Here is a 224,758-nt window from a genome sequence, read left to right on the forward strand (position 1 = left end):
ACTCTTCCTCTGACTCGCTAAGATATTTAGTTCTAAAAGACATGGTGTTGCTGCCAAACAGGAAGCAAAGCCCTATTTCTGCAGCAGTTAGTGTATTATTATGAGTTTCATATGTATACTGTAGGATTAGCCACAAAAATAAAGCAGAACATCACAGGGAGTTGAACTCCAGTGTATTTTGCTCTTTGTGTCTAAAATGTTAGGAAAAGCAAAAGCTGCATTACATGTGGTTTGTGGTCAATGTCACGCTATTTTGAGAGACTGGGCTGTAGCCATAAAATGTGAAATAATTTCAGTTTTGTCAAAAGTCTGTAGCTTTTAAACAATTTTTTTCATTTATGAATTTCTATTAAGTTTATTATACAGTACATTTACATACAGGAGCAACAGACATGCAGCAGCACTTGTGGTCTGCCTCTGTCACCAGATTCGTCACACACATTACTGGTGATTTTCAAGTCGCATCTCATATCTACTGCAGCAAATATGATTGTATAAGTGAGCTTTACATCACAGCCACCTACAAAAAAAGACATTTAATCTGCTGTTAGGTGAACAAAACACGTGCACACGTATGGGAAACGGACAACTTTAGAGGTGCAGTATGAAGTTCCACAAAAAGCAACGTGAAAAAAGTTTCCCACATCCAACCTACTACTATGGTTATTTAATTGGCTTCAAATTGGGCTTAACGTCCTCAGTTTCTCTTGACTGTTCATCAATATTACATTAGTCCAACATCGTCTGCGCTTGTGGGATAATGGCACACATGGCATGACATTTCCATCAAAAATAAAGTGAATCCACTGGGTCTTCACTCCCTCAGATGGTGGGAGGAGATGAAGACTTGCGTTGGTTTTTGCGGCCAACAACAGAGAAATTAGCGAGCTTTGCCTGTAACGTTACCTTCCAGATCTTCACGTGCACAAGACCAGAGTTGGAGTTAACAAGGAAAATAATAAGTTAAGTAAGTCTATTAGTACACGTGTAGCCCTTCCTGCATGTTATCGCACATATTAAATCACACATAAAATATAAAAATATATCCAGTGTATCAGCAGGGTCTGTGCAGCGTTGTAGTGTAACAGTTACACAGTCGGATAAACCAATCTTACAGGTTTGTATAACTGAAAATAAAAGCACCGGGCAAATGACAGTTTAAATAACCAATACAAATTTAGCTCTAATCTCATCTGGACAGTCTTAACAAAGCACCTGTCCAGCTGATACATCCTGCTGTATGTCATAGGACAACCCTTTTTTTTTTTTTTTTTTTTTTTTTTTCCAGAAAGTATTCTTTTCTCTGACTGCACCTCTCCCTCTGTCAGTACTCAGCCTACATCATGGATGAACGTTTCCCCAGTGTTCCCATGCTTAAGTGGGATCACATGATGCAGTCCCCGCCCATGTTTGGTCACGTTGTTCCTGTCTCCGCTTCCTCTGGCGGGGCTGGAACCACTAAGGTCCTGCTGGGCTCCCACAGTTCTCAGGAAATCACGCTGCTGCAGTATTCAGGTCAGTTGACAGGGGCAGCGTGATGAGAGCAAATCAAATGGATTTTGGAAATATGCAGTTCATTTTTGATTTATTGTTATTTAGTTTTGAACTTTGACTTTTCTACCAATTCAATCTTGTAAGTGTTTCAGTGTTGGTCCCTTCTGAAATCTCAAGAGCGTTCAGGTTCTGTACTAACCACATGTTTAAAACTCCGTCTCTCTCTCTCTGTGTGTGTGTTCGTTCAGGAGGCAAGGCGGAGGCCTGTTTCAGTCGAGGTCCCCCTCAGGCTCTGCTCAGACCTAGAGACAGTCTAAAACACCTTCCTGTCCAGATCCCTCACCGCCTGGACACCGCAACCAATAGATTGTCCTCACCTGCTGCAGGTATGGATAGACATGGGGACACAGCGTGTGTGTATGTGTTCCTGTGTCTTTGTATTAGAGTTTTAGACCTTCAGTGACGCATACAGTGATCCAGATGACTCAGAAAGTTGTAATATTCAACGAGGAAAAGTGTAGTAGCCTTGACAAAGCACAGGGAAGTGCGTACTGTCAATTGCAAACAATTAATTTTAAGAGTAACTTCACCCAAAAAGAAGGTATGTTTGAATAGTAAACTTATATAATCCTCGTCACACACAAAATAAAACAATACTAGTCATTTTGCCAACAGTTCAGCATATGATGTGCTGGTGGAAATATTCACCTCAAAATCTGACTCAGTGCCCCACCCAGTAAATGAACGAGCCTTACAGTTGTAAGATATTAAAATGCATTGCTGTGTCAGATTCCCTAAATGTCCTGATGATGAAGGCCTTTCTGTTTTGCAGAGGTGGTAGTGGAACCAAATGGATTAAATGTGTAATCTCAACGGTGTCCATAAGATTTCAACCCATTCTGGATTTCTGAGGTTGATAGTGATATTTGAAAGTTTTAAAAAATAAGATAACAATATATTGATTGATATTCATTTAACAGAAACATTTTCATAAGGATCCTTAACCTCTTCCACTCTACCCCTCCCTGCCATAGACCCAGTTTTGTCTTGTTTAGGGGGGGACAGGGGATCTTTAAAGGGAGACAGTATATACCACAAAGTGGTATACATCATCTGAAAGCTGGGAACCTGAAGATTAATTTGAGATGCAGCTCAGCACTGTCATGTTTTTCTAGTCATAAATGTGTAATAAACATTGTGTTTTGGTTAGGCGCCTATTCAGATTTTGAAAGTTTAGCGTGTATAAGGGCTTAGAACATTATGATGGAAGTATATGATGGCCATTCCCATGTGCATAAGTTGTTGCAGCAGTTTTGGGGTTAATACTATTTCTTACACAGATTTGGTGCAAAATTTAACCATTTTTGACCAAATCATGCTGTGATTTGGTATCAAAAACATTTGAAAATTTCTGTAAGAATTACATTTTTCGGCGATTCTATGTTGAGTACTTCTGTTCTGGAAATTGCTCAGAAACCTCCTTGTTGTCAATATATTTAGGAAAGCCATATATCCCCTGAATGCTCTAGGTCTCTAGTTTGTGGTTGTAAAATTTCATGATGCTGTGATTATCCTAGGGGTCACAATAGGTTATTTTATACAGTGAGGTCAAGTTTCAAAAAATTGTCTCACTACAATGAAATGGCTACTATGGGGTTAGTCCCCATAGATTAACATCATTACACATGAATACAATTTGGCTCATTGAATCCACAAGCATCTCAGCTTTCCAGTCATATCCAATTTAGGCAATTCCAATACTGTTTAGGGACCAAAGTATGCAGAAATATTCAAATACACCATTTTTAGAATAGGTGAAAATAACATGTTTATACTGCATGCAAAAAAAAACTGTGGGCATGTCTGTAAAGGGAAGACTCGTGGGTACCCATTTCCCAACAAGCTAGCATGACATGGTTGATACCAATGAATGCTTTATCTAGTTTCATATGATACCAGTATATTCACTTTCATTTACTGTACATTTTACAGTTGAGACTAGTCAGTGCTCTCTGGTGGACAAACTCTGTAATAGACACTGTTTCTAATGTACCTCAAATATATCTCCCGTTTCTGACTTTTACTTACTTTACGTTACTTATCCGTCAACATACAAACACAAAGCTATTTGTTGACCAACAACTGGTGGGAACAGTGACTGCACGCAGCATCTCAAAAATAATGTCCTCATAGTGGGGTTGCCGGGTTTGAGCTCTGTCCTAACTCTGTCAACATGCAAATACAGCATGTAAATTGTAGTTTTTTTGCAGTTGACATAATATTCCCAACTCTTACTTTAAAAAAAAAAAAAAAATCTCACACATGATGTGGCTAAACTTTTTTGTTTTGTTATCAGGTCTGACTTGTATCCAGAAGAAAGAAGGAAGCGGAGCAGGTGGCAAGGAGTGTATCTGTATCCTACAGCTGACGGAGGCGGGAGATATTTTCTACCAGATCCTCGAGCCTGAGCAGCCGGATACCTCTAGGCCTCCAGCAGCAGAGGACGACCCGCCTCCTCAACGAGCAGCCAAAAAACTGCCACAACCAACTCAGAAAGAAGCCACAGCATCAGGGAGAAAAACAGCAGAACAGCATCAACCAGATTCTCAGCTGGTTATATCGGACACATCCAGCGATGAGGGCGTAATCAGGCCAACTCAGGATCCGACTGCGCAAGGGATTGTGGCTGAAACGCCAGAGAGGGAACAACGAGCACTGAACATGTACTCTAACTCTTTCTCTGAGGATTCAGAGTCAGAAGGGAAAGGTCGAAACCTGAAGCAGATGTGGCTGCAGGTGGTCGTCAATGATGATCCAGAGTTGGATCAAGTGAGTGGATTGGACGCAGGTGTAAAAGAAGGAAAGGTAGTTAAAGATAACGCTGATAATACTGAGAAACCTGGCGCCATGGAAGAAACAGTCAGCGGCTCCACCAGCGTGAGTCACGTTGATGCCTCTGAGTGGCAGACTCCATTGAAGCTTAGCGACGGTGCGCTTGTCACGTGGAAACGCTGGCTCCAGAAATTGATGCAAAAAAGTCGAGAAAATAAGCCCCGCCCACGCTGCCTGCAGCACTTCACGATAAAAAACGCAGGCCTCCATCTATTTGACGATGAAGCGAGTGATTTGACAGAAGAGGAGTGTGTACAGAGCCTGAGTGATATGAGAGCACGCATGTCCAAACGCTCACTGCTGGTTCACAACACTGTCTCTACCTCCCTCGGGGCTCCAGATGTGGTACTGGTGCCACACCAGGTGGACACGGAAGTCTGGACAGATCAGCTCAGCCAACGCCTGACCATCTCCTGGCAGGGGGAGGAGGCATGGCAGGCATGGTGGGAGGACCATTTGGGGCTGAACAGGGAGGAGAAGGTGGAGGCTCTGAAGAGGAAGAGGAGGAGGGAGAAGGAGATGAAGAGAGCCACTGGCCGACGCCTGGAGCTGTCCGGGAGCTTCACCTCCTCTGTCAGCTACCAGTCAGACCTGGACGATTTCTCTGATTCAATGGGCTGGTCGTCTGCAGCGAGCCAGGGGGTGTGGTCAGACAGCGAAGGTATGATGTCCCAGTTGGAGGCCTTTTTGGAGCACGGGACGCCGAGAGCTGCGACACCCTCCACACCTCAAAGTGTTAAAGATAAGCAAGGTGAACAGCAGACTCCCGGCAGCTGCCGCACCCTGTCTCAGTCCCAGACACCAAAACCTGACTCCACACTGGCAAATCAGAAGAGGAGCAAACGTCCAGCCGATGTCCATCTCAGCTCTCTGTTTGCACCACAGGTAAGAGGAAGGTCATGTGTGTGTCATGTAGGTCTGCCACTAACAACTCTAATGACATATCTGTCCAGTCGACACAGAAGCTATTGTGGCTGTTGCTAGGAGCAAATAACCCAACTCTTAAATCAAAATACTTCTTTATTATTATGACATATGTTATTTCTATAAGTCGACATACAGCTGTATTGATATCATCTGTGCTTGTCACCGTTTGTGAACATTACAGCACAGGGGCACTAGTTCGACTGTACACTTGAATTTTTTTAGTTAATGGCCTCAAACAAACCAGCAGTATTGGCCTTTTTAAAATCCCTTTTTTGGGCATTTTTGACAATAGAGGTGCCAGGAAATGAGAGGAGGGATGATATGCAACAAAGGTCTCCAGCCTGGGACATTGTGATTACATGGTTAGCAGCCAAAGTCCTTTGGCCACAAGGAAGAAAGGCCCTTTGAAAACACGGAAATATAATTTGTCTTCATACTCTCAACTGTTTCTGATCTGTTTCCAGGATGAGCCCTCCCAGCATGACAGTTACTTCCTGCAAGAGGGGAGCACGGTGCACCCCCCACCTCCACCTGTGGCCTCCTCCTCCTCTCAGCTCCGCATCTCCCAGTCTGTCCCTCAGAGGAGCCTCAGGGTGAATATGTCCCAGGATGCCTCCGTCTGGTCGGGTTTCTCCCAGTCTCTGTCCCTCTCCCAGAGTTCACAGAGTCGACTGGGGCTGTCGCAGGCGTCGCAACCCAAGAAGAAGTCTCGAATGGGATTTTGAATCATTGGATGGTCTATGTCTATCACACAGAAAGGGAATATATGGAAACTCTGTGTTTATAATAACTCGGTAAAACAAATACAAGGCGCTGGACCAACCAGCCTCAAATTAAAATGTTTTTCTGATTTTCGGCGTCTTCAGCGGCCTCAGGATTTGTAAAACAGATCTGTAATGGTATTATTCACTGGGATTGTACTTGAACATGCAAACTGGATCTAATTCAGGAGGATAAACTGAGTGCATATTGGAAAAGGATCCATCACACTATTAGTGATCCCTGAAGACATCTGTAGGCTGAAGAAGACGGACTGCAGACTGGTTTGGTAGGACTGAGTGGAATTTATCTTTGTTTTGTTGTGTCTTTTGTTTGCTATGGTGATATGCTGTGTGTGTCTGAGGGATGTAAGGAATGTCAAATGATCTAAGCAGTCACTCAGGCTGCTGGAATCATTTTTTGGTTTTCATGAGGCATTCACACTGCAGGTGACTTATGTTTCACTGACCAATTTCTATTTTACTGGTTTGGCATTCATTTCATAACACTCTGTCATAGAGATGGGTTAACATGGTTGATTAATTCAAACTGAAGAGTAAAAAGATCAATAAGCTGACTGGAGTTCTGCACAGACTCCCACTGGGGACACATCTGTTCTCCAGGTGTCATTTGAGACTTTTATAACTGAGTCTGAGATAAAAGCTGAAAAGAACTGAAGCTGAGCTTTTAAAATTAGACTTAAAATAAATCTAAACCTAAAACTAGTGACATTATATAATGATTAATGTTAAATATGAAACTGCTCTTTGTTGGATATGAAAGGAGTCCTTCATCCCGTTCCTTGCAGTGTGAAAAAGTCACTTTTTCTTTCGAGGGAACTTTTACTTTTAAAGTAATAAAATAAGATGTTTTTAGGAATTTCCTGATTTGCCAAAATCAGCATCTATCTTGTGTGTGTATTTACTGATAAATGAAAGTACACCTTGCTCGCTGTATACAGTTATTTTTATGAAACCTCTCTACATCTGCTTTTCTAAATAATACCATGACTAAAAGAAGATGGGTTCTCATTGGAACAACAACAGGAACATGGTAAAGCTTTACAGTCAGTATTCGCAGGGACTAAAAGGGCCACAGAAAACATTCTACCATGATTTTGGGGGTAAATTTAGTAATTTACAAATTAAAGCCAGAATTTTGACAAAATTGATGTGTATTTCCCTCAGACTGCCTTTCTAAGTCTCACAGTTTGCCTCTTATTTCTCTAAAATACAAGAATATAGAAGGGTGTATTAGGGCCACTGTGAGGTGGGAAAAACAGATTTAGGGAATAAAGTTTTTGAGTGTTTTGACATGAGAAAAAGTAACATTTCAAGAACGAAGTTGTGATATTAAAATGTTTATCTTAATACTTTGCCATAGTAAACAGGTGAGAACAATTTGTCAGCTTTTGTGTCAAATGAGGGATGTGATTGACGGGGCTGTAGTCACAAAACATCCATAACGATTAAATTAGTTCCTAAAATAAGGGCTGTGCCGTTTTCTAACTTTTTGACTCGGAAGTTTTTGGTCGAAGAATAATCCACGAAACATTTTAGCTCTGAGAGAAATCACTGAGATGTGCTCAGTCAGCAGTGTGTTGCAGGTAATGCTCCTCGTCATGTCAGCGTTTGAGAAAGATACAAAGAATTTTTGAAAACATGTTTTGATGACGGCAACTTCATAAGGGTCAAATCAGCTCGCGAACTAATCGAAACAGTCCAATAACACTGGAGATGATGGTTTGCACAAATCACCGTACTTAAACTGGAAAAATGCAGTTTGCAGTCTAAAAGTCCTTCTGCTGTGTGTTGTTGAATATTTAATTTCACATTCACTGCCACAGACCTGTCAACCAATCACTGTGGACACAGTGAATCATTAATTAGTTCAGAAACATGTCATCCATAAAGTATAGCAACAGGGTGAAACCCGCCCCTTCTCTTAGTTTAGGAGTTGTCGGGGTTTTTTAAGTAAAAGTTGCTCTCAGCAGCTTTGTGAAAAGATCTTAAGAGGAAACTCTCTGCTTTGAACCTTAAGCTCCATTCAGGAGGAACCTTAAGACATTAGTGATTATGGTCCCTGAACTACATTTCACCAATAAACATCTTAACACAGAGTTCATTACATGAAACTAATTACACGCTGAATGAGGCGATCACCTTTTGTGTTTTGACGTAGCAGCTAATCACTTGACTTTATGAAACATTACAACTTTATTACTTTTTTCTTTAAAAAACTTTCTCAATATTACGACTTTATTCTGGAAATCCCATATTGTTTCCCTGAATGATGGCCCAAATACTCTTACCCGTACTAAAACAAATATCTGCTGGAGGATTTAAATTGTCACCCTGCCCTGAGAGTGCAACATGTATGTATAAATAAATAAATAAATATGTTCACATTACTTATCTGCATTATCTGGTTGATTACCAGTTCATAGTTTCACTTTGATTTAGAAAATGAATCAAAGCAGCTGGTTGTTTTCAGACATGGAAGAAAAGAGACAACAGATAAAAAAATTATATTTTTATAAGATTTTGGGTGAAAGAGAATAACTTAATATCTACAAAGACCTATTAACAGATTTTTTTGTACATCATTTACAGTTTTACATTTTTTTTTAAGACTTTTGACACTGTCAGCATTATTTTGTTCCATACAACATTCTCTCTGAACAGTTTCCAAACACCAAAGACTTTAAGCTACATCCTAAAATTGTCAACTTTAAATTTAAACCAGGGTCATATGTACACACATCCACAAACATACACTTGTTAAATGTTTTGAGCGTTTGAATCTGAAGGGAAACTCGAACTGTTTCAGAGCTGGTCAGATCTCTCTCCTCGCTGCCTTCGAGCAAGGCACTTCACGCCGCTGTGCTGACATCAAAGGGCCGACTGAACACGAGCTCCAAACACTCAGTGCAGAATTTCTGACACCTACATTTCCCATCAGACACAAACTTAATCCTCCAGTCTGCCCATTTAACACTTGAAATTAGATTTTTTTTTCCCCCTAACTGTGCAAATGAAACGTCACTATAGAAGAGGAGGCCAACAGCAATTACCTCAAGAAATGACAAAGGATGCTAAAATTTTGTTTTCTACCCTGTTCTACAGGAAATACAGACCGCTTAGTGGTGATCGGGACTTCGATGTGTCTTTATCTCAGAATAACTGACTTTTGTATTTTATGTCAGAAGTCTTCATAACACATCCGTGGGACACCTACCCAAACCAGACTGTGCGTAAATTGAATTTCAAAACAAAGAGGCTGATCTGAAAAACTTGAGGACAATTAGACCGAATCAAAAAAATGCGGTAGACCCAAACAGGCCCAAATAGAACAAGAGACCTGCTTAGATTGAATCTAGTTTGGAATTGGCCCAGGCCAGGTCTCAGGTCCTGATTACTAGGAACCGAGCAAACTCGTGAAGACCTCGTTCCCGTCCCATTCCTGTTCATTTGTCTCAAGACAAGCAGGTGACAAAAGGGCAAAACATGATTAGGGTTTGATCGAATTCTTTCGAATCCCTTATTGAATCTGTTTAGGTTCATTTTTCAACATTGTCAACTTAAGTTAAACAAAACTCTAAAGCTTCAGTTGAAATCTCAGGCCTGTTTTACCAAATTTGCAACATAAGACAAAAATGACAATTTTGATCCCAAGATAGTAGCTGGACTTTATCATTGTTTTTTTTTCTATGAATAACAATCTTAAACTATAAATATGAGCACCAAAAATAGCATTATTTGTCATCTTAAGATAAGAGTCTGCTCTCAGCTTCTGTACATCAGGAAAACACCTCCTTCCCCTTGATAATAATACAAAAAAAAAAAGTCTTAAATGAATAAGTTAAAAAAAAAAACATTCTAATAAATAAACACCGCATTTTGGCAAATTATCTTCTTGTTGACAACATGAACTGTTTCTGGTCTGAAATTGTTTTGGGTTTTTTTAATCAGACTGCAGTGTCTGCTAGCTCAGCACCTTCAAGGGACAGTTCAATATCCAAAATCAAAAATGCTATTGATAATGCTATTCATCCATAGATTGCTTTGGTGTGAGTTGCTGAGTTTTGGAGATATCGGCTGTAGAGACGTTTGCCTTTTTGGAACATAATGGAACCAGATGGCACTCAGCTTGTGGTGCTCAAAGTGCCATAAAATAAATAATACATTTGAAAAACTCAACAGCAACATCTCTTTCCAGAAATCGTTACTCAACATAATTTACAGACCTTGTTATGAGCAGTTTCATGTTGAACTATCGGTAGAAAGAAAATAGTTCCAACATGAAACTGCTCACAACGACCAGCTGCTGCAGTGAGTCAACCAAAGTTCATCTAACATCTCTAGTATATCCTTAAAATCTTGAATGTGACATCTCAACATGCACCAACATCTACAAACTCAAATCTACCAGGAACTTGTGCATTTATCCACCAACACAGGAGCTTATTAAACAATAAATTAAAAGATGTCAGGTAGTTAGAGGAGGAAGACAGCGGAGGTGTCAGGCATGAAGGTGTTGGCTGTGTTTTTGGCAGCGGAGGTGCAGAGGGAAGAAGGGCCCTTCAGCGTCGCTGCCCAGAGAACTGCTGAGAGACTCCTCACTTGAACTCATCACATCCTCACATGAATCCTCACTGTAGAGACACACACAGGGATATACTGTCAGTATACACAGTCATATCAAGAGGTGTATACACACAGCTGAAAGTCTGATCAAAGGATTCAAATCTAAGGATTAAACCAATTTCATATGACATCTGAATTCTGTTTTATAGCTTTTCTAATGTTGCATTAATTCATTTAATACGTGGTGAAAAACAACCATCGAAACACTTCACGGATACTTCATTGTCTTAATGAATGATTCTGAACTTTAACCTGGACAGAAAAAAAATTACGTTTGAATAAGAGTAGTCTTAGCAGACATTTTTTGTCATAATTAGGTTAATATGAATAAGATGACAGTCAAATAATCAATTAGTCAATGGACAGAAAACAAATTGGCAAGTCATCATTCATCGAGCCAAAATTGTCTTGTTTAAGACTATCGACAATAAAAGCACTAGTTTTTTTTTTGTTCTAGGTTTAGAAAAACAAACAAAAAACATTTAAATAAATAAGCTTACATTTACTTTGAGTTATCTCTGATATATAAATCAATCTGGGGTCTGAGCCCTCCCCCCTTATTACTGGGGCTTCGACTCACTTATATAAAAATGTGTATACATTCAGTACTGTAAAGGCACAAGCAATTGATCATTTTTTTTCAGCACAACATGGGCTATTTGAATATGTATGCTGCAGTGATATCACATGATATTATAAAAAGTTAGGACCAAGAAGTCAAAAGAAAAAGTATTTCTGGGGTTGTATGCCTCCGCCAACCAGTCAAGTTGCACTTTACATCCATGTCTGTCCAGACTCATAATATATGTACTTGGAAGGAATTGAATTAAAATAAAAATAAGGTGTAAAGTATATTTTTTGGCTAAATGGAAGTTATCACTATATTGATGATACATATGTATGATTCCAGTGAATATACATTGTTGAACTGATTTAATAAAAGGATTATCATAGATGTATTGGCAGGAAGTGAAAGGCAGAATGGACAAGATGGAGGAAAGTCCTTAATGTGCTAGTTATTGTTTACTCATTGTGTCTTCTCGGTCAACATGTGTGAAATCTAGAATTGCCCAATTTATTCTTAAATGATGGCTATTAACCTATTTAGAGTTCACAATGACCTTTTAGTCAAAAGTATCACAAATGCATTGTGATACCAACTCTGAAATATGGTCATCAATTCTTGAGTTATGGTCAAAAACGTGTTTCGAGGTCAGTGACCTTGATCTTTGACTAGGGCTGGGGATCTTTCAAAACATTTTCGATACCTTGGCTTTGATACCAGTTCCTGAAATATACTTTTTTTCGATACCAACTTTATAAAATCCATTTTAACAAAATAAAATTACAATACGGTACAATTACTAACTTCAAAGGAGGAAGCTGTTCAAAGACTTGCGAGCAGCTGGAGAAGCTTTTTACACTGCGCACTTTACTCAACCTGGATAACTGGACTAAAATTAAGAAAATGGTGGAATAGCTGTATAGTATTGAATTATACAAAGCCTAGCCTTGTGGTACTGGGAAATAGTGGCAGAGTGAGACCTCGTACTTTGTGCTAAAGAAATGCTAGCCCGAGTCTGACAACAATCCACCATGTCAACTTCAGGAGTACTTCTGTCCATTGCCTGTTGGTCTGTAACGTAAAGCAACACCATGTTTGCCGTCAGAAACGCTCTCCGCCTCGGCTCCAGGTTATCCATACCCGCAGTGACGAGGAGAGACAGTGCCGGTGGACGACGTGGTGAACAGATTCACTGACGAGCAGCTACAGGTTAGCTGCACTGGCTAGCTAACAAGCAGCACAAAGTTGACTTGGTTATCTGTGCAGATAAGCAGCTGGCAGTAAAAAAATCAAATACAGTGAGCCCAGTCTCGGGGCGTAACAGTGTTTTCCTGCATGCCTCTACGACGTGTATCGTGAGATAGCCAATCACCAGCATTATTAGATCTTGGTGCAACCATGCTGCATGCTTATTGGCGCACTGACGCTGATAGGACTTACTCCTTAGGTATTGAAATTTGGTACTGAATGACGAGGCATTTTTTTTATACTTTATGGTATCGAAGCAATTTGGTCGGTACCATAAAATTATCCAAGTTCGGTACCCAGCCTAACCTTTGAGAACCGAGTTCTAATCAGTTCATCACTGTGTCCAAGTGGGTGTTTGTGATATATATAAATATGAAGTAATTTCTTCCAGGCGTGCCTGACATATCGCGTGCGAGAATGGGACGGACGGACATCCCGAAAACATAATGACTTCGTCATAAAAAAAAGTATTTAAAAACAAACATTTGATGGTTCTGGTTTTAGTTTGACTGAGCTGTTCCGTGGGTCAACGGTCACTGTTAAGAGTCAACTGGGAAAATTCTTCACGTGCGGTTCCTTCTTTTTTTCTTTTTACACATTGACTTAGAAAATGTTCTCCAGGCGTTCCATGTTACATAAAAAGGGGAGGCGCTCTGGCCTCATGTGACGTCATGGAAACGTCTGCGTCAGTGGGACGTGACCAGGGACTCGTACACATCTCATCACGCAGCGCTAGGAGATGTGAGAGGCCCTGACAAGTTCAGACAGTCAGAGGGGATGGTGTGTGTGTGTGACATGTTGTTACAACACACCAGAAACTTTTGTGTTGCTGCACAGCTGGTTGCTTCAGAGGAGTGTTACTACACACACACACACACACAGTAAAAATGTCCAGTTACAATTTTCACTTCCAGCTGATCCAAATCAACCTTCTACAGCTCCAGTGTCTATCAGTGTGACGCTGTTATACAAACATTTGGGAGGGCAGGTGTGGTGATACACAGGGTGTGTCTGGTTCCTTTTCATTTTAAATGCCTTTGTTGTTGTCGTCAGGTATTTCACATGACGTCAGTCTGACATCTGCATCAGAATGAAACTGAACCAAACACAATCCACTGATAAATTAAGCAACTGTGAGTTTTGTTTGAAGCGCGGCACTTCTGACTTAAGTATGTTTGCTTATTATTTCTTTATTCAACCTTTATTGAACCAGGATAGGTCCCATTGATATTAAAAATCTCTTTTTCAAGGGAATCCTGGCCAAGATAGGCAAGCAGCACAAGATAAAAACAAGTGATTGTAAACAGACACAAAACTTCATGGCACTAAGTATCAAAAACCATTAGCTTCTCAATGTTAGAGGTGAATGTTTGGTCAGATTCTTGTCAATTATTTATTTATTTTTATTTTTTACATCAGATAACTCCTAATTTAATGTATTTTATTTGGGTAGTTTTAATTTGAGAACTCTTGCTATTTTGTAAAACTAGGAAAAATAAGTAAGGAAAAAAATGTGAAAGTGAAAGAACGCGCCAGATTTTGTGATGGTTCGTGTACTGAGACTTGGTTGATCTCCAAAAGGACTAAGGTAAAAAGAAAACATTTTCGGATTAATCGCAATTCTTAGCATTTTTAGTTGAATGGTTTAATATTGATTCTTCAAATCCCTGGATCAATATTTGCATCTGTTACTTTTCTCAGCAAGTGTGTACATTTGCACTAAATCTTATGTGAAGGTTGTGATTTATTTTATTTATTATTTACTTATAGTATCCTGCTCAGGTGGTGTTTGGGGCTCTAACAGTGTCAGCATTTTGTTGGGGTGTGTTTGGGGCTCTGACCTCTCGCTCTCATCCCAGCAGCCCTCGGGGATGGTGGGCAGCTCAGGTACGCTGCGGTAGCTGTGCAGGTTCTGGGCAGTCCGCCGCGACACGATCCACTGCAGCTTCCTGTGGTTGGGTTTGCTGCATTCAGGGGAGGCGTAGTCCGACAGACACAGAGCCACGCGCTCGCTCCATAGTAGCAGCTCGCCATCCGCAATCTGAAACCAAACCGCACAGCAGTTCAGTTTAGCTGTGGCCCTCTGCCCTGTTCACTGACTGACAGTGTATTTAAAATAATGTAATTACTTAAGACTTAACAGCACATTGCCTTCAAAAGGTTTTTTATTTTATTTATTTTTCCACGGTTAGGAGGTAAAGAGAAACCAGGTTAAAATGGCTTCTGTAGGTTTGTGCTGAAACCTGACCAGCTAGTCATGTAAAACCTGAACCTCCAAAGTGTTTGTAAGTGCGAGGGTTGGGAAGACAAACATGCAAGAGAGCGAAAGTATCACTGTGGCAACAACATACCAAGATCTAAAATAATCCTAATCTAAAATACAATTTAGGGTGAAAATACTGTTATATTTTTCAGATTTAAAATTAAAAAGTAAAATTTCAACAGTGAAACATTATTTGAAAAAGCAAAGTTTCTTAAATAACATCTAAACTTCAGTAAAATATATATAATAAAAAAAAAGAATATGGCAATACTGGTCCTAAATTACAACACATACTGTAAATATGGCAGGGAGGTAGAAGAGAAATGTGACCCGAGTGCATGTAAACTGAAGATTTTCTGAGAAAAAAAAAAAACACATTTCCATTCAGGTAATTGGGTAAGGCCTGAAAATACGATCAGTTTAAGCACAGCACTCTTTTCTTTTAATGTGTGAGTCAAGCCGAGACACCAGGTTACATAACCACAACTGTCAATAGAAAACAAAATTTGGACCAGAGGGCTACGAATTACACATAATTTTGCGTTGCGTTCACTTCCCTTCTGTTCAGCCAGAAACTGGAATCATCTTGAAGTAGTAAGCCTGCAGGCTGTATGGCTGGTTAATAAATATGGTTTGTCATGTTAATGTTTGTGGAGTTACTCCAACCAAAAAGGTTTCCTGTTTGCATCTGATCCAGGAAATTGTGAGCTGATACCAACAGTTAATTTTACTTTTATGAAACCACTAGCCGTTTGAAATTAAACTTTTAGACTCTCGTTTCCTCCTAAATTAATTTGCTCAGAGCTACTGTTGTGAGTTGTTGACTCTGTTGTGGAAAAGCAAACGGTCTTTTCTTGCTTGTCCATTACATCAGGTTTCCACAGGTGTTACTTTCCCTCCCTTGTTGTGTAATAAAGTCACCGTGATTACCTTTAAGTGTCTCTGGATGTGATAAGCTATTTCCAACATTTCCTCCGACCGAATGGCTTCGATCTCCTGCCTCAGGAGAGACAAGGTTAGGACGGACGGCTGGGTGGTCACACAGGACAGGAGGTGGAAGAATGACAGGGAAGAACAGACAGAAACATGTAGAGAAACACATGTTTAAAATTTGTCCAGAGTCTCAGTGTTGTTGTCCAACTAACAGCAACATAACAAAACTCATTTCTGAGCATCTGATTAGACTGCTGAGCTGCTGTAATCCGGTCTGACCTTTGACCCCTGCAGCGAATTCCTACCTTTGCTTTAGAGAAGGAGATCCGGCACAGACAAGCTTTGAGCTGAGCTTCCAGCTTCTCCAGACTCAGAGTTTCCTTCCTGATAAGACACACACACACACACACACACACACACGTTCAGGTGTGTTTTCAGAATCAACTTTCATCGACTCAGAATCAACGCATTTTACAATTGAAAATAAAACCAATGTAACTACTCACCACAAGATTTTTAAGACATTTTGAGATTGTAGTGTTTTGAATCAAAGTACAGCTGGGCATATAAAAAAACAATACACTGCGCCAGGGTTATGTAAGTGAGGTGTTGGTGCAAGTGCCAGCTGACAGTTAAATCTTATCAGTGCACTTCGGTCAGACACTGGAGTCGGCTGTTGACTTTCTGCCCTACATCAAGTGGAGCAGCGGTGTGGAGAAGCTCCGCAAATCAAATCATGGGGAAATCTTTGTAAATGGACTGTACTTGTATAGCGCTTTCTAGTCTTCCGACCACTCAAAGCACTTCACACACACACTACATTTTGTGTCCACAAACCAATCTGAATTCTGGTATTTTATGTTGACATTCACAGATGTGAAAAAAAAAAAAAAACTTTTTTAAAGTTGACTAAATGTCGTCTTTGATGGATTTTCTATCTGCAGCAAGTTTTAAGTCTCTACAAGTAGATTTTCATAGAAATGAAGTGAAACCAATAAATGTAAAAACGAATAATTCTCAGAACGACCAGCAGGAATGTAAACTTTAGTTTAGTCACACATCATTTCCTGTGCATGATGGTCTCACCTGTCTGTGGAGTGTGAAAGTGCGATTTGGTGGTACAAGTGCAGAAAGGTTAAAGCAGTGACGGCTTTGGACTTGAAGTTGAGCTTCTCTGCAACGATCTTCTCCATGCGGCCGAGGTCGGACACGGTAAACCTGCACTGTCCGATGCGGATGAGCTCATCGGTGGGGGTCAGGTTGCACTCCTCCTCTGTCACTTTGGCTGCCATGTGGAAGCAGCTGAGGCTGATGCAGGACAGGTGCTTTGGCTGGATCTGGAGGTGGACAACACGTGAGGAAGAAATGGGTTTGAAAATGGTTGAGTAAGAATTTCACATCATTGAGCTGAGCCCAGTTACATCAAGTTACATTAAAACTCACTTCAGGTTTTGCTCAAAGCGTCACAAGATCAGCAACAAAATCATTTTACTCGCTGCACTGGATCTGTTATTCAGTAAGGAACCAATTAAAGAAGTAGGAAGTAAGAGATTTATTAACAAACACTATTTGAGGAATATTGTTTTTTATACTATACTCATATTCTGTAAACATTTTAGTGCACATAATGTATAAATTACCAAATTAATCAGAAGGTATACATTTGTTTGCTTCTACATCTGCTGTTAAAATGACACTGGAGAGGTTTCAGGCTTTCACAAACTGCATCAACAGCCACAATGGGTCACCAGACCCTGTTAAAAAACAAAAGCTAAAGTGTCCTGTGTCTGGTCTTATCAGGTATGAGCATCTCGTACCCTCATCATGGCCAGGAATCGGTCCAGCAGGTTAACAGCCAGGACAAAGGTCTGCGTACTGTAACCGAAGAAGCTGGTCAGACTCCACAGGTCCTCCACTTTGGCATCTCTGCACTTGGCCGAGATCCGACAGTCATCCTGGAAAACAAAGACATGCTGTTGATTAGCCTGGTTTATCAATCACCTCGCTGATGATTACTTACATTTTGGCAGAAAAGTTCTATTGAAGATGCCTGCTACTCATACTAGAGAAACAGGTAAGACTTGGGACTTGATTGGCATTGTTATTATTTTTAAAATTATTTTTAAAAAGACTGAATTGAAATGGTGGGATATGCAATTCTCAGCCAATACACGTCTTTGTTCAATTCAGCGAATATCTCCTCAGGGTCTGCTAATGGCCCATTCAGTGTGTGAAAAAAAAATCTGTTCTTTGTACACAGCCCTGGCTCTGTAAATGGGAAACTAACAAAGTGGCTCGGACAGGGCCACACAACACTGTTCCAGCCATGATTTGTGTGTCGGGTAACATTAAATTAATTGCCCACGGACATTCAGCTTACTTTCAAGTTTGTCAAGACATGCTGTTGTTGTGATGTTAGCTATAGCAGCAGGAGAGTTGTGAGTATTGCTGTCTGTTAGCTTCACAGCAGCAACTGCAGGGACAGTTTGCTAACCCACAACCTAGCTAAGCTAACCTACAACCTAGTGTTAGTAGGTTAGTTACATTACTTGCTGTGTTGTTGTTGGCTCTATATCGTGGTATTGGATTTCTCCAGAATTGCATACCCCACCCTTAATCAACAGGTCAATCAAAAATGAAAATAATTATTTGAACCCCAAAATGGGTAATGTTGAGGGAAGATTTCCCAACTTTACTGCGGATTAATGGTCATTTTTTGTCAAATGTGCTCACCTCTGTGGTGGATTCGATGAGGCTCAGTCCCGACTCTTTAGGGAGATAATAAACCTCCTGTTCATAATTTATCCTCAGCTCCTTCATCAGCTTGAAGGCATCCATGTCTCAGCTGGCACTGGAGCAAGTGATCGGTTTTCACCTCAGTAATTTTACTGCAAAAAAAAACAAACAGGAAAACACCAGGATTCAGCTTCAAAACATAACCAGAATGTTCTGACCAGTCCGAAATACAAACACATTCCACAAAAATCACAACTGTAATCCATATAAATGATCAATCTTAAGTACATTTTTTGTAGTGTCTAACAGGACATTTCTTTGACTTTGTAATACAGTCCTTATCACAAGTTTTCAAAGCTCTATGCCAATGTATTTCATTGAAAAGAGCAGAATTTAAGTATTTTATGATGGAGAAGAATTGGTTTGTATCTGATAAGTCTGTTGTTACATTTTTCTTTCACAACGTTAATCCCTCACCCCCAAATATCAAGGAATTCACGTAAATCAGTAGAAACCATAATTAAGACTAAATTAATCAGCAACAATTTCAATAAATTGATTATTTGTTCGAGTATTTATCAAAACAGAAATGTGTAACATTCTCTGGTTCCAGCTTCTCCTATGTAAAGATTTGCTGTGTTTCTGTTTTCTGTTATTGTAATCTTAAAATATTTGGGTTAATCTGACAAAACAAAAAGACGTCACCTCGGGCTCTGGAAAGTTTGAGATTGGAATTTTGAAGCGTTTTTTCACATTTATAGACCAAACTATTAATTTACTAACTGTGAGAGTAATCTGTAACGAAAATGATCATTATTTTCAGCCCAAGTAAATAGTAGTTACCTAGACACAACTCCAGTTCTATGAGTCTAACGGGCTTCGCTATTGGTTTACCCCCTAAAGCTCCCTGAAAAAATATCTTTCCACTCATCACCCAATCAGGGAGTAGTAGGCACCCAAGGGTGCCCTACCCCTATATAACCCCTGCTCCCACGCAGCTCGTCTCCCTTTGGAAACACAGCCACCAGGAACTGAGGCCAGTTGGGCTTGTAGTTAGAGGGCTCCGCACATTCTTATAGAACCGGAGTTACATCCAGGTAACTACTATTTCTATTTCGTATTTTCCGCTGGTGCCGCAAGGTTAGCTGGGAAACCTGGTCCTCGGACCTCACTACCACTGACGTCACCTGTGCGCACTGGGGCGGAGGGGCTAAGATGACGGAGGTGAACGGTCCAGTTTCCCTGTCAACATCAGAAGATGTGAACACCCTGGCCGTGCTAACCTCATCCTTGTCCCAATCCCAGTCCTCGATCGTGGAGGTTTGGCAGCTAGCGGCGCGGCCAACTCACGTTGGGCAAAAGCAAAAATTGGCGCAATTTTGGGCACACAACGTGCGAGGCTTCCCACAGGGTTGGGCACGGAGGCCCATGGTGAAACCCTTGCATGGGACCCGGGAGGAGGGGGAAGGTTGGGGTGACACGGGATCTCCATTCTCCTTGCAGCAGGAGGCAAACAGGCCGGGCAGATCATCCTACGGGTAGCGGTGGGCTGCCTGTGGTTCCTCCTCCCTGAAGAGACTTGCTGGGTCCTCAGAGTCATAGACCCTGCGGTCGTCCTCCTCGTCGTAGTCCGTCCAGGACTTTGGTGGGAACTTCTCCACCTCTGCCACTGGTGCCGGGCCAGCGGCAGGGCCCAATGAAGTGCACTTCTCCCTGGGGAGAGAGACAGTTGGCGCAGGAATCGGCCTCCTCCAGGTGACGACGTCCCAGGCAGAGTAAGCACGACTTGTGTGTGTCCATGAGGGGAATGGATGTGGTGCAGGTGAGGCACAGCTTGTAAATGGGGAGAAGAAAGAAACCTGCAACACCAGAGGGTGACAAAACCCTTAGGTGCCTACTAACCCCCCCCCCATTGGGCGTGAGTGGAAATCTTTTTTCAGGGTTTCCGAGGCAGTGCCTCAGGGGGTAAACCAATAGCGAAGCACGTATGAAATAGAATAAGACATCATTGGAGACAGTATCATACACTACAGCATTCTACTTTGGTTTCACTGCTATTTGGAAATTGTGTAAAAATGAAGATAGAAAATATCGATTCTTAACTAATAACTGGGCACCTGTCATAATTCAATTGTTTATCCATGCCAAACAGTGTTCATTATTTTTTTAGTGATATAACTGTTGTATTATTACTATAGGCTACTGTATATCACTGGTTTACATTTGCTCTCAGCCTTAACAGGGGTCACAGCTCAGAGCCCAGCACAGCGGTGTCACATTTCCTCTGGTAGACGCCTTCTCTGTCCTCTGACCTAAAAACAACTGCTTTTCCAAGGTTCCGTTTGTTACCAAACACCTTTAAAACACACAAAAACATCATCCACGCGACTGGAAATCCTCAGTTATATCGTTTTAGTTGATGGTAACCGAGAAAGGGGACATTAACCACAGCAAGCTAACGTTTTAAATCCTCTGATTGGAGAGGGGGAGGGGCTGATTTTTTTCCCATTCCTCAAACGTTAAAGGTCTATTAAATTATACTGTACAATACGATTATTAATACAAAAGCAAATGTTTTTGAAATTCTAGCGCAGTATTTATGTACTAAACCGATCAAAACGTGCTTGTTTCTCCTTGTGAATATGTGGTAAAAATGAAAAATTAAAACTCATCTTGTCTGTTGTAATTAACGTTAGTATCGCTTAGATCCGTCTCCTGTTCAAAGCTAAGACACTTACGGAAAACACATTTGGCTGTAGGAGGAAATCGCACGTGCAAACTAATGTAAAATAATTGATTATATTTTATTATATTCAATATTTATTTAAATGTTTTAATCTTAAAACCACGACACAAGGAAACACTCGCTATAAATGCCACTATTTCCTTACAGAGATTGAAACTAGAACATTCCTTTCAGTACCATTTCAAAAGGTTCCTGTGCTTGAGTTCTGTCGAAATTGTGCGAGGGGAAATGATTTGCAGAGGAAAAAGAGTTTTAGACAATCATTAGCTTTTGTTCAACTTAGAACTGAATTAACGTCCCATTGTCACCATTCACTGTCAACCTCTTTTTACTTTATCTCCCCTTCGAGTTAAGCGTTAGCAGAAAAGGCAAATGTAGTTCCGCAAAAGCGCGTAGTCTGTGTAATATAAGTAAAATTATAATAGTTGTTTAAAGGTTTACTCTACCTGTTATTGCAGGTTAAATCCACATATCTGTTGTCTTCTGCTGTAACGCTTAGTCTTCTCTCGTCTCTGTCTCTTCTCTCTTCTTTGTTGACGTGCATAACGCACACGCCCGCATGACAACGTAACAGGCAGCAACCAATCAAAAGCTTGGGTTCAAGAATAGCAATCACCTCCTTTCGGGGTTAACGTTACAAATTAAAGCCTACACCTAATGTTTTGGTATCGTTTTGACTTAATTTCTAACATTATCGTCCATAAATTTGTACTTCAGATCAATAACCAATCTTCCATCCACTGAGAAAGCCACTGGATTCCAAATGCAGCTTGAACATTATATGAGAAGATCGCCCTCTGATTGATGATTCCGTTACCCAATCAGCGAGCCGCAGTGTGGTACGTTCAAATAGTCCGCCCAAAATGGGATGCTTTCATTGGCTCATGGCTGTACAGAGTACTGACCATAGGGTCCTGACGCAATGTTAGCGCTTCTTCTTCTTCTTTTCCTTTCAGCTGTTCCCTTTCAGGGGTCGCCACAGCGAATCATGTGCCTCCATCTAACCCTGTCCTCTGCATCCTCTTCACTCACACCTATTAACTTCATGTCCTCTCTCACTACATCCATAAATCTCCACTTTGGTCTTCCTCTAGACCTCCTGCCTGGCAGCTCCAACCTCAGCATCCTTCTACCAATATATTCACAGTCTCTCCTCTGAACATGTCCAAACCACCTCAGTCTGGCCTCTCTGACTTTATCTCCGAAACATCTAACATGAGCTGTCCCTCTGATGTCCTCATTCCTGATCCTGTCCATCCTCGTCACTCCCAAAGAGAACCTCAACATCTTAAGCATTTCCATCCTTATCTTTAATCACCCTAACCTCCTGCACATCCTTCCCATCTCTATCTCTTTTTCTGGCCAACCTGTACACATCCACCTCTTCCTCTTTAGTGTCCAACCTAGCATACAAGTCCTCATATGCTCTTTGTTTGGCCTTTGCCACCTCAACCTTCACCTTACACTGCATCTCCCTGTACTCCTGTCTACTCTCTTCAGTCCTCTCAGTGTCCCACTTCTTCTTAGCTAGCCTCTTTCTCTGTATACACTCCTGCACTTCCTCGGTCCACCACCAAGTCTCCTTGTCCGCTTTCCTCTTTCCAGATGACACACCGAGTACCCTCCTACCTGTCTCCCTGATCACATTAGCTGTAGTGGTCCAGTCATCTGGGAGCACTTCCTGACCACCCAGAGTTTGTCTCAGCTCCTCCCTGAAAACTACACAACATTCTTCCTTTTTCAACTTCCACCACTTCGTCCACTGCTCTGCCTTTGTCCTCTTCATCTTCCTCACCACCAGAGTCATTTTACACACTACCATCCTGTGTTGTCTGGCTACACTCTCCCCTACCACTACTTTACAGTCACTGGTCTCTTTCAGATTACAACGTCTACACAAGATGTAGTCCACCTGAGTCCTTCTACCTCCGCTCTTATATGTCACCCTATGTTCCTGCCTCTTCTGGAAGAAAGTGTTCACTACAGCCATTTCCATCCTCTTTGCAAAGTCTACCACCATCTGTCCTTCTGCGTTCCTGTCCTGAAGACCAAACCTGCCCATCACATTCTCAACACCTCTGTTCCCTTCACCTACATGCCCATTGAAATCTGCACCAATCACCACTCTCTCACCTCTGGGGATGCTCTGCATCACTTCATCTAACTCACTCCAGAATTTCTCCTTCTCTTCTAACTCACATCCTACCTGTGGGGCATAACCACTCACAACATTGAACATCACCCCTTCAATTTCCAGCTTCAGACTCATCAACCTGTCTGATACTCTTTTCACCTCTAGAACATTCCTCACAAACTCCTCTTTCAGGATAACTCCTACTCCGTTTCTCTTCCAATCTGACCCATGGTAGAACAACTTGAACCCTGCTCCTAAGCTTCTAGCCTTGCTACCTTTCCACCTGGTCTCCTGGACACACAGTATGTCCACCCTCCTTCTCTGCATCATGTCAATCAACTCTCTAGCCTTCCCTGTCATAGTCCCAACATTCAAAGTCCCTACTGTCAGTCCTACATTCTTAGCTTTCCTCTTCTCTCTCTGCCTACGAACACACCTTCCTCCTCTCCTTCTTCATCTTTGACCAACAGTAGTCCAATTTCCACCAGTACCCTGCAGGTCAACAGCACCGGTGGCGGTCGTTGTTAACCCGGGCCCCGACCGATCCGGTATGGAAGTAATTTTCACGATTCGCATTTTTAATTTGGCCTGTGTTTTACGTCGGATGCCCTTCCTGACACAACCCTGTGCATTTATCCAGACTTGGGACTGGCACAAGAAGACACTGGCTTGTGCCCCCTTGCAGTGTTTTTCTTCTTTGCGTTTTTTGGCGAATTGCAATAGCAGGTTAGATGCATACCGCCTCCTACCCTACCGGAGTATGTAGAACGGGATCTATTTTACATTAGTTTGTAATAATTAACAACAAACAATAAATAAACAAAAACAGAACACAAAACAAACAAACTAAATAACGATATTCTATTATTGTTATTATGAGAAACTACGGCCGTGAAACTAGCAAACAGCACTAGCTAGACCCAGTGTTTGGTTTGTCCCTTCTGGGCTTCTGTAGAAACATGGCAGTGCAACTCCAGTCTCCATGGAAGGGGACCCGCTCCCTCCATAGATATTCCATTCTGATTTAAAGGTGATTATACACAAATTACATTATATTCCATTTCTGTCAATAGCACCTCCTAAATGTTACACACTGGACCTTTAAAACTTGTTTTCTTAATGTCAAATTCTTCTAATTTGTCTTTTATCTTCCATCCAAAACCATTTCCCTTAAATTTGTAATACTGCCAGCATTCATTTAGGACACTTTTATTGGTATTTTCATCCCCACATTCTCTAAGACAAATCCAGTAAGCTAATGAAAGTTTGTCCCTTCTGCGCTCAAGTTGGATTTCTCCGGAGTCTTCCAGCACAGCATTCCTTCAAGTTGACCTCATTGTACCAATGCCAAGTCTCAAGGCTTTCTTATGAAATCTATCAATTTCTGTCAGTGAGATTTGGCTGCTGCCCCATAAACAAAACACCAATAATTAAAATTATTTTCATAGGGCCACCAATTTGTCCACCTTCTTCACCACTTATCACCTCTTTTGTTATGGGTTACGATCTAATGACCCAAAGGCGGAACACAGCAAGGTAGAGAGCCGGATAGTTAGTTTTAACAGTTTTTATTTATACACCAGTATTGGTCGCTGAGCGCTCTTCCAGAGCAGGCGGAACAGGTGTAGTTCGCTGGGGACAGGCGTGCAGTCGACCGACACAGTCCATGGAGCACCGGCTGGGTTCCAATGGCAGGAGGGAAAACCAGGGAACCCCGCCCAGGCCGTTACACACACACACACACACACACACACACACACAGTGACGAACAGAGGACTGACAAGGAACACCAAGAGAGGAAAGCACACTAGAGCACACAAGGATAGGGAGAGAGATGTGGCTAACTATGACACATCTTTACATCAGTAACACATCTTTATATGTTACTGTACTTTCTTTCATAATTTACTCTGTAGCTTCTGCATAGGATATGTTATTGATTACTTTGTATTTCTGTACCTCTTTTGCTTTACTCTGGAAAACAATAAATAAATGCAGCACTATGTTCTCCTCTACAGAAAAGGGGTCTGAGATGTTGTAGCCTAACAGACAACGGACTTTATTTTATTAATTGTCCTTAATAACTGTATAATAAATGTCAGAAATAACATCTGAATGTTGAAAATGGTTCTCAGTCTCCTTGTGGGCTTGTTGCAGATGCTAACAATGGAAATAGACAGTCAAATGATACTTAAAGTAGACATCAATCTGCATTCAGTAGTCATTATAAAGCAATTTACCCACCAATATAAGGGACAATCGATGTTTTCAGAAAGACATTAGTGATACCTATATAATTATTGCATACAATATTGACTAGCTGTTGTTGTCATACCACCTCAAAGAAGAAAAAAAAAAAACCCAAACAAAGTCAGCAAATAAATCTTTACTTTGGAGAGCCGCTTCACTGAGTACGCATACAAATCATAGATCCTTGGGTTACACCAGTCAAAGTTACACCATAAACTTGACATTTTGCAAACTAATCATAACTCATCTGGTAACATTGGCCTACAGAAAATTAGCAAAGACAGACAGAAAAATGCCTCTTTTAAAAAAAAACCAAAACACACAAGAGTCATTCCTTGGACAAATGCTAAGCTCCCACACCCAGAGTTTAGTCCAGAAGGATGCTTTGTGGTACCTCGGTCCTGTTCTCTGGAACAAACTGCCTGAGGACCTAAGATCTGCCACAACTGTGTCCACATTCAAAAGTAAACTGAACACTTTATTTTCTCAGGCTTATGATTACTGTATGTGTCTGTGCGGTAAATGTGGGTTCCTTTGGGGGTGTTTGCAAATGCATTTTATGTAAAGCAGAGTTGAGTTTACTTGCAATGAAATATGCTACTGTATATAAAAACACATTTGCCTTATCATTTGAGGCATGCCTAACTCTTGTTAACTTTTGTATGCTATATACAAATACAGATAGTGCAAGGACAAAAGGGAATGGAAGAAACAGACAAAATCAATCAAAGTTCAAGATCAGGAGAAGGTCAAAGACGGCAAACTACAGAACTGACAGTGGATAAGCTGATTTTGTTTATTGCTTATGTAATCAACTGTGCGATCAAGTTAAACACAAAACAGAGAAAATCTAAATAATTGTGAAAGGGGTTGAAAAATTCTTGGCTATGAAAGATCTATCCTGGGAACAAATCAACAAAAGACTTGAGGCAGAAGAGAAACCGAGGGTCTTTGGAGAAAGAACCTAATGTTTTTTCTTCAATGGAACGCAAGGAGTTTAATAGCAAATTGTCAGGAATTCAAAGGATTTATTAAAGGTCTCATAAATAAACCAGAAATGATATGTATTCAAGAAACATGGCTTAAGCCAGCATTAGATTTTGTAATTAAAGGCTATTATAATATACGCAGAGATAGAGTGGAGGGAAATGGAGGAGGCTGTATAATATTTGTAAATCAAGAAATGCAATGTAGAGTATTGAAGAAAGGAAAAGATTGGGAAATGATAGTAATTGAAGTTTGGACAAAAGATGGTATTATCAAAGTAGTTAACTTTCACAATCCTTGCAAAAAGCTTTCATTAGAATTACTGGAGGAACTAGCTGTAAATCTAGAAGGAAAACTTATTTGTTGTGGAGATTTTAATGCTCATAGTACATTATGGGGAAGCAATAATGATGGAAATGGAGAGGTGATTGAAGAGCTAATGGAAATTAAAAATCTAGTATGCAAACAAAGCAAACAATTCAAAGGAAAGGAGGTAAGCATAAAAATAAAATTGTACCATGGTGGAATGTGAAAATGCAATAAAATCTCGAAATAAAGCTTTTAAAATGTTAAAAAGAACTCGTAATTTCCAGAATCTTATTGAATATAAAAGGTTGCAAGGTGATGTAAGGAAAACAATTAAAAGAGAGTATTGATATCCAGTCTTAACTGACAATGGAATTACAGCTGTGGCAGACGAGGAGAAAGCAGAGATGTTGGCACAAACCTTTTTCAAAATTCACAGCTCTAATTAGTGAAGAGAGGCAAAGAGGAAGGGAAAATAGAATAGCTGAGAATAAGGAACTACTACAGCAAAATGAAGATACCAATGATTTAACAAATATACCATTCACAAAGGCAGAACTGAATCGTGCTCTCAGGAAAACCAAGATGTCAACACCGGGGAAAGATCAGATATGTTACACTATGATAAGTCATCTTAGTGAATCATCTAAGGGCATTTTACTAGAACAATATAATGTGGTTTGGGAGTGTCTGGAAAGAAGCCGTTGTAGTTGCGATACGTAAGCCCGGAAAATATTGCACAAACCAGAGAATATAGGCCTATTGCTTTAACCTTCAATGTATGCAGAATAATGGAGAGGATGATAAATGAAAGATTAACATATTATAGAAAACAAAGGCTATGATTTAAAATATCAGAGTGGATTCAGAATAGGCAGAAATACCATAGACCCTGCTTTATGTTTAGAACATGAAATAAGGAAAGCAGAGATAAATAGGGAAAGCATAGTGGCAATCTTTTTTGATATAGAGAAGGCCTAAGATATGACGTGGAAGGAAGGATTATTAATTAAACTAAGTATGTTAGGGGTTAAAGGCCTGATGTATAGGTGGATCAATGACTTTATATGGAAGATCAATTCAAATAAGAACAGGGAAGTGTTCAGGATTTTTTTGGGTCAAAAATTGAACTCCTCAAGGTAGTATAGTGAGTCCTTTGTTATTTTCTATTATGATAAATGATGTTTTTCTGGGTTTGGAGAATGGGATGGGAGATGATGGGCGAGTTTGCTAAAATAGAAGAATGGTCATTTAAGTGGGGATTTAAATCTGCAGTAGACAAAGACAATGTTCTTTACATGGAAAAGATTATATAATCAAAAGAGTGAAACAATTTAAATTTCTTGTGGTTTGATGAAAGAATCACATGGCCTGTACATATTCAGAAAATAATTGACAAGTGTAAGAAAGCATTAAATGTCATGAGCTGTCTGGTAGGAAGTGAATGGGGGTAGAGAGAAGAGCAGTGAAAGATGGCCTGGATAAGATCAGTATTAGATTATGAGTGTGTGGCGTTCGGATCTGCAACAAGTACATCATAGGAATCAATCATCATAGGAAATAATAACTGACAAGTGTTCAAAGGAAGCCACAAAAACGAATCACAATGACATTACAGTACCCTTCAGTAAAATGGAAATGAAGACCACAACTAAGCATAAGTTGAAAGAAAGGTGGGAAGAAGAGAGAACAAGAAGGTGATTATACAAAATTCAAAGAAAAGTAGGTATGATGAGAAATGGGGAGAACCCAAAGAGATGAAACAATAATATCCAGGCTACGTTTTGGTCATACAGGATTAAACAGTACATTATTTAAAATAGGAAAACATAATACAGGAAGATGTGCATTTTGTCGTCAAGAAGAAACTTTAAAATCTTTTACAAAGAAGTTCTAAAGCGAAGTGCTAACTATTGTTGTTTCAATATCCTAGGAGAACGAACTTGATAGAGAGAATATATTTTTCTCATTTTATTTTCTCTTCTATAGTATTTAGTGAATGTATAGATTCCCGATCCACACTCAATTCCAGTTGGTGGCGGTAATGCACTGTAACGTCGATTGCTAACCGCCATAAAACATTACGTAAAAGAAGAAGAAGGGACTATTCTGCAGAAGGTGGGTTTGTTTTGTCCTCCCGTTCTGCCTGAAGTTGGGCGGGGCCTGATTTTCTTCTCTCTTCCCCCCACTCCCCCCCCTCGGAAGTAGACGTATCTGTCTATATTTCCTTCTTTTATTTTCTTTTCTTTTATTTTTTTTTACAACAACCCCCTTTCCCCAATACTAAGCATCATGGGCGTCACGATGGACGACTGAAGAACGGGTCCCAGATTTCACCCCTTTATTTATCCTTTCATTAATTGGACCGAATGAAATCCAACTGTGGTTTTCTCCGCTTAGCAGGAGAGGTAAGGCTTGGGGCTCCGTCTACTTACTGGGTCTGAGTTAGCCATTTAAATGTCCCTACTGTATAATTAGCGCAGTCTTCGCAAACACACTCCAACTCCTTTTCTATGAAACCATCCGAGGGTAGTGACCAACGTTTTCAAAATGCAAGTTATTTGTTAGACACTAATCAGTTTGTGGCGTGACGTCACGTCAGCTAGCGAGTTGCTACAAACGTTAGCTCCGTTCCAGGGAATAGTCGTATTCAGGGTAATAATGGAAAGAAACGCTCGGTAATGCACCTGCTTCAGGACGCCCGGTAGTTCCTAAAGAAGTGGGACCTCCCGGAGGAGATTCAAGTTAATTCCCGACAAAATTAGAAGTAGTTTGATTTCACTCTGTCACTCCTTACGTTGGACGGTGACAGATTTGGTTAACATTACAGTTAGCTGATATACAAATAGGTTAATTAGTAAAGTTGGGCTATTAACGTTTTCTATAGCAAGCACAACGTTTGTTCTTATGGGGACTTAAAGGGACAGTTCACCCCAAAATCAAAAATACTTATTTTTCCTCTTACCTGTAGTGCTATTTATCCATCTAGATTGTTTTGGTGTGAGTTGCCGAGTTTTGGAGATATCTGCTTTTGAGATGCCTGCCTATTTGGAATATAATATTGGAACTAGTTAGATGGCACTCAGCTTGTGGTGCTCAAAGTGCCAAAAAAAATAAAAAATAAATTTGAAAAACTCAACAGAAATGTCTCCTTCCAGAAATCATGACCTGCTCACAACAAGGTCTGTGGATTATTTGTGGAGTAACCGGATCATGATTTCTGTAAAGAAACATTGCTGTATCTGGAAAATCTATCGAGAATGGCTAAATGTTAATGGATAAAATAGACAGGAATGTCTGGTTTTGGTTTGTCCAAATTAAATAGGCTACCTGACAAATCAAAGAACGTCATCATATTGGTGCAAAAAATCATATCAAAATCCAATATTGCCATAAAGCAGTCCTGCTTATGGGTTTGCAACATTGTCCACAATGAACCAATAACCCACCCAGACATATTAAAGGGATAATAACCACAGAATAAACAAAATCTCTATGAGTTGACAAAAATATTGCCCACCCCTACTTTGCCCTTTTTTTTTGTTGTGTATAAGTAATTTGACCTCCTAAGGCCTCCATAAAAAAATCAGTCTCAGAGGGAAAAGTTAATTCTGTGGCTAACATATTACAACTTGTAAACATGCAACCTCTGATGAGGGGCTGCAAATAGATATCGCTTCATATTTTAGGGGTCACCATCCAAAAAGCTTGGGAACCAAACTGCCATTGAGCTTTATTTGCCACCTCCAGTAAATATTGTCCATGGAAACATCCTACACTACACTGTCATGCATACCTCTTTCTGTTCTCAATCCCCATTGTTTTATTAGCATAAAAACATTGGTGTATAGCGATAACTGAACGCAGGATTAGTGAAATAAAAAATTATGGATAAAACTATGGTCAAAACTGAATGAAATAATGCGTAGGAAATCGAATACATCTATCTCATTCATACAGTCTGAAGGGGCAGTCATAACAAAACCTCATGACATTGCAAACTATTTTAACAACTTTTAAAAGTAGAGTTGATAGATTTAAGAAATGTTAAGCAATGTAGTGATGGCACACTATCACATACATCGATATGTAATAGTATTATGAATGACAAGAACTGCCTCTTTAAATTCAGTCAGATTGACAGAGAAACTGTTAAGAAATTACTCACGTCACAAGCAGACTTCACTTCCTCTAGCATAGACAACCTAGATAGCAAAATGCTTAAACTTGTAGCCAACTCTGTAACTACTCCAATACTCCATATCCATATTTTCAATCAATGCCTAATCAATGGGGTTCATCCAACTGCATGGAAGGAAGCCAAAATTACAAAAACTAATATATATATATATCACACACACACACACACACATATATAGCATAGCATAAGCATTAGTAGGGCCCTGCCAAAGGATCTCAAGTAGCGATTAGGCTCATCGGGAGCTAGCAAATCTCAGATATAAGCTGGAGCCAGACCATTCAACGCTTTAAAAACAAGCAGTAAAAGTCAGTTCTAAAACTCACAGGTAACCAGTGGCAGCAAGGATTGGTGTAATGTGGTCGCTTTTATTAGTATGTGTTAAAAGCCTGGTAGCAGCGTTTTGTATCAACTGCATTGACTAATAAAACCAAGTCCAGTGGCAGCAGTAACATTTAGATGCAGACTACAAATATGGCTAAAACATTCAGAGCTCTTGGTCATAATAGGAGTGGGACCCGACAGGACACACCTCCTCCCCAGGTTTTCATTTGCGGAGGCATCACAGTGTGGCCGGAGGGATGGATGTCAAGGAGAGCTGGAATTAGTTCAATAAATGCAGGGGATGGTTAGCCCCCAAACATGATTGTTTGTCTAAAGTATAAATCAAGCTCACCAGTTTTCGATGGATTAGGTGAGTTGGAGTATGTGGTATTCTGATGTGCTGTGTCCCTGTGCAGGTATCTGTATCCAGTGGGGAGGTAGGCTCAACCAGGGGAGGAAAGAATGAAGTTCTTCGAACCCTGGGGACGCCAGAGGCTGTCTTTTCTTCTGGAAAAGGCTGCCTCTAGAGAAGCCAAAATGTGGAGGGTCTACATACCGAAGAAGCCCTCCTCACAGGTGAGGATTTACCTCTGGGTGTATGGAGACAGGACAGTGACTTTAAAATCTGCCATTGAAAACAAAATCTGAACTGAAAAAGGAAATATTGGCAGTGAAACATTTGTATTGTCAAAAGTTGTATTGGCACTGAAACAAGTATTGGCACTAAAAATAGTTCCACTGAAAAATAAAACACAGGCATTAAATATTAGTTCATTTTATTGTGATATTTTTTGCATCCTGATGTTTTTCAATGATGATGTGAGAGGAGGGATTTGAGGAGAAGGGGGCAAGGGGAGTGTGATTTACATATAATTTGCATACGAAGAGAACGTCACTCTTTCTGAACAAGCCGTCCTCTCGTCCACTACGAAGCCTCCAGCATCACCGTATAGCTAGCATATAATGCACGCTTGAGGAACCATTTGAGTCATAGGAGTACAGCACCGCAAAAGACAAGCCTTCAGTCTTAGGAGTGTAGCAGCCCCAAAAAGCAGAAATGTCCATCCAGCTCTAGTGTCCTTTACAGATCCATCATGCAAAATCCCCTGCATTCATCTCATCCTTCACCTGATCCTGCTGCTTGTTCCATGTCTTAGATTATTCATTCTATTTATTTTTATTTTTTCTACAATTTATGCAGATTGGACTTGCAATCTAAGATTAGTTTAAAAAAGTAGGTTTTGCATATGTCAGAATTTTCCAACGACAGTGCCACCTAGTGGCCGATTGGCACCAAATTTTGCACAGAGCCTCAGTGGGGCATGGAAAAGTACTGGCCCAAGTTTCGTGTTAATCGGACAAACCTATGTGGAGATATGACATCACTTCCTGTTTCACTGCAACCTACAGGAAGTTGTGCCTTTATAACTTGCGCATTTTTTGGAGTATCAAAATGCTTTTAATAACTTTTAATTATGAGGGTCCATAGATTCCATGTGCAAAATTTTGTGCAGATCAGACTCACGGCCTAGGAGGAGTTTGAAAAAGTAAGTTTTGCATATTTCGCGATTTTGTGGGGGGGAAAAAAGGTGGAAATGGGCGTGGCTTATATCACAAGTTGCAACTTAATTCAGGGAACGCGTGCATGTAAGGTTTTCAAATGTGTGACGTACTATGTGGGAGTTACTGGCCAAAACATGTTTACCTTGATTATAACGCTACCTGCTGGTTGACCTGTGTCATCTTTGGTGTCTGAGGTGTGTGCACGGGTCTATACCATCCCTGTGAATTTCACTTGCATAACTCTTACAGTGTAGGCTGAGTACCACTTTTACCATGGAAAAAAAAAAATAAATCTGAGCGATTTCAATAGTGTCCCCAGCACTGCTGATGCATTGCATTTGTGGTTCCCAGCCCCTTGGGCTTGGACCACTAACTAGACTAAAGGACTAACCCTAAAGGGGCTTAGAAGGAAATTGGCCATAACTCATTAACGATTTGTCCAATCATCACAAATCTTGTGAGATATCTTCAGTCCATGTTTGGGAATAGGCAAAGCATTTTGAGCTCGACCCATAGGGGGCGCTACAAATGCCAAAAAACTGTACCTCAAAATGCGGTGGACAGAATTTCGCCAAATTTGGTGTGCATGCTATCTCCTGAACATACACACCGAGTTTCATTCAAATCCGATGAAGGGGGGCCGAATGGCGGAACTTTGAATTCGCAGTTCTTCAAACGCTCCAGGCTTTGTGATGATGGAACAAGTGTGTGATTGGTCTCAATCCTCGTTTCAAATAGAATTAAGCAAGCTGAAGTGACTTTGCTCGTTGCTGCCCGAGGCTTCAATTTTGGCCCATCGAGCTGCTGCCTTCCTTTTGAGCGAAAAAAGGCATGAACCTGCCCATTGCCGCTTGCGGCTATATTTTTATGTGTATTTTTTATCTGTCAACCTTTTTCCTGTACGTGTTGAATCTTGAGCTGCTGTAACAAGCGAATTTCCCTGTTGTGGGATCAATGAAATTGATCTCATCTTATTTGACGGCACCCCCACTTGTTGACAATGCTCACATGATGCCTGAAGTCAAGAGCTCTCTTTAACACTTTGTCCCATGTCTGTAGCCTCTTTTGTTGCTGGATTATAAGCCTTCAAAGCAAGTGGAACTTGTGACCACAATGATTCACCTTCAGAGATTATCATACAATCTTGCTGACAATCTAGGGCATTACTACAGGCTTGGAGGAAGGCCTGAAGTGCTTGGGTTATGGCTGAAAAGACCAACTTGTCATTCACAGGCTACTATTTAATTAAATTCAATTTTATTTATATAGCTATCTCATTGCACTTTTACGGTAGAGCAGGTCTAGACCGTACTCTTTGTAATATTATTTGCAGAGACCCAACAATTCCCACCATGAGCAAGCACTTGGCGACAGTGGCAAGGAAAAACTTCCTTTTAAGAGGCAGAAACCTCGGGCAGAACCAGACTCAATGGTAGGCAGCCATCTGCTGCTGCTGTGTTAGGTTTTGAGATATATATATGCTTTTGATTTTATTAATTTAAGTGGTCGGGGGGCAGACACCGTCACTAAGGAGTTTTGGGTTGGTAACTCCTCTGGAAGCGCAGAGAAGTGTGTAGGACTGCAACTCTGCCTCCTGGTTTCAACTCTGGGTTGTCATGGTTTTGGTCCACTACTAAACTCGGCCAGATTTCTAGATATGAGAGCTGCTCCTTTCAAAGTGGGATGAATGCCATCTCTCCTAATCAGACCAGGTCTTCCCCAGAAAGTCTGCCAATTATCTACAAAGCCCACATTGTTTGCTGGACACCACCTCATCAGCCAGTGGTGGAATGACATGCGGCTAAACATCATCACTGGTCAGGTTAGGCAGGGGCCCAGAGAAAACTACGGAGTCCGACATTGTCGTTACCGCCGACATAAATAACAACCTGTATTTATGTTTATCCTTAAGTCCAAAAGCTACTTGAATGAGCAAAGACATTGGCAAAATAAATGAGAAAAGGACTCAGCCTCCTTTTTGCAGAAGGAACATAAAGGGGAAACATCGGATCTAAAAATGTGAGTGAATTCATTGTACGGATAGTATCTGTGTGAAACTTTAATATGAATTTTTTTAAACTTTATTGGGGACAAAAAATCTATTAAATTCGGTCCAAACACTTCTGATATGAGCATTATTACAAGAACGTTCTTCGTGAACCTTTCCACCAAGCCACAATCTAGGAATCACCCCTTAGAAAGGTTCATATAATAATGACGCATTAATGAGAGACAGCAATTTAGTGGATATACTTAAGTACTCTGGAATGCTGAGAAATGTCTTCTGTTAATTAGTTTCTTTGTACTGATGAGCAGTTCTGCCATCAGTGCATGAATGTGTGTGAATGGGGTGAATGCGATATGTAGTGTGTGAAGCGCTTTGAGTGGTCGGAAGACTAGAAAGGCGCTACACAAGTACAGTCCATTTACCATTTACCATTTTTGTATCCAACATGTTGATTGTTCCATAAGATACGCTTGTGTGTTGAGAAGCTGTGCTTGAAAGTAGTCTTCCATGTGTCAAGTGCTTGTTTATGGAAGTTGGCAAGTTTAACTGGTAGTTTACCTGAGATAAAATTACAGGAAAGAAGCTTAATCCACCACACTGATCAAAGTTGGGAATAATAAACCAAGGGGAATTATTATGAACTAAACAATTTTTTTGCCAATTAATTTTAAATATACTATTAGTTTTAAAATCTAAAACAGTAAGACCTCCCTCTGAATATTGTCTAAGTGTTTTCCTTTTTACATACTCATGTATTATATTTCCAAATAAATATGAATAAGAGTGAGTCAATAGCTGCACATGTTTTCTGATCAACGGGAAAGCGGGAAAAACCAGTCTGGACAAACCTTCCGCCTTAGAAAGTAAAACATGACCCAAAACAGAAAGGTCTCTGTGTAACAGTTAAAATGGCTTTTAAATTTTTTTACTTTTGGTTAAAGCATTTTCTGTAGATTTACTTACAGTGATTCCCAAATAATTGACAATAAACAAATTAATAAGTTCAGCAGCAATTAAAAACAAAAACGGCGAAATAGGGTACCCTTGTCTAATCCCACATTTGACATCAAAATGAGGAGTGCCGTATGCTGAAGATGCACAACTATTAATGTTAGTATAGAGTGTACTTCAAGTTAGTATAGAGTGTTCTCTTCAAACCCAAAGTATTGTTTATCTTTCATCTTAAGATGAATGTGTTTAAACAGACATCCTTATTTTGATAGCTACAAAATAAAAATAAAGCTTTTCTTTTAGTTAGATCTCATACTCCCCATACATTAAGAGAAAAACAAGAAAAATTAATATGAAACATGTATACTGTATTTAAACACAAAATAAAGATTAACAATGCTATACAAACAGTAGTTGTTGTTGTGAAAAGGGTTGAGAGAAAAACTTGAATTCAAAAGCCCAACCTTTATGTTAAGCGAACAGCAAAGACACTGACCCGAGAGAATCAGATAAAACTGCATTATGTTACAAAAAGAAAAATATGTATATATCTATAGATCCATCTTTTTATCAGTAAAAATGGTAATGCAAGTACTCACAAGAACCTATGACCAAAGATCTGAGGCTATCCCTCCATAAAAGGAAAGACCAAAAAGTATCCATATACCATCTTTTGTTTTCAGAAAAAGAAGGGAAATATCAAGGGAAATGAGAATATGTTGCTTTTTAGACAGCCTACATACTTTAAATTAAGTTTCCCCAAACAACTGCTTCTACTTAATCATGTATTTACTTCATGTGAGATCCTCTACAGAGACCTTCTTACCAGCAATGATAGGCAAACGGACCACTAAAGCCTGCTCTTTTGTTTTGTTTCCTCGCCTCCTCCACCAGTGGCCACAGCTTGGCTCTTGCACCCTTCACATGCCAAGTTAAGTCCTCAGATATCTTTATTTTCTTCTGCTTGAGAATTTCAGAGTTTTAGCGTCTGTCTGGACTTGATCTCTGTGTGCTCTTTAAGAAGTTGTTGTCCTTCCTTCCTCATCTGTGGACCCAGTCTGTGGGTAATATCCACGGTCTTTGGAACAGAGTCCGCGAGACCAGGAGAAACACAGGAGAAAAGGTCAATTACAGTCATTTTAACATTTTTTTCACCCTCGCACGTGGGAACCCCCGGAGATCTTCAAGTTCCAATTCCTGGAATACGCATCCGTGTTGTTCATTTTTTCCAGCAACTTCTTATTTTCAGCAGACAAAGTATTAATTTGGAGCTCCAAGGGATCCACTCTCTATCTCCCCTACCTTGCTCCCCTAGTTGCCTGTCCCCTGCAGCTTGCACAGAAGAGTGTTTGGATATTCTCCAAGTTTTGGAAAATGGTCTTCTCTATAGATTCTAGTTACTCCATGAAGAAGCGTTGCGACTCAGAAATCGTATTAATCGCATCAAGTAGGACAGCATTGGAGGGATCCTCCTGGCAAGATTTTCCACTACCCCTTCCACTTCCATTTTATCCTCAGTAGTCGACATGTCAGCAGAGTGAGTTATTTTTTGCAAGATGGGACACCAAGCTAACAAGCATACAATGGTTAGCTTTAGTAACAGCGTTAGCTCTTCATAAAGTTCAACAGAAAAAACCCATGGAAAAAGTAAAAATTGGGTCAAAGTTTCAAAAAACAAACTTGCAATGTTGTTCTTAACATTAGGAAAAACTATTTACGTTTCTTGGCCTTGGGCAAACAAATTCAAGCGCCAGCTTTGCTCCCTCCCCCCTGCACCGCCCCAACTTATGTCGCCAGAGACCGTTTAAGCCTAGTGTTGCTCAATGTTACAACACGTTTCGTTGCTCTGATTGGTTGTACGTCTATCCAGTTTCGTCCAGAGGCATTTTGGTCTGCGCCTGTTGATAAAGCCCCTTGGAAATCGAAAATTAACTGAGAGACATTTCATGAATTAATCTGGTGATGCATGGCTAACTCTGACTAAACTACACCAAAAAGGTACATTAATTTCTCATGTCAGCAAAAATATTTTATATCTAGGCTTGGACAACGCATAACTATTTTACTATAACATATTGCACAATAACATCTATATTTAATGCAGCACTTCTGAACAAAAGTATACAGATTTAATAATAACATGCATGCTTCTTGGACTTTTATTGCACCCATTCGAGACTAAGGAATGACAGCTATAGGAAAAATAATGTTAATATTAGTAACAGAGCCAATAACAACTGTAGCAGCAGTTATCAAGCAGGAACATGGGGTCAGCAAGTGGCCCACAACCACAGATCCAGTCTCTGCAGCTCTGGAGGCAGAAATACCTGCTGAAAGCGACAGGAGAGAGGAGAGAAATGAGAAAGCACAGAACTACGGGAGAGAGAAGATGTCGAGTTAGTAACATGCAGTAATGGGATAAAAATGGAGAAGGAGAGAGGAAAGAAGTGCATCATGGGAAGTCTCCCGGCAGTCTAAGCCTATAGCAGTATAACTAAGGGATGGTTCTTAAGCCTACTCTTAAATGTGAAGATGGTGTCTGGCTCCCGAACCCACATTGGGATGTGATTCCATAGGATAAAAGCTTGTTAACTGAAGGCTCTGGCTCCCATTCTACTTTTGGAGACTCTAGGAACCACAAGTAATCTTGCATCCTGGGAGTGCAGTGTTCTAGTCAGGTAATAAGGTATTATGAGATCTTTAAGATATGATGGTGCCTGACCATTAAGAGCTTTGTAGGTGAGGAGAAGGATTTTAAATTCTATTCTGGATTTTACAGGGAGCCAGTGCAGAGAAGCTAATATTGGAGAAATATGATCTCTTTTCCTGGTCCTTGTCAGTACACATGCCGCAGCATTCTGGATCAACTGGAGAGTCTTAAGGGACTTATTCGGGCAGCCTGATAATAAGGAATTGCGATAGTCCAACCTAGAAGTAACAAATGCATGCACTAGTTTTTCGGCATCATTTTGAGACAGGATGTGCCTGATTTTTGCAACGTTGCATAGTTGAAAGAAGGCAGTCCTTGAAGTTTGTTTCATGTGGGAGTTAAAAGATAAATCCTGATCAAAGATAACTCCGAGGTTCCTTACGGTGGTGCAAGAGGCCAGGGCAATGCCATCTAGAGTAACTATATCTTTAGATAATGTGTCTCGGAGGTGTTTGGGGCCAAGTACAATAACAGTTTTGTCTGTTTAACATCAGAAAATTGCAGGTCAACCAGGTCTTTATGTCCTCAAGGCATGCTTGAAGTTTAGCTAACTGGTTAGTTTCATCTGGCTTGATCGATAGATATAATTGGGTATCATCCGCATAACAATGAAAGTTTATGGAGTGTTTCCTAATAATATTGACTAGAGGAACTACCATATTATTCGAGGTGATGCCCACTGGAACACTGTGGTAACAGAGCAGGGCAGGTCAGACAGCTGTGTTTCTCTGGTGCCCACTGTCATGGGATGCAAAAGTCTTTGATGTAACTTAGGCTGCTGTAAGAATTAAGGCAGGCGGCCGACAGGTGCTATGCACAATGAATCTTGATCTGTAGACTGGTGGCTAGCGTCGGATAGAAGCTCTGCTAAACTTCCTTTCTATACTCGTTTAGATATAGTTGATCGACACCACTTTCAAAGTTATTATCAAAGCGAGATTGACCGGAATACAATAAAGCTTAACAAAAAGAAATTAGTTTTGCTTTCACTAAGGTTAAAATACACGCAACTTAGATGAGAAAGAAAAAAGTAGGAAAAGAAAATCTCTGGAGAAAAGGAAAACTAAGAGGGTCAGCAATTAGGATCTCCTTAGAGATGGAGAGTGAAAAATGAAGAGCAATGGACAAAGGAGATCTAATGCTTTCATCCCGTTAGGTATAGCCGTGAATTGGAGGCGTAGAAGCCAACTTATTATGCACCTCTACTTTTCTTTGTTCTGATGAGAAAACGTGGTTTCCTTTTCTTTTATGGATTTATTTCATTTAAGATTTTACGCACGATCGTCACATACTTCCTCATCACTATAGTCAATCCACTGTGATTCTAACATCGAATAGTATGTAATGATGTTTTGCATAAAACATTTAAAAAGGCATATGGATTAAGCAGAAATCATATTTCAGAATATCATTCATTCAGTTACATAACATTCCTAACTACTTACCTATTAGAACATCATTTCTAATACTGGTAATAGGTGAGCAGAAGGCAAAACAACAGTTTAATCACACACTATAATAAGTCACATTCTTATACGAATCATTTTGCATTCTTAATATTACAGAGACCCTGTCATCAATGGTCATTAGATGGCAGTATGGTCACATGGTAAACAAGGTATTAAACTCATGAATGAATAATTCAGCTTTACATCGTACAGATATCGTAGTTGGGTTATTCTACAAGAAAATGTGCTAAGTGACGTTAACTTATTGATACTGATTTGACATTTGATATGACATTAATTCACATTTGGTTTAGCAAAAGAAGATTCTTCCAAGTCATTTCTTCAGGAATGCATCCGAAGATTAATGTCATATTTGCTGCGATCCTTATCTTCCTTTCACCAGTGTGAGAGAAAGGGGCTGATTTGATTGCTTATACATAGAGGGCACAACTGCTCCTTTAGTTTTAATTAGATTTTCTTTATGGCATTTATTCAGGTCTCCACGTGTGGGGAACAATGACAATGGCCTCTGTGGAAAAGGTAAAGCCTTGACTAAGAGGCTTGAATGGAAAGTTTGCTGCTGGGTTCCTGTGTGATAAAGGGACAGCTATTGTGCTTTACCACGGCATTTGGGATCCCTTGTGCTGTACTCTGTGTGCTTTTCTTTCTCTTTCCTCTTCACTAACCCACACACCTTTACCTTTGTATGTGTGGCTGTGTACTTATACACAACCACACATACATCTCAAACGACCCAGATAGCATGGTAACATAACTAGCTACGCTCCATGCCATCTTGAGGACAAATAGTGTGTCCTCTATTTTGGCTCTCCCTTTTGTTTGAGTTTCACGGGTCTGCCTGCCATTTTGGATCTGTGCGTGACGATTACCAACGTGGTCACGTTCGAATGGTTGTTAGCTGAAGCTATTGATTATTGATCAGTGCTAAGGTTAAATAAACTCTATTGTACATTTTAAAGAGCAGTTGCCTGTGGTTATTTTGTGTATGTGTTGTAATAACAGCTGGTTGTGACGGTCAGTGCTTGGATTCGCCCTTCACTGTCCACTATTACTTTACTTGTTACTTTAAATGTCAGCATTTTTGAGTGGACAGCCACCTTTGAGATTGTTTTCCACGTTTGGTTGTTGGTCCCTGATGCCAGGGTGGGTCCCTGTAATTATTCATCCATATTAATCATTTTGATAATATTAATACTGTTATTAATATTCATAAATATCTTTGATATTTTTGCCAATAACCAAACCTGCCCTACCTGAATCCCAACACCAGGGAAACTCAAGGAAGGATATTTATTCAAATCCCAGAGGAAAAGCCATAAAGAGTTCCTCCCTTTTGGCCTTCTCAGGACTACTAACTTGTACAATCTTGTGTTGTATAATAATAAATAAATTACCTTGTACCTTAGTTAGGCTAGATTTGTGGACCTGTGGTTCTGTAAACAAAAAATGAAAGCACAGAGTTTGGGCATATATTTACAAGTAAGTAGACTTCACATACTTTGAGTCACCCAGATAAGGTTATTCATATTCATAACTGAACAAATTAACTAAATTACTCAATTTAACTTAATATCAAAGTCTTATACATTTACAAAGGCTGCCATCATCAAACAAAGAACACCAATACAATATTTAAACACAATAGGCAGCAATTAAGGCTGTGAGTTAGTACCACTGAATATACTGAAGACTGGCTGGGGTAAATTAAATTCCCATTGCCTGCAGCCCTTTTACATTGGTAAAGAATCTACCATGAATTTGCGCGTTTCCATGGTGCTGCCACTTTCCAAGACAGACTCTAAATTGCCCCATCATCAATAACAATAATTAATAATAATAATAATAATAATAAACTTTATTTATAGAGCACATATCAAAACAGAATACAAAGTGCTTCACAGAGAGAGAAATAAAATAACACAGTGAATGATGAAATACATGAAGGACAAAAACCAAATAAGAGATAACAATAAATTAAAAACCAATAAAATAAACAGACAGCTCAGATAAGATTAGGATATGCTTTCCAATAAAAATGCATTTTGAGAAGAGACTTAAAAGAAGACACTGACTCAGACAACCTAATTTCTTCAGGGCAGGTCTTTCCAGAGCCTCGGGGCCCTGATGGCAAAAGCTCTGTCCCCCTTTGTTTTCATCCTAGACTCAGGAACAGACAGAAGACCCCTTCCCGAAGATCTCAAACTACATAAAGGTTCATAAGGGATTAAAAAATCTAAAATATAATCTGGAGCCAGGTCATGAAGAGCCCTAAAAATAATCAATCAGATCTTAAAATCAATCCAAAAACAAACACGGAGCCAATGTAGAGAGGCTAAAACAGGTGTGATATAATCGTACCTCTTGGTCCTGGCTAAAAGCCTAGCAGCTGAGTTCTGTACAGTCTGCAGTCGTTTCAAAGTTTTTTGATTAAGACAAGTCAACAGACCATTACAATAATCAAGGCGTGAGGTGATAAAAGCATGTACAGAACAGTTTCTGCATCACTCACAATTAGACAATCAATCTTACAAACTAAGCAAACTAACAACGCACTGCACTTACTTTATCGTGGACGCACATGATCACAAATAAAGTCCACACAGGATTAATTAGACAGAGTGCAATTAGGAGTGCACACATCTGGGTCCACAAGGATTTTACGTCTACTAGAAAAACTCCCACATTACTCCACAGCTATGATGTCATAGTAGTCTATCATAGGGCTGCCGCTTACAATTTTTAGGCCTTTTTTTACAGAAGCAGTTGTTGATCATTTGCTGCCCCTACTGGCTGGTACAGAGGAGTGAAGAGTCAGCAGTCAGTGTTGGTATAAAGCAGAGCAGTCAATAAAATTCCAGCTTGCTTTTATTTGTCATATCATAGTAAATTGAATATCTTTGGATTTTGGACTTGGTCGAACAAAACAAATAATTTTGATGTTTGATAGACTAGACAATGAATTGATTAATCAAAAAATAATCTGCAAATTAATTGAATTTAGGTTCTTAACTGCTTCAAAGACTTCAGACTCACTAGGTTAGAAAAGAAATAGATGATTTAGTTTTCTCATCATCAAAAGATTAATTTGTTGTCTTGACAAACTTTCTTTCTTATAACAGAACATTTTGTCTTGATCATGAGAAAACATTGTTGTCTCATTATTCTGGATCCTCAGCATAACAAATAACTGATCTTGCCACAACAAACTGTCAAAACTGTTTTCTTGTAATAGCAGAATATAATTTCATGATCACAGGAAAACAAAGCTTTATATGGTGAGATCAAAAAATACCACCAAAGCTGGATTGTGATTATCAAATGCATCAAAACAAAGTAGGCATTGTGGGGAAAATCTGCTCCAGTGTAGTTACAGTGAAAACAGGGTTTATGTCAACAAACACTATAATGATGCCTTGAGATCATAAGTCCATCAAAGGCTTTGCCTCTTTCTTTTTTTTTCTTAAGAGGAGGATAGATAAGTATGATGACATATTTTATTGTCATCATGAGGAAACATGGACAAGAACAAATGTTTCAGTGGTCAGTACAAACATCCCCAAGGCCTAGCGAGATGAGGCTGTTGATGTTGTTGTTAACCTTGTTGTTTGTTGTAGGATACAGACATCACCCCAGCCCAGCGGGACGAGGCCGTGCGCTGGTTGATGGAGCTCCACAGCAGACTGCAGCTCTACCCAGAGACCCTGGTTTTAGCTGTTAGTATCTTGGACCGGTTCCTTGCTCCCATTAAGGTAAATAAATCTGAATCAGAAATACTTTATTGATCCCCGAGGGGAAACTCTTTTGTTACAGCTGCTCACTATCACGTCAGTGCACACTTGAGAATAGAAGGAATAGAAGTACTAAGCAAATCAAAATATAATATGCTATAATATAGGTAAGATAAATTAACTACAAAGTGTATATAAGTATAAAAGCTAAAATAAGTGTAAGTACCAAAGTGGATTTAGAGGTTGATAAGTATGTACGGTATAATACAATGTAATAATATAAGTAACAAGTAATAGTGCAATAATGAGTACTGTCAAGTTAACTGTAGCTTATTAAGATGATTATGAGACGGTGGATATTGCACAGCAGTAATAGAAGTATGAATAAATGTCAATAAACAGGGAATATTAAACTGAAAACAGAGAATATTGCACAATTATTTCAAGTATTGCGGTGATGTTAATGATCCAATGTTCAGTTTAGTGACATAGGGTCATATAGACTAACACTTAGAGGGAGGAGTTAAAGAGTTTGATGGCCACAGGCAGGAATGACTTCCTGTGGCGCTCTGTGGTGCTTTTTGGGGGGATGAGTCTTTCGCTGAAATTTACTCCTTTGTTTGACCAGTACGTCATGGAGCGGGTGGGAGACACTGTCCAAGATGGCGTGTAGTTTGGCCAGCATCCTCCTCTCTGACACCACCAACAGAGAGTCCAGCTCCACCCCCACAATGTCACTGGCCTTACGGATCAGTTTGTTGAGCCTGTTAGCGTCCGCTACCCTCAACCTGCTGCAACAGCATACAGGATAGCACTGGCCACCACAGACTCATAAAACATCCTCAGCATTGTCCGGGAGACGTTGAAGGAGTTCAGCCTCCTCAGAAAATAGAGCCGGCTCTGGCCCTTCCTGTAAAGCGCTTGAGTGTTCTTAGCCCAGTCCAGTTTATTGTCTATGTGTACTCCTAGGTACTTGTAGTCCTCTACAATGTCCACACTGACCCCCTGGATGGAAACCGGGGTCACTGGTGCCTTGGCCCTTTGTAGATCTACAACCAGCTCCTTAGACTTTGTCGCAATGAGCTGCAGATGGTTCTGCTCACACCATGAGACAAAGTTCCCCACCACAGCCCTGTACTCAGTCTCATCACCACCACCCCCCTGAGGGGCACCAGTGTTGCACCACGCTGTCCGACACACAGTGCTGCAGACGCACATGCTGTGGTCTGCCAGTCAGGTAATCAACAATCCAGGACACGAGGGGGGCATCCACCTGCACCGCTGCCAGCTTCTCACCCAGCAGGACTGGCCGGATGGTGTTGAAAGCACTGGAGAAGTCCCATGGGCCATGGGCCGCAGCTGTTCCAGCAGCATTCTCTCCAGGGTCTTCATTATGTGGGAGGTCAGTGCCACTGGGACGCGGCGTTTTCGGCACAGGAACGAGGCAAGATGTCTTCCACAGAACAGGGACCCTTTGAAGAATCAGGCCCTGATTTGCATAAAGTAGCCTAGGCCTCAACTTTATGCAAATGACCAGCGTCAAACGCGACTCCCCGTCTTTCGAAATGCAACACTACGCTACCAGAATGCATTTCAGGGCTTTCTACATAGACAATAAATGGAAAGTACCATATGGACATGTACCATTATGCTGTGTTCAGACTACCGGCAGCAAAGCTACGGGTTGCAAGCCATTTTCAATGGAAGCCGGTGACATGAAGCTACAAACTGCCACCCGTCACTTGTCACTGCGGGTGTGACGCGCTACTAATCCAAATTGAGCTGGCGCTTTTTCAGCGCTCCCATGACTAGGTGAAGCGTCAACCAATCATATGTTTTTGTGTCACCATTTCTGGTCACCTTCTCTCTCCCCACAATTCCTGTTCTGTTCTTTCTAAAAAATGGAAGAAAAACTTAACTACGCCAACAAGCGCTTGAGCAACACAGCAGGTTTTTGTTTTTACAGATGTTCTTGACACATCCAGCACTCTTCTCGTTTCTAAAACATAACTCAGAAACTTCTATGACTTACTTTAGCTCTAAAGAGCAAGAAAGATAAAATGGTATAAAAAGGAAATAGATGTGTGTGACACCTGCTCAGGTGTTTACTTGCCTAGAAATTGCTTCTAATCTCATGCATGCTCAGCTCAATTTTAGTGACATTCGGATGTAGTGACTTCGTCTAGTTCAGGTCTATTCAGTTACAAATTTAACTGGGCCAGATTTTAAAACCAGGAAATATAGATGGGCCAGACATTTTCAGCAGCCTATTTAAAACCTTTTTTTTTTTCTTTTGGTAATGACAGATTTTACCGATTGGTACTGCACATGTGGAACTCTCAACCGAGATGAGAAGGAAGCAAGATGGCTAACTCATTACTCGCTACTTCCATACACTATAAATGTAGTTTACTTATTTTGTCATACATCAGATTTTGTATGCTGGGCCACTTGGAGGTTGCTTCTGGGCTGGATGGGGCCCGCGGGCCACCAATTGTTTAGGCCTGGTCTAGTTAGACAGCACAACCTTCAAGACCTGCTAACACCACATTCATGAGGTGTTGAAAAAAAACTGACCGCAAACATTTTATTGATTTACTCATTGATGGGATTGTTTGTCTTCAGGCCCGTCCAAAGTACCTGCGCTGCATCGCCATCGCCTGCTTCTTCCTGGCTGCTAAGACCTGTGAGGAGGATGAGGTGAACACAAACAACACAATAAAAATATAGAAACACACACACACACACACACACACACACACATAATCAGACAGTAGACACTGAAGTGCAAAAAAAGAGTATGCAAAGTTATTGGATCTTTATACAAGTGTTGAACTGCACTGAAGGTCAGATATGTGGAGTTCACTGCATCAGGACAGTTCTGGTAACTTGGTGTGTGTGTGTGTGTGTGTGTGTGTGTGTGTGTGTGTGTGTGTCTCAGTGTGTGCCCTCTCTGAAGGAGCTTGCTGCCTCCAGCAGCTGTGGCTGTTCTCCATCAGAGATCCTGAGGATGGAGAGGATCATTCTGGACAAACTAAACTGGGATCTGCACACTGCCACAGCACTGGACTTCCTGCACATCGTACGTCTGTCACACAAACACACACCCTCACTGTATCTGACATGATCTGAGCTACATTTAAGGTGTTAGATGGCTTATTTGTTAAATACTCATTGAATATTTCCCACATTCTGAGGTCTGTCATCAATGAATTACTGATCACTGGTAATCACTGTGTATCTGATCCGTTTGTAGATTTTTAATCAGTGCAGCTAGTGACACCTGGTGGCAAAAAGGTGTTACTGCCTGCCTTACTACAGATCCTGCTGGGTAATGATTTTTCTTTGCTCCACCTCCTGCAGTTTATTTTAATTTCTCTCAACATTGTTGCATCAGTTTCTTTTTATTTTAAACAATTCACTTAGTGATGACAATGATCATTACATAGGGCAGTGTTATAGCATATCATTATAAATATTGTGAATACAAATCACAAATGCACTATCGTGTATCTTCCCTCCCTTCCCAGCACCCCTTCCCTACATTCACTCATCCGATATTGTCTAGAAATAATGGTCTATACAAGTTATATATAACAGGTGAAAATAGAGACGGAAGAGCAGTAACAAACAAAACTAAAATAAAGAAAGAACATTTTTTTCACAAACATGATGTGTTTCTCTATTGGTACAACATCACATTCAAGTTTCCATTCTTACCGATTTAACACCATATCACTAAACATCTTACATTCACCCTATCCATCCTGTGTCTCTTCTACCTAACCAAGCACATTGTTCAAATCCCCATTTTCAATATAATGTATAAACAGTCCCCACACTTTTCAATAAAAGTCCTTTTTGCCTTTGAGGATATAGGTTATCTTTTCCATTGAAATACAGCAGAACATTTCTCTTAGCCATTGACCTATTCCATGTCTGTTAACATTTTTCCAAGACAGGGCAATTAGACGTCTTGTTTGTAGTGAGCACATAGCAAGAAGAATATGTTTACTTCTCTGTATATATGGGGTACCTGGGTGCACTCCCAAAATACAAACTTTTGGATCAAGGGGTAACGTTAGAGATTAAATCTTAACAATAGCATTGTTAATTTCCCCCCAAAACTCACTTATTTTAGCACAGTCCCAGAGACAGTGGACTAAAGTCCCCCTTTCCTGATTACACTGCACATTTATGCAATTTAACTGGCGTAACATAAACCTTTAGCCAGTATGCATTAGCCAGTTATATTGTAACAACTTGTACAGTACTTCCCTAACATTGTGGAAACCTTGCCGGCCTTTAATGAATCCATTTTGGTCCTGCTCAACTATGCTTGGAATTAAATCTTTTAGCCTCATAGCTAATACTTCACCCACCTGATGACCCCAATGAAGTGATTACCCCTACCCCCCACTCAAGATGTATAAAGATTGAGCCGATTATTCGAAGGGATTGTACTATCAAGTTCTATAAGCTCAACATAGATGACATTTAGCCTATATACTATTCATCATTCCTACTTTTAAGATTTACTTAGTTTCTCTATAGGATACATTAAACAAATTGATATTCTTCATACTATCTTAAATACGATACAATTAACATAAAGGTTTCAATTACAATGCATACATACATTCTTGGGGAATGATTTCATGTGCACCCACACGGCTTTAGCTTTAGCTGGTGTCAGTATGGGAAGAATATCATGCCATATCTCAAAACTGAAAAAAAAGCATTGAAAGGTTAAAACTCAGTGTTTGAAAGCTTGAAATATAATAAAAAATGTTTTGCGAGATTGAAACAAAGTTTTGAAGGCATGCATAATATTTTGATAGGCTGAAAAAACATTTCAAATCTCTGTAATCAATAATTAGGGCCCAAGCACCGACAGAGAACTGTGTATCCGTGTGCACGTCAGTCATTGGTGGAGCAGTCTGTCAATCCCACCTAACCTGGTAAATACGACAAATGATTGGACTGTACTTGGAGGCAGCTGTGGCTTAGTGGTAGAGCGGAAGGTCGGCAGTTCGATCCCGGCTTCCCCCAGCCCACATGATTAAGTGTCCTTGAGCAAGACGCTGAACCCCAAATTGCTCAAATGGCTGTGCCTTCGGTTTGTGAGTGGAATTAGTTTCTTTGAACTGATGAACATAGTGTATGAATGGAGTGAATGTGATATGTAGTGTGATATTATAGCTGGTGATTTTAATCAAACAGACCTCAGAATCGTTTTACATAAATTTCATCAGCATTTCCACACCCCCACCAGGGGAAGCCATACACTGGAACATGTTTTCTGGCAGCTACAAAGCCCTAACCCCGCCCCCAATTTGGTCAGTCAGACCATATTTCCCTGCTTCTCCACCACCTGCTTCAAGACAGCCACCATCGACCCTGTAACTAAAGTCTGCACTGTCTAGTCTAAACGACTACCGCCCTGTGGCACTCACCACCATTCATGAAGTTCTTTGAGAAACTGGTTCTCCAGCATGTCAAAGACGACATTCCAGCCAGCTTGGACCCTCACCAGTTTGCATTCAGATCCACAGAGGAGCCGTCTCCACTGACCTCCACTCAGTTTTCACCCATCTTGAAATTTACATCTACATCACCTACAATCAAGCCTGTGAAACTGATTGCCAAATTTAGCACTCTGTGTTTGAGTACCACACTCTGCAACTAGATACTGGACTTCCTCACAAACAGACCCCAGACAGTTCAGATTGGCGGTCATACCTCACGGTCACCCAACACACCAGAGCCTCCCAGGGCTGTGTGCTCAGCCCACGACTGAAATCCCAATATGGAGAGAACTCTGTTTTGAAGTTTGTGGACGACATTACCATCATTGGATGGATTACAAACAACAATGAGACGGGATGGAAATCAACAATCTTGCAGAATGGTGAACCACTGCTGCGCATGGTTCTCTCTCTCTCTCTCTCTCTCTCTCTCTCTCTCTCTCTCTCTCTCTCAATCAATCAATCAATCAATCAAAGAAACAAAAACACACAAACCAAAGGCTTCTTGGTATCGCTATTTTCCAGCACAGACTACAAGTCAGACACAGACCTCGAAGCTGGGTACATGAAATAAACCATGTGAGGACACAACTGGAAGAGTATCATCGTTTGGTCAATGAGCTTCGCCTGGATAGCACTGGGTTTCAGCGATATTTCAGGCTGACTGTGGAGCAGTTTGACTGGTCAGATTACCGGTTTAGGTGATTGGCCACTGCAGCGTGATGTCGGGTTGTGTTTCTCCAAAAGTTGATTCTGTTTCAACTGCAGCCTAAACGCACTACCCCCATTCAAATTAATCGGAGGACTGATGTTTTTGCTGCAACCCATGATTTGGTGTGAATAAATATTGTATTGCTGTATTACGTAAGAAACACTTCTAGGTAACTGGCTCACAAAATTGTTGAGGTACTTTGAATTGTTTTTATTGTGTGATTTTTTTGTTTTTTACTGTTTTTTGCTACGTGTGATAACAGCTGACAAGAAGTAAGTTATTCAAGGAATTTATTGTCTCCTACAAAAAGTAAAATGTTCAGATGAAGCCATCTTCACAACTTTGATCAGCTGCTTTCAATCTGATATTGTTTGGTTTGGTCGAGTTAATTGGTCTAAATAATGCAACAAAGCATTTATTACTTTTTAAATGCACTTAATTTACTTAAAATGAAATTCTTTGGACCACTTCTGGTTTGCTGATGGAGTAGTTAGACGCATAGGGAAACTGCACTCCGACCACACAAACCGCACAAACCCCGACCTGAAGCACCACCGAGACCTATCATTATCAACTTCCAGGAGTTCACAACCAAGAAGATGCTACTGAGAGAAGTATGGAAAAAGGGAAAAATCCAACTGGGCCACAGAACTCTACTTCGACCATGATTATGTGACTGAGATAGTCAAGAAGCGCAGGGAATACAATGGAATAAAGAAAGCCCTAAAGCAAAAGGGGATATGCTTCCAAACACCATACACGAATATGTGGATCCACTGGGATACGGGGGCCCGAACATACATCAGTGCACAGGAGGTGCAGTGGAAGCTGAAGAGACGCGGATTCCCTATGGAAGTATGGGGGGGTAAAGCATATCAAAAATCATGCGTACCTGCCTGCCTAACTTGCACTCCACCTAACTCTTCGTTAACCTAGTTAGGTGTAGAAGCAGGTGTGGTGTTGAGTGAAGCTACAATGGTCAGGTGCGTTGCACTAGCGAGCAACGTCTGACACTACACATAACACTTCGATAATAGGACATTTCTAGTTACATGTAGAGGCATGTGTGGCTCTGTTGCGTCTAGTGCGGCAGGGTTGAGTGAAGCTGATGCCGGCAGGTGCGAAGCAACACCTGACGCGACACCTAACACTTCATCTAATCCCTTGATGCAGTCTTCTAGAAAGTCTGTATTTATCAAGAGAGAGAGCGAGAGAGAAAGAGAGAAAAGAGCTGCATAAAAATTATCGTGGCACTTATTCAGCAGTGAATAGATTCACAATGCTCTATAATCTAGCTCTCAAAAAATACAAAGGTACACAATCCTTCTATGTTATTTCTAGGGTCACTGGACAATGCAGAGCCTTTTTACATTGGTGTTAGGCTACTCCTACTTAAGAAGAACAGGTGAAGTGGTTTCAGTTTGAAGTAGCGAATTCCGATTAAGATGAGTGTTACTTGTATTAATTATTTCATCTTTTTCATTCAAAAAGATATAATGTTTGGCAACATGTGCTGGCAATTAGAACGAAGTTTGCCAGACACCACCTCAAATCATTTGCCATAAGCATATTCGAGAGAGGTTTGTGATCTGATCACTGTTTATAAATTACTAGATTACTGTTGATTTGCTGTCGCCAACTTCACAGGTTAAATCCAGGAACTCAGGTGTCCTAATTGAAATGATGTTTATTTCATTACTTTAATTTCATTCAGTACAAGCAAACCCAATAAAATAATGTAGCATATAATAACTTAGGCAGACTCGGTTCTACAAGGGTGCAAAAAGCATGCATTGCAGCATCAGTTTAATATTTTGCACCCTCAAATGCCAAGTGCAAGGTGGTAGGTCTTATTTTGGTTCATGTATGTGCAGCAGCATAACGTGCAAAAGGGCTGGGTGAAATAAAAAGTAAAGAAATTGATTTGGTGATCGGACTGATGCCATTTTAGCAATAATTCTAATGTATCTCACCTCATACATGATTACATCTAATTAATGTTACACAACAGTGTTTGCACTGCAATGTGTTTCAAGGATAAAACATGACACTACTTTTGTTAAAAAGAAAGTTGGAAAAGAGGCTGTATGATGAGCCCTGGTAACTGGACGTCTCCATAAAAAAGCAGAATATCGAATTATAACCGACCAGTCTGATGTGTGTAGAGGTCTGTATGGTTATACTGTAGCAGCCTGTTGACATTTTTAGGCGATTTAATGAACACAGTAAACGGCCGTGTGTAACAGCACTGTGCTCTGGCGCGGCACTTCTCAGAGGCTGCGAATTTATCAACATATCAGTCCTGCTGCCTTCAGATGCTGCAAGAATTTCATGAACTGAAGTAGAAGCTTTTCATACAGGCATACATACATATAAAGCAGCTGTGAACAGCAGATACTGTACACATTCATTCATAGATCAGTGCAGACTGATTTACTGACTTTCCTGCTTTAACCACATTAAATGTTATTTTCTGTGCCGGTTTTGGTTGGAGTGTTTAATTGAAATAAATGATTTATATTAAGCATTAATCCGCTGTTGCACGTCTGCAGCATTAGAATAAACTACTGTCATCCTTTTTATGTATTATTTCGCTCATAAGGAACTGGACTCCAGTCTGGAGCATGAAATAGTGATCCTATAGTACACTCTACTAGGGGAACGCGAAACTTCAGAAAATTCATATTACACAATAAAAGCAACATATACTTGCGATGATTACACACAGGGTGCAGAACGTCAATCTCTTTCTCTCTCTCTGGATAAATACAGCCTTCCCTGAAGACTGCATCAAGGGATTAGGCAGGTAATAATAATCAGGTGTGGTGACATAGTACTTCACACCTGCCAGCATCAGCTTCACTCGCCCTGCATTGATATGCCACACTAGACGTGCCTCTACATGTAAATAGAAATTTTCATATTTTCTGTTAGGTGTAGTGTCAGACGGGCACCACACCCGCACGTGACTAAGTTTTGTTATTTCAGGTGTAGTGTTGGTTTGGCATATGTGTGCATATGCCATGAAGTGTAGCATAGGTGAGGCACAGATGATCATGCTAATGTGTTAACGTTACACCTAAATGAAACACACATCGCCTATGCCACATGTGCATGACGCCTGTGTAACCATTGTAAGTCTATGGAAATTGTAGGTGTAATGTCAGAGGTTGGTAAGATTGCAGAGGTCTTGTCAGGCGCTAGTGAGGTCTTTGAGGTACTGGTATGCATAAATATTGATATGTTCCACCCCTCATATGGATGTTGGAGAGATCAGTCTGGAAACATGGCTTTGTGAGCTGTTGGGATGGCAGCAGGCAGCGGGTCGCCTTGTGAGAGGGGCAGCCGTGGCCCAGAGAGCGAGGGATAAACTCCAGGAGTTCCAGAGGTGACGCACTGAGCAAATATGAACGGGGATTTAAATTACGAGACTTTAAAACGACTGCTCGTTTTGCATTTTGGCATTGTATTGATCACTATGTGTGTGGGAGAGGCTGGTTAATTTCTTTTATATGGGATACGTTGGACTCATAGGATGGTAGAGTTACCACTTTTTGGCTCATCAGCCATCCTTAACACTGGGCCCTCTCTTAATGAGAGGCTTCACCCTCGACCCCCCAGCGGGGTCACAGATGAGGAGGAGCAAGAGCCTCTTCCACATTTGGAGGCTTCTAACTCATTTATTATTTGGAATATGATAGGGTCACATAACTTGAGATTTCAATTCAGTTTTATTTATATAGCGCCAGTTCATAACAGAAGTTATCTCATTGCACTTTTTATAAAGCAGGTCTAGACCGTATTCTTTATAATATTATTTACAGAGACCCAACAAATCCCACCATGAGCAAGCATTTGGCGACAGTGGCAAGAAAAAACTTCCTTTAAGAGGCAGAAACCTTGGACAGAACCAAACTCAATGGTAGGTGGCCATCTGCCGCTGCCGTGTTAGAGTTGCTTCCTTAAATGTGAATAACCTGAGTAATCCAGTCAAGAGAAGTAAAGTGCTACCAAAACTGAAAAAGAATATGACACAAGTTATATTTTTACAAGAGACACACATGTCGAAACAAAAATATGATAAGCTGAAAATGTTTGTATACTTAAACTCTTTTTTCATTTCTTGTAAAAAATAGTCGAAAAAGTGTGTGGCTACTCTGATTTCCAACTCTCTTAACTAACTAATTAAGGAAAAGGGAGATAAAGAGGGAAGATATATAGTTATCAAAGGAAGGATAGATAATGTTCTGGTCACATTTGCTAATATATACGCCCCTCTGGAGAGTGATAGAAAATTCTTTAATTTACCTATTTGATACAATCATATCAGAAAGGGAATTTTAGTCTGTGCTGGAGATTGGAACACAGTTCTAAACTACTCACTCGATACAAGTACAAAAAGACATAAATCCCATAGGTCAAAAGACCTCAATATGTTAATTGAAGAGACAGGTATGTATGATGTTTGGAGGAACCTCCATGTACTAGAAAAATACTTTACTCATTATTTAGCCATACATCAGGTGCACTCCAGAATATATTATTTCCTAATTTAATCGCCAAATCATATCAGAAGTTAGGCACTTCTCATGTAGAGCAGGTCTAGACCATACTCTTTATAATATTATTTACAGAGACCCAACAATTCCCACCATGAGCAAGCACTTGGTGACAGTGGCAAGGAAAAACTCCTTTTTAGCAGTCAGAAACCTCGAGCAGAGCCTACGCTCTGGGTGGGTAGCCAACCCGGCCGGGGGTTGACAAAGAAAGAGAGAGGGGGTGAGGGGGGGGAGAGTGAGTAATAGTAATGGTAGTGATAATAATAATAATAATAATAATAATAATAATGATAGCAATGATGATGATAATAATAATAATAATAATAATAATAATAATAATAATAATAATAATTGTAGTAGCGGCTGCCGAGCGGGAACATGGGGGCATTAGATGGCTTGCAATCATAGATCCAGACTCTACAGCTCCAGAGGCAGAAATACCTGCAAAAAGTGAGAGGAGAGAGACGAGAAAACGCAAAACTACGGGAGCAAGTTGATGTCGAGTTAGTAACATACATTAATGGGATAAGAATGCATCCAGATGGAGAGAGGAGCTCAGTGCATCATGGGCAGTCTTCCGGCAGGCTAGGCCTATAGCAGCATAACTAAAGGATGGTTCAGGCAAAGTAGTGCCCCCCTTTTATATTTAATTTATTTCAATTTTTGTCATTTATGTTGTTTTGTTGTGGATTTTTAGTAAGAGTACGGTCTAGACCTGCTCTATAGGAAAAGTGCAATGAGATAACTTATGTTATAAATTGGTGCTATATAAATAAAATAAAATTGAATTGAAATTCTTTACCAGTCAGCTAAATGTTTGAAATAGAAGGCTCGAAATGATGATTATTTTTCTCCAACTTGAAGCCGATCTCTTCTTCTCCTTCTCCCATAGTTCCATTTGATGGTGTTGTCATGTCGTACTGGGTTTTTGGACTTCACGTTGGGACTGAACCGCTCTCAGCACCTCGCCCTGCTCACACGGCGACTCTACCACTGTTTGGCCGACCACATACTCATACAGGTACACACACTCACATACTCTCACTTTATTTTGCACCATAGATATCTCTGCCCCTCTGTAGTTACAGTGGTGTGAAAAAGTGTTTGCCCCCTTCCTGATTTCTTATTTTTTTTGCATGTTTGTCACACTTAAATGTTTCTGATCATCAAACAAATTTAAATATTAGTCAAAGATAACACAAGTAAACACAAAATGCAGTTTTTAAATGAAGGTTCTTATTATTAAGGGAAAACAAAATCCAAATCTACATGGCCCTGTGTGAAAAAGTGATTACCCCACCTGAAAACATAACTGTGGTTTATCACACCGGAGTTCAATTTCTCTTGCCACACCCAGGCCTGATCTGAAACATTTAAGTTTGACAAACATGCAAAAAAAAAGAAATCAGGAAGGGGGCAAACACCTTTTCACACCACTGTATATAACAGTGGTAAATTTAAAGCACATTCTGTTTTCGGGGGGCAAATTACCCTCTGAGGCTCAGGTTTTCATACATATGGACTTGTGACCTTGTCAGCCTGAACACTGAACAAGTTTGACCCTCATGTGTTCCTGTAGCTCAGAGGATCCATGCTGGCCTTGGCCCTCATCACCTTGGAGCTGGAGAGCTGCTGTCCTGACTGGCTGGCTCTCACCATCAGCCTGCTGAGGAAGGCACAGGTACAAGACTTGACTATCTTTCATTATTAGGTTCAACTTGTGGCCAATCAGAAGCTTTAAATGCTCAATGTAAATCATGTGACCAAAACAAACAAACAGAAGTGTTGACAGAGAAGCAGCAGAAAGCTCATATTGAACTGTGTTGAAAGTTGAAAGAAACTAATCATTCACACAGACTCACAAGCAATTTGGGGTTCAGTGTCTTGCCCAAGGACGCTGGGATCGAACCGCTGACCTTCCGATTGGTGGACAACCCACTCTACCACTAAGCCACAGTCGCCCACACGGGGCTGTGGTAAGGCTCAAAGGAAAGTTAAATCATCAGTCAGTACAGACATTATCAGTCACACAGCATGTAAACTGGTCAAATAGAACTGTCAGACTCAATCAGACACCTGAGGTGACGTTCCACATATTAACCACAGAGAATTATGTACTTTTGTTTTATTTTGGCGGACATCTTGGAATACACTTAAATCTGATGGAACTACAAAGGTAGGTTAAAAAGCTTTCATTAGCCTATTGGTATCCTTTTCAGTGTTTATTTTTGTTCCTCATATTTTACTGTCCTTGTTTTGATGCTTTTCTGTAAAGAAATAAACAAAAAGTAATGAACATTACTTTAAAATTAATATGGTCATGCATCATTTTGACTCGTTAACAATAAGGCCTAGTAACAGTGTTAATCTGTCTGTCCAGAGCAACAATGTAACATCAAATAATGTTCAGATTGCCAGAAAATTTACTGATCACATTCATGCACCTCAGAGGTACGTAAATTAGGTAATTAGAGGTATATGGGTAAATTATGTAAGTTAAAACAAATAATAAACTCAGTTTGCTGCATATTTGTTATACAATTTAATTTCTACTGTTAAATCTGCTTCATGAGAAATTTAGGCAGGTTTAAGTTCATAGGGCAATTATACAACCATTGAGTGATTGTGGTTTCAGTTCTTTATTCATGATGCCTGTATTTTAAAATAAGAGCACACTGTTTAAGATTCCTTCATCTAAGATGAACAAATCAACCCTCCAACTTCATTCAAAGAATTGTTAGCTAGACGAGAATTAACAGGAACATTTCAGCTGGACAACATGTTAACTATGCTAAGCCACGTTTGAAGAACGGGGCTGTGGTAAGGCTCAAAGGAAAGTTAAATCATCAGAATGTTGTTTGATCTTCCAACAGTTTGGACACTGCAGCCTCTAGGGCAGGGGTTTTCAAAGTGGGAGGCGGGGCTCCCCTGGGGGGCACCAAACAGTTTCGGGGGAGGCTCAGAGACTCAAGGTGAAAACAATGTTCATGAAGGATTTCTTAAAAACAGATTTTTTTTATTAGATATCAAAAGGGAACCATTCCTAAATATTTCTAAATTCAGTAAGGAGATAGTTCTGGGGAATTATACAATTTTTCTTTCTTACTTACCTGGAAGTTTTCTAAGCTTTTGTCCGAGGGGAGGCCCACAATCTCACACTTTGAAAACCCCTGCTGATTAATGATCTTTGTCCTTCTTTCCTCCTCTTCCCTCTCTCTTAGATTGACAGCTCTGACTTGATTCGGAGTCGAGAGCTGGTGGCCCGTAGTCTGTCCACACTGAGAGCTTCCCTGCCTAGAAACACTGTCTACATCTACCAACCCCTGCAGAACCAAAACACCCTGCAGCCTCCGGCACAGGACCCCACCCTCCCCTGCTGCACACTGGGTATGTTTAAAGGGGAACTCCATCGATTTTACACATCAAAGTCTGTTTATAGGTCTTGGGGAGTACTACTGTATATGTGATGAAAGGGTATAAAGCCTTTTGTGGCTCCAGAGGGGAGTTAGAAAGAAGTTAGAAGAAGCTTACCAGACCTTTGTAGGCCGCTCGTCATTTCTGCTTGAGGCTAGTGGCGCAAGGCTACATTAGCAGCTACTAGCATAACACACCAGAATCTCCAAACCGAATTGCATTATGGGTAATGTTGGGACGGCTGTGGCGTCGAGATAGAGTGGGTCGCCAACTAATCGGAAGACTGGGGGTTCGATCCCTGGCTTCCCCCAGCCCGCATATCGAAGTGTCCTTGGACAAGAAACTGAACCCCGAATTGCTCCTGAAGGCTGTGCAATCGGTGTGTGTGTGTTTCTGATGAGCAGCTGGCACCTGGTAGCCTCTGCCATCAGTCTATGAATGTGTGTGAATGGGGTGAATGTGACATGTAGTGTAAAGCGCTTTGACGGGTCGGAAGACTAGAAAGGTGCTATACAAGTACAGTCCATTTACCATTTACCAATGTAGGTGCCAGGTTAAGAAAGGAAGTTTTTTGTCTGTTTGTTATTTTGTCTGTCTGAATTTGAATACTGACTTTTACTTGAGAACTTTCAGTAGTCCGTACAAGAAGGTATTAAAGTATTTCTGTAACTTTTTTCTGTCCAGGGACCTGTCCAGGGACCATCACCGAGTCTTCCAGGGACCACGCCCTCATCCCTGCCCAGCCAAAGACACCTTCTGGTGGGGAGGAGGGGAGCCATCAGCCCTGGAGCTCAGTCTCCTCCTCCTTCTCTACCACCGACAGCGGCATCCCAGCTCTACTCTCTCCACCCAAACACCTCCGCCATCTTAACCATCTGCAGAAGGTCACGCTGCGCTGCAAGGCCTCTGCCAAGCGCAAGGTAACACTATCTCTCTCTCTTTAAAAAACTGAACAACAACTTAGTGTAGGGATCTTGAGTAGGACAGAACAAAATAATCGTTTAAATGATTAATTAATTGTTTAAGGATAGTAACTGTTTAAGAAAATAATGGTTAGTTGCAGTCCTGGGCCTGAGTCACAATATAAGTCCGTCTGTGTGTTCAGGTGGAGGAGATGGAGGTGGACGACTTCTATGATGGCATCAAACGCCTCTACAACGAAGATGTCACCAACACCGGCGTCCTGCAATGGGGGCGATAACAGCAGGTGGAGGAGAAGGTCTGGGTGTTTGCAGTGTCCTGTTGTCCCAACAGGAAGGCAGCTCCTTCCCCTGCCCGCCTCTGCAGCCAGTCAGTGCCTCCTAGAGACCAAACAGGAACCTGTTTACCAAAAACACCTTCACACCTTTCAAATTAAACTCCTCAATTCAAAATATTCAAACTATATTCAGTTTTTTTGATCAATCAGTGACATTTAGGCAGATCTTTTGGCAACTCCCTCAGCAAGAGGCAACAAAGTCAGAGAAACAGATTTTATTCAGTGTTTCTATTTCCATAAAAAAAAAGCAATATAAAGGCAGCTCCTCAGGAAATGTTGCCCATCAGAGCCAGAGAAAATTGCCCTTTACATCACTGCTTTTGATGAAACATACAGTAAAAGAAGAAAATATAGATGTTATAATACAAATAAAACAGTGATACATATGATTTCAGTGGTTAAGATGGTTTTGGTTTCAGTGCAAACAACCTCAAGCTGTTCAGCAGTCCTGAAGCCAGTTGCCATCATCCCCTGCAACCGGAAAACAGAGCCCAAAAAAATGTTAACATTAAAAAAATAAATAAAAAACCTGCTGCTACTTGTTAATTATATGTGTTGAACACAAATACAATATTACAAAAGGTATAAAAAAAAAATTCTTAATAGAAAAGTGACCTTCAAAAAAACAAGATTGACTTCTCTACTCCAGTGTCTCTATCCTGTTGTGGAAGATTTTTGAAAACGTCATCGTTTGTCAACTTATATTTGTTGTTTGTATCTTAAACTCTTTTCTTTCATTTCATATTTGTTTTTATTCTGTCTTCTTCCCTTTCCTTCCTCACACTGCACGTTTTGAAATGTATGAATGTTTCTGTATAAACGATTATCTGTATTATTCGCCCAGATAGAAAACCTTTGTTTTGTGTTTTTTTTGTTTTGTTTGTGTGAAGTGCAATTTTATTGTTAATAAGATGCTAATATAAACATCCCTCAGTTCTTCCCTTCCCTCTCAGCTTGTTGCGACAGCTTGACTGAAAGTTTTTCAGGTTGTTTTGTTTACCCACAAACTAAAAGGCTGCAGCTGAATTCTAGTTTCCTCCTGCAGGCGTCTTGGCTGCCAAATGATCAATTTACTATTTGTTTTGGAGCCAAGTCATCTTGAGATAATAGACAAATTATTAGTCACTACAGCAGCTCTCAGTGGGTGGAGTTATCCACAGGCTGTTGCCGTAAACCCCACTCATCTGGCACTCCTGAGAGTTTAAAACGAATGCTGTCAAAAATTCTGAAGCTACAGTACTTGTTGTCCAATCACGGCCCTGTTCTCTAATATTGGCTCAAGTAATCCAGGCTAACATGTTCGCCAGCTAAAACGATCCTGTTAATTCTCACCCAGCTATCTTGGTTCATTGAACGCAGAGACCCCAAGAGATCTTGATTATTTCCCAATAACTCACATGCTCTCATCTAAAACCTTAAATAGTCTAGGTCATAAGAAGTTGGTATTATGACAACAGCTCCGGTTAAATTCTAACAGAAACATCCAGGTTTTACAATAAACCTAACTTTGTTGCCCTTGTACAAAGAACAGGGCCCTGGTAATAAAAATCTGACCTCATGTGGTTTCTGTGTTGAAGCAGCCAGAGGGAATTAAAGTTCTAGTTAATATATTCATATGCAATAAAACAACCTTGAGTTATTAGAAGCATTTTAATATTAAGCTAAGAGACAGAAATGTGTTTTTTGAGTTGGTGTCTGAGCTTCAGAAGAAGACAAGTGACTTCCCTTTGATGTTCAAAAAAATATAAAACAACAGATTCTGTTTTTATCTCTTGAAGTTCTGTTTAATATATTTTTATTTCTGCAAAAAGCTCTGTTGTTCCTGCTGTGGGAGCTGCTGGTGGCTGCGGCACCAATAAATAAAGAGAGAAGAATATAAAAACTGAGCAAGCTCTTTGTCTTAATTTTATCATACAAACACATTCATGTTTTACATTTTAGTTAAATAGAGTTTTATCCAGCAGAACAAAATTTCAGTTCATGGATAAACATCATAATACAGGGGAGTCAGTAGATGGAACACAACAGATGAATAGAGTGTTACAAAAAGGAAATCAGAGCTGAGGACAGCAACAGAAATTATGTTGATGCTTTATTTCTATTAAAATAAATTCTGCTTTTTATATTAATTGCTGTAAAAAGTGAAGATGGGAAAGAAAAGATAAGACAAAACAAGGGAAGGACAAGAAAAAAAATACAGAAGGAAAAGGGTGGGGAGGGCAAACCAGAGCTAAAAGGAGAGTGAATATTGGACTTACATTCATCCGATTGGACACAACTCCAATGGGATAATATTACTCTGGATGTGGAAGTAAGGCAGCTGTGTGCTAACACAGTAGTTATGCTGTTTACAAATCTATAATACTGTGTGTCAGAAGTTGTGTTATCTTATTGTGACCAGCCTTAACATCTCTTTACAGAAACAGTATCCCTGTCAGTCCAGAACTCACAATTTATTAATAAATTATTCTATTCTTCAGGCATGATAGCAGCTCTTTGATACTGTGCCTCTATGGCCTAGACGTGTTATTTTTTCCCCACCGTGAAGCGGCAAGTCCCGCCCTACTGTGCTGTGATTGGCTAGATCTCGTTACTTCGACGCGTCCTTGTGATTGGATGCTAGCTGCGCGCGCAGCTGTGCCCATGTGCCCCTAGGACGTTAGAGATCCTAGGTCATGGATGTATATTAAAAACTGGATACGGTGCCGCTGCTCAGCCTTGCAGCCAATTTTTTCCAATGACCACTCGCGGTATTGCAGCGAAAAATTCCCTTGTGGCCCAAAAAGCATTTTCCCCATAGATCATTATAAAAGAGACGTTTGTAAAACTGTTGACAGGACACCTCGAACTACAAACAAGGTTAATTATGACTATTATGAATTTCTGATCCATGGAGGTTTTATATTTGTAAAACTTCCCTCGAGCCGAGAAAAGCGATTTTAAAAAATCGGTGACGTCATCACAATGTAAAGTCTATGGGCCGAGCGGGAACAGGGGGGCGGGGCATATGCGCATATTCAGTAGGCTGCATACGGTATACGGAACGGTATGCGACCCATACCCGGTATCCAGTTCTAATAATACTAATGTTCTAGGTGCTACCTTGTCTGTGACTTATTCAAGCAGCAACCTCTGGGGCTGAAAAGTGAAACCGATGTGGAAGTGCCTTAAACCTGCATTCTTTTGAACTCCACTGGTTGCAAAAAAGTCAGATTGTATGTCATTGACAAAATGACCCAACTTCTCACTTGATTTATTACCTCAGTAAACAGTTTCCTAATAAGTTTATGGTCTCAATTGCTAGTTTCAAGCACTTGAACTTGTAACTTGTTTTGGTTGTTGTCGTGTTTTCGTCTTAGATCTCTGACCCTTTCACAGTGTGTTTTCAGTTCATGTTAATTGTAACATTTTAGTCACCTAAAAATGTTGTTGTTCAGTGTTCGGTTGTACTAAACACCATCTAGGAGTCGGCTGTTCATTTTTTCCAGTAAGTACATTTTGTTTTAAGCCTGTTTTTCGCTAGCCAAAATTAGCATCCCAATTAATATTAGTTAATGTGAATTACGGATGACTACATGCACTTCTTTTATACAGTCTATGGACCTATTTTGTTATCTTATACAATTCTCTAACCCTTTGTTTTTCTCAATGGCAACACATTGTTCAAAATTGAGTGTAATATGTTCATTGAATAAAGTTATGGTAATGAATACATGATGAGTTAAATTGAGTTGTATCCCCTCTGTAGATATAAGGATTCAAAATATATTTATAATTGTATTATTATTACATTATCGTCAACGTCAGTAGTGTTACTAGCGGGACTTGCCAAAAATTCAACAGAAAAACCAGTGGAGCTAACACCCAATCACAATGCGTTGAAGTAACAAGCTAGCCAAATGCTAATGAAAATTGCTAACATGCTGTTAAACAAACAATATTTGCCAAGTTAACCATGTTAGTTTACTGTGTCAGCATGCTAACATTTGCTAATTAGTACTCATAGATATATACACACATAGATACCGCATAGATATTTTTAGTCAAGTATTTAGTCATTAACCAAGTACTGGACAAATTAAATATTTGACCTGATGATGATTCTAAATGAAAAGTCATGAATGTCTGAACCAAATTTCATGGCTATCAGTCCAACAGTTGTTTAGACATTTCACTCAGAACCACAAACGTCAACCTCATGGTGGCGCAAGAGGATAAGTCGGAGGATCACCAACATCATCAGGATTGTCTGGGAACCATGAATGTCTGCACAAAATGTAGTGCCAATCCATTCAGTAGATGTTTCACAGGATAAGAGAAAACTTTTGACCTGCTGGTGGCACTAGTACAAAATTTCATGGCAATCCATCCAATAGTTGTTAAAATATTTCGGTCTCAACCAAAGTTGAAAACTGACATTTCCATCCCTAGAGCCATGCCACTATTCAATTAAATTTTATTTATATAGTGCCAATTCATAACAGAAGTTATCTCATTGCACTTTTCCTATAGAGCAGGTAGACTGTACTCTTTATAATATTAATTACAGAGACCCAACAAATCCCACCATGAGCAAGCATTTGGCGACAGTGGCAAGGAAAAACTTCCTTTAAGAGGGCAGAAACCTTGAACAGAATCAGACTCAATGGTGGGCGGCCATCCGCCTGTTTTGAGAGGGGGCACAATGCAAAGACCACTAGCATGGCTAAAAATTGTGCAGATTTCTTTGTCAACAGAATGATCTGTTTTGTAGCGTGAATCCATCTAACTGACTACAAAGTACGGTCTAGACCTGCTCTATAGGAACAGTGCAATGAGATAACTTCTGTTATGAATTGGCGCTGTATAAATAAAATTGAATTGAATTGAATGTTGTGACTTTTTGGTTTTCTGTGTCAGAACAATATTCTTACCTGTTGTGTTACCTGAGCATACTGATGGCTCTCACTGCAGCAGACCAAGGAATGTGTTCAGCTCAACATCTTCTACAAGTTGATCCGGTGACAGCAGACAAACACCACGGCTCCCTGTAGCTCACTCTAAATACAAACACAGAAAAGCATTAGTGATCAGTTCACTCAAGGTTTCAGGTCCTAAATACATACAACTATAGTACATAGGAAATCTTAAGTATCCCACTGCAGTAGGCATACACTGGTCAAAGTTTTACCAATCACCTACAATTTTTCCAAGTATCATACAGCTGATGTGTTCACTGGATGTGAAGTTATAATGTCACAACATGCAGTCACTGGGGATTAATTCACTTTATTCAATTAAGTCCTTTCAGTTCCTGCTGGCCAACAGCAATCACATCTATGTTCTTATCGATTTCTCTTATTCTTCCTAATTTCTGGCACCTAAATACTTCATCACCATTCAACGTAGAAACTTAATTCAAACTTCAAGATGTTCAGCTCATTGAGGACATTATCAGAATATCTTTTAGTGTCCATTCAAATGAATGGATGGAATGTTCAGAGTGGGTGACATCACATGCAGAGTGGGGTTAAGCTGTTAAACTCTTCAACTTCTTCTTACTCCTGCAATTTCCACTCTTCATACATAATTTTTTCATCAAATAATGTAACTATCTAAGCAAACAGACTTACACATTTTGCGCTATGAGCCTCAAAGTAACCATCCACCTGCCCCATTGACTCTAATGTTAACTGAGACCAGAATTTTCAGGAGGGAAGCAGAAGAAGGGACAAACTGTCTGATACAGGAGTCACTCAGCAGTTACTATCAACATAGCAAGCATTAATTGCAGTTGGGGACACACAGCTGCAATTGGTCTTTTTCACACAAGACAATTTCACATGTCACAGTAGGAAAAGCACAGGGGTAAATAATAAATGATGGCTGAATTCCATTTAGTTGCTTCAGTTTCAGTATCCTGGTATTGTGGATGCTGGCTCAGTGTCACACTGCCACAGCTTACTGGGACACTTGAACAGAATAGAGCAATCATTAATGTTATTAGTAACACAAGTGCTTTTCCTAACATGACAAGTCAAAATGTCTGCTGTGAAAAAGGCCTATCATTGTATTTCTAGTGGTTTTCTCTAGAAAGTTCACCACGCACCAAGTCTTGTTCATTTTGCTTTGTCCTTTCACCTCACATCAGTCACTGCACTCATACACTTTCATACACTACTGATATTTACCTCCACACCTCATTGTATTTGTTATTATGACTTCCTTTAATAAATGTCAATTAATTCTTACCAATTTTTGTGTTTGTCTCCTTTCTTGTCGTGGCCTATGAGACGATCATACCTACTACCACTGTTGAAGATATTGGTTGTCTTGTGATGATTTATTTTGGTTTCTTTTAAAATTGTAATATTCAATAATGTCATTTAGCTTTGGTAATAATGTAACATTTCATGCCAATAAAGCTTATTATTTCATTTGAGAGACAGAGACTGCAGAGTATTATGTAACACTATATACACCACAGGTCTAACCGGCTGTTTCAGAATGTACACACTGAGCTTGTTCAAACAACACACATTTGTACTTCTATACGTGTGAGGAACTGTCTGAAACTGGTTCTCACAGTTACAAGGACAAGAACACACACACACACACACACACACACACACACACACACACACACACACACACACGAGCATGTCCTCCAGCGTTTCTCCACACAGATTGAACATGTTACCAGTTTTAAAACCACCATTAACAGGACACAGTGGTAACTGCTGGGTGGACCCACTGAATACAACTGATCTAATGAAACAATATGTCACTGAGGTGGCGTTCACATGTTCATATGTTTGTACATCTTCCCTGTGCACAGTCCAGAAACCAGTTGTGAATGAGTGTTTTCTGCATTTCAGTGTCCTCCTTTCAGGAACAAGAAAAAGCGTCAATAACAAGTAAAAAAAAAAAAAACAGAGCTTATCTTTTATGGGCTCCAACATTTAAAGACTGTTACCATCCTGTTCTTGCCACAAATTACAGGATAATAGCACATTGACATTAATTTCTCAACATTATCCAGTCAGTACCTTACTGTAGCTCTATGAGGTTACACAGCATTGTAGCTAAATGTTGTGCAACAGTAGCACAAGTAGAGAAGCGTCATAAAGTCAGCAAACTGACTGAGTAATGTCAGTTACATAGCAATATCTATCTAAAGGTAGCCAACATTAGCCATCTGAGTGTACTGAATTGAGCAAAGGTGCATTTTATTGCTTTCTGTTGATTAACTAATCAATTTCTTTCAGTTCATCTCTCTTTCTCTTTTGATCTCCAGGGCTTTTCATGACTGGTATAACACTCATGGAAAAACCCAAGGGAGCAGTGTACAAGAATTAAAAAGAAAAAACCTCAGTACTGGCAGACGATAAAGCCGTAAATCTATGGAGCCCCAAAACTGTGGTGTCAGACAAGTCAAAAAAAAAAAGTGATTACATCAGTAAATAATACTGTTAGTTAAATATTTAAAATGGACGGCAAAATAACAGCGAAATACATAACTTTATACTTTCCCGTTAATCTTCAATCAGTTGGTAGAAAAGACAAAAAACAAAAAGGAAAACAAAAGGTGCTGAGAAATAAAATGATCTAGTGAAAAATAAATATTTTATTTATTTTACCAACTGATTGGAGGTTAAAAGGAAATATAAAGTTATTTTTGCACTCCATTAAATTAACTAACTAATTAATTAACAGTATTATTTATTGTGAGTTTTCAGTCATATTTCTTATTTTTTTGGAGCTCCATAGAAATAACTGAAACTGTAAAAAAAATCTGATGAGAAATGGATCTGAATAGAAAACCATCCATATCCACGAAAACTGACCAGTGTTTGAAGATGTCAAATAAAGTTCTATAAAAATACACCTCCAACTGTGAAACATATTTAATACTCAGTGTATAAACTTTGACCAATGGTGTGAAAAATACTGTACATCGCCATTACAGCAAACTTCAGATCAGAATAATTTACAAACCAAAAACACACCAGGTTTCTCCTGGTGGTGAGCGTTAAAAGGACAATATTAGGGTTTTTACATGTTTTACACCACTAACTACAAATCCTGTATGACGTGCAAATAGAATACAACACCATCACAAGCTATGGTCTCAGAAATGAAAGGATAATTTCAGTTTATTACAACTTGGCTTTTTATTTCCATAGCTTGTCCTTCATTTCTGTCAGTACTTTTAACATTGTATTCACCAGGTTAAAAGGAATTGTTTGACATTTTGAGAGCTGAGTCGAGAGTTTGAAGAAAAGATTGACACTACGCTCATATCTTTACAATAAATGAAGCTACAGCCAGGAGACGGTTAGCTTAGCTTAGCATAAAGACTGGAAGCAGTGCGGAAATAGCTAGGCTGGCTCTGCCCAAAGGTAACAAAATTTGCTTACCAGCACCTCGAAAACTCACTAATTTAACACATTATATCTCGTTTGTTTAATCCATACAAAAAATGGAGTGCAAAAACGTCACGTTTATAAATAGGGCTATATGCTGTTTCTTTGCCGCGCGCAGTAACTCACATTTTGGATTTTATATTGATTATCATTTCGTACATTTGACTATTGTGAGCTAAGGGTTTGTTCACAACTTGTCTGATCGTCTGACTGCTCCTGTTTCTCGAACCATCTGCCTTCTTTATAGTGATGTCCCCACATAGACAAAACTACAAAAAATAATACCCAAGTTGTAATAAACCAGACGTAACTTTTAAAAATCACCCCACCAACTTAACATCTGATTCAGTGCCAGCAAAAAGTGGAAACTGGAGCTCACGCTGCCCATGTGGCTCCTACTCCAACTTCCACTGTCTGCTGCTCCCCCCCCCCAACAATGACAACAGACAATCATGCTGAAAACCAACCTGCTCTGCTAAGTGCTTGTAAATCACCTCTCGCTTTAAGCCATCATGTCTCAGATCCAGCAGTGTTTGTGATACAGTCTTTTCTTTGGCATTCATAGCCAGTTAAATCGAAAGCTCAGGCGCAGAAACTACTGCTCCCTGTTGTTGCAGTAATTTGGGACTGAACTCATGGTTTTGGGCTGAAAGGGGCGAATCCCCTTTTTAATAAATTTTAAAAATTAGAAAACCACACGCTAACAGCTGAAGAGGCTTTGTTAACCCACAGCAGGAACAAGCAACATATCTAAAGCTGAGAAAGTACCAAGAACAAAAGTTCATGTCAAAACGTCAGTGTCAACCGTAAAAAACTCCTTTAACCTCATGACTGTATCTCCTGAAATATAATCCTGGGTGTTTGGTGAGTTCCTTTACAGTTCAGGAAACATGTTCCAACAGAGCAGAAAGAAGACCTTCAGGTTGAGTAAAAACTTGAAAATCAGGTGAATGTGGAGTTTTGTCACTCATGTTCCTCTGTCAGATACCACTCTCCTTAAAACTGGTAGCTTTTAACACTGTAAGTGCCATGGTCATAAGAAAGCGACACAGCAAAATTCATATTTCTTTGTGAAGTAGCTGGTGCTGGAAGCTTGGTGACGCAGTGGCTACTAGAGGGGCTAGTTGGTGAACTACTGTAGCTGGCGAGCTGACAGGCAACATGCTAGTTAGCTAGACTCCAGTCTGACTGCTGACTACAAACCATGCCTCTTTTGTGAAGCAGTTTCTACTCCAGCAGAACAGGTTTAGAAAAATTAGATGCACGAAACAGCTAATATGATAGCTTTCTCCATTTTCGACTGAAAAAAAAAAAAAAAAAAAAACCCAACTTCCAACTCCATCAGTTGAGGTTTTAAACTGAGGTGTCAGACTGATGTCCATGAAACCTATGCAGCGATTTGTGTTTGAGGAATGCAGCAATTGACGACGACCTTTTGACCCTTGTTGTGCCTGAAATGGTCAGTGGCCTCTCCCCCGAGGAAGCCACGGAGAGGTGATGCCGCCGATGGCGGCGGTGTGGCTGCTGCTGCTGCTCCTGTTTCCAGCTGGAGTCTACTCTCCCGACTCCTCCCTGACCTCCCCCAGCAGCCCGCAATGGGGCTCCCAGCAGATGGAAGACATCCGGCGGCACAGTGCGGCTCAGGTACTGCCAAGGCTTCTTTCCCGCCACGTCCCTCAGCGTCACGTTGGCGTTGAACTTGTTAACCAGCAACTGCATTATGTTCTTGTTGCCGTGGATGGCGGCAATGTGGAGAGCCGTATGGCCGCATGTTGACCTGGCGTTTATTTCGAAGGTCAAACCAGCCTTTTGAACTCCATACCTGAAACCCCAACCAGAGAGAGCAGATCAGTGCCTGGTCGCATAAAATATCTTTAAGTATGTTTGCCTTTGACGTCCTTCGAAATAGATGAGTTTCACTAAGTTAGTAGATACTCATCAAGTGCATTTCTTCAGTTTTTTGCTGCACAATGAAAATATTTAGCAATAAAAATTAGAAAACAAGGAACTTTTGACAGCAACTCCTTGCGGCTAAAGTGGTGGCAGTTCTTTTTTTTAGCTATGTTAGCATGTTGGTCCGTTGGTGATATTGAAATATCTCACCAGTCACTGGCTGGATTGTCGAGACATTAGGAACAGACAATGATGGTCCCCAGAGGATGAATTTGGTGATCTTCTTACCTCAAGCGCAACCAGCAGGACAACAGTTCCACTTGTCAGCCTCAGCTGTACTTAAAGATTAATGCTGATGCAACATGCTAAATGTTACATGCTAAACATCAGCATGCTAACATGTTAACTACTGTATAAGCATTGTAATATATCAATATTAGCAGGTGAGCTTAAAGCACAGCTGAGCCTGCATAGAGCTGAAGCTGACAAAGTCCAGCTTACAGTGAAAACCAACTGAATGCAATGTTACACAAAACAAAGTTTAGGCCTATTCATTTTCTATGGGACAGGAGTCAATCACCTCTCAAAAAAATCCCAGAGTAAAGTGCAATTTTTTTTGCTCATGTTGAAACATCTTCAAGTTCAACATTTCATGACAATCTCCCTGCTTGATTTTGATATTTCTTGTGTACAAGTGGAGAAATTGGCCTAATGGTGATGCTAGAGGAAATGTCAGGAGGTCAGAAGAGTCATTAGAGATCATGCTCTCGGGACCATAAATATCCATAACACATGTCATGAAACTTTGACCAATAGTGAGATTTCTCACTCTGGACTGAACTGTTGAATGGATCAGCAGACTACACCATCATCAGGCTGCTAGTGGGGCTGAAATACCCCCAAATTCAACTTGGACATGCATGCAGAAAACATCAGAGAACAGAATCAGAAACATTTCTGACGCTGGTTTTTGAAGTGAAACCAGTTTCAGAATGCTACGTAAACCAGACCTTCCTGTTTTACAGAGTGTAAACCTGACAGAGCTAATTGCGTACCATAAGGTGTTGAGGACTCTGTGGTCACCGTGTTTGGCAATCCAGTGCAGCACAGTGAAGCCAGAGATGAAGTCTTGTCTGTTGAGCAGGGAAGAGTCCTCTCTGAACAGGGCGTAGATGTCGGGCCAAGCACCCGCCGCCCCCTTCACCAACCAGGCATGCTCCCTGAGCTCCAGAGGAACCAGTGACTGATGACAGGAACAAACATCAACTTAATCAATGTCCCTTCTGGGAATCAATTGAGTGTTATAATATTGTATCTATTCATTAAAAAAAAAAAAAAAAAAAAAAAAAGAGTTAATTTTTCAGGTTTGTTAGCAAGAAATCTAAAAGTTGAGACCAGAAATGATTGACAACTAGCAAAGACCAATCTCACTGTGCATCATAACTCAGAGGGGTTTGTTTGAATTTTCTCTATACTGTTGCCAACACAATATCAGATTTGGTGAGGTACAGAAGTTAAGGGACAAAAACATAAACGCAGGCAGACAGTAATCTGTACTAATATTTAAATAATTTGTACATAAATAAGTTTGGTTAGTTTTGACCACCTTACCAGCCAAACTACCAAACCAAGAGTGTACCATAGGTTTGTATGGACCATTTAAAAAGAAACTGTACTGTCTATAAGTCTCACCTGCCTACTGGGGCCTTCATGATGAGCAGTGGAGGAGGAGACGGTGGGGAAACTCCTCCTCCCTCTTCTCCCCTCCACCCCCTCGACCAGGTTGGCGAGGCTGTGGCAGCGAGGCGGGGTGGAACAGGACGACAGCGAGGAGGACGACAGGTCATAGTGAAGGCTGAGTGAGGAGGAGATCAGATGGAGGCGGTTCAGCCGGGCCACCTCACTTCCTCCTCCTCCTCCTCCTCCTCCTCCTCCTCCTGCCTCCTCTTGGAGGAGTTGGTCGAGGTCAGCTCCCAGGCTGCGACACATCCTGCTCCTCAACTGGCTGCTGATCCGCCTGGCGACCATGGGGCGCTGCCGCAGTGGCGGTGAAGAGGTGGAACCCTCGCTCCACTCTGCCTCCTCGCGGTCCTCGTGAACATCACCTGTGGGGTGGAGTAAAGGGTTTAGTATGCTTTAACAAGCTAGGTCCTATGACATGTCATCTCAACACAAGTTAAGGAAAAAGTAAATGGTAACTGTACGGACTGTACTTATAGCGCCTTTCTGACTACTCAAAGCGCTTCAACTACATATCTGTTGGGGTGCCCAAATTTATGCACCTGTCTAATTTCGTTTTGATGCATATTGCACATTTTCTGTTAATCCAATAAACCTCATTTCACTACTGAAATATTACTGTGTCCTTCAGTTATTTGATAGATCAAAATGAAATTGCTGATCCAAACACCCAAATATTTATAAATGAAAATCATGGAAATTGTCAGGGGTTCCTAAACTTTTGCATACAACTGTACAAGGTAGATTTATTTATTATTTTACAACAGAGGGTTTTATAACAAGATTTCAGTTGTATTTCCCTTTATGCTACTCACAAAAACAAATGTTATATACATAAATTATATACAGTAGATGAGTGAATAAATAAGTCATAGAAGGCCAATATCTGAAGGAATAAGACATTACCGTATTTCTAGTAAGTTATTTCTTTTTTCACCATTTTAAGTCTACTTAATTCTCCACCTTATTTTAGTGTTTACTCACAAACTACTTTAATCTGTTCATGTTGCTTTTGCTTTCTGTTCTCTTTTTCTTTTCTCTACACACGCACACACCTACACTTCTGGACTGCACACACTCCGGCTTACCCGGCCACGCTTCTTTCCGTTTCTGCTGTGTTAATTTTCTTTGACAACAGTATGTTTTATAAAGTCGCCCAAAAACACACATGATTTGGCGCTATATTAATAAAACTGAATTGAATAACAGAAGTTATCTCATTGCACTTTTCCTATAGAGCAGGTCTAGACAATACTCTTTATAATATTTACAGAGACCCAACAAATCCCACCATGCACTTGGCGACAGTGGCAAGGAAAAACGTCCTTTAAGAGGCAGAAACCTCGAGCAGAACCAGACTCAGGGTGGGCGACCATCTGCCACTTGGGTTGATCTCGCGTTTTAGATTTTTTGCACCTGGGATTCCGTTTTCACAACAGCAGGTGAGCGGCGTGTGGAGGAGGAAACGATCTAAACCAACATGGTACTGCCCCAACAGGTGCAGTTACAAGCTTTAACAAAACAACGGCATAAATTTACATCTCTCTCGTAGCCGCAAGGAGGTGTGGAGCATGGGAGATTGTCCACTCTAACTGATCGCGGATGGTTTAAATGGTCTAAATTTCAGGCGCACTAGTGCGACCAATGAAAATGTTTAGTTGCACTTGACAGATTTTTGGTCGCACCTGGAGCCCTGCCCTATAACAAAACATTTTTGACATACTATCTGGACTCTATTGATGTCCGAGTTTGACTTACACCACAGTGTGTGTGTGTATATATATATATATATATATATATATATATATATATATATATATATATATATATATATATATATATATATATATATATATATATATATATATATATATATATATATATCAATCCAAAATACTGTTTTGGTACTTACTCAAACAGGAGTAAATAGTGCATTTGTTGGGGACTATTTTCAGCAGCGGATTAATACACAATTGGTGCTCTAGTGAATTTTTAAGTCAGCAGGATGATGTAAAATGAACTTTAATGTGTGTGTTCATGGTAACGAAGAAACATGTCACCCAGTGCAAGTGTGGCTCACTGATGTGTTTTTAAGCATTTTTGGACAACAATGGAGCTCTATGGCACAGAGGACTAAGATATAGGCCTATCAGGCTTTGAATACACATATATAATTTGTTAGTAGGATACAGTCATTGTTGGATTGGGTAGACTTTTCATGACTATAAGGCAAATATAGAATATCACCAGTTATCGAATAGCATACGAGTTATCGTTTAATCTTAACATATAGACTGCAGTACCTGTTTTGTCCAGTAGATCTTTGTAGCTGCTGTTCCACCCCGATCCTCTGGAGGAGCCTGACGGCGGCCAGTCTCTGCTGGAAAGGCCTGTGTCAGAGGGGGAGAAGATGCTGCTTTGGCTAGACGAAAGCCACTCCCTTTGGCTTTGATCGGGCCCCTGCCTGGGCTCCAGCTGGACACCTGCAGACTGCGAGTATCGGTGGTCTGTGTGGACATCACGATGAGGCGCCACTTCTTTAGCTTGGTCTGGGGACGGCATGTAGTGCTCTGCCTCTAAAGGAAGGCTGCGTCTCGTGGACGTTGATTCCCCCGGAGCAGATCCAGGTTCCAGTCCTGGCCCGGCCCGCTGTCCTCTCAGCCCCTCCCCTACCTCCAAGCTCCAGCCTGGGCCACCAGGGGGCAGCGTTTCCCCTTCGACATCCTGGATGTAAATATTTGGGAGCTTCCTTTTTGATGAAGCGAAGGAGGAGGAGATGACAGAGGGAGGTGCAGACGGGTCTATGATGCATGGCGAGGAGGTGGAGATGGCCCTCCCCATGTCTCCGAGAGGAACACTCAGGGGCCACGCTCCTTCTACTGCACTTCGCCCCATCGGGACCTCTTCCTCTTCATCACAAGAGACGGCAGACTTGTAACTCTGCCTGTGTCTGATGCGGTGTGGGGCAACCTGAGGATTAAGACTGACGTGATGAAGAGGAGGATCCTGCAGACCTCCCTCAGGTGGCAGACAGGCCTCCCTCTCTCTGAAGGTTTCTAGGACTGGGACGTGCTGGCTGGTTTCTCCATGATGTCTGACTGCAGGGACCAAAGGTGTGATCGCATGAGACGGGCCAAAACCCACCCTGTGCTGTCCCACTTTAGTGCACTGATCTCGGGCAGGGGGCTTAGACAGACTGGGGAACTTAAGTTCTGTTTTCTCTGAGATCTGACTCACCGCCTGAGCTGCTGCTGCTGGTCTACCAGAAAGTTCAGGTGTGCTCATTAGGCCTACCTGTTGTTGTTTCAAGTTAAAATTTGTTTCCACGTTGTTGTTGTTGTTCAGCATGATCCCTGCCGCAGGTAAGATCGTTTTACCGGCGGTTACTTCCAGCAGGGCAGGTGTTGTCACCTCCCTCAGCTGTGGTTTCTGCCGAGGCTTCTCTGTGCTCCCAGTCGGGCTCAGTTTGGCGTTCTGCGGGGAGTTCTCGGTGTTCTTACCGGCGGGGAATCGCGGCGGCCCGGAGGAGCGCTCTTCTCCGCCGCTGGGGATATGTCCTCTGAATTTCTTCCTGAGAACGACGTAAGAGACGCCATCGACCTGTCTAACGTTGGCCACGGAGTTGACAAACTTCTTGAAGAGCTCCCGGTTCCGGGCCCGGTCCACATGGTCCTGGATGTAGTTTCTGAAGTGTAGAAGCAGATCAGAGTTTTTAACCGAGCCTCCGCTGCTCTGGAGGAAATGTAACACCGTGTCCTGAGTGAAATCTGTGGCCATTCTGGACTTTACTTTATCTGCTTTCTCTCTCTCTCTCCCTCCTGCAGTCTCAAAGGTCGGGGAGCTGTTTCTGTCAGACAGGAATAATGCTCCGCCCTCCTGAGGTATTTAAGCCCAGCCTCACCTGCTGCATTCCTGCAGGTAACCCGGATGTGTCTGAATGCTGGATAGAAAATAACATTTTATTGCTGCTGTTACACTTTAAATGGTAAAGGGCCTAAATGTACAATATCACAATTGTCCTTTTTTGTACATTTTACAAACAAAATAAGCTTTTGCAAGTTTCTCTGCAAATAATCCTTACTGCCCTAAAAAAATGATATATAACTGCACACTGGCTTAATGAGGACACACCTTCCATGGGCAAGCAGATTAAAGGAGGTGTGTGAACTGGAAAAAAAATGCTTATAGACTGAAAATAAAGACAAAAACATTTTAAAAGAGTGGCAATTTCTTAGGCCTATGAAATGAAGTGGAAACTAAAAATCAGTGTTTATTTTATGTTAAGTTAAAATGCAACTCTAACCTACTGTGAATCCTTTATTATTTACTCACCTTTTATTTTGCGTTTGAAGAGGACAACAATAATAATAATAATTAAAGCTGCAAGCAGCGCTAAACGGGCCCTCGCCTCCATGCACACCTTGCGGGGCAGTGACAGTCACGGTCTGAATGTTCACGACCATCAGGCACTGTGAGAAGGACTTAAACATCACTTTCTGCATCCACTATGTGGCGTTGGAGAACACGCACTAATCATACATAATGTTGCCATATATCAACTTAAATTTCATGAAGATCAGATGATGTTTGTCACATGTGGCTTGCTTGCTGTTGCCAGTAAGTGGCGCCATGACTATCACTCACTAATATCACATAAGTGTAACTGGAAGTGGTCCATCAATAACCACATGCAGTTTGAGGCTGATCAGTTGAAACATTGCTGAGTTATTTCCACTTCCTATTTAGCATTGCGTCATTTGTCTGCCATTGTGACCACGTTTGACACATCAACGGATCTTGCTGTATATCAAGTGGAGACCACACAATGTAAATTTCATGTAGATCAGATGATGTTTGTCACACGTGGCTTGCTTTCTGTTGCCAGTAGTGCTTCCTGTTGTCAGGAGGTGGCGCTATGACAAGAATTCAATACTGACATGTAAAAGTCCTCAGGCCAGAAATCGTATCAAACATTTTGGGCAGATCGGACAATGTACACTCAAGTTACAACAACTTCCTATTTCATGGCGAGTAATGAGCCATCACGGCAATGGCTTTTGATGAAAACTCACAAGCTTCACTATTAAGCATCATGAATTTTTAGGTGGATGTGGTTAACCTGCTATGAGTAATTTTTGAGTATAGGGCCTGTTACTTCCTGTTGCCAGTAGAAGGCACTGACTATGTCTGAATATTGTCATGTAGATATCCTCAGGCTGTGACTCTTATCAAACATGTAAAATTTGAAAAAGATCTCACGATGTGGAGCTCAGGTAGCACTGTTACTAATTCTGGAACAAGGTGGCACTGTTACTAATTTTGGAACTCAGAATTTGCCACATTGCCACAGCAACACCGCTTGAGAAAACATAAAAAGCTTCGCAATTTAGCATCAGAACGGTCTTTAGATTACACTGCCCAAATTTGAAGTTGATCGGATTAATTCTCTAGGAGCAGTTAAACATAAAAAAATTGTTAAAATTCGGCAAACTTTGCCACATCGCGACGTCAATGCCGTTTGAGAAAACCTAAAAAGCTTTGCAATTTAGCATCAGAACGGTCTTTAGATTACACTGCCCAAATTTGAAATTGATCCGATAAATTCTCTAGGAGGAGTTTGTTAAAGTACGGAGCCTGACTTCCTGTTAGGTTTAGGGTAGGGCTCCAAGAGGCTTTTTTAAAAGTCTTTGAGATGATACATCTGCCTCCCAAATTTTGTACATCGAGGTGAAACGTACCGTGGGGGCTGCTTTGTTGAGGTTTTGTAGGGGGTGCTATTAAGCCATTTTGCCACATCCAAGCCCCAGACTATACCAGAAAACAAAACACAATCCTTCTGACGTGTGTGCCAAGTTTCGTGAGTTTTCAACTATCCCTAAATTGGACTCAAATTAAAGTATTTACCAGTTCAAGTCTGTGCACAAAGTTTTGTGACTTTTTTAGCATCCTAAAAGCCTGTAGAGCAGCACAGAGAAAATTCTTTTAATAACTTTAGATCATGAGGGTTCATAGATTCTATACGCAAAGTGTAGTGCAGATCGGACTAACTGTCTAGGAGGAGTTCAGAAAACTGTGTTCACGTATTTCATGATTTTGCAGAAAAAAATTATAGGCGGAAATGGGTGTGGCCTATTGTCAGAGAGCCAACACAGACACCACCAGCTCCACCCATTGCAATCAGCAGATCGCACTCACCTGAGTATTGATTACACACCTGCCACTAATCATCTACTCCACACTATATAGTCTCACTCCCCCGGTTCACTCACTGTCTGGTCTCAAACCTCTTACGAGAACTCAACCCGAGCACAGCTTCTATTGACAACCCCTTTGGACTTCTCCTTTGTGTGTATCGTCAGCTCCCGGCTTTCCTGCCACCCGTCTCCTCCAGTGGATCTTACTACCAGCGCTACATCAAGATAAGACCCATAGACTTTACTAGCTTAGCTCCTGTCATTGCTTTTCTCTGTCTGCCTGTTTCAATAAACTCCCTCGTCTCAGTACTAACCTCTGTGTCCCGTGTCTGTCTGCTGACAGAAAACCAGACCTTTAAACCATCTGGAGATGGATTCTCCGCTTCCCCCACGGAGAATCCATACGAAGGATTGGTCAGCGCCTTTCGTGCGGCTCTGTCTTCGGATCCTCAACCCCAATCTGCCTCTGCCAGTCCCATGGCCCTTCCTCCCAGCTATTCGGGTGAGGCGGTAGGATGTAGCGTTTTTTTGCTGCAAGTTTCTCTGTACATCGAGATGCATTTTCATAAATTCAACACCGAACGAGCTAAAGTGGCATTCCTCATTTCCCTCCTCTCTAGAAGAGCATTGCTATGGGCTCAGACTCTTTGGAACTCACAGTCTCCCATGATTAACTCCTTCTCCAACTTCTCGTCCCACTTCCAGGAAGTATTCGGTCTCGCCACCGGGGACCTGGCGGTCTCCGACCAGCTCTTCCGCTTACGTCAGGGAAATTCATCGGCGAGTGATTACACACTACAGTTCCGTACGCTAGCGGCTGCTAGTGGCTGGAATGAGGCTGCACTAATGACAGCCTATCACCAGGGTTTGAATTCCTAACTCCGTAGGAAGATGGTAATATACGAGAACAGTATTGGACTTGAGAACTTCATGCAGAAAACAGTGAAAATCGCTCAGCTACTTACCGCATGCCAGCCAGAAGAAACCGATCATTTGCCGCTCTCACCCGAAGCCTGTCCTCCAGTACCGGAGCCCATGCAGGTAGATACTCACCGACTCTCTCCCCACGAACGGGCACTCCGTTTGAACCAGGGCGGGGGCCTGTATTGTATGAAGGATGGTGGCTTGCGGCCTTGCATTGACTACCGGACCCTCAACAGCCAAACCGTCAAGCTCCCCTATCCGCTTCCTCTGGTCCCTGCCGCCCTCGAGGAACTCCGTGGGGCTCGCATCTTCACCAAGCTGGATTTGCGGAGTGCCTACAACCTCGTCCGAATCAGAGAGGGAGACGAATGGAAGACGGCGTTCATCACCCCGTCAGGCCACTACGAATACCTGGTGATGCCATATGGGCTGTCCAATGCTCCAGCGGTCTTCCAGGGCTTCATGAACGAGGTATTCCGGGAGTTTCTTCATCGTTTTGTGATCGTCTACATAGATGACATCCTCATCTACTCCCGGAACTTGGCTGAACATCGTCACCACGTCACGCAGGTTCTCCAACAGCTCCGGAAACATCGGCTTTACCTGAAACGTGAGAAGTGTGACTTCCATCGCCCCACGGTCCAGTTCCTCGGGTACATCGTCAGTGCAGAGGGCATTTATATGGACCAGGGGAAGATCCAAGCCATCCAGAACTGGCCACTTCCTCAATCAGTTAAGGAACTCCAACGTTTCCTTGGGTTTGCGAACTTCTATCGCAGATTCATAAGAAGCTTCAGTTTCATGTCCACTCCTCTCACCTCCCTGCAACGTCGCAAACCCAAGTCACTGTCCTGGAACCCCGAGGCTCGAGCCGCGTTTGAAGAGCTAAAGAGAGCCTTCTGCACTGCTCCCGTGCTCACTCATCCTAACCCAGATCTCCCCTTCGTGGTAGAAGTGGACGCCTCCACTACCGGCGCGGGAGCGGTGCTATCCCAACGCCACAGAGAGCCTCCTCAACTCCATCCTTGTGCCTTCTTCTCTAAGAAGCTGTCCCCGGCGGAGCAGAATTATGACATCGGCAACCGGGAGCTGCTGGCTATAAAATTGGCCTTAGAAGAGTGGAGGCATTGGCTGGAGGGAGCAAATCACCCATTCACTGTCATCACCGACCATAAGAACCTAGAATACCTCCGTACTGCTAAAAGATTGAACCCTTGCCAAGCCCGCTGGTCCCTCTTTTTCACCCGTTTCCACTTCTCCATCACCTATAGACCCGGAGACAAGAACGTAAAAGCGGATTCCCTCTCCAGAATCCATGCTCCCGAGGAATCCCTCACACCAGAACCCATCCTTCCTCCAGCCATACTTGTCAGCCCTAACCAGTGGGACCTGAACGACCAAATACAGGCCGCTGCAGTCTCGGAACCTGCTCCGCCGGGAGGCCCAGAGGGTAAGATCTACGTCCCAACCAGCCTACGTAAAGACCTTCTGGGCTCAGCGCATGCTTCTCCGGGCTCTGGGCAGCCAGCGTACTCTCTCACTCCTTCAGGCTCGTTACTGGTGGCCCAGTATGGTCCGGGATGTCTCCCAATTCGTGGAAGGATGCTCAGTCTGCGCCATCTCCCGCACGCCACGTCAACTTCCTGCTGGCAAACTGGTACCCCTTCCGATACCACGTAGACCTTGGTCCCACGTCGGAGTTGATTTCGTCACAGACTTACCCAAATCAGATGATTTCACCTGCATACTCGTCGCGGTGGACCTTTTCTCCAAGGCCTGCAGGCTCATTCCCTTGAAGGGCTTGCCTACCGCTCTTGAGACCGCAGAGGCCCTTTTCCAACAGGTATTCCGCAACTTTGGTATCCCGGAAGAAATCGTCTCTGACCGAGGACCACAGTTCACCTCACGTGTGTGGAAGGCTTTCTTCAAACTCCTCCAAGTAGCAGTCAAACTCTCCTCCGGTTATCACCCTCAGACCAACGGCCAGACTGAGCGGAAGATACAGGAGATAGGGAGATATCTTCGGACCTACTGTCACAACACCCAAACCAGCTGGAACCGCTTCCTTCCGTGGGCCGAGTACGCACAAAACTCGCTAAAACAGAACACCACGGGTCTCACCCCGTTCCAGTGCGTACTCGGCTACCAACCCCCGTTGTTCCCCTGGACAGAGGAACCCTCTGAAGTCCCAGCCATTGACCACTGGTTTCGAGCGAGCGAGTGTGGGACTCAGCCCATATCCACCTGCAGCATGCTGTACAGAGACACAAGCAGTTTGCTGATGCCCGCCGATCCCCTACCCCGGTCTATCATCCAGGGGATCACGTCTGGCTTTCCACTCGGGATCTGCGTCTCCGTCAGCCTTGCCGTAAGCTGAGTCCCCGCTACATAGGTCCATTCCCCATCGAGAGGCAGATTAATGACGTCACCTACCGGCTCCAGCTCCCCCCGAGGTACCGCATTCACCCTTCATTTCATGTCTCCCTCCTAAAACCTGTGTCTCCATCTTCCACAGAACCCGAGGAGCTACCCCTAACTCCTCCTCCAGATGTGATCGAGGAACCCCTAATCTACCGGGTGGAGGCCATTATGGATTCCAGGCGACGGGGCGGCCGGCTAGAGTACTTGGTGGACTGGGAAGGATACGGGCCCGAAGAAAGATCTTGGGTTCCACGAGACGACATCCTCAACCCGGCGTTACTGACGGACTTTCACAGGGCTCATCCGGATCGTCCTGCACCCAGAGGCCGAGGCCGACCCCGTCGCCGTCAGCGGGCGTCAGGAGCCGCCCCTGGAGGAGGGGGTACTGTCAGAGAGCCAACACAGACACCACCAGCTCCACCCATTGCAATCAGCAGATCACACTCACCTGAGTATTGATTACACACCTGCCACTAATCATCTACTCCACACTATATAGTCTCACTGCCCCGGTTCACTCACTGTCTGGTCTCAAACCTCTTACAAGAACTCAACCCGAGCACAGCTTCTATTGACAACCCCTTTGGACTTTGGACTTCTCCGTTGTGTGTATCGTCAGCTCCCGGCTTTCCTGCCACCAGTCTCCTCCAGTGGATCTCACTACCAGCGCTACATCAAGATAAGACCCATAGACTTTACTAGCTTAGCTCCCATCATTGCTTTTCTGTCTGCCTGTTTCAATAAACTCCCTCGTCTCAGTACTAACCTCTGTGTCCCGTGTCTGTCTGCTGACACCTATATCACAAGATGCAAGGAACGCATGTAAGGTGTTGCCATATATCAAGTGTAGATCACACAATATAACTCCTATTTAGCCTTTAAATGTCCTCAGCCCGGGACTCCTATCAAACGTGAAAATATCTGATGTGGAGCTGAGGTAACACAGTTATTAATTTTAAAACAAGGTGGTGCACTGTTAGAAACTTTGGAACAAGGTAGCACAGTTACCAGTTTTGGAACACAGAATTCGCAGCATCGCCTAGGCAACGCCGTTTGATGAAACCTCAAGATCGTTGCAATTTAGCATCGCAACGGGATTACACTGCCAAAATTTGATGTCGATCGGATTTATTCTCTAGGAGGAGTTGCTAAAATTCGCCAAAGTACACCACATCGGAAATGGGAATAAAAATATTGATTATAGCTGCTTCATCTATTGTGTTGTCAAAGATAGCTGTTAATCTAATACAGTTTAATGGCGTGATCAGACTACACAATATCAGCCTGGTAACGGCCAGACAGTGTCACAGCAGAACTATTCTTTTGAATGTGTGTGTGTATTCAGGACAACTTGAAGAGGATACAAAGTCATTTACAAAATACATTTATTTTGCAAAAACCAGGAGCTGTTGTTTAATCGTTATTCTTTCATAAAGCAAACACTTAATTTCATTCAACAACAAACAAAAAAATCTGAGGCTGAGATATTCTGTTGTGCGTCTGCAAATAACAATGAACAAACAATAATCACCAGTAAAATCTGGGTTATTGATGAGGACATAAGGAAGATTGTGTGTTAAGTTTTTTGAGAATATGAAAAACAGCATACAGCAGTCAAATGAATCATGTGCTATAGAATGAAACGGTTCAGAGTGAAAAACAGGTAAAAACCATAGACTGTATAAAATATGTATGTATTCTTCGTGACGTCAGCCATAGGTTTCTGAGGAGCCAGTGTGAAGCTCAGTGTGGTGGCTCCAGCCGACACCATCTTGGCAGTCCCTGACTCCACCGGCTCCCGGCTAATCCAAAAATGGGCAAAGCGGTGGAGCGTGGGTGGAACTGAGGTGGGACAAATGAAGCCTGGTTTCTAAAACCAGCTACCTGTGACGGCACCCATGTGTCACTCAAGGCGGCCATGTCCTTAATTATGCATAAACTTAAGCACTTAATATAATTTACGGGTGAGTTATATAAAAATTCACCCCCGTAGAGCTGTCATAAATGGAGAAATTAGCTATAGAGACCAAAGCCATTTTTTGTACCAGGCTGTAAACATGTTTATTTCTGCTGTGAAGTTGGGCATTTTAACATGGGGGTTTATGGAGATAGACTCACTTTTTGAGCCAGTCTCAAGTGGCCATTTGAAAAATTGCAGTTTTTAGCCCCAGAGGTCGCCACTTGGTAAAAACATGCACTGATCAGTACTTCAACTAAGTACCGTCTCTGTATTTTAGATTCCACACACTGCTGCTACTGTTAATTAAACAATAAATATTGATTTTGTAAAACGGATGCTCTTTATGCCATTTGGAGTCCCCAGATGAATTGAACTGAAGGGAAGCCAAATGGCACCTGCTACATTGCAAAACTGACAGTTAAATATTTTTAAAAACATGTGACTCAAATATAAACCTGATCCTGTGTTATAAACTGGAGGTGTGGAATTTAAAAGTTAAGGGCATTTATCAGGCAGGGAATGTCTAATAAAAGATGCTATCAAGTTGCATTATATAGTGTTTTTGGGGTGTGAAGTCAAGATATCTGGAGTGCTCCTTTAAAATGTCTTATGGGCTTATTATTTACATTATTTATCAATTAAAAGTTAAGATTTGTTTCTTTTCTGTGTTTCATATTATAAATTACATATCTTTTGGTTTGGTAAATCATGGTATTTGTTGTTTTTCTTAACATTCTATGGACTTGATGTCTGACCAATTAATTAAAAAAAATATTAATTATTTGGAAATTAAGGTAACTGTTGCAGTTGTGGCCCTAGTAAAATGCTGAAACTGAAAAATAATTGATTTTTGAATCAAACTAAACCTCAAATCCAAAAATAAACCAAGTTGAGATCGGCAAACAATTTCTCCCGAGAAAAACATTTTTTGACAACAAACGCTTCATCACATCAACTTTTAAAGAGGCATAAGTAGAACGATGTTTATCATTCAGTGTAAAAACTGCTAAAAAGTGCTACAGCTCCAGACATATAGGCAGTAGTGACAGTAGTAGTGTTACAGTATCATGTGACAGTGATCATAACAGTTCAGCAGTAACAGCAGTTACCTTTTAGGATCTGTACACTCAGTTTCTGATTATCTCAGAGTTTTGGGTATTTCTTTGTGTTTCTGTAAAATAAAAACAGTGTCCCTCCAATTTTGGTGTTAATTTATTTTTGTAAGTTGACTGTACATGTGCGAAAGCTGAGCAGGCCTTGTAAAAATCTCAGGAGGGTTTGACAAGATGACAAAATTATATTTTATTTTAAAGATGATTGTATTTTATCTTTGGGACATAACACACCTGCTCAATTTGTCTTGTCATTAGAAATAAAGAGTTCCTGGAGGAACGTCTGAATGTTTGAGTTTCCTGAAAACACCATGGTTGTTAAAGGACAATTCCAGTATAATTGGAACTTTTTGCTGACTTTTAAAAATAACTTTCTATCCTTTTACTATTAATTCACCTGTCTGCGCCAGGATTATGGTCAGTTTTATTAAACCCCTCTGGCGCCTACAGCTGAAGAGTTCTCATGTTGTTGATGAATGCAGGGCCAGAGGTCCTTTGTAACATTTCTGTAAATGTGGGGGTTTCTGATCTATCTGGAAAATGGAACATAAATTAAAGCTGAATTTTGCATTTACAGCTTTAAATCTCGTCAATCTGAAAACACCTGATGGCCCATAAAAATCACCTTTCAGAGCAGAGGATAATTAGAAATGTTGGCAGCAGTCAGTTTAGTCCACACAGTGCTGCATGGTGATGTTGAGGTGAACAGAGGTGTAACGTACAGTCGGATGTGAATACAATGAGGCACATTAAAGGCTTTTCTTCAACATGTGAAGTCTGCATAGTTGTTTCAGTGTGAAAAGAGCCCGTTTAAGGCCAACTCTTCCTAAATGTAAATTGCTCCTTCAACTTAGAGCATCTCTCGAGCTCTGAGTGAGTTTTTAGGGAGCCAATTGTCTCTTCTTCTTTTCCCGTCCTTCACTGCCACTCGTAATAGCGGCCTGTCCATGACATCACAGTGATGTCACAGTGGTGGACCTGACTGAGTGGGTGGGGCCTGGAATCACAGAGGGAGGAAGCTGCGGCGGAAAAGGAGAAGAGTAGGGGGCAGGGCTTGACGATGAGAACGGACAAGCTCTCGACCAACCGTGAGCTTCAGCCAGCTCCAGTGGCAGGCTCTCGGCCAATCGCGTCAGTTGCTCCTCCGCCTGTCGTATGTGGTCATCGAGGTGCCGCTGGCAAATCAGAAGGGAGGGTTTGGTGCTGATGAAGCGACGGTAGTCCTGGAGCTGCGGTTCGGTGAAGTAGCCGGACAGGATAGCTTGGACCACGCATTGCCGCCGGTCCAAGTTCTCCTTCAGCTCCTGGGCATCTTCAGTTTGACAAAGGAGTATAGAGCGTTTGTGATGGAGGGAGTCCTGAAGAGGAGGAGACAACTAAATAGTTATTAGTTCACACAGAATCTTGTTTATTACTAATACTTAACATGTCAACATCCAAATGGAAACTACAACTGGACATTTAGTATTTGAAGCAACGCCAGCAGTGTGGTCACTTTGGTCCATAGATTGGTACAAAATAGACGTTTTTCACAGCAGACATTTTGACATGTCACAGTGGGAAAAGCACAGGTATAAATAATAAAAGGAATGATGGTTTAATTCCATTTAGCTGCTTAAGTTTCAGGTTCCTGGTATTGTTCATGCTGGCTCACTGTCACACTGTCATGACTTACTGGAACATTTGAATAGAAGGAAGCCTTCATTATTGTTATTAGTAACACCTGGGTTTTTCCTACTATGACATGTCAAAATGTCTGCGTTCATGTTCTCCAGAGGATGCATCCTAATGACTTAACTAAGACCTCTGTATTTGGTACTTTGTGACGAATATTTATAATACCTGTAATACTTTATATATTACAGACATAGCAGATTTACATGGGATCAAAAACACAAATGACCTGCAGTTATTATAGTCACAGGAGACCTTAAACCCAGATAATGAGTCCTGTGCAGACACAGATGGATCGGCAGATAAATAGGCACATGGGTAACAGGTAAATAGATGGATAAAGTGACAGATAGATCCTGTCCTGTCTCACCCTCTCCTCTGCTACGTCCTCCTGCATCAGCTCCTCTCTCTCCAGAGCAAGTAGAGATCTGTCGATCCTCGACAGCCGACTGCACAGAGACAGCAGCAGGTTCACGATCTTCTCCAGATCTCCTACAAACACAACCAAGTCAACATCTCAGTTTCTGACACACCACTGGTACATCACCAAAGCCTGATAGGAGCTGCAGTTGTTGAATATTAATAAAATAATCATTGTTATATTGTTTTGTTTTTTTACAGTGATAGTCAGAAGTCGTACCGACGAACATGCTGTACTTGTCCCGCTCGTTGGGTTTGAGGTGTTCCTGCACCAGCATTTCGATTCTCGCTCCCAGTGCCTGGTGACATCTCTGTTCCTCACACAATGCCTCCTTCTCCTGCCGCAGAGCTGCCACGCTACACCTCAGAGCCTCACACAGCTCCACCTGGAAGACGGGGCGAAAAACACAAGAATACTCAGGAGTTTTACCTGTGTTACTGTTGTGATGTTTTATTGAAACTACTGAATCAGAACATAGTGGCAGAGGATGAGTTATTGTCCAAATAGCTGTCTAGGGGTTGATGTTTATATTAAAACAATTTAAAAAGTTCAAGGTTATAATAATAATGACAATAAAAGTTTTTTACCTTCCTGGTGTTGAGGTCTTTCTTATCCTCATCCAGATCGGTATCCTTGCCTCGATCTGTCGCTGTGCTCTGATTCAAGACGCCATCTTGAATCCTAGGAAAGGAACGACACTATTTAAAAACCTAAATTCCAATTTCAATGTTTTTATTTTTTCGAGTGCCATTCCTTTCCTTCTCGTGTTTTATTCATTTGAATGTCACACCGCTGCTGGTCACTGGTTGATGGTCAAGAGGAGATATTTGAAAAATGTCAGTAAATGGAGCAAAAGGAAAGAAAGAGACAGTAAGCAACAGAAAACAATGAAGATTTAAAGAGCAAGATAACTAACAAAATGAAAATGAACAGAAAAAGGAAAAGACAGAAATAAACATGAAAACAAATGAATATAAAAAGAACTCAAGAAACCAAACAAAAATGGGAAAAACATGCAAAAAATATAAAGACCAGTATAGAAATAAGGTATGTAATTTATACCAGATTTTTCCTGTGTGACATTTTGACCGTGTTTCATGATATTTACTGTTTAATATTATTTAGACTTCTTCCTCACCAGCAATTCAATTATATCTAATATTTCAGACTCAAAGATCAACCCCATTATTATTAACGACCATGCCCCTGTAATCCTTACACGGAATAGAACCAGTCTGTATAAACCCATCACCAGATGGTGCTTTAACACAACTCTTCTCAAAGACCCTGAGTTTGACAGTTATATTAAAAGAGAGTGGGCATCTGTCCTAGCAATAAATGGTTCCCCAAAGTCATCACCAACTCTTCAGAGGGAAACAGGAAAGGCAGTATTAAGAGGAAAAATTATTTAATTCTCAGTTTATAAAAAAAAGACAGAAAATGAACAAGAAGCGGAATTGGAACAAAAAAATCTCGAAAATAATAATGCAAATAATCCAACAGAGGAAAATATAAATTTCAACTAAATGGAATTATGAATAAGAAAACTTAACTCCTGATACACAGACGTAGACAAGAACATTTCCACGAAAAAACAATAAATCTGGTAAATACTTTGCCAATCAAATTAAATGAAATAAAAAACAACAACAATCTCAGTCATTAAGGACTCAGCGGGGAAGCCCACATGTTCACCTGAAGAGATAAATAAAATCTTTAAAATCGTTTTTATGCCAAACTATATTCATCAGAAAAGAACACAAGTCAAGAAGACAATAACTGATTTCTCAACAGTATTGACTTACCACAGCTTAGTGAAGAACAAACCAACATACTTGATTCACCAATAACACAGGATGAACTTTCCACTGCTCTCAATGTTATGCCTAATTACAAAGCACCAGGACCCCGATGGCTTCCCTGCTGAGTTTTATAAACACTTCAACAAATATAACAAAATTCAAGACTTCCAGCAAACATGAACACAACCACAATTTCATTCCTCCTGAAGCCTAACAACCCTTGCAATCAAGTTACCTTCCCAGTAAGGCATTAGCTTGTAGAAAATAAAAAGTTACTACATACATAATCCATCCAGATCAAACCATTTTTTATCAAAGGTAGACTCTCATCCAGTAACACACGCAGACTGTTTAACTTAATGCATTATTCATCATTATAACAGGCAGTAACCATTATAGCTGCGTTGGAGGCAGAAAAAGCCTTTGATAGGGTAACCTGGGAATTTCTCTTAAACACATTAGAAAGATTTGGCTTTGGGGACTCATTTATTTACTTCTTCAAGCTTCACCTCACCCTCAGCCACTGTCATCACCAACGGACAAACATCACAAAGCTTCACTCTGCACAGGTGGACTAGGCAAGGATGCCACTCTGTCTCTCTTCACCATTTTCATCAAACCCTTAGGAGCAGCCATATGTCAGAGCATCTACATAAAAGGAATCCTACACACCCAACACACATCATAAGGTCAGTCTCTATGCAGATGATCACTCATCAAGAAACAATTTAACTTACTGAACAATTCTCTAATAGCTTGGACTACTCTATTAACTGGACTAAATCTTCCATCCTTCCACTACAAAAGCAACAACTGTGATGTGGCAGCCCATACACCACCTATCCCACTATGTACAGGTCACATCACGTATTTAGACATTAATGTTTCCCCCAGAACAGTTTGGGGTCAACTACACTCCATACGCAAAACAATAAATGACGACCTCCAGTGCTAGATGAATACCACTATCCATTATGGGCAGAATAGCTACTATTAAAACGACAATACTTCCAAAAATAACATTTTCTAAATTGTTGATGGTTCTTTATCGTTATTATTATTGCTATTATATTATTACTATTATTTTTATTGCTGATGTTGATAATGCTAATAATATTGCCCATGTTATTATTATTGATGTTATTAATGATAAGAAAATAGTAGTGATAATTATGACAACAACAATAATAATAATTATAATAATAATAATAATAATAATAATTGTTGTTACACCCAAAACCAACCTACCAACGTATTATGGTAGCGAAAATGATGACAATAATAATATTAAATTTTTATAGATGTTTTATTTTTGTTAAATGTTATTATTTTGATAATATTGTCAGTATTATTTTTTATTATTTAACAAAATATTATTATTATTTATATTACTGTTATTATATTATTACAATACAACTTATAAACACATACATCCACAATTTCACAACTTCCACAACACTGACAATGTCCTATCCGCCCATCTTCCAATGTATTTATTTATTTGTCATTAATATAATTTTTAAAAACTTTTTTCCAATTCTGTATTTTACACCATGTACACTTTTTTTCCTTTTCCCTACTAAACTCCTCCCCTACCACACCACCATTATTAAAGTACATGGGATTTGTCAAGGCAGTCTTGTCCCTGGCGGCTGGAGTGTGTCGATTCAGGGCACTCTGATGGATCTCTCTGGGTCACCTTACTCCTCTCCTCAACCACAACCAAATACAACTACCAATCCCTAATAAAAAATCAAGCCCACAATGGGTCAGCTCCCTCCTATAAGGGTCTGGGGTGACCCAAAGCTGGATCAATATCAGTCACGATAAACACAAATAAACACAAACACAAATCACATCGCTCTGGAGCTCCCTGATGGTGCTTCACTGCCAGCGGTCAGGGTGGACATGCCGTCTGCACTCTCCCTGACTATATCATTATTATTTTAATTGGTGGTGGTAGTAGTAGTAGTATCCCTAGTATTAGCATTAGTGTACCTCCTTTTTAAAAAATATTTTTTTCCTTTCCCTCTCGTCCATCAAGTCCATAGACTTCTTCCGACAGTGTGGAACACAGGCACGCACGCACAAATGCATGCGTGCACGCGCACACACACACACACACACACACACACACACACACACACACACACATACACCAACATTACGTCAACAACTAACATCACCTTGTGCTTTGACTAAACTTTTGTTAATTTTTCTGTATTCATTGTTTTGTTTTCCTTGTGTTGTCCTGTTAAAGTCCTGTCTTTTGTCTTGCAACCCCCCCCCAAAACATAAAAAATAATATTCAGTCACAGGGGGAGGAGCCTCTATCATAAGAAGTTCACAGTAAAAGTTCACATTGATGCTGTATTTTAAAGGTCAAGTCCATTCTGTTACACAAACTCTGGCCACTAGGTGTCAGTGTTGTTCAGCTGTTTAGACTGTAGGAAGCCATCTGTCTATATAGAACAGTGTGACAGGTGGAAACTAGAGGAAGAACAAACATTCATCTGCAATGGCAAGAAGGAAGGACAGTAAAAAAAAGTCACATCTGTCCCCTGACTTCAGCCATTTAGTCCATGTCATGTAGACAACAACTTTGTTGTATTTTGTTAATTCTCCTTATTTTTATTGATTCTATGAATTCAGTTCTTCAATGATCCATCTGTGTAGGGAAGTTTAATGAGTCACATTGGATGGACACTCTCCACACACTGCTGTTGAGAAACGTTGATCAGGTTTGTCTGGTCTTTCCTGTCCTGGCTGACAATGCCAACACTGTCTAACTTGCTAGCCTGGTTCCAGACCTCCAGCAATTCAAATAGATCTGGTGTCGTGTTCATTGACGACTGTTTCCTTAGTTGGAGAAGCAATCGACCAATTAGAGCTTTTTAGGCAGGATTAAGAATGGGGATATCATCTTCCTTTCCAGCTATATCCAAGGTTGAACCTAATGCTGCAGAATAAGTTTCACCAATAAGGTCAAAGGTCAAAGCATAAACACAACCTTCCTGCGATCATGTATACAGAGAAATGATGCCTCTAAATTGATGGTTGTTTGCTTTCTTTTCAATGAGGAAACATTCCTTCCCTGAATGTTCACCAAAACACATTTAAGATGTCACTGACTTTAAAGGCCACAACATGCAGAGACAGCAGAGATTTGTGATGTTTCTTCTCTGTGTCAGCAACAGATAGGAGAAGGAGGCTGTTAGCAAACACAACAATAATGACAAACGTTGGTTTACAGGAAGTCCTTTTCCTCCAATGTTCATCTTATCATTCAGGTACATAAATTCACTTTCTGCAATTTTGGTCTTATGGCTAAATAAACACTCAACATGAAGATCTTCATTCTTGTGTTACATAACACCCTTTAAAGGAAATTCATGGTGATCCTCCTCCAACTTTAAACTGCATCTTCAGTGTGTTTTGCTCAGTGCATTCCAGTGTTGTAATTCACTTTCTGTTTGAAACATACTCTCCTGTATTTCCTGTATTTCCCTGTTGTTCTTACTAACTAGGTGGAGAGAGTGACAGCAGTAATCATCACAGTTGTATAATTTTGAGTGAAGTTGGGAAATTCATTTGCACAGCTACATCACAAACAAAAGATTACACCAGGAGCGTAAAAAGTATTTTGTTAAAAAGTGTGTTTAAACCCCCTATCTTTTTATGTCTGTAGGGAAATAAATGAAAATAATTCACAAAAAAGAAAGGAGTGTTTTATTGATACTATAACTCAGTGTCTTAGTGTATTTAAAATATCACTGAAAATGTTTAAGAATATTCAAAGGCAAAACACATGATGTCAGAATTACCTGTCATTTAATCGGCTACTGCCCCTACATTGCCATGGTGATTTCCCAACCAATCTTCCGTTTGGAAAGATCTCCTCCATAAGCTCTACAGTGGATTTACCCCCCCATGTGTCCAGGAGGGGCGCCAGAGAGGGGTCCTGCAACACCTGGATAAAATGAAAAAGGAATAATCAAACTATGTACAACAAAGGTGGAGTCAGAAGGTAGTGTTGGAGCTAGGTATGATGGCAAAGGTAGAGTGAGAATTACGTACTCCGATCAAGGTAGAGTCAGAACTAGATACACGGAACCAGAATTAATTAATCAGAAATCAGAAATACTTTATTGATCCCCGAGGGGAAACTCTTTTAAGATGACAAAGACACAGTCAAAAATAGGTCTGAGACAAAGACAGAGTCAGGACTAGTTATTAGAACAAGGTACAGTCAGAACTCGGTGCAATGACAAAGTTTAAGTCAGAAAAAGGTATGACAGCTAAGGCAGAGTCTGAACTAGACATGATGACAAAAATAAAAGTCGGAACTAGGTACAATAACAAAGGCAAAGTCAGAATTACATAGGTACACTGACCAAGGTAGAGTCAGAATGATGTGGACAAAGGAGTCGGAACTTGGTACAGCAACACTTATTCAAGGTAACTGTTGACTCTAGGTACCCACCAGCTGCCGGGCCAGCGCCTCTGCTCGAAGCTCCTCGGATGTCTTTACCCTCTTGGGGAGGGGCTGGTACTGAAGACCGAGGCCGTCGTCGGTTGTGGTGGATGTGGTGATGGAGGTGATGGTGGAGGGCTGAGGCTTCAGGGAAGGAAGGAGGCTGGGCACAGGCAGAGGAAAGACAGAGGAGGAGGGGGACGTTGGAGAGGAGAGGAGGGATGACTTCCTGGTGGGAATGATGGAGTTGTTTAAGAACTCCATGCTATGACTAGAGTACAGAGGAGAGTACAGAGGGAAATGGAAAAGGAGAAAGAACCAGTGGAAAAATCAGAAAAGGTCAACAATGATAATATTTCAATTCAGGTTTGAATATAAAAACATTGTATAACAAACCTTCCCACAGTCTGGTGTCCAGCTTCCTGCTCCAACTCGAGGGGAGGAGGAGGAGGGAAGTCCTCCATAATGCTTGTCTGTTTGATTGGTGGAGAAGGTGACAGAGGGGCAGGATTTTGGAGGAAGACCTCGTCAAAGTCCTCCTGCGATAGGCCTGTTTCTAGTGGTTGCTGCAGGTCGATGGGGCTGAACAGGCTGGACTCAGAGATTCGCAATGGGGACATGTGGTGGCAAGTGGTCAGAGCTGAGAATGGGGGAGGAGACAATGTGGTGCTACTGCTGTTCTTCCTGTTTGGTGGGGCTGCAAGCTGGAAATGGGGAAGGGGGGTTGGCGTCACTGGTGAAACTTGTTTGGTGTTTTCTGCAGAATGCCCTCCACTCATCTCTAAACTAAAGGCTCTCCCTCTGTACATGTCCTTTGCAGTGTCTTCTAATATGCAGGCATCACTCAAACTGTGTCTTGTCTTTCTGTCCATCACCAGGGTTTCATTGTATTCAGTAATGTTATCGCCATCTCCTGTGCTGGTTGGTGAGATGCCTGGGAAGGTGATAGCATCCAGGTTGGCCTGGCTCAGCCTCTCGCTAGCATGCCACTCAGCGCTGCCTCCATACTGAGTCCCAGATGGGGTGAAAGGGCAGGGCAGGCCAACGGAGGCCGCCAAGGTGGAGGTGTTGTTCGCTCGCTGCCGCTCGCTGCTCCTTTGTCGCTCCCTACGAGTGACGTGAGTGTAGGAAGAGCCTGGGTCTAGGATCAGAACACAAGGAAGGGTCAGAGAGATAATTCCGTGTGGGATCACAGTGCTAGAAGATATATTTATCATCTGCACATGATTGAAGAATCAAAGAATGATTCAACAAGTCCTAAACAGTCAAACTAAGACAAGTGACCTAAGATCAATTCCAGATAATGACAGTTTGACCCTAAACCAACACTTTTGTGGATGCAATTTGCAGACATTTGTGCACTAAATCTTCTCAGTGTCATTACTTTGGAACTGTTAAATAGCTTGAGAACAGTGAGGCAGGGCATTGTTTCAGTTAACACATGCTGCTGGGAAGAGAGGAAATAAGAAAACTGAAAAAGGCGCTGACACTCATGACTAATAACTCACAGACATGTCATCAAATCCATCCTAGCAAGTGTACGGTTACAGTTTGGAGTATAATTGATGCTAATCATAAGATACTGCTGTTGGGACCACTGGCACTCCACAGATGAATTTGTGAATTTGTGGGATTTATGCTCTTTTGTTCTGTAAACAAAGGAAAGCCACAGAACTCAGTTTCCCACAGTCCTCCAGACTTCACACCTGTGAATTCACCCAGGCTCCAGCTACCATTGGTCAGTCTGACCTGTGACCTGTGATGTCACCAGGTCAATAAAAGGATCAGTGGGCCATTGTTGTCTCTCTTTCCTCCTGGCTTTGTCTCCAGCACTGCTTCTCAGCAGCAGCTGCTACTGACGTATAATCTGCTCAGAGCAGAAATACCGAACCAAACTCTCTCTCTCTTACTGCAGAGCCACGAGGGCCTGCGTAAGATTTCTGTAACAAGGCTTAGTTAGTGCTACTAAGTCTGCCAGCTAACTTTAAGAAGCTAACTGTAAAGAGAACATATGAAGCGACGGAGCAACAAAGTTAACTTTTGCTAAATTAAAGAGGTGTTCAAGCATTGTAACATCAATAGCTGGATCAGAGCTTGGACTTAGCTTTATTATCATCAGATATTAGACTGAATCTGACAGTAGGTTATGTCCACAGACACAATTTATTCACAATACACTGAAAACTAAGGCTTTTACTTTTAATCTCAATGGTCCAATCCCTAGCAGCTTTTAGCTTTTTTTAGCTTTTCCTTTAGAACCAAATTCCTGTTAGCAAGTAGATTAGTGTTGATTTATTTATTTTTAATTTTCATCCTTGACAGGCTGCTCCTTTCATCCTCAGCTGATGATTTATCAAATGAAAAAGCCAGATATGGAAAAATTATTCTTTGGTTTAAGTGTTAAGCAATCTGCACATGCTTTCTTTCAAGGAGTTGAGAGGAGGCCACAAATTAGATAACTTTTTGTTGTAGTGAACATCTTGTTTTTATTTTTATTTTGCTCACCTTGCGAAGGTCCTGCAGGCTGGATGGTGTTCAGACTGTTCTGGGAGTGTTGAGGAGAGACAAGGTGCTCTGATACCTGGATGTCTGCAGGTCTGAGAGACAGACAGATAAAGAAAGATTTAAAGAAAGGGACGAAGATGTCAACAGACAGATATTCAGACAGTTGTAATCTTCAGTTTACGTCGTGGATGTGTCAGAGTTAATTGAACTTTAAGGTTTGAGGTTCATTTATTTATCAGTATACAACACAGGGTTGCACAACAAAATGCAAGCTGTAGTGCCCCCAAAACCCCAGAAAACTATTTATGGTGAAATGCACAGGATGAATTGAGGGATCTCACAGCCTGAGGAAAGAAGCTGCTCTGTAGTCTAGTGGTACAGCAGCGGATACTTGCCAGACGGCAGCGGGGTGTCTTTTAATATCCTTTGATATCCTTACTTTTACATATCATCCTTAATCTTTACGTTTATCCTTGCTTTATTCAGGTTTTAGTGAAATATGATTCTTTTGAGTACTGAGTTGGATAAATTGGGGGATTTCCACAGGATGTTAGTTGGAAAATCCCCTGCTGTACATTCCCCCCACCTGTTTCCTGTTTTTGGTCAGCAACAGGCCTTGCTCTGTTCAAGCTCCTGCACCTGCAGCATGTGCTGATTTTAGTGGAGACGCCTATATAAAGTAAGGCTTCCTGCGCTTGCGTCTCTCTCTCCCAGCACACGGTGTCAACCGGATACAAAATTTTATATTAATTGGAATTTTATTTAAATAACTATGGGTGACTCCTTTTAAATCAATAAGCCTTCTGCATATTCTGGCAATTTTCTGAAATTGGTGAAAGCTGTTTGCTCACAATACCTCTGCAGTTTGCCCGCCATCAGTTTTTTCCCTACTAGGGCTCTGGCTGATAGGAGTAGTACAAAATCGAGGATTTGCCAGGGTATGTCAACCAGCCACTAAATTTTACATGAATGGCAACTTTATTAAAATGAATATGAGTCACTAAAAAGATAAAAGGTCTCTGAAAACCCATACTCCTTTTAAATTAAATAAGCCTTAAATTAAAGCCATGTGAAAACAGAGCCAGACCAGTCCTCTACCTTTTTATTTTTTATTATTTTTATTTTATTGTGATTTTTATTATTATAACCTTGTAATACTGAGTGAATAAAATCCCATAAAATGTCATAAGCCCTTGTGTGATTAGTTTGTTCTGAGAGAGAGCTCACAAAAGCATTTAAAGACAGGGTTCTCTTCAAGAGGACACCACGGTGCCAGAGAGGTAAGCTCCAGCGCATCCACACTACAGTAACAGAACTGATTTGCCTTAGGCACATACACACACACCACACACCTTAAGGGGTAGAGAGCCTGTGTAGGGACCCCTCCCTGGACCGACCAGGTGTTTGGATCTGGTGAAGCCTCATAACTGTTAGGAGTCAATTGGTTAGAGGTGTAAATCCTGATAGGGTTCTTGAGACAGAGTGACCGGGACAGGTTTGTGGGCTTGCAGGAACACTCCCCCACCGGCGTAGCCCCGTAACAGGCGAATAAAAAGGAATCGCCAAGGGCACCTTTGGGAGTCTCTCTCTGTGACGTCCACGTCAGGCCAGTGGATAGAATCACATAAGAGGGCCCTCCTCCGCCCCTCTCCCCTTCCTGCGTCTGCGTGCCTCAGGGTTCATATGTTGCCTCAAGTCAGGGACGAGGCCAGTGAGCAAGGGTGGCAGTGTAGGGGCCCGCGGCAGCAACTGTACACTGGACAGAGAAACTAGTCGCATTTTTTCCTGAGGGCTAAGGGCCCGTTAGCATAGTGCTACAGGCGGCAGATTAATGAAAGTGCCGCCGCCGGGAAAGTCTCAGTTTTGATGCTTCTGAGGGCAGCCCGGTTTAAAAAGGGGGATATTCTCCTTCCTGCCATGTAAGATAATCATCAATAAAAACTATGTTTTTAACAGCCTGTTAAAAACAGCCTTACTGTTAGAGATGACCACCCAACCTTTTCATACAAGATGTAATGATAAGTAAAATAACTGTCACTGATAATGAATCTTAGGGTGGAGTGATAAACTGAATCTAGCGGTTTAAGAGTGGAGGCAGAGACGTGTCTATAGATAACATAACCATAGTCCAAGACAGATAAGAAGACGGCCTTAATTATCGCTTCCTACTGAAAATTAGCTCTGTTTCTGTACAAATATCCAATTTTTGTCGTAGCTTGTTGACAAGTGTGTCAATGTGAAATTTAAACGGAACTTTTTGATCCAGTCAGATACCAAGATATTTGAAGTCTGAAACCCTCTCAATACTCTTCTCCATTCATAGTGGTAATATGCAAACTATTGTCCACAAAATCTCTGGCACTAGAGAATAGCATGTATTTAGTCTTGCTTGCATTCAGGACTAATTTCAAATTAAAAAATGCATCTTGCAAATTTGACAAAGGCTTGTTGTAGTATCTCAGTGGCTGAGTGTGCAGTATTTGCAAAAACAATACAGAACGGTATCATCCTCATAAAGATGGGCATTACAGTTTGCTATAGCGGACGTAATATTGTTAATATAAATTGTGAACAAGACGGGACCCAAAATTGAACCTTGTGGAACCCCCTTTGACAGTGGTAGAAATACAGAACGATCATTTCCCAAAATCACACATTGCTGTCTATGAGACAGGTAGTCCTGAAACCATTTACAGGACTTATAATCAAAACCAATATCACGTAGACTCTGTAGGAGCATAACATGATGAACAGTTGCAAATGCTTTTGACAAATCAACAAGGGCAGCACAATATTTCCCTTGGTCAACAGCAGATACAATATCATACATATCTTGAGAGGAAAGATTTCAGCTGATTATTAATTAATGACTCCTGGACCCTATTCTACTATTTTACTATTCTAAATTACTACATGGTCTTTGCATTGTTTTGCTTTTCTCAAGGAGGATGTGCATTTATTTTTGAGTTGCCTAAAAGTCAGCTAATGGGCTGTTTCACCAGTGTGCCTCACTAGAGCCCAGGCTTTGTCCCTTGAACATTGATAATTCAGTAGAAAACCAGGGGCATGATCTATCTTTAACCCTAAGCTTTTTAAAAGGTGCATGTTTATCAATGATAGCAAGTAATGAATTTGTGAAATATTTCAATGCCAATTCTACATCTGGTATTTCAGAGATGTGATGTATATTACTGTCAGCAAGGTCCCTGAAAAAAGCCTGTTCATTAAAAGTTTTAAAATTTCTTTTAAAAAGAATCCTAGAGGTTGATCTTTCCATTCTAGTATTTCTGATGCAGGCTAGACAGTGGTCACTAAGGCCAAGTGCAAAAACTCCAGAAGCAGTAATTTTGTCCCTCCTAGTGGACAGCATCAAATCTACCAATGTTGATTTTAAAGGATCCTTTAAATTAGGTCTGGTCAGCTCATCAATTAGCTGTGACAGACTGAGATTGTCACATATCTCCTTTAGACTATTTGAGTCATTTGCTAACCAGTTTAGATTAAAGTCACCTAGAACCAGCATCTCTGAGTTACTGTACTGAGCAAGTAAGTCTGCTAGTTTATTAATTGCACTAGAGACAGCTGAGGGTTGTCTGTATACACCCACCACATTAATTGATGTTACTAGATAGGTTAACTTTCAGAGCACATTCAAAGGAATGAGGTATGGTGACAGCATTTAAAACACTAACAGATAAACATGACTTCGCATATACAGCAACACCACCCTCCCTTCCAACTCTATCTATTCTGGGAAATCTCAGAATTGCGTGTACTCTGTTTAAGCCAGGTTTCTGTCAGAACCAGAATATCGCGGTCAGTCTGTGATACAAGACTTTTCAGGTGATCTAATTTGAATTGATTACACAGACTTCTGATGTTTAAATGCGTCAATCACAGGGCATTTCTGGATTTGAAAACATATGGGTTAAATAATACCTGACCAGAGTCACATGGGGGCTTACTTGAAAATGACAATCTGGAGCTTGTTTGGGGTTTGGGTTTTATGATTCTTAAATTTTTAGGATTATAACAATTTAAATAGGCTGACGGTGTTTACGAGGGCCATTAGTAATCAATACAGGAATGTTAGACCCAGGAGCAGAGAGTGAAGGACAGAGTGCGTTCTGAACTGGGCTCAACTGGAAAATGCCCACATGCATTACAATAGTCGAGACAGATGGGTGATGACGTAGCAGCTGTAGGGCGGAGGTGTTAATGTTCTTAACAAGGGCACCTGGGAGGGATGAGGTGCAGCACCTGTTGATCTGAACATGACGGACCATGGATGACCCAACAACCAGCACGGGTGGATAGTATGATTGTCCTCAACAACTGCCTCGGTGGACATTCCAGGGCGCACACCGACAGAGGTGGAGGTGCCGAATGACGCTCAACCGGGTGAGAGCGAGCCACAGTAGTGTCGTGTTTCCTTGGGTGATGGGTAGACTGCCATAGCATAGTGGAGAGTGTCGCAGTGCAGTCGATGGCATGGAGGATTGGGGTTGCTCACACAGAGGGGGGGGGGGAATTCCTGCTCATCCAGGACATCGATTGTGGGCTCCAGGGCTTGAGAAGTGCTCTCCAGATGTAGAGCCACTGGCATAGAGCAGCAAAGGGAGTACTTGCCTCGCAGCTTTCTGTCTTTCACCAAGGTCCAGGGCTCTGGGGTAGAACAAGCTTGGGACTTGGGCTTTGCTCCAAGGCTCAACCATGTATCTTCTCTCACAGCTGGTGGGGCATCAGATGGGGCTGACTCACCCACAGCAACAATGGACCTGGACCAAGGCAGGGTGGTGTCGGAGTCCAGTGTTGCAAAATTTGTCCCGGCGAGAGTTCTAGCTAACCGGTTCTAGCTAGCAGCAGATTCTGCTAGCAGCAGGTACACCCAGGAGCAGAAAGCGTCACAGGAATGTATCAAGGCAACAGTTGGCCAGTCAGATGCTTACAATCCACTGTCAGTCAAAAACTAATTTCACCAATACGCTACCTCAACCAGTTATCAATCACTTTAATTCAGTGAATCATTTCACAGTATTATGGGGGGGGGGGGGGCACAAACTCACGCTCCATCCATCATTTGTTTTGTACCGACAACTTTTCAACTAGCTACGGTGTCTGCTTACCAACTCCTTGATCATAAAAGAATATAGTAACTTTTACCAGTGCAGCAAGAAAATGTGTTCTTTGATTAGATTATCAAATGGACAGTGGATCATAGATGTTTGTTTGTGGCTTCCAGCATTAGCTAGCGAGCCTTCATTTTCCCAGAATCGTGCCCGGTGGGCGGAGAAGGGACTAACTGCAAACCTCCCTCCTGAGGCCACTAGTTCTGTGAACCAATTAGGTTTCAACATGCATAGTAGGGTTCTGTTGTATGAAGTAGGTTATGTAAACTTTAACTTATTTCACCTTAGCAGTCCACCAAAATCTGTTTCTGAACTAATTTTGGATCTAAAGATTGACAAACGATGGTTAAGTTTGTTTCTTTGTGTCAAACTTCCCCTGTCTCCTATGAGAAAGATGATTAGCCGAATCAATAAGTGATTGACGAGCGGCATATTGGTGAAATTAGTTTTTAATTTACAGAGGATTGTAAGCCTTGGATTGGCCAAATTAAAAAATGATTGACAGTTACCCCTGCCATTCAAAGTCTCCAGTCTGCGGAGATACTCTACTGGAGTACCGGATCCGTTCTGCACATGCGCAAAGCAGGTCCTGTTAGTCAAAGAAGGTTACTGCAAATGTGCCTAAAAAATTCCAAAACTAAATCTTTCAAATCAAGATAACAAAATGGAAATCATTGGAAATGTAATAGTTCACTATTATGTAATAGGGAATTTATTGAAGTTATAAAAAACCTGAAACTTGTCATGCCGACACCGGCTGCCCAATCCGTTCTGCACATGTGCGTACTTATTACTGCCTGATTTGTACCACGCATGTGTGAACATTTTACTTGACGACAGCCCATGGATGTATAAAGAAACAGCCAGCAAGTTATTTTTTTACTTTATTAACAACACAATATTAAAGTAGTCTGTTAAAAAAGATTTCCAAATAATTTATACATTTTTATATTATATACTCTGATGTATATTTATAACAACTTTCATAATGACATATGACATTGTTTACGTTTTTTCGTTTTTAATTACAAATGAAGTATAGATTAAAAACCAATTTGTTATCTTGAGTGTGAGTAGGATTTCATTTACATCTCGAGTAATTTTGAACAGGCACATGTGCGGTAACCTCCGTTGACTGACAGAACCACTTTTGCGCATGTGCAGAACGGATCGGGCAGCCGGTACGGATCTGGCACTGACAAGCCTAAAGTACACACACACACACACACAACACATGCAAGCACACTGGTTGACTGTTAACAGTCTATTATGGAAATGAGGTAAAATATCGGTGCAGAAATTCCAATGATCCCTCAGTTCTCGAGCAGGAAACAAACAGCAGTCTGTCACAGACACGCCAGGCTCCACAACCTCACAACCACACCTGTTGCCAATCACACACCTGATACCCATCTGCATCGCTTCAGCTCCAGTACAAAAACACCCCACTCACCTCAGTCAGTGTCCGGTCTTGTTTCTACAAGGACAATACTCTCTGCCCTACCAGACAATGCTTCAGACTCCAGCCTTCGAACAGTGTGTTTCTCCTCTCCTGAGTTCCTGTCTCCAGCTCTGTGTTCTCCTGACTCCAGTGTGTGTTGCCTACTCCCGATCTCCTATCCAGCTAAGCTAAGGACAGTATCAGTATCCATTATCACCCATTCTACTCACTGCTTGCTTAACTGGTGTTCAATAAATCATCTGTGTCTTCATCTCGGTGTCTCCTGCTATTCTGTCCGTAACACAGTCCTGACATTTTACTCAAACTAGTTAAAAATGTAATCATTTTGTAAACAGAGCAACATGAACAAATCATCACACAGAAAACATCTGTGAGAAAAGATGATGCACGGCTGAACAGGCCCTCGGCCAAAGAGGTTTTTAGTGTTGTTGTATAATGTGATATCTTTATTTTGTCTTTTATTCTGAAGTCTACTTTTTTGATTTTCATTGCTGAAGAGTGTCTTATTATATACATACTAATTAAGGTTACTGAACTGAACTGAGAGACATGATAAATCAGATGACAGGGAAGGATGGATGAAAGACTGTGAGAACCCACGAGGAAAAATCTGGTCTGGGATTTTAACCATCAGCTGTTTGGTCACATGATCACATGGTCTGAATGCAGATGTGGCATACCTGTCCTCAGCCAGAGAGTGGCGTCCAGGTTCAGAAATGAAAACACCAAACATCCTGATGTCACCTGGAGGGAAGTCCTGAAACACACACAGACAAAGTTTAGTCTTTTAGGTTCTTTTAGGAAGATAATTCCACTACTGTTGTTTATCATCTTCTTATGAAGTCATATTGTATTCATGTTTCATATAATTTCTAATTCATATTATTGTGAATCTCAAGTTTTATCTTATCTTATTATATTATGACACAATCCTCTGGTCCAGATGAATGATTACAAGTTCAGTCTGATCTAAATCTGTCCCAGCATATTGAGAATTTACAGCAGTTTAAAAATACTATTTTTGTCTACTAAACCACAACACAACTATTTGACTAAATGAGATGAACATGAATGACTTTTTGTCATGTAAATTTGAATACTTCAATAAATGTGAATGTGACAGTTATCATGAGAGTAATATAGAGCACCAGTCACATATCAACAAAATCCGTAATGTTTACATTTTTTCTCCTACTTTACTCACCTTTAAGGTATGATAGACTTTAGACTTTATTGTCCCCAAGGGGACATTTCTTTCCACAGTGCTGTACATGTCAGACAACAACAGCATACCGTAACAACATACAATGACAGACAACAGTGCACACTCAGGCCAGTTCAGCGATAGGCCATGATAGTACACTACACATAATAAATATCAACTAATTATTGATACTACTTTATACTGTACTAATATTTGAGTCTTTAAAGCAATAGTTTGACATTTTAGGAAATATACAGTACTTATGTGTGTTGCCAAGAGTGAGATGAGAAGCTTGATACCACTGTCATGTCTATGAGTTAACTGTTAAGCTAGAGCCAGCAGGCCAACAGTTGAGAACTGTATAATAGTAGCTACAGAGAGACATTTTGTTTCATTCAGAGCTCACAAAGCTGTGACTGAAAGTCAGTTTAGAATTTGAGACTTGCTGAAGTAAAATGATTGTTAATACGAATCACTGAGTGTGTACAGTAGCCTTATCTGATTCTTCCTCATCTGTAAAGCCCTTTTTTGGGGACTTTTGGACTACATACAGTAAATAAAGTGTACTGAACTTGACTATAAACACTGAGTATTCCTGTGTCTGTCTCTCTGACCCATTTTAAACACACACACAATGAAAACACACAGAACACAGGCCTGAAGTTTGCTGTTTTTCCACTGAACTGAATTAGAGCTCTCCAACACAATCTTTAACATGTCTGTGTGAGACCCTCGATCAAACATTTTTTTGTTTTTAGATTTACATTCAAAAGAAACTCAACTTCATAGTATCACACTCAATCACAGTATTACATCAATCAAGTGCATTGAAAGACAACAAAATAGTTATGTTTTTCATGCAGTTTAGAAAATTGTCCTTTCTGGTGCATTCAAGGACATTTCAAAATATTTATCAGCTGTTTAAATTAAAAAAGCCAACTGTAAAAACAATACTGTCACCACCCTGCAGTGAAATCTATGTTTAAAGTGAGAGGACAGGGTGTCTGTAGACTGGACTGCAATGATGTTTATGTGACAGTGGCTGCTCTGATCACTGAAGGAGATAAAAGAAAAAGTCCGCCTTTACTGCATTCCTTTAAGAACTTTGTAGATGTGTGTATGATGTATGTATGTGTGTGTGTGTTATCTTTGCCATCATCCACATCGGACAGCGCCCAGCCATCGTCTCCGGCTCTCTGGCACCTCACAGGAAACTTTGAGGATTCTGGGTATTTCCTGTGTGACTCAGTGCCAAATGTCCCTTAATGGTAAAATGTTGTCAAATAAATGGTAATGACAAGAGGAATCTGAATATAAGATTTCTTGGCAATTGTTCTAAGTTGTTGACACATTTCATTTTGGACCAAAGTGGATGGCCAAAAAATGTCAAATATAAAATTGATAAGATTCAATTGAATGGTGAGATGCCATTTTTACATTGATAAGAAGCAAAGAGGATGTATTTGGCACAAGTTGTAGTCTTGAGATTATCTATCCTTGTTTAGAAAATCTTTAACCCTGTGCACGCATCATGATAGTTTTTTAAATCCTTGACTTTGTTTATTAGGTACTACTAGACAAGACAGTTGGAATTCACATGATAAATACATAAAGTGCTATTGGCAGGTAAGAAATGCATCACATACATCATATAGAAAGCGCACTAAGCTGGTTTAAATCCTATCTATCAGATCGATCTCAGTTTGCACATGTTAACGGTGAGTCCTCCGTGCTCGCCAAAGTTAGTCACGGAGTTGCACAAGGTTCTGTGCTTGGACTGATTCTATTCACCTTATATATGATTCCTCTAGGCAATATTATTAGGAAACACTCCATAAACTTTCATTGTTATGTGGATGATACCCAATTATATCTATCGATCAAGCCAGATGAAACTACCCAGTTAGCTAAACTTCAAGCATGTCTTAAGGACATAAAAACCTGGATGACCTGCAATTTTCTGATGTTAAACTCTGACAAAACTGAAGTTATTGTACTTGGCCCCAAACACCTCCGAGACACGTTATCTAAAGATATAGTTGCCCTAGATGGCATTGCCCTGGTCTCCAGCACCACCATAAGGAACCACAGAGTTATCTTTGATCAGGATTTATCCTTTAACTCCCACATGAAACAAACTTCAAGGACTGCCTTCTTTCACCTATGTAACACTGCAAAAATCAGGCACATCCTGTCTCAAAATGATGCCGAAAAACTAGTCCATGCATTTGTTACTTCTAGGTTGTACTATTGCAATTCCTTATTATCAGTCTCCAGTTGATCCAGAATGCTGCAGCACATGTACTGACAAGAACTAGGAAAAGATATCATATTTCTCCAATATTAGCTTCTCTGCACTGGCTCCCTGTAAAATCCAGAATAGAATTTAAAATCCTTCTCCTCACCTACAAAGCTCTTAATGGTCAACCTGACTAGAACACTGCGCTCCCAGATTGCAGGGTTACTTGTGGTTCCTAAAGTCTCCAAAAATAGAATGGGAGCCAGAGAGTTCAGTTATCAAGCTCCTCTCCTGTGGAATCAGATCCCAATTAGGGATTTGGAGGCAGACACCATCTCCACATTTAAGAGTAGGCTTAAGACTTTCCTCTTTGATAAAGCTTATAGTTAGGGCTGGCTTAGGTTAGTCGTGAACCATCATGAGACTTCCCTTGATGTACCTCTTTCCCCTCTCCTTCTCTCCCTCTCTGTCTGTATTCATTTTTATCCCATTACTGCATGTTACTAACTCGACATCTTCTCTCTCCCATAGTTTTGTGCTTTCTCGTTTCTCTCCTGTCTCCTTCTGTCGCTTTCAGCAGGTATTTCTACCTCCGGAGCTGCAGAGACTGGATCTGTGATTGTGGTCCGCCTGCTGCCCCCGTGTTCCTGCTCGGCAACTGCTGCAGTTGTTGTTGTTGGCTCTGTTGCTATTATAGTCATTATTATTCCCATGACTGTCATTCCTATTATTATTAACATATTAATATTAATATTACCACTAACATTACATTATTTCTATTTTAAAATTCTAGGTGCATTGTGCTTCCCTCTCCCCTCCCCCTTCCCTCTCCCTCAAAACCTCTCTCTCTCAAAACTCTCACGGCAGCGGTGGATGGCCGCCCACTATTGAGTCTGGTTCTGCTTGAGGTTTCTGCCTCTTAAAAGGAAGTTTTTCCTTGTCACTGTTGCTCATGGTGGGATTTGTTGGGTCTCTGTAAATAATATTATAAAGAGTACAGTCTAGTCCGGCTCTATAGGAAAAGTGCAATGAGATAACTTCTGTTATGAATTGGCGAAAGTGAATTGAACTGAATCACCATTTGCAACTTTGGTGGTTTGGTCCAGTTTGAGTAACAGATCCACAACTTCGAAGGTTTATTAAACACCAAAACACTCCACAGCGGTTTATAATACTCAGAGACAGGATTTCAAAACTCTAGAAAGTTAACACGTGGCAATTATTTTATCTTTTGGTGCGACCATTGTGAGGAAAACAGCAGAAATACTGCTTTCATGTTACAAAGTAATCCACCTGGGCCTGTCTAATGCATTTGCATGTATGTGATTGGCCACAGCTGCTGGATGAAGTGACGTTGCAATGAAGGAAGGGGCAGAGTTTTTTCACACAGGGTTAAAGTCGGTCTGAAGGTGCCCTAATATAGACACAAAAAATCCCTGAAGAACAACTGTTGTTGTAATTGAAATATTGGTATCATAAGCAAACACTGTTAGTCTTGATTCTATGTTAACTCTATTCTATCGGTGTTTCTTACTTTCTGTCTTAATCTTTCTGTAGCCAAACTGAATAGGTAGGGGGATAAAGGACAACCTTGTTTCATACTCTCTCATACCTCTTTGCAAGTATACTGTTTGGGAGATGTAATCATTATTAATTATCATGCATCTTGGGTTATTATATAATGTTTTTATCCACTTATCATGTGACGGCCAAAGTTGAAATATTGTAAGCATCTGAAGTCTGACTATATTCTATTAAATGCTTGTGTTATTATAAAAATATTATTTCTAAAATGTGTCTAATGTTATCAGAATTTGCTTTTAATTTCTGGCTAATTGTCTGCACAAACTACAAGCTATGACATATAGGAATTATCACCAACCACTCACATTAACAAACTAATTTCATATTCTGATTACATCATTTCATGATTATGTAATGGTTCTACAAAGAAAAGTTTTTTCCTGCTGACTTGCAATTTGTAAATTGTTACTTCAAATTAAATTACTGCAAAATAAGAAAAAAGGCACAAATACTGAGCAACATTTTTCAGAAAATCCACAGAAAATTCAGTATTTTTGGGCTGCATTTATAACAAGCAAAATGTGAGCTCCTGGTGGGAGCGCAGTCAAGGCAGTATGCAGGGTTTTATAAATACCGTGATCCAAAAACTGAGCTTGCTAGGTGGGTCCGGGGGCATGCACCCCCAGAAAAATGTAGATTTCCCTGATCTAAATATGTGCATTTTAAGACGTTTGGAGAGCAAAAATTGGATAACAATAGCTTTACAACCATGTCAGTTAGCAGTAGCTTGAGAATCAGGTTAAATGTTGCAATGAATGACCTTTACTACAGTCTGGAAATACAGAAGAGGCTAAAATGATCACGAAACATCTGAAACACCATCTACTCTGTTCTCTCTCACCCTCTGTGTTCATTGCCTGTCCCTTTCTCTGTGACTCCTCACTTCTCTCTCCTGCCAAATTGTATTAAAAATGTTTTTCAAATTATATACATCTTTATTTCATCTTTATGTTTGAGTTTGCATCATTTTGGATCTTAATTAAAGATATGTGTCTCAAACAGTACATAAACATATGTTATCTGTATCACACTTTGCATGGATTTAGTTGCCTGTCCAGTTTCCTCACGTTGTTGACATAATCAAAGAACCACCGTGTTTAGTAAAGTTTTTGTAGTAACGAAAAGATCATCCCCTTCACCACCCACACACAAGCAATGATGGTGATCAGATGAGCAAGTCAGTAATCTTGGCATCGTACAATATATATGCCGCACCAAAGTAAAGTTATTTTTAGGCAATTTTTTCACAACTTATATTATATCCACCTCAGAAAAAATACCTCCTCAATGGTGGGTACAGCCACGAGTGCAGTGTTACCTGGTTCAGTCTCTCTACTATGGGGGAGGAGCAGGAGTGGTAGTGTAGAGTAGTCGTTTGTCTCTCCTCGGATCTCTCCAGGAGATCATCAGCAGAAGCCGACTTCCTGGAGCCCCGAGCTGACCCGGCCCTCTGCAGGGCCTCATTGAGCTGCTTGGACAGTCCCAGGTTATATTGAGGCTCTGCAGCCAGCTGCTGGTGGCCCAGGCCTGAGTCTCTGCTGGTGGACTGTCCACTGAGCCCTGTTTCAGGTGTGAGATTCCGGATGATCTGGGCCTGGGGCTCAGGAGACGAGCCAGAAGGAGCACTGGGAGTAGAGACCAGGAAAAGGAGTAATTCAATTGTAATAACAATGTAATAAATCAACTTCATATTAAAATGTAAATGTAGGTTTTTACAATTCATCCGGTGGGGAATTTCTGTACCAAAATCTAATGGCAATCCATCCAATAGTTGTCAAGATATTTCACTCAAAACCACAAATGTTCAGTTATGTCACTGGATAAGTGAAAACTTTGAACTGCTGGTGACCAAAGTCATTAGGTTTCATCCTCTGGGGACCATGAATGAGATATTCCGGTCTGGACAAAAGTGGTGGACCGACCAACTGACAGACTGACATTGCCATCCCTAAAGCCACACGGCTAGCATGGCTAAAAACCAGTGTTAGATGCAGCTGGTGCCTGGCTTTGGTTACCTAGGCGGTGGGTGCACTGGAGGCCTTGGAGTGGTCACCCTGCCCGGGTAGAAGAGATTGGATTGGAAGCTCTGCAGGTCGGCTCCAGGAGGGAGGGTGGAGCAGAGACGCCGCTCTCCAGAGGAGAAGCTTCGATCTGTGCCAGAGTCCTGGAGCGAGAGCAGGCTGGAGGTGGAGGAGAGGCTGATGGTGTCTGAGTGACAGGAATTAGAGGAGGGGGCAGAGAGGGAAGCAGGGGAGGAACAAAAAAGGAGAAAGAAGAAGGAGGTGAATAATCTGTTCTGCTCTCAGTCTATCAATTAAATATTTGCTTTACTTGCCCTCTATTCTTCATCCACTCATCAAACCATCATGCCTCACTCCTTTTTCTTCCCTTCCTCCCTCCACCCACCTGTATGATTGCTGTTTTCAGGCTGTAGATAAGCACTGCAAGGCCTCAGTCCACTCCTCTTTCCTCCGTCATCTCTTTTCATGCCTCTCTTCTTCTCCACATACTCAGCCAGAGCGTTGTGCTGAAGCTGCCGTAGGTCGTGCCTTGACGTGGCATTTTGCGGAGACCTGCCCCCGACACGACTTGCCACAAGCTCAAACATCTTCCGCCGGTCTGCCACGCTGGTCTCTGACAGACAAGGAGATGATGGTCAAAGCCCATGGTTAGCCACATACACACTCATACACATACACAGATGTTTCTGATGTGCCTTAATAGATACCCAACAATCACAATACTGACATTCCTATCAAGGTAATTTATTTTGTGAGCAGCTTCCAGGCAGATGCTCAGAGGTGGTCAGTAAAGTACAAGCAAAATTCTGATTTAAATCAGACATTTTCTGATCAAAGAATATGTATACAAAAATCTTACCTTGCATTTGATGCTAGCTTTGGTACTTAACGGTCTTCAATACTTGGTGCTACAGAGGCATTGGTATTCAAAAAGTATTCAGGTTCAATACCCAGCCTGATTCTCCCAAAACTAAGCTTTAGTGAACATAGAACTACTGCTACAGCTAGCTTACTGGTGATGTTAACTCTACACAGGCTAGGTGGAGCAAAATCAGCCTTTCAAAGTAATTCCTGGATGCAAATTAAAAGCTTGACTGTTGTCCAAAAACTGCCTTTTAACCAGCAAAGTTTGCTCCTCTTGTGTTTCACTAAGTGCAGAGAGATTTCATTTTAAAAGGCAGATTCTGCTTAAGATCACCAGCAAGCTAACTGGAGTATGACATGAGAATGTAAATAATTTACAAAAAACTAACTAAGTGGCTAACAATACAAAAACAGATTTATCTCTATGCCTGTCTAAGCATTACAAATGTATCCCATATTATTAATGAGCTGTGTTTTAGGTTAGCCTGCCATTTTCCACAAAAGCGAGTTTTTATAACATTTTTTATATAATATCTATGTGTCTTAGTAGTGTGTCTATGTAGTCTTATATATTTTGCTTTTGTCTTCGATAACTTCTAACAGGTCAAGACTTTTTTTTTTTCATTAGCTGTGTGTTTGTGTGTCCATTCAAGAAGTGCTGTATGACCCAAGTAATTTTGATCACTACACCATTGTGACATTTGCAATATTGACTTGATTATTTGGAGATCTTGTGGCAGGTATTGGTAGAGTTTAGTCACCACTATGCCAGGGGAGAAGGGTTTGGGCCACAGCTGTTTTTTAATCTGCTTTTTATTTACCTCCTCCACGCCTGAACATGGCGGCAGTCTCGGCATCCGAAACCCCGACCTTGTTCATGTTCTCTGGCTCTGAGTATGAGCGCTTCTTCTGGTCCGCTGCCAGACGCTTGCGGCCACAGATCCGCATCAGACCAGGAGGTCCAACAGGCAGGACACTGGGGAGGGCTGGGGGGCATGGGCCTCGAATCTCCGGGCTGACCACATGCTGCTCCTTCGGGGTGTGAAGGGAAGTGACCAGTGGTGGCGACTGTGACGTGATGACGATGCCCTGTGGTTTGGGCATGGTTTTTGGGCCTTTTTTCTCCAGTGAGTGGTGCTTGGCAGTTACGGGCAGAGGCTGATGGCTACTGGAAGAGGAGATGGGAGGAGGAGCTGCAGGAGGCGGAGGGCTGATTGAGGACCTGAGGTCTCTCCGTCTGAAGGAGGTGGACCGCACGACCTTAGACTGGCCATCTTTCAAAGTTTCCCTGTAAGATCCGATTAGAGACAAGTTTCCAATGTCAGGATAGCTCAGAGAGACTCAGAGAGACAACACTAACCTGTTGAAGGACTCAGTTTATTGTGGTCTAACTCTGACCTGCTGAAGGACTCTGACCAGGAGAACTCTGACCTGCTGAAGGACTCTGACCTGCTGAAGGACTCTGACCTGCGGAAGGATGTGTCCTGCATAGAGCCCAGCATGTCTTGGATGTCCTGTCTCCAGGAGAAGTCTTTGCTGTTGTCACCCTCCCTGGATTTGTCCAGCTGTTCAGCCTCTCCTCTGGGATCTGCTGGGTTCCTGAACACCACACAGAAATTTAACTGCATTTTGACAGGGAGTAAAGTCCAGTAAATATGACCCAATTTGACTATAGGCAATCTTAAAGGACACAGACACAAAATCAAATGTTGCAATACATGAAACAAGTATGTAATTTTTGCTGCTGGTTAACAATTTAGAACTAAATAAAAGTGGATACAAATTGAATGTGGTCATATAGGCTGGAATTGTGATAAATACAGTTACTATTATAAAGACATTTATTGGGATAATATCAATCTGTGGCACTGCAAAAAACATTCATGTTTTTAGTTATACATTTATATATATAGTTTTATCAATTACCCGCAATCCATTTTACCTGTATTTTATGTGTTCACTGCTACCTCCTCTGTAGCTCAGAGTCCTGTGGGCTTTGGTCCCATTGGTGCATCTCTCCAGCATGTTTCTGAGGTCATCTGCTCCACAGGCGGCACTGCGACTGATCATCTGATTCAAAATCAGAAAACATAAAGCAGTGAAGCACTATCACAAACAACATGGAGCAAGATTTTCATATTTAGAAGGTAAGTTTGGGATTAAGCATATCTTGTCTGGTAAGTAAAAAAAATCCATACATATGCATTTCTGTATTAAGTGGTGCTTTTTACATACAAATTTGACTGACCCTCATTGTGTGCTTTGAAAAATCTCTTTTGAATCATCAAAAGAAAACACGTGATCACAAATTTAAAGTTTGGTTTGAGTTACCCTCCGATGGGTGGCTTTGTTGTGTATGTTGGTGGTACTGTGACTGCGCTGCTTTCCGTCATGTTCCCAACGCTCGAAACAACTGATCTTTTCCAGGACAGAGAGGCTGTGGGCAGGTCCCTGACTACCATCACCACAGCTACTGTTGTCATGGCTACTGGCAGAGATGACACTGTCAGGGCTGGCGCATTGCTGGACCTCTGTGAGGGCGATCTCCAGACGGGTCAGTGGGTTTTCTCTGTCTTTGTCCCGCTCTCTGTGGTCCCAGTGCTGGTACTGCAGAGCTGCTGAGCCACTGAGGTGATGGGGAGAAGGCTGGGAGGCAGAGGGGGGTGGAGCCTGAGGCTGAGGTTGAACAGGTAAGTGGGTAGGTGGTACCTGTCCTTGAGTGAGCCTGGAGGACACCACTAGCTCTGAATCAATGCTGGTCTGGTCCACTGATCTGTAGGAAGGGAGGGAGGAGGAGAAAATGGAGGACAAGAAGTAAGAGAAAAGGAGGGAGAAAAGAAGACATCATTACTGACATCAACTGACTTTTCCTGATACATACATCCAGCCATTGGATGAACTAACCAACCATTCATGGTCAGGAAGCTGCTTTTGTAGACAGAAATTTGTTATCTGGTAAAATAACGTGAATTTGTGTTGTTGTGGATGTGTCTGTTGCTGGGCCCAGTAGCATGATGTTAATGTCAAACCAACATCCTCTCCAGTTATTTCAGATTTGATTGGCTATCAGCTAACAGCAAAAGTTTGACCAGTCTCAGCATTTTCTGGCAAAGGTATTGGGTTCGGCACTGCGTTACCCTCTGCTCAGCAGCAGTTGAGGCTCAATGGAACTCAATGGCAGACTGTCTCTTGTTTTCTGCAAAGCCAGTGTCATCCAAAATAACAGATGAGTCTGTGTTGTTTTGGACATGGCCAGTTGGAGGATTCTGACCTGCTATAGAAGAACACAACCAAAGCAGCTGAGAAAGCCTCAAGGTGGCTCTGCATCCAGAGAGGAAGTCAATAGAGACTAGCGAGCGCCACCTGAACACAAGCAGTGGCCTGATCAACCACGGCTGGGACACCTGGGCAATGGTGTCTGATGTTGAAAGACCCGAAACACCCAATGACTCTAGAATACATCACTGATGATGTGTTCAGGTGCATCAGAAGATGTATTTTAAGAATGACCTGCTGAAGGACTTTGACCTGTTGGAGGACACTGACCACTTGGAGGATTCTGACCTGCTACAGGACTTAAACCAGTTGAACGACTGACCTATGAAGGACTCTGACTTGCCGAAGGACTGCCAGGTCAGCAGTTGCTTTATTATGCCATGTCAAGCCAAGTTAATTTCTATGGCCCAGTATCACAAACAATGTCTCAATGGTCATTACAGGCTCACAACAGCCCGAGCTCTCTAAGGAAAAGAGGAAAAGCTCCTCAAGAGTTTCTTCAGCCACTTTTTTTTCAGAGCAGACAGTAATTCTACAGCTGGGAGCATCAGAAAGCCTACTGAATGGGCCACAAATTACCTTTAGTAGACCTCTTGATGGAAAACAAATATAACTCATTCATTCCCATGTTTTGAGATGTTTTTGTGGAGCTGCTGATTGCATCTTAACGGAGGTTCACAAAGTGACAGAGACAGAATCTGAAATCTCAAAATGCTGTGGAGACATAATCAGAAATTATTTCAACAGCAATCATTCCTCCAAACTGTACCTGCTCCTGTCTCCCCTGGACTGGACAGGTGTGCAGGGGTCCCTCCACTGTTGTGAGGATGGGGGCCTGAGTCCAGGGGTCAACTGGATATAGGGAATATGGAAATCCTGGTTCTGTTCCTGGAATACTTGGCTGTGGGGTCTCTGGCTTGTATGAATATGGGACCCTTGGAAGCTCTGACTGTGAGGTCCCTGGTGGTTTTGGGGTCTTTGGGCCCCTGTCTGTCTCTCTGATCCCCCTCCAGCAGTTTTCAGGTGGGGTCTGTAGGGTCCAAAGTTAGACTCATCTTGTTGAGGCCTGATAAAATAGAAGATTGAGTTAGTATTAAGGGCCAATATGAACAATTTGTACAGCTATGTAGTACAAAATGAAAACAATGCCTGAATCAAATATGCAATATCAGCTCAATAATGGCCCAACCCCACAGACGAAAATGAGCATCAGGAGCAACAACTGCTCGTTTTATCCTGTGTACTGTGTCACAGCATCTTGACAAATAGACTAGCATAAAGTTGTGCATTTAGTCATATTTTGGCAAAATATGACTCTTGGAACAATAATCCAACTAACTACAACTACAAACTTTTTCAGCCACTTGGTTGAAATATCAGTATAAAATCACCTGTCTGCCTTGTGTACTTGAGTCCTGAGCTGTGTAGAGGCAGATGTTGAAGAAGAGGAATAGGGGTATGGTAAAGAAGAAGTGTTATTTTGGTATCCATTTTCTGTAGCTGTCATACTTCCATCCCCCTGTCCCTCTGTCGCTCCTTCCTCTCTCCCTCCGATGCCATGCAGCCCCTGGTGCTGCTGTCGGCTGCTCTCCTTGGCCAGGGCGGGGTAGACGCCGAAGGAGCCTGACCCAGGGTTGGCACTGGGCATCTGTGCATATTGGGGCAGAATGAGCCGGCCAGACTGGGGGGTGGGGCCTGCAGGTCCTGTGAGGGATGGGGGCTGGGGAAAGCCTCCACCCTGCCGGGGCTTTGTGGTGGGGCTGCTCTCTGGGCTCTTCTCTATCACTGTGTGAAGCTGACCCTCAGCGCTGTACGAGCCTTTAGCTGGAACCACAGTAATGATGTCAAGAGTAATGCAGAGGATGATAGCAGAGCTTGTTCCTCACAACTGCCTTGTTAGGTTTTTCAGACTGGATTGAAACGCAAAAGGTGGGAGGCCACTTAAAAAGAAAAGGTAGTGTTTTTTATACGCTATTTTTTTATCATCATGAAGAGGATCTTTAGTGAGAAACATATTACCTGTTGCATATTTAGGCATTGTTTTCTATAAATTTTTAACACATGCCGTAAAAAAAATGTAGTATTAGTTTCCTACCTTTCCTCTATTGATATATTTTGGGCCTTTTAGGAACCTCTTTCTACACCTTTAATTGGTAGAGCAGAATTAAATGGTATATTTAGATCGTGTTCTGTCCTTAAAATTAGTAAAATTATGGAGATAGAAATAAAATATACCTGCACCTGAGGCCACAGGGCCACTGGAGTGATGCCAGGAACCTTTCTGCAAAGACCTGAGTAAAATACATTAGATCAGATAAAATTAGATTAGTGTATTTCATTTTACACATATATTACATATTTACACCAATACAACATTTGAAACGTACTCTATCATTTTATACCTAATGGTTTTGAATCACATGGTATCATACTATACCTTATGATACCTTGTCTATTGTTTTGGAAAATATTACATTGTACTGGATTGTACCATGCAGTATCGCTCCATATTGCATCATACTGAAACGCATCATATCATATTGTACCCTCCTGTGCAATACTGTGTTGTACTGGATTATGTTGTATCGTAGTGGATGGTATCATAGGATAGCATATTGTATTGTATCATACTGAATTGAATTGTATTGTATCATATTGTATTGTATCATAGCATTTTGTAGCTTATTGTAATGTATAATTTCATAGCATAGCGTATTGTAGCATAGGATATCATTTTGCTGCATGTTGTATCGTATCGTGTCGTATCCTAGTGTATTGTATCGTGTCATAGTGTACTGTGTCATATTGTTACATATTATATTGTTAATGTATTGTAGCGTAACGCATTGTATGGTAGTGTGGCATATTGTGTTGTATCGTATTGTATCATGGCATACTATATCATATTGTATAATATCGTAGGGTAATGTATCGCATTGTAGTTTATCCCATCATAGGGTATTGTATCTCATCACTTCTATGCAATTCTCTGTTCCACCATGTATTTTACAACGGAGGGTTTTTTCATACAACATGTATCTACTATCATACTTACTTAAATTTGACCATCTGGTTATTTTAACAAATACACAAGAATAGCTTATTTCTTAGCTTTTAAGAACAACACCCCGAAGTACACATCTTTGATAAACAAGAGAACAAAATAATGAGGTGTTCAGATTTTACTGTCAAGTAAAGTAGTTCATACCTATTTATCTTAAAAGCTAGACTGAAAGTGTGGCAGACTTTGTGCTCTTGATTGTATCAAATCCTCATCACCATTATCATTGTCACATAAGGGTCTATTTTTGGATGAGAATCAACATTCACCCTGACTTGACAGACCCTACTTACCTTAGTGACCGGGCGTGCTCCAGACTGGACCAAGAGTTTGGTCTCTTGTGGTTCCTGATGACTGCGTAGCTATCGCTGCGCCTTGGTGGAGCCGGCGCCCCCTTCAGGATCTCGTAGGAGCTGTGGCTGGCTGCCGGGTCCCATATTGGACCCACACTGTGCCTGTTGGAAGCCGGTACACCACCGCTGCTGCCATGGTAAAAGACCCCGCCCACTGAACCTGGAACCAATAGTACAAATAAAAACAATGATCACATCAAAATTACATTACCTGAAAATCATTCCTGAAACAGAAACTTTACCTTGCAGATCTCGGCTTAGCCCTGGCCTCTCCCCTACCCCGCCTTTGGAATCGCTGTTACGTAGCAATGCAGAGGAGGTGGAGCTCAACTCACGCTCTTGAGATAAGCCCTGCTCGGCGTTGTAAACCATCTGGACGTAACGCATGTCAGCCTGTTGCATCTCTCCACTTCCTCCTCCTCTCTGAGGGACAGTTTCCAGAGAATAGGAGCGCTCTGGGCTGAAAGAGGGGGTGGAGGCAAGGTACTCTGGGATACTGGAGCTGGTGGAGAAGGAGGAGTAGGCGGAGTCTCGTTTGCTGTGGAGGTGGTCGATGCTGTTGGAGGACCTGGAACATGAAAAGAGATTTAATTTGTGTGTACTAAATAAGGACACACTATCAAATGGCTAGTCAAGCTGTAGTTGTTTGGTTCATCATGCATGGGGAGGCTAACATTCCCTGGATTTTCATGGTACTAAATAAGGCTCCTATTTTCCTATTCTATGTTTCCCACACCTTCTTAAACATCAAATTCAAGGACTTTTTAAGGACTTTCCAGGCCCAATTCCCTCTTTCAAGGACTATCAATTCAAACCCAACACAGCATAGTTTGAGACACGGATCAAGGTTAATTAGTGTAACAACACTGAGAATTTTTATAATGAGACCTAGCACTTCAACTACATATCTCATTCACACAGCGATGGCAGAACTGCTCATCAAAGTAACTAAGCATTCACACACATCAGGAGAAATTTGGGGTTCAGTGTCTTGCACAAGGACACTTTGACATGTGGGCTGGGGGACGACCCGCTCTACCACTAAGCCACAGTCGCCGCTGCAGATGCTCACAAACAACAATTAAAAAGAGAGAGGCCTGTGGGAACCCTGCTTCTAGTTTCTTGTGGGTACATTGGTGAAAATGGGCGACACTGTTTAGGTTTGACTAGTGCTGTACAGTAGATTCAGGACAGAGCTAAAAACTGGTAACCAGACTATTAGGACAGGTCTTTCGAACCACGGCACCCAGCAGCTCTTGGTTAACAAATAGCTTCAATGCTAACTGCTGCTACACACACAGTGTCTCCTTTTTACATTTCTATTTCTGTTCAATAAACAAGATACAACATGTAAATCAGACAACTTTGGAGTTGTTGGGTAGATTTTTTCTCTTTTGATGAAGCTAGGCTTGCAGTTTTCACCTGTTTCCAGTCTTTGTGCTAAGCTAGGTTAGAAACATCCTGAACCTGCCTCTGTACTTTCAGTCAACTTTCAGTCAGACAGTAAAGACTGAAGTGTTTGTTTGTATGAACCTGGAAGAGGACAACTGGTGGCAGGAGGAATAGGCTGGGTGGGGTCCTCTGTGGGTGGGGTTGGCCAGTGGATGGTGGTGCTGAGCTCCGGAGTGGAGCTGGGAGGACTGAGGCGGGTCCAGGCTCTCCATGCTGCCCCTAGAGCTGTACTGGTCTGGACTCTTCCTCAGGTAGCTGCCGCCAGAGTCAAACCCACCGGACAGATCAGTGGTCGAGGCACTGAGAGACAGAGAATAAAAATCTTTTTATCTAGGAGGCTCAGATAGATGCTTTGGCAATGCAAAGGTCATTAAAATCATCACACAGACTTTAGTAACCACTTCATATAGTGGTGCTTTGTGCTTAAAGCTAACATCAGCATGCTGATGTGTAGACAACAATATTTACTATATTCACCATCTCAGTTTGACGTGTTAGCATGTTAACATTTCATAATTAGCCCTAAACACGAAGTACAGCTGAGGCTGATGGGAACGTAACTAGTTTTGCAGGTATTTGGTCATAAAGCAAAGTACTGGAGATATTAAACTTAGCGCTAAATGAAAGTGATTACAATTGAGCCCTCACATGGAAAAAAGGCACAATGCGTCTATGTCACAGTTTGACCCAGTCTTTCAACCGAACACAATGTAATTACTGCTCTGGAAAAGAGGACAATCTCTGTCTGTCTCTGTCTGTATTTCTCTTTTCTGTGTCAGTAACTTCTCTGAGTCTAAATTCTGTGTCAGCTGTCTTGTCCATCTCTGTTTGACTTTCTGTCTCTATCTTCTGTTTCTTAATTCCAGTCCTATTAAAGCAGAGCAGCAGAAATGTTATAACAAACTTTTTATTCAGATCCCCTCTTTGTTAACAGGACACGACAAGAGTATCTATGTGTGTGTGGGGGGGGTGTCCCTTTTTGCAGGCGTCGACGTCAATGCCCCGTCCGCCCAACACACACACACAGCCAGAGGCTTTTATTCACCCTTCACTGCTGTTTAAAAGAAACAGTGATGTAACTTCCTCTGTTGACATAAACCTGCAGACCAACAGCTACGCTTCACATAAAACACAACAAGCACAACACTAAAACGAGGCAATTATCTATTTACCTGTGAATGTTCAGTGAAAGTTTAAATTAAAACTGAATAAGCTGAATAATAAGGTTTGTGTAACAGTAACCATGATTGGCTGAGACAAACACTCTGTTTGTGTGGGGTCATTATGTCATTATGTAAAAACCACAACTGTCCATCAGTTCCTCAGGAAAACTGTGAGGCTGTAAATTACATGCTTGTGATCATTTCTCCCGAGATAATTTTTGTTTTTTATCATCTGGTGGCGGAACATTAAAAACAACTAAAAAGGTCCATTAAAAACACAGTGATCACTATGGAAAGGGTAACTACAAGTCAAAAAAAGTAACAACTGCAGAATTAAAGTCATATGATTTTGACCTGGGAGCTGGGACCAGGACACGTTTAATGTCTAGAACGAAGACTTGTGTCTGTAAGTCAGAGATAAGAGAAGACATGAGACGTTAAATGTTTCTCTGAAAACATGAACTTGCCATCTGAGGGCAGTAAACCCAAAATCCATGATTCAAAACGTCTCTTCAGACAGTTCTGGAAGAAGTTCACATGATCCTGAGTTACGCTTATGACGACAGTGTTATTGTCTTCTTATCTCCAACTACAAGTGTCCACTGATTCTACATGGAAGAAGTCATGTTACAAATGACTTTGCTAATCACAAACTTCTCCAGTGATTAATGTCCTTGATTGGTGGATGGCTGAGATCTTAAAGTACAGAAAATCTGCTTAAGAATCGCATTTCTTTTATATCTATGTATAGGTAGATTTATATGTGTTGGCCCACAGAGAGATTTGTTTTCACTTTACTGCAAAGCCTTCAGAGTTATACAAGACATCAAATATAAGAGTATATTGTGACTTTTCTCACAGAAGTCCAGCTACAGGAATGCGTTATGATTAATTCAATAAAATTTTATTTATATAGCACCAATTCATAACAGAAGTTATCTCATTGCACTAACATCAGGAAGTCCTTGGAAACAACCAAGCCACGTGGCAGAGGCATGGCATACATACAGTAGTGTAAAGGTAACAGAGCAATCCCACAGCCATAAACTGTATGTTTGAGCCAGAGTAGCCCCCAATGAACAGAACTGAAAATACCACAGAGCAGCCTGACAAATTTCAACTCAACAAAAAACTAAATGGAAAGTTTATTTGTGCGGTTTATATGTTATACACACCAAAAATCTTAATAATCCTATGATAATAATCCTACTGTAGACTAGGGGCCTGGGAAAATTATGGATTTTTTTTTTTTATGTGAGAGCTGTTTTTCAACACTGACCTGGCATGGTAGCTGTGGTGCCAGGCACTGCTCATCATGTCCATCCCTCCCTGGTCCACTTCCTGCTGACCTTCACTGAGCTTCGTTGAATGCCACGATTTAGGACGAGATGCTGGCTCACTGCGTCTAGTGGGTTAAAATATAAAGAGAGTTTGTGTGACAACTGATTCTGAAGTCAAATATTTAATAACTTTTGAGCTCCTATTACTGGACTACACGCCATTAGGCAAAAACTCCTACTCTAGATGTCTATCTGATAGTGCTGTAGCTAAATTTAAGGAAGCGATCCAATCTGCATTTAATTCTATGCTATGTCTCGATATAACAGAGGACTCCTATGATAATTTCAGCCCCTCCCAAATTGACCATCTTGTTGACAGTGCTGCAGGCTCACTGCGAACGACACTCAATTCTATTGCCCATCTAAAAAAAGAAGATAATAAAACAAAGAAGGTTAGCTCCATGGTATAACCCCCAAACCTGCAAATTAAAACACACATTGTGAAAACTTGAAAGGAAATGGCGTTCCAACAACCTGGAAAAATCTCGTTTAGTCTGGCAAGCTAGTCTTAAAACATACAGGAAGGCCCTCCGTAATGCCAGAGTAGCTTACTACTTATTATTAATAGAAGAAAATAAAAACAACCCCAGGTTTCTTTTCAGCACTGTCGCCAGGCTGACAGAGAATCACAGCTCTGTTGAGCCATGTATTCCTATAGCCTTCAGTAGTAACAACTTCATGAGCTTTACTATTAGAGAAAAAATTCATCACATCCTGCCCTCAACCGGTACCGATTTATCTTCAAACACAGGAACCTTAGAAACAACTGTAAAACCTGATATATATTTTGACTGCTTTGCTCCTATCGACCTTCTTCAACTAACTTTGATGATTAATTCATCTAAGATATCAACCTGTCTCTTATACCCCATTCTAACTAGGCTGCTTAAAGACGTTTAAAGTAGCTGTAATTAAACCTCATCTTAAAAAACCCACTCTTGAGCCAGGGGTTTCAGCCAACTGTGACCTACAGTATCTCACAGAAGTGAGTACACCACTCACAATTTTGTAAATATTTTATTATATCTTTTCATGTGACAGCACTGAAAAAATGACACTTTGCTGCAATGTAAAGTAGTGAGTGTACAGCTTGTATAACAGTGTAAATTTGCAGTCCACTCAAAATAACTCAACATGCAACCATTAATGTCTAAACCGCTGGCCACAAAAGTGAGTACACCCCTAAGCGAAAATGTCCAAATTGGGCCCAAAGTGTCAATATTTTGTGTGGCCACCATCATTTTCCAGTCATTACCCTCTTGGGCATGGAGTTAACCAGAGCTTCACAGGTTGCCACTGGAGTCCTCTTCCACTCCTCCATGATGACATCATGGAGCTGGTGGATTTTAGAGACCTTGCGCTCCTCCACCTTCCGTTTGAGGATGCCCCACAGATGCTCAATAGGGTTTAGGTCTGGAAACATGCTTGGCCAGTCCATCACCTTTATCCTCAGCTTCTTTAGCAAGGCAGTGGTCATCTTGGAGGTGTGTTTGGGGTCGTTATCATGTTGGAATAGAATAGTAGGACAACATCTGAACCAAATAAGTTTATCTTGGTCTCATCAGACCACAGGACATGGTTCCAGTAATCCATGTCCTTAGTCTGCTTGTCTTCAGCAAACTGTTTGAGGGCTTTCTTGTGCATCATCTTTAAAAGAGGCTTCCTTCTGGGACGACAGCCATGCAGACCAATTTGATGCAGTGTGTGCGTATGGTCTGAGCACTGACATGCTGACTCCCCACCCCTTACCTTGTAACACTAACGAATCTTTTGAATCTGTCATTTTCACTTAGGGTTGTACTCACTTTTGTGGCCAGCGGTTTAGACATTAATGGCTGTGTGTTGAGTTATTTTGAGGGGACTGCAAATTTACACAAGCTGTACACTCACTACTTTACATTGTAGCAAAATGTAATTTCTTCAGTGTTGTCACATGAAAAGATATAATAAAATATTTACAAATATGTGAGGGGTGTACTCACTTCTGTGAGATACTGTATATCTAACCTTCCCTTTCTCTCTAACATCCTTGAAAAAGCAGTCACCAATCAGTTGTGTGACTTTCTAAATAACAATAGTTTATTTGAGGATTTTCAGTCAGGATTTAGAGTGCATCATAGTACAGAGACAGCACTGGTGAAAATTAGAAATTACCTTTTAATTGCATCAGACAATGGACTTGTCTCTGTACTTGTCTTGTTAGATCTTAGTGACTTAGTCAGCAATCTTGACACCATTGACCATCACACCCTATTACAGAGACTGGAACATTCAATTGGCATTAAAGGAATCACATTAAGCTGGTTTAAATCCTATCTATCAGATCGATCTTAGTTTGTAGATGTTAATGATGAGTCCTCCGTGCATGCCAAAGTTAGTTCCACAAGGTTCTGTGCTTGGACCGATTCTATTCACCTTATATATGCTTCCTTTAGGCAATATTATTAGGAAACACTCCATAAACTTTCATTGTTATATGGATGACCCAATTATATCTATCGATCAAGCCAGATGAAACTAACCAGTTAGCTAAACTTCAAGCATGCTTTAAGGACATAAAAACCTGGATGACCTGCAACTTTCTGATGTTAAACTCTGACAAAACTGAAGTTATTGTACTTGGCCCCAAACACCTCTGAGACACGCTATCTAAAGATATAGTTACTCTAGATGGCATTGCCCTGGTCTCCAGCACCACCGTAAGAAACCTCGGAGTTATCTTTGATCAGGATTTATCCTTTAACTCTCACTCCTTTAAGTGCACATGCGCCAACGTGCATGCTGCGTGTTGCCGTAGCTCTGTCTCGTCAGCTTACTTTTTCCAACTTTTAGCTTTTCTTTTTCTTCAAAACTTGAGTAACTTGTGTGTAAGTAGGCTGTAATTTAAACTACGCTCTTTACGAAAATGAGAGTAGAAAGTGTTTTGGTACTTTTTTCACCGTGAAACTTCTTCTCCTGCTACTTGGTGCAGAACAGCTGTTTGGCTGCATTGTTTACACCAGGGAACAGCTGATTGCACTGAAGGTGGAACGAAGTGGCGAGGGAAGAAGAAGAAGAAGTATTTCTGATTCTGATTCTGATTCTGATTCTGACATGAAACAAAGGACTGCCTTCTTTCACTTACGTAACATTGCAAAAATCAGGCACATCCTGTTTCAAAATGATGCCGAAAATGTAAAGAGATAACATGAAAGGTAAATGACAAGGTAAATGAATAAACAAAATGTGATTATTTTTTCTTTTTAAATACTCAGAAACTTTTGGTTTGGTTGGTGGCTTGTCAAACATTTCTTAGGTGTATTGGGTTCATATGGGGGAATTTGGACTCATGACCTTAGTATTTCTAAATCTCAGACTCAGCTTGTAAGGCTCAGGTTTACACTGTTAGACTTGGCTCAACTTGTACTTGTCAGGCTCAGCTGTATTTTTAGCTAAATGAATGCTCAGGTACCAACGTTAGCATGTTAACATTCCCATGATTATTAAATTGAAGGAAAACAATAGGTAAGGTGTGAGGTACAAAAGGAATAGTTTGACATTTGGGCTGGGTTTATTCGGTTTCTTGCCAAGTTAGATGAGAAGATCTTACCTCTACTATCTGTACAGTAAATATAAATATCTAATTGGAACAAGCAGATGGTTAGCTTAGCATAAAGACTGGAATCATAGGGAAAGAGCTCTCTCCAAAGGTTACAAAATCATCCTTCCAGTTGCCAGGTAACCAGCGGAGACCCCTTGGTCCTGACCAGCGTCATTTTTATCGGTTTCACACTCATTTGCAAGCTCAACTGCTGCTGACTCGCTAAAACTGCAAAACTGAAAACAAAAACAAATCTTAACCATACAGACTTAACACATACAGGCTGATCACCACTTACTTTGTGGTGTTTTATTCAACATGTTATTAATGATGCATCAGGTTTCAGATACTGTAAATGTCCACCCTGTCTGTCCTCAGAATCAGCAGCAGTCAGTGCTTTCTTTGCACAGAGTGTTTGTTTTTACTCCTTACCGCCACAGGTTGAGAAATGAAGAATCAGGGGCGCTTGAAAGAACCATTTGAGAAGAAAGTGTTATATAAACTATAAACTGATTATTTATAAAGGGAAATGATATTTCTACTGTGTTTCAATCTGCAGCCCCCACAGCCTCCTACCTTCCTGCGCTAATGGAGCCAGACTAGCTGTTTGCTAAGCTCACCGGCTGCTGACTTTAGCTACATATTTGCAGTACAAACTCTTCTAACACTCGGCAAGAAAGCAAATAAGTGTATTTCCACAAAATGTCTAAAAAAAACTATTCCTCCCCAAAAACAAAAAAAGTACTTGTACTGTAAAACTCAGAAAGGGATGCACACGACTTGTTCGTATTGAGTTTGAAAGCACTTATTGTAAGTCCCTTTGAATGTTTACAACATTACATTCATTTGTCCAATCAGATGGTTCAATTAATTAAATATTTCCTCCTGTTACGGTTACAGACAGGCGGGGGACACCGAGGGTGACAGGAATGATCTTTATTTAATGACAGCCAGGAGTGGAGAGGGTTAGGATAGGGGAAGTGGGTGTAGGGAAGTCACTGGAGGTAAGCCGAGACTGGGGAACCACTGGTGAAGCCACGGAGGACTGGTGAAGCCACAGGAGACACAGGAAACCGGAGACACGCTGGAAACGGGGGGAAACACTGGAAACTATCATAAAGAGATCTTTTGTTATATGGTAGGTAGAGTACTGGATACTGGTTGTGATTGGGGCTGGTGAGGCCATGACAGGCTGTGACAGTACCCCCCCCCCCAACGGCCAGCTCCCGAGGGCTGAAACCCCCCTCCCCCAACGTGGTGGCCTGTCCACCATAGGGAGCAAGCCGATCCGGGGAGCTGGTCGGAGTCTGAGCAGGTGTGGCGCCTGGGAACTCGGGTGGACAGCCGGGAGCTGGGACTGGAGTGGTGCCTGGGAACTCGGGCGGACGGCCCGGAGCTTGGACCTGGGTAGAGCTGGTCACCTCGGGGAAGCAACGGCGAAGGCTGGGACCCTCTGGAGACGGGACAGCAGGGCTGGAGACCGGCGAAGGGGCTTCCGGGAAGGAGGCTGGCGGCGGCGGGACAGCAGGGCTGGAGACCGGCGATGGGACAGCAGGGCTGGAGACCGGCGGCTGGGCCTCCGGGAAGGAGGCTGGCGAGCAGATGGGAGGCGTAGCAGGCAAGCAGATGGGAGGCAGAGCCTTGGATTGAAGACTGGCTGACGACCATATTTCTGGCGGGCCAAACTCCCTGCCGAGTAGTGTTGTAAACCGGCCCAGAGAGTTGAGGACCACCTCCTCCCGCACTGCTAGGGCTCCTGCCCTGTGCAGTGCCGGGCCGGCTAGCCGGAGCGCCATGTAGGCCATCCTAGATCATTCAGTTGGGAACTGGGATGGATAGAGGTGGAAGACCAGGTAGCATTTTACCAAGAACTCCTCACACTCCCCCACTGAGCCTGAGAAGGTCCTTGGCTGCACTCGCCAGCTGTCACAAGTGAGGAAGGGTGGTCGAGGAAGGGGCTATCGGCACTCCTGGCTGTCATCTTCGCGGTATCGGTCCGACCTTCTGTTACGGTTACAGACAGGCGGGGGACACCGAGGGTGACAGGAATGATCTTTATTTAATGACAGCCAGGAGTGGAGAGGGTTAGGATAGGGGAAGTGGGGCTGATTGAGAGCAGGAGTGTAACTGGGAGCAGGTGTGGGTGATTACAGGCTGGTGAGGCCATGACAGGCTGTGACACCTCCATGTTGTGATATAATTATGTAGAGGCAACTTTAATCTTTGTGACACTGTCTTTCTAAAATGTACATTTGAATAACTGATACTTGAATACTGATGACTGATTAACAGAAAGCAGCATGTCATCCAACACTCACACCACAGTCATGGTTTCTATTTTTATTTGTCTCCTTTCATCCCGCACAGATCTTCATTCACAGAACCATTAGATGTCTTAAAATGCTGCAGGGAATCAACTACTGAACAGAGTTTATTATCACAGCTGGAACCAGAAAACAGATAATTCAACATTAAATATTGTCCTGCTGTGACCTCCTACAGGAAAACAACACACACACACACACACACGCACACGCACACACACACACACACACACACACACACACACACACACACACACACACACACACACACACACACACACACACACACACACAGAGCTGCATGGTCTCATTTCACAGAGATCTGACTCACGTTTTGCCTATCTCTGCCTCTCCCTTGCCTTCCAATTGAAAAAATGCTGAAATAATTTCAACTTCATTGAACTTCACAGTTCCCAAAAAACGAACTCATAGCTGTAACTGAATGCACAAAAATAAATATAAAACTAAATATTAAAACTGCCTTAAGACATACACAGCATCCACATACACGCAACATTACATTTTCTTTAGCCATATTTTGGAGAAAATACGTTTGGAAGAGAGAAGATTCCATGGATGTTTTAATGTATTTTTTCTGACTTGAAAACTAGTCACTGTTTAAATCTACTGTAACCAACATGAATTCAAACTGACCATGACCTCTGTTCATTGTGAAAGAAAAAACTACAAAGGTTTTACAGTCATCTGTCCTCAGGTAATCAGCAGAGGGTAATTTAATGGACTCTAGATACAGTTATTGGATCTTCCCATTAGGCCTTTATTTCAAGTTTGCCATGTTTTATAAGTATACTTTATCATATTTTAGTAAGAAGCTTCCCTGTTTTCTCATCTGCATCAATTTCCAGTTGCTGTTGATGCTGTTTGCTGTTAATGAAAAATGAAAGTCCTCCATGTTTACCTGTTGTCTTGATAAATTCAGTGTAATGTTCTACTGCTCTGAGTTTAAATTTTTAATATACATAGCTATTCACTAAATATTTCCAGTCATTTCCACTTAGATGAATGTCAGACTACTGTCAATAAAACTCAACTCTTCCTGTGCAAATGTTTCACATTAAAAGCCTTCCAATGGCTCAAAGGGCATAATCCCTCCTTCTCCTAGGCTTTTAATGTAAATTATCTGCAGGAAGTGTGGCGTTTCATTGAGGATAACTAAACAGCAATTTAAGAAAACCCAGCAAAGGAAATGCAACAAATAATAAGTGAATGAATGCAGCATTTATGTTAAAAATAGAAACTGAGTGGTCGTACATGACTCTCTGGTACTGATTTTTGTTGTAATGATTGATTTCTTTTTTCACTTGATTGTGTTTTGTTCATCTGATGCTGGCATGCAAAAACAGACTTAATTTAATTTCTTCATGATGATATTATTTCAGGGATAAAATAATGTGTTTTTATTTGTATTGATAATCTTCATGACATCACCATCATTATTTTTGAATGTGTTATCTAACCTGTTATAACAGAGACGTCTACAAGCATCACAGTCACAATAATCTTCCCTCATTCTCATCATATTTGACATGTTCTGCTGCTCTTTATTTATCCACACAGATAAACAGGAAAAGATAGTATCTGAGTAAGTAGGAGACAGAGACATGAAAGCCTGCATGTCTCTGAACCACAGGAACCTGGATAATGAGAGGATGTGACTCGAATACCTCATAACGTTATCATCGCTGTTAAACTTGTACAAATATTCACCATGTCCATTGGCTCTGGGTGGACTGGCTTGAGTGCAGTATGGTATGATTTGGTTTGAGTTTCAAATGCAAGTCTAATTGTATCCCTGGACGGCACTAATGCAGATAAATAAAAAATATGTCTTTTCAACTGACCCTGCATTCACAATAAGACAGTATTTATTAAGGTCACATCACCAGAACCATGTAAATTCACAAAGTTCATGCCAGAGTCACAAATTCCATGTCCACCTCACCAAGGTTTTCTGCTAGTTGCCACAGTAATTTCAGGGTTGCAAAGGTCATGCATAAGTTATCAACATTTAGTTAGGGCATTTCAAAGACATAAAATCACATCTATATCACAAATGTCATATCCAAATCATCAATGTCATATCCAAGTCTTAGATGGCATGTCCACATCTTAAGTGTCATGTCCAAGTAATAAATATCATGCCCGAGTCACCAAAGTTATGTTCAATGAATAGATGTCATGTCAGAGTCACCAAGGTTATGTCGAAGACATAGATGCCATGTCCGAGTCACAAATGTCATGTCCAAGTCAGAAATCTCATATCAAAGTTATACATTTTACAAATTCAGTCTGAATTTGTTAAAAACAACCAGAGGATCAGGTATATATTTTGAGCTATTAAAGTGCTGAACTTTCAGGGGCAAATTCACAAAGAATGAATTGCGGCCGCTGATAGCACCATGAATTGCGCATCATTTGCAACCGCTATCAGCGCCGTCTCAAGGTCTGATTCACAAAAGATATTGCTATGATATTACAGCACAAACACGGTCATAAAGTTTTGCAGCTGAGTGTAATTGGCCATTGTTTTGCATCTGTTAAATGTTTATCTGTAATTTTCTGTAGTGGTCCGAGTAATATTTGTTCTTAAGGTGTACTGAAGTAGCATATCACATGACATGTTTAAGCAACGTTTGAGTCAAAAAATTTTACAAATGCAGTTGCAAGAACAAAACGTTCCACTCATGTGGAAGAGATGTTTGATTTGAAAGATAACTTATTCTAATTCTAATTATAACTATTCTACTTATGTAATAACGCCCCCTGCTCTTTCATTCGTTTCTGTTTGTGTATCTTATTTTTCTATGACTCACTCTGTATGGCGTGATTGTATTTTGTTATAATAATTTCACTCTAACTGTGTGTGGCTATAGCGCAGCTATACATTCACGTTAACTCCATTACTTCGGTGTATTTTTAAAGGAAATACTTTTAACAAACAGCCATATTCTTGACATGAACAAATCTAAGTCCCATTTTCCTAAACATCTCCTATCTCTCTGACTGAATAAACTAAACATGTGACCTGTTTTACCTGGAAGTGAACCTTAGGACTTTGGAGATGAGGCCGGTAGCCAGGCTGTTGACACTGGCCTCTGACGGCGACCGACACAGTGTCCCGTCCGACCGGCCCAGCTCTGCTTTCTTCTGCTTCTTCCGGAGTTTCCTGCGGTAGAATGTCTCCAACAGCTCCATGGCCGTGATTCAAAGTCCACTATATTCTTGTTTCTACTCTACTCTCTGCTTTCTTCTTAGCTGTACTCTTTTCTAAATTTTTCTTCTTCACTTAGAAAGTCCCAGAATGTTCCATTTCCATGTAATTACTTACTACTTTTCAAGAGAACTCTACTCAGCTGTTCCCTTAGATACCCTCCTGTGTATCTTCCAAAAGTACTTGTCCTCTAATGAAATCTACTCTGCTGCATTCTACTGTACTTCACTACACCTCTTGGACCTTCACCTGTATTCGTTTGCCATATCTTTTCTTAACCTTTAATATAGGCCGACTTTTTAACCTTTAACCTAAGAACCTCCTTTCCTCTCGTACCTGCATCTACTCTGCTTCTTCTCTAAACTGACACAAATTAACACCCTATTTCTAAGGGAAATGCATCTCTAATGCTGCAGTCCACTGTCTGCAGTGTCTCCTTTGAAAACGTTGCAACCCAGAGTGAAGCAACCACCCTATTCCTGCATTTTCTATATTCATCTATTCCTCTTTTCCATCAAAACTCCATCGAAAAATACTCGCCTCTACCGATCCTGTCTCTACCACTGTCTGATCTGTCCCTTTGCTCCAGTTCCAGTCCTGGGCTGGCTGGTCGGATTGAGTCTCGCTGCGTTGGTTCCCGGCCCTGAGCTTGTTAAGCAAATGAAGCAATTAAGGGTCATTAGGCTGCCATACGATAAAAGCATAAAGTAAACATCCTCTGCCTGGCTTGGTGGGGATGGTAGCTGTTGATGTGGTGTATGAACGAGAGACACAGAATCTGAGGAGAGAGAGAGACAAAGAGAGAGAGGAGGGAGGTAAAGTGGGAGGTAGGGTGAGAGATAGTGAGGGAGAATGAGTAGCAAGAAAGGGAGGGAGGATGGAGGGAGATAAGAGTCATTAGGAAGAAGAGAAGATACTAAGGAATTAAGCAACTAAAAGACTGATAGAGAGATGGTAAAAATAGAAGAAATAGGGAGAGAAATAGAGGAAGGTAGGATAAAAAAAGTCAGAAGGACGAGAGAGAGGGAACTCCACAATATTGTCTTTCCTGTCTAACAGCTGTGAAAAGATAAATAACAGAGAATAACTTGAGGGGGGGTGAGAGGTAAAGAAGAAGCAATAACAAGTGCAAAGGTGAGAAAGGAAGTGGGGAGGACCGGAACAGTGAGGAGGATGGAGGAAGAAGGACAGATAGAGAGCTGTTGAAAACAGGCTGATTATTGAGGCCATTGCAGCAGAAATGGATTTTGAAGCTGCAGGGAGAAAGATGTCTCATGATGCAGCATGTGGTTCTACAGTGAACAATGAACTGACTATTTTTGACTATTAGATTATCACTGTTAGAAGGACTGCTAAACAGTCCAAAAACAAGGACAGACATGTATGACAAAGGTGAGGAATCATTGATTAGTATTGGGCCTGTTGCTTGAAAAATATAATAAATTATTTTGTTACTGATTACTTACTGATAAAATAAAGAATGAAATATCCATGGTTGCCAGATGATGCATTTGGTGATCCCCTGACTTTTTCTCTAACACCACTGGCAGGTTGACCTTTTTGGTGCAGAGTGAAATTTCTCGACAATTATTGGATGGATTGAACGGAGCCCCAAACGGTACATGGGCAAAAAAAAAAAAATCTTAGTAATAGTAATCTTAATAGTTTCTGGTGTGCACAGGAAACTATCTAGTACTCACCAGAAACTATCCCGTGCTCACAAGAAAGTTTCCCGTGGGCATGAAAATTTTTCCCATGCACTGAATTAGATGAATTTAATGTTTATCAGAGTGCTGTTGAGTAATGGGAAATGTTAATTCTGAAGGACTATGAGTTAACAGTTTCCCTGGTAAACACACCGACCTCTGGACCCAGTTCCGGACCTGGACTGGTACCTGAAGGCGCTGGTTGGTCTGCCAGGCCAGTGAGCTGGCTGAAGATCTGTCAAGTGACCAGTCTCATAGAAAAGAGGCATTTATTTCCCTGTTGATGGATAGTTTAAATATAACAACACAAATGTTCATTATAAAATTCATAAAATTAATGGGAACCTGTGGTTTTCTGACTTGTTCTCCTGTGGGGTGTTTTGACAGCGAGTCAAGTCTCTACCTCACCAAAACAGCAAAGAGAAGCTCCACAAACTGGCGCGACAGCAAGCTAGCACCTGCGGAGGTTGCTAGCTAGCCAGCCGGCCAGTCACACTAAGAAATTTGCTACAGATATTCGTGTTCCATAAAAAATACATTCTAATGACTTTGGTGATCCCCTGACCTTTCCTCTAGTGCCATCATCAGGTCAAAGTTTCAATTTGTGCAATACTTGGTTTACGACTAAATAACTGCAAAACTAAAGGCATTCCAATCAACCTCAGCTGTACTTTGTGTTTGCTGCTAATTAACAAATATTAGCATGCTAACAAGCTAAACAAAGATGGTGAACCGGGTAATTATTACCTGCAGAAAGTCAGCATGTTAGCATTGTCACTGTGAGCACCACCGTTAGGAACCTTGGAGTTATCTTTGATCAAGATTTATCCTTTAAGTCACACATGAAACATGCTTCAAGGACTGCCTTCTTTCACCTACGAAACACTGCAAAAATCAGGCACATCCTGTCTCAAAATGATGCAGAAAAACTAGTCCTTGCATTTATTATGTCTAGGCTGGACTATAGCAATTCCTTATTATCAGGCTGCCCGAATAAGTCCCTTTAGACTCTCCAGTTGATCCAGAATGCTGCGGCACGTGTACTGACAAGAACTAGGAAAAGAGATCATATTTCTCCAATATTAGCTTCTCTGCTCTGGCTCCCTGTAAAATCCAGAATATAATTTAAAATCATTCTCCTCACCTACAAAGCTCTTAATGGTCAGGAACTATCATATCTTAAAGAGCTCATAATACCTTATTGCCCCAGTAGAACACTGCACTCCCAGAATCCAGGGTTACTTGTGGTTCCTAGAGTCTCCAAAAGTAGAGCCAGAGCCTTCAGTTATCAAGCTCCTCTCCTGTGGAATCAGATCCCAGTTTGGGTTCGGGAGGCAGACACCATCTCCACATTTAAGAGTAGGCTTAAGAATTTCCTCTTTGATAAAGCTTATAGTTAGAGCTGGCTTGGGTGAGTCCTGAACCATCCCTTAGTTATGCTGCTATAGGCCTAGACTTCCGGGAGACTTCCCATGATGCACCTCTTTACTCTCTCCTCCTCTCCCTCTCCATCTGTATGCATTTTCATCCCATTACCACATGTTACTAAGTCGACATCTTCTCTCTCCTGTAGTTTTGTGCTTTCTCGTCTCTTTCCTCTCTCCTTCTGTCGCTTTCAGCAGGTATTTCTGCCTCTGGAGCTGCAGACTCTGGATCTTTGGTTGTGGGCCACTTGCTGCCCCTGGGTTCCTGCTCGACAACTGCTACTACAATTGTTATTATTAGTCTTATTACTATAATTACTAATATTCTTATCACTATTATTCCTATTATTATTACTTTATTAATATTACCACTACATTGGTAGTGGTAATATTAATAAAAGATCGTGTAATGACACTAAATTAAAAAAATATTGAATTGAATCTCTATCATACTACTGAAACAGCCGCACACAGAGGCGTCAAAGTAACGAGTACCAGCCAATCACAGCACAGTAGTGAGGGACTTGCCGCAAAACTGGTGGGGGAAAAAAATAACGCATGTTGCCTGGTTGTAGTTGGTTAGCATGCTGTTAGATGATATTGTGGACAAAAGTGAATATAACCTGCTATGGAGGGTTGTATTGAGTTTGAGGGTGCAGGTAAAGAGGGGGGTGGTTATGGTATGCTGGAAAAAACAGTTGAGCCTTCTCTGTGTGGGCCCAGCTCAAGGAAACACCAGTTATTGAGAGGGTGTCCACCTGATTACCCGGTAGACTTGCCTGTACTCTTACACTCACACAAATTAATTTTGATACCATGTTCATTTATTTGGTTAGACAGGTCAAGGGACATAATTCAGGAAAAGGTTCTCATACCAGAGGGGTTGCTAATTAGTGGCTATTGGTATGACTAATGGAAATAATAACAGAACACAAACCCAAAACCATGACAGCTTAATGGTACGTTAGGTCAGAGCTGGAGAATGAAGTCGCCTGTCATGGGGCCCAGTAGATTTATGATGGCACAGCCTGATACCCACTGCAGGGCCTAGTGATAGGTCACAACATCATTGAATACTGGGCTTCTATAGGAATGCTCAACCATGTTTTTCTGTGTAATGATAACTACAGATCCTTGGAACCTCTTCAAGGACCTCTTGAACCCCATTGTTATGTTGCCAAGCAGACTTTGTTTGTTTTCTTCCCTGCTTTGGCTCTCCCTCCCCTCCCCTGTGTTTTCTTCTGTGTCCTCTCCAGGTGCTAACGAGGTGATTGGCTTGCATCTGTGCCATTCAGCATTGCTGCTTATTGGACAACCGATTCTGAAGCTGGCCAATCGTTATGCCAAGCCAGCTATAAAAGAAGCCTGCCAGAAGAGTTCAGGGGTGGGCTTAACTGATGACAATTGAGAATGACTTCCGGATGGGAGCCGAAACGTCTTGATTCTGAAAACAGTGTCCAGATGACTACGACTGAAACCTTTTCTACGATAACTTAACTGTGGGCTAAACTGACCAGTTTTTTTTTATATAATTGCCAACTCTCATTACTCTATTCAAGTTCACGTCTTAAAAACAGCAGAAGTCAATGTAGACTGAACTGTGGATCACTTTTCATTGGTTTGACACAAAATGCATCCAATGGCCACGTCTTTCAAATTTCACAAACTGTTTTCTCTTAAATTTTCATTCCTTGATGACCTCGGTGGAAGACTTGTGCCAGGTGAGGGAAGGGGGCATGTGAGGCAGAATCCAGAACATTTTGTAATTGTATGGGACAATGTGGAGTTTCACCATTCTCTTCCAGTCAGAGTGGTTTACAGCCCATCCCAGGATGGTGTGACTTTTCCTTCCACCTTAATCTCAATTCTATATAAATACATTGAATTCCAATTCTAAACCGAGCTGAGTCTCGAGTTGGAGCAACGGAACAGGCTCCAATGTCCACCCTCCTTATTATCCCTGTGCTCCACCTTTCGTGGGCCTTAAAAAAGGCCCACCTCTTCTATGCTTAACCTGTCTTCTTTTGACACCATTATTTCCTTTCCCCACAGCAGATGATATCCTATGCACATTAATTCTAATTTGATTTCTTTTAGCTGTAGATACTTCATAAAATAGCTGTTTCATTATAACATTGTGTGATTTTAATCAGAAAACACACTACATGCAGTCAAAGTGTACTCTTTCATGTACTAAGATTATAAAGAGGGGGACACCATCTTGCCATAGTGTGCATCCATGCGCATTGGTAACTGGCAACTTCCCTGGTTGGGAGGGTTAGAGTGCCCTCTACACAATGGATACATCAATCACAGAAATGCAGGAGTAGCACAGGCTGGCAGATGCCTTCAACATATTAATTCATTGCTAAACTTAATTGCTCAGTGTATCAGCAGTAGAATATTTTCCACAGTAGCAGTCTATGCAATAAAGATGGTAAATGGACTGTACTTATATAGCGCCTTTCTATCGGCAACCAACACATCACTAGCATTTGCTCTCTACTGAAGTAAAGGGACTGTACTTGTAAAGCGCCTTTCTAGTCTTCTGACCACTCAAAGCACTTCACTTGGTGTGAATGTGATGCCATTTGGGGGCTCAGTGTCTTGCCCAATGACACTTCGACATGCGGGCCGGTGGAAGCTGGGATCAAACCACCGACCTGCCGATTGGTGGATGACCCGCTCTAACACTAAACCACAGTCGCCTCATAGAAGTGACCTCATTTTTGTAGTAATGAAATCTTGGTTTATGCTAAATAAATCCATACATAAATAAATAGATAAGTAAAAGATACTTTTACAAAGACAATGGTTGTGATTTTTATGGTCATTATATAATGAGTCATAAAGTGTTACTGTTGGCAGACAAATGTCAGTGTTCGGGTACAAGAGTTGATTCTGAGATGTGTCTGAAGTGGTTTGGTTGCATTTTGAATGTGAGATTAACTGTTGTGCTGAGCTGCATGTCGGTAAAGAGAGCTGTGTGAAGAGTTTTGAAAAAGAGAACTTGGTATAGAGACATGTGAGTTAGCAATTGTAAAAAAAATTTAATACAGGGACTAACACTAGACTGCACTGTTTGTCTTTAAACTGTGAGTGTGTGTGTGTAAGGGAGTTTGTTTGTATTGCGCTTGTGTATGTGTGTTTTGTGTAATTACGTGATGATGTTTTAGAAAAATCTGGTGATTCAACTAAAGAAACATCTGAGGAGGAAAGAGGAGCAGAGGAAAGGAATAGAAGGGAAAGAAAGAGGAAAGTAGGAGAGGCAAGGAGATGCAACAGTGAGGAGAGGAGGAAGGAGAGGAGCAAGGTAGGAAAGGAAAGGAGGAGAAGAGAGGAAAGGGATAAGAGAGAGGAGTCAGAGAAAGAGACTGTTTATAAATCAGTCTGTCCTCTCCAGACTAACACCCAGCCTCATGGGGCTCTGATGGCCCACTTCCTGTTTTTGGACCAATAAGAGACAAGCTTTGCCCCCCCCCACACACACACATACACCTCCTCCTCAGTGGTATCTGATAACCACCCAGAGCACATGGGATTGCAGGAATATAGCGTCATGTATCTGACTCTATGAATAAGAGTACATTTTATCAGTCACCTGCAAATATGTTGCTGCTCATAGGCACTTTGGCAAGTCACTTAGCTGAAAACTAACTTTAAACCTGCAGGAGATTCTATGTAACTGCTCAGTCACCCCTCCAAAAAGAAAAAGAGCTGTGAGCTTTCCATGAACCAAGAACGTCGTTTTCCAACCCCACAGTTTCAAAGTGTTTCAAGGACTGACTATTATAAGTAGAGAACCCAACTCTTTACATACAGGCTTCAACTTTGATTCTAATAGACTTTATGATTAAGGGGATGGGCAACAGGACACAAGAAAAATCAGCAAGGGTAAATGTCTGTAGTCACACTAGCATCCCCATGAGGCGGTGATGTTCATTACATGCATACACACGCGCAAACACACAGAGTAATTCCAGGGCCTGACCTCCATATTAGGATGAAACTGTCTGTAGCAGATTGTCAGTATTTATAGACTGTTTGTCTGTACGGACTGAGTTTATACACACAACACTGTGTGTGTGTGTGTGTGTGTGTGTGTGTGAGAGAGAGAGGCAGAGAGAGCGAGAGAAAGAATGCAGACTGAAATCACAGAATGCAAAATACAGAAATTGTCAACCCAGCCCCGCTAAAAATTACATTTATTTATGGTTCCATTTCTGACCATTTTGGTGCCCTAGGGCAGACATCCACTGCTGCCCCCGGGGGACTGATCTTTTCATAGCAAAATAATTTAATGATATTTTAGTTTATTTAATTCTATTCAGCTTTACTCAACTTCTGGTCTGTGTCATGTCATCAACAAGCAGTGATGTTGCTAGCTACGCGTCCTGCATTTCTGACACATTAAAGTCCAAAAGGACGCAGTAAACTCAGTATTGATGCATCCAGGGGGACACACCCTATTTTTTCCCTGACAATGCTACATTGTGAATAACAAATGCATGTTGAAATCAGATAAATAAACTAAAGAAACTCTCATCTACTCTCTGTGTCAGGGCTGAGCACACACACGCATACAAGCACACACAAGGCACAGAGCGCAGTCAGAACAGCAGAGAGGCGGGTGAGATTACTCGAGTTGACGACAACTACGCTCGTTACTGTAAGTAAGTACAATAAAACCTTTGTGAGTAAAAAGCCAATACTTCATTATCAACTATCAATACACCTGTTCAACAAGCATAAACATGGTAACAGGTAGAAAGCGTTATTTTAATTTAATCTGCTCTGTCTGCAGTCTGATCCACCAGTGCTATGTTTACATTAGCACAGCAAGCTAACTTGGCTAATAGCAAATTGTTAGAAGCTAAAATTAAAGCTGTCTGTGTGTAGTCTAACTGTTTAGCTTAGTTTGTCACGTATCTTAAAATTTGGCACATTCTTGTAAACTTACTGCTGGCTAGCCCCTCCTCCCTCTACCAGCGGTAACTTACCTGCAGGCAGGCAATGAATCACATCAGCAGCAGAGGGACGAGGACAGAGGACACTGATACTGACTGATGTCTGTGTTCTTCATTCTCTCTAAACTTCACTCAGTATTTTGATGTCAGGATTATTATTTATTTTACTGACATTTTGGATTTGTTTTCAGTGAAATATTATTGAGTTTATAAGGTGATTTTACTGTTGCTACTCTAGAAACAACATTTAGCTATATTTAAAATATTAAATTCTAATCCTTTTCTGAATTTATTATTTTTTAAAGATTTTTTTTAAAGCAATTATTTAGTAATGGAAAAGAACCAATAAAAGATAAGAGTAGTAGTATCGATAAAATCCTAATGATACCCATCCCTAAAGACAAATTTAACACTATAATTTGTCAAAAAACTAATTTTATTTGGGACCCACTCAATATTCCTGAGATCCACTCAGATGACCACCTGTGGGTCCCAGGGACTCACTACATTGAAAATCTATCAACATCACTGAACAAGACATATCTGTCATTGAGTATGTTTACATGCACACTAGTGTCCCTGTTATGAATCTCCCAGTTTTGATCATATTCAAGATAATGTTTGCATGTTTCCAAACTACCGAGCAACTTCTTTCCTGTGAGACTCCACCTCATCCTCTGCACTCCACCATAAATAAATGACATGAACATTGTGTTATGCTGATTTTGCACATTACAATACCAATATCCTGTATAATATATGTATAAAGTAACAGTATTTATTCTTTTTATATTTACTTTTAATTCTATTCTATTTTAAAATATTTGTAGAGAGATAGAGGTCCCAGTTAAAAAATTAACCCCCAAAAATATACTTATTAATTTATTTATTTTGCAAAATTATCCAACATTAAATGTCTTTGTTGGAAAAATATGTGAACCTCCAGGATTATCAGTTCATTTAAAGGGGTAATTGGAGTCAGGTGTTTCAATCAGTGGGGTAATCAGATATGAGTTTAGTGGTTCCTGCCCTATGTAAAAGATATAAACCTGGGTCTTTACTATCAAAGTCTGGTCTTCACCACACAGGTTTGTGGAAGTGTGCCGACTTCCACAAACCTGTGGAGAGTTCTGTGGAGCTCAGACAAAACGTTGTTGATGGTCACCAGGCTGGAAAAGGTTACAAAACAATTTCTAAAGCATTTGGTCTTTACCACCATCCACTGTCCACCATCAGGCAGATAGTGTACAAATGGAGGAAATTCAACACCATTGTTACTCTCCCCAGGAGGGGTTGTCCAACAAACAACCCCAGGATAACATCTACAGGATCTACAGGCCTCTATTGCATTGGCTAATGTCAGTGTTCATGAGTCCACCATCAGGACTGGACAAGAATGGTGTGTATGGCAGGATACCAAGGAGAAAGCCACTACTCTACAAGAAGAACATTGCTGCCAGTCTAAAGTTTGCTAAAGGCCACGTGGATGAACCAGAAGGCTATTGGAAGAATGTTGTGTGGACAGATTAGTCCAAAATAGAACTTTTTGGTTTAAATGAGAAGTGCTGTGTTTGACGAAAACCAAACATGGCATTCCAGCATAAGAACCTCATCCCAACTGTGAAGCATGGTGGGGGCAGTATCATGGTTTGGGGGCAGCTTGCAATCAGTTACGGAACTATGAATTCTGGCTGTATATTGTACCAGCAAATTCTACATGACAATGTCAGGGTATCCGTTCGTAAACTGAAGCTCAACAAAAGGTGGGTAATGCAGCAAGACGATGACCCTAAACACACAGTCAGTCTACCAAAGAATGGTTAAAACAGAAAAAATGTATGATGTTTTGGAATGGCCGAGTCAAATTCCAGACCGTAATCCAGTAGAAATGTTGTGGAAAGACCTGAAGAGAACAGTTCATGCAAGGAAGTCCACCAACATCACTGAGTTTATGCAGTTTTGTAAGGAGGAATGGGCCAAAATTCCTCCAAGCCGATGTGTGGGACTGATCAACAGTTACAGAAAATGTTTGGTTGAAGTTATTGCTGCTCCAGGGGGTCACACCAGGTACTGAAAGCAAAGGTTCACATTCGTTTTCCAACAAAGATAATTCATGTTGGATAATTTTGCTCAATAAAAAATAAAATAGTAAAAAGTAAAAATAAAAAAGTATAATGTTTTTGTGTTATTTGTTTAAGTTGAACCTCTATGTATTTTTATGACTTAAATGAAGATCTGATCATATTTGAGATCTCATTTATGCAGAAATACAGAAAATTCTAAAGGGTTCACAAACTTTCTAGCAGCACTGTATATGATTCTTGCACAGCCACAAAATCACAAAATAAGCCGCCAGCAGTTTTAATTAATGATATGACAGCCTGTGCCCCAATAGAGTGTCCCCATAAAGACTCCTCTCAGCATCATAAGATTAGAGCAGTATGAGCAATGGGTTTAATGAAATGCATGAACTGGACATCAGTGTGACAGTCTTTGGCGCTCCTCCAGCTGGAGGTGCCCTTAGCGACCACCTAGTTTGCTTAGTCCTAAAAATCGCCCTGTTCATATACAACCAATTTGCATTAATTGCAAATGAATACATTTTGTAGGAGACATAATTCCGTTCAATTTTATTTATATAGCGCCAATTCACAACATAAGTTATCTCATTGCACTTTTCCTATAGAGCAGGTCTAGACCGTACTCTTTATAATATTATTTACAGAGACCCAACAAATCCCACCAAGAGCAAGCACTTGGCGACAGTGGCAAGGAAAAACTTCCTTTAAGAGGCAGAAACAATCTCAAAGGTGGGCAGTCATCCGCCACTGCCGTGTTGGGTTGAGAGAGATGCTGGTGGGATTAAGTTTTTTTTAACCAACATGATGAGAAAATGTTCAGAATGCATGTATCTGCAAGCTGTTCACTGACAACTTATTTAATTTATTTTTCTTACAATATTCGCTTGTGGAAACTAAAGCATGATCAACCTTTTGGTTCTTTTTAGCAAAAGCTGCTATAATCAAAATTCTTATATTAACAATAGATCAAATTACTATGTATATGTGAAAGAGGATGCTTGTAGTGACAAGCCTACAGAGAATTATCACACAACTCTGCAGTTCCACTCAACTCTACAGTGTTTGAGCATGTTGGCTCATTATTTGGTTTTACGGCCTGCAACTTTGCTGTTTTGGTTCACTCTCACAACTTTCATCAACCTCGTTTTCGGCTGCAGCAGGCAGCTATTTTCAGCAAAAAAGCTCTGATAAACCTACTGTACACTACCTGGTCAGAACCAAACAGCAGACAGACACAGTTAGCGACTAGCTGGTGAACATAGTGGAGCATTTAGCAGCTAAAGAGCCAGAATTCTTCCTCAGGAGTTGGTAGAGACTGAATATTGGACTTACATTCATCATGTGGACACAAACACAACTCCAAATGAATGATAATATTGGTCATTATCATAATAACTCATTCAAATAAAATGGCTTTAATCTCTTCATTTCACTTTTATTTAGTTAAATCGTTGTTTTGACCAATTTTTGTTCAAAGCCACATAGTTCCCAAAGTTTTCAAATATACTAAATAGGTCAGGCTGAATTTTCAAAAAAATGTGTACAAATGATGTGCACAACATGTAAACTTTTAAGATGTGGCGTTATGATAAGTGTCAGCTGCACAAAGATGGAAAGTGGAAATAAAAATCTTTCATAAAAGATGTGGATTTCAGATGTACAACAGCCATCATAATAATTTTATCTTTCACATAGTTGAGTCTAATAATGACACCTAATTTTAACGACCACGTAGTCTAACAAACAGCTGTACTGAGCTGTGGTGATGCAGCTGATGACGACACAGGAAACATTGTGAGATGGTTACCATAGCAATCTGAGCAGATTATGTTTACATGGTTTGTTTTCCTGTTAATCTGAGTCAGAACCCTGAGTCACAAACACACAACAGGACACTAATAAATCTTCTAATAAAACCATAACACACACATGCACACACACACAAAGGAAGCACAGGCAGGACATCCTAACACCAGGGGTGATAACCTCCTCAGCTGACAGCAGTAAGTCTGTCACTGATTTGACAACACTTCCTGTTTTAACCCGCATCTGATCGTCTAACACAGTTAGAAAAATAAAGAGAATTTGTCGACAAGGGAAGGAACTCCTAGTCAGGTGACACTATGGCGGCAACAACAACTCTGAGGAGTTTTCTTTGGTCTGAACCAGTCTCTCACATGCTCACCCTTTCGTGTGCACTGTACCTCCTTCTCTCTTTACGTCATTCTATTTTTAAATGTTCATAATTGTCACTGAAACGTCAGTAAATGCATGAAATTCCCATCTCTTATAGAAACACAAGTTCATCAAAGATGGGCAGCATCCAACCTGCCTTCAGATGAGTTCAAGACTCATGATATCTTATTTAGTGTGTCAGTATAGCTGATGGCACAATCCACCTGTGGTCACTGACATATCGACTGATTCAGTGTAAAACAGCTAACTGAATATTTCCAAACCCCGCGCTCCTTAGTTACTGTTGCTACACCTGTCAAGCTTTTCATTGTCGCATGTCACACGTGAAGTTTAAAATGATAACAGTAGCAGATTAACTACTCAAAATTCTTAGTCATTTTCAAAACAACAGGTCCTTGATTTCAGACAGAGGTAAGCAGCTTCTCATTTCTAACCAGCGACCGTCGATTTTGATTGCTGAAATGACACCTTTTGTCTTTTAGAATCCTTTAGGCTCTGCGCAGGCACCTCACCTTCTCCGATATCACTGATCAGGGACGTGCACAGACCTTTTGAGGGGCTGTTGCTCTAACCTGCTTGTTTTAAGCTTCACACTGCCATCTATCAATTTGATTGTAAAAGACATGTAACCTGTATGGTGATCACACCGTTTCAACATGGCACAATGGCCCTTCATTTAAGTACTTGTTTATGACAGCAACATAAACAAACGACAAGTTATGTATGTATAAAGCATTCAAACTTTGAGGAAACGTTTTTGAAACCAAAAAATGAAAACCACAATATTCAAACTTGAAACAAACTCTTTAGACTCAGATGATTATGAGTTGATATTGTGTACATCGTGTGAAGTAAAGATTTAAAGTAGATTTTGCAAATTCGAACCATTGGAAATGTAATATACTTCATCCAAAATCAAGTTTTGATTGTACTCATATCTCCTTGAATGAATATCACAGAATGCCTGGATTTACATAATAAACATTTCTATGAATTTTCCAGAGACAATAGTCAAGACAGTGCCAGGCAAAATGCTATCATTCTTTTCAATCCAATTCCATTTCTATAGGGCTTTAACAAAGCATTTGTCACAAAGACACTTTATAGACATATACACAATTTAGAATTGTAAAGAATACCATTGTCCCACTCTTACTGGAATGGCCCTTTATAGTAACTCTCTCACACACAGCCCTTACTACCTTCATATGTACCTGTCTGATGTGTCTCCTGATGCTCAGCACGCTCTACTTCACTCTCTGGTCTGGAGCCTTGTGGTTGTGTCTCATCTTAAATTGAATTATTAGAATCAGAATTAAGAAAACCATTGTCCACAGCATTTTCTATTCAAAATTGCTTGGGCATGGTAAAACTACTATTTAAAATATCAAGTACCCTATATATACTTTGCTGGTTCAACAATTCTAATCATTTCAATTCCTACACCTTATTGTAGCCAGTTGAATTTTCACGGAAGTGATGCTGACAGTGACTTGACTCAGTGCTTCCTGGTGAAGCCCAGGAATTAGACTAGAGAAAGCTATATCTAGTTTTGTATTTAAAAATATGTACTAGAATAAAGAATGTCACACAGATATAATATACTGTGTATTTATTGTTGATTGAAATATTCATTTTTGCGCATTGTTTGGAAGCTTATGTGGAGATTTTTATTCACAGGGCATCCGTTTAGTTATACCATTCGTTAATCTTTACCACAATTTCAAGACTCATGGCAACAAGGCAGAGGAGGCATGCCTATCAAAAAGTAATAAACGTCTCAAAACCTAACACGGCAGCGGCGGATGGCCACCCACCATTGAGTCTGGTTCTGTCCAAGGTTTCTGCCTGTTAAAAGTTTTTTCTTGCCACTGTCGCCAAATGCTTGCTCATGGTGGGATTTGTTGGGTCTCTGCAAATAATATTGCTATATTATAATTATATTATTATTAATATAGACCTGCTCTATAGGAAAAGTGCAATGAGATAACTTATGTTATGAATTGGCACTATATAAATAAAATTGAATTGAAGTTTGGATCATATGGCGATTTAATTTAGTCTAACTTTAGCAATTATGGGCTACTCATATTTATGCAGCCACAACAGCATAAATAAAACAGTTTTTTTCCTCCAGGTGGCAGCTCCGCCAAAGAGGGCAAATGTGTGGGCGGCTGTGGCTTAGTGGTAGAGTGGGTCGTCCACCAATTGGAAGGTTGGTGGTTTGATCCCGGCTTCCCACAAGACACTGAACCCCAAATTGCTCCCGAAGGCTGTACCTTCGGTGTAGGACTGTGTGTGAATGATTAGTTCAACTGCTCCTCAGTAAAAATTAACAAAAACTCGGCACAGGAATTTTGCCTTCTTAAGTTTCCTTAAGAAATACAGTTGTTTCTGATCTTTCTTTACCAGCGTGGAGGTGTGTGATGTCCATGATAGGTTCTCTGTGATGCTGATTCCCAGGAACCTAAAACTGTTAACTACCTCCACTGATGTAAACAGGAGTGTGTGTAGTAGTAGTCGTAGTTGTTGAGCAGTAGGTTTTTCTCTTGCACCACTCTGCAAGATTGTTGATTTCCTCCTGATATGAATTCTTATTGTTGTTTGTAATCCGGCTGATGATGGTAGTCTTGGGACCACTGGCACTCCTTAGATTAATTTGTTCATTTGTGGGACTTGAACTGAACTTGTTATTATGAGACCACATGCTCTTTTATTGTGTAAACAAAGGAAAACCATAGAACTCAGTTTCCCACAATCCTCCAGACTTCACACATACTGTAGGTGCAAACTCTCGCCATGAACCCAGCTTCCAGCTACCATTGGTCAGTCTGACCTGTGATGTCACCAGGTCAATAAAAGGGTCAGCGGCCATTGTTCTCTTTTTTCCCTCGCTCTTATGCCCGGACCTGATGGGTCGCTGAACCTTGGCGTGGTCTGCTCGGTGCAGATCCACCAACGAAAGCATAAAGAATTAGGCCGCAACACAAGCGCCTGCCTTTGTCTTAAGATTTCTGGTTAGCTCACCACTAAACAAAAGTAAGAAAGCTCACTGCAGCTGGACAGCAATAGCCGTCCTCCAGCGTGTCCTGCTTGGAGGAAACACACAGCAGAACTGAACTCTCTCTCTGATCTAAAACAGCACTGTGAAAGCCTGCCTTAGATCCCTGCAATGAGTTTTTTAGCGTGAACGGCTACTACACAAAGTCTGCCAGCTAATTTTAACAAGCAACTAAGGAAGTTAGCACCGAGCTCTGATCTGCTCAATCAGAATACTGCACAGCAGGACTTTCCCGAACCACAATTCTTTCCAGCTTGGCCCGTCTACAACAGATGGGCCGCTGGCTAACAAGGAATAGGCCTACTTCAAAGCAACCTTCTTTCCCTCCACGGACTGGTAAGGTAACTGGGCATTACATAGCTTCACATATCTTAACAGTGTACTTGGCTAAGCACAGGACTGTATATGTATTGATTTGATTCATTGAGTTTTATTGTTGCGATGTGCTTCCCTGCTAAGTTGATATTAGTTAATGTTACGAGTATTTGCTTACTAACTAACTCTCTTTTAACTGGGCACTATTATCCTACCCTGATCACACACATACACTCCAATTTGACTTTTAACATAGCAACACTTTTTTATCAAACATGGCTCAGCCACCACTTTGAATTAGATTTCTTTTGTTTACCATTTTGGATCCAAGCAGCTGTTTTGGATCACACACACACACACACACACACACACACACACACACACACACACACACACACACTTTGTTCTGTAGTTTAGTACATTTAGAGTTAGACTTCATATTGTGTGTTTTTGCTTTGTTTATCTTTTAATAAATACTTGTATAATTGTTTTAATGTTGCACAAGAGTGAATAATTTGCCAACCTCTTCTATGTTGAACTCCATATCCTTCAACCAACTAGCCTTATAATGGTAATTTTTGTTGTAGTTATTAATTTAATTATTAATCAGAGTTCCAAATTGATAGTTTGGTGTATTTTATGAGAATGAATCAATTAATAAGCTATCCTTTTCCCTTCTTTAAAGGGTGGTGCCCCGAGGACTTTATTAGTTAAAGTTATTATTTTTGATTATCTTTGATCATTTTGGTAACAAAATTTAATTGATTGTACCTACACAATTTGGTACCCCTTTAACCATTGTAAATCCCAACAGTAGTGTTGTCTGCAAACTTCACGACAGAGTTCTCTCCATGTCTGGGATTGCAGTCATGAATGTAAAGTGTGAACAGGAGGGGACTGATCATACAGCCCTGGGGGGCTCTGGCGTTGAGCACTGGAGTGGAGGAGGTGTGACTGCCAATGCCGAATGTCTGGGGTCTGTTTGCGAGGAAGTCCAATATCCAGTTGTTGAGTGTAATACTCAAGCCCATAGTTCTAAGTTTGCCAATCAGTTTCATGGGGGAGATTGTGTTGAATGCTGTGCTGAAATCAACAAACAGCATTCTGATATAGGTGTTGCTATTTTCAACTTGAGGACTAAGTGGAGGGCAGTGGAGATGGTATCGTCTGTGGATCAGTTGGTTCTGTATGCAAACTGGTGATGGTCCAGGCTAGCTGGGATGTTGTTTTTGATGTGCTGGAGAACCAGTTTTTCATAGCACTTCATAAGAATGGAGGTGAGTGTCATTTAGACTAGACACTGCAGACCTTTTTGGTACAGTGGCTGTCTTGAAGCAGGTGGGAACAATCTCCTGTGACAGTGATATGTTAAATGCTTCCTTGTCACCTGACCGAACTGTTGATGTTTATTCCTGAAGGTTGATGTGGTTCTCCTTTCTGAACATGTGCCAGTCTGTGTACTCAAAACTGTCCTGTAGAGTTACTGTAGTTTCATCTGTCCACACTTTAACTGTTTTTTATGGTTTACTCTTTTAATTGGCTGGGAGTAAGTTGGCAGAAATACTCAGAATCAGAAATACTTCATTGATCCCCGAGAGGAAACTCTTTCATTACAGCTGCTCACTATCATGTTAATGCACACAGGAATAGAAGTACTAATAGAATAGAAATAATAATAAAATAAATCCCTAACGAGACAATTATTTCTAGTAAGAAATAAGAGATGTGCAAATCATAATATAATACACTATAATACAGCTAAGTCAAATTAAGTGGATATAAATTATAAAGCTAAAAGTGTAATGTACAAAGTGGATTTATCAGTTGATAAGTATAGTATGGTAACCATTGCTGAGTTAGCCTGAGTCTTATTTCATCCATTTTATTTTCCTGGCGACATTAGCCTATTACGGACAGAATAGCCGGAGACACCGAGATGGAGACACAGAAGGTTTTATTGCAAACGAGGTAAAACAAGCAGTGAGTAGCATGGGAGATGATGGTTACTGATACCGTCCTTTGGTTAGCGGGGTAGGAGATCAGGAGCTAGAAACACACACACTGGACACAGGAGAACATGGAGCTAGAGATAGCAACTCATGAGAGGAGAAACACACTTCTTAAAGCTGGAGTCCGAAACGTTGTCTTGCAGGGCAGAGAGTAGTGTCCTGTAGTGTTGAAACGAGACCGGACAGTGACTGAGATGCAGATGAGGATCAGGTATGTGATTGGCAACAGGTGTCTGATTAGAATTCTGGTGAGGGAGTACGCTGTGGTTGTGAGGTGGTGGAGCCTGGCATGTCCGCGACAGTACCCCCCCCCCACAGCCCGCACCTGAGGGCCGAGGACCCCGACGTCGTGGTGGCCGTCCTCTTCCACGGGGGGCAGGCCAGTTTGGATGGGTTGAGTGGAAGGCGTCTAGCAGAGAGGGATTGAGGATGTCGTGTCTGGGGACCCATAATCTTTCCTCAGGACCGTACCCCTCCCAGTCCACCAGGTACTCCAGTATGCCACCACGGCGCCGGGAGTCCAAGATCTCGTTCCCCTGGTAGGCTGCTCCATCCTCCAGGATCAGAGGTAGGGGGGGCTCTGTAGCTACGCCAGGCTCTGTGGAGACATGAACAGAAGGGTGGTGAGGTTTCAGAAGGGATACATGAAACGTGGGATGAATTTTGTATTGTGAAGGTAATTGGAGTTTGTACGTGACCGGGTTGATCTGCTTGAGGATGGTGAAGGGGCCAATGAATCTGGGACTGAGCTTTCTGCAGGGCAGGCGCATTCTGATATCTCGGGTGGACAGCCAGACCTTTTGACCGGGTTGGTATTCTGGAGCAGTAGATCGTCTCAGGTCGGCTGTCAGCCTGCGCCTGCAGAGCGCTCTTTGCAGTTGGTGGTGAGCTGTATCCCAGACCCTCTTGGAACCAGTAGTCGACCGCGGGATCCTCTGAGGGCACTCCCGACCACGGGAAGAGAGGGGGTTGGTAGCCGAGCACACACTGGAAGGGAGTGAGTCCAGTGGTAGGTTGGCGTAGGGAGTTCTGTGCGTACTTGGCCCAACCCAGGAACTGGTTCCAAGAATCCTGGTGGCCATGGCAGAAGGTACGTAGGAAGCGCCCGATTTCCTGGATTTTCCTTTCTGTCTGCCCATTTGTTTGTGGGTGATAACCGGAAGAGAGACTGACGGTCACACCTAGGAGCGAGAAAAATGCCTTCCATACCCGTGAGATGAACTGGGGTCCTCTGTCGGATACGATGTCCTCGGGGATACCATAATACCAGAAGATGTGGTTTAGATGTTTGGCATTTCGAAGGTACTCTAAGTTTTTGTGATCTGATAGTACCGTGAAGGGATGTTTGGCACGCTCCAACCAATGCCTCCACTCCACCAGGGCCAGCTTGATGGCAAGTAGTTCACAAGTTTTCCACTCGTCCCCCTCACGTATCAGGATGAGGTTGTACGCACTACAGAGGTCCAGCTTGGTGTAGACAGTGGCACCGCGAAGCTGTTCCAACGCTGCAGGGACGAGGGGAAGCGGATAATGGAATTTGACCGTGATGTGATTGAGTCCACGTCCTTTTTGGCCACAAAGAAGAAACTGGATGCTGCCGGAGAGGTGGAGGATCGGATGTATCCTTGAGCCAAGGCCTCCTCTATGTACTCCTCCATGGCTTTTTGTTCAGGAATTGATAGAGGGTAGATTTTCCCACGGGGCACTGGTTCACCCGGTATGAGATCGATGCCGCAGTCCCATGGCCGGTGCGGAGTCAATCTGGCAGCTCTCTTAGGGCAGGCACATCTCGGTAGGAGGCATAGCAGGGTGGAATATCCACAGACTGTTTCTCTCACAGGCTCTCGATGGAGGTGGTGAAGACAGGGAGTTTCTTTGGGCGAGGATGAGATGGTGAAGGCAGGCGAGGGAAACAGTCTGGTTAACAGGAACGACCCCACTGCAACACCTCACTGGTGGTCCAGGAAATAATGGGGTTATGTTGTTCGAGCCAGGGGCGCCCTAAGATTATCTCTGCAGTCGAGCCCTCCAGAACCAACAGATGTTGTTCCTCATGCAGCACCCCTACTCGGATGGTGAGGGAGTACGCTGTGGGGTGGTGGACCTGGCATGTGGCCCTTTGGATACGGGGCGCCAGTTGGATGGGTCTTCTAGCGGTTGACAGTGTGGATCTGGTAGATTGAGGACGTGGGTATGATCTTGTGGTGGAGCTGGCGGCAGAGGGCGCTGGAGATGAAGTTGCCAGCTGACCCGGAGTCAATGAGGGCTTGTACTGGGTCGTGGGTAATCAAAGTTATCTCGGTAGCTAGTGGTTTCAAATTCTTGATGGAAGGAATGATGGCACTCACCAGGGGTCGGAGAGGTCTCACTGGACAAGATGTGATGCTGTGACCTGCAGTTCCATAGTACAAGCACAAACCCCGGGTCAGCCGTCTCTGCCGCTCAGCTGGAGTCAACCTGCTGGTTTCTAGCTGCATGGGCTCTGGCTGGCGGAACGATGGAATGGAAGACTGCTGGTCCTGGTGTTCGGTCAAACACGCCTGCATACGGGTGGCTACTCGAATGGCTAGCTGGATAAACCTCTCGAGGCCGATGGTGTCTTAGTATTTGGTGAGATGCAGCCTTACCCTGGGATCCAATCCCTGACGAAAGGTGGTAATGAGGGACTGTTCATTCCACCCGCTAGTAGCGGTGAGGGTTCTAAACTCCAAGGCGTAGTCGGCTTCAGATGATAGAGGCGTTCGCCGGCGGATGTATCCCCCGCTGGCCTCTTGGCCCAGATGGATTCGGCCCACTGTAGCGCTCGCCCCTGGAGCTGGGAAATAATGATCGTTCAGTCGGATAAAGGGAAGGCTGCATCTCCAGGACCAGCGAACACTGCAGTAGGAAGCCGTTGTAATCCTCCGTTGAGCCAGAGAAGGCCGTTGGTTTGGCCATGGGACTGGCGCATCCCGGAGATGGTGGAGCGATGAGGCCACGGCGCAGGATGTCCACCAGCTCCTGGAATGGGTCCATGGCACTCATGCTGTCGTCCTATGGTAGGTCCGGTCTTCTGTTACGGACAGGATAGCCAGAGACACCGAGATGGAGACACAGAAGGTTTTATTGCAAACGAGGTAAAACAAGCAGTGAGTAGCATGGGAGATGATGGTTACTGATACCGTCCTTTGGTTAGCGGGGTAGGAGATTGGGAGCTGGAAACACACACACTGGAGACAGGAGAACATGGAGCTGGAGACAGGAACTCTGAAGAGGAGAAACACACTTCTCAAAGCTGGAGTCCGAAACGTTGTCTTGCAGGGCAGAGAGTAGTGTCCTGTAGTGTTGAAACGAGACCGGACAGTAACTGAGGTGAGTGGGGTGTTTTTGTACTGGAGCTGAGGTGATGCAGATGAGGATCAGGTGTGTGATTGGCAACAGGTGTCTGATTAGAATTCTGGTGAGGGAGTACACTGTGGTTGTGAGGAGGTGGAGCCTGACGTGTCCGTGACATAGCCAGACGTAGGCTGGGCAGTAGAATAGCCTTAGGCTCTTATCCCAGCTCTCTTCCCCCTCTTCCTGGGGCGATCACACCGCTTGCGGTGATGTTTGGTCCGGTTGATCTGGCTGGATGGTCAGAAGATGCTGGCTAGTGAGGTCCTCGGATTGGCCCTGCCATGGTCTGTCACGGCCCTGGCAGAGTGCCGAGAAGACGATCAAACTTGACTATCTAGAGGAAGTAAAAGTTATAACAAGGTTTCCGTAGGTTAACCTGCGGAAGGATCATTACTGGTTCTGGCTGTATGTCGAAAGTGATTGTCTCAAGGTCCGCTGCACTTAATCCAATCCCTGCACTTCCTTTTTTTTTTTTGTCATAGGTAATACGTGCTTCAGTAGGTAATATGTGCTTCAGTAATAAAGGTGAAAAAGTAACAAATTAAAACAAAAACAATCAACATGTGGAGAAATCAAAAGATTGACAGGGCTACTGTGCCTAGTTACAGTTGCAAGAAATGACTGGACAACTGCTGTTCGAAGGAGGGGTTTAGCGAATGGTCAATTGATGGAGGGTCTCAGCTCTCTCCTACCTGTTCTTGTTGCATAGTTGGGCTCCTCCTGCTGAACATGGTCTACTGTGGTGGGATGACGGTGTTTTTTGTTGTTGTGGTGGTGGTGATAGAGAAGAAAGAGGAGGAAGAGCAGGGAGGGAGGGATGTGAAGTACCAAACTCCTCGATATATCCTGGATCAAACTCCCTGAGGAGAGAGGCAGAAAATGACAACATTATTTTGATGAGAAATTCCTCCTCATCCTACATGATGTTTTCTATTTTATACCCTGATTTATATTGTAATGAATGTTGAGAACTGCTTCCATATGTTAATAATGTAAATCCTCAAATAAAAGCCTGCTCTGAGTACCTCTTTTTAACAGAAATACTCTCACATACATTTTAATTCATTAAGTATTTCAGTCACTTCTACTTTGCCATTTTTTGATTGCTGTTAACTTACCGCCAATGAAACATAACCCTTCCCCCATTTTTCCACATTAAAAGCCTACCAGGAAAGGGAGAGATTATGACTTTAAAGACAGTCAGTCTCTGGATGGATTTTAAAAATTTATCTTCAGAATAATGTTCTTTTTGAAACTCTCTTTCTGATTTTCTGGCCCAGAGCAGATTAGCTCATCTACAACCATCGCACTTACAGGATCACCACATGGCTTCCAAAATAAACCAGGCCTGCTGCATTCCAGTCTGACCGGTTTGAACTGTCTGCATGTCTGTTTTCTCTTCTTACTGTATGACATCACATTCACAAGAAGTCAAAGCTTTCTAAATATGATACAACTCTGACTCTGGATTACTGTGTAACATAAATTCTGTATTTCTGCTGTTTACCTTGTGATCGTAGCAAAAGATAAAATAATTGCCACTGTGATACCTTTATAGAGAAGATTCTACAGTCACATACAATCTATTCCCTACCAATCTACTAAAACCGTTTATATTGTCTATTTTACCTTTCATTGTTTGCATGGTTTCTTTAATAGGCCTTTTTCACAACAAACATTTTGACTTGTCATAATAGGAAAAGCACAGGTAAACATAACATCTATCAATCAATCAATCAAACTTTATTTCTATAGCACCTTCCAACAACTGAAGCTGAACCAAAGTGCTGTACAACATTAAAAACAAGATAAAAAATAATAATGATAATAACAAATAATAATAAAAGTACAAATAGGTCAGCAGAGCACATTACAACATTAAGATAAAGAGAAGTGTCACAGGGCCACTAAGTGTTAAAAGCTATTCTAAATAAGTGGGTTTTAAGTTTGGCTTTGGACAAAGGCAGGTCAGTGATGGAACGTAAGTCAATGGGCAGAGAGTTCCAGAGTTTCGGACATCTAATAACAATAATGATGGCTCTGTTCTATTCAAGTGTCCCAGTAAGCCATGACAGTGTGACAGTGAACCAGCATGCAAAATACGACTTCATTTCACGTGTCTCGTATTTGGATAAAATCCAGATTTTAGACATTTTCATTTACACCAAGCCACATACTGTATATGTGTCTTTGTTAGCCAGATCACAAATCTGATTGCAATCCTTTGCGATTTTGATTTTCCTGTGTTACATGCAAATCAGGGTTGGCCCTCCTCCAGTCCAGAGAATGGTGAACATCTAAAGATGCCACATATAAACCTGTTAAGATGCAATAACTTGCCCTTTAAAGACATAACAATCATACACAATAAGACGCGCGAGAAACTGCATGTTTTGGTAAAGTGGCTTGCAATACAAGATTACAGAAAGCCATCTGTGCGAAAGTGTGTGTGTGTGCGCCCATCGCCAGTTTCATGTTTAATTAATGTTTCTGCCTTTAGGCAGAAAGCTAATGTACATAGTTATTGTGGTTAATTATGCATTGGGTCTCTGAGATACACAGTATTACTACTGGTTCAATGATCCAGGAGAACATTGAAGTTACTGTTAAAAAGAAACTTTTAATATCAGAATTTATATATGATGAACACTTTTATCATCAGATATATCAAATATTTTTTTAATTAAAGTAAGAGCTGCATCCTCCTTCCACCCAGCAGAGCCATTTAACATGTACAATCATTTTAAACAGAGAGATGAATACAGAAGACAATACACAACTTACAAACACACACAGTAACACACCCAGACTTATATTATTAACTGAGGACATTCTACTGCTGAGTATTCAGAACTTCATACAGCCGACATCTAAACACTAATCTGTTCCACCTGCGCACATGCACACACACACAATTGTTTCACTATCCCCAACAGTCATTGACATAATGCTTTCCCTAGCCCCTTACCATCACAATTAAGTGCCTAACCTTAACCCTTACCCAACCTTTACCTAATTGTAACCTGTACCCTAAAACCAAGTCTTAACCCTCAAAAAGACACAAGTCCCCATGGGTTAGTGTGCATTCAGGTTAAAGTCCCCACCGGGATATCAGAACGAGACACACACACACACACGCAGATAAAAGCCCATTATAGTGAAACCTGTCGAGCTGGTCAGGAATTTGCGGCAGCCACAACACCCTGAAATCAACTGAACAGGAGGGGCCTTGTCACATCCACTTTCCATCTCATTACACACACTGCGCTCTCAGCACCTTTTATCCAGCTCTGAGCTCACCTGAGTTCAATAGTTTTCAGGTTGTTACTCTGACATCCAGAGGTTAGAAGCAGTGTTCAGCCAGAGTCTGAATGAGACTTGAGAATTGAACCTCATGCTGTGAATTTTGGGGCGCTTTGTCTAAAATGATGCACAAGACCTCAAGCATATTTCCATTTGATGGAACAGTGCAGGGAAGTTACAGATTCCATTCCATTTAGTTCAATAGTTCATGAGAAAAATTGCAAAATGTTAAGGCCTGGTCACAGCGACGTTTAAAACAGCAAACTTTTGTGGCAAAATCAGTGCATTCCAATGGAACTACTGCGATCAGTGGATTCGCTTGCAGGGATGTAGTAAATTGCAGAAAATTTTACACATTTTAGTTCAACTTTGGTGAACTTTTATATGCAAATTGGCATAATTTGCCAATAGCAAGCTGTCTTGACAGTGCTGACCTTTGAGGGAATGAAGAGGTGGAGAGTCCAAAATGAAAACTTTTATTTAACCCTTTGGCCCATGACTGACTTTTCCACCAAGCTTAATTAAAATGTGTTCGCAAGTTATAATACATGTGTGGCTCTTAATTTTGAGGTCAGAGGATGAGAAAAGAGAATGTGCAGTAACCGTCTGCGAGACAGAATGAGGTCTTTGATTTGTCCTTTTAGTTGACTTGATTTTCAATCATTTTGACTTCATCTGAGTTTTTCTCCAACATGTATTCAGTCGAACAGCCCACAATAAGTTCAGACTCCAGCTCCTCTATGCATAGAACCAGGAACCACAACAGCAACATATTTTATACAAAATACTATTCATGGAGAATAAAAAACATCAACATCAAAAGAACTTAGGTGGATGGCCTGTGGGCAGGACAGAAATGGAGCGGGGGACCTCAAGCGGACAGCCTGGAGGCAGGGCAAAGTCTGAGCAGAGGACCTCTGGCGGGCTGCCCGAGGGCAGGACAGGTGTGGAGCAGAAAACCTCAGGCGGACGGCCTGGAGGCAGGGCCGAAGGGCAGAGCAGGTCTGGGAGCAGGTCTAACGACAGGAGATCTGAGCGGGAGGCCGGTGACACGACGGCAGGACTGGAGGCCGGTGACAGAGACTGGCAGAGGAGCCAGTGGAACCAGTGATACCAGGAAACCAGGAGACTGCAGTTCAGGTGGATCAGGAGGTCGGTGCAGTTCAGGAACAGGCGATTCCAGTAGCTCAGCAGGTTCAGGAGGTTGCAGCCCAGGAACTGGTGTCGGCCATGCTGCCAACTGGAGACCAGGAGCAGGAGTCGGCCGGTCCACAGACAGGGGACCAGGCAGGACTGATGATGGCTCTGAGGCACTGGGCAGCGGTGAGAATGAGGCCTAGACTAGACAGACATGGTGGCAAGGCGATCCAAGGTGAGGTTTTGTCATCTGCCATGAAGACCAGAAAACTGGGCCTGGCGGGTGCCCAGGTACGGGTTCAGGGCTGGCTCAGGACAGGCAGGTTGCAGACTAACAAACCCAAGCCTAACTGACTGGATGCTAGCAGGCCAGGATGCAGGCTGGAAGCTAGCAGGCTTGATAATAGCAGGCTGAGGTGCAGGCTGGAAGCTAGCAGGCCAGAATTCAGGCTGGTGGCTAGCAGGCAGGAATTAAAGCTGGAGGCTAGCAGACCAGAGAGAAGGCTGGTTGCTGGCTGACACAGGCTGAGGTTCAGGCTGAGGCTAGCAGAATGAAGATAAGCAGGCTGGAGTGAAGGCTGGAGGCTGGCTATCAGGCTGCGGGTCAGGGGTGTTGATGAAGTCTGTGAACCATGCTGATATGGAGCTCCATAGCCAAAGCTTAGAGGACATGTTCTGATGTGCCAGGGAGATGAATGCCTTTTTCTGAAGGTCATTACTGACCTCCCTCCACATGTCCTTGAGGCACACCAGGTCACAAATATAATCAGAGTTCATCAGAAATGGTGTCTGCTGGGTCCATAATCGTCAGTTCGTACTGACATGGCATTTGCAAGCAGGGAACAGGGAAAGGACCCAAACACAGATAGACGAGGCAGAACGATGACTTGAATGGTTAATTAAGAGATTTAAAACATGTAATGTACTATACAGAGACAAACATCTACTGGATGCAAGAAAATGGTACCTGGAAAAGATGGCATTGATCGGAAATCTGGATCCGTATGAGGTGCCTGCAAGAGAATGTAGTCGAGACCCCGACGATTTACCTCCTCTGACATTTCCAGAAATTTTTGTATATTTAGTATGTGGTGTGAGTGCTTATACCGAGGCTCAGTTTCGTAATTTTAAATCTATGGAAGCCCACGTTCAGTTTACAAATGGCTGGGTCCATGACTTGGAAGCCTACAAACCCCAAGCTGTGAAAACACCGTTGTTCGTACAAAGGTGTGTATCATCTTACTTACCTACCTGTGATTAGTGAAACACGCATTTTTACACAATATTTAATCAGATTTATGTAATATCCTCCTGACTACCAGCTATGGTGTTTGATGGACATTATGTTTTAGCGATTTCTCTGAGACAGCTCTAGAGTTTTAAGTCTAGATGTCCTGTACAGAGCATGTTCAGGGCTTTTCAGACATAACAAATGATTGGATGAATGTTTCACCATGGCCACTCCCTCTCCTTGGTCTTTAAAAATGGATTACATTAATTTAGTGATCAAGTGTAACACCCTTATGGCAATATGATAATATTTTGTACTTAAATCAGCATCTCAGGAAAATGTTGTGGGGTTTCAAATCAAAATATGACCTTCTGTTATGAAACAGGGCATCGCTTTCATACATGTCAAGTCCAATATAGAGGACACCAGGACTTAAATCATGTTCATTGCACATTTTGGGAGACACAACAAATGAATAGAGAAAACATTATATATCAAAATTCCTATTAAATATTAGATATTATTATGAAAATCTTGCTAATTATTACTCTCATTATTGCACTTATTTGTTCATTTTATGTTGCCCCAAAAACACATTAATAAGCAAATTAGATACAGTTTATAAATACATTGTATATAATGGAAAAACTTGTTTATGACCATTTTACATGCATTTTGCATTAAAAAAAATGTTTTTTAAAAATATCTTTCATAACATTGTTGAGAATCATCTTTATATATAGTTTGGTATAAAAAAATGTGATTAAAACAAAAATCCCACTGAATTGCCTTTTCATGTCTATTCGTGTCTTTTTATTTTTTTTAAAAACATGACTTTAAAGTCCCGATGTCCTCTACAGAGGATATGACATAACATAAATATGATTTTTCAAAATTTTTCTTATGCTCTAAACAATGTAATGACCTGACAAAATACTAAATTCATCCATTTTATCCTATATATATATATATATATGTGTGTGTATACACACATACACACCACACACACACCTGTTCTTTTAATTTACTGTTGTTCTGTAGAGATTGAATGAGCCTCCTCTAAAGCCCTGGGTCATTGTGAGCAGTGCTGGGAAGGTGGAGTGTGCCCTGCTTGTACCTGCTTGGCAGGGGTAGCTGAGACCTGTACTCATGTTGGTGCTCTCTTGTTTAAGTTGGAAGCAACAGTTCGAATTTGCGGCACAAAGACGGTCACTGATGTGCCAGCATACTGGGTTTTGCCTAGTAACTTGAGCAAGATTCACCCAGAAGTGGGATATAGGATCGACTACACCTCCTCAGTTGCACAAAGGAAGACATTAGACCAGCGAATAAATACACAGTCCACAGCACCAGCCATAAGGAGCCGGGCACAGAAACGGAAAACTCCTCCAGGTAATCTTGAAGATTTATCACCACTACTTGATACGTTACTGCACCATAGCAAGGCCGTTGGTTTGTCAGGGATGGAGAAGTACTATGCACAATACACACAACACACAGCTGCTGCACCATCCTCTGCTTTACCTCCATGCCTGGCAAAATCCCTTTATGATGAAAGCATAGATGCCAGTGACCTGTCTGCTGTCCTGCTGGCCTGTGAGAAGAACATGAACGGACGAGCAGGCAGCAGCTATAGAACACTACACCAGGCAACAACATCTGTCATCTGCGTGGTGTGATTACAGGAGCGGAAGAATTACAGCATCAAAAATGCATGTTGTATATGCCACCTCTCTGGAGAGGCCATCCCACACAGTTTTGAAGGCGGTGTGTTACCCACACACACAGCACACAATATCATCTGCCCAAACCAGATGGGGTATCAGTCATGAGGGTGATGCTAGAAAGGCCTACACTGAATCCACAGCTGCATCTCACACAAACTCCCAAATCAAACCATGTGGCTTCATAATTAACAGCAACTTCCCTGAAATCGGAGCGTCACCGGATGACCTGACTATGTATGAATGCTGTGGAAAGGGCTGCCTGGAGGTGAAATGTCCTTACAAGTATCGGTCCTGCAGCATCCAACAGGCATTGGCCATGAAGGACAAAGACTTTTGTCTCCAGTTGTCCTCAAACAACCTTCAGTTGAAAAGAGACCACCGCTTCTACACACAGATCCAGACACAGATTTATGTCAACCAATCAAATCACTGTGATCTTGTTGTTTGGACTGAAAACGATTTCACTGTGGTGCGTGTCTTTCCAGACCAGGATTTCTGGGAACCTCGTCTAAAAAAAGCACAAGAAGTCTTCAAGAAAGTGTGTGTCCCAGAACTTGTGGCAAAATATTACTCAAAGGACATGCAGCCTCATGTTCCAAATGAAAAAGAGCAGTAGTAAAGAAGTGGCTGTTGTTTATGAAAGAATTGCACTACTCAGTTAAGAGTTTTTTTTAAAGTGTTTTAAAGTCTTATACTTGACTCAAAGAGTAGTTTATTACTTGAAGTTTGTTACTTGAAGTTCAGTGTTTCAAAGTAGTTCAGCACAAGAAGCACAAGAAACTAAACACTGCACTTTGCAGGAGATTTTTTTTATTAAAAGTTTTTAATTATCAAATTGTCATCTGAAGTATTCAATATACAAATAACATACCATGTTCATTCTAAGGAAGATACACACACCCCCCACAAAAAATACAAACATGTTCAATCTCAGGAGGGTACACATTCACACACACCAAATAGAAAACAAACATTTCTCCTGGTGTCTTTTTACCATTCAGCATGCAAATTTTTCGGTTTCATCTGGCCTTACAACAACACTTTGACACATGTTAACTAGAATACAGCAAACATTAACAATCTTATCAAGAAAGGTAAATTCTTCATCCTTACAGGGAAGCAACAAACTAATTGGTACTGTGTTATGTAATAGTGTGTACTTATTACGCAAGCTACCTATTACCCTTTCTACGTGTATCCTAAGGTGTGCTATAGCACGTGTGTCTTCCACATCCTTATCATTGAGTTGACATCTGCTTTTAGTGAATGTAGGAGTTTTAACTTCTGTGCACATCATTCCCACCCACACTGTCTTTAATATCAAAGCCTCGGTCCGCTAACACTAAATCGCCAGGCAACAGTTTGTTAAGAAGTCCACAATTCTCGGTTATGTGCTTGTCATGTGCCCCATCCCTTTGAAATAAATGAATTTAGGCCTTGGGGTGTAATTCCGGTCAAGTATTTCATTGTGTGTGTACCTTTGTAGTGGGAAAAAGATGCTCGCGCCATTAAATTTGACGGCCTCTCTGTACGTATTTCAAAACAGTCAACAATAATCGCAACACGCTTTCCAAAAGCTTCCAAAAATTGATGTGGCATTGTGGCTTGTAAACAGTGTTTCTCAGGCCAGTACAACAAGGGAGAAAGGCGTGCATACAGCACATCGATGGTGTTGGCAAAGGTAGCAGAGAGAGTTCTACGTGACACATTAAAAATGTGTGAAAGATGCTGGATTGGAAGATCAAGCCTTAGACGAATGAGTGCAAATAAAACCATTTGAAATTGTGACCGCTTCTTTGAAACTGGCAGGAAGGGCTTAACAGTAGCAAACATTGACAACAAAATTGCAAAACATGGAAGTCCTGTATAATATCGTACCTTCTCTGTATTATCTCTGAAAAACTCTTCATCCATCTTCAACTTGTTCAACTCAGACCTAAGCTCCCTATTTTCCTGCAAAACACGGGTTAGTTCTGCACTGCTTTGCTCACAGAACTGGCATTTTACTCTAAGTCTCTTAGCTGCTGGTTTGTCTGCTTCTGTCTGTTCACTATATTCCTCCTCTTACACAGCTCCTGCCTCTGCTTGATCCCCATGCTCCTCTTCTTCTTCTGCAGCTCCTGCGTCTGCTTGATCCACATATCCCTCTTCTTCTGCAGCTTCTGCATGTTCTTGGACTCCATCTCTCTCATCTTCATTCATGTTGTTTTGTTCACTTTGGCCTCCTCCCTCAGATTCTCTCAAACGGTGTCTATGTTGTCTGCGGCCATGCCGATCTGACACTGTGGCTGTGACTTCAGAGTGACCCAGGTGCAGGGTTGGAGCCCAGTCTTGATGAGACTCGTCCATCTCATATGCTAGTTTACCGTTGGGAAGATAAAAGTATCCACATTGAAACAAATTATTGCAATCAACAGTGGAAGTACTATATGTAATGTTATACAATGCTACATGTGTTATAATGTAATATTTATTTATTTAATTAATTCATTTATTTAATATTAAGACTTCAGATGCAAAAGCCTCTACGTGCCATCTGAATTTTTCTTCTAAAATGAGCCTTTTTTTCAAGCTCATATCATTAGGTTCAGTAATTTCACTTTAATGGCAATTAATAGGTCATTTTCACTGCCATTAAAGTTAAATAACCCCAGTTTGGGGGTCACTGCCCCGAGTGCTCCGATGGCCACGGGCACCACTGTCGCCTTCACCTTCCAAGCCTTCTCCAGCTCTTCTCTGAGCCCTTGGTATTTCTCTAGTTTCTCGTTGGAGGTATTTGGCAGTTGCTGTTTTCCTTGTTACCTCTTCGAGGTTGCCATTTGCCTGTGGTATTCCAAGGTACTTGTAACCATCCACAATGTCTGCTATTGTTCCTTCTGGGAGTGAGACCCCTTCTGTGTGGACTACCTTCCCTCTCTTTGTCATCATTCGACTACACTTCTAAAGCCCGAATGACATCCCAATGTCAGAGCTGTAGATCCCGGTGGTGTGGATCACTGAGTCGATGTCCCGCTCGCTCTTAGCGTATAGCTTGATGTCATCCATGTAGAGGAGGTGACTGATGGTGGCCCCATTCCTGAGTCGGTATCCATAGCCAGTCTTGTTGATTATTTGACTGAGGGAGTTCAGACCTATGCAGAACAGCAGTGGGGACAGAGCATCTCCTTGGTATATGCCACATTTGATGGACACTTGTGCAAGTGGCTTGCCATTGGCCTCAAGGGTGGTTTTCCACAGCCTCATCGAGTTTGCAATGAAGTCTCTTAGAGTCCTGTTGATGTTGTACATCTCCAAGCATTCAGTGATCCATGTGTGTGGCATTGAGTCATATGCTTTCTTTTAATCAATCCAGGCAGTGCACAGGTTGGTGTGTCGGGTTCTGCAGTCTTGGCCGACTGTTCTGTCAACCAGGAGTTGGTGTTTAGCTCCTCTGGTTCCTTTGCTGATGCCCTTCTGTGCTTTGCTCATGTATTGATCCATGTGCCCACTTATCTTATCCGCGATGATGCCTGACATGAGCTTCAATGTTGTGGAGAGACAGATTATTGGCCGATAGTTGGATGGGACTGTACCCTTTGAGGGATCCTTCAGGATCAGGATTGTATGCCCTTCGGTAAGCCATTCAGGGTACGTCCCATCCCTTAGCAGCTGGTTCATTTGTGCTGCTAGGCGCTCGTGGAGTGCAGTGAGCTTCTTTAGCCAGTTGGTGTGGATCCTGTCAGGGCCCGGTGCTGTCCATTTTTTCATACCTGAGACTCTTTCTTGGATGTCTGCCACTGTGATGGTAACTGGATTCTGTTCAGGGAGGTTGCTATGGTCCTCTCTTAGAGCCACCAGCCACTGTGCATCACTGTTGTGTGATGCCTCCCTCTCCCATATACTATTCCTGTACTGTTCAGATTCCAGCCTTGGTGGGTCTGCTCTGCTGTTATTAACCTGCCACTGAGCGTACACTTTCGCAGGTTGAGTTGCGAACAGCCGGTTTATTCTTCTGGCTTCATTCTCTCTCATGTACCTCTTTAGACGGCTGGCCAAGGCTTGGAGCCTTTGGCAGTTTCGAGTGCTCCAGGTGTGGGCATCTGGTCGTACCTCTTGGGTACTTGTTTTTTCATTGCACCTCTCTCGGCCTCTGTCAGTTGGCTAACTTTTCTCCGTGCCTCCTTGATTTTAGTCTCCAGCCTTCGTTTCCATGGTGGATACTGTTTCTCATGGTTGCTCTTATAGCCAAGCATCTCGAGGATCACTGCTGCTGAAGTGTATATCTATCTATCTATCTATCTATCTATCTATCTATCTATCTATCTATCTATCTATCTATCTATCTATCTATCTATCTATCTATCTATCTATCTATCTATCTATCTATCTATCTATCTATCTATCTATCTATATAGGAAGGTAGTCCACACAGAAGGGGTCTCACTCCCAGAAGGAACAACAGCAGACATTGAGGATAGTTACAAGTACCTTGGAATACCACAGGCAAATGGCAAAGGTAAAGGAAAACAGCAACTGCCAAATACCTCCAACGAGTAAGGCAAGTCCTAAGAAGTCAGCTCAATGGCAAGAACAAGGCCCAGGCAATAAACAGCTACGCCCTGCCAGTGATCAGATACCCTGCGGGAATAATAAGGTGGCCAAAGGAAGAGATACAGACCGCAGACGTTAAGACGCGAAAGCTCCTCACCATGCATGGAGGGTTACATCCCAAATCCAGCACCCTGAGACTGTACGCTAGCTGTAAGGAAGGTGGCCGTGGACTAGTGAGTGTGAGAGCCACTATCCAGGATGAAACATCCAAGATCCACAAGTACATCAAAGATAAGGCCCCAACAGATGATGTGCTCATTGAATGCCTCAGACAATGGGGAACAGAGGAAGAGGTGCTGGAGGAGGGACCATCATGGGAGGACAAACCCCTACATGGGATATACCACCGGAACATAACTGAAGTGGCGGATATCAAGAAATCCTACCAATGGCTAGAGCGGGCCGGACTGAAGGACAGCACAGAAGCACTCATCATGGCTGCACAGGAGCAGGCCCTGAGCACCAGAGCAATAGAGGCCCAGATCTACCACACCAAACAAGACCCAAGGTGTAGGCTGTGCAAAGAGGCCCCTGAGACAATCCAGCACATAACTGCAGGGTGTAAGATGCTGGCAGGGAAAGCATACATGGAACGCCATAACCAAGTGGCTGGCATAGTGTACAGGAACATCTGCACGGAGTATGGACTGGAAACCCCAAGGTCAAAGTGGGAAACACCTCCAAAGGTGGTAGAGAATGACCAAGCCAAGATCCTGTGGGACTTCCAGATTCAGACTGACAGAATGGTAATGGCGAACCAACCAGACATTGTGGTGGTGGACAAACAGCAGAGGAAAGCCGTTGTGGTTGACGTGGCAATACCAAGTGATGGCAACATCAGGAAAAGGGAACATGAGAAACTAGAGAAATACCAAGGGCTCAGGGAAGAGCTGGAGAAGGCTTGGAAGATGAAGGCGACAGTGGTGCCCGTGATCATTGGAGCACTCGGGGCAGTGACCCCCAAACTGGAGGAGTGGCTACAGCAGATCCCTGGAAGAACACCAGACATCTCGGTCCAGAAAAGTGCCTCTGGTAGAGGACCCGAGCTCGAAGGATGAGACCACCCCAGGAGGGTGAAGGATGAAGTTTTTTTATTTAAGTACATACTAGATACTAGTACTAGATACTATGCTTTCAGTTCCAACTGAACTCATGTGGCAATATATTTAAGTGTTATTAAGAGAATTTCTCGTGCTTCAGTCACAGTGATCAAAAATAGCTCTCTAGTTCTGGCTGGATTACACCTCGTTATATCTGAGTGGCTCAGCTGAGTGCTCTGTTTTGATGCATTCAGCGTGCTTTATTTGAACTAGCCTAACCTAGCTTGCTCACTTTGCCGCAATGTCGACAGAATACTGCTTAGTTACAAAATGTAGAGGAACCTATGACTACTCCTCTTGGTAAAAGAACAAAATGAGAACACAATCATTTGCTAAGTGAGGTTTATACACTTACCTGAATGAAAATGCCTTGAACACACTTTAGTGATCTTGGGATGTCTGCGAAATGTATGTCCGTACGTCTTATGGCGGATATCCAGGCCATCCGTCTCTGCTTTGATACGTGTCTGCGAAATGTATGTCCGTACGTCTTATGGCGGATATCCAGGCCATCCGTCTCTGCTTTGATACGTCAGACACATGACTCCCTTCATTTTGTTTCCAGGCCGGAAAACAATAAAAAGAAAGACCGTTGTCTATTTTTCTCCCACGTCCATCGTGTGAACGAACATTACATCCAACAACACAGCAGGTTCTTCCCCTGACTAAAACTTTGTCGGTGCGTCACAATATGTCGATTTTTCCCATCAGCCATCGCTGCGCTAGAGCCGTTACGTCACGCCCCCATACTCTATTATGGGGGGATAGTTACAGAGACACACCTTTTCAAGTGGTCTTGTCTGGTTGTGTAGTCAGAGTTTGATTGAACTGCTCAAAACAGGTTAGAGGTGAAACAACAGCAGTTGCCTGGGAAACCATTTTGTGGCACAAAGAAAGAGAGTCACTGGAGATAAACGGAAGAAGACAAAGAGAGAGAGAAAGAGGGGGGAACACCTACAGATAACTACACAACTGTGATAAAAACTTGCTACAAGACAAAGTGTTCAAATTCCTCCTGGACTCCATTAATCACTAAATACATTTCCAATTTCAATCCTCCTGTTTTTATTTATATTTGTTCATTAAGAAACCTGAATGTAAAAAAATACATGAAAAAAACAACAATAACACAAACTACACTAAAGTTAATCACAAACGCAACTGTTAAAGTTGCTACTTCTCTGACAGATGTCATCGTGTTTGGCACACTGGAGAACATTCATACAACTGAACACACAAATTTTCTTTGGCTAAACTTTTGAATGGAAACATAAGCATGTAATCGACATTCAGCAGAGTGAGCTTCAGTCCTCAGATCATCAACATCAAAACCAAATCTAAGGAGCTCAAAGGTCATTGTCAGGGAGTCGACACAGACACCACAGGCTCCACCCACCACAGTCAGCACTGTCTTCCACTACAGATAAGACTCTCATAGACATTCCTAGTTCTTTCCAAAGTTGTCTACCATTTTGCTCCACCTGTGTACAACTGTTGCATTAAACCTCCCTCGTAACTGCACTCACCTCCGTGTCCTATGTTTGCCAGCTGACAGTCATAGCACCTTGACAACAGCTGTAACAATATTTCTGCTATCACTGTTATTGTAACCAACAACCATCACTTAATACACAGACTGAGACACACTGCTGTTAACTGTGCTGGTATGCTGCATGACCTCTTAACAGCAGACTGTCCTCACCAGAAAAACGTCCATATAGGTTGCTTGCGCAAGCAGCTTATTACGACCCATGTTTACATTTATTGTAGGATGCAACCTCTAGTGGTTGTGGTAATTACGCCGGGAGCAACCCAGGAACTCTGCTTATGGAAGTGGTGGGGTGGATGGATGGCACAAACAAACAGGACTTTCACCCAGGAGACTGGGGTTTGTGTCCCGTGTGAAACCAAAAGTCAATGTTTTAAGTTACATAATGCTAGTACATGACTTACGTTAGTTACGAGAGTTACATAACATTCTTATTTTAACCCAAACCATGACCTTTTCCTAAACCTAACCAAGTAGTTTTTTACCTAAACCTAACCAAACTGCGACCATTTCACAACGTTAACCACATGTTTAATTTACATAACGTATGCTTGCAGTCCATCCTCACTTTACAGCCGTCCTCAACTGCCACCGGTAGGGAAGCTAATTTAGGAAACATTCCTGTGGGTCGTATTAGAGGATAAGAACAAACTACCTGTGTGGTCGTATGGGTTGGCGGACTTGTTGCCTAACAGACACAGACATGACATCATGACTCATCGCCTGCTCTCGTCTCTGTTCAGCTCTTTAACTCTGTCACCTCCTTGCAGTCTGATTCCCTGTTTTTCATTCATACTTGTCCAGAGACTGATAAGCCTTCCCAAGCAACCTCTTCTGTCCCGTGACCTTTGCCAGTCACTGGCATGTCTGTCCGATCACTAATGGAAGACTGAATGACAATTTCTCGATTTATGGCGGCCTGCAAAAACTCACAAACATAAACAACCTAAGCCAGTCTAGACCAGAGATCATGAGATGTCAGGTCTTTATTAAGTTAAAACCAGGACCTGAAACATTAAGACTAAAGGAATAAAGAAAATGACTTTGCCATGCAGAATCAAATGTATTAATCAATGTGTTGCATTAAGTAATAATATAAGAAGAGTGTGGCACTTGATGTTGTCATGCTGATGCCACTAGACCCTGTCCACAAGAACTGTTCTTTATGTAAAGAAATTCATATGATGTCGTACAAAGTATGGATCACCATTTTCTGCATTACCAAAACTATTTTTTCAGGACATCCATAATAACTTGGCACAGCATGTGTGATAATTGGGATACAGTTTCAGTAGTGTAAGTCCTTGCTTGCCACTCTAATGACATATTGCCAAGAATATTTTCAACTGATCTCTTGTTGTCTTAACCTTAATATTAATAAATTGAACATACCCAAAGTTATTGGATGGTACTTAGTCATCTATTGTGCTGAATAGCTAATGAAACAGGAAATGTGAATATGTATCTACGCAACAATTAATTTATCATGGCTGGTAATAACAGAAAATGTAAGTGAAGAGCTGAATTCCACAGCCCTCACAGCATGTGTGTGTGTCTGCTGAACCCTCTCCTCCTCTCAGAGGAGAGACAAACAGACACAAAACACATTCATGAGATACAAAGAGTGCTGAATTACGTGGACATCTAATTTGTGTGATTTTATTTTACTATTTAATTTACTGTTACAGATATGTGTGTATAACCTATACATGGTGTGTTGTCATAATAGCAGATGTTGTAATATATATTAGGACTACCATGTATGACATTTAATCACCACTGTCTGTTAATTAGTTAGATTATTAGGTTAAGTGGACAATACACCGTTTTATTCATAGAAGTGTGTGGTGCCTTCCAACAACTGATAAGACAAAGCATTAACATGGGAGAATTATATATAAAACTTTATTAATCCATTAGAAAGAATTATGATAAGATATGGTGGGAGAAGGAGAAATAGAGAGAGTCATTCATTCAATTATTAATTATTCATTGCTGTGTTCATATCATTTTTGTGTGTTTGTGTATATGAAATATTCTGGTCAGTGTCCCGAGACAAGAACTCTGTAGCAACTTCAGATAGAAACTAAATAGATTACTAATTAAATTGGTTATTAATTTATTAATAAATTAAGTTCTCCTTGTAAAGGAGTGGTGCCCCGTTTTAAAATGAATTTACTGAGTTAAACACTGTTATTTTATATGAACTGTTACTCCCACCAGACTTCCAACACGCCCCTACAACATGCGTTGTTTTAACATTGGGCTATTTTCAGTCTGAATTTCTGCTAATACTGTTGTGGCTGAATGGGAGCAATCCCTGCAGACTGAAATCTGGTGGAAATCCTGAAACCAGAAGAGTGAAGACTGTTATAGCAGCACATTAATGCCCATGGTTAAGGAATGACACATTCAATTATCACAGATGACTGAAAAAATCACTTGTCCACATACTTTTGGCTGTGTAGTGTATATTGAAGCCTCTATGCTTATCATTTATTTGTGATTGTATCATCTTTCAATTTATGCTGACAACATACGTTTTTCATACAAATGATATAATCCTGGGGAAAACCAGTGCTAACATTTGCTAACATTAGCCAGACCTTTTAATTGCATCGGACAATGGACTTGTCTCTGTACTTGTCTTGTTAGATCTTAGTACTGCATTCGACACCACTGACCATCACATCCTATTACAGAGACTGGAACATTCAATTGGCATTAAAGGAACCGCACTAAGCTGGTTTAAATCCTATCTATCAGATTGATCTCAGTTTGTACATGTTAACGGTGAGTTCTCTGTTTCTCCGTGCACGCCAAAGTTAGTTACAGAGTTCCACAAGGTTCTGTGCTTGGACTGATTCTATTCACCTGATATATAGATAATAGATAATTGGCTGACTTTTTGGGGAAGACCTGGTTTTATTAGGAGAGATGGCATTATCCCACTTTGGATGGAGCAGCTCTCATAGCCAGAAATTTGGCTGAGTTTATTAGTGGACCAAATGACAACTCAGAGTTGAGACCAGGAGACAGAGTTGCAGTCCTACACGCTTTTATCAAGTTTAGTCCTTAAAACAGATTAATTATTTAATAATTTAATTTAAGATTTAATTATTATTGCAATATTCATTTGGACGTTGAAAATGATAGCCTTAGTACTGCGTTTATCTCATTATTAGATTTGATTGGCTTTTGTCAGAGTGTACATGAAGCCACTCACTGTTTTAACCACACCCTCGACCTTGTTCTGGTATATGGAATTGAAATTTAACATTTAATAGTCTTTCCACGGAATTCTTCTTTATCGGACCATTATTTAATAACTTTTGAACTGCTATTGCTGGACCAAACGCCATTAGGCAAAAATTCTTACTCTAGATGTCTATCTGATATTGCTGTAGCTAAATTTAAGGAAGCACTTCCATCTGCATTTAATTCAATGTTATGTCTCAATATAACAGAGGACCTCTATGCAAATCGCAGCCCCTCCCAAATTTACCATCTAGTTGATAGCGCTGCAGGCTCACTGCGAACGACACTCAATTCTATCGCTCCTCCATAAAAGAAAATAACAAAACAAAGAAGGTTAGCTCCATGGTATAACCCCCAAACCCGCAAAATAAAGCAAACATCACGAAAACTTGAAAGGAAATGGCCTTCCAACAACCTGGAAGAATCTCGGTTAGTCAGGCAAGATAGTCTTAAAACATATAGGAAGCTATCAGCTAGGGCTTTCAACTTTAGTCGTTTAGTCGACTAATCGGTCGATGCCGTTTTGGTCGACTGACATTCTCATTGGTCGACCAGTTGCATAATTTTATTTTTTTTTTTTACCAATAAAGAAATTTTCATTGATTTACTCCTTGATATTTATTCCTTTATTAGCAGTTATATATTACTGTATTCTAAATATAATTAGCCTATGTTTTATACCAAACTTTAAATGCTTTAATTTAGGCTATTTTATAACGGCGCCACAGTTTAGCGCACCACATGAACACTCGGGAACTGCACCTGTGGCTGGCTGCACTGCTGCTTTGCGCTCAGTAAGGAATATAGGTAGTTTTGCTGTATTCATTCAGTTAGAACGCTACTTGTTTTGGGCTTTAGTCGAAAAAATGTCCAAGAAATCTAAATCTTTTGTTTGGCTGCATTTTACAAAAAAAGACGACAAGACTGTGGAGTGCAAGCTATGCGGCCTAAAGCTAACTTACCATAGCTCAATGACCAATATGACCTATCACCTAAAAGCGGTAAGCGAGATATAAATGTGTCAGACAGCTTTGCTATGTCTAATGTCGAAAAGTTTATATATTTTATTGGTTATGTACTAGGCGCATCCACAGGCCATGCCACAGGCGTCAGGAAGCACCCAGACGCAACTGGAGTTGGTCCATCCTCTGTCGGCGAAGAGAAAGGAGGACATCACTAAGGGGATTGTGCATTACATCGCCCAAGATATGAGACCAGTCAATACGGTGGAAGGAGAGGGCTTTAAGAACATGTTTAAAATCGTCGAGCCAAGATATACTGTGCCAGCACGGGAGACTGTCATGCGTGCGCTAAGTTTGCGGTTTGATGGACTTAAAGTAAATGTAAACCAGTTACTCCAATCCTCCGAGGCTGTAGGCCTCACAACTGATTTGTGGTCTTCACTTAGAATGGAGGCATACATGACAGTTATGGCCCATTTTATCGATGCAGACTGGAAAATGAATAGCGTTGTGTTAGAAACAAAGCAGATGGATGAAGCGCACACAGGAGAAAATGTCGCTGCGCGACTCACTCAAGTCGCGGACGCTTACCACATTCCACCAGAGAAGCGGGTGTCAGTGGTAACGGACAACGCTGCCAACATGGTCCTCTCGGTGGAATTACTGAAGGGATCCGGTCAGTGGCCAGACGTGGAGTTGGTTAGGTGTGCAGGCCACACCCTGCAGCTGTGTGTAAATGCTGCCTTAAAAGAAAACCCGGTGTCGCGCATGGTGGCTGCGGCGCGACGTCTTGTTGGGCACTTCAAAAAGGGACACAAAGCAAAAACGGGTCTCAAAGAGAAACAGGTGCAGCAAAAAGCTCCTATCGGACCGCAATTACACTAAGAGGAGTGACAGCAGCACTTTGGACATGACAACAGAGCAGTGGAATATGGCTGAAGACATCACAGACGTTCTTAAGCCCTTTATTACACTGACCGAGCTGTTGTTGGAGGAGGCTAACACATCACTGTCAGCAGCCTTCCCAATGCTTGAGAATCTTAAAAAAATGTCATCTTGCCATCACAGATAACGATAGTCCAACAAAGAAGAAGTTGAAACTTAAGCTTGTGCAGGAAATAGATAGTCGATGGAAACTCAAAGACCGAGTTGTGATGACAAGCAGCCTGTACATTTTAACTGCAGTACTGAAAGATTATCTTCAGGACAGAAGTAAAGTGGACACTGCTGGGCCACTTGCGTGGTGGAAAAATAATGAGGAGAGATATCCACGACTTGCTCGGGCAGCCAAATGCCTGCTCTGCATCCCTGCAACCTCCACTCTTGCAGAGCGCATGTTTTCCAAAGCAGGATTTATTGTTAACAAGTCGAGGAGCTGTCTTTTTCCCAAGAATGTGGACATGTTAGTGTTTTTGGCCCACAACATAAAGGTGGACTAGGCCTGCAGATCTGTAAGTAGCCTTAACGGCTTTATTATGCTGACTCAATAGATTTTGACTCAATTTATTTGTACACTTGACGCGTTTGAAAATAGCCTATATAATGTAACAAAACGAAAATAAATCTATAGGCCTTCCTACTATACAGCCTATTATTATTAGTGTTTTTTAGGCTATTTTGGGTTTGTTTGTGTTTGTTTTAAAACGCCTAGATCGGTTGGACAAAAGTTAACCCATAGCTTTGAAAGTAAAGAAGAATATACAACCTGTATAATCGAGAGCTTTTGTTAGGATTCTTCATTATTTGGCAGTTTTAGCAGTTATATTTTTTGTAGCGTGTGGTGTGGTCAGGTGCACGATTGTAACGGTCACTATAGACCTAGGACAGAACTCCTCACTTTGCAGTTTAAAAAATAACTTAATTTTCAAAGAATTGTATTATTATTATAGTTTTATGTATTATTGATGTTTTTCGTTGTTGTTTTATAAATGCTCTATTATAATTGTTTAATAAATGTTCAATCAAAAAAGACATTAAGTCTTTTTTTTTTTTTTTTTTTTTTTAGTCGACTGATCGTTGCGCATGACAGGACTTTGGTCGACTAAGCATTTCTTTGGTTGACTACAGCCCTACTATCAGCTATCAGCTTACTGCTCATCATTAATAGAAGAAAATAAAAACAACCCCAAGTTTCTTTTCGTCACTGTACCAGGCTGACAGAGAATCACAGCTCTGTTGAGCCATGTATTCCTATAGCCTTCAGTAGTAACGACTTCATGAGCGTCTTTAATGATAAAATTTTAACTATTAGAGAAAAAATTCATCAAGTCCTGCCTTCAACTGGTGCCGACTTGTCTTCAAACACAGGAACCTTGGAAACAGCTGTAGAGCCTGATGTGCGTTTTGGCTGCTTTGCTCCTGTGGATCTTCTTCAGCTGACTTCAACCATTAATTCATCTAAGCCATCAACCTGTCTCTTAGACCCCATTCCAACTAGGAATTGCATCAGACAATGGACTTGTCTCTGTACTTGTCTTGTTAAATCTTAGTGCTGCGTTCGACACCATTGACCATCACATCCTATTACAGAGACTGGAACATGTAATTGGCATTAAAGGAGCCGCACTAAGCTGGTTTAAATCCTATCTATCAGATTAATCTCACTTTGTACATGTCAACGGTGAGTCTTCCGTACATGCCAAAGTTAGTCATGGAGTTCCACAAGGTTCTGTGCTTGGACCGATTCTATTCACCTTATATATGCTTCCGTTAGGCAATATTATTAGGAAACACTCCATAAACTTTCATGTTTCATGTCCCAATTATATCTATCGATAAAGGCAGATGAAACTAACCAGTTAACTAAACTTCAAGCATGCCTTAAGGACATAAAGACCTGGATGACCTGCAACTTTCTGATGTTAAACTCAGACAAAAGAGTTTATAATACCTTATTACTCCATTAGAACACTGCGCTCTCAGAATGCAGGGTTACCTGTGGTTCCTAGAGTCTCCAAAAGTGGAATGGGAGCTGCAGAGTCTGGATCTGTGATTGTGGCCCACCTGCTGCCCCCATGTTCCTGCTCAACAACTGCTACTACAATTGTTATTATTAGTCTTATTACTATTATTATCATTATTATTCCTATCACTATCATTCCTATTATTATTACTTATTAATATTACCATGACATTATTATTATTTTAAAATTCTAGGTGGAATTTGCATTGTGCATTTAATTAATTTAGGCCACCTGTCGAATTCATACTCCAAACAAATAGGGGGCAGCATATCACCAGAGTAACTGCAAACTGCTGCTAACTGCAGCTGCCGTTAGCTAGTTAGCTCAGTTAGCCATGCAGCTAGTAGTGGTCCTATTAGCTGACTCTGCTCGGACTGGGAGCTCGGAGCACCAGGGGAATGTTGGTGGTGTAAACACCTCTAGCACAGGAGTTTTGGCCCACCAGTAGGAGGAGGTTTTCCGGCCCAGGGCAAGGGGGACCCAGCGGGGAATGCCAGTGAGCGGGCAATAGAACCGGATTCAGCAGCCTCCCAGTGAACATGGCTGGCCCGGGACTGAACACAGCTTCAGAGACCAATGGAGGCCAGATTGACGACAGGGAATACAGTACTGAGGTTATTTACAGCGGTTCTGAATAGGACAGAAGAATGTGTGCTGAGAAACAAGGGAACTTTAAAGTCAGAGATTTGTGAATGGAGTTTGGTGTGATGTTCTTTGCTTACAGGTGAGAAGGGAGCGTGTCAGTCTAATGCTACATCCTCTCCTGATATCCTCTAACCACTAATCCCAGTGAACATGGCTGGACCGGGATCAAAACCAGCCTCCAAGACCGACGGAGGCCAGTTTGAAGACAGGGAGTACAGTACCAAGGTGATATACAGCGGCTCTGGTCAGTACTATTGGACTATCGCCTCTTGAGGTACAAAGTGTTATTACGAGACAGGACAGGCCGGGGCTAGCTGGTTAGCATGCTAACTTCAGTAGATATCTCTCCAACACAATACATAGACATCTTTGACATAACAACAAAAGTGTTATTTCTGTTGATAATTTTAGTTAACTTTTGAATGTTTTGTGGAATGTTTTAAACTAATATTCTTACACATTGCACCTTTTTTAAGGATAATTCCGTATTATTACAACTTGGGTCTTGTTTTTGTGGTTTTGGCCATCATTTCTGTCAGTAATAACAGCATACTTGGTAAACTGTATCAAGCCAAATGCTGAGATATGGGAACACAATGACATCACTAAAAAGAAGTCTGACGGGTCAAGACACAGGTCAGTCAGATGATCAGACAACAACAATAACAATAAAATGAAAATAAAATGAAATCGTGACATGTGTAATTTTATATCACAATATTTATCGTGATATAGTGTTGGGATTCAGGTATTGGAACAGGTTTGGTTATTAGCAAAATATCACCACCCTGGGATCAGGAACCAAACAGTCTCAAAGATTGCTGTCCACTTAGAAATGCTGATATTTAGAGTACTATCTTACATTCATAATGGTAGACAGTGCAGGGTGAATCCGAGCACAACCAGCTGTTATTGCAACACATACACAAAATAACCACAGGCAACTGCTCTTTAAAAGTACAAGAGAATTTATTTAACTTTAGCACTGATTAATAATCTTCAGCCAACAAACAACTATCATCTACTCTAAAAGCAATAAACATACAACAATCAGAAAGCATTTAAAGTGTGCGTGCGTGTGTGACAAGAGAGAGGGGCGGAGCGAGGAAGATGGCGGACATGACCACGTGGGTGGTCGTCACGCACAGATCCAAAATGGCAGGTAGGCCCACGCTACTCAAAGGGGGAGAGCCAAAATAGAGGACGCTCTATTTGTCCTTAAGATAGCGTGAAGCATAGCTAGTTATGCTACCACGCTATCTGGATTGTTTGAGATGTGTGTGTAGGTGTGTATACTGTATGTACATGTAAATGTGTGTGGGTTAGTAAAGAGAGAAAAAGAAAAGAACACAGAGTAAGGTATAAGAGATCTCAAATGCCATGGTAAGACACTATAGCTGTCCCTTTATCATGCAGGAACCCGGCAGCGAACTTACATTCAACAATTGTGTTACTGGGCTTTGGTTTGATAAAGCACACTTATTAGCTTCCACACTGGCTAAAACTAACACAGATAACGGTCCAACGGCGTGGTACCGACACAAAAATGAAACGTGCTAAGCATGAAAACACACAGCAGAATCAAGACACGACCGTCCGTTACTTTCCACAATAATGCAAAGCACAATTCACAACAATGAAGCTTAGATGAAATAATACACAGCTATAAAATATATCTCTGCCCAGACACAAGTCTCTTACTTGGTATTGATTCTTGATAGCGATTTGGTGAGTTCAGTGCGGTTTGGATTCAAGCTTAAATCTTGCACACAGGTGTGACTTAACGGACCTGACCTACTGTCTGACAGGTGTGTTTGGTGTCAACATCACAGACACCTTTTGTCTAACCAACACAGAGGATGGAAGACATGCAAACATACACACAAACATAACCAACTATAAAACCAGCAAACACCTGCCTCAGAAAATCTGTCTAACACACACAGTACATTCAAACACTCATCAAAGTCACACACATACTTACATCTGCTCAAGAGAGTACTCTCACACACACAGTCTTTTGGTCTTATTGTGCGGCAATAATAATCAGTTCAATTCAATAAATCTTTATTGTCCCTGAGAGGGTGTTACTTTGCAGCTGAATTAGGATATCTGATGGAGTGTGAGGAGGAAGTGATGAAAGAGAAGAGTGAGACAGAGAAAATTTGGCTCATAAGGAGGAGACCCACTCATCACAGATGAGTAAAAAGTACTTCAAGGCTTGGTTGGACATGCAATTCTTCCAGTTGAATCATCAGTACAAAAAACAAACAACTGTGTCAAAAAATGTCTGGTTCTTTGATAACTAGTCAAAGCAACAAGCCTTTGGAAACTGAAGGAGAGAAGTCAATTACGACTCCTTTCCATATTTCAGTAAAAAACATCCAATCACAGAGCTTATGTTATGTGCTACTTATAAATATTCTATTCCATTTCTTCCAATAACTCCTCCTAAATGTTACACACTGGACTTTTAAGAATTAGACAGAAGTGAAAACAAGGTACAATACACAGGCTTTGTTTTCAAGAAATCAGCAGAAAGAAGAACAGCATCTAGAGCTTTGGACAGTCCTTTGCCTTTCCTGGCTGCCAGTGCTCATGGGAAAATGAGTCCACTAGCAGGACACTATAGTTCAAATGTGAATGCAGCCCAGGTATGCAACTACAGAGTTTAACCTGCTGCACAGTTCACTGCACATCAAACCTCCTAGTCTGCCTACTTATTAGCATACCAGAATTCGACAGAATATACTGTATATCTACTTTCATTAAAACAAACCTGAAAGCAGTCAACTTCTCGCAGTTCCCCATCAGATTCCTGCAGGAGGCCGATCAGACCAAAACACAAACCACTGCTCTATGCTCGTCTGGAGGAAAAATACTCACGCTTTCCCATAATGCCATGTGTGCCTCTATACCTGTGCTACAGTGTGTGTGTGTGTGTGTTTGTGTGTCTAAAGTCTAAAGTCCTGTATTGTATCATGCCTTTCAGGCGTCTTCCAGTAAATAAAAGCTGCAGTAGCAACAGCAGCCTTACTAGCAGTCACACCCCAAACCCAAATACATACGTGGCTTTTTACCTGGCAAGACATCAATGTGAATACTGAAAGAGATGCTACATGACATAACTCACCCTCTGGCAGCCATATTGGAGGTCTCCCACTCTTCCACTCACTCTTAAACAAATAATTGTGTTTCTAAACATCGAATGTGTTCCTCTCCACAAAACTAAACAGACATGGTTCTGTCCATTTCTGTCTGGAAACTCATCATTTCATCACTGATCCAGAATTATATCTAAACTGGCAAAGAGAAGCTAGCAGTAGTGTGTCTAACATCAGAGTTGTGAATACTACTAATACTACTAATACTAATCATCATCATTTTGCATCATCCCTGACAACTGTAGAGTTGTTCAACAGTAATTTTTGCATCCATTAAATGGGGTGCATTGCATTGTGGGATTGTTAGCAGAAAGTAGTATTCATGCCATGGACACTACTTCTCCACTGAGTAATTTTTGTCGCATATATAGTAGATATATGTACACACTGAATAGGGAGTGATTTCGACACAGGTTATGTTTGTTAGCTAACATTTCCTAGCTAAAATTAGTCAGTTGGTTACTGTTAGCTCACTATTGAAAAAACAATGTTGTGGAATTTTAATTGAAATAGTTGGAGTACATATGGCACTGTACCTCAGCTATTGTACTTTCTGCATGTGAAGTAGCCCTACAGTTTCGCAAGTGCAGTTGAGGTAATGAACTTGATTGATTGAACTTCTTTATTGATCTTTAATATAAAAGTGGCCCCACACAAATCATCAAAAGGATAAAAACACTATAAAGTCCAAAGGCTTATTTTTATTTCTGAGTTGCTTATACTCTGAGAAAAAATGAGAAAAAATGTTCTTCCCTAGTTTTACTGTATTCTAAAAAAAAAGATTATTTCTTGCCTTGATTGCCTTGAAAATGTCATTGTTCATGGTTCAGTTCTAATCTTAAATCTGACCAGCTTCTCTGGGGCAAGCTTGTCAACCACCTATAAAAACAATGTTTTAAAATATTGCCATGCTTTATCCACCTCCCTACATTTCAATACCATAGACCAATCTACTTTAGATAAACTACGGATAAGACTGTCAGCACTATAATTCTTCAGATACCTCACTTTAATGTGTCAATAACTGCTGTAACATAAGGTCTCTATCTCTTAACCTTGGGAGAAACCTGAAGACTAACTGAAACCTACAAAGACTGGAAAAACCAACATAAAGAATGAAAAAGGTGAATTGAGTAACTGTAACAATAGTAATGAATGATGACAGACAACAGGTAAAAAACAGTGTTTGTCTGCCTGTGCGTGTGTGTTTATTCAAGACAACCAGCTCTGATTTGTACTATGAACCAGGATGTACAGGAGAATCCTGACCAGTTACAGATTACACTGGCTAACTGGAAGGTATGCGAGGAAGCAAGATGGGGAGGTAGGAGTCTTTGTGCAAAGATCATAAAAAACTCTATTTGAAAACAATGGAAACCAGAAAACCTATTTTAATATAGTCCTAATTCAAAATTAGCATAAACCTGCTTGAAGCCTTACAAAAATAGTGACTCTAATATTATAGTGTTTCTAATTGATTGACAAAAATAAATGATTAGTAGTTATTATTAGTTTGATATTAATTTGAGTGAGTTAAAGAGTAAAAATATAATTTACTGATATAAAATTCAACTGTAAGTAAGACTACATAAAACATTGTAGGACAAAACATTGGGTTCTGGGAACATGGGCATTTGTCATTGTTTCTGAGATTTTATAGACTTATTGATTATTGATTAACCGTGAAAATATTGTTCGTTCCAGCCCAACTGTGTATTTTCCCCGCACTGTGGAAAGTCTTGTGTGTGTATGTGTGAGTCATCATTAGTCTCTTCTAAAGTATTAATTTACTAAAATCCAAAAATTGTAAATATTTTTCAATCTGTGTTTTCTCTTTGTTCTCAATTTTTATATAGTGCCAATTCATAACAGAAGTTATCTCATTGCACTTTTCCTATAGAGCAGGTCTAGACCGTACTCTTTAAAATATTATTTACAGAGACCCAACAAATCCCACCATCAACCAGATAGATTTCCCTGTCAACCTCTCTCTCTCTCTCTCTCTCTCTCTCTCTCTCTCTCTCTCTCTCACACACACACACACACACACATACTAGAATTCTGCAACCTGACCTCAACCTTATGGGGTTCAGGTTCTGGTGAGTTTATGGTCAGCATTGGATTAAATAAAGTAAAAATATGGCTTCAGGTTTCAGCTTTGTCTCATACAAGCCCTTATATGCTGGGTTTGGGAATCAGTTTCAGGCCCGTGCAGAAGTCACACACACACACAGTGTCTGTACCTGCGGACGGTGAGCTGCAGAGTCTTGTACGATCCTTTTACCAGAGCAATGGCCTCTTGTCTGTATCCAGTCAGCTCCACGTCGTTAATGATGATTATCTCATCTCCCACCAGCAGAGGCTGCTCCAAACTTACTGCCTTACCGCCCTCCTCTACCTGCATAGACACAAACACACAAATACAAGCACCTGAGGCCAGCTTTACTTTTAAGAAATTGGCATAGCGCAAATGTGAACTGCAGAGGTCAATGATTTTGCGTGTATTTAGCTCCTGATATACTGAGGCAGCAGCTTGTTATACAGTCAAGTCCTGACCTCCAAACACATTATGCAAGTGAGGAAGAGCTCAGCAGAAGAAATTCAGTTTTGGGATGCATGCAGTCTTTGTGCTAAGCTAGGCTAAACATGTCCTGGACCTATCTCTATAGTGAACACAGTGATGAAACTTCACACTTGCTGTGGGGTTTCTATTGTTCTGGTAGGTAGGAAACACTTGTGGTGTATACATGTGTGTGTTATGTAGAGGGTCACTTTAAGGAAAAGTAGAAGGTCTTGGGTGTTTGCCTTCTCACATCCTGTCATTCTCCATAGTTTTTTTCTTCAAATAAAATAACAGTTTGTGTAGAAAACAATTAAATCCAGTTTAATTTTATTTATATAGAGCCTATTCATAACAGAAAGTATCTCATTGCACTTTTCCTATAGAGCATGTCTAGACCATACTCTTTATAATATTATTTACAGAGACCCAACAATTCCCACCATGAGCAAGCACTTGGCAACAGTGGCAAGGAAAAAAAAACTCCCTTATAAACGGCAGAAACCTTGAGCAGAACAAGGCTCTGGGTGGGGGTACAATGCAAATTACACAGACATTTAAAATAATGGGAATGGTACTTTTAATAATATTAATAATAATAAAAAAATAATAGTAATAATAATTATAGCAATAATAATGATGACAATCATTATAATAGCACTAATAATAATAATTTTAGCAGCGGGAACATAGAGGCAGCAGGTGGCTTGCAATCATAGTTCCAGACTCCACACCTCAGGAGGCAGAAATACCTGCTTAAAGCGACAGAATGAGAGAGAAGAGAGACTAGAAAGCACAAAACTACAGGACAGAGAGTTAGTATGCATTGATGGGATAAGAATGCGTACAGATGGAGAGGGAGAGGAGGAGAGAGGAGCTCAGTGTATCCTGGGAAGTCTCCCTGCAGTCAAGGCCTAGTGCAGCATAACTAAGGGATGGTTAGGCTCACCTGAGCCAGCCCTAACTATAAGCTTTATCAAAGAGGAAAGTCTTAAGCCTGCTCTTAAATGTGGAGATGGTCCCAAACCCAAATTGGGACCTGATTCCACAGAAGAGGAGCTTGATAACTGAAGGCTCTGGCTTCCATTTGACTTTTGGAGACTCTAGGAACCACAAGTAACCCTGAATTCTGGGAGTGCAAGTGGGGTAATAGAGTACTATGAGCTCTTTATTCTGTTCTGGATTTTACAGTACAGCCAGTGCAGAGAAGCTAATATTGGAGAAATATGATCTCTTTTCCTAGTTCTTGTCAGTACACGTGCTGCAGCATTTTGGATTAACTGGAGACTTATTCGGGCAGTCTGATAATAAGGACATGCAATAATCCCGGGGAGGCTGCAGCTTAGTGGTAGAGCGGGTCGTCCACCGTTTGGAAGGTGGGTGGTTCAATCCTGGCTTCCCCCAGTCCACATGTTGAAGTGTCCATGGGGAAGACACTGAACCCCAAAATGATTAGTTACTTTTTTGGCAGTAGAAGTAACAAATTGACAGTTTTTTGGCATCATTTTGAGACAGGATGTGCAGATTTTTGCAATGTTGCGTAGGTGAAAAAAGGCAGTCATTAAAGTTTGTTTCATGTGGGAATTAAAGGACATATCCTGATCAAAGATGAGATTAGCGCGCATGCGCAAACGTGCATGCTGCATGTTGCCGTAGATCCGTCTCGTTGTCTTACTTACGTCTTTTCAAACTTTTAGCTTTCCTTTTTCTTCCAAACTTGAGTAACTTGAACTATGCTCTTTACGAAAATGAGAGTAGAAAGTGTTTTAGTACTTTTTTTCGCCGTGGAATTTCTTCTCCTGCTACTCGGTCAGGGCACCACTGCAGATCGCGCTGAAGCCGAGCGGCATGGCGCCCAGGACAACCGATGTCCACACTGAGATCTGGAGGAGGACACACCGATGATGCAGAGAGAGGGGTACAGACAAAAGAGACTTAAGAACAAGAGATATAAGCTGTGTCTGCCTTCTCTCGTAATGGGCAACGTGAGATCGCTGGCGAATAAAATGGACGAGCTAACGGCGTTAGCCCGGAGTCAGACGGCATTCCATGAGTGTAGTTTGATGTGCTTCTCAGAGACATGGCTACACCAGGATATCCCGGATCATAACATTTCCATCGACGGCTTTCAGATGGTTCGGGCCAACAGGGATCACACAAGGAGCGGTAAGCGGAACAAGGACAGTGAGGAGATGGTCAGAGGACGCCTATGAGACACTGCAAGAATGTTTTGAAGTGACAAATTGGGATGCACTCTGTGAGCCTCATGGAGAGGACACTGATGGGCTCACTGAGTGCATCACTGGCTACATTAACTTCCAAACAAGGTGGTCCATTGTTATCCAAATAACAAAGGACATCAAAGACATCCTGAATGCCAAGAGGAGGGCTTTTACTGATGGTAATAGGGAGGAGGTGAGGGCATTCCAGGCTGACCTGAAGGTGAAGATCAGGGAGGCCAAGGAGAAGTACAGGAGGAAGCTGGAGTGGAAACTCCAGCAGAACAAATGAGAGAGGTCTGGAGCGGCATGAAGAGCATCACTGGCTTCAGACCAACTGGCAGCAGAGGAGTTGAAGGCAGCTTGGACAGGGCCAACAAACTTAATCTGTTCTTTAACAGATTCGACACACCGTCTCCTGCTCATCCCCCCTCTAACTCAGCTGCTGTCGGCCCTCAGACTCCTCTGAGTCCTCTGCTCCCCCCTCCTCCATCTTCCCGGGAGTCCTTCTCCCCCCTCAACTGGCTATCAGGCTAACGGCTCTCTTAACACTAATAACTCCAACCCTCCCCTGCCTGTAACCTCTGCTGTGTGCCTGACTACTGACCAGGTGAGAGGACAGCTGATGAAACTCCACTCAAACAAGGCTGCAGGCCCCGATGGAGTTAGCCCCGGGGTACTAAAAGTCTGTGCCCCTCAGCTATGTGGAGTCCTTCAACATGTCTTCAACTTGAGCCTGAGTCTTCAAAGGGTCCCTGTTCTGTGGAAGACATCTTGCCTCGTTCTTGTGCCGAAGACACCACGTCCCAGTGGCTCCAAGGACTACAGACCGGTGGCACTGAACTCCCACATAATGAAGACCCTGGAGAGACTGGTGCTGGAACAGCTGCGGCCCATGGTCAGACCCCTCCTGGACCCCCTTCAGTTTGCCTACCAGCCCCGGCTGGGAGTTGAGGATGCCATCATCTTCCTGCTGAACCGCCTCATTGGTCTCATGGTGTGAGCAGAACCTTCTGCAGCTTAATGCGACAAAGTCTAAGGAGCTGGTTGTAGTCCTACGAAGGGCCTGGGCACCAGTGACCCTGGTTTCCATCCAGGGCGTCAGTGTGGACATTGTAGAGGATTACAAGTACCTTGGAGTACACATGGACAATAAACTGGACTGGGCTAAGAACACTCAAGCTCTTTACAGGAAGGGCCAGAGCTGCCTCTATTTTCTGAGGAGGCTGAGGTCCTTCAACATCTGCAGGTCAATGTTGAAGATGTTTTATGAGTCTGTGGTGGCCAGTGCTATCCCGTATGCTGTTGCATGCTGGGGCAGCAGGTTGAGGGTAGCAGACGCTAACAGACTCAACAAACTGATCCGTAAGGCCAGTGATATTGTGGGGGTGGAGCTGGACTCTCTGGCGGTGGTTTCAGAGAGGAGGATGCTGGCCAAACTACATGCCATCTTGGACAGTGTCTCCCACCCACTCCATGACATGCTGGTCAAACAGAGGAGTACCTTCAGCGGAAAACTCACCCCCCCCCAAAAAGCACCACAGAGCGCCACAGGAAGTCATTCCTGCCTGTGGCCATCAAACTCTTTAACTCCTCCCTCTAAGTGTTAGTCTATATGACCCTAAGTCATTATACTGGACATTGATCATTACGTCTCTGCAATACTTAACAATAATTGTGCAATATTCTGTGTTAATACTTCTGTGCAATATACTCTTTTCAGTTAAAAATTCTCTATTTATCGATACTGATATTTATTCATACCTCTATTACTATTGTGCAGTATCCTCCGTCTCATTATAATCTTAATAGCTACACTTAACTTCACAGTTCATGCACTATTACTTTATACCTCTATATTATTATCATCAACCGGTAAACCCACTTAATATATTTTCTGACCTGTATTAAAGTGTATTATATTTTTAGCTTAGTACTTCTATTCCTGTGTGCACTGATGTGATAGTGAGCTGCTGTAACAAAAGAGTTTCCCCTCGGGGATCAATAAAGTATTTCTGATTCTGATTCCTTACAGTGGTGCTGGAGGTCAGGGCAATTTCATTTAGAGTAACTATAACTTAATGAGTAAGATAATGAGTTTCAGAGGTGTTTGGGGCCAAGTACAATAACTTCAGTTTTATGGAATGTTTCCTAATAATATTTCCTAAAGTAAGCATATAGGTGGTATAAGGTGAATAGAATTGGTCCAAGCACAAAACCTTGTGGAACTCCGTGACTAACTTTGTCGTGGATGGAGGATTCATCGTTAACATGTACAAACTGAGATCGATCTAATAAATAGGCTTTAACCCATGTTCCAGTCTAATAGGATAAGTAATAGGATGTAATGGTCAATGGTGTCGAATGCAGCACTAAGATCTAACAAGACAAGTCCATTGTCTGATGCAATTCAAATTTAATTTAATTTTCACCAGTGCTGTCACTGTGCTATGATGCACTCTAAATCCTGACTGAAAATTCTCAAATAAACTATTGTTATGTAGAAAGTCACACAACTGATTGGCGGCTGCTTTCTCAAGGATCTTAGAGAGAAGGGGAAGGTTAGATATAGGTCTATAGTTGCTAAAACCCCTGAATCAAGAGTAGGCTTTTTAAGAAGATGTTTAATTACAGCAACTTTAAAGGACTGTGGTACGTAGTCTGTTAATAAAGGCAGATTGATCATATTTAGTAAAGAAGTGCTAACTAAGGGTGAAACCTCTTTAAGCAGCCTAGTTGGGATGGGGTCTAAGAGACAGGTTGATGACTTAGATTAAGAAATTGTTGAAATTAGTTGGTGAAGGTCGATGGGAGAAAAATCTGTCTAAATATATATCAGGTTTTACAGCTGTTTCTAAGGTTCCTGTTTGTTTGTTTGTTTGAAGATAAATCGGATTGAGGGCAGGAGGAGATGAATTTTGTCTCTAATAATAAGAATTTTATCATTAAATAAGCTTATGAAGTCGTTACTACTTAGGGCTATAGGAATACATGACTCAGTAGAGCTGTGACCCTCTGTCAGCCTGGCTACAGTGCTGAAAAGAAACCTATGGTTGTTCTTATTGCCCTCTATTAATGATGAGTAATGCTGCTCTGGCATTATGGAGGGCCTTCCTGCCTCCGACTCCACAGTAGGACTTCACTGCATCTAGACCTGTCTTTTCTAATTAAAATGGCCTCTCACTAAACCACTCCCCTAGCTGTGATTGTTCAATGCCATTAGTTAGTATATCATTTTATTTACAGGTTACATAAAAAAAAAGCCTGCTCATAACTGGAATGCAACCACAAGGGGGCACAAGTCAGTGTCTTCTTGTGCCAGTCCCAAGTCTGGATAAATGCAGAGGGTTGTGTCAGGAAGGGCATCCGACGTAAAACACATGCCAAATTAAAAATGCGAATCGTGAAAATGACTTCCATATCGGATCGGTTGGGACCCGGGTTAACAACGACCGCCACCGGTGCTGTTGACCTACAGGGTACCGGTGGAAATTGGACTACTGTTGGCCAAAGACGAAGAAGGAGAGGAGGAAGGTGTGTTTGTAGGCAGAGAGAGAAGAGGAAAGCTAAGAATGTAGGACTGACAGTAGGGACTTTGAATGTTGGGACTATGACAGGGAAGGCTAGAGAGTTGATTGACATGATGCAAAGAGGATGGAAATGGCTGTAGTGAACACTTTCTTCCAGAAGAGGCAGGAACATAGGGTGACATATAAGAGTGGAGGTAGAAGCACTCAGGTGGACTACATCTTGTGTAGACGTTGTAATCTGAAAGAGACCAGTGACTGTAAAGTAGTGGTAGGGGAGAGTGTAGCCAGACAACACAGGATGGTAGTGTGTAAAATGACTCTGGTGGTGAGGAAGATGAAGAGGACAAAGGCAGAGCAGAGGACGAAGTGGTGGAAGTTGAAAAAGGAAGAATGTCGTGTAGTTTTCAGGGAGGAGCTGAGACAGACTCTGGGTGGTCAGGAAGTGCTCCCAGATGACTGGACCACTTCAGCTCATGTGATCAGGGAGACAGGTAGGAGGGTACTCGGTGTGTCATCTGGAAAGAGGAAAGTGGACAAGGAGACTTGGTGGTGGAACGAGGAAGTGCAGGAGTGTATACAGAGAAAGCTAGAAGCTAAGAAGAAGTGGGACGCTGAGAGGACTGAAGAGAGTAGACAGGAGTACAGGGAGATGCAGTGTAAGGTGAAGGTAGAGGTGGCAAAGGCCAAACAAAGAGCATATGAGGACTTGTATGCTAGGTTGGACACTAAAGAGGGAGAGGTGGATTTGTACAGGTTGGCCAGACAAAGAGATAGAGATGGGAAGGATGGGCAGCAGATTAGGGTGATTAAAGATAAGGATGGAAATGTATTGACAGGTGCCAGGAGTGTGATGGGAAGATGGAAGGAGTACTTTGAAGAGTTGATGAATGAGGAAAATGAAAGGGAATGAAGAGTAGAAAAGGTGACTGGTGTGGAGCAGGAAGTAGCAAAGATTAGCAAGAGTGAAGTGAGGAGGACGTTGAAGAGGATGAAGAGTGGAAAGGCAGTTGGTCCTGATGACACCTGTGGAGGTATGGAAGTGTCTAGGAGAGGTGGCAGTAGAGTTTCTGACTAGTTTGTTTAACAAGATCTTGGAGAGTGAGAGGATGCCCGAGGAATGGAGGAGAAGTGTACTGGTGCCAATTTTTAAGATCAAGGGAGATGTGCAGAGCTGTGGCAACTACAGAGGAATAAAGCTGATGAGTCATACAATGAAGTTGTGGGAAAGAGTAGTGGAAGCTAGGTTAAGGGCAGAGGTGAGCATCTGTGAGCAGCAATATGGTTTCATGCCTAGAAAGAGTACAACAGATGCAGTATTTGCTTTGAGGATGCTGATGGAGAAGTACAGAGAAGGTCATAGGGAGTTGCATTGTGTCTTCGTAGATTTAGAGAAAGCGTATGACAGGGTGCCAAGAGAGGAGCTGTGGTATTGTATGAGGAAGTCTGGAGTGGCAGAGAAGTATGTTAGAGTGGTGCAGAACATGTATGAGAGCTGTACCGTGGTGAGGTGTGCTGTAGGTGTGACAGAGGAGTTCAAGGTGGAGGTGGGTCTGCATCAAGGATCGGCTCTGAGCCCCTTCTTGTTTGCTCTGGTGATGGACAGGCTGACAGATGAGGTTAGACAGGAATCTCCATGGACTATGATGTTTGCGGATGACATTGTGATTTGTAGTGAGAGCAGGGAGCAGGTGGAGGAAAATCTAGAGAGATGGAGGTCTGCTCTGGAAAACAGAGGAATGAAGCTTAGCTGCAGTAAGACAGAATACATGTGTGTCAATGAGAGGGACCCAGGTGGAACGGTGAGGTTACAGGGAGCAGAGGTAAAGAAAGTGCAGGACTTTAAGTACTTAGGGTCAACGGTTCAGAGCAATGGAGACTGTGGAAAAGAGGTGAAGAGGCGAGTGCAAGCAGGTTGGAACGGGTGGAGAAAAGTGTCAGGTGTGTTGTGTGATAAAAGAAGAATGAAAGGAAAGGTGTTCAAGACGGTGGTGAGACCAGCGATGTTGTACAGCTTAGAGACAGTGGCACTGAAGAAAAGACAAGAGGCAGAGCTGGAGGTAGCAGAGCTTAAGATGTTGAGGTTCTCTTTGGGAGTGACAAGGATGGACAGGATCAGGAATGAGTACATCAGAGGGACAGCTCATGTTAAATGTTTCGGAGATAAAGTCAGAGAGGCCAGATTGAGGTGGTTTGGACATGTTTAGAGGAGAGACTGTGAATATATTGGTAGAAGGATGTTGAGGTTGGAGCTGCCAGGCAGGAGGTTTAGAGGAAGACCAAAGAGGAGATTTATGTATGTAGTGAGAGAGGACATGAAGTTAATAGGTGTGAGTGAAGAGGATGCAGAGGACAGGGTTAGATGGAGGCACATGATTCGCTGTGGTGACCCCTGAATTGAACAGCCGAAAGGAAAAGAAGAAGAAGCTCATGACTGGAAGATCAACTGTGTGGGATCCAAGATGCCAAAATATCAGAATTTAGGTTAACGTTAGCAGCTCTGTCCTACTATATATAGATATACATATAGATATGTTTCCTGTATACAAACAATCCAGGATGCGCGGTGGTAGAAAACATGGTAGAAACGGCAGCTAGTAGCAATTGTAATGCTAACCGAGACAACACACACATTTTTTTTTTCAAATCTAAAAATGATAAGCCTGTTTACTTCTCTCAAACAAGGGAAAAATTATTTTTAAAATGTCTATGGTAAATCTGCCACCGTTATTGCATACTCAATATGCCATACTAGATTGGAAAGCTTGACATGCTAGCAACAATAACTAAGAGCAGTGGGCTTAGCAAGGGGTCAATTGCATGTTTCCTTTACTTTGTGATAGTTCAGTGAAGTATTAAAAATTAATAATATTTAATTTCAGTAAAAATCACAATACAGTACATACAGACATGAATTTCCTGAAGTTTCTCATCACTCCTACATTGTTGTTGTGTAAAGTGATGATTATTCAAATGAAATTCCCAGTCTGACACTCACACACACAAACTGTACTATATCAGTACTATATACTGTATATATCAGCATGACCCCACTGCATTATCAGAGCTGCCAATGATGCGTCTAGCAGGCTGTCAGTGTGTGTGCAGCAGTATCAGAACGTACGTCTGCATCTGTCTGTTTTTTACTGTGTGTGTGTTTGTCTTCTTTAAAGGTCACATTGTCTTGTGGTCTTGTTCTCTGTGAGATAAGCTCAATCAAATCCTGGGCTGGTCATCAACTCACTCACACTAGATATTCTTCCTGGTTTGTGTTCTTGTGCAGTTTTAATTGACCAACACACTGTAGTGCAAAACTTGACTAGTCTTGACTAGACTAGAGCCTGCGTTTTTTGACACAGTACTGTTGTCGGTCTCACCATTAACTTAATCATCATGAGGCAAAGGACTTTAGCCCTCAACATATGACGTGAATGCAGTATTAAGACTCCATTTCCACCTGTTAATGCAGGTGTAAATGAACAATCAGCATATGATCGGATCATCCAGACCACATCTGGTTCACATTTTGATCAGATTTCAGCCATGACACATTCTTAAGAAAACAATGCACCCAATAAGTTGAAAGGTCACTGAACTCTCCTTTCCTACTACAGTATCTCAAGCTCTCTGTCAAAAAGCTGCAGATGAGCCCTTCCTCTGCAAAAGAAAAATAAGTAGAATGCATGCTTCAGGAGACTCTCCAGGGACCACTATGATGGCCTGCTGCTAAAGTTTTATTGAATTGACTTGCTTATTAATACCACTTGTAAATACAAAGGCCCGTGATTAGATGTCTGGATAAGTCCCCATCTGGGACTCTCTGAATGTTAAAATAACTGCCAAGAATTTCTTGCAGGGTGTGTCTGACCCTCTTCTGAATTATAACGTGTTACTTTTCAACAAAAGCACGATATGATTTATCCCACATACTGCAGCTTGCACATTTGAAGGGTCCTCAAACATAGTGTTCACACACTAATGGACTGTATGTCAAAACACAACATTGGATAAAACACAACAAAATTACAGAAAACACACCAACAAACGGGGGTTTAGTGTAAGCAGTAGGCGATTTGAGGGAAGACCACCACACTACAATGATTATTATTAATCTTATTACTATTATTATCATTATTATTGCTATCATTGTTATACTATTATTGTTTTATTAATATTAATATTACCACTACCATTACATTATTATTATTATTTTAAAATCATATGTGGAATTTGCATTGTGCTACTGTAAGCTCTCTCTCTCTCTCTCTCTCTCTCTCTCTCTCTCTCTCTCTCTCTCTCAACCCAACACGGCAGGGCAGATGGCCGCCCACCCTGAGTCTGGTTCTGCTTGCGGTTTCTGCCTCTTAAAAGGAAGTTTTTCCTTGCCACTGTAGCCAAGTGCTTGCTCTTGGTTGGAATTGTTTGGTCTCTGTAAATAATATTATAAAGAGTACGGTCTAGACCTCCTCTATAGGAAAAGTGCAAAAAGATAACTTCTGAATTAATTAATTGGCGCTATACAAATAAAATGTAATTGAATTGATGCCATCCCCCTTGATAGCAAAATGACCAAAATCCATCCCCCTTGTTAACCTGCTCAAAAGATGCTCTGTGCTTTGTCTCGTAGTGGCACTTGACATTGCCACTTCTAATAATCGCCATGGTCTCGGAACATATGATACATACTGGTTTTGAACTGCCTGTGGGAAGATTGAACATGTAAGAGTCTGTCTATTCTTGATTAAAAGCTCTGTTTCCGCTATCTACTTTTCTCTTTTTAGAGCAGGCCATGTGAAATTATTTCTCCCACTCGTCTCATCTCTACTTTCCCTGTGTGTGTACCTCACTCACTGACTGGACTCGTGGAGCGCTAAACCAGTGCTGTAAAGGCTAGAAAAGCTGTGCTGCTACCATTGGGCCATCCCCCCTTTTAAAAATTTGCGTGTAGGCCCAGGCCACTGACAAACAAAGATGAGTTTTCAAATTTATCTACATTGTTGACATGTAAATATGACATAAAACAATAAAAACACAATAAAACACAAATCTGAGATGTGTCTAATGAGCTGTAAAGCTTTAAAGGAAATTAAACATCCTCTCAGAACTGTGAAAGAAAAACAGTGTTAAAATGTAAAATATTCCTCAGCTCTTTAGAACGGTGCATATGCCTGCACTGTTTGCCTTTTTCAGTAATACATATACCCAAATAAGGCTCGAAGAATCACTCAGTAGCTCTGTGAGCGTGTGTGTCACTGACTTTGGTATTCCAGCTGAAATTCATTATCCTGCAGACGAAGATATCCAAACAGAGTAGCTCAGCCTGGTCATATTGTGACTGAAACAACATACCTCCTCTTTTATTGATTAATAAAGATGTGATCTGGGAAAATATCCTCAGACAGGGGGAGGGGCTTCATTAAGAAAAAGTACTCTGTTACTGAGTGATTTTTCCTTTTTAGATTATATTTCACCAAAAAAATACATAAAGCAAAAACTCATGAAAGGTTGCAAAAATCAAAGCAGAAGGGGCGTGCTAGTGGTTAGACATATACCACATGGCCAGGGACCTCTGTCATGTCATACCCTTTTCTCTATCCACATGTTTCTGGTCTGTCACTACACTGTCACTATCTAATAATCTAATAAAGGTAAAATTCAAAAAAGAAGCAGCAGAGACCAATATATCCTGACTTTTAGTACCTAGTAAGGGTCAATATTAAGGTTGTGATTTAAATGGATATTCCAGCCAAGTTTGTACTCCAATTCCATAAAGTTGGGGGGCTCACAAGAGACAGATTAAAAAAAGGATGATCAAAATTGAAGCAACAGAGGCGAGATATCCTGACTCCAAAAACTCTGAATCTTACATTTCCCATAATGGAACTCTGTATGTATCTTTTCATTAGACCCTCCCTGACTGGTAAACAACCACATCTTTCAAACCTCCACCAGTGTATGTCTGCAGCTTTTCTTCACATGTTTTAAAGGAAAATTTCTTATGACCCAGCTCTTATTTTGGTATTTGTATCCATCATTCATTTCATTTATGGTAACATTTTATACAGCAGCTTCACTTCCACACACAGCTTTAGCACTATGGAGGCGCTACCCTCCAAAAACCCAAAGGCCTGACCAGAACCGAGTCTCAGGCGAATTCTTTAATCTAGTCCACCGCACTTTCAGTCTTCTCCAGGTCTTTGGTCTGTGCTAGTTGGACCGGACAGGAGCCCAAACACATGCTATACCTTTAATCTAGAAGTCTTCACAGATTCATTTGGTTCCTTTTAACAGAGACTCATCTCTGGACCTTAGTTGGACTGGGTCCAAATTATATCAAGTCTAACTGGGTAGGGTCTTGGTCTATTGTCACAGGTCTCAGGTGTCAATATGTTTAATATAGGTCTAATTATCCTTCGGCCCTTTCAGATTGGGTCTGTCTTTTTGAAAATGTATTCATGCATCTCAGACTTAGATAGGTTTTCCACCTCCACTGTGGTCACCCAATCAAAACAAAGACTTGAATGTGTGTTCATCATTCATCATCTTACAGACTGTGTCTCTTCCTTAAAAAAAGTTGCAGTTTGTCATGTGCCCCGTTGGCACCTGAGCTGTTCTCCAAGCAGTTCCAGTCAGTTGTACTACCGGCTGTTTTCTACAGAGAACGTTGGTTACAAATTGTAACCCCAGATTCTATAGTAAAGGCTTTGCGATCTAAGAGCTGATGCTATACAAAACTTAATTGAAATCTTTATGATCAGTCTGCAACAGAAAAATATCAATCAATGCTCAGGTGAACTGACAAATGGAAGTTTGAAATGGACCAGCTGAAAACCAGTCAGAGGCTTTCCCAGCTATTTCAGTGCTGGGAAAATGGACCAGGAGCTTCAAACTAACTGGAGACACACTTTTTCTGTAGTCTGTTCTGGCTCCAGTCCAGTTGCTGTAGGTCTATATGGGTTCAGATCTGTTTTGTCCCAGGTTAAGATTGTCATGGATCCTTTTCAGAAATGTGATTGTGATACAGGTTATTTTAACACTTCTATGGTAAGCAGAGTAGATAAAAATTGAACCAATGGCAGTAGATGTTCACAGTGGAGAGTTTGGGTTACAGCTTTACCTTTTACCTTCATTTTGAAAGTGTAACCCTGGCAGCACACATCTAGTTTGATACCAGTCATAAAACCTCCAGATTAAGACTCATTAAGACTGTTTAACCAGAGCTGAACTGCCTGGATTAACAGAAACCTTTGCTGTGACCTCTGACCCCTGCCCAGAACCACAAGAAATGTACTGCACTGATGATAAACAAATCTGTTTTATTCTTCTTCAGCTGAAAAACAAGGCCTCATCTGTTTAGCCAGGTTAACAAAATTGTATCTGAAAATCTGAGACAGTACATGCCAATTCCCTTCATTTTATCATTCCCCCCTCCATCCAATAACTGTTTTGTAGTTGTGCAGTTGTCATGATAAGTGAAACATAAAAATCTGCAAATGAGAACTATTAAACTGTGTGTCTGTATTTCAGTGGAGGAAGAATACTCGGTTACAAGTAAAAGCCTTACATTCAAGATTTGACTGAAAGGCAGAATAAGTAGGATTTTCCTTCAGAGTGTTATAATATCATATATATCATATTATTTGAATATTATTACTGAAGCATTAAAATACAAGCAGTATTTTACAGTTGTTGGACGTGGAACTAATTATAACTACTATATACTGTCGGATAGTTCAATCTACGACTATCATATTATATAAATGTATCATATGTTTAGTTTGTAAAATCTTAATCTGAAAAGTAACTCCAGCTGTCAGATAAATGTAATGGAGTAAAAAATACAATATTTCCTTTATGAAATATAATGCAGTAGAAGTATAAAGTAACATAAGATGGAAACACTCAACTAAAGTACCTAAAAATTGGAGTAACTAAACCCCAAAGTTTTGGCTGAAGTGCCTCTACCCTGGAAATTCAAAAAATGCCTCTAGAACGTGAAAAAAGTATCAACATGGGCAGTGCTGGGAGGGTGCACAATTGGATAGACCTACAACCAATCAGAGCAACAAAACATGTGACAAAGTTGATCCGTTTTCAAGCAAGAAAAAAATGGCGGCCTGGTCACAAACTCTCTCAAATTACAGCTAAAGAGTACACTAAAATGTGTTTCTGAAAACATTTGAGGCGGGAAATAGGCAATGCAGTAATCTTGATTCATATTTGATCAGCACTGCCTAGTCTGACAGTTTGATCTGAGTTTCGTGAGCCTGGTGGGTTGCGCTGTAGGCCCAGACCTACAACCAGTCAGAGCAGCGAAAAGTGTGACATGTGACTTTTCAAATAGGAGGGGGCAGGGAGGGAGTTGGTTGGTGACGAAAGCTGCCACCATATACGTCACCTACCACCGGATCAGCCAATAGTATAATTCAAATGCAATAGTCAGGTTTCAACCAGTAGGGCAGTTGCTATGCATATTTATAACACAATATGTAGAATTCTAATACTTTGCACTAAAATGTCAAGATTTTGACCTGTATCCATCATATCATATACATTGGTTTTCTGCTAAAAAAAGTGGTTTGGGGGTTTAGTTACTCTTTGCACAGAACTTGAGTAAATGTACTTAGTTACTTTCCACCACTGCTGTATTTAAACACAGTACGGGTGATGATGGAGAGCACGATGGAACAGAAAAGAGGTTTAACCAGCTGAGACACAGCAGAGCACCCAGACTGTCTGTCCCACTGCTCAACACATGTTGGAGACGTTTTTCTGTGTTCAGGTATATCAGTGTGGACAGAGAGCTTCACAAAAATGACCCGAAAACTGTGGACACATTTCATTTTGTCTGTGTTTTCAGATTTAGCTGCTTTAGTATGGACAGAGAGAAAGACAGACAACAAAGAGAGACATTAGTTGGATATGTAGAGACAAACAGACTAAAAAAAGACAGAGACTAAAAGGGAGAGGAATAAAGGGGAAGACAGAAAACTATAGCCACACTGGGAAATATTTAGAGGCTGAAAGAGAAAGACACTGTCAAACCGACAGTTGTTGGATCAAACGGTGCTAACACTGATCTAAGTACAAAATAAAAGCATGAGTGTGTTCGAAAGCACCCAGAAAAACACATAATTCACATTCTTGTCCTATTTTACAGCCGTTTGGCCTCCATCCCAGAATAACCTCCGCACACACACCAGTCTGCTGATTTGCATTTTTAAAAAATGAGGCCAAGATGGCTGTTAGGACAGAAAGAGAATCATTAGTGGTCATTTTCCTTATTACAGTCTTTAGAGTAGCAAATAGAATAGATCTGCTGATGTCTGTACAGTAGCTGTACTTACTAAGCTAGCATAAAAAATCATCTGACAAACAGTCAGTAAAATACTATTGACGGTCATACTCACTGTACCAGCCCCTACAGTCATATCCAAGGCTAGGGCTGAGCGATAAATCACTTGACACTTTGAAAGTGCAACATTTTAATTAGGCTATAACTCACATTATCAATGATGCCTTAACAAGCTAAAAGAGGTGAAATAATTATTCAGTAACCATCGATTTTGCTGGCTAAAATTTGCATTTTGTCAGCTAGAGTTAATGTTAATTCTGTGAGTTGGTCAAATACAAAATTAAACTCTGCCTGCCAGTGTTGTGTCGAAGTCCTATCGAATAGTGTTTCCCTATGTGCTTCCCATAGCACTGCTTCCCTAAGCTGGGCATAGGTCTTAGGTTAGGTTCTGGTTAGGTGTCGCAGAGATGATTGGTTGAGGTTAGGGGTCAGGTTTAGTGCAGGTTAAGTTAAGGTAAGGTAAGGGGGAACAAATCAAGTAGTGCAACAGACTTTGACACAACACAGGACTTAACAGGAGTCTGGACTACTCACACTTGGCTAAAGATGGTTTTGTTGAGGAAAAGAATCACTCTTTGTATAATTTTGAGGTTTGAAAAGACAGGAAGTGGATTGTGCTGTTCAAAATGAGAATCTTTGCCTAGATAAACAGCGCTAGCTGATTGCATCATGTTATTTTCAGTTGTCATTGAGGGTGAATGACAAATGGCCAATAGTGAACAGTAGTCAGAATGTTTCAGTTAAACTTTTAAGCACACCATATTGTTGTTTTAAGCATATTGCCCCCAAAAGTTCCAGGATTCAGGATTGTGATGCAGCTTGTGCTTTCAGTCTGTGAAGCTAACGCTACCTCAGCAGCTACAGTGAAGAGCTGCCAGCTGAACTGTATCAGAAGGGGCCGGCAGTGAAATATTAAAACATTATCAGAGATCAAATCAAATCAAGTTTATTACACGACCAACATACAGCACACACTAGAACATCTAGTGAAATTATTTCTCTGCACTTAACCCATCCTAAGTAATAGGAGCAGTGGGACAGGGGACCAAATCCTCCTTCTTGTCTAGTGCGCATGCGCCAGCGTGCATGCTGCCTGTTGCCGTAGCTCCGTCTTGTCGTCTTAATCATCTTAATAAACTACACTTAGCTTGACAGCACATGCACTATTACTTATTATTTATATTATTTCATTGTATTATTATACCGTACATACTTATCATCAACTGGTAAATCCACTTTGTACATTACACTTGTTTTAATTTTATACTTATATCCACTTGTACTTAATTTATCTTACTTGTATTATAGTGTATTATATTTGATTTGCTTAGAACTTCTATTCCTGTGTGCACTGACTTCTATTCCTTCTTGCTGTCAGATGGCAGCGCTAACCACTGAGCCACCGTGATGCCCATGATGTGTTTGTCAAGCAGGTTGTAAATAATAATAATAATAATAATAATAATAATAATAATTTAGAATAGGACATATCTGCCTCTGTTGCTTCAATTCTGATTATTCTTTTTTAAATCTGTCTCTTGTGAGGCACCCAACTTTATGTCAAATATTAAAATAGCTGGAGTCCCCTTTAAATCCAATTGCAATAGGCCTATAGGTCAGAAGGAGACTACTGAAATTACTTTTGATGTTTATGCACATTTTCCTGAAAATAAGGACTTTTACGGAAGTAAAAATTAAAATGTATGACTTTTATTTGTTATGGGGTCTCTATTGTGGTAAATTGCCTACTTTTACCTAAAAACCACCGACATTATGTATAAATGATAAACAAACATTAGTCTTCTAATCAATAAATAATCGATAGTTTGACCATATATTATTGCTATCTAAAATATCATACAGACACTGGTCCCAGTAGTGTATAGCAGGCCTAAATGACGTTTGTAGCGCAGATTACAGGACACAGTAAGGAACACAGCAGGCTAAAGCTTCCTGTCTCGCAGGCTACCTTGGAGATGGTGAGCGGCTCTCCATGCTCCAGCCCGCCCTGCAGGGTGAAGCCCCACGGCGCTCCTCCCTGAAGCCGGGCTTCCATCAGCACCCAGCCGCCGCCGCCTCCTCCACCGCTCGCCACCCGTTGGAGCACCGTCCGGCCGCCGCTCTCCATGTCCCGACAGGGACTGCTGACTCCGGGCTCCTCTGTCCTCAGCTCGGCTGCGGCCCGGCGGACTGAGGAGGGGGGAACCGGACTGAAGCAAACGATCTCTCCTTCACGAGCGCATTTCCTTCTTTCATTTATAACTCCTCGTTAAGAAAAAGGGAAAAAGGGAAAGCAGGAGGTGTCCGAGCACCGAGCTGCATTTCCTGCAAAGTGCTTTTCTGAAGCGCTGAGAGCGGCTGATCCTCTGGCAGATAGACTCCCAACAACACCCCGAAACTACCCGCTGGAGTCTGGAGAGAAGGTTAAAAAGTTTACTGAGTGGAGAAATTGGTAAAAAAAAACTTCCAGATGAACGAAGGTCAGATCAGATAAGATCTGCTCAAACGCACCCCCTCTCGCTTTCGATCTCTCTTCCGAAAATCCGTTTAGCATCACAATAGGATTTACTGCGACTCACTGAGCGAAAAGAAAAGAGACACAGAGAGAGGTGGAGTGAGGTAGAGTGAGAGACGGAGGGGGGGGGCAGGAGAGAAGACGGAGAGGGAGGCAAGGAAAGAAAACATTTTAAGTTAGAAAGAAATGAAGAAAAAAAAGACAGAAAGAAAGAAGAGAGGAAAGAATAAATGAAGGAAGAAAATATGAAAGAAAAAAGGAAGAAAGAAGATAAAAAAAAATCAAAACTGAAAAAAGAGAAGGGCTCTGAATAAAAGAGGGACACAGGACTGAAAGCAGAGGGTTCCCTGTGTGTGTGCTGATGAGTTGTAATCCAGTCCTTCACAGCAGAGCTGAACCCTGGTCTGGTCTGACACTGTTTCCATACACAGGAGAACCACATTAAACTGCCTGGTGGATCAAATTGTTTACACGGTTCACAATAAACCGACAACCAGAGTTTACATCAGTTGACCGAAGGTACTCCACTTCTAAAGCTGCTGATGCGGTCAGTGACAATGGTGAGTCAGTATAGTCAGTCCAGTTTTAAGATTCCGTGTTAAAGTTTCGTACGTACATGTCCCGAACACCTCCAGAACTCATGAATGAGCAGCAGTTCTACTCCAAGCTCCTTCCAGATGTCTATCAGGTATCAGCATCTCATCAGGGTGCCTTCTGATGCTAACATTTAGAGGTTTTGTAGGAATGTCCAACTTGTCCAAATTACAGTGTATATCTGGTCAGCTGGAGGACTGGAAGAAGGATGTCTGGGCCTGCTGACACCGCTATCCAACTGGCAGGTAGCCTTATATGGCAATTTAGGGGCGTTGATTGTGCTACTGATCAAATCTCACGAATGTGTACCTACTCATCTACTTCATCAAGTTTAAACCAACATTTTACAACACGTTTGTGCAGTTAAGAAAGTGTAAACACTTGTACCATTGAGCTTCACAAAAAAAGTGAAGCTGAGGATAAGAATTATTTGGGGTGAGTTTCAGTAGTGATGTTACGTCTGATAACGGAACTCTGAGGTTTGTTTTAATATTCTGAAGCAGTGAGTGTGTTTACATGCGCACTAGTATCCCAGTTTTGAGCCATATCCTGGTTTTGATCTAATTTGGGATATGATGTTTACATGGAACATGAGAAATCTTGTTATTCATATCCCTGTATACATGATTCTAATGGGTTTCAGGTTTCTGATCATCTGTGTGCAGTTGTATCTTGATTTCTCACTATGTTGTGTAATAACAAAGAATGTTCAGAAACCTGGATAAGGTGTTTACTTGCCATAGTATCCTGGTTTCAATCAGGGTACTCCAGAAGGGCTTTTTCAGGCTTCTGAAACCAAGATATGATGTGTAACTAACTCGACATCTTCTCTCTCCCGTAGTTTTGTGCTTTCTTGTCTCCCTCCTTCTGTCGCTTTCAGCAGGTATTTCTACCTCCGGAGCTGCAGAGACTGGATCTTTGGTTGTGGGCCACCTGCTGCCCCCGTGCTGCTGCTAGAGCTGTTGTTATTGGCTGTTATATTCTGTAAGATTAACTCTTTACTTTCTATTCCAACAATTTAATTAATTCATTCATTCATTCATTAATTAAAAGGGAACATCACAGTCTGTTTACAGGTCTTAGAGAGCACCACTGCATATGTGAAAAAGCTGAATAAAGCATTTGTGGCTTCCGAGGGAGCTGTGTGAAGTCTGATAAATGTCCTCAAGTGATGGGTGGGTGACTGTGGGTGTGGACTTCGAAAGAAATTAGCTTATCAGACCTCTGTAGCCCGCTCCTCATCTCTGCTCGAGGTTCCAGGCTACATTAGCCATTATTAGCTTAACACACCTGAACCTCCAGCTGAACTGTCGGTGGTCGAGTTGTATTGTGTGCAGTGTAAGTAACATCAGCTGATACACCATCTTCATTAAAGTGGCTATAATCAACAATTCAACATTAAGACTAACAATGACATGACTTGTATATAAAAGTGATAAACCCACAGAGAATTAATTTGCTTGTTCCAAATCACAATGGGGTTAGGGCCCAGTTTTGCAAATCTGTAACTGATCCGTTACCTGCAAGTATGTCTGAATCAATTCCAGACCTTACCCGACTCATTAACGTAGGACCCATAACCCTTACCTGTAATCAAACAGACTCAGACCTGGCTGCTGCTCCAGGGTGTTCATGTGAAAGCAGCTTTTATCAACCTATAGAATATGAAGTAATCAGTCATCTGATCTGAAAGCAGGGAATGCCACAAAGTTTGAGATACAAGGTTTTCACCCAACAATGAAGTTTAAACTCCCCAATGACAGCAGTCACTCAGCTCCGCCGCCAACTTCTACCAAAGTAAAATTCCAGTGAAGCAACCAGTGGGCTGGGTGTGTTGGCAGTTGGGAATTTGATTGGATGTAATTGTCATCCAGTTTATCAGCTAACAGGGGTCAAAGGTCACAGGGGTTTTAAAAAGAGAAGAAAGTTCATTTTTCTGGATGAAAAAGGTTCAGGTGACACACAAGACATTTCATCGACTTCTGTCTCAGTCAAATAATCCTTAGTGACAGACACAAGATGAATTTTAAACTGCAGGCTTTAAAGGTAAATATCAGCTATGAAATGTTGTGATTTTATCTCATTTTCATTAACAGAGGACTTCAGAGTGCTTATATTGTAGAACTACTCTGTGATACTGTCAAAAGCTCCACAAGTAGTAAATGGACCTTGAGTTGAGATTTTGTCAACCACAGAGCTTTTGTTTCTGAAGGGGAAATCAATAAATCAGATTGCTATTTAAAGCAGATTTTCCTTTGAAGGCCAGTGCTGAGAAGATAGCAGAGTGATCAGAGATTGCCCTTTAGAGGAATGTATGAGAATTACATTCAACTTTTCCTAAAGACTGTTCAAAATATCATTGCACTACAGAAGATACATGTTATTCTCTCAAAAAGCTAGATGAGATGGAGTGAAGTTTAGGTACTCACTTTCCTTTCAATTTAATGATATTGCACCATTGTGGTTTTACAGTTTTTTGTTCCAACTGTAGTTTTTGAACATTGTCTTTTAAAAAAAACATTTTTTTTAAAGATAGCTGGACCTGTAGAGTTACCTTTTTAATAATTTTTTAAAAATAATATCAATACTGTCAATACACTTTAACCCTGGTGAAAGCAGTGTTGATTTGTGAAGATGATCTCATGCCAAAAATATGATTATAAGATGTACGTTTTAGTGGAATAATGGAGGATCAAAACTACAAAAAAAAAAACACCACCACACACCTTTGCTGGTCCTTATACATTTATACATGTGTATTTAATTTGATAATATACATATGAAGTCCAAAGTTGAGAAGACAAATTCCTGCACATTTACGGGAAATAGTTACTGTGATTCTCATAAGGCACTGAGTCCCATTTAAACAAATGTGCAAACACCGAACAAAGAAGGATATAAATAATTCATATACAAATGCAGTTAAAAAAAAAACATGTTTAAAAAGCACTGTCAACCATAGCTGGTGCTAAAAAATAGCCATTATTGCTAACCAAAACCTAAATGTTTACCACTCAAGTCTTTACATGCATAGATTTGTTTTTAAAAAGTTTAAACATCTTTTACATCTGTGCAGCAGTTGACAATGAGATACTTGTCAAATTGTAATAAAACCTCAACAAGTTGACGATCAAAGAAAAGCTAAATGTAACATTATTTCAAAGAAGTTACAGTTCTTAAATGTTCGAATTGTCCATTAACATCATATGTTAAATAATGAAGACAAGCACATTCAAATGTTAAGTTTGATTACAATTTTACATGATCTGTTATCAGTTCCCACTGACAGTGCAGGTCTTCTAACTCAACATTTCCAAAATTGTTTTGGTGACAACGTAGATCTTCCCCCATAAGTGCTAAAGCTAAAATAAATTAAAGAGGTATATTACACGTCAAAGACATTTGTTTGACCATCATTTCTGAATTTTAGCAATTCAGAAAAAAAGTGAAAACATTGTTTAATGGCTGAATTCTTAAAGTTTGACAAGCACATTGTTCTGTAAGCATCACAATTCAGTCTCAAATTCACCACAAAACTGGATGTCTGGTGAAAATTTGGCAACTCATTTCCTATCCTGAGTTGGACAGAAGATAGCTGGAAAAACAAACTCAGTCCCATGGCTTTTTTAAACAGTGACAGCTGACTTGTGTTGTGGTTAAATGCCTCTGAACAGAAACATTCCTTATAAAAAGCACAAAGCACTCATTATATTTAGATTTCTTGGTGAAATCTAAACATTAAATTAGTGATGTAAACATAAAAATGTCTAACCTAACAACGTCTCCTAGTTAACATGAGCAGTTACATAGTGAACACAGTGAACTCGCCGCCTGCACACATCTCCCAGCTGGAACTACCTGAGCTATACTATGGGAATATTGCCTCACGAGGCACAAGCGGTATTACAACACAGGCGGGCCGAGGCAGTGTTGCTAGGTCCACAAGCTACTTTTGTGGTGTTGCCGCGGGTTGAATTTTTGTCCGCTGGTTGGGTAGACCTATATGCAAATTACATGAATAATATATATAAAATAAAAATCCATATTTTAAAATGAAATAATTTATTTATACCAGATACCAAATTCTACCAAACTGCAGGTCAGCACATACATACAAGGACATGAACATGGGAGACGTAAACATACATACACACGACGTGCCTATTGTGATCTCAGCCACGCTGGTGCGTGGGCAAAATATGGTAAGAGATGTACAAAAGGATGGGAAAGTGAAAGCGGGATTAAAGACTGGATAGAGCGTGAGGCTGGGGATGATACCAAAGCTTTTGTCGGTTCTGCAAATGCGAGATTCGTGCGCACCACAGCGATCTCCAAAACCACGGCAAAACGCAGAAACACATTTGAAATGCTGCTCCCTTCTCTAGCTGTCGAGTGTGTACATTGCGTCAGTTGACAGTTGACCGCTCTGTCAAGATAGCTGAGTTTAAAATGGCAGCGCACATTGCTTGCCCTTCATGCATTTTGATCCAAGATCACCTGGGAGAGCTTGTTGGTGAAATTGCACAGAAGGACATCAAACTGAGGCACAGGACAAAATGCTCTGCACTCATGCAACATGTAATAGGCCCAGACATGCAGCACAAGCTTCTAAAGGATATAGAGGAAGAACTGTATTCTTTAGTTATCGATGAAAGTACCGACGTGGGCATGCAGAAGCAGCCTGCTGTTGTAATACGATACTACAGCCAAACACTACAGCACATTGTGTCTACTTTTGCTGGTATCATTAATTTAGACGGTGGAGATGCCTATTCAATAACAAAGGCATTGCTGAGTTCAAGCTGTGTCCAAAACGATGCATCGGGCTCGCAACCGATGGACGCAATACTATGTGCGGCACGAACCATTCACTTCTCACAAAATTCGAGAGCACAACCCCAACGTCGTGTTTGTGAAATGTGCGTGCCACTCGATTCAGCTGTGCTCCTCATATGCAATGCGTGTGTTGCTGAGAAATGTAGAATACCAGATTTTGCAAACGTATGCGTGGTTTTCACACAGTAGTCTCCGCTAGCAAAACTACAAGCAACTCTATGAAACGATGAACACTGGAGAAGCTCCACTAAAAACCCTTCTACTTTCAGACACAAGGTGGATAGCTGTCAACGTGTGCCTGAATCGGGTGCTCCACCAGGACGAAGACGTCAGATTGCACTTCCACTGAAACTACAGCGCGGAGATGTTTCAGATGTACACAGATCCAGTCAATAAACTTTACTTACTGTTCCTTCAGCATCATCCAAGACGCAAACTAAGTGAACAAGATGTTTCAGCTGGGAAACACAAATCCATGCAGGCTTTTCCACGAACTCATGACGTTCTATCAGTCTGCAACGAAGAGTCACAAAAATCAGCACCGTGGTCGCGGACAACTCAAGGTGGTCAGAGATCATAGACTCTGACGGGGTCAATGAAACCAACTGCCTCTCTCTGTGGTTGTTATTATGGAATTCAGTTCCCGATGGAGCCGGAGGACTCACCGGCGGCAGAGAACTTCAAACAACGTTTCAAAGCATACCTGCTTGAATTTGCAAAGCTGGCCTTGTTGAATATACACATGTATGACAAGGACCAGGAGGGCAAGGGATGTCAAAGCGAGTGAGTAGGGGAGACTGGGGATGGTTGTTCCACTTCTTGTCTAAGCGCCTATAACTCACTGAAGTTTTGTGTTAGAGCTCTCAAATTTTGACACAAAGTAGTATTTGTCTACTACAAATTGCAATATTTCTTACATATCCAACTATATCACAGAATTCATTCACTGATATCACATACAAGGAGTTCTATTGTTACAACCTGCCCCACTACCGGGGTAAGTTCTAACAATTAGAGTGAAGAATTAAAGATTGAAACCAAGAACAAAAGAACTCATCAATGACTTTTAAATCACTCTGAGAATGATTAGGTCAAATTACTGTTATGGGAAAACTGCTTTTAATGCTGGCACACTAAACATTTATGATGTTACTTTGTAGATATTACAATATATTTGGCAATGATAGCAATACTGTTGGACTTTACAAGCAGTGTTTGGCAGGGGCATGTTTTGAGTTCTGGCATTGGGCTAGTTTTATTGGCCGTGGGGCTGGCTTTGGGCTGGTTTTGATTGGCCATTGGGATGGTTTTGTCACACAGACCTGGCAACTCTGGGCCGGGGCTAGCAGGTTAGCATGCTCATTTCAGTCGATATCTCCGCAGCACAATACATAGGCATCTTTGACATGACGTCATAACTTCTCCACATTCTGTTGATAAGATTAGTTCATTTTTTGAATGTTTTAAACAAAAATTCTGGCTAAATCTTACATATTGCCCCTTTCAGTAAAATTCAGTTGTGGTTTTACCCATGACAGTGGCATCCATACAAAGATGTCTGTCAGCCAAACCTGGTTGACAAAGAACAGTTTACATTGAAGTTGAGCCAACTCATACTGAGCGAGATGGCTGAAAATGAACAGTCCTTTTTTTCTTTCCTCCAAAAATGTTGTTTTCTCGTGTATTATAATAGATGTCACGGCCTCACAGGGCTGCTAGTGTGACTGTAGACCTTTAGGGTCCATCCCAATTCCAACAATTGCTGTATTTGCGAGTAGTCAAGTGCCTACTTGCATGACATATTTCCAGTAATTGCCACAGTGCACAAGTGCCTGTTAACATTTTTGACCTCTAGTAGTGCTATGGCATGCTATTTTTTCTACTGGTCCCTACTTTGTTTATCTTGTTCATGCGCACGAGGACGGACATGCACGATGCGATACAATGATTTCACACTATTCTACTGATCTACAGGTGCTGGTAATGCACCAAGATATTCTGCAATGCAGGGAAGAAGACTGCTAGCAAGTTAAATAGTTGTAAACAATTAAAGATTTACAGTACCTAAAAACTCGGCTTCACAAATCTTTTATGAGGAAGTAAATGCGCTCAACACATTTGTGGGGATACACATGTTTTGGTGAGAAACAATGAATATAAACATAACTTTTGTTTTCTTACAAGAAAACTCCACAGAGCACCATTAAAGACCGCAAAGTGTGTGGAAGTTAATCAGAGCTCACTGGGACACGCTTCATTAATAAGGACATCCGGTCACTCCGGCAAATACAATTACTGTACATGGCACAATCCAGCTCAGATGATTTGTTGGAACAAATAAGTATGATCAAGCATACTGTATTACTGTTACAATCAGATGACAGTTAAAAAAACCCCAAACCAATAAACATGTACAATGTACATAAAAGAGACATAACATATTTTGATGGTTTCTGTCTGATAAAATGTTTAGGGATGGAACATATTTCTAAAATGTTAAATAAAAGGATATGATATTTAATATTTTTTCTTGAAAGTGACAGATATGCAATATTATTTCTTACCACTCTCATCTAGAAGAACAGATTATTACATTAATATTATGTGAAAACCAACTGTTCTGCCATGACTTTGTACATAGATAATAATCAGGCTGAATCCATCATGTCATTAACTTAAACTTCTTCGTGTCTGTTGCTTGTTGTCAGTCCTAAACCTAGCCTATACACGCACTACTGCCAACAACTGGACTGGTGTGGCGCAGTAGACCATGGTGAATTGTGGGATACACTGAGCTTGGAATACTGCTTTGAAGCGGTATTAGGAAAAGTGTGCATCAAGTGTGGGTTAAGTGTATTTCAGACATGGGACACACTTGCCTACTACCTGGCACTGTGTGAAAGTGCTCAAGACCGCAAGTGTGGGTATAGGGACAGTACCTTAGTTTGGTTTCAACCTGTCTTAATTTCATAGTTTGTCCATCATTTCTATGCTGACATTCAGCCATGCTGTAGTCTTCCTGTAAAGATTGTGTTGTGATTTTAAGGTGGCGTTTTACAGTTCAGGGAACTGTGAAACAAAGGATTAGCCCATAATCCATCAGTCTCAGGTTACATAGAGGACGGCTGTCATCTCAGTAGTAGTACACACACTGTCACCGACTGACAAGGTCACAGCTGAAACTTAATGAACCTTAGAGTGTAGCTATGAGGTGTAAAATCCAAGCTATGCACAACAGCAAAGGTAGCACTGCTGAAAGGTTTGCTGTCTTTGCTCTCTCCACAGATAAACTACAGCTCTCGCTGGCCGAAGCAATTCTGCCACTGAATGTGTGTAGAGGGCTTTATTCGGGCAGCCTGATAATAAGGACATGCCATAATCCAGGGGTGGTGTCCGAAGGCTGTGCCTTCTTTGTACTGATGAGCTAGTTCTGCCATCAGTGTGTGAATGCGATATGTAGTGTGTGAAGCGTTTTGAGTAGTCTAGAAAGCGCCTATACAAGAAAGGCGCAATACAAGTACAGTCCATTTACCATTCTCTTCACTGCATTGCAGCGATTCTATAGACATACCCTGTTAGAACCTAATACATGTTTCTAACAAGGTCCAATTTGGAATGAGATAACAGCTGGTGAGTAATGTTATCATACCTGTTAGGAAGCAATGGGAATAAGATAAATAAAAAAAAACTCCAGTGAGACTGACTTAAGCTCCACAAACTGAAAAACTAAACCTCTTCCAAGACGCTGTGGATCGTGTGAATTATCTTCTTTTTCAGTTTCTTCACTTTGCCTGGCGGCGTCTCGTTCAGACACTCCTCCACGTACTTCAGGAACCCTGCATGTGGTGACACTGTCTGGCTTTGACAGAACGTTCTCATGAAGTCCAGCACCTCACTGTTAGTGGGTGGCGAGCGACAGCTCACTCGCTTGCGTCCTGACACTCTGCTGTCTGTGTGAGAGGAGGATGTGGAAGGGGAGGAGGAAGGGGAAGAGTGCCGGGAGTCTGGGGGAGTAGGCGAGGGAGGGGCTTCAAGGCTCCTTGATGTCAGTTTGGTAGCAGTTTGGCTGGCACCGTGGTAATGTAGAAGGCTGGACTCCTGCGGTTTGTGGAAGTGGAGGTCTTGAGGTTGCTCGTCTTCGTCACAGGAGTCACAGAGGAACATCAGCTCGTGGTAGTGTTTCCACTTTGGAAGATAAAAGTCCTCCGAACCACACGTTTTGTTAGAGCTCACCGCCTTGTGTTCACGTTGGAAGATGGTTCGCAGGTTCCTGAACTTTGTTTTTATGTCTTCCACTGAAGAACGAAGAATTACAGAACATTACGTTACCCTCAACACATAAAACCACTTTGGGGAAATGGTGTGAGGAATCATTTTGTTAAGAGCTCATACAACCTGAAACCAATCAACTAAATATGCCTTCATCAGACACTGCTTGTTTTTGTTTTTTTGTGTGCTCTGGTACCGTCTCATCAAGTTCTCCTATTTGACAACATTATAACACTAACACCATCATTGTTACCTGTGAATGGGACTGGCTCATTGTCAGAAAGGAGGCTGCTCAGCGTCTCCAACAGGCTCCGTCTCAACAGCCTGTTTCTGTAGCTCTCTGACTTGTGGTTCCACAGACAGCTGTGCTCTAGGAAAATAAAAGAAAAACTTTCAATTCTTAGATTAACACAATAAAAATACAGCTATGACTGAATCTTCCACCTGTATTATTCCTCTCATGTCACTTCCAGTTGTTTACATAACTGCGGCAACTTTAGAAACCAGCAACCAGATACTTACTCATCCCATGCTAAACTGATCTGGGGCCGTATTCACAAAACATCTTAAAGGGGAACTCCTCATATTTTACACATCAAAGTCTGAAAGTCTTATAAAGAAGTGAGCTTCCCAGACCTCTGTCCGCTGCTCATCTATGCTCGAGGCTAGTGGCTCGAGGCTACATTAGCCGCTACTAGCATAACACACCCAAATCTCCGACTGAACTGTCAGCAGTCAAGTTGTATTGTGATTAATGTAGTTGGCAGGTTTTGACAAGGAAGAAAAATGTGTGGAATAAAAAAAAGACGAGGCCTCTAGCTCTGCTGCAGCAATTTTGATCCTTTTCTTAAACCTGTCCATCATGAGTCCAACAATGTTATAGGAGTGCAATGCTAAATCGCTGGAGCACTCTTTTAAAGGATAAAAGTAGCTTGTAACTGGACAAGTTAGGAGAAGCTCCTAAATGGGTTGTGCCTGTTCTAATTTTAAACTCAAAAGAGTCACATACCATTTTAGCACCGAAGCCAGCTCCAAAGTCAGAGAGAAGTTAGTGACTTAGTAGTCCTCTGGACTGCCTCTAAGACCTGTTCACAAAAAGTCACCTGCTGCAGGTAATGTGTCTCATTACGTAACAGTGAACTTTTAAAAGCATATTTTGATGGCGGGCAAGTTGATAAGATGATGGTTTACACAACTCTGCTACTGCCACAGCTGTTGCAGCTCTGAACTTGAAATATAGCGGCCATTTGTCAGAATTATTCATGAAACCAAAAATGCACTCTTCACAACCCACTTTGTCCAACTGTTCCTGTAAGTGTACATTAAACAATCACCAACTCTAATAACTAAATGAATAAGGCCAATTTCATGGCAATCGCTAGGTTACCCAGTAAAACTGGCACTACATGTAGAAATACCTCATCGAAGGATGAACATATATTTGGAACAAGTGTATGAAATATGTGACACAGTTTATAACATATCTAAAATATATTTATATAATTTAATGTGTTCCTCGTGGTCCTGTGCATATTTCACATTGACTGACACAGACCAGTCACTTATCTACCAATCACTGTAGACTTACTTATTAAATCAACCCCGCTCCTTCTCTTTATTAGTTCTATCAGTTCCCTAAAGTGAAAAGGTCTTAAGTGGAAACTCTTAGCTAGGAACCTTAAGCATCATTTATGAGAACTCTCAAATGATGAGGTAAGATAAGATACTTTGAGAATACGGCCCCTGATGCAAAAGCTGACTGTGGCTGTTTTAGAACATAAGAACATAAGCAGGCCCATTAACAAGTGAAACAAACTAACAGGAGAGTAAGGGAGATATCAATCAGCCTGGTCTGTACACACCCACACAGCCCTTTATCTTAAAAAATTCAACAGCAATATAAATTATGCCACCAACCACAGTAAAATGATATGAGCTGCTGAACTTTGGTCTCATTCCAGTGGCAGTGGGAGTTGGTGCTCACTCTGCTGTCTTGCTGAACTGAACCGGATGTGGAGAAATTTACAGGGGAGGGGTTTGTACAAGGTTTGGTGTCCAGTAGTGAAGTGGAAGAAGAGGCAGGGAGTGTGGGAGCAGTTGTTTGGCTTGCTAGTTTGAGATTATCAGGAGACGTAGAGAGGAAGATTTGGTATGCAGTGCTGGTGTTGATTTTGGCATCACTAGAGGGACCGGAAGGGTTGTTGAACTTGATGCTGTTGGTTTGGGTGGAGCTGGAGGAGAAGCTGCTCAGGGTGAAAGAGGGTGTTAGGTTTCCATGTTCAAGATCCTTGTTTTCCTGTGACATCAGTATCTGCAGGTCGTCTGGGCTGTCGTCTTCGTCGCAGGACTCGCAGAGGAACAGCAGCTGCTGGTAGTGTTTCCATTTGGACACATATAGTTTGTCAGATGCCCTGCTAGCCTGGACTGCCTTGTATTCACGGTTGAAAACTGTCCGCAGGTTCTTAAACTTGCACTTTAAGTCTTCAACTGCAAAACAATTCAATTCAGTTTTATTTATATAGCGCCAATTTATAACAGTTATCTCATTGCACTTTTCCTACTAAGCAGGTCTAGACCGTACTCTATATAATATTTTTTACAGAGACCCAACAATTCCCACCAAGAGCAAGCACTTGGCAAGAGTGGCAAGGAAAAACTTCCTTTAAGAGGCCTCAAGCAGAACCAGACTCAGGGTGGGTGGCCATCTGCCGCTGCCGGTTGGGTTGAGAGAGAAAAGAGAGAGAGAGAGAGAGAGAGAAAACATGTAGTAGCACATTGCAAATTCCACATAGAATTTTAAAATAATAATAATGATGTAATACTAGTGGTAATATTAATAAAATAATAATAGTAATAATAATGATAGGAATAATAATGATAATAATAATAAGACTAATAATAATAATAATAATAATAATTGTAGTAGCGGATGTTGAATGGTAAATGGACTGTACTTGTATAGTGCCTTTCTAGTCTTCCGACTGCTCAAAGCGCTTCACACTACATATATCACATTCACCCCATTCACACACATTCATACACTGATGGCACGTGCCATCATAGCTCTACCACCAAGCCACAGCCACCTGTGTTGAGCAGGAACATGGGGGCAGTAGGTGGCCCGCAATCATAGATCCAGACTCTACAGTTCTGAGGCAGAAATAGCTGCTGAAAGTGACAGATAGAGAGAGGCGAGAGGCGAGGAAGCACAAAACTACGGGGAGAGAGATGTTGAGTTAGTAATATGCATTAATGGGATAAGAATGCATACAGATGGAGAGGAGGAGAGAGGGGTATCATGAGAAGTCTCCTGGCAGTCTAGGCCTATAGCAGCATAACTAAGGGATGGTTAAGGACTCACCTGAGCCAGCCCTAACTATAAGCTTTATCAAAGAGGGAAGTCTTCAGCCTACTCTTAAATGTGGAGATGGTGTCTGCCTCCCAAAACCAAACTGGGATCTGATTCCACAGGAGAGGAGTTTGATAGCTTAAGTCTCTGGCTCCCATTCTACTTTTGGAGACTCTAGGAACCACAACAAGCCCTGCAATCTGGGAGCGCAGTGTTCTAGTGGGGTATTAAAGCTAGAGTGCAGGACTTTTACATATAAATGAATGTCCGTTCCATTCAAGCCCTTGCCAAACGAGTTCACACAATGCTGATTAAGCCTATCACCGCCAGGGAAATCTCTCTGTATTTCACAGTATACTGAGTTTTTAAATCTGGTGTCTGTGGTGACAATCCTGCGCTGGCACACCAGTAGTGATACTTTTTACGCCAACCAGTAATGATTGGTTTGGTTTTGATTTTTTAAATTTGATTTGCCAGAGCGGAAGCGGGGAGCAACCCAGAGCCATGTAGAGAGCTCTGCGAGCCGCCATTGCTGTAAAATAGTAATAGTAAAAAAAAAAAAGGTCCATTGGAGAGAACGTTTATGATTGAGCATTGTTTATTGTTTATTATGATTGTATAGTTTGTGTTAATATGCTTTGGCAATGTTGTATTGTATGCAGTCACACCAATAAAGCCACTTGAATTGAAATTGAACGGAGTTGATCCAACTCTCTCTCTCTACACGGCTCTTCAAATATTTGAAGTAGGTTATGTAGCTAATACATATACTCTATCTAAATAATAGATTATTGTCTTGGAACTGTGGAAATTTCTCTGTATTTTAGTAACTATTTCTGAGCACGAGTCTGAGGCAAGCTCACTGTATACATCATAAGCATGCATGGACAGTGTTTGTGTAATTACTCTCACTGCCAGAAGGGGGAGACAAAAGTTCCACATTCCAGCTTCAAAGGTCGGGTATGCGATTCTGGAGAAATCCAATACCACGATATAGAGCGAACAACGACACAGAAAGTAATGTAACTAATGTTAGCTAGGTTGTGGGTTAGCTTATCTAGGTTGTGGGTTAGCAAACTGTCCCTACAGTTGCTGCTGCGAAGCTAACAGCCAGAGAGGACAAGACTGTTTCCCAGAACCAGCACACCAGCTCCAGACAGCATACTCACAACTCTCCTGCTACTGTAGCTAACATCACAACAACAGCATGTCCTGGCAAACAAGAAAGTAAGCAGTGGGCAAGTCATTTAACGTTACCTGACACATAAATCATGGCTGAAATAGTGTCGTCCGAGCCACTTTGTTTATTTCCCATTTACAGAGCCAGGGCTGTGTACAAACACCTGAGTTTTTTTTTCAGCGCACACACTGAATGGACAGCTAGTGGACTGTGAGGAGATATTCGCTGAATTTGACAAAAAGACATGTATTGGATTAGAACCGCATACCACACCTTTAAGGTACCACGAACTCTTTAAGATAAGATGGTGCCTGACTGTTAAGTGCTTTGTAGGTGACGAGAATAGCGCTGTCAAAATTGGCCAAAAATGACGATTTATTATTCGTTCTAAAAAAACACAAAGGTTCGAACTATTCGAATATCAATTTCTATTTTATTTTTATTTGTCCATAAGATGGCAAACCAATACAATCAGAGACATAGCTACTTGTAGGTATATTTGTTTCAACATAAACATATCTTTTAAAAGATCTACACACCTACACATTACAAAATAAACAAATAAGGTTTGGATGGAGTTCCAGACATCAGGCCATGCTCATTTAGGCGCATATTTTCGAGATGTGCCCTCAGATGGCTAGTGCTGAAATGGTAGGCTAACTGTAGCTTACATACAACTTTATCACGAGGTTCCATAATTTTGCCGTCTACTGACCAAAATCAGAATCTCAATTAGACGCCGGGTCTGGTTTTTATAAGAGTTCTTTGGATGTATAAAACCTCTTAAAGCCACCAGGTCGCTCGCTTGAGCTAGTTCTAAGCCGCTTAGATAGCGCATACAAATATAAATGTCTAAACGTTTATGGACATGCTACACATATTTAGATCAGTTAGATTCTCCACAATTCAATCATTCAGTTCGTTTTATGGAAACACCTAAGTATAATTAATGCAGATTTACCAGCATGGTCATAAAGTCCGAATATGTGTCCATTCTTCGATTATTTATATTCCTTTAACGTTAGAACGTAAGGGTTCACCGATCAAAAGAATCAAAACGGGTTTTCATGCAAATGAATCCAAGTTGAAATAAGTACGGTAACCTTAGGATTTCATCCTTTCAGGTGGGAAGCAGCAAACCTGGTAGTTAGTTGGGTAACGACAGAAAAAAAACTCCTCAAATGCCGTCTCTCTCTCTCTCACACACACACACGATAGACAGTGAATTAACAGTGTTAAAAGTCAGTGTTTAATTTGCTGTGAATCTGATCCACCAACCAGCACATATTTTAGTGAGAAATCTTCATTTCTGAAACATTCACCTCTCATTTCCACGGTCCAACTAAAATAGCACAGCTAAACAGAGGCTGGTAGCGAGAGTTGAGGGGACAAAATCTAAAATGTAAAGTACGGAAATACAGTTTCTTTATGTATTATATTGATGCCAAATTGACAAGAAGACTGTCGACATTTGACGCCTTTTATCGTGTGTTTCTAGAGTTGTGTATTTGCAGACATGTAAGGAATTGTTAATGGCATTTCTTAAAGGGAGTTTAATACAGTCTAATAATGTGTGTTTGTATTGATTACTGACAGTGGCTGATCAGGCTAATATCAGCTAATTGTACTCAGTTTCTAACCGCAGTATTCAGTAAATGTTTGCCCCTTTTTGTTCGTGTTTTTAAACTACTTTCCTAATTAAACATAATGTGCTTGATGGTGTTATGACTCCTGATGAAACTTAAAAGCTCAGTATTCTCGTTGCCCTTTAGCTCCCTTTATAGCATTAATTCACCCAGAAAAAGCTAATATTTCTCTGTATAATATGACTTCCTCTTTCTGTCAGCTGCTGTGTGTCTGCAGTGTATTTACATATTTGGGATTTTATTTGTTTAATTTTCAGATCCATTTTCAACATACATGAATAACCATAATTATAACCATACAACATCAAACACGAGTTTAACACTACAGCTTGTCAAAAAACACAAGTTTTATTGGGGACCCACTCAATAAAACCGGGGACTCATTACATTGAAAAACTATCAACATCATTAACAATGAAAGTTTATGGAGCGTTTCCTAATAATACTGCCTAAAGAAAGCATATATAAGGTGAATAGAATTGGTCCAAGCATAGAACCTTGTGGAACTCTATGGCAAACTTTGGCATGCATGGAGGATTCATCGTTAACATATACAAACTGAGATCGATCTGATAAATAGGATTTAAACCAGTTCCTTTAATGCCAATTAAAAGTTACAGTCGCTGTAATAGGATGTGATGGTCAATGGTGTTGAATGCAGCACTAAGATCTAACGACAAGTACGGAGACAAGTCCATTGTCCGATGCAATTAGGTCGTGTCATTTTCACCAGCACTGTCTCTGTGCTATGATGTACTCAAATAAACTATTGTTATGTAGAAAGTCACACAACTGATTGGCAACTGCTTTCTCAAGGACCTTTGAGAGAAAGGGAAGGTTAGGTATAGGTCTAAAGGTATAGGTTGGCTGAAACCCCTGGATCAGGAGTGGGCTTTTAAGAAGAGGTTTAATTACAGGTACCTTAAAGGACTGTGGTACACTGTTAATAAAGAGAGACTGATCGTATCTAGTAAAGAAGTGCTAACTAAAGGTAAAGCTTCTTTAAGCAGCCTAGTTGGGATAGGGTCTAAGAGACAGGTTGATGGCTTAGATGAAGAAATCGTTGTTGGTTAGTTGGAGAAGGTCGAAGGGATAAAAAAACAGCAACAAAGGACTCACTTTCCACAAGCTCATGAATAAATACTCACATCTAGCGTAACTTGTTTCCCAAATTTATAATGTTATTTGTTCCTTCTGTCCAAATTAATTCAACTAAGTTAAGCAATATTTTCTATATTAACTCTGAATCAAATAACAGTGTAATGTAAAAGTGTCTTTTATAGTGACAAACCTGACAATTATCACCAACTGTTTTAGCTTCTTTTAGCTCATAGCGTTACAGCACATTTACTGAGGTGGAACATTTAGCAGCTAAAGAGCCAGATATTTTTCTCAGGGGTTGATGGAGACCAAACCAGGGCTAAAAGGAGAGTGAATATTGGACTTCCTTTCATCAGGTGGACAGAAAGAAAACTAACGGAATGATAATGTTGCTCTGTGTCTGCTGGATGGAAGTAGGCAGCTGTTTGCTAACATTATAGCCATCATAAGCTGATCGTATATCAGTTCTGTGTTAATGTCAGTTTGTTTATACTCCATAATGACAAAGCAAAAACAGGTTTTTGGAGTGTTTTATTAATTTACTAAAAATAAAAGACTGAAATATCTCATTTACTTTAATATTCAGACGCTTAAAAGCACCTTTGGCAGCAATGACCGCTTCAAGTCTTCTTGGAAATGATCCTACAAGCTTGGCACACCTTTCTTTAGGAAGTTTGAATTGAATCCATTTTAAGATGAGTCCGAAATATAACAAAATGTGGAAAACTTGAAAGGGTCTGAAAACTTTCCGTATGCGTTCTATATGCTCTATGCTTTACCAGTTGGAAGGCTACTGAAAGGAATAGTTCCACATTTCGGGAAATGCGCTTATTTCTTTCTGGGAATGAGATGAAAAGATATCATGTCTGTGCATTATGTTCAGAGCTGGAGTAAGGAAGTGGTTAGCCTAGCTTAGCATAAAGACTGGAAGCAGGGGGAAAACAGCTCGCCTGGATCTGTCAAAAGTTCACAAATACCAACACCTCTAAAGCACACTAATTGACACGTCTTATCTTGTTTGTTTAGTCTGTACACAAACATAAATGTAAAAACGACATGATGTGGTTTTAGGGGGAGTTACGTGCTGGAACAATTTTATTGACAAACACCAGTTTATCCATCCGCCCAGCACTTCTGTGCAGCATCTCCAGCGGTTTAATTACAGGTACCTTAAAGGACTGTGGTACACTGTTAATAAAGACAGACTGATCATATCTAGTAAAGAAGTGCTAACTAAAGGTAAAGCTTCTTTAAGCAGCCTAGTTGGGATAGGGTCTAAGAGACAGGTTGATGGCTTAGATGAAGAAATCGTTGTTGGTTAGTTGGAGAAGGTCGAAGGGATAAAAAAAACAGCAACAAAGGACTCACTTTCCACAAGCTCATGAATAAATTGCGTGGATTGTCTGATATGGTCGGTGAGCACAGGTTTTGCTTTTAGTCTCTGTATAGGTACAATGGTACCAAACCTGGCAACCACACTGGGATACCAAGAAATAGTTCTAGCCTTAACTTGCCCTAAAACAACAAACTGTCATTTCCGGTTGTGTATGCACTAAACAGACAAGAAGCAACGTGTTAGTGAGCTTTAAAGTGGCAAATGCGAAGATTTTCATTTAAATGAATGTCTGTTAAGTCACTGTCGCCAAATGAGTTAACACAATGGTGACTGAGCCTATGGCCCACTGATGAAATTGTAAATATGCATTTACAGTATATGAAATGGGTGTCTGTGGTGACATTCCCGGGCAAAAAATGCTGTATTAAGTTATTGCTAATGCAAACTGAACATTTCCTACTGCTGCAGCTTCACATTAAAAGCATTTGACTGGCGAAACACGAGTTGACTTTTTTTATGAAGTAGTCACAGGAAATGCAATGTGTTTGTCAGTGAGCTTGACAATGGCCGCTATTGTTCATCAAAAATGGGTCTACAAAACAAGACAACAGTCATTTTCAGTTTGAAATATTGCAGGGAGTAATGGAACAAGACGGAGCAGCCACAGTGTGCTGTTAGATAAAGAGCTGCAGGAGGCAGGTGATGAAATCTTAAGAATTGCCACTTTGAAAGGTGTTAGTAGGGGTATTTTTAAACTTTGGACTGAGCCAGCTGTTGTTTACATCCATGTTTTCTAGCAAGCAGTCTTCTTCTTTCCTGCCTTTGCTGGTGCATTGTTGCATATCTTGGTGCATTACCGCCACCTGTAGATCAGTGGAATAGTGTGACACCATTGGCAGGAATGTGTATTGGGTCACCCGCATTTGCACGTGCGTCCTTGTGTCAAAAACTCCACAGAGACTCTTTAATACACAGACATGAGACTGATCTCATCTCCCTCACAAAAGAGAAAATTAATAAGCATTTTTGAACTATTACTTTAAAGCACTGGTTCTTAACTTGGGGGACTGGAACCTGCCAGGGGGTCATGTGATGGTTTAAGGGATGAGAATAAAATATGAAACATGCAATAAACGTTGTAAACCACTGGCCTAGAATACCTGAATGTACAAATACTGCTAGTATGTAATTTTGACCTCCAGTAGGAATTTAATCCCTGACCCTGACAGTGATGATGTGATGGGCTGTAGCCATTAAAACAAGCAGGACCATGTGATATTTACCTGAGAAAAACACTGAGTGGTCGGACAGCTGGCTCCTCAGAGCTTCCAGCAGCCTCAGTCTGAGCTGACGGTTGTTGTGGTTTTCAGACTTCTTGTTCCAGAGACAGTTATGCTCTGTGCACAACAACAACACCCATCAACTACGAAACACTGTTATTGTAAGAATCCAAACTGTCATTAGGTTTTGTTTTTGTATACCAATCCCTCTCTAATAACTAGTTATTTTGAATTTGAAATCAGTGTTTTGTTTACCAGAGTAGAACGCTATTAGTGCACGCTCCCTCTTTTCAGTCCAGTAACATTTAACCATCATGTTGGAGGGGACACAGGAGGACGAGGAGGAGGTAGATGGTGTGGGAAGGAAGGAGATGATCAGTCCTGGGGAGGTCAGGACTGGCTGGCTCTCATCCTGTGGAACAGTCAGCAGTGAGAGTGGCGGGTCGTCAGGGCTATCATCCTGGTCCCAGCAGCCCTGCAGGAACATCAGCTTCTGGTAGTGCTTCCACTGTGGCACGAACACATCGTCCTTCCTGCACACCTTGCTTGCCTTTACCATTTTGTACTGACGCTGAAAGGTGGTACGAAGGTTCTTGAACTTGTTCTTAATGTCTTCCACTGGAAAGAAAAACAGAAGAGTATAAAATTAGATTTTTTTTTTCCTCCTATACAAAATGCTACTTCATGCTAAAAATCAATGTATCTGACCAGATCCTTACCTGTGAAACGAACAGGTGGGGGGTGAGCTGACAGAAGGATCCTCAGGTGTTCCAGGGTTTTCCATCGCAGGCGTCGGTTCTTGTAGCTCTCTGACTTGTGGTTCCACAGACAACTGTGCTCTGGGAAATTAAAACAGACAAGATACTTGACCACTGCAATATTGTTTAGTATTTCTTTTTGTTTTTCGCAAATTCACGTTCATCGAAAAACCTTCAGTGTTGTGCCACCAATGCTTCAGCAGTTCCTAACAACTTGTAGTCTTGGCTGAAGGTCAACAAAAGGAGATTGTTACATCAAATTTTGGACCAGAAGAAGTTCAGTCAGACTTTTTCTCCCCCCCAGTTACATTAGCCGAGATGTCTGTGACTCTTTACCAATTTGTATTAAGAGCAGTTATTTCAAATTTTAATGCATTTTCAAATGGATGAAGGGAACTCACACTTGAGATCATTAAACTGTATGTTAGTTTGTATGTAGGCCAATCAAAATGAAATATTTTCAGACTGCAGACTATGACAGATTGTGATTGATACTATGTATGTTTTGGAAAAGTCCACTTGTGTTTCTGATTTTTCTAAACCCACATACAAAATTAAGCATATATTGTAAGGCATGTATAGGCTACATATTTGTTAAGTGTATACTGACTTGTAATCAGAGCAGGGCGATGATGCTGTTATTTCAATAGTGGTGGTTTGGGGGATATTAGTGCATTAGTGCATTGTGCATTCTGAATTCTGGGGGTAACTTTATTCAAAGATTGCTAGACCTAAGCTGAGTATATTTACTTTTCAAATAGGAATTTTCTCTGCTTGACTGTGCTCTATCTGCTGTGTTGGTTAACTAATCATTTAGTCTAATTGTGTGCTGCTATTGTGGTGTTAGTAGACTTTAATCTGATTACTTACTTAACTGCACCTAGGCTTGTGGTGAACTAATCTGAAGCCAGTGCAGGGTTAAACATCACCTCCAGACATGTATTAAAACATATATACAAATAGTCTGCTTGGAACAATAATGTGTGTCTGAAAAAAAAATATAATTTCCACATTAAAATCCTTAAAAAAAGGCATCTACTCCTTCTAGCTCATAAAAAATCCAGAATCTATGAATATGCAAATTTTGTTAATTTCTCAAGTTCCTGCTGGACACAAGATATCTCCTACTTCACTGTAAAGTCCATTCTCAGTGTATGTGCACTGGTGGCTTCAAGTTTCTACATCACACATGTATAAGTTGCAAATTGGACCAGGATTGGCTTCCAAGCTATTTGTGATGACACACATAATGCTCGTAGAAAAATGTGATTTTTAATGAGCAGAGAGAAAGTTTCCACCTTTAGCAGATAAATGTGAAAACAACCTTCTAGTATCAAACTCAGCACGTACATCATTCTCCACAGTGAAACTCTAACATGCAACTATAGGAACAAGAAGAAAAACATATTTTTGAGTGGAGGGGGAGTTTAAGAGAGCTCAGTTTAGGATTTTAGAAATCACATCTCTTCCCTGATCTGTATAAACAGTTGTTTGTTTTTGAGCTGTCAGTGGAAACAAGTTTCTATTGCCAGGCAATCACCATCAGGTTCACGGTGTTACTAATTAAAAAGGGGGTGTGGTTTGCTGTTCTGTAGCCAATTGAGCAATCAGCACTTATGTTTAAAAGTCACTCCTTGTTTAAAGCGGCAGCCTCATCATGCGAAGACTTGTTTCTTTACAGCACTGTAGCCAGGCTGACAGAGTCACAGTTCTATTGAGACACGTACAGTGGTGTGAAAAAGTGTTTGCCCCTTCCTGATCTTTTTTTTTTTTTTTTGCATGTTTGTCACACTTACATTTTTCAGATCATCGTGGCCCTGTGTGAAATAGTGATTTAAGGGGCAATCACTTTTTCACACAGGGCCATGTAGGTTTGGATTTTGTTTTCCCTTAATAATAACCTTCATTTAAAAACTGCGTTTTGTGTTTACTTGTGTTATCTTTGACTAAAAGTTTTATTTGTTTGATGATCTGAAAAAAAAAACATGCAAAAAAATAAGAAAATCGGGAAGGGGGAAAACACTTTTTCACACCACTGTATCTGACTGACGGAGTGAGAGATGCTTTGCTACACCAATGGCGCAAAACACAACATTAGAGATCTTTTATGTTATGAGAAGTGTAAAAATATTCTCGGTTCATTATGAAACTGTGGCCACAGTCTCAGTTATTAATGGGAAACACTGCTTACTATCAGGTTGCCCTAATAAGTCCCTTAGGACTCTCTAGTTGATCCAGAATGCTGCGGCACATGTACTGACAAGGAATCTCATCTTTGATCAGGATATGTCCTTTAATTCCCACATGAAACAAACTTCAAGGACTTTTTTCACCTACGCAACATCGGCACATCCTGTCAATGATGAAGAAAAAAATTGTCATTAGTCACACACACCGAAGGTGAGCAATTTGGGATTCAGTGTCTTGTCCACAGACACTTTTCCCATGTGGGCTGGGGGGAAGCCAGGATCGACCCACTGACCTTCCGATCAGTGGACAACTCGATCCACCACTATCTTAAACTCGAGACTAGGGCCCCGATCCACGATCATCTAAAGCAGCACATAAAAAGTTATTTGGGGCGGGCCACCCAGGTATATTAACCCATTTTAGCACCACAATCGATTAACTAGCGTACAATCGCTCCTCATTTTACCCCTCCCGCCTGGGCTACTGACACTCGCACATGCTCTGCAGAGAAACACAGACAAAGACAGTCTCCTGTTTAATGTAGGCCTATTTATGTCATTGTTTAGTGTTACCATGCTGGTTTAGATCGTTTCGATAGGCTACGTCACTAACAACAAGCCTCCTACACACGTGGCTCACCTGCTGTTGTGAAAACGGAATTGCGGGTGGAGCCCGCCAAAACAGAGGTGTAGGTGGGTGCATGTGGGGAACAGAACTGAGGGGAAAAGCAAAGGTGAGCAGATTAAAGTAGTTTGTGAGTAAACACTAAAATAATGGAGAATTAAGCAGAATTAAAATGGTGACATAAGAAATAGGGTCATGTATTAATGTATTCTTTCAAATATTATATATTTTCAAATCGACAAAAATATTTTTGTTGCAGAATAATGCCCTGCCGTGCATACTTTCTTTTTAAGTGTTGTTTTTAAGTGATAATGACTGAATTAAATAATAATAATGATCGTTATGTGCAGACCTTTTTCACTAGGTAAGAAGGTGATTTAACAGTTATGAGTCAGTATTTTTTCATTTAATTCAAACTGCTCAAATACTGTACGTATATTTTTTAACATTTTGCCACCACTACAGAAACACTAGGTAACTGCTAAAGTATGATAAGGTTTCCTGACATTGACTGCGGTTAGTTATTGGTTTGATAAATGGTTTACAGTCTAATGTTTGTTTGTACTGATTACTGACAGTGGCTAATAAGGCTAATTATCAGCTAATTGTACTCATTTTCTAACAGTAGTATGCAGTAAATGGTTGCCCTTTGTGTGCATGTGTTTTTAAACTACTTTCCTAATTAAACACAATGTGCTTGATGGTGTTATTAATGACTCCTGATGAAACTTGAAAGCTCAGCACTTGTTGCCCTTTAGCCTAAAGTCACATGAACTTTTATTCACCCAGAAAAAGCTAATATTTCTCTGTATGATATGACTAGACAGCATTTTGTGGAATCAAACAGTGTACAGTTTTAAAAAACTCAGTACTGTTTTTCAATAAACTGACTCCTAATTGTTGTTTGTATACTGTTTTGTCTTCATACAATGTAATTATCATTTATTGTTATTGCACCATTGGTTTTGGCCTTGGTGCCCTACATTTTGGCCGTTATGCCCCAATAAGTTTGTATTTATCAACAGCCAAAGTGGCCTTGCCTTAAAAATGACAATTCCAGGCAGTGTACCATGTCACAAAGCTCAAATAATCGCAAAACTGGTTTCTTAAACATGACAATGAGCTCACTGTACTCAAATGGCATCCACAGTCACCAGATCTCAATCCAATAGAGCACCTTGGGGACGTGGTGGAACAGGAGATTTGCATCATGGATGTGCAGCTGAAATCCGCAGCAACTACGTGATGCTATCATGTCAATATGGACCAAAATGTCTGAGGAATGTTTCCAGCACCTTGTTGAATTCATGCCACAAAGAATTAAGGCAGTTCTGAAGGCAAAAGGGGGGTCCAACCCGGTACTAAAAAGGTGTAACTAATAAAATGGCCGGTGAGTGTATATACCTGCTGTTTATTCATCTGATATGTATATACTTTACATTCCTGTACACCACTCTTCTCGTACTATATGTAGACCATGCACCTGCTCACATCACTGTAACCTCTCTAATCTTATCTATCCCACCCGCTCCTCACACACCCAACACCTTGTCACAGGGGGTCAGTGGAACCGCCAGTCAGCTTCCCGCAAGACTGAGTTAATCTCCGGCTACGCCTCCTCTGGACCTCCTTGATCTCACTGAGACTTTGAAGTAGTAGGCTGAGGACAGGGCTGCAGGGGTGGAAGTGTTCTCTGGTGTGATCACTCACAACCAGACCCGCCAGCAGAGGGGGTGGCACTGGTTTCCTAATCTCCCCCAAATGGAGATTTTCTCTCTACCTGCTGCCACACTTCACGCTTTCTTCTTTCAAATGTCATGCTGTGACTATTACTTATCCGGTGAAATTGAACATTGTTGTGCTCTACCGCCCACCAGGTCCTCTTAGGGAATTCTTGGAGAAATTAGACGTCCTATTTAACATCCCTGAAGTTGGCCCCCCGCTGGCACTTCAACATCCAGACAGAAATTAACATCTGACTTACTATCTCTCCCCACCCACATAAAGCTGGTAACCAACTCAACCTTATATTAACCAGGACCTGCTCTACCACTGACCTCTCTGTAACTCCTGGACAGCTAACTTGACTTCAGTTGCTAGTCGCCATTGCCGTTATCTCTCTGTATCGCTCATTGCGATAGCCATCGGTCACGTCGAGCAATGGTCGCCCACAAATGTTGCAGCTTCCGACAACAAATCGATGAAAACCGCAACTTTTACGAACTGAAAAGTTGCTGTTGTAGAGTGTTTGACTTACTGGAGAAAAACGCTATGAGCGCGCTCTCTTTCTCCTCCGTCCAGTACCTCTCCGGCGTTAAGTTGAAAGGAGACGCCTCCATATTTGTTGTTGCAGTTCAATCCTTCCTTTACGCGGCTGCTAGGTCACATGACCCACAACCAACGCTCTGATTGGACGATTCCTGGACATTCCTGAGCAATAACCCGCATTGCCCAGTGGAGGTCGCTGTTGATTGGTGTTAATCTCCTTAATGAGGAAGCTGTTGCCCAAATGTCAACACACAGAGGCACTTTTGTTCTACATTTAGTAAAAAATAAATAAATAAATCAATTTAATACAGTTTAGCTCAGTTGATGATTTTGAATAAGATTAAGATTGGAAATTTAAATATTTAGTAGCTGTTCTGGAGATTTGATAATTTCAAAAATGAACCTTCAGGTTCAATTTTTAAGACATGAAGTCCTAATGTACTTAGAAAAATAGAAATTTGAATGCGTTCAAATAAAAAGGTCCCAAACAGTCACTAATGGACCTTTAGTTTAGGTTGTTTTGTCAACTGCTGTTTCCAAGCTCAAGGATAAACTTTCAATCTCAAATTTACTTACTAAAAAAATCAAAAATCTAATTTTTAATTAATTTATAATAATGATATAGCATAAAGGAATATTTAGTTAATAGCAGTAATAGTAAAATTAATTGTAATAGTTGAGTAAAAGTATATCTAAAACTATATCTAAAATCTACACAACTGTAATGTTATTTCCTTTAGTAAACAAAGTAACATTTTTGAATGAATTAAACTGGGATTTTATCAGATCAAAATTTACTAATCTAAAATGTGTGTAGTTACATAAATGCGCTATGAATGTTATTTTTCCATAGGGTGGCTGTGGCTTAGTGGTACAGCAGGTTGTCCACCAGTCGGAAAGACAGTGGTTCGATTCTGGCTTCCCCCAGCCCGTATCAAAGTGTCCTTGGGCGAGACGCTGAACCCCAAATTGCTTCCAAGGGCTGTGCCTTTGGTGTGTGAATGATTAGTTAGTTTCTTTGGACTGATAAGCAGAATAGGGTGAATATGAAGCACTTTGAGTGATACAAGTACAGCCCATTTACATCCTCATGTCCTACACAAAGAACATAGTTTGTTCAGTTTTTGAATGAGATGAGACAAACCACAGTTGAAATAGGGTAAAGAGAAACTTTTTTTCTGGTTCTCAGGAGGAAGCGGTGAACAAGAACCAGGTGGAATTTTAAAAAAGCACTCGTCATGCAGATGCCAACTGTTTTAATTTCCAATAACCAACAACGGGCGGGTACACTATTAGACAACAGACAAGTAAAGTGCATTTACAGTTAATCCTGTGTACACAATTTCTTCACATATACAGACATCCAATCCATGTACAATATTTACACTGTTCTGAGTCAGTTGAGTCACTGCTGAACTAATTGAGCGGGTGCAGTTGTCAATTAAATAAGTCTGAGTGTTCACATTCACACTAATTTTCTAGTTATGATCTGGGTTTTGGAGTATTTGCTCATACAAACATCATACCCTGGCTACAGAAACCTGGGTTATCACTCGTCCCGGTTTTCAGAAGCCTAAATTAAGTGGTTTGGGTTATTTCAAAAGAAACTGGTATACTTGTGAAAAAGCATTGAATCTTAAATGATAATGGCAGCAAAAACAGGCATCTTTGTTACTATGGTTATGAAATGAAACTTAGTTTTTAATTAATGAAAGCGGTAAAAGAGATGGGGTTAGATTGGATAAATCATTGAAATGCAGATCTGTTTAAGTTTGTACAAGGCAAATTGCAGATACATTGATCTGATCTAGCACCTTTCAAATTTTATTTAAAAAGTAGATGAGTTGCAAGGATGTAAATAACCAGTTTCTCTTTGTTTCATCATCATCATGTTCCAAATATGACCACAGCCAGAATAAAACTGATTACCAGGATACTAGAACACTAGCATGTAAAAATACTCAGGTGTGAATAACAGAAGAAAGGGGGAAATTATTTGTTTGTTTCATAGTCTAATCTGAATGAACACGACAAACCAAAGCAGAATGATTGTTGGTCTTATGTAACTGTTTAGCTGCACAGGGGGAACTGTACCCCCAACCCAGACTTTGTTAGTGCCATTGAGCTATACAGGACTGAAAACTGAAGGAAAACCTTCATGTCAACCACAATAAATAATCCCACATTTTACTTATATATACAAAAAATTATATCATTCACATGTATATTTACATTTTAAGGTCATAAAGCAAATAACTATATACACTCTGTGCCAGTTATATACTGTTAAACTATTTAGCATTTGTTCCTAAATCTTCCCTAAATCTCTTAAATATCTTTCTGATCCTTCAAGTATAAGTTCATTCAGGAATATCACTGCTGTCAGGGAAAAACTTCATATCTGCAACATGTTTGTTAGAAAATCAAACAAATAACTTTGCTGCTGATCTCTATGTGTTTTTAAAATCATAGAGTGAAGGACTGTGGGTTATGAGACACCCTTAGCACATAAATGACCAGTTGATCTCACAGTTGAAGTAAAAACTTGCAAGAAAGTATACTGGGGTCCAAACATCCTGAGCAACTTCAAATCAATCAAAATCAAAAACACGTTGACCCTGGACAATCGAAGCCAGAAGCATTGTCATTTTGGAACAACGTTATGGTGTCATGCTGCCAACTAGTGGCATTTCTAAACCTACATTCTGGAGTGGGACTAGATGGCAGCATGGCACCATGGAAAGGTATGGAGCCCCAGAAGGATCACTGACAGAAAAAATATGTATGTTGAGGCCACGAAATGCTATCGCGTGCCCATGAGATACAATTCATTTGTACGTTTTAATTCATTTACTTTAGCCCCACAGCAAAGTAAGTACACATTTTGATTTTTAAAAAAATCTACAAACGGACCACTTGTGTTAACTTTCCTCAAGTAAACACAAAATGCAGCTTTTAAATGAAGGTTGTTATTATTAAGGGATAAACCTACATGGCCCTGTGTGAAACAGTGATTGCCCCCTAAACCTAATAACTGGTTGGGCCACCCTTAGCAGCAACAACTGCAATCAAGCGTTTGCGATAACTTGCAATGAGTTTTTTACAGTGCTGTGGAGGAATTTTGGCCCACTCATCTTGGCAGAACTGTTGTAATTCAGCCAGACTGGAGGGTCTTTTTAAGGTCATGCCACAGCATCTCAATAGGATTCAGGTCAGGACTTTGACTAGGCCACTCCAAAGTCTTCATTTTGTTCTTCTTCAGCCATTCAGA

General features: G+C 41.3%; 8 protein-coding genes and 1 long non-coding RNA gene across 25 annotated transcripts in view; 4 read left to right on the forward strand and 5 right to left on the reverse strand.

Moving 5' to 3' along the window:
- Window positions 1–7,019, forward strand: part of taf1c (TATA-box binding protein associated factor, RNA polymerase I subunit C) — a 19,832-nt gene extending 12,813 nt beyond the window's left edge. For all 6 annotated transcript variants that reach the window (XM_044173315.1, XM_044173317.1, XM_044173316.1 and 3 more), the window contains exons 12-15: window positions 1,329–1,515; window positions 1,743–1,880; window positions 3,851–5,271; window positions 5,778–7,019. In XM_044173315.1, the coding sequence (XP_044029250.1) occupies window positions 1,329–1,515; window positions 1,743–1,880; window positions 3,851–5,271; window positions 5,778–6,038 (2,007 nt within the window). In that variant the 3' untranslated portion in view covers window positions 6,039–7,019. The remainder of the gene's footprint in view (window positions 1–1,328; window positions 1,516–1,742; window positions 1,881–3,850; window positions 5,272–5,777) is intronic.
- Window positions 7,020–8,589: 1,570 nt separating this feature from the next.
- Window positions 8,590–21,955, reverse strand: ccng2 (cyclin G2). The gene is made up of 8 exons (XM_044173321.1): window positions 21,656–21,955; window positions 18,461–18,615; window positions 17,545–17,682; window positions 16,814–17,064; window positions 16,033–16,111; window positions 15,725–15,823; window positions 14,373–14,572; window positions 8,590–10,726 (listed from the first exon to the last, which is right to left on the reverse strand). The coding sequence occupies exons 2-8, from the start codon at window positions 18,563–18,565 to the stop codon at window positions 10,594–10,596; spliced, it is 1,005 nt and encodes a 334-aa protein (XP_044029256.1). The 5' UTR covers window positions 18,566–18,615; window positions 21,656–21,955; the 3' UTR covers window positions 8,590–10,593.
- Window positions 21,956–28,982: 7,027 nt separating this feature from the next.
- On the forward strand, window positions 28,983–61,194 carry ccni (cyclin I). Its single transcript, XM_044173322.1, is given in 11 exon segments — window positions 28,983–29,294; window positions 31,825–31,984; window positions 43,724–43,858; window positions 46,463–46,537; window positions 46,779–46,919; window positions 55,529–55,657; window positions 56,216–56,317; window positions 57,858–58,023; window positions 58,735–58,970; window positions 59,156–59,228; window positions 59,231–61,194. Coding segments are annotated over 10 exon segments (1,296 nt in total). The 5' UTR covers window positions 28,983–29,294; window positions 31,825–31,870; the 3' UTR covers window positions 59,356–61,194.
- Window positions 61,195–64,008: 2,814 nt separating this feature from the next.
- Window positions 64,009–75,227, reverse strand: LOC122865212 (ankyrin repeat domain-containing protein SOWAHB-like). 2 transcript variants are annotated; one of them, XR_006375419.1, is made up of 5 exons: window positions 73,650–75,227; window positions 71,299–71,711; window positions 70,662–70,849; window positions 68,181–69,535; window positions 64,009–64,347 (listed from the first exon to the last, which is right to left on the reverse strand). XR_006375419.1 is itself a non-coding variant. In XM_044173323.1 (4 exons), exons 1-4 carry the CDS (start codon window positions 75,121–75,123, stop codon window positions 69,067–69,069), a joined length of 2,544 nt encoding a protein of 847 aa, XP_044029258.1. In that variant the 5' UTR covers window positions 75,124–75,227; the 3' UTR covers window positions 66,500–69,066. The 2 variants fall into 2 exon arrangements, 1 of the variants encoding a protein (XP_044029258.1); XM_044173323.1 differs by lacking the exon at window positions 64,009–64,347 and having other exon boundaries at window positions 66,500–69,535.
- A 1,712-nt stretch (window positions 75,228–76,939) lies between these two features.
- Window positions 76,940–81,589, forward strand: LOC122865214 (chromobox protein homolog 2-like). The gene is made up of 2 exons (XM_044173324.1): window positions 76,940–78,042; window positions 80,980–81,589. Exons 1-2 carry the CDS (start codon window positions 78,018–78,020, stop codon window positions 81,342–81,344), a joined length of 390 nt encoding a protein of 129 aa, XP_044029259.1. The 5' UTR covers window positions 76,940–78,017; the 3' UTR covers window positions 81,345–81,589.
- Window positions 81,590–82,253: 664 nt separating this feature from the next.
- Window positions 82,254–197,524, reverse strand: shroom3 (shroom family member 3). 7 transcript variants are annotated; one of them, XM_044173327.1, is made up of 26 exons: window positions 195,511–197,524; window positions 178,124–178,278; window positions 150,944–151,111; window positions 119,921–120,046; window positions 117,560–117,778; window positions 116,269–116,594; window positions 115,967–116,186; window positions 114,848–114,903; window positions 114,004–114,436; window positions 113,382–113,678; window positions 111,668–112,109; window positions 111,279–111,406; window positions 110,786–110,935; window positions 110,158–110,624; window positions 108,858–109,085; window positions 108,467–108,659; window positions 107,770–108,076; window positions 102,105–102,181; window positions 94,834–94,925; window positions 92,725–93,469; window positions 92,338–92,599; window positions 91,679–91,824; window positions 86,640–86,733; window positions 86,272–86,437; window positions 86,002–86,123; window positions 82,254–85,315 (listed from the first exon to the last, which is right to left on the reverse strand). In XM_044173327.1, the coding sequence occupies exons 1-26, from the start codon at window positions 195,667–195,669 to the stop codon at window positions 84,911–84,913; spliced, it is 6,183 nt and encodes a 2,060-aa protein (XP_044029262.1). In that variant the 5' UTR covers window positions 195,670–197,524; the 3' UTR covers window positions 82,254–84,910. The 7 variants fall into 7 exon arrangements, with proteins under 7 accessions (XP_044029262.1, XP_044029261.1, XP_044029260.1 ...); XM_044173326.1 differs by having other exon boundaries at window positions 110,768–110,935; XM_044173325.1 differs by having other exon boundaries at window positions 110,735–110,935.
- Window positions 114,478–116,416, forward strand: LOC122865218. The gene is made up of 3 exons (XR_006375420.1): window positions 114,478–114,566; window positions 115,912–116,163; window positions 116,276–116,416. It is a non-coding gene; the product is annotated as an uncharacterized LOC122865218 (long non-coding RNA).
- On the reverse strand, window positions 122,900–128,485 carry LOC122865216 (leucine-rich repeat extensin-like protein 5). Of its 2 annotated transcripts, none has more exons than XM_044173333.1 (2): window positions 125,090–128,485; window positions 122,900–125,032 (listed from the first exon to the last, which is right to left on the reverse strand). In XM_044173333.1, the coding sequence occupies exons 1-2, from the start codon at window positions 125,364–125,366 to the stop codon at window positions 124,557–124,559; spliced, it is 753 nt and encodes a 250-aa protein (XP_044029268.1). In that variant the 5' UTR covers window positions 125,367–128,485; the 3' UTR covers window positions 122,900–124,556. The 2 variants fall into 2 exon arrangements, with proteins under 2 accessions (XP_044029268.1, XP_044029267.1); XM_044173332.1 differs by having other exon boundaries at window positions 122,900–124,770; window positions 124,832–128,485.
- A 1,853-nt stretch (window positions 197,525–199,377) lies between the features above and the next one.
- Window positions 199,378–221,605, reverse strand: LOC122865219. Of its 4 annotated transcripts, XM_044173335.1 has the most exons (8): window positions 221,477–221,583; window positions 219,235–219,310; window positions 216,367–216,486; window positions 215,903–216,265; window positions 215,651–215,764; window positions 207,673–208,242; window positions 206,009–206,125; window positions 199,378–205,781 (listed from the first exon to the last, which is right to left on the reverse strand). In XM_044173335.1, exons 4-8 carry the CDS (start codon window positions 216,204–216,206, stop codon window positions 205,213–205,215), a joined length of 1,674 nt encoding a protein of 557 aa, XP_044029270.1. In that variant the 5' UTR covers window positions 216,207–216,265; window positions 216,367–216,486; window positions 219,235–219,310; window positions 221,477–221,583; the 3' UTR covers window positions 199,378–205,212. The 4 variants fall into 4 exon arrangements, with proteins under 4 accessions (XP_044029270.1, XP_044029269.1, XP_044029271.1 ...); XM_044173334.1 differs by lacking the exon at window positions 219,235–219,310 and having other exon boundaries at window positions 221,477–221,605; XM_044173336.1 differs by lacking the exons at window positions 219,235–219,310; window positions 221,477–221,583 and adding an exon at window positions 221,277–221,453.
- Window positions 221,606–224,758: the final 3,153 nt, after the last annotated feature.

This window comes from Siniperca chuatsi, linkage group LG18, assembly GCF_020085105.1.
Source record: "Siniperca chuatsi isolate FFG_IHB_CAS linkage group LG18, ASM2008510v1, whole genome shotgun sequence".
Lineage (NCBI taxonomy): Eukaryota > Metazoa > Chordata > Actinopteri > Centrarchiformes > Sinipercidae > Siniperca > Siniperca chuatsi.

What these genes read in the sequence shown, in the direction of transcription:
- ccng2 (XM_044173321.1), bottom strand. Translation starts at nt 18,565, where the DNA reads ATGGATGCCTTCAAGCTGATGAAGGAGCTGAGGATAAATTATGAACAG. An exon ending in TCATCGAATCCACCACAGAG is followed by an intron (nt 17,683 to 18,460) that starts GTGAGCACATTT and finishes TTTGTTTTCCAG; the next exon opens with GATGACTGTCGGATCTCGGC. An exon ending in ACATCCAGAGACACTTAAAG is followed by an intron (nt 14,573 to 15,724) that starts GTAATCACGGTG and finishes GTTTGGTTTCAG; the next exon opens with ATTGCGGATGGCGAGCTGCT.
- LOC122865212 (XM_044173323.1), bottom strand. Translation starts at nt 75,123, where the DNA reads ATGGCCACAGATTTCACTCAGGACACGGTGTTACATTTCCTCCAGAGC. An exon ending in ATGAAGGCCCCAGTAGGCAG is followed by an intron (nt 70,850 to 71,298) that starts GTGAGACTTATA and finishes TCCTGTCATCAG; the next exon opens with TCACTGGTTCCTCTGGAGCT. An exon ending in AGAGTCCTCAACACCTTATG is followed by an intron (nt 69,536 to 70,661) that starts GTACGCAATTAG and finishes TTGGGGTTTCAG; the next exon opens with GTATGGAGTTCAAAAGGCTG.
- LOC122865214 (XM_044173324.1), top strand. Translation starts at nt 78,018, where the DNA reads ATGGCCCTTCCTCCCAGCTATTCGG. An exon ending in CCTTCCTCCCAGCTATTCGG is followed by an intron (nt 78,043 to 80,979) that starts GTGAGGCGGTAG and finishes CATCTTCCACAG; the next exon opens with AACCCGAGGAGCTACCCCTA.
- LOC122865216 (XM_044173332.1), bottom strand. Translation starts at nt 125,366, where the DNA reads ATGGCCTACATGGCGCTCCGGCTAGCCGGCCCGGCACTGCACAGGGCA. An exon ending in GGATCGGCTTGCTCCCTATG is followed by an intron (nt 124,771 to 124,831) that starts GTGGACAGGCCA and finishes GGCCGTTGGGGG; the next exon opens with GGGGGGTACTGTCACAGCCT.
- shroom3 (XM_044173325.1), bottom strand. Translation starts at nt 195,669, where the DNA reads ATGGAGAGCGGCGGCCGGACGGTGCTCCAACGGGTGGCGAGCGGTGGA. An exon ending in TCCAGGGGAGACAGGAGCAG is followed by an intron (nt 112,110 to 113,381) that starts GTACAGTTTGGA and finishes CCCTTCCTACAG; the next exon opens with ATCAGTGGACCAGACCAGCA. An exon ending in AAGACCTCAACACCAGGAAG is followed by an intron (nt 86,438 to 86,639) that starts GTAAAAAACTTT and finishes CCCGTCTTCCAG; the next exon opens with GTGGAGCTGTGTGAGGCTCT.
- LOC122865219 (XM_044173334.1), bottom strand. Translation starts at nt 221,558, where the DNA reads ATGGAGGCGTCTCCTTTCAACTTAACGCCGGAGAGGTACTGGACGGAG. An exon ending in ACTAATAGCGTTCTACTCTG is followed by an intron (nt 215,765 to 215,902) that starts GTAAACAAAACA and finishes TGTTGTGCACAG; the next exon opens with AGCATAACTGTCTCTGGAAC. An exon ending in CCACTCAGTGTTTTTCTCAG is followed by an intron (nt 208,243 to 215,650) that starts GTAAATATCACA and finishes ATTGTTTTGCAG; the next exon opens with TTGAAGACTTAAAGTGCAAG.